At 42.9% G+C, this 263,574-nt stretch overlaps 4 protein-coding genes and 1 long non-coding RNA gene across 18 annotated transcripts; 2 read left to right on the forward strand and 3 right to left on the reverse strand.

Moving 5' to 3' along the window:
• Positions 1-4,285: 4,285 nt before the first annotated feature.
• On the reverse strand, positions 4,286-171,889 carry foxp1b (forkhead box P1b). Of its 14 annotated transcripts, none has more exons than XM_030420388.1 (20): positions 171,680-171,884; positions 149,990-150,086; positions 128,744-128,787; positions 110,557-110,636; positions 87,894-88,063; positions 59,152-59,322; positions 39,251-39,388; positions 38,889-38,993; positions 35,064-35,214; positions 27,920-28,112; positions 22,239-22,346; positions 17,516-17,603; positions 16,195-16,278; positions 11,539-11,743; positions 11,277-11,353; positions 10,492-10,593; positions 9,023-9,144; positions 8,108-8,177; positions 7,756-7,922; positions 4,286-5,107 (listed from the first exon to the last, which is right to left on the reverse strand). In XM_030420388.1, exons 5-20 carry the CDS (start codon positions 88,050-88,052, stop codon positions 4,963-4,965), a joined length of 2,085 nt encoding a protein of 694 aa, XP_030276248.1. In that variant the 5' UTR covers positions 88,053-88,063; positions 110,557-110,636; positions 128,744-128,787; positions 149,990-150,086; positions 171,680-171,884; the 3' UTR covers positions 4,286-4,962. The 14 variants fall into 14 exon arrangements, with proteins under 14 accessions (XP_030276248.1, XP_030276239.1, XP_030276242.1 ...); XM_030420382.1 differs by lacking the exon at positions 9,023-9,144 and adding an exon at positions 8,543-8,712 and having other exon boundaries at positions 4,963-5,107; positions 35,064-35,211; positions 171,680-171,888; XM_030420381.1 differs by lacking the exon at positions 9,023-9,144 and adding an exon at positions 8,543-8,712 and having other exon boundaries at positions 4,963-5,107; positions 171,680-171,888.
• An 11,243-nt stretch (positions 171,890-183,132) lies between these two features.
• Positions 183,133-191,061, reverse strand: LOC115583948 (eukaryotic translation initiation factor 4E type 3-like). Its single transcript, XM_030421232.1, has 7 exons — positions 190,722-191,061; positions 188,466-188,538; positions 187,310-187,404; positions 186,270-186,330; positions 186,107-186,173; positions 185,798-185,953; positions 183,133-184,633 (listed from the first exon to the last, which is right to left on the reverse strand). The coding sequence occupies exons 1-7, from the start codon at positions 190,904-190,906 to the stop codon at positions 184,587-184,589; spliced, it is 684 nt and encodes a 227-aa protein (XP_030277092.1). The 5' UTR covers positions 190,907-191,061; the 3' UTR covers positions 183,133-184,586.
• Positions 191,062-194,822: 3,761 nt separating this feature from the next.
• gpr27 (G protein-coupled receptor 27) lies at positions 194,823-197,950 on the forward strand. The gene has a single exon (XM_030418571.1). It carries the CDS (start codon positions 195,735-195,737, stop codon positions 196,848-196,850), a length of 1,116 nt encoding a protein of 371 aa, XP_030274431.1. The 5' UTR covers positions 194,823-195,734; the 3' UTR covers positions 196,851-197,950.
• Positions 197,951-203,117: 5,167 nt separating this feature from the next.
• Positions 203,118-204,451, forward strand: LOC115583872 (uncharacterized). The gene is made up of 2 exons (XR_003984441.1): positions 203,118-203,353; positions 203,851-204,451. It is a non-coding gene; the product is annotated as an uncharacterized LOC115583872 (long non-coding RNA).
• Positions 203,534-205,747, reverse strand: prok2 (prokineticin 2). Its single transcript, XM_030421084.1, has 3 exons — positions 205,573-205,747; positions 203,982-204,107; positions 203,534-203,701 (listed from the first exon to the last, which is right to left on the reverse strand). The coding sequence occupies exons 1-3, from the start codon at positions 205,726-205,728 to the stop codon at positions 203,576-203,578; spliced, it is 408 nt and encodes a 135-aa protein (XP_030276944.1). The 5' UTR covers positions 205,729-205,747; the 3' UTR covers positions 203,534-203,575.
• Positions 205,748-263,574: the final 57,827 nt, after the last annotated feature.

A 263,574-nucleotide genomic window follows, 5' to 3' on the forward strand; every position in this document is an offset into this window, starting at 1 on the left:
TATGCATTATGTGTGCTGTGAAAAGTAATAAAAAATGTTGTTGCTGTATTCAAACTTTGAGTGACTTCTTGATTCTGTCATCACTAGGGTTCAGTTACATGCGATATAATCGAAATGTGTGAAGCGGTAACAGAATAAGAGACCTGGAGAAGACGATGTGAACAACCAGCATTTTATTGCATGTTTAGAATGCTCACGTCAGCCGTCGCCACTGACTACAACAGAGTGGTCTGCATCAGACAGACGAGGAATGATGAGGAGGTTACAGGCTGATGGAAGTGATGAGCAATAATATTCCTCTCTAAAAAAAAAAAAAAAAAAAAACAACAGGAAAAAGAAACTACAGAGTACATCCTCAAAGAAAAAAAAACAAGAGAGAGAGAGAGAGAAAAGAAAAGCTGCTGCAGGATGAGAGCACCGTGACAGCTCCTGGGCTGCACACCCGCCTCCCCTCCTCTCCCCTCTCCCTCCCTCCCTCCCCCCCCTCCCCCTCCATCTGTAAGAGAAAAAAAGAAAGAAGAAAGTGTGGTGTGAGAGAGGGAGAAAGAGGGGGACGGAATGACAGCGGGCTGGATGGTTGGCGATGGATGAAAACGATGGCGTTGGAGCTCGGGTGCCAGTGTGTGATGTGATGTTGGGGGGTGAGGGGGGTGGGGGGTGGGGATCTGATGCCACGCGGCCGCAGTTTGCAGGACGTTAAAGTCTCCAGCAGCGTCTCACCTTCGACCTGCCTGCTGTGCTTGGTTTGACTCATTTACAATGACCCTTGAGATAAAAATATAAATATCTTGATGCCGAACAGAATGTGTGTTTTCACCTACATGACATGGATGATGATGACGATGACGATGACGATGATGATGATGGTAAGGGGGAGGACACATCTTGGATGCGCGAGTGAAATGGAATTTTCAAACAAACAGAAACAGCATTTAACAATATTCTTTACATCTTGGCACTGCATATTTTTTTCTTTTTCCTATTAATTTCATATAAAATATCATTAGATTGATACACCCTTATATTATTACTGACCACTTAAAACCATATCCCCCGCCCCCTCCCGTCTCTGTGACCCTGGGATTAGTCATGCAAGATATCTCCGTCTCATAGAGGAAATATACCTGTCTGCCCTTTTCTCCGAGCAGTAATCTTTAACATACAGCCACAGAAGGCAGTGGTTGGACCATCAAAAGGAAGTATCAAAAAACAGCTTAACACAAAGAGGGAAAAAAATCTGTACAAAATGCTTAGGTCAATGATAACAGAGAAAAGTCTGTTTTTCTATATTACAGTTTAAAATCCAAAATGGGGGATAATCTCCCCCCCGGCCTGCCCCTGCCCAGCTCACCCAGACGTCTGCGTGGATGATGTGATTTTTTTTTTTTTCCTTTTCTTTTCTTTTTTTTTTTTTTTTTTTTTTTTTAAGCAAGGATTACTAAGTAAAATACATTTGCAGCACAGTTTGCTATTCCAATACATACAGCAGTTTCTTTTTTTTTCTCATAGCTATTTCATAGTTAATACAAAGCAGTCGCGATAAAGCAAACATCATAACACAAATGTATTTTTTGATCTTAAAAAAAAGAGAGAGAGAGAGAGAGAGAGAGGGAGGAAGAGGACAGGAAAAGACAAAAAGGCTATACCGACATGTATGTACAACCTAATATTGGAACGCCCCTTTAAAACAACCCATCAGTGAATCGGAGAACAGGCTTTTGACAGGATGAATGGTGCCACACACACAGCTGGGTGATATTTTTCGATGAACCAAAAAAAAGGCCTGAGGTTTGGATTGGTTTGGCAAAAAAAAAAACAGAACAAAAGGATGAAGCCTTTAAAGATAAACAAGCTCTAATTTCTTTTTTTTTTTTTTTAAGTCATTTTCTCTCTACAGTATCAGACTACACATGCAAGACATACGACTAAGTGCAACTGAGTGAAATGTTTATTTTTTTCTTCTCATTTAGTTGACTCATTCCCTATAGGTTTGAACTGAGGTATGCGTACAAACGGTTTTTTCTCATGCTGTTATCTTTAGTAATGTCGAGCTACACATGCTGAGAATGTTCTAATCTAACCAGCCATATTTTTCTCCTCCTTTTTTCTTTTTTCGAAATACCAAACAATCCAGCCGGACGAGGCGGCTGGAGGTTTTTTTGTGGATGAGCTCGGCCCCCCAGTTCTCACGATCCTGGCCTGGCTGTAACTGACCCATCCCACAGCTGCCTGGATATTAAATACATCTTCTGGAAACCACAGATTGCCCTTTTCCTCTTTGTAATTAATGAGCGGTGAACTTAAAAAATATAATAATCATAATAATAACAATAACTGCCATAAAGTACCTTGTACCCAGCTTATTTGTTGACAGGAGTGTTTTTTAATATAAAAAGTAATATGTTGACAGAAACTAAACACAATCATAAAGTCTTGCCAATCTTAACAAAGACGCTAAACCCCCTAAAAAGTGGCATACAATCATTACAAAAGGATACAAATGAAGAAGGAATCAAAAGAAGAGAAACATTGAATCATTGTGTGGTCCAGTTGAAGCATAGAATCCGTTTCACATTGTTCTCTGCAAAGCTTTTTCCCATTAACCAGTATATTTTTTTTTTTTCCTTTTATCTACATACCCTTTATGTTGCACACAAAATCTGCTCCTGACCAAAAAGCTCCCTTTTCCACTCACTGGCCCAAAGACAAAAAGAAGTTTCCCTAATTTGGTCATCATGTAGTCAGACTGTCAGCACCTCCCGTTCACTTTTGGTCACTGCAAACTTCACTGCAGCTGCCCTGTTTGAGACACCCCCCCCCTTTGGTTTTTTAAATTTTTTTTCTATAAAAATGAATGAAACACCAGCTTGAGGAGCAATTTCTTTTTCTTTTTTTCTTCCCTCGATTATGGGAGAGAATGGAGGAGAGATATTTGGCCTTATCTGATATTGCATGGAACACACAACATCGACTTTGTAGTTTATCTTTGGTAGTCACAGAACAAGATATTCAAACACATCAACAACTGAAAATAAAAAAAAAAAGAAAAGCCAAATAAAACACAAAATAATAATAATACTAATAATAAATAAAAACAAATTAAAAGTGGTTGATTGCAGTCTTGAAATTCATGGTCTCTTTCAAATTTGACTCCCTACCAAAGCTGGAATTTTTTTTACATCGCTGCATCGCAAAACCACGTGTGGATTCCGCTCGGTTCAATGCTGTGGACTACATCTATTGGCTTTTTGGGTGTCACTGAACGTCGAGGTCTCCACATTCCCTAAATGGCATGTATGGATGTTTGGGCCCTTTTGTGATGGCTGTCAAATGCTGGAATGTGCAATGTTTAGGTCTTATTGCAAATCTTTTCTCCCCTCGATGAAAAAGGAAAAATTGAGCTTTTTTGTTTTTTTTTTCATCCCGTGTGCAATTATTAACACTCACCACAAACCTTAAACTAGCCATGCGCGTGATACAAATTAAAAAAAAAAAACTACAGGGAATGCACGTTTATCTTCAAGCACTGAATGAAATTACAGCGTGGAAAAAGGCAGACACGTTTGATTAACAATGACAGTTGTGTTCAGGAATCACAATTAGTTGGTCTAAATCATTATCTTTCGCCGGTGCACACCTGACATTTTCATTTTCCTTGGAGAAAAAAAAAAACGAAAAAAACCCGGAGCTTGTAAGTGATCAGAAATTCTGTTGCAGCTCAACATGCTCTGCCGTGAGGGGCTGTTTTAAAGTGTAATTTCATAAGGGTAAATCATAACCTGCATGATTTCTCTGTCATTCATTCGCATCTTAAATTAAACTTCATTGATGCGTGGAGAGAGCCTTCATTATGAGTAGTGCATTGCCAATGGACTTCATGAGCAGGAGGACGATGAGGAGGAGGAGGAGGAAGAGATGGGGGAGGAAGGGGGAAGGAGAGGGGTGAGGGGCGGGCTACACGTCAGAGTGGTGACTTTTCTTTTCTTTTCTTTTTTTTTTGAAGATCGCGGAATAAATGACAGAAAAATACTACTTGGTATGTGACATTCTGCTTCGTGTGTGTGTGTGTGTGTGTTCAACAGAACAACATGAAAGGAAATCATAAACATTCATCATCAAGTGCTGACCACACAGAATCTCCACAGCATGGGCATGAGGTCTGATCAGTTTAAAGGAATAAAACAACAAACAAAAAAGATGCAAACATCAACAACAGCACTGAATGGAAAAAAAAAAAAAAAGACACATTATGTTGATAATCTATAATTCCCCCCCCCCCCCCCCCCCCCGACGAAAAAGTACACCCAAATAAAAACATCCGCTCCCACCCGAGATGGAATCAAAACCAATGAGAAGTGTCGAAGGCAGTGACAATGAACAAGTCCGCACTCGCTCTCCCTCGCGCGCGGTGTAAATTAAACGTCAGTCATTTCCCCCCCTCTCTCTCTCTTGAGTTTGTGGTCAGATGTGTGTGTGTCTGAGAGAGGGAGGAGAAGAGGGAGGGTGGAGGAGGTGGTGGGGGTGGGGGAGAGACACAACCCCTCTTGCAGTCCGCCGAGTGTGAGTCCGTCCTGGCTGCGCGGCGAGAGGTTCTCCGGCACCCCCCTGTACCAAACAAGTCCGATCCCACACACGAGTAGAAATGGAGTTCGTTTTCACGTTTTTTTTTTTTTTAAGCTTTACTTGAATCAAAAGTAGAAAGTAATCAGAAAAAGGAAAAATCCCACGTGTGGGGGTGTGGTTTTTTTTTTTTGTTTTGTTTGTGTGTGTTCTTGCTATGTTTTGTAATGGCACTAAAAAGTTTTATTCGGAGACATTTTGAGCGCTGTCATCAGTGGCTGAGACTGCAGTTCAGTGTTTGTTATCTGCGGAGCGGTTTTCTCCCAGATCACCCAGACTGCCTCTGCCTCTGAGGCCGGGGGGAGGAGAGGGAGGGGGGGAGGAGGGGGGGCGGCGCTAGCCTTACAGCATGTCGTCGTGGCCCTGGTCGTCGTCGTAATCTCTGTGGTGATCTAAATCTGGACTGTGATTGGCAGTCGTTACCAGGGAGAGGGGCCCTTCGTGGTCTTCGGGGTCCAGTGGTTCCTCCTTAACGCTGATGTGATGCCTGGAAGAGGAGGAGGAGGAGGAGGAGGAGGAGAAAATGAAACTCTTAGTTCTTTAACTTTCTTAATTTTTCTTCATAACCTTTCACAAATTCAACTGATTCTGTTTATAAAGAAGGAAACAGGGGAACAAAAACAAATGTCTGGCTTCAATGAGACTGTGAGCGGGGGGGCCTCGCTGGTGCCGATGATAATTTCAGCTTTTCTTTTGAGGTATTCCAATCCCGGCAAAGCTGCAGGCTTTTTTTATTTTCATGGCAACCGACAACAGGGTATTCACTTAGAATTGATAAATGAGGAAGATTAACAACGCGAGATGACGAGAGGAGAGAATGGACTGCGCCGAGTGAGCGGGCTGCCGTTGTCAGCCTCCTGGTGGCGGAGGATCAGCGGCGCGCTGTGTGTTCCCCTTCCTGCTCGTTAACATGCACAACCTGCGAGGCGGGTCTCCAGAGGACGACCCCGAGCCGGCTTCTATCATTAATCAACTTCAAGCAAACACAGCGACCAGACACCGGCGTACATGCTTTAAACTCCAGAATTAATGCATATTTTCAAGCAAGTGTCAATAAGGGAAGAAAAGCGCTGGCAGGAGAGGCGCGCGAGGAGAGCAGCGGCGGCTCACTCGGCACAACACCGTGATAAGAAACAGAGCCCTTATGAGAATAATAACGCTGTCACTTGTAAACAAGGCAAAAACATGAGACCACCCACCCACCCCCCCGCTCCAGCTCCCAGCCTGGGCAAAAGAGCCACTAAAGAGATGAGATCTGCCAAATTTCTCATTACAGAAGCAGAGCAGGAATAAAGCGCAGGGGGGAGAGGAGGCCTGGCTGTGGCAGAGAGGAAGAGAAAAAATAAAAAAATAAAAAAAATAAAAACATTATGAGCAGCTGCAGGGGACTCGCCGCTCTAACCTGCGGTGCCAGGCTGCCTTAGCGGAGGCAGAGCGGTGTCAGGATGAGGCACCGGGCTCATTTACTACAACAACAAGGGACAACTGGCAACATTCTTCATCACCAAAGCCCACATTTGATTTATTCGCACCAGGACGTCTTGTGTGATCTGCGACTATTGTGACGGAGACGCCTGTATGCTAATGAGCCGACATATTTTTGTGTAAATTCTAAAGAGGGGGAAAAAGTAAAGTCAGCTTTTCTATCACTTTCACATCAAAGTAACTCCACAAGTGCCGTTGCCTCGGGTCTGACTCCGTGGCTGCGGGGCAGACATGAAATTGTTATTATTATGCTATTGAACTTGCATGCTGATTCTACACTTTGCTTATAATTAGCCGTCTCTGGGTACCTGCTTCTCGTCTGGCTGTTTGGGAGAAGTGCTCTGGTTTCCTCAGCAGTGTTAAAAAAGCTGCGTCTTGTCAACCAGCAGCGGCGCATGTGGAAAACACATGTTGTTACACAGCTAACAGTGGCGATGAACTTGTGTTTGGCACAGAGCGAGCCAGAGCCATCGCATTAAAACAGGGATATTTTTTGCACATGTTTAGTTTATTGCTCATTCCCCGCGCAAGAAGAGACTTCCAGCGCTGCCGCTACCGTACGTAACGCTCAGCGCTCGATCCGTAGGCATGAAAGGCCGCGTATGTTTTGCTAATAAGAGAATAAAGTTCTTTAAAAGCAAAAGAAAACAGATTTAACTCATTTTGTGCTTGAATAAAGCTTATAGACATAATTATGGAGCGAGAGTTTGTGAGCCCCATCAGCCTAAAGATAGAAGCAGAGGGGCAGAGGGAGAAGCAGGCTGCCTTTAGGCCAGCACACCCATCCTGTCTCTGCCTTTCCTGTTCCACAGCCATGCTCAGAGCTATGTTCGCAGTGATTAGAGATGGCACTTTCCTCCATTTGGCCAGGAGCTCATTACTGCACCTTTTTTTTTTTGTTTTCAGGCAGAATTTCCCCCAAGCTCAGACATTTCAGGAGGCCATCCCCGAGTCTACCCGCGCCGCACGTCGGTGGTCTGCCCCCACATCTGGAAACGATGCAGCGTGTGCTGTATTATTTTAGGCTTCAAACAACTTAGCAGACACTCCTATACAACAAGTGAACGGGGAGCTGCGGTTTCCCGGCCGACCGCAACTTTCCTACATGAGAATCTTGGATGATGTCCTCCAGACTAATTACGCTTTTGTGTTGTTTTTTCTTGCCACAGCTCGGAGGCGTTTGCGAAGGTGTTGCGGCTCATGTTTCGGAGCCAACAGCTCTGTCACTCTGAGTTCTGGCATTTTGTAAATATTTGAACGAATTGGAATGCTGATTATGGCGGGACTCGGGCAGACAGCAGGACACATGAAGGAGAGTTCATAAACTCGCTGTTAGAATAACAGAGAGGCTCCGGTCTTTTCTTTCTTCCAAAAGGTGGAGTTTCCTTTTCGGCAGGGAGGCCAGCCGCAGATCTGGCCGTGACCCCACACACCACTCCAATATCGCCCCTCTTCACTTTATTTATTGTCCTCTTATTGTTTCTGTTTCATCTGATGCCACGCATTAGGTAATTTTTAGAGTATTGTGGGTGGGTATTGAAATATTCTCTGTCTATATTTCTTTAGAGACGGCGGCTGAAAATCTTTTCCTCTCCTCTATTTTCTCACACAGGCCGCGGTGCAGATAGAAAGCGTGTGCGTGCCACTCACATAGCTGGCAGGGGCGAGCGTCCCGGGCTGCTGTCACTGCCGTTGCTGTTTCCATGGTCCATCGCTCCATTCATCTCCTCACGGATGGCGTTAGCCAGGGAGTTGAGGGTGGGACTTCCAATGGAAGCAGTAGTGTATAGAGGTATGTTGTTTTCTGCCATTGAAGCCTGAAAAGCAAAGCCCGAAGCATTAAATGTGAAACGGAAGAGAGTTGTCAGCACTTTCTCAGTAGCCCATCACTCTTTTCACACTGGTACAACCCCCTTCAAAACAAAGACCAGAGGAGAGACTTTTATTAGCTTTTAAAGTTCCGAGTGCTGCAGCTAAAGATGAAGTCACTTTTTGCTTTTACCTGGAAGGCAGCAGAGAGGGTCGGACCATAGCCCAAGCTGGTCTGAATGTTCTTCACTAAGGCTGGACTTCTGCAAACAGAGAAATCTAATTACAAACCACAGACTCGTGTCTCACCTAGCATGCATTCCTCAGCTGCAGGATCTTATTTCATAAAGAGAAATCAATGCACTTTGTAAAAGAACTAAACACATTTACTGGTGTAGTAATGTGGATATTAAGGCTATAGTTCTAAGATGTTCAATCACTTGACAATACCACACAACTATCTGCAACACTTTGCATTTCATGGGAGGAAAGAACAGGTTGATGGAGCATGATGGATGGCTTGCCAAACACAGAAAGCATGATGACAACACTGAAGGGAGGGGGGGAGGAGGAGGCATGCAGGTGGGGCTGGGCCTCTGGAGTTTGCAGGGCAGGCGGAAGTGCTTACTGTACGAGCAGCTCGTCAAAGTTCTCATCAGCGGCGTATTTCCGAGGGCGACCTCGCTGTATGTGGCGGCCACGCTTAAACTCCTCATCATCAACGGTCCAAAAGGACCCAAACTCATCCTCTACTCTCACAAAGCACTTATGCAGGGAAAGGTTGGTGCGAATGGCACCCTGGGAAAGCAAACCAGCAGGGGGGGGGGGAGCGGGAGCAGCCAGATGCAGATGCAGTGATAGACGGGACAGAGACAGAGGACGGACACACACAGAGACACAGGGAGGAGGGCAGAGGGTGAGGACCAAAATGAAAGAAAAAAAAAAAAGCCATTGTGAGTTATGAAGCATCACCAAAAGCATGGAGGGGAGGCAAACACCAAAGCAAGCAGGGACCTTGGACGTAATGGCACACAGACAACGAGATGAAGCAGCAACAGCCTCTTTCCATCAGTGAACGGAGACACAGGGCTCAAAAGGCCGAACCTACCCACTGATCTTTTGAGGCCGTCTCTTTTGGAACTCTATTTCGTCGACTGTCCACACAGCCCCTTTTACGTTTTCTACCCGCACAAAACACTTGTGAAGACTAAGATTATGCCGGACTGCGTTCTGCAGTTGGTGTAAAAACAGAGAGAGACAGAAAAGGTTGCTATCAGTACAGTAACAATATTTTGACAGGGTACTGGATGAAACCTGAACGAAAACAATAAATGTTATTGGCAGTAAAATCGTCCTGAAGTTTCAAATTACTTCAACAACACATAAATATTTCTTGGTTGCCGTGGCAATAGGGTTAGTGACATTCTTTGTTCTTATCATTCATGACGCTGCCTTTCACTGCTCAGTCAGTGTGAATTGTAATGAGTGAGATACAGAAACTAGCATTTTATTCATAATATCTGCACCGACTAGAAAAGGTCATTTAAACATTTCCTATTACATTATCTGAGGAGAGAGAGCGAATTAAAGTCAAATCCAGCGTCCAATCCAAATCATTTAGGCATGAAAGTAGACCTGCATATATCATTCCAGGAGCTACGCTGAGTGTATGTGTATGTGTGTACACCGAGTGTGTAGAGAGAGAGAGAGTTGTGGAATCCAGTGTTAATAACACCAATGTGCCCGCTGTCAGTAAGTGTGGGAGAAGTGTGTGTGTGTGTATGTGTGTTTGTTGGGTCTCATCCAGCTGCATGTGACATATCAGGTAAGGCTGAGGAGAGACTTCAGCGTCTTTCTCATTGAAATGTCACTTTCTGACTGTGGTGTGTGTTCGTGTTTTCTTGTACTTGCTACATACTGAGGACCGAGTTTTTAACCCACAAAGTGAGGACATGTTTGGGAAGTGGGGACATTTTGGCCAGTCCTCACAAATTCAAAGGTCTATCATAAAGGTTAAGACTTGGTTTTAATCGTTAGGCTACATTTTCTGTGTGGGATGGGGTGAGGCATCCAGTCGTGATGGTTAGTCTGGGTAAGGGGAATGCATTATGCCACTGAGGATCCTCACAAGTACTGAAGTACAAGCGTGTGTGTGTTTGTGGCCTGGTGAAAAACAGAGTGTTCCCTTCTGAAGTGAGTGTGCGAGGCTCAGCCAGGAGTCACTGGCAGAGCTCTGCTATGTTAAACTAATGCCACCCACCAGCAGAACATCCCCACATATTACTGGGAGATTTCTTTTGCACTTTTCTTCTCTCCCGTTCCCTTTTTTCTTCCTTTTTTTTTTTTTTTTTTTTTTTTGCAAAAACGCACATATTCCTCTCCTTGGTTTTTCTCTGTGGTTCAAATGTTTGTTTAAAGGGTGGTTCATTTGGACAGAATAAGTGAAGTATTGTTATGTGTCAGGAGAAGGGTTCGTTTATAAAGGTATGATGCCTGGCTATCATTTAATTCTCTTTAACATCAACTCAATGTCTCCATCCGGTTTAAAAAAAGTCAGTAGGAACAAGCAAAAATTACCTTCCACGTCGCCGCGTTGCGCCTAAAATATGCAAACATTCGTGTGAACCAGTTGTAGATTTCGTTTAGTGTTAGCTGCTTTTCTGGAGATTCGAGGATCGCCTGCATGAGGAACAGTGACAGAAACAAACATTCACAATTTTGCTCCCTTCACAAAGCAATCAATAATTCACAAGAGGCATGCAGGTTTGTGTGTGTTCTCTCGAGAGGAACACAGACAAACAGCAGAGGAATTGTCCATGCGAAGTGTTTTTTAGAAGTCTTCTGCACTTTTCATTCAAAACGGCAGATTTGAATATATTTTCTTTTGTGGGTGTAAATGAAGGGCAAGCGAAAACATTTCTCAGGCAGATTACAGGGCAGCAATTATGGCCGGCTCAGATTAATTCCTGAGATCCCAGATTACTGCGGCCCGGCAATAATTGAGTGGCCATCTTAAAACAGGTTCATCCCTACTGTTGTGTGAAATGAATTTGGTTAATAATCACAGCCACTGAAATGCTTAATCAAATGCAATTGTCGTATGTGGCTGTTTTTTGAAATCCCGTACGCATTCTTGCACTCATTTCGAGATGGCTAATGTGTTCCTCTGTCTAAACTGTATTGGAAATTTAACAGCGAGGGAAGAGAGGAATAAGTGGAACAAATGTAGTTTGTGACCTTGTCAATAGCTGAGTGTATATCTGCTGTATTTCTTGCTTTGGCAAGGCACTGTGAAGGATGTTGAGGGCTTTCTTTCCTAAATGTAGACACATTAGAGACAAAAACATGGGCAGAATTCTTACCTGTCTTATTAATGAGGCGTACGTGAACGGCGGTCTAACGTCTGCATTCATGTAAAACTCTTTGTTCTGACTGAGATCTGCACACCGGGAACAAACACAAACTGTGTCAACACGGAACAAAACGATTGGGTGTCAACAGTAATGTGCCATCAGGGTCTGATGGCACAAATCATAGCATGATTACATAACTGTGTGTATATACAGACACGGTATGTAAAGTGTGCGTGTCAGTCGCAGAGATGAGTGTGTAGCTTGTGTGTACCTGGAGAGATGGGCATGTTGTACTTTTCTGAGTAGCGCCGTCGCATGGGGCCCATGCTGTGGAGGCTGTTGGCTGTGATGACGGAGTGGGTCTGGGACAGGGGTGTGAGGGGTGCCGTGGGCGTGGTGGGGGTCTGGGGCAGGCTCAGAGGAGGAGAGGCCTCTGGGGCCGATTTGGACAATGTGACGTTGGACACCAGGTTGAGCTGAGGGGAGGAAGGACAGAGAGACAGACAGAGAGGGGAACAGTCAGTCCTCTAATTACCCATGTGTCTGAGACGCCTCATTGGCTATGCGTATCTCCTCTCTAATTGCAGGCGGGCCCTGAGATGATCCATGAGCGTTTGCTAAATGTTTGGAAAACAACCCTGGAGGCCGGCTCCTCCACCTCCTCCTTTCTTCACGCTCGGCTCTCTCCTCCCTCCCTCTCCGTCGCGTCGAGCCCATTCCCAGCTCTCTGTTTCATCGCCTTTTGTTAATTCTTTTGTCCCTCTTGTCCTGTTTAGACAACACACCCGCACCTCCTCCACCCACTGTGGGACAACAGCACGGTTGCTAGTGAGGGTTGAGCAGAGTGAGGGAAGATGGGCCCGAATAGCTCTGAAAAATGACAGTGTGATTCTCACCTACCGCTGAGCATCCCCGCTAATAAGGCAGCCAGAGGAAGAAGCCAATCTGGGCTAATTACGAGCTGAAATTGTATTGTGAGGACTCTAATTAGGCGCTGCTTATGGAGGTGATCTGATGATTAACTACTGTATCTGACTGACCTCCATCATCAGGGCCACGATGGCCGCAGCAATGACAGCCCCAGTATTTTCAAGTAGAGGATATTTGGTTTTTACCACTGAGGCCTGCGTGTGTGTGTGTGAATGGGCTGGGCGGGCGGAGGAGAAGGAGGATTTAAGTAATAATGGCTACAAGGTAAACTAATTATGGCGAGTGCTCCAAAGGTATAGCATGGCTTCCAGCAGCTGCGGCGGCTCTGAGCCAAGTGCCAAGCCTCCGTACTGGAGCAGCAGTCAAGTGGAAAATTCTAGCCTGACCCCCTGCTCCAGCTATTAATTGGCAGGAAAACTAATGACACAGATACATATTCCAACAAAATTGTTCTAATTGCTAATTTGCCGAAGGAGGCCAGTTTCCAAATTAAACATGACTTCAGACTGTGAGAAAAGGAGAGGGAAGAGAAAACACAGAGAGAGAAATGGAGACGGGAGACACATCTCATGCGTGACGTCATTGGTTGATTGCGAGGGGTCAGACGATGAGGACTGGTTTGACGACAGAGAGTTAAAAGTGAACAGACATCTGACTGTACGCAGCAACACAGATCCTGTTCAGCAGCTATTATTATCTTCACTGCCAGCACGAATAATAGGGCTGCAGCTAATGTTTTTTTTCATCGTCAACTTATCAGGTTATTATTTTCAGAATTAATCAATCAATCTTTAGGCTGTAAAATGTATAAAAATCATAAAAAAACGACTGTCACAATTCCAATGAGCACAGAGTAACACCTTCAGACTGACGTTTTTGTCTTATCAACAGTCCAAACCCCAAAGACTTTTCATTTACAAGAAAAAAGCGGCAATTCCTTACATTCAATAAGCTGGAACCAGCTTGATTACATGATTAATGGATTACCAAAAAAGGTTGCCGATGAATTTTCTTGCGACCAACTAATTGAATAATCGACTATTCATTGCAATCCAAGCGCCCCAGAATTGACTGCCGACACTGTCCTTTCGTCTTTTGTTTAATTATTAAATCACAGTTTGTTTGTTTTTTCCCCAAAATTCACCGTTATCAAATGAAGTTTCAAACTGCTTCCACCAAAATTAGAGACAGATATGTGTCCAAGTCCTCACAATGTCTGTTTATGTTTTGGAGGCTGAACTCTGGCTTTTTGGCAGAGTCTGCCCAAATAATTTGGATTACTGCTGGGACGTACAAATGTACACTACATCCTCACCAACAGCAGCACAAGACGTGTTATTCTAAATCACGAGCAAAATAAATCACACTGGGGTTCGCGTGTTTCTGACACAATGCTATCAATAGAACGGGGCTGCGGTGTTGACTTCTCTTCCTGTGGATTAGCAGGCTTTGTTTCATGTTTCATCCATATTCCCTGGCAATAAACACAGAGAGGCTTCAACAATAGGCCAGACAGGCTGGTAATAGCCTTGCCTTTGTTTGCCTCACCATTTGGGCTCACTCCAGTGCCTAGACAAAATGAGACTTCAGACTGAAATTAATTAAATGGTAATTGGTGATCTAATTATACTGGCTTTGACTCGGCAAGCTGCTAAAGAAAATAAACAAAAAGTCCCTCCTTAATTATGTATGGCGTAAAAGGTCAGATTTCTGACAAGAATGCTTAGTGACACCGAGTGCAGACACCCACCCACACACTCAGAGGCAAATACAAACACGCGCGCACACACACACACACGCAGAAACAGGCATTGCTAATGTGGCACATTTTGTTTTGATCCCCCTCCCACCCACCCACCTCAGAAGAATAAAATGAGTCCTATTCATTTGACGCCGAGCATGCACAGTATCACTTTGTTTGTCTTTAATTATAACTAAATGTAAACCAGCAAATTCATCTGAGCTGCGCTTGCTGTGACAGCCGGCCACTTACACATGCCTCTATTATATGCAACAGCACAGAACTGCAGAAAAGCATAACTAGCAATTACAGGAGGAACACAATTGTTTCCTCGGAGTGGCTGCATCTCCAGTCAGCTCTGACAATGCTTTCATTCTGCAGCAACTCAGAGGGCCACCTCTGATCTGCAATCTCGCTAAAGCCTCGGAGGGGCCATGGGACCCTGACCTGTGTAAGTCCAGCACTCACCCAGCCGAAGCCAGACATATTTATCATAGCGTTTCGTAGCGGCTCGCAGCAGGCAAAGTGGCTCTGAGAATGGGAGTCTATTTATTTGAATAAAAATCCCAGCGTGCCCCCCTTGAGAGTGTTAACGCTGAGCTCTGACACAGCCATTCTCACAGGCCCCGGGGAGAGAGGAGAGGTAGCGAACTCAAGATGCTATCTGCCGCCCCGACCACTTTTCATATACAAATGTCCCCGTGTCAGAGCCCTCGTTTTGCACTCTAATCTACACAATCAGTGTGTGTGACACAGGCGCGGCTTTTACAGACAGCCTATTGTCGCTCGACATCTCCAGGCGCTTTATGTTGACGGGCCGCGCCGCTCGGAGCGCACACGCAGCGTCTGCACGTCAATAGCCACCTCTCTGACTGTAAATAAATGATCCAAGCTGCACGGTGTCGCGGAGAGACGAGACTCCTGCGCGCACATTGTGCGAGCCTCGTGTGCGTGATTTTCACATTCACGCCCCGCAGTAAAATGATCTTTGCACATTTGGCTCCCTGAATGGACTGTCATACAGACTGAAATATGGTGCTGAGGCCCCTTCTTAAACATGACAAAACAGCGGAGACACTTAAATGCCATATGTTAAGCCCTTGCCCCTATAGGATAGGGATTAGGCAGGAGGCTTTATGGCATGGCATATATTAAGAGTGATAAGCATGATGTCTGGAATGTGTCAAGAAGATAATAAATTGATCCGCTGTAACATTTACTCACACTCTCAGCTGATCACCTACAGGAAATATTGCTGAATTACCAGTTAGCCTTTTGTTTTTCTTCATTCATCCTGCAGGATATACATTTCAACAAAATGACCTTTGTTCACTCTTCATTCCGTTGTCGACTTTTATGCCAAACTCAGCTTGAGATGCATACAAGTAAAAACTACCACTTAATGTAACGTGAAAAGATGCTTACAAATAAAAACTGATAAAACAAGTTTCACTTTTCTGTCTGAATGTTTGGCTAAAACAAATTTTACCTTGACCCAAGATCAACCTCTGTTCACTTCTAATTCTACTAATTGCTTTTAAAGAAGGCTGAGGGTAATTCCTGACAAATTTTTAACCCAAAACGAGGATTGAAATGTCCTTAGGGAGGCGTTTGCTATCATAGAAAATCAATCTTAAAATCAGCAGGTGCTACTATCATCAGTATGTGTCTTTTAAAAACAGTAGGAAATATCTACTTATACATACTAATCAGCCCCTAATTGAAATATCACAGTTTTAATATGTTGCTTCAGTTGTTTCGCCCTGTAATGTTGTTTCATTTTTACAGTCTTCTTTAAGCTACATCCATAAGATTGATGTTGTTTTTTAATACATTTCTTATATATTTAATTTTTACGTGGCAGGAAAGTCATGTTTAACTCTTCTTTTGAAATCGCCAAAAATAAATGTTAAACCTTATCCATTTATAAAACACAATGCCTGATGCTATTACTGTATTTCTATCTCTTTTCCATCTGCCCAAACCGGCTCTGGCTCTCTGTGTGTCTGAGGCTGTTACGGAGTGAGCATCCAGTTCATCACAGACACCCAAATTGAATCTCAGATGTCAGCAGATGTGGTCCAAACAATATTTACTGCCTCCCACAAGAGAACAGCTGTTTTTATTTAGCACATAAATAAGAAGATGGAGGAAGGGATTAATGAATACATGTGTGCCAATTAAGACAAACAAAAGGATGGGGGAGGGACAGGGAGAGAGAGAGACAGAGAGACGTATGACGGGGTCGCTGCTCACCGGCTGTGGGGTGGCTTTGGGCTCCGTGGACTTGACATGAAGGTGCGTCATCATCGCTTGCAGACGCTCTTTGTCTTTCGCTAGCTGCGATGAGGAAAGAGAAGACGTTACATTTTTTATGAACAAAAGGAGGAAAAAATTGTAAAAAAATCTATTTCTCTGCTTTAGTTAATTCCAAACAGTGAAGGCACCTTTTACAATCAGCGAAACAAATCCAATCTTTTCGCCCCCGAGACTCGTCTAATTATTTGTTTTCAAAATGCTTTTGGAAGCTGTCAACAACCCTCCACTTCAGACAATCTAACTACCGTCTCCAGGTTCAAGGTTAAAAGATACTGCGTCTCATTGCCAGTAACAAGCCCGGGCCCTCTCTACCTGTCTGAAACTCAGTGCTGTCTTAGCTGCCAGCTTAAATCACGGTGATAGGCTTGCATGCAGAGGAAGTGCGCGTCTGATAAACCTTCACGCCATCCCTGCGGATAACACACCACCAGAGCGGAAATAACAGGACGCTGGCGCGGTGTGATGTTCGAGCAACTGAACTCTTCATTGTTGAAGTTTAACATCCTGTAAACCACGTCGGTTTCATACTCATTATCAGTTGTTTCTGGACCGCAAAGAAATCTGGGATATATTGCATTTGATCCTGCTGATTAATAAAATACAGTCTGATGGAACGGTTGGTTTTATGATAATAAATAAGAGCAACCTTACATCAGCACAGTGGTCATGTTCGCCATTCAACCCACCATCCTCACACACATCTGGCCGTTATATTGCCCCTCTAATGGGATGACAGTGAACCATGTCTTTTTTCGTAAGCACATTCTTAATGTACACATGCAGATTTTTTTTATTTTTTTTGTCTGGCAGAAAAAGACAATGAAAGATGACACATATTAAGATCCACTCATTATTAAAAAGTTTTCTCCAGTGGGATGTTTTTTTCTTTAAATCGATGCCGAGCGCCCAGCCACAGTACACTGCCGAGTCATTTCACTAAGTGTTTTATTGTTGGTGCTAAACAGTTAAAAGTCATAAATAACTTTAAAACCCAGTAAAATTCAAAATGTAATTATCTTCTCTTCTTAGCCCCGGGCCCCTTCATATATCTTTTTCCTGGCTGTCATGCATACATAACACATTTTTAATGACTGATTACTTGCAAATGTACAAAATTATTTCATTCGGCGGCCCCCCCTCCACGAGTGACCCTGTGGCTGATATCAGACGGACAGGGAGGGGCTGGGCAGACACTGAGGAAGTGTCGGGAGAAGAAGACACATAAATATTTGGGCCAAAACAAGCGCAGAGACAATACCTGCAGCTCCAGCTGTTGTACGACCTGCATTTGCACCCGACACTGGGCCGTGCTCCTGTCATCCAGGGCGTGCTCATTGTTAAGATGCCTGGAAAACAAAAAGAAAAAGAGCTGATGTCAGTTTGATTTCGCCTTCTGCAGCAGCTTAGATGTAAAAGAAACAAAAGTCCCGCGGTGTCCGGTTTGATGACGCAATCCGGTAATGGAGCACAATGCAAAGAGAATGCGTGGTAACGTGAAGGTAAATATTGTGCGGACATTTAATATGAAACGAGCAACATTTCGCAAAGATTACACACAGAACCAGAAGAAGTACTTCTTTGAACACACAACAATGACACTCGATATTTCATGGCAGTCATGTCTGCTCCAACTACAGCTCGCAGATAAGAAGAATGATTGAAGAATTTCAGGTTGGACTCCTTTGCTAAATTATGCACAGGTGCCCTCGTGTCCTTTCTGCTCCTTCCAGCTCCGCTTTGCATCCCTGAATTTGGCCCCCTTTTGTGGTGTTTTTTCTGTTAATTGTGTCATTAAAATTAAGAGAAGTCAAATAAAAGCCGGACCAAATGCCGAGGACAACAGGACGAGGAGATGGGATCTGTCACAAACTTGAATTATGGCTATAATTATGCGTGATTATTTTATACAAGGGAAGATGTTCTCTTTTCCTGTACGTTTATAACTAATCTAAATAAGTAGCTCGCCGGGTAGCAGACGGGGCTTTTTTTTTCTGTGATTTATATAAAATGGTAGAGATAAGGTTCACGAGTGAAGGAAATATGATTGGAGGAATTTTATCAGCCGCCGCATGAATTACTGTTTGAAAATGCTTATGCAGGGGCATTTCATTAATCATTTAATCATAATCCGAGCAGGATGTTTGAACTGATTTCACAAATACCCTTTCATTTCACTACTTCATTATGCTCGCTAATGGATCCAATATATTATATATATCATAAATTATATCACATCTTCGGTGACCATGTAGGTCACTGTCACCAGGCATGTCTGTGTGCACACAGTGGCGCCGGCAGACGGGGAGCGAGGTGTGTAATGCGCCTGCCTTTTTCCAAATGCACTTTTTCTGTCATTTACTGCAAATCAAAAATGGCCAGAGTCAACCTGTGAAGGCAGCGCTGGCGTCCCTGATAGCCCAATAAATTTTGACGCCGTTGCTTTATGCACAGACAACACATTTGCGCGTTAAACAGCGCGCGGACACTCAGAAAACAGACACATGCGAAAGGGACGGAAAATTGATAGCGCCCTGCTCGAAAAGTGAAGGTTTCTGTTCAGCTGTGGTGTTTTCAACCTTGAGGTGAATGATTTAAATCTTTATGGGAAAATGTGGTCTCCTCTCTCTCTCTCTCTCTCTCCCCCCTCCACTTCAGCTCCAGCTATTGTGTTTTGATAATACATTTTTCAAAATGACCGTGATATACATTCAGCACTCGGAGTTAATTATTGTGGCGGAAAATAAATTAAAAAGGCATATTTAAAGAAAGCGTGGGCAATAACCCCGCTTTTCTGCCGAAATCAATTCAGACTTCTTCTGGGCTTTCCATTTGTTTGAGTCAAATAAATGCCCATTTAATTAAGTAGGTCGGAAAATGAAACCGGTAAACATTTCAGGACATCTTACTAAATTTCAAAGAGGAAAATAATAGGTAAAGACGTTTCAACTTCAATTTAACTGGCACGGACTGAATTTTCAATGAAGGGTGGCCTACGTGAGCAGCTTTGGAATTTCTCTGTTCATCGGAGACATGTGCCCTGCTTCTTTTCATCCTTTGTTACATTCCACTTTATTTCTTCTAATGACATGGAGAGTCACAGTGCATAATTAATAGGAAATGAAATATTCAAATGGCCCTAATGCAGCCTTGAGAGGAGTGTCTGGACACAGGAGCAGGGGATACGGGGGAATTGACATCGAGAGAGACTATGAACGTTGGCATGTGTCACTTTCTGGACTTCAAATGAAGCCACTTCTAAAAGCTCTCTGGCAGGATGACAGTCCCTAATGTAAATTACCACAATAAAACAAGTTAAACAGGCATTCTTTTAACGGTCTGCTTTTTACACATCAGTTAGTTTGCCGGCTATTTTTTTTTTTTCCCCTTTCACGATTTCTAATTACATACATAGAGTGGACTCAGGGCTTAAGGCTGTCTCAGAGGAAGGTTTATCATCTTCACTGTTTGGTGGATTTTAAATTAAATCACACATCTTAATAGTAATATTTACATTTAAAATGCATTAAAAATTCTGATGAATATTTTTAATTATTTCTTTATTTATTAGTGCAGAGGAGGGCCGCACAATTGATTAAAATATTGTCGAAACCACAATATGGCCAAGTGTGATATCCAAATCGCAGAAAGTGCAGGGGTTTTTTTTGGTAAATGTGACAAAACCAAATTTAAATGACGTGTCGTGCCGCAGAAATGCAAATCCTGTCCTCCATGTGAGAAAACAGGTTTGTTTCATCAGGATCATCACGGTTTTTCTTTCACGGATTTTCACTGATTGTCTCTCAAGTGAAAAAATGATTATTCCCACCTCATAATATCTGTCAAAAATAATAACAATATGATTTTTACCCCACCGTAAAGCCCCACGATAAAGTATTTATTTCAAATAACATTATTTCATGCTTGGCCTTTTTGTGTTTTTCCATGCGGTCTGCGAGCACAGAGCTGCACAAAACAATTACTTTGTGGCGCTGAGGTGTGAGAGGAGTGTCGGTGGTTCCAGCAGACAAGACAGTGTGGCACTAGAGGGCACTGCAGTGTTTCACTGGCTCTGACCTCTGACTGGACACTGAAGAGACGGGTCCTGACCCCCCGTAAAAACACCGGGCTCCTATATGAACCCGGGGCCCCACCCATCTGTGTGCTGAACCCAGAAAACAGGAACAGGCATTTGCTGCTTTGTATTTATCAAGATAGTGCGTGTAGGTATGTAATGTTTTCTTTAAAAGATAGAATAAATACACACACAGTTTAAAACAACATTTCAGTCCCGTGTTAGTTGTTACTGTTGGCATGCGGAGCTGAAATCTGGTTGACGTTAGAGTCCTCCTCACCTTTCTTTTCTCTCTGGTATACAGTACACTGTGTTCTGCTGACTACACACACACACACACACACACACACACACACACACACACGCGCGCACACACCTCTTCACTCATATTTTCAACATTTCTCCCAACCTTTTAGAGACTTTCAAGAGAGGATTCTAACTTATTCTTTATTTTTATTTGTGATTGTTTTCGGAGGCCCACGGTATCAGTTGCTGGGATTCATGTGGAAGTGCTTAGGGGTTTGAGAGTTAACACCTTGGTGAGCTGCTCGCACTCTCGCCTGCTGTTAAACAAAGGCGGCTTTGTGGAGACTCTCCCCAAATGTTTTCTTAACATGTTCCAAGCAGTTTGAGCAGGCAACTAAAGTAAACAAGATGTTGCCATGATAAAAACACTTGTAAAAACAGAGTAGAGTGCACTTAGTGACTTTTGAAGGCAGAGCTCCACCGGGCACACTGAGTTTAATTCCCCCTCTCTTCTATAAACAAAGGGTGAGGCAATGTCAGAATACAATAAATAGTGATGGATTTAAGGGGCACTCCCAAAAGCTGAAATATGTGCGTCTAATGTGTGAACGTGTGTGTGTGCAAGACGTTGTTTAACAACTACGTGTCACAGGATGTTTATTGAATGAAAATAAGAACACATAACTTTCTTTTTTCTTTTTTTTTTTTCCCCTCCTCTTCTTGAACAGAAACTGTACTGTCGAGCTGTTCTAAAGCAAACTGCTCCGAGTGGATTTCGGTAAAGGATTCAAAATGTTGACAAAGACGGTGAAAACTTGGAGCAGCCTGTGAGGCGTCCCTCTGCGGCACCTTTCTCTCCGTGCTCCTGCAAGGAAATAGTGTGCTCGCCGAGTGCTTGTTTTAGGATAATGGAATTGTGTCATATCTTGTTTAAAGTGCGACTAATCCGGGGTGACAGTGAGCCATTGATCTGCTGCCACGATGCAGATGTTTTCATCCTCTCCGTAACCATGGCGCTGTTATGTGTTGGATTACCCAGAGCGCACTGCACACAGGGCTGATTAGTAAACCAGGGGCCTGACTCAGGCGGAGAAACATGGCGCACAACAAAGGCCTGTGTCAGGCCGGACAGGGTCAAACCTGTTACACAGTTCGCACCAGAAAGATGCCGCGCAGCAGGTGATGCTGACGTAGTACTGAGCGCGTGATTTCGTTTGAATAGTGCTGAGGTGTTGGCCTTCTGTAAACCAGAAAACAAGCAAAATAAGGAGTGAGAAAGGAGAGGGAAAGGCAAACAAACCACTGAGAAAAAGACAAGACACACAGACCAGTGACAAGGGCAAACATGCAGAGCGCCCCTAAGTGCGGGCTGCCACAGATAAACATCCTACCGTTGTTTGTTTGGGAAAAACGGCCTCTGTCACCATGGGAACTGCACTTATCACAGGAATTAGAGGCCCATGCCATTCTCAGAAGGAGACCCCGCCACAGTACCCTTGTCAAGCGAGTGCCAGCCCAGGCACCCACACTCAGGAATAACAACCAGCTGCACCTGTAGTGCCTCTGAGTCGCTGGGGGTCACCAGACGTGTAATCGACCCAAAGAGAGGACAAACAAACTGTGATGGGGACACACCTCTGCACCCACCGGGACTTTCACTTACTTGAGGAATGAATGGAAATCATCGAACACCGCCTCACATCCAGGCCACTTGCAGACGCCGTGACCGTATAGAGGGTGACTTTGGTGCGAAGGCTCTTCTAACGTGGATCTAAAAGAGACAAAAAGAGAAATGGTTATCAATGATAGAGCTGCATGGTCAGTCGGTTGGAAATGATAATAATCAGCAACTGTTTTGACAATCCTTTTAGTCGTTTTCAAGCCAAAGAAGTGAACCAGTTACTGCTTCCACCTTCTTAAACGTAATGATAAGCTGCATTTTTCTTTTTCTCCATCTCTGACAGTAAATGAAGAGTCTTTGGGTTTTGGGACTGTTGGGTGGACGAATGAAGCAATCTGAAGACATCAACTTGTGCTCTGGGAATTTTTTGATGAGCACTTCTGACAAGTTCTTCCAAATTTCTTAGACAAAACCACAAAAAAACTGAAAACAATCCACAGATGAATCGATAACGAAACCACTCATCTCCTCACTTTCACCTTTCTGTCATCTTAAACCCTCCACCACCTCACCAATCACCAATCACCATCATCTGATCCCTTTTAATCAACAATTGACATCAAAGATGAGATATATCTCATCTCCATTTTTCTCATCTCTCATCATCACATTTTTCACAGTTCTTTGACGTTTTATTCATCGAACGATCATTCAGTTAATCGCGACAGTAATCATCAGTTGTGGCCTTATTTAATAAAAGAATGATTTTCAGGTTTTCCTCATCACAAACACAGTTACAGGCCTGAGGTCATATAACATGACAAGAGATGGTTTTAAGCTGGTTCACGCCTCCCTGTGTGCACTGTATGATGTTTCCCACGTGAGAATGTCATCCTCAGTCTGTGTGAAATCAGTGTACCTGCGTGATCTCTGCTCGCTCTGCTCTTAAAAGAGGGGACTCACGGTGTGAAAGCTCAACCAGATCAATATGTAATTATTTAGTATCACCGAGCCATGCTGCAGTTCACTTTGATCAGAACTGCTAGGGGGCTCCCTCAATCGCTGCATCGTATCCAAGGGCCCACCTGGAGGAGCGCGCACCACAACGGGAAACCTCGGAAAAAGCATCAGGCACTTTCACGGCGTGCACAAACTGTAAACATCCCCGCCTGGCACCGATTTATATACTGACCAATCCATGTCGCTGGGGGGCTGACAAGCACGCATCTACTGGGAGCGTATGGCTCCGTACAATCAGTCTAAATAGCTGGAACATCCCTGAAAAACAAACTTTACAACATCTTCCATATGGCGAGAGGCGTGGAAGCACAGCTAACCACAATGAGCGCCGAGAGAGAGAGCGAGAGAGAGAGAGCGAGCGGCCTGTGTGGAGGCAGCGTCTGCTAAGAGAGCGAGACAGGCAGCCATATGGACACAGGCACTATACAAGACACACAACTTTCAGCAACAAGAGCCTGGGGGACTGGCCTATATCGCTACCACCTGTGCTTCTGGTGGCTTGTGAGCACAACGCTGCTGCTTCTCCAGTCTGAGCACCACTCTCCAAGACAAGAGTCAGATAGGGAGATTCATTACACCACTGTAAACTGTTGTGTTGCCATGTGGGAATAACTCCGAGCACCACAATCTCATTCATATACATATATTAAATAAGAGATAATGCCTAATGCTGCTACTTCAGGGGGGGCGTCTTTAAGGATAGAAAGGAAAAATAAATACTGGAAAATAACGTCTTGCATTGCCGAGGCGGCCGCCAATCGGCTGCGATTCAAAAAAAAAAAATTGCGAATTCAAATGAATAAAAAAGAAAGTAATCTAACCACCGCGCGCCAATTTTGCAGGATTAAACAAGCCGATGTTCAGATTAAAATCTCATTTGTATCGATGTTAGTAAAGCTGTACCTCAAGTAGGAAATTTTAAAGGTCGTCACAGGTTTCCTTGTGTTATAATTACTTGCTTAAGAGTTCACATTGTTCATAACATGTGATAATTGCGTTGCAATTAGGAAGCAGTCAAGCATTCATGAATGTGGTTAGCGGCTTTTTTTCCCCCTCCCTCTTTCAAAAGTCTGAATTTTTTTTTTATTCAATTATGAATTATGCATTCACATTAAGACCTCTGTTTTGATACAGCTAATAAATAGATGGAGGAAGACCTATTATAATGAGTTTTTAACAAGGAAATGTGTGTGTGGACTGGCGAAGGTAACGCTGGTTTTTAATTTAAAGAGATCCTTTTTTAATTCTTTTGCGAGCAGGCTTGTTGGTTAATTCTGTATTAATAAGATATTGAAATGTGGAGTGCGCTGGGAATCAGTGAGCACAGAGTGCTGCGAGGGGCTGGCGGCAGAAGAGCCCTTTTAAACGCTGGATGGCTAAACAGTAGTAAATGACAGAATTTACACCAAATGAGCTACATTAGTGTAATAGGAGAAGAGTGTAGGATTCATGGGGTTTTCTCCCATTTGAGAACATGTTGAAGGAAGCGGGGGGGGGGGGGAGGAAACCGCTTTGCAGTTCCCTGTGTTGCGTTAAATTTGACTTGCACCCATGACAGGTCTGTCAGGGTGTTATTATTGTCAGGCAGCCCGCGGGAAGAACACTCTAATGATCTTGTAACAGCGATGAGAAAAAGCGTGTCATCAGCTCCCTTTGGAGGAGAGGGAACATTAAAGCGCCTACAGACCCGGACAGAGAGCGTGCGCACCTTCCAGGTGTTGCGCCGTGTTTACATGTGGACAGACAGCAGGAGCCGCGCGCATATACGGCTCTGACAGCTGCTTGCCAGTTGTTTTCTAGCTCGCTTTCTTTTGATGAGATGCTCTGGCCATAAACAAGTCATGATCTACGGCGTCCTGCGCTGATGGACTCAATCTATCAGCAAGCGGTGGTAAAGATTGATGCCCGTCGTGCTAGGTCAGAGTCTGGCCGCGGTGTGTGAAGCCAGTCACAACACTCTCCCTCACCACCGGTGCTAATGTTAGCCTATTCCCATGTGTCCTCCCCCTCAATCCTCCATCCGTACCCTCCTCTGTTTAACCCTCTGCGCCCGACACTGGATCCTTTCCTTGGGTCTTCTCTGCGCCACTGCATGCTTTTCCCTTAATGATTTAATTGTCAGATTTTTTTTTTCCTGGTGTAAGACAAATGAAAGGCGAGAGAGATGGGAGTGCTGTGCCAAATCTGATAATTTATCTCCTTTACAGATTGCTGCGTTACAGTCCCCGAGCTGTGGTTACTGATGGTTGTTGGGAAGTAAAGTGGGCCAAGCGCTTTGTGAGGATGCTCCCCCTTTTACAAAGCTGATGCAGCACTGTATTGGGAATTTGTGTCAGATACAGATCAGGCACTTTTCATTTAAATAAGCAAATCATTGAATAAAGATGACCTGGCTCACGGGGGTATATCTCCATCTATGCATCACAGTTTGCGGGGCCGGGAAACGACACGTGCTGACAGATTGAGTGACTCAGGTCCTGGTCATATTGGGCATGTTATTCAGAAATCCCAGCCTGCCTTGTGCCAGAGTGTTCTCTGAGACAAGTAAGAGCAGGAACACGTGCCCCGTCTTTGGTGTGTCAAGCCGGCAGTGATTGAATTTCTCCTCCTTCCTTAAGACGGAAGTGCAAAGCCGGTGAGTGATTCCTGTGGATGCACTTAAGGTTTTAGTTGCAGGCGTCGTTGTGCCTGGGCAGATTTTATATGACACATGAAACTAACTACATGGTACTTAGGGCCTGCTGTAAACCAATCTGAAGCCAGTCGGGAAAACAGGCCCATCAGCAGAGAGGCTTGTTTCTGTTGCATGACAAAAGGACTTGCAAAACCGCATCAATTAAAAGTTCATTAAGTTCAGCGCTGGGAGGATGAGTGGATGCTCTCTATTTACGCCCGGGCCGGCCCAGCCCATTATCTTCAACCTGATTATTCAAATCCCTGGATTATAACACAGACGTTTTTCTCAGAGCCTTGCTTAGAATAATCATACTTAATAATATTTCATTTTTCTTCCCATGGAGTCTGATTAGAATTGAGTCTGCATCATCAAAAGAGAGGAACAATGCTCTTGATATTTGCGCGATTTCGAGTGTTCCAAAATTAACACAAGAAAGGATTATTGCTTGTGTGGATCTAAATTAGCATCATTCAGCATTTAATAAGGGATGTTTTGTGTTCACTTTGTATCGTTCGTTCCAAACCGAGCGCAGGTAATCCTCGGGCAGATGGGCTGGATGAGAATCACCTGCTTGGATTTCTGACAGATCTAAGATACAGCGAGAATATTCAGACTGAGACTGCCTTCTTCACTTAAGCTTGTGTTAAACTGCTGTTGACATCTTCTTTAATCTCTGACAGTCAGTGCGAGGCAGAGGGGGCTGCCAGCCCTCGTGTTATGTCTTCTCCGATGTTTCATGGAGCCCTCAGCTCAGGCTGGCTCTTGCCTTTTCCTGCCATCGATGCTCACCTTGTTTGCTCGCTCGCGACAATGTGTGATGGAGTGAGCGAGTCAATATCCTCCCCTGCGATTTGTCTTCAGCCGCACAAAAACCAGACATTCAGCCAGACACTGGGTGAGGGACTGGAAGCCTGTGGAAGCTGTCAAACTGCGGGAGCAGCGATCGCCTGTTTCTTATTTTATTTTTCTCCAGTGTCTGCGCCGGAAGATAACTTTGAAACACAGTAAAGAGGATAAGTCTGCGCAGGTAATATGAATCTGTTTAAAACCTCGGCTTCTTTGGTAATAAGCTCTTCCCGTTTGTATCTCTGCATCAATGAATCATAGCATCATGCCTCTTGAAGTCACTCAGATCCTCTCTACAACCCCCTTCCCCCCCCCCCCCCTTCTCTCTTCACCTCCAAAGGCCTGCTGGTTTACTCTGCTAAACATGTTTTCATCTGCATTGCTTTCATAATGACGAGTACGTTTTGATCACTGAAACACAAGTCAGATGTTATGCAGTGAGCTCACGGTGCCTGGAGGCTCCTCACTAGCAGTTCAAAGATCAGGCTTTGGTGCAAGAAAACAAGCAAATGTGTAAGATGCCAAATTAATTCCTTCCTTAAAGACGCAGACACGACGTTCAGAGAGGGCTGATGCATCCTGGTTTTGAAAATATGATACGCCCAGGGTTTGTTTGTTCTGGTGCATAATAGCTTGTAAGTCTTTTTGTTTTTTTTGGTGCCTGAGCTGACAGGTGACGATCGTGTTGATTCTACATGTTCCAAGTACACAAGGAAGTGTTTTTCATTTTCTGAAAAGACACTGGTGTCCGGTGATGTTTTCAAGGAACTCAACAAGTCACAGCTGCAACTCAAACAATAGCAGGAGGGGGGGGGGGTGTCAATATCCTGAACCCCCCTCATTAACGGTATTGTGCACATTTCTCCAAATCCCTGTATTCCTCCCAGGTGTTTCTATGAAATCCCCAGCGACACACGGGCACACAAAAGCATGACCTTAATGGAAATAATACTTACAAACTAGAAATTAATAGTAATCTCAATGCAAACCCTATGGGGATGTGTCCATCAACCGAGGCCCTGTGAGAAATTGTTATTTTAAATCATTATAATATGGAGCACGGGCTTGCGTGTTTGCTTTGCGCGAGGAACGACGGTGAAGATCACTTTAATTACCGGCTGTGAAGAGTAAGGAAGACACATGCAAATAAAAGGAAACACGGAATATGTTGAAGACTCACGCTTCTCTCTTGTGGCTCATGTACTGGCCATTGGTGGAGGCATGCTGGTTGTGGAGTGGGTTCTTTGGCGGTGCCGGGGACGACAGGTCGAGGCCCCGGTGGCCGTTGTTGTTGCTGCTGTTGTTGTGCTCCTCCTTCACGTGAGCGTTTGTCACCTCCTTCCACAGTTGCTGCAGCTCGGCTGGAATCATGCCTGAGACAAACAAATTGGATAATTAAATCAATTAACGGCTAATCCAACTCTCCTCTTCATCACTTAATTAAATCAAAGCGTCTGTAAACAAAGCCGAGTATTAATTAGAAAATATTCCACTACAGGGTAATGCACTGAGAGCTCTCGCCTCCCTCCCTCGCTCTCCCTCTCTCTCTCCCTGCCACCTCCTTCTCTCCCTCCCATTTTTCCTGTGATCTGAAGCGTGTTTGTATACACAAATCCCTGGCATTCACGCACATTTCATGCCCAGAGTAAATAATTAACACCCAGACAAGGCATGAAATCTGAATAATCACCGTCATTTTTCTCTCAAACAACAAGAGATGCGCAGGAACATGCACAACAAAAAGTTTACAATAGCGGCACTCGAAAAAAACATCCCACCCCTGCCTCCTTGAGAAACAGGACCCTGGGGTAATATTCTCAAAAGCGCATTAATGTGCAAAATACTTAAAGCTCTGCACCGCCTCCAATTGACACAGAAGACTTAAACCTCATTTAACAAGTCAAGCACACTGCAGCTCACACAGCCCTTTGAAAAGAAAAAAAAAAAAAATCCCTTGAAGACAGAAGACATTTTTCAGTGTGCTGGAAACGCGTCTGCGGACTGCGTGTGCGTGCTTCCGTGCGCTCGCTTCCGCCTGCGAGTGACAGCCATCCCGACGCACACGGGGCCAGAGTCGGGACGCAAAAAAAAAAAAAAAAAGGATAATGCTGTGTTTGTGCACCCCACTTTCCACGTCTGAGAGAAGAGAGCCTTTGTTGGGGCACAATACATGTGTCCATCTACGGCGTTTGTGCTTCTGTGTCGGAGAGGTCTGCTTTCGTTTGACAACGAAACGAGAATGAAGCTGATGCGTTAAATAAGATTAAGCCCCGCGGATGCAGAATCTGTTTGTATTTTCGGTGAAAACATCTGGGTAAACCCTTTTCTTAATAGCGCGCCGAAGGAGCTCACGTGTGTGGATTTGTATTGGGTATTCAAATCCGAGCTTAAATAAGCCACATGTTTTAAGTATGGTGAGAGGAGCCCTCGGATATGTGGTGAATTTAACCACAGAGCAAATGGGCAAGACCACTCGTTTAACATTACAATTAATTAAATCCATTCTCAAAATGAGCACTGGCAAATGAAAGATGATTTGCACATGCTTATCTACTCGGGTTTATATTCTCCGGATCCCCCCCCCCGGCCCCCCTCCCTCCCCGTTTCTCATCAGCAGCTCTATAGATACCAGAAGTGCTCCTTTCAAGCAGCAGATTGTACCACATTGTGTGCAAAATGCTTAGTCTTAATTTATTCCTGTTGTGGAAAATAACTGTGAGGTGAAGATCTCAATACGATCAGCAAAAATATTTTTAATTTGATAAGCTACTAAAGATTTTAATTATGCTGGTAATGGAGAACATTGGCCTAATGAGGCGGAGGACTCCAGAGAGACGCAGGGGCTAAGAACTGTGAAATGAGTCTGATAGGATTGCTGTAAATTCACACTAGATCGTTTGCATATCAAAGAGCAGGAAATGATTACAGGACAAATCAATAACCTTTCCACGTTCCAAGGAGCGTCTTTCCTCATTCGAATATTTCGACGGCCCCCGCTCCATTCTGCCTGCCCGTATTCTCCCTTATTCTCTTCGGCGCCTTGATGTGCCCTTAATCGAAGCGCACGTCCATGACAGGCTAAACATGCTTAATATTGGGCTCTGTGTTACGGCATGCTAATTCACCGCTCTCTGATTTCCAGTTGCATTATCAAAAGGATCCATTGTTGTTTTGATGGGAGACTTTGGAGCCCAAAGTCTTTCTCGTTTCCTTTTTTTTTTTTTTCTGGTTTGGAAGCGGAAGGTCACTGGTGATGCGAGTGTCCTGCGCTCCGACAGCGGGAACAATCATTTTCCCCCCACTTGGTGCCCGGTGACAGTGGGCGATGTATTTTTAGCCGATGTGCTTGACAGGGCGGCCCACACTGGCTCAATTACCCAGCAGTCCTGGTGACCCCGACACCACTGTTTACTCAGATGAAACCGCAGCGGATAGAGCGGTCTGATGAGAGAGCTAACGGAGTGGGACCGGGCTGTCTCTTTCTGGATCTGGTCCCTAGTTTTATTGCTCTCCGTTCGCCCCTTCCCTCTCGGTACACCTATCTAACCCTAACCTCTTCAGACTCCACAACAGCTCATGGCTCATGATTCCACATAAATGACAATAAAATATCATTACACAAATGTCTCGGAGGCTTGTGTTTGGACAAAATGCATTGAGTTTCTCTCCATCTGATTACTGCGGGACACATAATGACATTGATCTGTAAATCCTCGTCCTCGGGTCCCCCGGTTTGTCCATCCTTTAAATGGCGGATTGGTTTATCTTTCCTCTTTCCATTTTTCAACACAACTATTTCACTCATTACGACTGGGAAATACGGACAAGCACTCTAAAAAATGTATGTTGTTGGGACACTTGATTGATCACCGGCCTCCCAACTCAATTTTACCTCTGCAGGTAGCTCTGGCACCGAGACAGGCCGAGCTCTTCAACCTTTTCCTGTCCTTGTCCCCCTGTACCCAGGTGACCATGTTCAAGCAAGCAGAAAGTTGATTTAAGGTTCATAATGACATCAGTTGCAGGCCATCATCCCCCAAATAAAAAATGGCCCCCGGTGCTCCGGGCTCTTTAAACCGAGCTGTTACTTCTCACACACAGCGCCGGTGCCATGGGGGGACAGTGACATCGCTATTAGTTTATTGTTCCGTCAGGCTGGGACCTTTACTGCACCCCTGTTTATGTTGCCGTAATCACTGGCCTGCTGATATGCACCCCTTAGGCCTGAAATATGTCCTGTCCTAATGCTGCAGGAACTATTACCAGTAGCCCACTGCCGGACGTATCAATCACTGACAGGTCAGCCGCATTACCCGCCGCTGTCCCTGATGTGCTGCTGCTCTGTGAGCACTTCATGGCTCGCCACATTCTTTGCTTTCATATTACCGACAAATTTGTCTTGTCACTGTCCCACTGGCCTCTCCCAGACAGCTTAAATGATGTTGTGCAGCTACAAGAACTCACTCTCTCGCAGAGCAACCTCGCCCGTTTTAGGCAGGATGTGCACAAAACACCGGCCACCGCTGTGACACACACGCAGCCACACATGTGCATAAACGTGCATAAACATTCATACACACACACACACCTGAGCAACTTGAGCCGGAGCAACCACTGACTCACTTATCAGGTCAAGAGGACAGGCTTTTTGTGAGGAGGGGGGGTGGGGTGGGGGGTGGTGGTGGATCAAATTTATATTTATGAGAGTTATATCCTCCCCAAACACATTGTTGTAATTTATAACAGATACCGTCTGGCCGCTTCCAACACTTTGAACATTAATGTCAAAAGAATTTACGACAAGAGAAACAAATTATGCTCCAGATAATGCCGGCAATTGTTTTTCACTCAAAACGCCTATCTACAAGTTTAGACTTAATTAGTGCTATCATATTTTTGAAAAAAGCTCATTCAAATGCATTCCTTTAGTCCACCGCTTTGGCAGAAAAATGACGGTGATGAATCTGTCTCAGGCGACAATTTAACTTAGCGGGGAGACCGAGCTGTAAACTCCATCACAGGGCGCAGATTGCACACCTACTATTCCTTAATTACTCTGTTACAGTGACCTAGTATTTGAAGACCTTTTGTTCCTCGGCGTGTGCAAAAAGGATACAGTGAATTGCATGTGATAACAGGGCCTGTTTTTTTTTTTTTTTGTTTTATAATTACATTGATATCTACATTCTGAAATGAAGGAAATAAAAGGCATCAGTTAAAAAGTCATGTCGATTTACTGCCCCCCCAAGTTTGAATCCGTAATCAGCGCGACCCAAACAGAGCAGATCAACTCATCACTTCCGACGCAGTGTGCTAACTGCTAGCTGAATATTGCAGATTAGATCTGGGCACCATAGGCCTGGCCCGCTGATGCGTGAAAGAGTTTAGTGATGTGGAAAACAGAAAGGTCATCAATAACTTCAAACAGTCAAGCAGAAAATGTGTAGAATAGGAAGACAAACCAGGGGCCTGAAGCACTGGCCTAAGTGTTGTAACAGCTGTCGGAGGCAGCACAGTTAACATTAGGGCAAAAAAGAACCAGGTTGGACTGGTTGTGACAAACTGAAACAAAACACTGATTGTACAGGGAGAGACTCACTTCCTCATATTGATGTTTACGCATCACTTTCACAACACGTTCAAGAAACGATCCCTTCAGTTTGGAGTTTTGCAACACAATTCAATCCATTACTCAATGCAAAATTACATTGTCAAGATTGTTTAAGATTTTATCTCACAATTCTTTGAGTCATTTTCGCAGCTAAAAATATTTCCTTTGTAATTTCACTGCATCTGGTACCTTATCGGGTGTGGTGACGCAGAAACGAATGGTTATTCTCAGCTATTCTGTTGATCATTTTCTACATTAATCGATCAGTTGTTGGTTCTATAAAATGTCAGAAAATGGTGAAAAACTTGTCCACAACCCAGAGTTATTTAGTTTACTGTCACAGAGGTGTAAAGAATCCAGAAGAAGCAGAATTCTGGAGATGATGACTTATTTTCCCTTAAGAAATGTATGTTGTTGAGACAGATGGGACAGATTTATTAATAATTTAAATTTTTGACAATAATTAAATAGTTGACAACAAATCTCAATCAATCAATCGTTGTAGCTCTACTTTATTTGTCCTTTGCTGAAACAACTTAGGAAGAAATAAAAGCACATGACGTGCTCCGTGGACCTTGATAGTTAACACAAGTAATAATTGAAATGTTTTAACCACGCAGTTCTGACTTCACTGGATGTCTTGGTAAGATGAGGTGCCTTGGAGGTATTTGATGACGGCTCAGTATAAACAGGATGTTCTAAGACTGTTGCGAAATCCATCAGAAGTACAGCACCTAGTCATATCACCCATATAATGCTTTACACAAGGGGTGTGTGTGTTTGCCAGACATCTGACACAGAGCAATTCAGCAGAGCACACTCACAACGCAGAGGCGCTCCACGCCTGTGCCCATGGCAATCGTCTGCGAGTGGATGAGTGATTCCATACCCAGTCCAAACAATAACACCACTGTACAAACCGTGTTTGTGTTTGCCTATTACCTAAGCACCCCCCCCACCCCCCCCGAACCCTCCCGTTTTTATCGCCCTTATCTTGTTATTTCAAAACTGTTTGTCTTTGCCGGGAATGAATAGTCTGTGTCATGTTCTGAAAACCCTTGTGTGACTGCGTCTTTGTCACGGGGTTGACCACTCCTTAACAAAAATATTAAAGAATAAATAAAGAAATAAACTTCCTGGCCAAACAACAAGTATTGACTGCCTATCAAGTAACAGGCAGTTTCACAATGACAAGTTCACTGGCAGTTTGCGAACAATAGATCCAGTCTTTCTGCAGGCTGAAGGAGATCTGCCACCAGGATGCCAATCACAGGCGCAGTACAGAGAGTTCAAGGACAGAGCATCGATATTAAACTCTGAGCAGACGGATACTTTACTTCTCAAGTCTGGGATGATAATAAACAAAGTCTATCAAACTGTACTGGTGCAGTAAAGGTTTACAGAGGGTGTGTCCTGAATCAGTGAAACCACGTACAGTCTGTGGTCACGTACTTGACTAAGTGTATTTGTACAGGTATTGTAGAGCAGAGAAGTACCAGTAGCAAATCAAATTGTTCTATATACAGAGATACACACCTACACAAGCTGTGATGTTTAAACAGAGTATTCTCATCGAGGGTTTAGGTCTTTGAAGACGCGTAGAAATATGAATGTTTCACAGTGTGGCTGCTAACAGTTTGTCCTGAGATCAGCACACAGAGTATGGATGGGAAACGCCTCATAATTTGATCCCATCCGATCCAGTTCGATACAATTAGATTTGATTCCGAGGGATAGAAAGCGATCATTTAACCGATTAAAATAAACAGACACATTTACGTCCATTATCCTCACTCACCCTCAGCCATCCCCACCAAAACTCGAGAGGTAGCCTAATGAAACTGGAAACGAAATTAACCGAAACAAGACACAGATGTTTACGTTGGTAATGTCTCACCATCCAGTCGGTTCAGCTGCAAGCAACGCACGGCCCACTTTTACTAAATTGTCTGAATTGGGTTTTAAATGTCCAATTATTGACTTTTCTGCATCCAAACACACTGTAATCTTTCAAGAGAGAATCCTGACGCATCTAAGAATCAATTTCTTTCCCCCCCACCCCTGATAAGCAGGAACATCTTTGTTCGAGAAATAGCTTTTTTTTTTCCCCTCCCGCAACTGTTGGAGATTAAAGGCCCGTGAAACAACATCCATCTTCATGATGATCACGTGACTCTTCAAATGAAAGCTCGCTCGCATAAAAAACGATTTTATGTTCCGATCATATGTTAGCAGGTGACACTGTACTTTTTTTTACAGACGGTTGATTAAAATCCTCCTACACTTCAATGAAATACTTTCTCTGATATGATATTTTAGCAGTTTACAATTTAAAAAAAAGACACTCACAGGCTGTGCACATGTTCAGGGGACAACTCCCAAAATAACAGGTGGAAGAATTCAACCGGCCAACATTTTAGAATACAAGGCCAGGGTCAACCACTGTATCAATAAGCAGATGTATCAGTATAACCCTGATTTCCATTGTTTCTGTCTTGTAACTCAGTATGTGCTCAACGGCAGACTAAGTCCTCACTGTACATCAGCAAACACATTGCTAGCACTTCCACATGTATTTTAGGTGAAAAGAGGTGTTGGATGATCTCCAGAGATCGTTTTCTCGCAGTGTTTGGTTACCACAAATGCTTCAGCGGACCGTTGGAGATTTGACAAAGTTGCAGTGCAGTGCTGTGCTGTGATATCATGTACTGACCCTGAGTGAGGGAGTGCAGTGGCAGGCCGGTCTGTCCCGGCTGGATCGTGAGCAGCCCCTGCCTCTGAAGGTTGAGCAGATGCTGCTGCTGGACCTGCTGGACCTGCAGGAGCTGCTGCTGGAAGGCCAACTGCTGTGCTGACACCTGCTGCTAATGGTACACACACAAACACACACACACACACACACAAGGAAAGACAAAGAGGCACACCATCAGCAAACATGCACATATATAAAAGCATAACAACCAGTGCAAACATGTGAAGCCGAATATCAGGTTTGTACATTACTGGAGTGCCTTTGAAGGAAAAAAACATTTGAAGTCCAAGGCCACAGAGTTCAGAGCTCCTCTCTTTAGAACAACAAGTTCGTTCGTAAAAAAAAAAAAAAACAAAGTTAATGGATTTCGCTCGCGCCAACACACAAAAGCACACTGTGATTTTCATGAATTTCGCCTTTACCGTGGGTTTGCCGGGGCCCACTTAAGACAGGTAGAGTATACATCTCTCTCTCTCTCTCTTAATTAACGAGGAGTCGGGCGGCAAATGACAAACAATGAAACAACATAGTTAATCATTCATAATAAGAGCCACAGGAATTTAATTACAGCCATTCATAATTCAGCAAACAACGTGTGACTAAATCAAAGTGCTTAATAACCACCCGAGCAACTCTCACAACTCTCCCAGGCATGGCGCTGAGCTCAGGGATACACTCTTCCCCCCCGACTGGCGCAGGGAGCTTTGTTCCATCGCACAACTGTGGACTCACTCTGAGATGTGCGCCGTTTTGTTGATCTAACTGAGCGGCGGCTGTTTCATCGAGAAGTTTTTTAATGAAAAGCTGGTGTGTCTTTACTGATTTAGGGGTTGTTGGGGGGGGTATTTTGGCTCTGCCGAGTGAAACGTGTGAACTGTGATAGGACGAAAAAGTGATATGAGAGTGGAGAAGAAAGTGGAAAGCAGAAAAAAAAAAAAGTCGGAATAATAAATAGAAGGAAATTATCTAATATCCCCAATCTCCTGCGGGTCAAAACAAATGATAGATGTTATTTAGATAACAGGGGCCACGGAGCGGGGAGATGACTTTTTAACACTTTTGTCAACTCCGGCTCTCAGCAACTTACGAAAATGTCTATCCTTACTAATTAAACAACAAGGAGTATCGAGCGATACACATAAAACACGCCTGAGACTCATCGGCGTACAAGGCCTGTTTGTGAGTACACAAGGCCAGTTGTCAGGCGGGCGGGAGGAGGGGAGGAGGGGGCACTAAAAGCAGTACAGGGGCTGCCAAGCTGTGCACCGCACCCTGTTACCAAACACAGGATACACCACTTTTGTTTACTTCTCACAATTGAGTGCATACAAAAAAGGTCTCGGTGCAACGTGGCTGTCAGGTCACTCGCTGGCGGCTCTGAAACAGCCAGATAAAACGCGTCCCCTCCGCCCACCCCCGTTCGGCTTGTCAAAAGGGTCTAGCGGCCTTCCTTTCCCTTCCTCTCCTCCCCCCCCCCACCCCACATCCCCACACACCCACCCCCGCCTGCTGCTCCCGCACTGGCTCACTAAAAATAAAGCTCTGGGCAGCGCTGGTCTATTACAGCAAGCCGGGTCGTCTCATTGGATCAATCAGGGGAAGACGGCGCGTTGACAGTGGATAGCGGAGGGTCATAATTGAGGAGTAACCACATTCATTCACAGGCTCATGTGTGATCTAACCCAGAACGAGCCGAGAGAGAGAGACGTGACAGAGGTTTCAGTGAAATTCAGGATGCAGGTGGCCTGTGATCTCCCCTGATCTGTTGTATTTATGAAAGGTGGTTGCTTCTTTTTCCATCAGTGTGCTAAAAAGTTCCTAACGTTCTTGAGTGGCTTTCTGTTCTCCAGCTCCTCCCTGACAGCCCGAGACAAAGATAATAGTGCGACGGGGGTGGGAGTTCACTGGGAACAATGTCTTTCATCAAAATGCTAAATAAATAGAGGGTGGCTTTTCAGAAGGGAAAAAAAAGGAAAGGGGAAGAAAGAAAAATCGAGTATTGCAAATGAATTTAACACTCTCCCCTTCAGTTTTTTCTCTTCTTCTCGTCCCATCAGCTGACAGGAGCTCCTGTGCGCTCGCAGCATGCAGACACATTAAAAAGCCGAGGCCCAATAGACCAAATAAGAGGTTAACAAGAAGTGGCACGAGGGAGAGAAAAATACAGTCGCTGACAAATGATAAAGAGTGGCACTGGCAGGCCTTTATTGTCAAGCTTCAAATATAAAGTTAAAGATCTTTGAAAAACTAAATTTTGATGTCTTTAAAATAAAAGAGGCACAAAGCAACAACAGGGGGTTATTGTCTGGCAGCCACAGGGGAGTCACTGCGTAATTCTTATTCTGTCTTTTGATGGCTGCGAGAAATGCGACTCAAAAAAAAAAAAGAGAGAGAGAGAGAGAGGGTGGTGGGGAGAGAGAGACGTGGGAGACAGAGAGAGAGAGAGAGATGGGGGAGAGAGAGAGAGAGAGATGGGGGAGAGAGAGGGAGAAAACATCGGCAGAGGGGGAGAGCCTCTCGAGGGCTGCATCCATTTCCTGTGATCATACATAATATGCTTCAAAAGTTGTTTTTTCTTTTATTCTCATGCTCCATTCAACTGATCAATTGCACCTCCTTGCCCCCCCCCCCCGATCCCTCCTCCTCCTCCTCCTCCTCCTCCTCCTCCCCCTCACCCCCACCCCTCTTTTCTTGCTCCTCTTGTGTTTACATCAGATGCGACTTGGTGACAGGCCCTATCTGAGGCCGAGGAGCTCTGCTGTCATGTTGATTTATGGGAGCATCACGCCACAACTTGTCCAAACTGAAGCCCGCAGTTCATTAATTAGGGAGCTACGACTTTGAAGTTGGGAGCTTCGACAGCGCGCGGACGTGTGTGAGTGCGTGAGCATGCGTGGTGGATGTGCGCGCGTGTGTGTGTGTGTGTGAGAGAGTGTGTGTGTATGCTCCTCTGCTTTTAACATTGGGCTTAATTTTCTATGCTTCCTCTGCTCTCCAAACATGGAACTCAACGGGGACAAGAGCGAGAAGAGGGAAAAAAAAAAAAGAAAATTCCCAGATTGTCTTTGAACTTCTTCTGACCGCACAATAATAATTTGCTTTGTCCACAGCGGTGCCTGTATCCTCCAGTCATTAACACGCATTAAGCTGCTGCCTATGAGCGTGCCCCGCCGTACTGGAGGGAGAGAAGGAGAGCGAAAGATGGAGGAGAGGAGAGAGGAGGAGGAAAAAAAAAAAAAAAAAAAAACTCAACGCAGGCAACAAAGCTGGGAGCGCTCTCTGCACTGATATCTCACAATTACATGCCTTCTCTTCCTCTGCCATTTCCATGTTAATTACCGAGAAAAGCCTCTCAGATTTATGTGCTCCGTGTTCCTGCCTTTCTCCCTTCTGCCTTTCATTATGTCCTACACAAGGCTCACAGGAGCGGTCATCTCTTTGTTGCATAGGACACTTGTTTACTTGGATAAAAAAAAAAAAAAAAAGAAGAAGCATCCAGAACAACGCACCCAGGCTCTATAAAATATTATACATTTAATGTGCTTCCAGAAAAAAAGAGATGCCGTATTCTGAGCACAGTATCAGTCAGTTGTTACCATTTATCCAGCAAGTCTGACATGCTAATCAGAAGCATGAGTGCACTTGATCCCCCCCCCCCCCCCATCCCTCTGCTTTAACCACAGTCTGGAAGCAGATGGGGTTGAGGGAGGGAGCACACATGCCTTCCATGCTCTGTCTGGCCGACGGCTTTGGTAATGGCAGGCGGTTGGAGTGATGTCAGCCTACCTCTTTACTCTGCTTGCTGCCTGCATGCTGCTGCTGCTGCTGCTGCTGCTGTAAAAGCTGGAGGTGGAGCTGTTCCTGCTGCTTCTTGTAGAATTCTTGGAGTTGCTGCTGCAAAAAAAGACAGGAAGGTGACTGTCAGTTATAAAGGCTCAGCGGTGGGTTTAGCGAGAATTTTCAATACTTTGAGGAATGTTGTCTTTGAGGCTCGGAGAAAGAGAAAAGAGCGGCGGCTCAAAGTGAATTTATCTTTGTGAAACGCCGTCTGTACATGAGAGGGGTTTTTTTCCCTTTTACTCCAAACTGTGACACTCGTCATTTAAGACGCGTCTGACAAAATGACTCTTGACACGACTGTCCGTTACCTGCTGTAACATGAGGGCCTGTTGCTGCTGGAGAAGAACCTGGAGCTGCTGAGGGCTCAGGACTTGCTGCTGAAGGATCTGCTGCATCTGCTGTGGAGTTATCACTTGAGGTGTCATCATAGCCACTGAAACTGGAACCTGCACAGACACACAGAGCAAGCAGAGGGATGTCAGAAAAATCCACTAACGCAGTTCAGAATTTAATCAGGAAATAATAAAAAAAGACTATGCTAAAGCTTATCCCAGCATGCAACAGGCAAAGACTCTCATTGAATATGAAAAAAAAAACAACTAAAGCCCGATGATTTTCCACGGAAAACGTAAAGCTCCACAAATAAAAAATGGAAAAAACATATTATAATAATGTACATAAGATGAGCTCTTGCTTTTGACCGGATTCTAGGAATACATCTCACATGTCATCTCGATGTATTACAAGCAGCACATGCCCTCCAACAGTCACACAAACACACACATTTCAACCCCTCTAACCATTCTGACACCACTCCACACTGAGGCGGGCTAAAGGACACAAGACAGCCAGGCGTGGATCTTGCCTGTGGAGTAAACGTCCACATATCCACCCCCAGCCTCCACCCTCCGACCTTCCCCTCGCACACACAGGCCCCCTCAACACCAATTGGATGCGATCCGCTCCTCCAAGCTCGCCGTTTACACATACATATCAAATGTGCCGTACCTGAGGACGTTAAAGATCGCCTCCAAAAAAACAAAAAACAAAAAAACACGCTGTGGTTGGCAGATCACCGCGCACGCACGACATGTCATGTGAGAAGATTTCATTAGAGACGCTGTCAACAGCGATCTATTATTGTTGAAGATATGGAGTGCCTGGAGGAGGAGCCACGGTGAAGAACACGCAGGCCTCTAACTAACTCCCAGCAGAAAGGTGTGAGTGCATGACTCCTCAAAACAAGTGATTTGTTGTGACACTGAAGGAGCCCCCACAGTTGTCAGGGTGCCTTAATTGCTCCGGCGGCGTAGGGGACTCGGAGTGTGTCTGGATGCTGCCACTCACTGCTCTGATGTGCGGTACCATTAAAAGCTCCTTTTCTTGACATTCGGATGACAAACGGCGACTAAAATGCACTCGATAGTGCTGCGTCCTCACAGCTGTTAACATGTTTCGGCGATTGTTCTTTTGCGTATGTATATATTAGGACGTATGTGCATAAGTGTGCGTTCAAATGTGATGTCAGCGGCTGATAGAGCGGACATACCTGGTGACAGCCCGTCTCCACCAAGGTTACCCAAATTGTGCGGCCGCCTCACAGCTAATGACACCCTTTGAATTTTTCATGCATTTCTGAATGTTACTTTGCCGTTTAAAACCTCGTCCGGTAACTAAGGGGGCTTTTCTTGACACACTCCCCTGCATGGATATCACCTTATTCGTTGTCCCCACTGTAGCATAAAACAAAAACAAAGCGCTGCCATAATGAACAGCTTGTACTGCAAACGCGAGAGGAAAGGGCAGCGGTGTCAAATAGGACAGAGCAGCTTTGATGCTCTCCGTTAACTTTATTGAGCAGTGCCAGACTACACTGTGCTGTGCTCCTCCAGCCCCCCAAGAGACTGAAGGAGGTTCAGCCCCACCCAGGACTAACACACACTTCACATTTCTCATCTCCAGCACCAGGCGCAGGGAGCGCGTGGAGGAAAATGCAATATTAATTCCCCCCCGTATTATGTCTTAATATGCAGTTCATCTTGACTTTTGCACATGACTTGTCCTGTCATTTGCATAGCCCCGGCCTCCCATTTCCTAATTTCACAGTCATTATCCACTGAAGTCCTTTTTTTTCTGGGCATCGCTAATTTTGATGAACTATTTTGAAGGTCAACCAAGCAGCCCTGTCTTGCTGACACGCAAGCGCCACGCGTGATGTGATATATAGTTCCCGTCCAAATGTGACATTTACCCCCCGCGCGCGGATAAATAATAATGCCCCCTCCGTTTTTTTTTTTTTTTAAGCTTTACTTTAACAGCATGCATTAAAAATCTACTCCATACTTGTCATGCTCTATTTTTTTACAACCGTGTTAAAGCTGTAAATTTAGTCTTATTTTCAAATGTATAATCATTTTGTCATGCCACGTTATATAGAGTGTGATGTGAAAAAAGGGGAGAGCAAGCTCCAAGTTACCACAGAGATTTTACACACTTAAGCAGCTCTCAATAGCTGCCAATTTCATTACAAATTAGGCTGAGATTTCCTTCAATTTAACTGTCTTAATTCTTTACACCTTGGGTGTATATCTCATCATGCTTTCACACTTCGCCTTGTCAGGAGCGTCTGGCTCGCAGTAACTACAGCTACAGCAGCTTCCTCTGCTCACAGCCCCAGCAAGAGGCTATTACAGACCCCCATTTTATTACCCATTACTACTGAGGTCATTAGCAGCAAGAGGGATTGTATGCTTCTTAACCTATTGATCAATGTAACTACTACCATTTAATCCTGTGCTGAAGGAGTGAAAATCTGCCTAAGACTGGATCCTATTGAGAGGAAGGGCGGGAAGGGAGCACTTTAACTGAAAAATATTGCCCAGGCCGCTGTATCATGCCCATTTAACGCAAACACAGGACGCCAGTCGCCATTTAGAGCACTCCCATATGGTGCACTCCCTTATCTCCTGGATAACATCATGACTCCAGATGATCCACAAAAATATATCGCCATCTAAAGATAGTCTAAAAGGAGCGTCGTACTGGGCTAATAACTGGAGGGATCCACTGAGCCCAGCTCTAATCTACTCTCCCAATATGGGGGTGTGAAAAAGAGGACATTCTGAGGATGCCAGAAATAGCTGACGTTTATGAATTTCACGAAGGTGTGGCGCTCTCCAGGTGCCTCCCATACATAAACATTCAAACCTGGAACATTCTCACACAGCTGCAGAGTGACTCGAGGCAATCTACTGTACCAGCACGGGCCTGCTGGCCAAACACACGCACACTCAAACAGACACTCGCACACACACACACACACACACACACACTTGTACACGCAGAAATGTAAACTATGGCATGTTAACTGCCACAAGCACATACAGGCACATAAGACTGTATATGAGGAGCAAAAACCTGTTTTCCATATGGGCTAAATGTATTTGCACTGTATACTCAGTGTAGAAATGTTTATGGAATAAAGAACACAACGTAAAAAAATTAAATAAAAAAACAATTTTCAAACAATTGTCCAAATATTCTCCCTGCTAAATGTAGGGACCGTTCATTCATATCATAATTCCCTGCACCTCTGACCACGCATCAAAACACACGCATAGCAACACCTGCAGTAAGCTTCTCTCTGCGCATCACTACTCCGGAGAAAAGGTGCAAAATATGATAATCTAATAAGTGAACACAAACGGCACACGCGAAAATGTTGGAGAGTAACTGATTCAGAGTTAATGAAGACGCTCCCCGAGCACCCCCTCCTATCACAAGTCAGAGGTCAAAGCCCGGTGAAAAGGAGTAGGGGTGAAAGAGGCTGCGAGATAGCCCCTTTCCCCGGCACTGAGGCAATTAAGACGAACAGAAACGAGGGACAAGGAGGTGAGACCGGCACAGACGTTTCACTGGCCGCAAAGGTGCAGCTCGGCTCAAAGAAAAAAAGCAAGAAGAGGGAAAAAAAAAAAAAAAAAAAAAAAAAAAGACAGAAAGAAGAGAATTATCAAATTTTCATTTGTGCTCCCTGGGGTCATCTTGTTTTGTGGGGGCATCAAATGGAATGGAGAAGTGAAAAAAAAAAGAGAAATAACAAGCCCTGGAGAAATCAGTGAGTCTAGTCCGTTTGATGCTGTTGTTTTACCTTGGCCTGCAGTGGCGCAAGGAAACGACTTCCCATCCTCACTGTGATCTCCTGCATGAAAATGTCGCCGAAATGAGGATTTCACGGGAGCTATTGTACTTAAGTCATCTGTGAACATAATTAGTCGTCGACAAGACTGGAAAGACTAATTCCATATTACCCATTCAGGTTGATTGAAATCTCTGAGGTGGAGAGCTTTTATTCCCCTCTTAAAAACAGACGCACTACATTCACATTTTCAACTAGTAATTATTATTATTATGTTCATAATAATAATAATAATAATAATAACAATAACAATAATACTACTAATAATAAAAGTACTTTATTGCTATAAAAAAATTACAAAACACAATGTGTGTATAAAACATCTAATTTGAGACCCCAGATTCTTCAATAAATCTAAGAAATAAGAAAATTGAAAAATCAGGACAGAACAGACCATCCCTCCAAGACCTCCTTAGTTCCTTCCTCGTCATCCACAATCAAGCTGCTTTAAAAATGTTTACAGCTCCGATAAACAGGATAATCACAGCCACATTTTGTCTCCCTTCACCATACACGACACACTCTAAATTGGGTGCAGGGGTGTGTAAGGGCTGGGGGGGGGGGGGGGGGGGGGGGGGGGGCCTCAAATTATTTGCAGCAACTGTAAAAACAAAAGTTAAGATTGCATTTTAATTAACTTTTCGACTACAAACAAACAGGTTGGGGCCGGGGCCGGTCCCAGTGTCGGGTTTAAACAAACAAACTGCGCGCAGAAGTGAGCGAGCTCTCACCCCAACAATAACAGCTGAGCTGCGAGCTGGACGCTGTTTCCCACACTGGAGGCAGGTGACCACTGCTGAGGGGAGAGCACGCAGGGCACCCACCCCAACACACGCACGTACAGAGACACACACACACACACGTACAGAGACACACACACACACACACACACACGTACAGACACACACACACACACCATCCTCTGCATCACTGTCATCTTTGAGTAGAATATTCCAAATGTAATAACCGTCTCAGAAAATGTGTTCCTGACAAAAAAAACATTTTAAAAAATCAAAAAACAGTTGATTTCTTCATCAGTATTATCTGACATCGTTATTAATTTTGGTAATATTAGAATAAGACTGAATCAGTAAATTGTTTTAGTTTTTTTTTTTTAAGAATTGAGTATTTCTCAAACGCGAAAACAATTGAAAATAAAATAATAAATCAGTTTCCCGCAAAGTGCTTTGTTACATTTTGACGTGTGACTCACTGTCCTGTCACTCTTTTTGACCTTTTAAAGCCACACCTCCAAGTGCGTATTTCACAGCCACGAGGCATTTCAGTCCTGAAACCTGGCTCACAAACTCAAGGTGACAACTGGTATCCTACACACCGCCGCTCACTGATTTCACCTTTTCCTGGAAACGTCTTACGAGCACTGTTTGGGGGTGAACCGCGCACCCGTGATCTCTGTCCCACCAGCTCTACACGGTTACGCAACGATGCACGTCGTCTTCAGATGCATTATTTGAGTCGGTTGAGATTTAATTAAGATCACGGCCTCTAAAATCCCTTTCAAATGAAACTGTAGTCAAAAGACAATGGCTGACACATCCTCGCGCAGATTGTTTCTATTCTCTGCACACCAGCAACGCTAAAGCTAATCCCTGTTTCCATGACGGCAGACAAGAGGGCCACGAATCGTGTTGCTTCATGACACCCTTAATGTTGCTGTGTTATTTGACTCATTATAAAGTATACAGCTAATTAATGAAATGATGGAGAAAAATATATTCAGTGTCAGCAGCCGCGGAGGTTAAAAATCAGGATGTGTCAAACTCGTTTGTGCGCACACACGCCCCTAACAATCCACCCTTATTTTCCAGGTGCAACATGTCGATACCATCACGTCCCTTATTGTTTTAAAACCATATAGGTCGTGACAGGGACGAGTGGTGAAAAAGACCTGCTGCCATAAAACACTCCACACCATGTAATCTCATCATTATCCTCCCATCTCAACCCTTTGAAACACATGGCATCTCAAGTGTAGAGTTAATCTCCCAATCTGAAACAGAGACGCACACACTCGGGGCCGTAATGACCCTCACCAAAAAAAAAAAAAAAAAAAAAAAAATGAAGGAAAGCCTTTTTCAAGTAAAAACATGTTTTAGTCGGGAATAACAGCAGCGAGCAGCTGGTGGCTCACTATATCACTGCTAAACTATTCCCCCGTCTCTCCTCTCTGTCTTGCCTGCCTGCTCCGGTACAAAGCAGACACCGTCCCTGTAAAGGATATCCCAGCGAGCGAGCTGCGAGGCTCTGGCGGCGACCCTCTGTGCCCCCCTCTCCGGGTACACGGCTAATATCTGGTTGCCTATGTCATGGTTTAGAAATGACAGGTGCTGGCAGCCCCTCGCCTTGACAGGCCACTGCACAAATAACGCCCCTGCCTGAAAGGGCTAATGCACTACTAATGAACAATAAATCAACTTTGATTACAAACTGTCAACCCAATCAGCTCGCACTCCAGCTCTCCCAAACTGCGAGTCTCGGCACAGCTGCACGGCATTACGGTGCACGCTGCCCTGTTTAGGCTTCGCTCACCTCCTCCTTCAACCATCTGATATTCTCCTCCATCTCTCCTTTCAATCAGGCGCACACTTTCTTAGCTCTGATGCAAGGGTGCTGAAACGTTGCACTCAGAAAAAGTTTCGGTTGAGTGGTGAGTGCAAACAGACAAAAGAAGAAGAAGAAGGAGAAAAAAAAAAAGGGCTCTGAAAAAGTGACTCACACGTAGTTGCATTACTGAAAATGTTTGTAATGAAATACTTGATGATTAAACAACAGAGAGTCAATAGCTGTCTTCTGTGTAAAACCTCAAGGCTTTCAAACAGGACTCAAAGTTGACAGCAGAAAAAATGGAAGAAATGACCACAACTTTCCCTCCGAAATGAACTCTGCAATCCCTTTGTTGCAACTACACACACACACACACACGCACACACACACACACATGCGCGCACACACACACACACACACTCCAACTTTTCAGGAAGATATGAGCGATGACATTTAGAGTGACAGCGTGTCTCTAACGTGGTTTTGTGGTGACGGTGTCAAATATAGAGCTGTGCCAGCCTGTCTTAATTCACTGTGACACCATGAGGAGAGTGAGGATTAGTCCAGGCCATAGCCCGAGAGCAGGCGAGGTCTGACCAGCACTCATTAACTCAGGAACAAATCATCGTAAAATACACAAGCAGGAAAAACCTAATGTGAAACATAAAATAAAAAGATTACCATTAATGCCTCACCATGGAAATATTCTAAACAATGAAGCAGAAATAAAACAATTTCCTGTGAGGAACAACAATGTAAAAGAGAAGGCAAACCTGTCTCCTGTTTATCCTAGAACTTTCCATAAGTCACACAGCATACAGTAAAGCACCGGATCCTGCCTAACTGGTTAGCTCACTATCAGTTAGGTAAACAAAACTAAACAAACAGCATGTACTGTCAGTCAGGAACTTGTTGTAAATGGTTTCGTACACAATGCACTAACTGACAAACAGGCAGCGCGTGAGAAACTGTTGCTTGAACTAAACGAGAAAATCTGAAAACCATCAGCAGCACAGAACACAAAGAAACAGAAGCTACAAATCCATAAAGTACAAACATTCTGATACAGTACGTCTAATGCACATGACACCTGCTCACTGTGTCTCTCCTGTCAGAACAAGACTGTGAACTGTCAGCGTCCCTACGGCAGAGTAAATCCCACATAACTGGCTTCCCTCATACAAACTGCATGACAAAATTAACCAATTACAATGACAGAACATCAACGATACACAGACAATAAAGCCTCCGTTTCTCCTTTTCCCTGGTCAAATTAAATTGTCAAGTTTTTTACACAAGAAAGCTGGCAAAATCACAGAAATCAATCATATTGACAAACCTGACAAACTCCATTTAGCTGGCAGGGTAAACAGAGTGCTGGGCCACGCGGTGTGGAGTGAAGCAGAGCGGAGAGCAGAGCGGAGAGGGAAGGAGAGAGAGAGGGAGAGTGGGAGAGAGAGAGAGAGAGAGAGAGAGGGAGCGATAGGGAGAGGTAGAGGCACACAGGCTGGGAGGCTGAGAACGAGCGCTGCTGTGCTGTGCTGTGGAGTCTCCAACCTTCCTCGGGATACAGACAGATTGCACGCGCAAGGTTGCTCCCTGGCTGACAAGATACAAAACTATCCAATCAACCACGCCCTTCTCCACCAATCACAAGCAGCCCTCTAAACATAATCAATTCAAATGGGGCCACACAATAGGGAGCCTCAGGCTGGGCTGCAGGTGAAACCGTGCCTTTGTGTGAGGGCCCCTTTAAAAAAAAAAAGGAAAAAAAAGACACAGTTGACGGCTGTTAACCCTTTGACCCCTGCTGGGACTCCGGCCGTGCTATTGAAACAATGGGAGCCTAAAGAAAAGAGGCCCTTTAATTAAACAACAGATAAGTAAACACAGCTATCCAGCGGAAAGAAAGAAAGCTGGCCCCCGCTATCAGCCCCTTTATTGTTCTGCTAAATGGAATTGTTTACAGTGCCGGAACAAAGACACAACTCATTTCACATGTTCAAACAACAAATGCGCAAACATTTCTTTGGAGTTATTCAGATTTTTTTTTTCTCCCTTTGCTGATTTCCCAAGCTGAGACAATAACACATGCATTTTTATTCGACATTAAAAATAATGTATTTATGAGAACAGTTTGTTTTGTTTCCTCCACTTATGTTAATGCGTGCTCCTGCAGCACTGGAGCACGCAACTAGTTGTGTGTGTATTTTTTTGTCATAAAATCAACCACACCAGCATAAACTTTTTTTTCCCCCCCCCCCCAGTTTTTAAACACTTATCCTACAATTTGGCCTGAGACGAGCCGAAAAAACCACTTACATTAATAGCTAACATTACACCAGCTACCATGCAATCCATCCAACTCCATCCCAATGAGAGCAATTAGCTGTCATAATATCATCACACTCTTTAACACCCGTGTGCACTCGGTAAGGGGAAGAGACAGGGGAGGAAAACAGGACTCTGCCACCTACTGGACAGCCTGCTGAAGTCACCAGGAGGGGATGAAGAGCCTGGCTCCTGTCAACATACACCATATATATATTACAACCTCCTTTTTTTGTACATTTAGCAGCATTTAGCGCTTCATATATTTCACTGTAGAGTAAATAAAGACGTGAATAAGTGGAATGAGTTGTTAATCAGATCTAGTAAGTAATAAAACCCGGTTCTCTAACTCGTACAACCCACTTAACAAAGAATTAGAAGAAGGCATGGGGCAAGATTAACGCCTCACTTTGTTAATTATCATGACAATAAACACAGGGCTGAATAACAGAGCTCTAAAACACAGCTCATATCAACAGCTATAAACCCTTGGCCGAGGATGAAGGAATGTTCACGGGATGCATTCCAGTCCGCAAACACACTGGTAAAATAAACAGAGCGCCTGCATAACAAGCCACTGCTCTCATCTGCTAATAACTAACAATGAGCTCTGCTAAGCTGGCCTGACCTATATAAATTATTGACTGGGACACCTCAAGTGTCAAAAGTGACAATTCCAATACATATCAGAGTGAATAATTAAGTGGGAGAAAAAAGGACGCTTTTATTTTCTATCTGACACCCTCAAGACGGCTCACACAAAAAGACAGTGACGTGCAGGCATGTGCTTACAACTGCACTCCACACACACACACACACACACACACACACACACACACACAGATACACAAACACACACATGCACAGAGTGGTTTAGGCTATGGCCACACTCTTCTCCCCCGGCACTCTCCCTGGGGTGGCATGTCGGCGTATTCTCAATAAAACACCTTCTTAGCAGTAATAGGCCACTGTTCTCATTTCAACGCTCCCAAAGGCCTCATGATAAATTTAGCAGACGCACAGTTCAAGCTTCTCCTCTCACACACTGTCTTTCTAATCCATTGCCTCTGTGCCTGCGCTATGTAAAATAATTACACATATGTGTCGATGTGATACACACGCTATATAGATTTTTTTTTTTCCCCCTTTCTTGTGCGCAGGGAAACATCAATATCCTCGAGCCTTGAACCGGCGTCCCCTGTGATAGTTTACAGAGAGTACTGAGCGATTGTGTTCATGACAGAGTGGATGACATTATAAAATACTCCCATTTCCTGCTTGAGTTAGAGTGAAAGTATGAGTTAACGTCTGGTCTGGCCCGGGCTCTGCTCCGCCTGGCTCTTTGTTAAAGATAACGGCTCGGCTCCAATTACAAAGCCTTCCCAAAACACTAATGCAGCCAGTGAATAAGCTGCACCGGCATGCCAACCAGTGTCTTACTGCTACTACAGAGAGAGAAGGAGAGAAGCGAGGTAAAATACAAAACTACAGTCGTCCCTTTTTCTTGAAAGACTCCGGTGACCTGGACCATTGTCATGAGAAAACAAACACAGTCTGTTTCCCTGTGTGGGTGTGAGGTAAATCATTGTTTACTGATGGTGGGAGTCAGCAGGGCAGGTGTGGGACCTATATAAATAACAGCTGCTCTATATAATATCACCACGGCAACAAATACACCTTTCAGATCAACAACACCACCGCAATGTGTGATCTTTTCCATCATTTCATTCTATTATTTCAACACTGTCCCCTCAAAGTCGAAAGAGGCACATTTCATCGCAGACATTAATCACACACTGCATAATCTGCCTTTTTTCCCAAGCCACGGTAAAAACTCAGACTTATAGCAATTCAGAAAGTCTGACTTCGGAGACCCACTCACTCGCACCGAGACCACAAAGAAGCCTGCACAGTGTCATTTCTGTAGCAGTTAAACAACAGCAGAAAAAAAAAAAAAAAACATTTTTGAAGCGGTGGAACGTTTCCCATGTATTTCTGTTACGAAGTCAAGCAATACGAAAAACCAAAGGTATCTTTAATTACATCAAATCTTAAAACGCAGGCTTTTGAACGCATGCACGCTAAATGTTATTGTTGCAGTTTCTTTCCTTCCTCATTGTCTCGACATTGTGCCCGTCAAACCCTTAACTTTTTAAATATGCAAATTATGTTCTTCCTCTTCAGTAGCTCTGTTTTTTTGCCTTGTTTCAAAGCGGCAACTCAATTTTCTACTCATTCTGTATATATGGCAAAAGTGACAATAAAGTCAACTCTGAATCTATTGTTTGCAAACTGCATTTATTTCATGTTTTCTTTATTTTTCCATTCCCTTGTTCCTTACTCATGTGAAAGCACCTCGTTGTTTTTATACTGTGGGTTTTTATTGATTGATGGTGCCGTGTTTTAAAATAAAGTGTATTTCCACAGTAATGTCACAACAGTGAACTCAACATCTGCAACCCACCGATACTCCCTCTGATACTTGGTCATATTTGTCATATTTGGAGTGAATGAGGTTATCACCTGAAGCGCAATGCAGTTACAGTAAGTCACGGCTGAGTCACCGTGTTCCTCCTGGTCTATTTTATATGGGTTTGGTTATTTACTTTTAATTTCAGTATTCAGGGACACATTGTTTAGTCAGCACATGTAAACTCCGTATTTGCAAAATTTCCTGAGGAGATATGCCAGCCAGTGTATAACGTCTAGTGTGGTTTTTCACTTAGTCAAAACAAGAGCACTTTTGAGTTTGAGCAACATAATGAGGAGGTGGGGGAATTTTTCTGCCTCATCTTGTTTGGTGATTGATTCATCTCTGATTTGAGATCAGAAACTATATTAATGCACAGAAATTGTATTTTTGATAAGCAATAACACTTTGTTTCTGTGCGGGCCGTGGAGGTAAAAAATAACCCGACCACTGAATCTGAAGCCACGAAAACTCTGAATCTTCTTTTAATCATATCATATTGCGATTTACAAGGTTTGAAATGCATATATACAAATACAGGAGATTTACATGAAAATCTTCACATTCTAGCAAAGTACATGCAAGTTTGTCTGTGGGTGGCTCATGTCTTGACTTTTTAAGGAAGATTCTAAAAGTAGGACACACAGTAAACCTACAGCACCGCTGTGATTAAGTGTTCAGCTAACCTTTTCTGTGGTGTTAAACACTATCTGCAAGTCCGTCGTGTTTCTAACACTCACCAATAAACGTCCTCAGGAACATTCCTGGAGGTAACAGATCATTGATTATAAAATATGGACAGAGCTCTAAAAAGTGAACCTAAAATGAAGAGCCCTAAACCTGCAGTATTTTAATGACCAGCAGCGGCCTTCTCCACTGGTTGCAAAATGCAGTCTGATGCATCTTATGCGAAAGTAACCCTAACTCTCACTTGATTTATTACCTCAATAAGAAGTTTACTAATGACTGTTTCGTCTCAATCATTAGTTTCAAGTCCCCTTCAACGCATCATCATTTTCATTTTGTAAATTATCAACCCATTTAGAGTAAAATAGACGTTAAGTCTCGACTGATTAATTGCTAGCACAGAATGCCCGGAATCAGTTCCAACCAGGATATCTGCAGCTTCACCTTCTTGTCCAGTACAGTCACTTGTGGCTTGAAAAACCAAGAAGACAACAACTGTAATGCCAAAATCTGGACTTAAAAATGGTAGTCTAAAAACCAATTTACACACAACAGATAGAAATGAGCACTCTTCATATTAATTTCTTTGAACTAATAAGGCAAAAATTGAAATGCAACAGCAAACTAGTGTCACTTTGGATTGAAGCTTTCTGCAGATTGGCTGTAGCTATATGGAAGACTAGGCTATGTGTCCAACACAGACATAAAAGACAACTCCAAATCATGTCCTAATGTGGCTGGAGGCCCTTCTGCCTCTGGATCTCTCTCGTGCTGTCTGAGCGAGACAGTATTTCTCTTTCCTAGCCCTAAGAAAAAGTGAAAATGGAATCAGAGAATTGCCGAGCTGTCAAAACTGTGCGACGACGCCCAAACTGCATCGAGAGCTGATGCTGACTTGACTGCACCTTGCATAGCTGTTAGTGTTTATTAATGCTATGGTGGACTGTGCATCCATCCATCCTTCCACCCCTCAGCAAAGGGCGTGTGAATCACTCCAAACAACACACGCTTGACATCAAGACATAGTGCCAGAGGATGACACAAAGATACAACAAAATTTAGGGGGGGGGGCATGTGTGTCTGTGTCTGTGTGTGTGTGTGTTTTAGCTGGGTGGATGACTGAGTGGGGTGGAGGGTTGAGAGGGTTCACTGCTTGAAGGGAAACATCAGGCCTGAAATGAAAAGAGGGTCCTGAAAATGGTAAGTGGCTCCCAGCGCTGTGACTGGAGTCAATTCGACAGTCATCGTCTTGGCTGGGAGAGAGCTTCTAACGCAGCAGCCCCCCCAGTCTCTGCTCGGCTGTGGAATTGGGACAGATGACTTCATTCTGACAGGATTATCCCAAACCTGGTTCTAATCTATACATATACACATAATACATTTTTACAATATGACAAGGAAAACAAGCAGCGAAAGAGACGGACTGATTCCTGGGGTTCCACGCGAGCACCGGCCCCTACGTTGCGTTGATCATTCCTGACAGATCGTATCACCTCAAAGCGATGCGCGTGTCAAACTGAGGGTTCATTACAGCATCACCTTGAGACTTTTTACAAACACAAAGTGATGAACTCCTTCCGAGGATCACGCACAGACCTGATGAATTACAGGATTTTACTGTCGCAGACTGATAGGGCAGCTATTCTGAATGACATTTCCCCAAAATAGTCATGTCAACATATGCTCAAGGTAAAGAAGCAATGATAGCAAAACAACGCCAAAAATTATAATTTCACCATAGTATATTCAAAAAACATTAAACAAAAAAACACCACATCTCTTAGAGGAATAGTTTTATGGTGTGCTGTTTGTACATATGTAGGGCCCTATGATTTCCGCGATCACGGAATCGCCGACGGAATTGCGGAATTGGCCGATTAAAACGGAATCTATTGTTAAACGCGGAATATCGCGGAATTTGACATAATTTCACTGAAATGTTGTTTTCGTGAGGAAGAGGAACGTATGCCTGATGAAAACTGCACGGTCGGAGGCAAATATGTCGGCGAAAAAACTGAGAGACTCGACATTAACCCCTCAGTACAGAGCTGAGCAGTTCCCGCACGGCTTGTATGTGTCAGGTGAACTGTTGTTTTGCAAAGAACCAGACCTGAGAAATAATAATTAAAGTTGTAATGCGAGAGAGTTAGCCACCTGTCCGATTCATATTATCGGCATATCACCAGACCAGAGTGACTGTTAACTGCTGCTAACAGTAGCTGCTGTTAGCTAGCTAGCCCCGTTAGCTGACTCTGCCTGGGCTGGGAGCTCAGAGGACAGGGGGAGGGTTGGTGTTTTCACTGCTAGCTGGTTAGTATGTTATTGACATAACGTCACGATTATAATTTCTCATTTTGTTGGTCATCTTTGCAATTTTTTTTAATATTTACAACTTAAATTTTCAGAACAATTTTGGTTTGCAAACATTTACTGGATCTGCCTGAGAGCTGACCATGTTTTTATTCAATGAAACCCAAATGAAAATACACTACTGTATGAAGACATGATGAAATAATGTGTTTGTCACCTCAATACATTTAAGGTAATTTCTATTTAATTTGTGTACATCTTGTCATTTACATCAGAGAAACACTGTTTTGTAGTAAAATAAGAGTAAAAGGTAAAAAAAAAAAATTGGATTTCCAAAATTTAAATGGAAAAAACGGAATTGCCAAAAATTAAAAAGGAAAAAACGGAATTTGGGAAAAAATAAAACGGAAATTGTGAAAAAATAAAATGGATTTCATAGGGCCCTACATATGTATAATTGCGTATGCTAAATTTGACACTAGAGAAAGCAGACGGCTAGCATAGCTTACCTCAAAGGCCCGTTTTACATAGCCTGGTCAAAGTCCTTGTGGAGGGAGTCGCAGAGCCGAATCAAAGTCTGTTTGAAAAGTGTGTGATTGAAAGACCGGACCCACACCGTTACATGCCCTGTTGTGTTACATGTTACGCCTCTTTTGCTACCGGAAAGGCGGCATGATATCCAAAATCACACACTGGTGCGGAATTATGCTGCCGTTGTTTGGTTTAGAAGGAAAAAAGCAAAGCTAGTGTAATGTCAGTCCTTTTTACAGCACTATTGTGAGATCTCTATGAAAAGGCGGTTTAAGGCTAGCAACAGGGGTGAAAAGCTAACCAGACTCTGTTTAAGGGTACCAAAAGCCCAGTGTGTTTAACTTCCTGGAGTCTCTTTTGTTTGTCTTGCAACTTCCTGTTAACGACAAGACTCCAAGCTAGTTTTTTTCACCCCATGTATCAGTCTTGACGTTAAGCTAAGCTAAGCTGCTACAAATTTACTACACAGACAGAAGAGTTGTATCACTCTTCTAATCTAACTCCTAATGTGAAAGTTAAAGTATTGATACACTTTAGCCGTAACAATTTGAAAAAAGGTACAAGCTATGAACACTTGCGTTAATTGTGGTTACAACCACAAAATAATTGACTTGATCAACCATCAGAGGTTTAAACTCCAATAGACCGGCTAATCGTGGCAAGCTTGGCAACAAGTTTTGAGAGGGTGCCAGCACTCCTTCTGTCTCTCCGTGTTCAGCACTTCTTCTCTTACACAGTTTTTCCTCCTGTCAGTATTCTTTTCTCATCTAAAATTCTTCCAATGAATTTAGGCTGAACATGAAAACACTCCAGTTGTCTTGGCCAAGTCTCCCTTGTGTAAAGTTAATCTTGATCTCAGGACAACTAACCCAGAACATAAATCCAGACTTCTGCTAACCGTCACCTCGCCGGTGGGCCACCACACTGCCGTACCACTTTGGGCCAACCGGTCTGCGGGAACACCTCGAATTGCTGCCTGAGATCGCCCTGCAGCGCTGGCTGAGCTCCAGCTGACAGGCTTCGGCCTAGTGCTCTAATGACTTACAGATTGGAGCGCTGTGGTATACATGTGTCAGGACAATGCCATGGGCCTACTGCAAAAACAGTAGGAGAGGGAGAGAGAGAAAGAGAGCCGGCGGCTTCTCCCCATACTGTCAGACAGAGGCTTGGCCCCTGGTTTGTGTCACATCACGCTTCCCCCCAACAGACCACAAATGAAGGATGTGAAGAGCAAACGTGGGGAGGAGGGGCGTCGGAGGGGCGCTCTACAACTTAAAAGGCTTTCATCCTGTAAACTGAAAAGACATTATCTTTTGACCTGGAGATGCCCTCTGCGAGGCTGTACACTATGGTGTAAAAACACAAGAAGAGGCAGAGAAGAGACGAGAAAAGAAAAAGGAGAAGTAAGAAGCGTGGATTGTGGTTTCAACTGGTAATAGTATAGATAAGAAAATAGTCTGCTGGCACGGTTTTAAAACATTATCAGCAGTCGCTCTGTTTCTGAAGAATAACAAGTGATGCACCTTTGACATCATGGAAATGTTCAATGCAACATTTATCAGAGAATACTGAGTGGTGCTTCTCATTTCAAAACAAAAAGGCCATCACATAATTACAATAAACATGAAAAAACAATGAAACTCAAAGGATCGAGATATTCTTTTAGCTTCCAATCTTTTGTAAAGAAGCTCACTTAAAGATGAAAGCTCTCAATAGTGAGTAAAGTGGTGTTATCATTTTCCTTTACCCTTCTCTATAAGCAGACTACTGTTGCTCTGAATCACAAGTGAGAACTGCACATGCGTGAAGAATATCTGTACTTTCCCACATTATCCACCTGCCTCTCCTCAAACTGGCCATTCATGTCTTCTCATTAGAATCGGCGCCGTCGTACTACAGACAGAAACCAGTCAATGTCATTCATGCAGCGTCCACACAGGGAGCTTCAGCTGGCTGCCGGCCATTCCTCACACTGTACCAGTGACATGAATAATGAGGGCCAATCTCAGGCACAATCCTGGACGGGAAACAAGCATAATCTGGGCATTACACTGATAGCAAAGACTCCATGTTGACACAACATCTTCAGCCCAGCTGAATGCCACATAATCCCCTGTAGGAGGTGGATGCCTACCTAGGATCTCTTGCAATGAGGTCTAGTTAACCAGCCGGGCTCGCGAGCAACGCCACAAACGAGCTTCAATTTCCCCCTCCTCCCACCTCGGTGCTGGTGGACTATCAGCGAGGGTCCGACAGTGTTGTTCCTAATTACCTATTTCTCCACTCCTGATCCTGCGGCTGGCATAATTAGTTACCTGGGGCTGCAATCCAATTTGAAGTGATGACAAGAAAGTGATCCATGAAAAAGTAATAAGTTAAATCCAATTTCAGCTTGCCTCTAATTAAATGCACATGGAACTAATGAGTCAAACCCTACCATTTCACTGATAATGGTAATTAGCGGGGTGGGAGTTGCCGGCTCTCGTCGTCGCGCCACTGTAGGTGTGAAGCGCAGAAAGGTAAAAGCGGCGTGGATTCTTTTAATCACACGTGTCATTCTGTCAATGTAATTTACTGGCTTTTTGACCAGTCAAGTATGTTTAGCTGCTTTCCAGCCTGCATAGCAGCTGTTTGTGTATCCAGTCTGATTAAAGCACCTCTAGGCTGCTGAGTATACAGCGGAGGCATCTTCATCCAGAGGCAGGGGTGGGCGGAGTGGGGGGTGAGGGGGATGTGGGGAGCACCCCTGTTGGAGAGATAAAACCAAAGAGCCATTTAATGCTGATCAAGGATTCTGAGGCTTGTTTGACTCATATTTTTTTCCCCCTTCCACTACTCTATGCAGGTCACCTTTTTTTTTTCAGATCTTCTGTATATACCGTGCTTCATTATTTTTGACTTGAATAAGAAGGAATTGGAAAGTGAGTCACATCTCCAAATGAGTAAAAGTCTCTCTGCACATCTCCTCGTGCCTAATGGGAAGACCGCTGAGATGAATGGAGCCTCGTCCGCAGATCAGGTGCTTTTATGGGGTGTCAGCTTACTACACAGCCTCATAATTGTTGGATCATGTCTTTTGATGACCCAGTCCGGCTCAACAGAGAATCATTATCCAGGCTGTGTGATGGAGATAGGGAATGCTCTGTGTGAAGGGGGCTCCTCTAAGCACAGGTTTGTTCTTAAAAGAGGACGGGAGATGAGACTCAGACCGTCACCCTCTGGTGTTTCACAAAATGTGTGTTGTGAGACAGAGGGGGGGGGGAAAAAAAACAAAACAAGAGATATCTCGCCAACAGAAAACCATGAGAAGAAAAAAAAAAAAAAAAAAAAAAAAAACCTCAACAAAAACAAATGTAATACATCCTCTCACAGAACGGCATACTGATGTTTATGTATGAACTCTTGGCTTTAAACTGTGTGTGTGTGTGTGTGTGTGTGTGTGTGTGTGTTTGTGGTTGGGGTGTGTTTAATTAGCAGAATATGTCATTCTGAGATAAACAAACACTTGTCTGGACCTGTGGCTTCTCCATAATGGCAGCTTCAACCCGGGAAAAATGTAACATACGACATTAGAGAGCAGGCAATTTACAGTGTTGGTTAGATACTACAGCCAGCCTGTGCTCTCTTCACAAGAACCGGGCAGGAGAGGAGAGGAGAGGGGAGGGGAGGGGGGGAGGGAGCGGGGGGGGAAAAGGGCCCGACTCTCTTTTCAATAGCTGAGTGACAGCTTGGCCAAGCTCTCTGTATACATTAATAAATTAGAATTTTAATTTTGTCTTTGTCTGCAGGAGATGGTCTAGTACTTCACTATGTACCAACAACTGGCTGTACGCTGGAATCTGCCGTTGTGGTCCCCTCTGTTGACCTCTGCAGCACAATTCCCTGCCAGGCTGGGGAAACTGTTTAGTTTGATCCTTTCAACTTATTTGAATCCTGACAAATATGCACACAACTGAAAGGTCATCACAGTCATATTTCATCCTCTGGAGCTATTCCGAAGACATCTGCACAACAAAGAGGCTTTTTCGCAACCTGACATTAGACCTAGCTGCTACAATAGCTCATTAAAAAGGGCCCCCAATGGGATAGTAAGGGTATTAAATATTATATATATACACACATAGAGAACAGGGCCTCCGTATTAATTACCAAATATGCCCTGAAGTCGTTTGCGATTTCACACCGGCACAAACAAGCGCTCCTTGTTCAAACACAGATATACATCTCTGAGGCAGCTGATCCGAAATGAACGTAAATATTGCATCAGACACGCTGTTCATATTGAAAGCAGAACAAGATGAAAAACAAAAACGGGTTTTTCTTTTCCTTTGCATCATGAAGACAGTTCAAATAATTGTCCTCACACTTCCCCACTCCTCGCATGTCCCTCCACTTCTGAGCCCTCCACCTGGATCACCCACCCCACCTATGGGCTTGCTCTATAGCACCTCCTGCTGCTGGTGGTAGGGACCTGCCTCCTCTTTCATGTCTGCTGTGTGATGAAAGGCAAACAGGGAAAGAGTTTCCTCCGCCTGACCCGATTCATTTCTCCGTGGGAGGAATGGAGCGCTTTCATTTCCCCCCCCCTTTCTTCTCCCTCATCTACACTTTTCTCCCGCTTTCACCCAAAAGCCGTGCGACTCCTGAACCGTAAGTGCGGTCAACAGAGAAGGCCTTTTCCAATGCAGAGGTCAGAGGATCAGCTACACATGCTGGTGTGTGTTGCTGCACTGGAGTGATTCTGGATGAGCTCATGTGAATAACACTGGCTTCACACAAGCTCCCCTAACATTCTGGGCTACATATTTCACAACAGTGCTGATTTTCATGTACAGGCTCATAAGACACATGGTGGATTGTGTGTGCGCGCGTGTGCCTGTGCGCGCTGCTAAATCTCACAAAATGCGTGAGCATACATAACTGCAAATGTTGCACAGCCAATATTAATTTCCTGTTTGTGAACTTAGCCCAGCACTGTTTTCTCGCACACTGTGTTCTAGAGAGAGTTGCATAAGTTTGCTTCATTTTTTGTTTTTGCATCGAGATCAACCACAAAGTCAAATACCCGAGTCATCTGATCGGCGCTGGGTTAATAAATAAGCGAGCGTGCGAGACTGTACCTGGAGGTTTTGCTGCTTGTCGTTGGCTTTGGGGGATTTGCGGCCAGTGTTTTGTTGAGATTGTGAATGGGGCTGCTGCTGCTGCTGCTGCTGCTGCTGCTGCTGCTGCTGTTGGTGGTGGTGCTGCTGCTGCTGCTGCTGGAGGAGGATCTGCCGAGCCACTTGGAGAGCCTGATAGAGATAAATACGAATGAAGAGTTAAACAAATGTCCAATAGAAAGGCTAGAAGAAGAAATGCTAAAAGCCCCTCGAGAACACTTTGATGCCTATTATCAGAGCAGATGTATCCCCTTACAACAATACCCTCTTGGCCTGGTAGATAACAAACAAACACTGCAGACCATCTTTTAATACTCTCCCATTCAGGGCCATAAATCTAAAGGGCTGGCATAAACAATTCCTCCGCAAACACACAGGGAACAATGATCAGATGTCAAAACAAATTCACGGACAGAAAGAGGACAAAAAAGCCAAGCGCAGCCATCCAGGAGAAATATTTATCTGTTGATAAGTTCCACTTACAGCAAACACAAATGCGTGTCACAGAGACACTAATCAGAGCTTTTGATCCTCCTTTAGCTCAGTCAAACTCCCCAAATAAAAGGCTCCATGACTGCCTCAAATATCTGTTAAAGGACACGGCCTTCTCAGTGGAAAACAAAATACAGTGCAGTCACATGTTTATTGCTCCAGCTACTCCCTTTTCCCTTACGATAAATAATCAAACATGCCATCCAGAGCAAACAAAGCCGGAGAGAGCTGGGGGGGAAAAAAACACAGTGGTCTTGAAAACGGTCAGCGATACCAAGAAAAGCAAGCGTTGTGTTCCCACAGTGAGCTGGCCAGCCTCACACCTCCACCAGTAAACCATCTGGGTAAATAACTGGCCTCATTCTTTCCATGTCCCTCAGACGATTGCTCCCACAATTAAACAAACAGTCGGGGGCACATCCAAGCTCATCTCACAGATGGACGGTCTGCAAGTTGTCCACTCAATCATCGGAGAAAGTTCAGAAATTGCAAAAGTAAACGGCGGAATGTTTAATGAGCAGATAGTGAGAGAGAAAAAAAAAGTTCGAGCGACGTGTGAACAAGTGAGTGAAACCTGTGAAAGACTGTGTGAAAGTAAGATGTCTACAGGGAAAGGGCAAATAGAAAGCTCTGTGGACGGATGAAGAGATCGAGATAAGTCTGAGAACTGGTCTTAGTGCCAGTAAAGTCTGACAATACTTTAAGACGGAGCGGGGAGAGGAGCGAACAGCTGTATGATGGTCTGTGCGTGGGCGTGTGCGTTGACCCTCCCAAACACCCGGCTGTCGGATGACATCATGAGGCATAAATATGACCACAGGCTACAAAGAGGCCACACTCCTGGCATTTCACCAGGCTTAACTTTAAAGTACATAAATTCTCCCCCTCTCTGTCCGTCTCTGTCTTTCTCTGAGCTCTTGTGTAAAGGCAAATGAGCAATGCATGCCTAATTGTCCTCCGCCTCGAAATTTGTGGGGAAGGGGAACCACCCGTGTGCAAGCACACTCATAAAGAAAGTGTATAAATTGAAACTAAGAACTACGTGTGCAAGATTCACTCCCACACAAAGGCAATATTTACATTTTGGGTATTTAGCTCTTTCTCCAAAGCGACTTACAATCTGGTGGAAAAATCAGAAACAACAACATGGTGTGAACTGACGGAACCTGGGGAGGGGATCTGAGAGATACTAATAGCAGGTATCGTGAGACTGTGTCTTGCGGTCATAAGAGCTCGGAGATATATTTTCAGCACAAAGTCTTTTTATTGTTAAAATCAGTTTGTTTTAAAATGGTAAAAACTGAAAGTCTGAGAAAGTCAGTTACATTCAAAAAATACATAAAATTAAATTTTATTTCAAATAATTAAAATAAAAGATCATTAAGTATTTTTTTTAACTTATAATATTGGGGGAAAACATCCCCTTGATTTCTATCATGGACCTAAACTGCAAAAAAAATTAAATAAAGTAGAACTAAATAAAATACAGAAATAAAAAAAGTTTGTGGAAATAAATAGGTCGGGAAATGCTTTAAAGTAATAAGTTCAAATGAATAAACAAAACTGTAAATTAAATCAAAAAGTACATAACAAGGCAAACTAAAACAAAGATAAATAAATAAAGATGCAAATTTAAATGCAAATAACAATTTAAATATCATTTTCTAAATTAAGTAATGCCTAAATACATTTTTAATATCATTTTAGGTGCATTTGATGATGTAGTAACTTATATATTGAGCATTTTTTCTGTACTTAATTAATTTTTGATGTGGGCAGCTTTAGTCCTCTATAGTTTCCACTCACAGCTTAAAAAACTAAAGAAAGTAACACTTCACAATAACATCGCTAATACATGGTAAAATAACTGAAATAAATTAACCTTTAGTTAATATGTATTTCACTGTTAACAAACAACAAAATGTTTAATAAATCATTTATGACGCAGTTGCAAAAGTTTATTAACATCAGTTGCACCTTAATAAAAAATGCTTAGTAAATTGATTATAAAGCATTTCAGTATCTATTTTAAAGTCGCAACTAATGTTTATAATACTTTGTAAATGGTTAATAAACACTGTAGTTCATCTACAAACATTATTTGGATGGTCATTATAAAGTTGCAACTGATATTTACAAGCCTGCACAATTGTCTAACAAATGGTTTATGAAGCATTTTATTGTTTGTTAATAGTGAAATAACTATTAACTAAAGTTTAACTAACTATACATTTTAACATGTATTAATGACGGTTATCTTAAAGTGTTGCCATAAAAGCTATAACAAAAAAATCTGAGGAAGAAAAGTATACAGAAAAGTCTAAAAAAAGGAAAAAAAAAAGGTATCGCAGCATCAAATCAGAGTACCAAAGTTGTTGAAGTCACAAGGTTTCAAACAATATAAACTGGCTGAGAAAGTAGCGTGAATATTTTGCATTAGCAGCCCTTGGTAAGCTACAAACGATCCAACGACGACAGGTTGAGTGATCACAAAGTTCACATGACTAAGACAGAGAAACGCTGATATTCAAAAGGAAATTCAAAAGACAGATAAAAGCTGTAATTCACGACGCCCAAGGCGTGGTATTACGGGCACACTGAAGAGTAAACAAAGTTAGCTGTTTTCTTTTCCGCTCTTACTGATGACACATGCAGTGAAATGTGTGTGCGTTGTGTGTGTCTGGGTTTACAACTGAGGGTGTTGGAACAAAGAGAGTTGAGTCAACAGTAATGGATGAAGAGATACAGTTCTGGGAAGTCTTCTTTCACTGTCATCTTTATATAAAAGCAGCAGACTGTAAACCTGCCCGATGATCAGTCACCGCATGTAGATAAAGAAAATTGTTGCACTGAAGTAATGTGCGCTGTTCCAACAGTGGGCTGTTTACGAGTGCGTTATTCTCATAATTTTGTTGCTCATGTTACGATATAAACACGAGTGACTCAAAGTGAGCATCAGTCATGCAATCACACTCAGATAACGTGTCAGACTGACAGACACGGCGTCCAGACATGCGTGTCTGCACTCACGCTGTCTATGTGTACATCGTTTGGTTACAGCAAAGTTACGAGACGTGGGATTATTATGACTGAACTGAGGTAATGTGTTAAGCTTAAAGCGAAGCGAGCCACATGACATTTCAGACAATGGCGGCCTTCTGCGGCATCGCGTCGATAGGGGACAATGAACACAGCCTCCTAATGTTCACGTCAACAGCTTCATCGCATTAAAGTGAGGGCAATAATTAAGCGATCGCGCACTTAAAAAACGCAGTCAACGATCATCTTGACACAGGAGAATTAACCGAAGTCTCGCTGCTGCCTGACAGCGCATGCCTGCCTTAACAACTGTACTGTGTGACATTTGACAGCCAAAGATGCGAGATGGGTAAACACTGTTGCCGCCATTGAAAACAATGAGAGAAAGAGGACGAGTGGGCTGAGAACCTGTGCTGTGAGCTCCACTCCACTGTTCAGGAATGCTGCTGTCATGTTTGTATTTTAAAAAGGCCACTGGAGCTGGCATGCCTTTGAGAGGCCTAATGCTGGGCTAAAATAACCTATTGTGACCTGTCACTGCCATGTTTACACAGCAACCACTCCTCCATTTCAGAGCTCGCCCCCTCCTCCTCCTCCTCCTCCTCCTGCTGCTCCTCCTCCTCCTCCTGCTGCTCCTTCTCCTCTGGAATTTATCTTCTTTTGATCTTCCATTCAAAGGTACTGGATGCTTGATAGACATGCAAGTGTATGAGCTGCTCCAGGCGAATGTGATAAACTGGAAGCTGATGACAGGCAGAAGGCGTCTGAAGCACAGAGAGATGAGGGAAACAGCATGTTGTCTCTGAGCTATCATCATAATAACTACAGTGGGTCGCCCTGAGAACTGTACTATACATAAGAAAAATGAGCTGGACAGGATCAGACTTTTATACTGTATATATTATCTTTAAGGCTGACCAATACACAAAAAAATATATTATTTCTTTATATTCATCCAGTATTTGTTCTTTATTTCTTTGCACTACTTCTATTACTTCTTTGAACTGCTTACAGCGTTCCCTGGGATGCACAGCAAATCACGATATAATCAAAATCGCATCATGACGAAGAGCAATTCGGCCTTTTTGGATAAAGGTGTCCTGGTTACTGAGTTGTGCAGCAGACAAGCTTGTTACCAGGTAGGGCTGGGTGATATGGCACTGAAATACAATTGCGATCATTTCAGGCATGAAAAAAATCAATTATGATGATATTTTTGACCAAATAATTAATCGACAATGGGACAATATTGTGGGGATGACAACTGGTGCTTTCACAAAATGTTACTACACATAGATGTTTGATAAATAATGTGGATATAATGACTACTAGACCAAGAAGAACAGTGGTAAATTCAGAGAATGACATGATTGTACTGTAACGCAGCCTTTAAAACCAGGAAAAGACAATATTTACATCACATCAAGATAAAACAATCAAAATTATAAGATGATATATAGTCTCATATGACAGTAAAGGTAATAGTGATATACTGTCTAGCCCTTCTACTGGTAATAGAAACAAAACTGCAGAGACAGACGCCTAAACCCCCAAAGCGTACATACATTCGCTGTTAGTGGGTATATATGCGCACAAATACACACAAACAATCTCACACACACACACACACACACACACACACACACCATGGACAGAGTGAACCCTCCAGGTGCTTTTGATTAGAAAACACCCTCCAGCACATGACAAAGGTTTTTTTTATCAGCGACAAAGCCGGTGCAATTCGGTATCCTTGTCATTTGCAGTCCTCTTTTATGTTCCCCCCATTCCAAATGTGTTCAAAGTTCACACCCTCTTCCCCCGTGTTAACGCAACTTCCTCAATAAACAACAGGCGTTTTATCTGCAACTACTTTCACACCATATTAGCGAATAGAGGCAGGAGCGTCTCTTATGTCCCTGGGCTATCACGCTGTGATAAGGGAACTGCTAAGTACTGGATGTCTTTATGTGCAGTCTGCACATGTGGATTATTTACAGGCTTTGGGGTTTCCTGCTGCTAAAGCCAGCTCTGGGTGTCTTACAAATCCCAGCTCAGAGCACTGCCACACAGTCAAGTCTGCTCTCTGCTGAATCCCTCACTCACTGCACCTCTTTCACACTATGACAAAAAAATGACACATTACAGCTACTGTACCCGTCTCCTTTGTGTCCTAATTCCATCCAACCTTACTGACCCACAGCTCCAATCAGAAAGGGTACCAACAGGCCTAAATCCAAGTGTGTATAAAGGATCCTCCAAGTGTGATGGACACACACCAATCACATCACATTTTCTGAATAGAAAGGAATGCTACAGAAGGTCCACAGAAAACAGAGTAAATGTTGAGTGGAAAAAGTTCAGGGGGGAATCATTCAGGGTGTCTCCGTCGGGAGTCAGACGGTGCAAAACGGGACAGTGTTGTTTGTTCAGGCCCATCAACAGGGAGACCTCTGTGGTTCTATAAACGTCCGGCTCCTCTTGCCACAGCTGGCGGAGACCTTGAACGTGAAATGGTTTCAAGCAGATTGCTCCTAATTGCTAGAAGATGTGCAGGCAGGTGTAACCGGATCCCTGCGGCCACTCGGAGAAAAGGAGAAGGAACGAGATGTGCATCTGTTTGTGTGTTTCTGCGCACTGTGTGTGTGTGCGCGCGCTTCAGTGTATTTACTCAGCAGCCACGTTTCAACAGCCTTTAATAGTCAGGAGAGTGTGGCCCAGAGACAAGCCAGCAACAACACGGCTAATAGGTTAGCTCTTAATGTAGTCCGGCTCAGAAGACACCGGGCCCTCTGGTGTCACCCTGCAGCCTCTGCGGGGCTCCAGCACCGGCGGCCTAAATGTCAAGGTTATCTGCTTGACTTTCTGACTGATCGCACGTCGCAGCTCACCTGACATTTATCACTTCTGCTGTTTCCTTTTCCAAAAGGCAAGGCCCTCTGCTCCTCAGCGGGAGCCTTACCAAGTCAGGCCAACTCCTCCACGCAAGTTGCTAATATGCTAAGCTAATGTGCTGTCCGTCCACAGGCCGCTCAAGAAAGCAAAGTTATTCAATCAATTTCAAAATGATATTGGCTCATGCTGCCAGTGGCAATGAAAATCGGAAAAGCTGAGGGCACGACTTGTTCTATATTCACAACGTGGCAGATGTGGTGGTGGAGCGGCGTTGCCTATGCAAACATATAGTAATGGAATTCACTTGGAATACTTGTCATTTTAATTGAAATGCATATAGTTTTTTTTTTATTTTTTGGCAGGGGGTGATTTTTAACCATGTAAGCGGATAAGCAGCAAGGATCATGTCTATTTATATTAATTGCATTTTTTTCCCCCCCTTTCTCTTTTTCTCAGTAATACAGACATTTATCTGCAATGCAAAGCAGGGAAAGTCTGGTTTCCCAGTAAGTATATAATTAATGCCATTTCCAAAAAGCCACTCCACATGGAAAACAGGCCCTGATGCTCAAACCTTGCACATTACGGGGTCCTCGCAACAACACTCTCCAGTCTGTGTTTAGATTTCCAAACTAATTCATGTAGAATACATAAATAAATCAGCGTTTTATACCCACTTCAAACCATTAGATTCCCTTCCTTCGCTGCACTTTTCAACTAATCTATTAATATTTATGACAACACTAAACATTTCAAATATCCACGTTTAAACAATAAGGGAGAGCGCGCACTTACATAAGACGAAATCTGCCTTCAATAAAACCCCCCTGTTTTGTTTGTCCAACACACCCCCTGGAACCCCCTCCCCCGCTCTCTCTCCCCATAACAGGTAATGCAGCGCCCTGACAAATGTTTTTTAGGGGGGGGAAAAAAAAAAAAAACGACTGTAAGAAAAACAAGACGAAAGCAAAGTTATTAAGTGTGAGTGGAGATAGAAAGAGAGGGGGCTGTGAAGCAGGACTGATGATGGAGGGAGTGGAATGAAAAGAGAGAAGGGGGAGGCAGACAGATGGAGGAAGAGAGGAGCGAGAGGTAAAAGGGAGATGGGAAGAGAGGGGGTAAGAGGAGAATGTAGCAGAGGGGAGGCGGAGGTTGCAGGAGGTGCAGAGGGGAGGGTAAACAGCGCCCCAACCAGGCGGCGCGGGCGCTCGGAGCCTGGTACAGAGGGGTCAGCAGCCCCCCCCCCTCACCGAACCCGGCGAGGTCAGCTCAGCTATGCGGGCCTGACAGCTTCCGTTTGCTGTGTGCTCGCCGTTTGTTTGGATTCCCCAGCCTTGCTTAGCCAGCAGCTTAACAACAGATGGCTAAAGAAGGCCCCTATTCAGAGCGGTCCGGATCAGAAAATCACACCAAGGAAAGTACACAGGCTGCAGACAAAACACACAGACGCATCTCGAGCACACACATGCAAATGACATGGATTGTCAGAGTTGCACATGCTGCGAACGGGAGAACAGCAAATAAGGCTTCGCTTGCTGCAAACACTTTCATTTGCACAAAAAAAAAAAAAAAAAAAGCACGCAAGGACACGCCACACAAGCAAGCGAGCAGCGCAAGCACACGCACGGCGTTTGTCTGATTATACCAAACAACTTCCTGGGACGATTCAATAACTGAGCAGATCTGAGTGAAAGCATTTCCGTCCCCCGCCATTATCAAACGAATGCTGTGTTTATTACAGCTTTAGTGCGGTGTAAACTCATAAACACCCTCCCGGAGTACAAGAGGAGCTGTCAACTAAATATTGTTTCTCTCATGAGTCGCTCTTCCACCTCAATTACGCCTTTCAACTTCACAGGCTCAGTATGATAAAGTGGCAGTAAAAATCATTCACATTAATACTCCATTGTGCATCTGCTGCTAAAGGTAATTAAAGAAGTAAATGACTCATAAGAATAGACATATTAGCCGCAAAATGAAAGGCAACTGGGCTGCCTCATGAAAATATGTACCATTAAGATACTGCATTTTCATATTGGGGTAATCAGCTCCACTAGCCTGATGCTGATTTAATCCACTCCAGTGGAAAGTCTATCAGCGCACAGCCGCGTGTCACTGTCTCTCTTATGTCTACCCGCCAAGAGCCAGGCATTCTACTTCAGCACTGCCTGTGAATGGCTCCACTAAAGGAGGGAGGTCACACACAGGCAAATCAGTCGGAGAAGCAGTCAATGCTTGGGTGTCATTTAGAAGCAGATGGAGAGACAGGCAGAGGGAAAAAAAAAAAGGAATGAGGGTGAGAGGAGGATAAAATGAGCTAAAAAGAGCAACAAAAAAAAAAAAGAAAGATGTGGGAACAATGCAGCGGGCCGATCTCAGCAGCCCCTCTCTCCCTGACCTTAGCTTTTTGTTCTGAGCGTATGATGCCTCAGGATGCCCACCACTGAATACGGCGATAAAATCCGTCAAGTTGATAAAGTGGGAGGAAAAGAGCCGAGGCATGCCAACTGTGCTGGGTGCTTAGATGGACTGTTAGAAAACACGCGCTCCTCCCCGATTGCATCTTCGTTGGAAGTGTTGCATCACTTGGTAGCGGGGAGTGTTGTGCTTGGGAAAATGGGCGCTTCCAAAAGCCCAGGGTGAGACCCAGAATACTGTGAGCAGATTTTATCATGCGTGAATCATATTGTTTAGAATGGGAAGATCTGTCTGCCCTGGTCTCATAGACGGAGGACTCAACATTATTGATACACTCGAGACATCCGAGATACGACCAGTAAAACCCCTAATCTTCCGAATTTAGTTGTGGTGAATATAGATGAATGTAGTCTACACACAGCTATAGAATAGTGCTCGGTGAAGGGAGGAGTGATCGTAGTCACGGAGTGCTGTCATAGTGCTCAGGGCCTGAACTCGATGGCCTGTGTTGTCAGCTGACCACTCTCGCTGGCCTCTGCACTGCAGGGCGTGTTGATTAACTCTGTGTGGATGCAAAAAGAACTCATCTAGATGAATAATCCCGCTAATCAGGGAAAACAGACAACAAGCGTGACGCTGCCCTGAGCAAATCTGACGGTGGACATTGATTAGGAACGACATCTGCCCAAAGAGCATCTCCTCAGCATCCTGTCAATTTCATTCAGACGCTAAAATCTCTCTTCTTGAAGTAAACAAGCCTTTGTTGTCTGGATCTTGCATTTAACCACCGTGCCGTAGCCTTGATGCCGCGGCTTTCTGTGGTTTTCGACTGTACATCTCTTCCCACTGATGCTCGCTGCCTTGAACTGTCCTGACCTGAGACCTAACACATCATGAGCTGCCGAGGGAGAATTCCCAGTGTGTGTGTGTGTGTGTGTATGTGTGTGTTTGCGTGTGTGTGGAGCGAGAGTTACTCCGAAGGAGAGGATTTTCTATAAATCACGGGCCAGTCCAATTGGCTATGGATTGAGTTGCAGCGGGGAGAGACAGCTCCCTGGGAATAGCAGTGTCTCTGTTGAAGTCATTCCAGGATGGGTAATATGATCCTATGCCGCCAGGAATAAAGGAAGGGGAGAGAAAAGGAGGAAAAAAAAATCAGATTGCTCCGGCCATAAAGAGGAGTAATCTCCAGCAGGGTCAGACACATCACCCGTCACACTGGACTGTAATGTATTATTGTCTCACAGGCAGATGACATGACACATGGCGGGCCGCACTTTTTTGGTGGGGCAAGAACGGATTTTTGGGATATTTTTTCATCTTTTATTGACTGACAGAAAGATGTAGAGGGCGTGTGGAAAAACAAAGGATTGTCACTTCTGGTGCCAAGGAAGATGAAGATCACAGCATTGTTTGGTAACAGAGATCTGAAAAATGAGTAAAAAGGTACAAAGATTCATCTTCCATTGATCATAAGCTAATTAAGAGCTATAAAAAAGACCTTATCTTGAATCATGTTTAATCTCTACACATGTTATAAGATGAAAAAATGAATCTTAGAAATTGGCTTTTCGGACCACTAGGATGACTTTTATTATATGCAAACGTAATCAAGAAGACCTCAACCAACAAAACCGCCTGTCAAAGTCCTTTGGTGACACCTGAACCTCAGCATAAAGCAATGATGGTACTGGAGAATCCAAAGGTCATAAAGTGTATGCTATAGCAACATGAGCTTAAGCAACCGCATCTGGAAATCCAATAGAGCGTCCTCCCAAAACCCAACCCCAAATGGAACCAAACAGAAAGTTTGTCCATTCTCTGTGGACTAGTAATGTAGCACGAAAACGCCAGAGAAATGATTCAATATAACAATAAATGGCAAAATAGATGTGTATCTCGCAGTGAGGGTCGGTACATCGGGTCATGACTGGCAGGTGATTTAGCCAACAAAACTGTTTTACGTCACACAACCACCTAGGGCTGTAGCCTTAGGAAAAACTTGATGGTCGGCTGAAAGATGCCAACAAGGAACTGCTGCAATCTTCACTAAATCTTCAGCAAGTCATGTTTCTTTTGAGTAAACTAGCTGATTGATGAACCTGGCAATCATACATCAATGGCGAGTGGAGAGACAAAGCAATTAGTGGCTATTCAGAATGAAGCACTTCAACCAGGAAATAAATGCAATACAGTTTAAGGAAGAGGGGGGGATTTAGATTCAAGACCGACTCAATGACAAATTCATGATTTCGACTTTCCTGAAGCTTTCAGGCAACAACTGATCTACCCCCTGAACATAAGGATGTACCATCAGGAGTACTCACGGTCGTCCGGGATTTCAGATTAGCTTGACCAATCACAATCGCAACTTCAAAAATTCTGATTTACAAATCCTCTTTCATCCGAGCTCCTTTCTGTGAGTGTTTATGGACTAACAAGTCATGAAAAAAAATAATAAAATGTCCTTTGAGCGTAAGCACTTCTTCAAACCACCACGAGCTTAATTAACATGCGGAGAGTGGAGCGGTGACAGAATTGGCCGCCCTCAATCTGCCTGAGCCACCTTCAGCTTTAGGCGCTGAGACCTGCAGGCTGGAGGCTTCAATAAATGTCGCTCGAGAAGATGATCACAACTCAAATTAAGTTATGCACTAAGCTCGAAGGGCTTACATAAACATGTGATGGAAATATTAACAATATGTAACAAACTGAGGGACTAGATAGGGGGTGGAAAAAAAAAGGCCCTGATGCAACTTGGAAACCAGTTAAAATAATGCAGTTGGCTGAATAATTTGTCCAGATGTTGAATTTTCATTGATGACTGAACATTGCATATATACAATAAATCACCATCCCCCTGTTTTTTCAGAGAGAGGTACTTAGCGGCGGCTGGCGCGAAGAAGAGGTAAAAGTAAAATGCAGGTGGCAGAAGTAGCCCAAACAACAAGCACTGCAGGAACCAAGGGCATGTGGGCTATAGAGCTGCTGGGGTGGTGGGCGGGGGGATGACAGACTGCTGTTCAACTCCATTAGCTGCTATGTGAGAGGGGTGCATCTAGCAGCACACGACCTGTGAAGAATCTTAGATCTCACTCTATCTTGGAATGGGGATTGCCGCATTAATTCTAGGAAACTGTAATCTCTCAAGCAAATCAAATTACTCTCATTAAGCGCAAGAAGAAAACTGCCTCTGTAATAAGTATGTATAAAAAGTATTTATTACCAATAATCACCTCTTTAATATGAGCTAGCTTACAACGGCTTTTATTTTTGCTGATTAAGTTTAAAAATGGGGAAACAAGGAAGGGCACATGCTCACGGACGCATATGCGTGGCATTCACACACACACACACACAAACACACACACACACACACATACACACACTACACCTCATGGAGTTTATGAGAGTGGTTGATACAGTGATTAAAGGGGAGGGTAGAGGGATACAGTGCTTGAGGGCCTTGGAGAGGACGTGCCTCACCTAGTCATAAAAACACACCTCTGTCTTTAAGCCAGCACCAGAATCACTCTCAGCGGGTTCACTTGGAGGTGAATCGCTAAAGAATTTACATGCAAAGTAGCACATGTCATCACCCCAGACTGTGTGCTCGCACACGTAGCACTGCACTGTAACTTGGCATGCGCCCACTGACCGCCACATTTTTTCAGCGGTTTGTGAGGTTGACGGCCCGACCCGGGGCGGCCACTCTCGGAACAATGCTATTTCTGAAATACACACATCTGCTGCACACTGGGTTTTGTCCTTTTTCCCCCCATTTGCATAATTTGTGTATCTACAAGCCCGACTATCCCACCAAACAGCTAAGAGCGTGTTAATGTCACGCTTGTACGATTTTTAAACAGCAAATGGAGCTAAACAACATTTGCGGCATCCTGACTCTGGTGGGAGGGGAAGCCTTTGCTCCTCTTCCAGGATATGACATCATCCACATAGCACAAGCTGCCAACTACAATCGACCTGCCGGTAAATGGAAGACACGCAGCTTTTCCTCCGACGCCGTTTCTCGCATTTGATTCTTTGTTCGTGTAACCAATTAATTACATCTAAAAAAGGGAAAAAAAAAGTTAACAAAAACACATCAAAACGGCTGATAAAAACGATTTGCCTCTACAGAATCAATTAGGACTGAGGGTCAGCGGGTCTTTCATTTACTGGTTCAGCATAATTACCTGTTTTTCTTCCCCTCATTTACTCCTTTATTCATCTGGGACACCGATGTCCCCGCAAACCCAAAGAACACACTTTTTTTGTGATTATTCAAATTAAACACCGATTCCTGAGAGAAAACGTCTGTCAGACTACAATGCGGCGAAAGCTAATATGCTCCAAAAACAAACTCCCCTGCAGCCAAATGAGGGAATTCTATTAGATGTCAGCCTACATACCGTCAATTTCAATTTGACTTGCCCAATCAAGTACAAAATAAATAACGCACAATCAACTCAGAAATCGCTATCTGATCTCGTGTAATGTGAATTATGACCGACCATATGCACGAGCGCGTGCGTCTATGCCTCCATCTGATACGAGTGCTTGGCAGGAGGACAGGTTACAGCAATACTGTTGCCCTGTGGCTACAAATCACTGCCGCTGCTTCTTTGACTGTCTATCAAAGAGGCCGCATCCACTCCTGTCTGTCCTGTCTGCCATGATTCATAGTGGGAAGAAACAGGAGGTGGGACAGAGAGGAGGAGGAGGAGGAGGAGGAGGAGGAGGATCAGGGCTTAGCGAGAGATGTTCTTTCCTTCTTTTTAAAGAAAGCCGTAAAAAAAACATCCATAAACGGCGTCATTCCAGCGTAAAGTAAAAGGTGTCGGTCTTTTTAACAGACCGAGGCATTTATCATGGTTAACACATAAAAGCAGGCTCAGTTAGTCAGCCTGCAGAATATCACATTAACACTTTGTAAACATCCACCCATAAAGATAATTATTTTGATTGCAGGACTCTGGTGAGGCTTTTCCTCCCCTTCTCAACATCTGGTTAAAATATGGGGCAAGTGCTGGCTTCCTGGCTGCTGCTCAGGTGGTGGAAATAGACTGCGCGCACACACACACACACAAACACACACATGTATAAATAGAGTGGTGGGTAACTTTAATTTTTTCCTCACATCTAGTTTACAATTTCTTTCTTTTTCACGTGGTGGAGAGTCAGCGAAAAGGGCAGGAGCTGCCGTGGCTCCCCACAACGCACCTGCCAGGAAGCGATCCTTTACTCTCCAGCCAGAGAGGCTGCTGGGATATGCCAGGACACGCAGCTGGAGCCTGAGCCTTCAGCTTGATGCTCCTACAGGCAGGGAAGTGCGGAGGCGCACATGGCAGATTTTCAGTCACGAGTAACGCAGCGAGCAAAGAGCTGACGCAAAGCAAATGTGTCTTTGTCTTCTTAAGGAGAAGTTCACCCAAAAATGTACGTTAAAAATTCACTCATTTTCTAGATAATAAATTCCGAGGTCGGTGTTGCAAGTGTTCTCTTGAACAAATGAAGTAGATGGGGACTTCTGGCGTAACCCAAGCCTCCGGATGTCCAAGAGAACCCACATTGATATCAAAAGACCCTGTTATGAGTGGAAATCCTCACTGGAGCTGCCACAGTAAAGGCATTAGTGTTAGCACTGGCAAAAACTCTGTGTCAAGGGTGTAAATTACAATCTTGGGACTTCTGGACAAGCTGTCTGAAGCCATTTAATATTTTCTTTTCTTTTTTTTTTATGTTTTAAAACTAGACCCCATCTACTCCAGTTGTTTAGGAGTATTCTACAACACGTTCTGGCTGTGAAGCTCCAGAAATGGCTTTTGTTGCCCCTTTAAATAAAGTAAGGGATTCATTCGGTAAACATTTTCATTATTCAAGATCCACTGATCTTGTTTTTTTTGTGGTTCCTGGCTCTGTGGAGGGCCAGGCAGATGCGGAGAGGCCTCAGGAGTAGCACAGAGCAGAGGAGACTGTGATAATTGACCAAGATGCTGCTACCTCTCAGTCCCCTGTCCTCTCACCCCCCAAATCCCAGCGGCCCCGTTTTCAATTTAACACAGGACCTGACCAGATTTCACTCATTGCAGGGCTAAGGCACATCTTTGACACTTTTACATCAGAAGCACAGCTTTCTACTGATTAAAAAAAAAACCCTATCCTTCTGCCTCTCTCTTTCTCCCCCTGCATGGCGAGAGGTAATGTGAGGGGGGTGTCCATTTCCTGCCCCCCCCCCCCCCCCCCCCCCCCCCCCCGCCCCCTTTCCCTCCAAATCAACCACAAATAACTCACAGCCTCCTGCGCCTATCTTGATTTCACTCCAGAAGATAAGGACACCATTTTATTGTTTTCATTGAGCTTGAGTGCTAAGACAGAGAGCACGAAATTACTCTCAGATCAAGATAAATACGCCACAAATCGCTAATTCAATCCGTCCTCGATGCCGGTGATGTTTTGAAGAGAGGGCAATATCCAAAAGATCGCGCTGTGAAACTGGAGTCTGGTGGTGCGATACTGGCTAGAGACCTCATCAAATTGAGAAAGAAAAAAGCGAACTGTAACTTGAGTCAGAATTCCCAGTGGAGATGCAGGGAGCTGGTACAATATGTCTGTGCATTAAATATGGAACGTGCTTTTATGTGCTTCATAGCCGTGATAGGAAAGGATTTATAAGAGAACGGAACAAAAATACAGTTTCATGATTCCGGCTTCTTAGACGTCCACTACACAAATGAATCGAGCGTGTGCAGAGAACAGCGCTGGCCCCCGGTAGTGTCGGCGCAGTGGCGAGGGGCTGAGGAGTGGAGAGTATTTACTGATGTGGTTATCTTGTCCTGTGACAAGCAGGACCACTCAATCAGCCAGCGATGGCCCAGCTCAGGCAAGCACTACACGCACACCCTCGTACTTCTGGGGAGGAGGCGTCAGCCAAGCCAAATCTGATCAACAAATGCAGTTCCCCTGTGCCACAGCTATCTGAGATGAAGATGATATTATGTGCGAGTGAGCAAAGTGATGGAGACAGCACGGGGAGAACGGGAGAAGGACAGAAAGAGAGAGGAGAGGAGACAGGGAGACCTGGAGGTGGACGCTCCTCTTCTTAAAGGCAGAGCGTCTCCCTGCCGGAGAGCCAGGAGATAACACGCTGGTATATTTTAATAAGAACCGTGTGCAGCACAACACTCCCTTTACCGCATCAAAGAGCCGAGCATTTATATGCTGGAGACAGTCTCACATTAATTATCAAAAACCTGAATTAAAAAAATAAAAACTTGTCTGTCTAGTAGAGTTACATACCAATTAAAAACACAATCCTGGCAAAGTCCAACTGACATTTCTAATGATTCCTTTTAAATATTACTGACATGTATATGTTATTAAAAGGTTAGAGAAATTTGCATTTAGCAATGAGGAAAAATAAATATAGTGTTGAGTGTGCAGATAAGAGCTCGGTAATTAGGAGCAGGCACTGCGGTGGTGGAAAACATTTGAAGAATAAACCTGGACTAGTTTGCTTCTTTCCCTGTTGCCCTACAGATATTTTACATTATTCAATCCAAAATACCATCTTTCTGATTCTAACTTTTTTTTTTTTTTGCATGTTAATGTTTAATAAGAGCCCTTGGCTATCTGTGGGCACAATTATTAGATATCCGCAGAGAGAAATTGAAAAATTAATCATACTCTCGGTTTTTGTACTTTTCTGATCCATTGGAAATTGCTCTAAGAGCTGTGGCTTCTCCCCTGTCACCGTCTAAACACAATCAATCTGCTGCCAGAGATGTTGCTTGCGCGACGGACACAATTGCATCAATACAGTAATTAACTGATTATTTATATTGTTGGCGCTCGTCCTGATGCACAACAACACTGTCAGGCCTGTTGCAAGTGATTATGGAGATGTTTCTCTCTGGCCTGACATGGGAACACTCAGTATGTGTTTAATTATCCAAAATGTTATACCAGGTAGCAGAGTAGGGATCCGTCTGACAGGGAGCTGTGTCAATAGGTGCAGACTGCGGGGAGCACGCTATTGGCCTTGAGCACCTGGTGCTAGACGACACATTAACACGCTAACACACTCCCTGAATTACATATAGTGCCATAATAGGATGCATATTCACCGACAACAGTTACAAATACAAAATTGCTTAGACCAGGTGTCTTGCGCCGTTTCGCATCCATATGACTCAATTACCCATGCGTGGGCCCTGTAGGTTTTCAATAATCCTTGTTTTGGCCCTCGCCATGCTGTATGCCCGTCTATGCTAATATAATGTCGCGCGTATAAAATATGCTAATGTGCAGACAAAACAGCATTAAGTTATAGTTGACAGAGGGATTTATTCCACACACTATCAAGTCTCTAAGTGGCAATTTTAGCTTTTGAAAGGCACCTATATAATAAGGCATTATGCAGAATAATGGAAACTAAAACGTCAGAACCGCTTTAAGGTCCAGTGTGTGGAATTTAGTGGCATCTAGTGGCAAAGTTGCAGACTGCAACCAACTGAACACTGCTCGTCTTACTTTTCCCTCCAGTGGCAAACGTGAAAGTCCCTCTCTAAAGCCAGTGCTTGGTTTGTCCATTCTGAGCTACTGTACAAACATGGCGGTGCAACATGGCAGACCCGTTCCCTCTGTAGACATAAAAGGCCATTCTAAGGTAACAAAACCACCAGGGTTGTTAGTTTCAGGTGAATATACACTTGTGAAAACATAGTTATGAATATTACATTTCATTTCTGTCCCCACACTGTCCCTCTGTCATAAACACTGGACATTAACTGACATGAAACTGGGGGAGGACCACGTCTTGGACTAAATCCCAGTTCCCTTAAATTGGTCCCTAAATTGTTTCCAGAAGTGAAATGTCTAAGTGACACAGAAACATGTTACTGCTATGGCGCCCAATTCAAGCCGATGCTTAGTTTTGTTTCTCGCTGTATCACAGTTATATTAAGATTAACTGTAGCAGAGGCATCTGAGAGACATTAGCCTGTGTGTCTGAGAACAAGACCAGTGATGGATCTTATGTGCTCTCCATCTGCCTCCCAGTACACCGCTGTTGGACTTACTCAATTTCCTCTCCCATGCTTCAAACCCGACCCCCCAGCCCAGCCCGTCCCACCCACAGACACACACAAAGACATGAGCCCCCGGACAGAATGCCCTCCTCCCTAAACAACCCTTTCTTTAACATCTGCCCAGAAGCAGCGCGGCTGCCTTTTGTCCACTCACTGTCTCCTAAGGCATGTCATCCAGCTCTAATCAAGCAGAAAATGGTCATAAATATTTCTTTCTGCTAGATTTCACATTCACATTTCACGCAGGGACATGATATTTTCCCCCTACCTCCAGGGAGTACCTAATGCAAAAAACAGTTACTTATATTCAAGGCTCATGTTCCTTCAGTCAAATGCAGAACATATTCCCCGTTTGCAGGGGGAAAACAAGGAAAAAAAGAGGGGGGAGACGAGGAGAAAAGAGGAGGGGGAAGACATAAAGGACCGTCTTATTTTCTGTGCCATTTACTGGCTAGTACTTTCACAGCCATCCCATTACATCATGTCAAAGATTGTAAACAAGCAAATAACAACAGCGCATCAGAGACCGCAGTGAGGGAGCGGCACACATTGTCCTGCTCCGGAGGTCTCTCCGCCACCAACTGAGGAGGAAAAAACATTTGTTTTTACTGTCCATTTAAATAATATATATCTTTTTGAACAGGGAAAAAAGGGTTGCACAAGGATTTATAGGAACCATTGTCTGTGGCCCGGCTAAGTATTTATGGCACATGCCATTCACAGGATGCGGAGGTGCCATCACTGTTATTTATGACGAGACATCCCATCATGGCATATCATTCTCTAAATGGTATACAGCTATTCACCAGTGAATACCGTCCTGTGCCATTTTTCTTTCAAATAGAGGCCATGTCACTGCAGAACGTGCACAGGGGTTGTTATTAATCACTGATACATACTTTGATGGGTGAATACATGTCAAACAATCAAATGTACTCAAAGACACCTACACGTGGCGTGGCTGTCCATGCATATTTACTTCAATGAAGGCTCATTTGATCATCAGCACGGGTCATTTATCATATTCCACCCTGCGAGCCAAAAACAGAGCTGTCAGTGTTTTTCTTTATCGCAGAAAAAAAAAGGATATACGCTGTACACTAGTGCTGAAATGATAACTGGAATTCAATTACCACAACACAGTTACATAAGATGTAATTCTAGATCGAAGATCTTCTCCACGCAAGCATACAAAAACAATATTTAAATTGTGTCTGACATGGTTTTTGCGGAGAAAAAAAATCCTTAAAATGGCACCTTCTTATTCTACCTCACAAGAAAATCCAGAATATAACACTATACAAACAATTCTTATTTCATGAGTAAAGAAAAAATGTAGCAAGACAATTTCACTACAACATTATATTTAATTATTTCAAAGTTGCAATATGTAAGAATTGGCCACCTGTCTATCCATATTTCAAACTGATATGGGGCAGTATACATCCAAACAGATAACTGCTGATAACTGCAGCATCCAGTAGCTAGTTATTACAGTTAGCTTTGCAGCTAACGGTCCCATTCGTCAAGTAAAGGTACATTTACATATAAATCTTAGTAAGATAGTCGGATTTTATGTCACATCTACTATCTCTTTGTTTTTGTATTGTTTTAAAGTGAAATTCTCACATATTGCCCTTTAAGCCTTAAACCGGTGGTGATGGTGCTTTTTTTTTTATGTCAAATTATTTAAACTTAGTCAATTTTTCCTGACATAACTTCCATGAAATTAACGTTAAAGGTGAGGGTTTGCTAAATCTCTGCTCTCCAGTCCTTTCAGGTGGTCTTCATGTCATCCTATAAGTCAGCTCACCTGTTTAAACTTTGAGTCCTTTTGGAGCCGAGACACAGTGGCCACAGTTGTCTCAGGATGCTCTGGGGACCAATAAGTGCAATCTGTGTGCTAACAAACGACAGCAGGTGGCAAACAGGCATTTTGCTACCATCGCCTAGCTCCCCTCACAACCCTAGCACTTCCCCCTCTGTGATCCAGCGGGGGCGGGGGCTTGAAGTCTGACGCCAAGAATGAACACTGATGCCTATTACCCACATTGTGTCAAGAGATTATGAATAAGATATAAAAGCCAGGCTCGCAACAGCATTTTCACATTAGCCTGGCTGTGTAGGTGATGCCCTCTATGCATACATGTATACAAGCAAGTGCGCATGCTTGCATGCATCCTGCAAGCATGTGCACACATCAACACTTTGCATGCGCATACACAGAATCTCCACAGTGTCCCTGTACCTTTGTAGTCATTCACATGTGCACCCAAAAGATGCCTTAATCTGCAACAAGGATTAGGTCTTATTGAAACAAATAAGTGTTTTAAGAGGAGACAGTCCCAGTTTCAATTTCAATAGCTCATTTAACCCTTATCTGCCCAAATCCTAGGGGTCCATTCTATGTTAATTGGATCTACATTGCACTTGCATTGGGGGTGTTAACAAGCACAGCCTATGAATATTAATTACCCTGAAGTTTTCTGCACAGGAAAGACTTCACTGATACATATTAATTCTATGAAGTTTCTAAAGTAGTGCTCTCATTAAAAATGAATAGGCCCTGCGCTTGAATGTTTTCCCAAGAGGAATTGTGCATCCTTAAGTCTATCCCTAATAAATTGGGTCAGATTGGCTATCCTTAAAGAATAGCTTGCTCCTTAAATTGGCATTATTATTCAGCTAAATGTAAACATTCCATTTGGGTGAAGAAAAAGGCTTTTGTTGAAACAGCGTTTTGACAATGGCTATTAAAGCCAGTCATGTCTGAGCGTGTACTTTCCCCACCACAGTCTCCTGAGGCCCTGTTAAAACGGTTACTTATTTACAACACTAAACACACAAGTTGTGCAGCTAAACAGCGCAAAATTACCCCATGTGCCTCTTTGTGTGTGTGTGTGTGTGTGTGCATGTGTGATGGTCTGTGTGTGTGTCTTGATGTGGAGCATTCAGAAGCAGTTGTTGGCACTACTTTAAATAAAACATTGAGGATGCATTAGTCCTCTGGCTAGCCGAGGCCTCTCTCTCTCTCTAAGCCATTTAATACTGAACTGACGCAGACGTGTTTCCCTGTCTGCCTCCAGCCAGCTGCTTCAGACACCTGCTCAAAGTTTAGAGTTGCCCACTTCAGCACAAACACGCAGACCGTGGCCATCAAAGACCATCCGGGCGCCACACAACGAGAGCCACTTCACTCTTCCTAATGATACCAGCATACACTTGCATCATTTACATGGGAGGCATTTGTACGTGCACAAGTCTTTGAGTGTACGAGGAACGTACAATATAACAAGCCTTCAAGATGGACGATGCAAATCCGGTGTTTCTCTCATTACGTTTACATGCACACAAGATATTAAACTAATACGAGTGACTGGAAATCAAATGATGCATTTACATGCTCAGCAATCATCAGTTTGTATGCAACCTATAGGTGATCAGGGACGCTCTGAAGCAAATGTTTCTTAGCTAATATGTTATATAAAGTACTGGTTTGGGGGTGTGATTCAGGAAAATTGAGAGGTTTGCTTGTTTAGTTTGAGCACTGAATTAAGAATGCAGTGACCCAACAGTCTTCAGACTGTGAGCAATTTCTTCCTCACTATGGGTTTACATTTAAACATCTTAAAAATATCATTTAGTTATCCATCTTTGTCAAATACGCAAAAGCATATGTATGCAAATACACACGGTAAACTGATGAACAGCTGGCAAAATTGTGTCTTTCCTATGCAAACTGAAAAGAGATCTTTTTGTCTTCACATCGGCTCATCCTCACATCACACGACATAGGTAGTTTGCCTGTATTTAATGCTCTTCAGTGAGTTTGCAGCTTAGCATAGTGGTTTGAGAACAACCAAGCTGTGTCTGACACACTTCCTGACTGCTATTTTGATGTTTGCAACCAAAAACGAAGAAAGAGGAAGAGATTTAGGAGTTTCCTTAGCGTAATTACCATGGTGTGTCCATAGTCTTGACTCTCTACAGGAAACACATGTACCTGTTTATTTAAAGGTCTAATAGATAGTTGATTGTTGAGTCTCATCCCCAACTCGTCCAATACTGACGCTTTGGGCTGCTAGGTTGGGCCGGCCACCAACCCAAAACATCATTATCAACTAATTTAAAAGTTGGACTTTTAAATTTCTGGTGTTCAGGTTCATCTCTATGTGTGTAATTTCTTTTTTCTTTTGTTTTGTAAGTTTAAAAAAATAAAAAAATAATGATAATAAGGATTGTTGAGTCGTGGACTTTGAGCAACACTGTAAAACAACTCCTGTAATCAAATTACGATTAACCTGTGGAGTGGATGTGACTGGTGTGCCAGCTGTTGGAAACTATCTGGACTCATTTCACTCCAGATAGAAGAGCAGATCAAACAAAGGCGATCTTTGATGCCCTTTGTTAATTAAACATACAACAGAGAACATTTCACTGGTTATGAAACAGTCTCAGTTTTAATACCAACGTCTCTCTATGAATTACATAAACAAACACGATCATCTACCAGATGACTGTTTCTGTATAGTTATTACAGTCGGATTATAGTCTGTCGGATTCCGATTTGTTGGTGGTTGGATAACTCAGAAAATCAAAACTATCTGTAATGGCAGAAGGGCTGAGGATGAATTCAGGAGTCTCACAGTCTGTGAAAAGAATCGTAAAAAAACAACAACATTGTAATGGCAGCAACAGAAATCAGTCTTCATCAAACATTGTTTTAGTAAGTAAAGAAGAGCTTTCATTCCAGTAGGTCTATTAAGTGCCTTAATGACATTAAATGTTAACACACTTGGTTTTTTTCTTCTTTTTGAACAAATGGAAACTATGTAATGAGTGTGTGGGTGTGTGTGTGTGTGGCCACTGTGTGTGTGTGTGTGTGTGTGTGTGTGCATCCATTCTTATTACCACAACGTCGAACAGTTCCTGTGATCCCCCTCCTGCTGCCCACATAAGCAGGGTGTGTAAACAGGATGTCGACCGGAGCAACAGTCAACTATTTTAAACTATGGCTTCGGCACACATGCAACCTGTGCTTCATCTCCTCCCAGTCGGGGAGCGGCGGCTGGAGGTAGACTCAACAAAATGGATGAGTTCATACGCTGGCTGTCTTGGAAGGCATCCATAAAACAAAGGAGAGAGGTGCCGGGGTGGTTTACCTCCCAAAACCTCGCTAACAAAACCTGAGTGACAAAAAGGATTTGAAAAGTTGCACCCAGACTAAACAGATCGCCCCGCCTGATAAAACAAATGCATGCAACTGTGTTTAAAACGGCAATATGATTCAAGTGAGCGCCGCTTAAGCCCGAGTAAAAAACACTCCCGATATTTTCTGAGACGCAGCCTGCGTTTTTTTTTTTCTCTCCTTTTATAATTATTTCCCTCTTTTTTCGACATAGCAGCGCATCACTGTTCAATTTTCACCTCCATCTGTGTGATTATTAATCAGATCACACATCAATTGCCAGAACCAGCAAAGAAATTCAGCCTGTAATAAAACTGTCATGTGCTGTGGTATAAAGACAGATGTTGCCAGTTGTGTGATAACATAATTAAACTGTTCTGTGAGGGATTCCATAAAATTATTCAAATTGGACGAGCACTATCATTTTACCAATAAAGCAATTTAGGGCAATATGCAGTGTCATAACACTGATGTTATCCTCTCCGCCAGATTTTCCAATAAGTTGGAGCCTGTGCTTGGCCTCCTGTGACAATACGAACAGTATACATGGAGATACCTGAGAGCTCCTAGAGATGAAGGAGGAACACTTTGTGGGCTCGCTGTGATCCGCTCTGTGTGTGTGCACGAGCTAGACGACGTGGCTCGGGAGGGAAGCACGCGTCCAGAAGGATAATGCACAACAGCTTTTGGTCAAAAAGCACCCAAGGCAAAGGAGCCTTTATCACACGTGTCAAATTTCCAGGGCTGTGCTGCACAGATATACAGTACTGTGGTAGCGCAAATACACAGATACAGGCAGGAATTTAATTCAGAAGTGCGGTGATAAGGCCGCGTTCTCCTTGTGAAACACCACATTTCAATCCAGGCATGGCACTCTTGCCCTCGGCTCTGCGGCAGAGTACATGCCGATTAGCAGAGATCTGAGGCAGGAGACACTCTCTGACCTGACGCTGTTAACTCCCTCAGTCTGACCATTAGCCCGTAATGTGGACAGGACGCCAGCAAGCAGCGGGCCCTGCACTGGCAGGCCTAGCCTTTAGCCTCTCTATTCTGTCTGAGCATGCATGTGTTTACGTGTACTGTATATCTGTGGGTGTGCGCCTGTCTGAGTGCACTGTGATAGCGAGGCTTATCACCCGGCACTTCCCCCCCCTGAAGCTCGGCAGAACTGCGGCTAAGACGCGCATTTGCACCTTCTCGAGCCTCCGCGAGGGACCGTGTAAGCCTTTGCATAATGCAAACAGGAAACCTGTGCCCGCTCAGCTCTCTCTGTGGCCACTGCTCTGCGTGTCACTCTCTCCTCTCTGCTCACGCAACACGTCGGACACCTCAACCACACAGGCAGAGGGTCGAAGAAGAAGAAGAAAAAATAATTGGCTGGCCTTATCTTGCGATATGTGACAAAGCTTTAAAAAGGCACTTGTTTTACAAAGCAGACTGGATGGATGTGAGTGCAATAAAAGCAAAGCAATTATTCATCGCTGTTTTTTTTTCTTTTGAGACATTGTTGGGGTATATTTGTACAGTAACACTGAGAGGAAGAGACAGACTGATATTTTAGAAATCGCTTGATTAAAAAGGGCTCTTCTAAAAGACAGGATATTAATATTTAATGCCCTACAGTTGTATCAGTTGAACCGAATTTCAAGTGAAGGAATCACTTGCATGGTTAAAAATGTGAGATGTTACAAATGCCTTGCCGAAATTGACCGTATATCACAGGAAATGTGCGTCGAACGCCCCGAAGACGGCGAGTCCCTGACATTATCATTGCGTGTTTATTAGGCCACAGCTACACAACGCGGCTTCCTGTTGCAAAATCTTTCAAATCACAAAACAGGTTATTGCCCAACGCCCGTCTTTCATTCTATTGTTTTTGTTGTGTTTTTCTCTCCCAAAGTATCTTCACTTCCTCATGAGGATAACGTTAAAACCACAACTTCTGCAACACAAACAAAAACACAGAGAAAGCCAATATGTTCTGGGGCAAACACACACAAAAAAATTGTATTCATGTGGGGTTTTTTTTTCCCTTTTAAAAAGTAGATACTCATGTATAATACACAATAAACCGCCTGAAAAACAAACATTTAGAACACTCAAACCTCCGACCATTACATCACAACAGATACCTCTAAGACAAGTAAAATGCGCTAAATGTCCACAGAATACCAGAGAAAAGCGAGGAGGACGGCGCTTTTCTTTTCATCCTCCCTTCTTAACAAACAGTGTTTGACTTACTAATAGAGATGCTTAAACCAAGCTTATGGTCCACTTCCCCCAAATCTGACTAGTCCACAAGATGAATTCCCCTGTCAGAATCAAGATGATCAAACAGATTACAATTATTTCATCCCCCATCTTTATTAATGAGGACTGTCTTTCATAGTTATGTTCCCTAATAAGAATAAATGATATGCCACTGCCAGGTTTGTTGTTCCTGCTCGCTCAGGGGACTCTCAGACATGTGCACTTTGAGTCTTGAGAAGATTTTAGATTGATTTTTGCATCACCTAAAGGGGTAATAGCATCTTGGATGTTGAGGAGAACAAAGAATGCAAAAAAAAAAGAGAAAAAAAGAAAAGACAAACCCTCAGTGTGTCAGTTAGAGGCGTATTAGTGCAAGCCGCAAATAAAACTTAAAAGAAAAGACTGTGAAATGCCACAAAAGTAAAAAGTTATCAAGTAATTGAGCGAAGATCGTAATGCCCTGGGGACAATTAACATGGTTCATGGTGCATGAGTGAAAATCCTGGGTTAGTCTAATGGGAGAATAAAAAGACTGCCTGCCTGCCTTCCCAGTAACACTACACTGGTAAGTAGCCTATCAAAAGCCCAGTGTCACGAGCAGAGAGTGAGACATCTCGTCCTTCGTCCCCGTCCATGCGCCATTTATCACACACAACAATTAATACGCCTCCCTCTGTTTCAACTCCAACCGCGGGCAGCAGAAATTAAACCAGTGGATTTGTTCAAAAGGCATAAAGCACAAAGCGTCTGCTATTTACCACGTAGGAAGCACAGGGCAGAAAATGCGTCTGTAATACATTGAATTGGGAAGGAGGGAGTTTTTCCCTTCCTTTAAATGTCAGGGCAGATCCTGGAGAGTAATGGTTCTTTTCTGGATGACTAGAAAACAGGGACCATGCTTGGCCGACCAGCTCTGTTCTAGCGGGGAGGCTTTATTTTCATCCCTTCTTGGTGTCAAGTGCACATCCATGACACTTTTCTTTCCCTCTCTGCGTCAATTCATCAAAGTTGTAACCCTGTTGTCTTTGCAGAGTGAATCAGAATGTGCCCCTGGCAAAGAATGAAGGAAAAGTCAACAGGAATTAAGTTTCAGTGCAACTGTTTACTCAACTGTGGCCTGCAGTTATTGAAATTTTATCCATGGTTTTGTGTGACTACTGCAGTAATGAATTCAGTATGGCTGTGATTTTCTCACTGACGACATGCTCATTTCGGGCTGGAAAAAAAGACGGGTGGGAGGTGGGCTCTGGGACACGGGTCTGGATGTGGATCTTGGTGAGTGGAGATGAAGAGCAGATCTGGCGGAGGCTAAAGGCCTAACGCCGAGACTGAGGAGCAGGACGCGCGCTGACACGCCCATTTTACTTACCGATCAGCTTACGCTTCTTAACTGCCATGTACTCCAATACCGTACCACTTAAAAATCCAGTGTGTAGAGTGCAGGGGCAGATATGGCACATACTATTCCTAATGATGTTGTCATTAGTGTTTAATCACCCAATACAAAGAACCGTTGTGTTTTTGTGGACTTAAAATGAGCCTTTCATATTTACAGAAGGAGCGATTCCTCTTCCATGCAGTTTATACAGTTGGCCAGAACAGAGGGCCTTTCACATTGTTTTCTGTGTTTTTAGTGGCGGGTTTAGTCGAGGGGGGGTACTCATTTGGTTGCAATATGAAACCTCATCGCTAGATGCCGCTAAAGCCTACACACTGGACCTTTCTTTAACTAAAAAAACAGGGTTGCGGCTATCAAATATTTTCATTACACATGAGTCTGTTGATTACTTTCACAATGAATGGATGAGTGGTTTAGTCTATAAATGTAAAAAAAAAAAAGTGAACCAAGTAGACCAAAGTAACGCATTCAGATCGCTTCTCATGTCCAGCCGAAAGTCCAAAACACAAAAATTATTTGTCTTAATTGACAAAGAAAAGTAGCAAATTCATTTGAGAAGCTGGAATCAGCAAATGTTTGACATTTTTGCGATTAAAAGAACATCAAAAAAGTCAGCAACTAATATTCATTCGATTGACTAATCAATAATTTGACTCATTTTAGCAGCTCAACTAAAAGTGTGATTAACGGAGGCACTCCCATGTACTTCTATCACATCTGGCCTGTATTTTACATATGTTTGCCCCTCTAACATTTATCTATACATCTATCTAATCTAAATTAAAAAGGGGTAATTATTAAAACACATCACAATGTAAATGAAATCACTCATGAGGTCACATTACTATTCAAGTGATCTATAAGTAGGGTTGAGCATTACAGTTGAAATTAATAACTTTTCTTCACATGTGTATAGTTGAACTGATTATCACTACATTGACCTGCATATTATGTCAAGTGACTTTTCAAAATGCTGAGCTAACCAGGGACAAGGTGTCATACTTCCTGTTGTCATGATGAAATACGACTGAATTTGCTGTTAATCATCAGTTCTGACATCAAAACTGTGTATCACTGTGCTATAATATCCTATCATCATAATGTCATGATGATTCTGCCGAAAGATGACAAATGATAATAGTGAATTATAGCCCGGCTTCTATATGTTACAGTTCCACAGCCCACATGCAGCATGGAGCTGCAGCATTGTTGCCCTCCCTGTACAAACGCTGATGGATGTGCTGTGACAACAGACAGCGGCGCAGCGCCTGTGCATCATCACCAAACAGCTCCTGACAACAACCCTGGTCGTCCTGTCGGATAGACCGAGATAGCAGAAGACACACTGATCTTTTCAATGTTGTTTCCTTAAACACGCTGTCGTGTGCCACACATAACGCTGACACCGACAGAAAGAGCTTGTCTGTTTGCCTCAAGTCTGAAGGCGCTGAAAATGTTTTGGGCTCCGTCGTTCGAGAACGCCGGCGTGCATCTCCACACCTCATTGGCGAACGCCTCCGAGTGTGGCATTAGCTCTGAGTGTGAGGTGTGTTTACAATGAGCCAGAGGAAAATGCTGTCATCCTATTGGGTGTCATGGTTTCTTAACTGTCTACAAAATCCTCCGGCACCTACATACTTTAAATATGTCGGAACAGCTTGATAAATATTTGACCAACATGCAGATGCTGCATGCCCAGATAAACACGCTCACAACCAAACACAATCACACAGAGAGAGCACTTCTCCATCTTTAAATATTCAGAAAGGGCCTCAATATACATAAATAATAATAATAATGTGTTTATGTACTCGATGTATTTTGAGATGGAATTAAATATTAAGGGGCACTTTAAGAGGGGGGGGGGGGGGGTTGGGCCTGCTGTTGACATGGCTCCGTGAAGTGAAGGCAGGTGTGAAAGGGGCGACTGGTCTACCTGGTGCTGCTGGAGATGCAGGAGGTCAGCTGCCGTCACCTCCATTGATGGCGTGGCGCTCTTGGGTCGCCCCTCCCTGGACCCGCCCTCCACGCTGGCTCCTCCATTTTGACTGGCTGGTCCGTTGCTCGTCGCCTCCGTCCCAGATTCTTGCATCATGACTTAAAAACCTGAGAGAAGAGAGAAAACAGGGACAGAGAGGAACAGCTGTTAAAACACGCAGCAATGAGGTCGCATGTTAACTCCGGGCCAAACTATAAACATCTGTCATATCCTTCCCACACAATTTCACTTTTATTGCAGGTTTCCCTGTTGGTTTGTGCCTCGCCGTGTCTTGTTTGTTTGCTTGCTTGTAGCATATGCAGTGAGGCAAATGCACACGCTCTCACAGAGAGCTTCTCCGCGGAATAATGAAGCGCTCCTTTGTTTAGTCTTTTTTTCCCCCCCGATCCTAGGACATGTCCATACTGGGCTGGAGAAGACCGAGAGGGACTCAGGTTTTGTTTGTGTTCTCCATTATGGGGCATGTGCAGGGGTGCGGTGGAGGGGTCGGGGTCTACGGCGCACATCGGAGCGGAGAGGAACCCAACCTGAGCTGAGTGAGAGCAGAGGAGCCCAAGAAAACACTGGACCTCCAAAACAAAACACTTTCTATGGAAATGGATATATTTACTTGCATGGCTCCCAGAAGAACCACGGCAGAATGGCTTTTTAATGGGAAACAGGGAGACTTTGTGAGGCCTGCCAAAGGATCTCCATGAGAAACATTCAATATGAAGCCGTGGAGAAAAAAACAAGTCAAACTCTTCAGGGCTGCTCAATTAACACCAAAACTTATGCCTGAATATAAATAAAACCCTTTTGAGTTGTTGGAAAAATGTTGTTTTTCATAAGTTTATCTAACTGAAAAGTATAATAAACTAATTACAGCTCCGAGATTTATCAACTGATTGACAATTTAAATAATGAATTGATCAAAGTTCTCTGATTCCAGCTCCTTATGTGAATATTTTCTGGTTTCTTTACTCCTCTCCAGTCAGGACAAAACAAGACAGCTGAGGATGTCAATTTGGTCTTTGGGAAACACGCATCAACATTTTCTGACAATTCATTGACCAAACAACCCATCTATTGATCGAGAAAATAATAAACAAAATCATTAGCCGCAGTCCTAACACTAACATTAATACTTACGTCAGATATGAATACACAGATATTTTCTTACATGTCACATCGGTTTTGAATACACAAAAGCCAGACAGACGAGCAACCCCCCTCCCAGTCACTCTGGGGTTGAGTGCTGGGGACTCCTGTGCATATCTGCGCCCGTACTCCGCAAATCAGTGGAATGATTTACAGCTATTGTGCGCTGGTCGCAGGCCTCAGTGGCGCAAGGCGACTAGCCTCCCAATTTCAGGGCGGTTAATGAAGCTGACCAAGTCAGGCAGAAGCGAATTAACTTGGCTGATTAATTATTTATATGAAGCAGAATAAATGCCTTTAAAACACTGGGCCTCATCATGAAAGAAGGTGAAAATGGAACTAAATGCAGATTTATGGTGTCGCATTTAAGGCGTGTAATAGGAGGGCCGATGCGAATTAATATGTGCTCAACTACACGGGCACGGAGTCTCTGGAGATCCAGATCTAAACAAGATGCAGACACACACCCAGACACCGCGGGGACACACACTCAGGCTGACAGATAGGAAATTGAGGTTGACAACTTGTCACATAAGAATATTTACAGAGCATAGGTGAGATAATAATCTAGGAATGGGATGATTAAAAAATAAACAGCACTATGAGCAGCACTGCTGCTCCCAGCTCGGTGTCTTCGGTAGCAGCGGAGGGGTAAAAAAGAACCAGAGTAAAAGTCTATAGTTCACTCTGGTTTACATGTCCTCTCCTGTAGAAGCCCTCTTTGCAAGAAGCATATCCGAGTGAGTCATCTGACACTGTGGCCTGTGCCGGTTCAGTTGTGTGTCACAACGCCCCCACACTCAGGGGCCTGTCTGAGCAGCCTGGACCCGGCCTACAGGCCCCGTTCTCTGGGCTGGGGCTAGAGCCGGCCCCCCTCTCTCCCTCCAGACAGATGTTGACCCGGCTCACCCCTCCAGTCTGGCACGGCCTCGCTCCATAATGGGATTTTCTAAACAAGGAGTGAGCAAGAGAAATACTGTGGGATGGGATGCAGCCAGCCACGACTCCATCTACAGGCCCTTGCTCGCACCAGCTCCCCTTCTGAGACACCAATTAGAAACACACATTCTCGGGGCGAAATTAAATGCCATTTGAAATAAACCATGGGCTGACGTTATTCGCCCCCACTTCTCCTTCAAATAAAAGACATTTTTTCCACACAGAACAAAAAGAAGGGCCTGCTTTCTTTTTCCAAAGCTACATAAAAAAATGGGGGGGGGGGGCTATTATACATGCACTGTCATTCCATGCAAAAATTTTCATAATTATAACGGAAAGGCGTAAATTTCCAAATGCATGGCATCTCCAAAAGTAATCAAGAGAATGAGCCGCGGGGCTATTTTAATGTATGCAAAACTAGTGACCCACAATAAAGGAGAGAGAGGGTCCACAATGAATGCAAAGTAATGCGCGCATGCTTGGAACCGGCACTGATGAGGGGATGGCTAAAATTAACACCCAATTAATTTTCGAATTGACAAACAAATGAAACCCATAAATCTACTTTCTCATTAATTTCGCCACAGAATAATTCAAAGCTGCAATATCATGAGCGAAAAAATTGGAGGAAAAAAAAGAAAATGGAAAATGGGCATTATCCATCATAAATATCAAGCAGATAGGAAGGAGCCTTATTAGAGAGTTGCGCTGATAACAGTGTTAATCGAGGGAGCACTCAGGCAGGGACGCCGTCATCAGCCAGGGCAACGGGGGGCCACGTGACCTGGCCCCAGTGTTTGTTTATCTATCTATTTATTTTCACTTTGCTCAGGGGATAGCCTCGTCTGGGATGACTCAAAAGAGCTCCAAGATTTTTCCATCCGTTCCATTTATACGAATTCAGCCGTAATTATGGGTCAAGAGTGCTTTCTAAAAAGGGGTGCAGTTACCGGGGTTAAAAACATATGTATTCATTCTCCAGACACAAACATTTCAGCATAACACAACACACGAAAGGAGACATGAGGGAAAAAAAACTCTTTCTTGTTATTAATGGAGCATGTCAGGCCTTCTTTTTTTTTTTTTTTTTTCTTCGCTGGAAAAGAAAAAAAAGTTTTAAAAAGAATCAAAATGATGGAAATTCCATGAGATCAAAACAAAGCAACAACAGTGTAGAAAAAGAACTGGCTGTGCTTTTGATTATTAGATGCCTGTCTGTTCTTCGGGGGGGGAGTTGCTTGCAAAACAAAACAAGTGTTTGGAACAAACACTGGATAATAAAAAAGGTCAGAGTTTCTGTTTGTTTACAGTTTGTTTTGTTTTCCCAGCCTCAAATATGGGCAGTACAGTACAAACAAGAGTCACATGTGTTTCCCACCTGACCAGACAGGTTGAAGGTTAAGAACAGCCGGCGGCCGGAGCTCATCAACCCGGCCTCCCCCCCCCCCGCCTCCCTCGCTGGAAATCTAATGCCTGTCCCCCTGTCATGCTTGCCTGGAATTCAACAGCTCAAACAAGTCAGCAGTCGATTCAAGGTAGGGTCGGGCCCGCGCAGCTGTGCTCTGACCCGTCTTCATGTTCTGTTTTTCTTTAATGCTCATGACAGTAAAGCCTCGGCGGCCACCTGCTTCGGTTGGCCAAGTTCTCACACAGCCCTTGTTTACACAAGCGCACAACAAAAGCACAACATTTCTTGGGCGGGAGATAAAGACACACCGAGGAGGAGACAATGGGGAGAGGTTCAATTTAGAGCTGTTTAGGTTCAGCTCGGTTGCTAGACTAGACAACACATCAGCCCGTACCGAAAGGTGCAGCAACAGAATGCTTCTCAAGGTTGGTCTTGTGTTCTGATGTATTTTGGCTCCCCGATTCGAGGGAAAAGTCAGAAGACAAACACGAGCTGTATGTTAAATAATCCATTATCACAGCCCCTTATCGCTGATAACAAACCGCTCCGTCTCTTGGAAACATCCAGCGGACAACAGACACAGAAATTGGGCTTAATCCCAAAAACCTTTTCCAAAGTGCAGTCCCACACCCTTCCATGTATTATCTGCAGAAATGGGCCTTCTGCAAACCAGAACCTCCTTTATTTGTCCAACTAACCGTTTTTTTTCCGCTGTTCATTAATCTGTCAACCGGTTTCTCGAGGAACTGATGTGCTGTCCGTTCTATAAAAGGACAATAAAAGGTGAAAAATGTCGATCGGTGTTTGCCAAAGTTGAAGATGACACCCTCAAATGTCTTGTTTTATCAAAAGCCCGAAGATATTTAGTTTAAGGTCTTAGAGGAGTGTTAAGGGTAACGTACTATAAAAGTAACACATACGTAATGAGTAGTTTAATGCAGTTCTTATGGATTTTTGTTAATATTATTATAGGCACTATGTCTATTACTATGTTACAAACTGAAATTTAAGTGTTTAATGTTTTCTTAAATATGCATCCACACTACACTTATGCAACCCAAAAAATATCCAACAAAGAAGAATTGAGTCAGACATACGTTTTCAAGAATTCGTAACACCGCGAGACTGATGGATTGATTTGGATCCGAGTTCTAATCTGGATCTAGTGGATTTAAATGTGTTATATTGGATCAATTACATTAAAAGTGCCAGTTGAGCCTTTGCGGAGGTTTGCGCTCTACTGAGCGTCACCCTAATCCCCCTTTCATCCTTTATCTGCCCGCCCATCTGCGTGTCCGAGTGTATTTGTTTAGCCAAAAAAAGGTGCGGGCTACATAATTCTACATCATCATCACACTATTCTTATGTAAGCGGGTGGTTTTCCTACATAGTGGTGACCACTGCACTGTGAATGCATGACTGGGCTGGATCTTTGCAATAAACCGAAATAAACTTGAGCTTCTGTGCTTTACCTGCTATAAAGCAATATGACCCTCTTCCATTTTTTTAATGCCTGGCTGTACTCCTGCAGTTTAATTAGTCAAAGTCGTGTAAAAGTAGTGTAATCAGTAATGCATTACTCTACACAGACAGTTATGTTGAATAGTGACTTAATACTTTCACGTGAAATCAACCGGTAATATGTATTACATTACATTTTGGAATGAACGTGCCCAGCGATGAATACAGACTGAAGAAACCAGATCGTTTTCAAATTCAAGCAGCTGGAATTCTACTCAGACTGATTAATCACTGATCAAAATAGTTGGCGATTAACTTTATAGTTTATAACTCATCCATTAATGGTCGCCGCTATACCCACTTCAATCAGAAAGGCTCAATCTGGATTTCTCTGGCCCTTCTGCGCTGCGAGGAACTGACGGCAGGGATGACATTCTGCCAAAGGAGACTTCACAGTCAGACCAAACAACCATGTAATCTTGTCAGCCACTTCAACCGAGTCACAGATAAGCAGAGCGTATCTCCAGACTACTGTGACGATATAGTACGAACACGCACACCGCCCCCTGCAACTAATACCTCCATTGAAACCCCGCGTCCCCCCCCTCGCCACACGAGACGCACAGAGGCGTTCTCCAAGTTCTTCCCAGACCTTGTACGGGGTATGAGCAGACCACTCACGCTGGCAAACAAAGCAGCTGTTTGTTTAATAAGTGATTGCTGCCATGGCTACAGTAAACAGGGGGAGCGGGTTTGTGTTTATGAACAAACACATCTCCTTGCAGGAGCCATTTAATATTAACCAGGTGGAATGATCAGCCGATTTCCTAGGTGACACTCGGGGCAGGCATAGTGTAAACAGGCTCTGGGAGGAGGGGGGAGGCGGGGGGAGGCGGGGGGCCAGGCTTTGGGGAATCAAGGTCGATGCAAATGCAGCTTTGGGCTAGAATAAACAGCCAGGCAGAAGTCAGGATAAACAAAAAGTCATTCTTCTGACATTTGAAGACGCATTAGGCTGGTGTGTTGCAGCTGCTAGCGAGCCACCGTGAATGAGAACAAGATGGGCGACGGCGGGGTGGTCTCCTATGGAGACGCATCGTTGTCAGGCGAAGCAACAGAGTGTTTCTTCCAGACCCAACAAACAGTGGCGCTTCACAACAGCGCAGCGAGGAACTTGTAAAAACATGTTAAACATTTACCTCGTTCAATTATTCAGTAACTGGGTTTGTGGAAATAACAAAAGGATGTCTGAGGGCTGCGTGCGCCGGCACATCGGGGAACGGAGGGGAAAAAAACAACAACAAAATAACAGGGATTACCTGGAGCCGAACAGATAAAGATGCTATCGATCTTAAATCAGTGTACGGCTTTGATTTTTTTTAGATTTATGGTGATTGGCGCCATCAAACATCGTTGTCCAAAAATAGGTAGTGATCACAAAAGATAAGGTAGGCAATATAGTGCAGGGACTTTCAAGCTGCATGTCACCTTGACTATACATTTTTCATGCATACAACAACTCACCATCTGCTGAGCGGAAGCCATCCAACAAGGCTTCTCTACCCAGAATCCATAGTTTTCCGTCTCCACTCCCCCTACTGATTTCATTTAGTCACCGAAAAAAAAAAAAAAGCAGCAAGACGGGCATAAAACATGAACAAGGGCGCCAAACACATATTTGTAACACGTCGGGACGACAGTGATAGGATTCTCGAGCATGAAATCCAGATCCAAACCCATTACTACACCACGAGCAGAGGAGTATGTGCGGTGTGGAGTATGACGATTCATATGAATATCAACCTATTATCACGCTACAAGCTCTGATAAATTAACAATCAGAAGGGTACTAGAAGGCAGTCTCCAATGGAGAAGCTGAGTAGATCCATAATTTTCGGAAAAAATACACAAACCGGTTTGTCTCCATTGCGCGGAGCCATCTGAGAAACACCTCGGTGTAAAGGCCTGCTGTGCACAGACAATGACGGCATGTGCCAAAGTAAGGCAGGCCATGGTATTTTTAGTCCAACTAGGGCCGATAGAGACTAAGTAAATAGAGAAGTCTAATGAGTTTAAATCTGGCTGTACATGAATGGAATAGTAATTCTGGGATGTGGAGCCTCTTTTAGGAGTGGGTTCGCCACACATTTTCTCCGCCGCTCTCCTTCATTTGACTTTGATAATCTCGCTCACATGTGGCTCATGCCCATTAACACGACAGCGAGAGGACAGACACCAGGAGACAGGGGGGGCCTCCTGTTTTCTGACCACAGGCTCACTGCACAGAGAGAAGCAGGCCCTGCCGCCCCTCCAGCTCGTCTCAGCAATCAGACCTGTCAAACACGCAAACCCAAAAAGACAAACACAACTTCAATCTATCAGCAGCATCCTGCGGGATCTGCAAAAGCGCTTATTGTTTTTACTTAAAGTGTGTCATATATTTTTAATCATTTTTACTGGAATTCATGGAAGGGCTGATCCCACGGGGTGTGGGAATGCGAACTCGTGGAGAGGAAATGTGTCAGATGCATTTCCCTGGGAAAACCAAGGTTAGCCTCGACGAACTTGTCTAATTAATACTGCGTACCTAAGCAGAGAGAGGACAATATTATTAGAAGGGCTGTCTTTTGGGGAGATGTCAACTCACTGGAGTGCAAACTTCCTCTGTGCCGACAACATGTAGCCTAATCATTTTTTGGGGGGGGTGGAGGAGGAGGGGTGGAATCATCAGGACGGACTCGTGGTAAACCAACGCTCTGCAAGTAAGCCGCTAATTACTGCGGAGTAAGTCATCAAGTGTGGTCGATGCATTTATTATGATTCCTCTCTCAGCGGCGTGCGTGATGACTGGAAGAAACGGTGGTGTCTGGCTTAACCCCTGCTATTTAAATGATTCTGAGCACTGTTAAATGTTTCTCTGCAGACAAAAACACACAGCAGGTGCAGCTCTCCCACCTCTATTGTTTAGACTCGCTCGCAACGAGATTAGGTTAAGATATTGATTTTTTCCAGACGCAATATTAACATTTAGATACATCTTGTGGCATGGAGATGCAAAGTCTATTCTGTTTATTTCTTGTTTTCTTGTTCAGCGCTTGGAGCCGCACTTGATGTACGACCTGCGCTGTACAAACAAAGTTTCTGTTAATTATACTCAGGATTCACCGAATAATTGTCAACGTGAAAAAAATAAATGACGGCTAGCAAACTGTTACAATATGAATTGACATTTTATCCTATTTGAAAATTCTGTGATATTTTGTCATAATTAACAAATTAATTGTTGGGTTATGGCCAATAAATGTTATCTGTGACAGTGATCTTTGACCATACAGCTTGTTATGAGTCCATCCTTGGGATCAAGCAGACGTTTGTACCAAATTTGAAGAACTTCCCTTAAAGGGGTCCTAGATACTGAGATATTGGGATGGACATACAACCCAAACATATAATGCCTCCAGTCGTAGCTTTCGCTGGTGCATTAACAAAAAATATCCCGGGACCCAAAGTGGCTTCTTCAAATTTGGTCTTCTGTCAAACCATCAGCACAAAACCCAAAGAAGAAAAGCAGCAGATCCTTACATTTACCAAGCTGAAACTAGCAAATGTTTGGCTTTTTTACTTCAACTGACTGTCAGAATAGATACCAATTCATTCTTGATGGACTAAATGAATAATCGTCTAATCGCTGCAGCTCTACCGAAGACTGCTTCAAGTCTGAGCAATCTTTAAAGATATAATGTGCAACATTTGTGCAAAAAAAAAAAAATCGCAATTTTAGTCAAGGTCGCGGTGCGTCTCATTTGCTTGCCTGTCACTGTAACATCTGAGGAAAGGAACCCGACTAAAAATAACACCATTAAGGCTTTAAACATTACCTTGTCCGTAAACATTTCTTTCTGAGTAACAGAGTTAGATTTTAATCAGCAGTGGTTGCCCACTCTAACCCTTACTCCCATGATCCAAAGCACCTTATGTCTTTTGTTTCAATTCAGAGACACCTAGCGACAGACAGTACATACTGAGCCTTTAAGACAACAGCCATTTTGCAATTGCTGTCACTGGTATGGGAGTGGCTCTGCCCGCTGACCCCTCCTGCCGCCTCTGGAGGAGCATGGTACCGGGGGTCGTTTAAAGCCAAAGAAGCATGTCATTATCTTAAAAGCCCCAGCCTCCCAGAGCGAGGACACAGAGGGTGAGCAAGGAGAGGGAGTTTGTGCCTTCCATTAAACAGTTAAACTGAAGATAAAAGGCGGCAGGGCTAAATACCAAAAGACCTCACATGAATTTCTGCCTTTTAATGGAATCAGGTTTTAACAACTCTTTCTTTTTGGTTAAATACAGCCCGTGTCAGGAGGATGCGTCCCGCTCATAAAGCAGCACAATGACAATGTACAGTGGCACTAATACAAGGACATAGTTCATCATGACATTTTCTGCAATTCCCAACTGATTAGGGTCATTATGTTGGAGGCCTGATTTATGTTGTCATTTCCTCTCACCGATCCTGCATCAATGAATCTTAATGAATTGGTAAATAAGGGTGAAGATTACACTGTGTGACACTGCAACATTTCTCACCCTCAACGGCCGAGATTTATGTAGCCAATTAGAGACTAACAGAGAAAATTGGCTGGCAGAAAAATAATATTCTTTATGGTCCAAAATGGAGGAGCACTGGCAGTGAAGGGCAATTGTGTTGTCAGTGTAAAAGTCCATAAAGCACCCTCCAAACCCACCTTCAAAGTGTGGAGGGGAAGCCGGAAATCTGTTTGCGAGCGGGGCAAGTTTGGACCATAGCGGGGCTTTTGAGCCCTGCGGCGAGCCAAAGTCCTTAACATTCACCGCGGGCCACCTCGCATGTTTGATCAGCATAAATACACCCCTGTACGACAAACATGTTTACCATCTCGCCGCAAACATCAGACAATCGGACGCCACGAGGTGCTGCTTCTCTAATGAAGACACAGGAGCTTTTATCAAGGCCAGCCGTGTCCCTCTGTCAGAAACATGCCTCTTTTATACACACATCAAAAAGCATTTGTACAAAGAGAAAAAGCCAAATTATTTGCTCTAAACATACAATGAGGCATTATTTTTCAATTAGTTTTTTCGGTGAGGGTGAAAAATCTTCGTTAAAAAAAAAAAAAAAAAAAAAAAACATCCAAATGCCCTTCATCTTTTTTTTCAAAGGAGGAATACGAAAATACAATCCGGTCTTTGAAGATATCTCTGATCAACACATGGAGGGCGACATATACAATATGATTAGGGGCTCTTTAACTGTTCCCTGGCACATCGTTATCACAAACCGTGATGGTTTTTATTTCTTATATGCAGATTAAGGAATTCTGAAGATGATTATGCTGTTTTTTTGTGTATCACTACAAAGCGCGAAAAAAAGCTCGCCTGCTTATTAATACCAACTTCTTAAAAGAGCACTTAGAGTTATAATGAGAGCCTTTATGTATTACATATTGTGACTAGATTTAGCGCGAGGAAGCGGCTCTCCACATCAAACAAGCTGGCCTGCTATTAGGCACAGGGGCTGAGGGATGCTGTGTGAAAAGGAGTGGAAAATTAAAGCTGAAGCAACGCAGGAAAGGGCTTAATTTACTGGCATGTACAGTATGCAAATGAGATTACTCTCAGCTTAACTGCATCATTTATGTCCATAATAACAGCATCATCATTACAGGGCTCAAATTAAATTACACTGTAATTAGCATATCAAAGTGATTGGTTAAAGTTTAAAACAAATACCCAATTTTGTTAATGAACATCTGTAATCACCATGTAGACTCTCAGTGAAAACATCCAAAACAAATATGTGTTTTGGAGAAGGGGAGGAATATCCCTCCCAAACGTCTGTCTGTCTCCGTGTGTGTGTGGGTGTGGGTGTGTGGGTGTAGTGATGCTGGTAGGATGGGGGGGGGGGGTGTTTTACCTGGAGAGCTCCGCACACTCAGGATATATTTCCCAAACTCCAGGAGATCAAAGATCCAATTTCCCACACTTGCCACTTCAGGGGCTCATCAATAAAATACTAATCACTTCACGCCTGATTCTGAGAATGGAGCCGCAGCCGAAGGCTTAAGGAGACTTCCATATCACCAAAGAAGAAGAAGAAGAAGAAGAAGAAGAAAAAAAAAAAAAAAAACACCACAGCGCTGACTGTCTTGACTGTTGTTGAATGTGCACACACTCCTGCACACACACACACACACACATCATTTGCAGTCAGATTCATCCAATGGCTGTCCTGCCTTTTTTCCCTTGATAAACATGGCGAGTTTTAACATCTTGTGCCAGCGCGCAGAGAGCATTTCTTCAGACCTCTGACACAAATCACACACACCTTCTCCCACATGCAAACGAATGAAAGCCGACCCTTTTGATGTGGCACTTTTATGGACCGCATATTATTGATGTAATTCAGAATTTATGACGGATTACATTATATACTCTCGCAAAATGTCCCCGAGCCCCGTAAATACCTCTGTTTTCCACTTTTCGCCACAAATATTAGTTTTCTTTTATTAATTCAAGGAAAACAGCGAAAGGCAGCGGTGGTGTACATAATCAGAAATGCACTCGTCAAATTTTAAAGAAGTGGCATCTTATTTTATTCATTAAGAAATCCATTAAAAGGCCTTATTCCTTGCAAGTATGTAAGAGATGTGCCTTTCAAGGTAGAGCTAGGGCAAATCCACTCCATCAGCTAATGACGGCACTCATTACACAGAGAAGCTGGCTAATGAAGGCGCGGTGGCCGGCCGATCCCCTCACCCAGCATAAAGCCCTATGAAATGCTAATATCTCACTTCTAATTAAAGCGTGCTAAGTCCAAATGCACCTTCACGGCCAGTAGCTGGCAACATAAATTTTATTTTTCAACACTACACTACACCCAGAGATGTGCCTGAGCAACATTCCATTAATTCATATTTAATACCCCCACTAGTCCTGCGTTTGCCTTGCTATCTGCCTCTCCTCTCCGTCTCTCCCCTCTCAGCTTTTACGCTGTGAGCAGGCACATCATTACGCTTTCTAAGAGTAATTTTATTCTTTCTTTTTTTTTTTTTGCTTTTTTTTCTGCTTTTTGTTAGTGCACACATTACTTTAAAGTGCTTCCAGAAATAAACACATATGCCCACAACAAGCCTTTGTGCGTGTGTCACAGGGGAAAGGTCAGGAAAAAAACAAAGAGAAAAAGAGGAAAACGGGCCAGTATCGCGCCGGCTGCACCTGTATACATTTACAGTGTTTACACATCTTTGGCTGTAAATATGTTTACAAGAAAAACCCGCTGCCCTTCTCAGAAACTGACCTTGAAGCCGGTAAACAACCCTTTCGCAAAGTTCATTAACGTCAAAGAGGGTACGGTCGTTCTGCTCGCACGGGAAAAAAAAAAAAACTAAAAAAAAGAAAAAACAGAAAGGTCAGCGCTTTTAGCTTATCAGCAAAATATAAGTGTAATGGAGTGTGATGGAGTGTAATAGTGGGCTTCAAAAGAAGTGTGATTCAAACTACAGTAAATGTACAACGCGTCTGAATTGTGTCACTGTAATCATCCCTCGTTAAAAAAATGTCAACCTACAACTCATTATTTCACCACTTCCGTTCAGCTCCCTGGGTGTGTGCGAGCCTCGCAAATATCAAAGTCGCTGTGACTCAGAATATCTATTTCATCACTGGCCTTCGTCCAATCAGATGAAAACCATGGATCTCGAATCTTTTTTCCAGGAATTCAGAAAAAAAGTCTCTGGTTTCACTATGAATGTCTATGCATATTCAAAGAAGTCACACCGCAGCTTTGATTCAGCAAGTTCAGAGCTGAATCACAGCGTCTGGTGTCATTTTTTTTTTTTTATAACAGAAATCATCATCAGTGATCAGGCAACCTGACTGCATCAATGTGCAGATAGAGAACCGGTTTCGTCTTCAAAATGTGCAAAATACAAATTGTTTCACATTTAGTGCATCATATGCCAGAGGGGAGCGGTAAAACACATGAATTTAAAGGTCAGTGTTAAGAACATATCACATGACGTCTGTTTGATCCCGGCCCAAGTATTTTCCCAAGGATTCTCGGGCTCTGTGCTGTGTAAATCACGCAGTCTGACCTTCTACATTCCTCATGCTCTGTCCTCCCATTCATCCACAGGCACAGATAATTCTGGGCAAATATCATAAACGTGAGGATTTTAGGATTGAGGTGAGGCTGCCGCCGTCTTCCACCAGCTGGGGAAAAGAAAGCCCATGCATCTGAAAGAAAAGCCTATTGCCGGACTAACCTGGAGTGAGGTTGCCTGACCCTAACGCCTAATAGCCTATTATGCCGGAAATCCATGGAGAATACTCCAGGACGACTGGCAATTTGAGCCCGGATTTTGATGACACTTTACCTGGGTTTTGTGTTGCTTACATGCTAAACTGTCCACCTCTGCCAAAAAAAAAAAAAAAGGTTGACTCTGAAGCAGAAATATAACGAAATGCTTCAGCAAACTTCAGAACAATTAAAATAAAAACGCCACAGCCTCCAGAATGCTACACTTCCTCCGCAGTAACCCAGAGTTTTCCGAGTTCATCCAAGTATCATAAAGGCTCTCAAAGCGTTGCCAAGATGTTTCCAGTTCAAACGCAGCGCCGGCTTCGGGCCAGGGCGTGACCTGCAGCTGAACCGGCCTCTGCTCGGCCACAGGGAGGAGGGCAACAGCTACTCCAAACACATCGCCCCCACCCCCTGATAAATAACTTAGGACTGCAAACAGAGGCCCATCAGTCAACCTCCAAATAGCTAACACCGGGACAGGGACAGAGATCGATGGAGAGAAACAGACAAAGAAAGACAGAAGGAGGGGAAGAAAGACAAGAAGAGAGGGGACGGAGAGGGAGGGAGGCGGGGGTACATCGTGAGGGCATCTAACAGTGGAGAGTAGATAAATATCACACGGGAGCCCGAGCCAAGCGGCGTGGAAGGCCAAGTACTGTAAGGCTGTGAAAGCCAGGCTATTTTGCCGAGCTGTGACATTTGTTTCTTATTGTCTAAGTGGCAGCTGAAAGCGTCTCCCTGCGAGGGCCCCTCGGCTCTGCTCGGGCCCGCTTTGACAGGGAGGTAACCATATTAGGACGTGTATGGTAAAGTAAACAATAACATAGTTGCAATGAGATGGAAATTTTTCAGCTAATGGTGTTTGTCATTCCTGTTTTCAGTGCACTGGGCTGCCCTGTGTTTTTTCTAAGCCGGCCAGAGAGACTTTGTTTATGAAAACAACGCAGGAGCCAAGGCTAAAACCAGAGCGAAAAAAAAAAGAAAAAAGAGGGAAAGTGTAAATAAATATCAGTTTAAAAAATGCCTCTACCTTTTTTCATTTGATTACATAAATAAACCCACATTTGGGTAGAAAACAGCCTCTCGCTTTCCGTGTCCCTCCCAGGCCAGGTTCACATGACGGCGGCTAAATGTGAAGAGTGTATTTACATCTCCGGTTTTGGCCCTCCCTCCACGCAAACTCACCAGTTCGCCGTCCAACACTCCCCACAGCGGATGGATCTGAAAACAACGGTCTTGCACTGGAAGAGCGACAAATCACCACGTAACACAGAAACAGAAAAGTATGTCAATGGGACCGTGCAAATAATCATTGTTATTCTAAATATTGTTCATAGGAAGCAAGCGGTCAGTTTTTTTATGCCACCGCTAATATGACATGGTGTCTTACAACAAGCAGCTCAATAAGAACTGTATCTGAGTAAAATACAGTTGAAACTGTGGGCAAAGTTATGATCATAAAAAAATGTAGTATCCCTGGGGCAGAGTAAATCCATGTCCACATTGTTTAACTGTGGTGAACAAGTGAGTGTGCACTGTTGTCAAACACCAAACCATCTTGACATTACTGACCTTTTATGGAACAGAGAAGCAAATAGTACAAAATGGAGTAAGCTATCGTAGTTAATTAACTATCCTGCACTATTCACTTTTATTCAGGACTCCCTCCACCAAAAACGTTATGGGAAAGGAGTTAATGGTATAAAAACTGTGTTAACTTAGTGATCTCTCTAACTAGCTTGGAGAGTTTTTAAACTTCCATCACTGACTCTTCATTAAAACATATTATACCATGGTCTGGGGGGATACTCGATTCTGATTGGCTGCAGGGTGTCCATTAACCCCTGATATATGGACACCTACTAAGTAGTTCCAGTCAAATTGACTGTTCACTGCTGTAAATTAATGCGCTAGCTGGCGTATCAAACCTTAATATTATATTCCTAGCACTGAGTTCAGTCCTTGAGTCCTTAAGTGTCTTATCCTCTAAACACCACAGGGTGGCGACTGTAACATACAAGCTGCAGAAAGTACACTTCCCCTCTAAATTTACTGATACGCGAGTTGTCTCACATCGCGTTCGCTGTTCAGCTCTCTGCTTCAGGCTGCGGCCACAGTAGCGTTACACACGGCCGGTCATTTGTTCGTGAAAATGTTGCTATTGATTTGGGGACAATGACATGACTGGTTAGCGAGCTAATCGTGTTAGCTAGCGTACTGTCAAATTATATTTACTGTTTGTCAACCGTGCTCAATGTTATTGACTTTGAATCTTGCTAGCATAGCGTTAGCTTTCTGGCTCATCGCTGAGCGGACTAGAATATCTCCCGTTGCCAAGTCGTATCTATGATCCGTCCTATTTACTGGAGGAGTAAACAACGTCTCCGTTGCATAAGAATCTTACGTAAGAGTAATGATTGTTCCAGGTATTAGTCAAACCCTCAGGCGTTACCAGGGAAACAAAGTTATGGCTTGTGAAAAACTTTATATTTTGATTGTAAAACGCATGAAAATGTAAATCAATAGTCCGAATTTATTTTCTTTGACAAGTGACCATGGTATAAACGGGATAATGCCCTTCGAGGTGTCCATAAACAGGAGTTAATGGACTTCGCGGAGGCAACCGCCTCCCCCCCCCAACCGTTCTTAGGCCTCCGCGTCGTCCATTAACTTCTGTTTATGGACACCTCGTCGGGCATTATCCCTTACTTGATTTACAGTTCTGGGGACAAAATACCAGTATGGAGAAAACAGAGAAAAGTTTAGACAGCTATCGTATTTGACCAATGCTAGCCCGACTGGCTAGCATGTATGAAATGTACCATGTACTCCAGCCCTGCCAGTACATGTCACCAAGCTTCCACAAACCGGGGGCGACTGCGGGGCAACACGGATGGATTCTGACATGCAAATGTGGGCAACGTAATTTACCTATTCAAAATGATCTGCTATAATGAGACTGTAGCCACAAGAAAAACGGTTTCAAAAGGTTTCAGTTAGCTGCATCTCTAATTCTGACGCAGTATTCATAATATCCTAACATTATCCAGACAATCCAACAAGGGAGTGAGTGGGAACGTAACTGTTTACAACATGCATACAACATACTGTAAAGAGCCAGAGCAATGGGGGAGCTAACTTATGGAATCAACTAAGATATCATTTGATATGCTCCGTTTCCTACTAATTTCAACAGCATGCTGATTTATTTGACTCATTCTGCTTAATGTTTCACTGGTCACTTGCTCTCCTCCCTGTTCACTCCCTTTTCTTTGGCTCTAGTTTCCACGGTATCTTTCCCAGGTTAAGAAAAGGCAAAACCGCTTGTTATTTGGAAGTGCGAGAATGGAAAACAAAGACTCTTTTCCAGCCCTTTTGAATGATGTCCGACTGCTGACTCACTGGTCAGCTATTCGAAAAAAGGAGCTTTAACTCAGCATGGAGCTGAAAAAGGAAAGTCTGAGCTCACAATGTGCCAACCCCAACATGCATTTCTATAGACATATAATAAATACAGTAAACTAAAGTCGGAAGTCGAAGTAAACTCGCAACTCCCCCGTTTCTGTCCTCTCCACATGTTGACTTTCTTTGTTTGGCTTTTACCCACCTCGCTCCGGCTCTCTGTCTCTCGCTCTCGCTCTCAGCCTCATTCCTAATCTCACACCAAAAATGCAAGCTGTTTATTTGCGTAGGGCTGAAGCCATTCCATTAAGTAGCCCCACCAGGTGCTTTATCCCTAAAAGGGATTTGTTTTCTAAAATAAACGGAGAAAGCAAAGGACTGCCAAAGTGATATTTACCATGACATGACGTGATTGCAACAAAGTCAAAACTATCCAAATAAGAATCGCTGCGCCTCCGAGGAACTTTTCGGAGTCTCCTTACATAGTCAGAGACCTTCTGGAAACCATAAACAAGCGGTCTTTTAATGTGTCATAATACATCAATGTGTGATATTGATTTTGGGAGCAGGGACAGCATGTACATATATTAAGTTATATTTGATATACCACCGGTTGGGGTACAGTCTATTGTTTTGCAGTGAAGGCGGTCTGACAGATGCCGGCCACACGAAAAAAAACCTCCGTATAGTAATTTTGCTCAGAAGACAACAAATCAATCCAGGTTATTAGTTCCATTTCATCTCTACGGAGGCAGACACACAAGGCCCAAGCTAAGAAAGACAGCTCCGACGCCTTTTTCTCACATCTGTGATTTTCTTTTCATCTTGCCGTAAGACAACTCATCTGCGGATGGAATTTGCTTACTCCTGTCGCCTCAGTCAATCTCGCACAAAGGCCGTGTCACGTTAGCCGCCTGCACCTGGTAGCGGGCTGACGTTATCAAAGCCCCTCACTCTCCAAGCAGACCACAGTTTATACATCCATCGATGTGTTCCAGACCAAGAGGAGACGTGTCTGTTTGATGCTGATAGAAAAACGAAATTGAAACTTGCCAAACGCCTTTCTTCGTCCCCCAAAAAGATACTTTAAGTAGCTTTGAGATAACACACCTGTGATAACATTATCCGGGCAATTCTTTCTACCTCACAGCAGAAGATAACTCACATGAAAGTTGTGGGAGATGCAAGAGGAAATCGGAATGTCGCTCCGTTTGGGGTGACATAATGTATTCAGCGTAAGGCGCGCATTTAACTGCGCAACCTGTTTAGCCAGACAATACCGAGGCGGGCGATCTGCCAGAGTGTGTTCAGATTGCAGCTGATGCCGACACGGGAGCAGAGCATCAGATAGGGAAAGCAGACGGCGGCCAGGTGAGGGTGTTTAGAAGGCTTTGACACATCCTGTGATCTCAATCAACAGGAAAAAGCAGAAGCACGGCGCGGCTTTGTGTCTCCGCCGTGGTCTCCAGTGCGACGTCTTTGTAGGGACGATAATTTTTCATTTTCACGCTGCCTTGCATCTATTCTGCCTGTCACTGTTTTTAACTACAGCAGCCAAGCTCAGAGAGTAGATTACGGCACTTACAGTGCATGAAAAACACAGCAACAAAACTGCCGGCGACAGAAAGCGTTTAACTTTCTTGCTGGAAATCTCCCCCATGTGGCACTTTTGCTACAGCGAGTTGTTTATTATGTTCCGAGCTAGGCATAAGCGATTAAAGGAGCTCTTAAGAATCAAAGTGTTATAAATGCATGGAAACACAGCCGGCTGTAAATGCCACAGAATTAGAAGCTTACCAAGCCTAATACTAATACATGGCAATTTTCAGCTTGATGCTGATATAAAGAAATTACTTTTTTAAAGTAAGCAATAAATGCAGTCAAGGGAACGATTACAGAGACCCTATTTTCATCCCAGCATAAATCTGCACACGACCTTTTCTGCGGGTCCAACTCATGAATCCACTTGTTTATTCTTAACACTTCCATAAAAAAAGTGGATTAAACAAAGCAACCTCAACAGCAACAAACTAAGGCAATATAAAGGAAAGCATTTACAGCAACGGGAGAATTACAAGGAACGGAGCGTTTGCATGAAGTCTTCTCCCCTTCCCTTTTCACAGGATTCATGAAATTCAAATGAAGTCCAGCGTGAGGCGATAGCATTTTTGAAGCCCTCAAAACAGAGACGCATGTTTTGGGCGTCTTTGGATTCTCCTAAGCGGAGGCACCCTTTTTGCCGGAAAGTCGGATGTCATCAGGTCTGAATAAATTGGCCAAACACGCAGCGAATATCAGAGGCAGCCCTATTACATCGATGTGCCCATATGATGAGAAGTATTCCGCATATCTACATGAGAACTTTGCTGTCAGGCTTTCCCCTCCGCCTCAAATTCCTAGTTTGTAATTTGCAAAGATTTTACGATAAAGGGAGCACGGGTAGTCCAAAATGCAGTCAACACCCTGCTTTCACACACAAACACTTATTAGAGTCTATTGCACTTTAAAAGAGCTTTAAACACCAAGACATAGTAATCCCATAAGCTGCCACAGGGATTTAGCATTAGTGATGCGATCAGAATCGCATTGGAAAGTCGTGTCAATAATTAGGCTGATTTTGCCACATTAACATTAATTACACTGCCATTTGGAAGTTCTCAGGGCTGATCTTACATCTGGAGCGAGCAGCTGAGGGGCCTGCTGGAGTGGACCTCACTATGCAGAGAATGCACTCTAGATAAACAGCAGCAACGCTTCAATTTTCTCCACGTCTCTGTTTTCCAAATGTGGGGGTGACTGTCTGGATCAAATAAAAGAGGAGTACGGGCTGTTTAACAGATTGCGGGGATGAACAGAGCGCTGCAGATTTTGCTAAATGTGACGATGACAGTTGCAGCTGCTTTGGCTTTTTCCAAACTCGACGTAGATGGCGCAGCAGTTAATGTTCAAGATGAACATGATTTATCACAAAAGGCTTTTTTTGGTTGTCGTGATAACGGAACTAGAACAAAAACTTACTTGGTTCTAGGGATGGACTTATTTTTGGCCTGGCCAAATAAAGGGGCAGCAAGTTTCTACTAAAAAAACACTGATTTGATAATGCACTACTTTGGCTTCAACGCAGCATCCTTTCTCTGTTTGCAGTGACCACTCTGCGATCTCACTCAATGTCCCGCCCACGACACTATCGGACTGGTTACAGTACATGTCACAAGTTACAGCCTATCAGCACTGAATAATCTCAACCTGCAAAATAATTAAAGTTATCGAATAAAGTTAGTGTGGAAGTATAAAGAAGCAGACAATAGTAAATACAAAAGTACCTCAAAATTGTACTTAAGTACAGTGCTTGAGTAAACCGTATTTGGTTAAGTTCCATCACTGGTTATTCTCAACTTTGACACTCATTTTGACTGCAAATCTATAACAGCTCCGACTACCTTGTCCGTCTCCTTGGTTACTAATAATTGGTATTGGCCCTGAAAAAAAAACAATGATAGTCGATCCCTACTTATTCAAAAAGTTATTAGACACAGTGTACAAAAAAAGAGTCAATGCGCACATACCAACACATCTGGAATAATGCTCACATCTGCCCGGCCTTGGGTTAAAAATCTGATTTTAAATTTATTTATTTTCATTTTTTAGCTTCTTTCTCCAGTACCATCAAATTCACATATCATATCGAAAAAGTATTTAAGTATCGACACTTTCGAAAAACAACCCCTCTATGTAGGAAGTAGTTAGGTTAATGTCATGTTAATTGTATAATTGTCAACGCTAATGCTAAATTGTTTGTCCTCTGAAGTGTAAACAATATGCTAAATTTGGACATTTTCCCGTCACAAACTTATACTAGAAGGAATCTCAAAGTCCAGTGTGTAGGATTCAGTGGTATATTGCAGTAGGGTTGGGCGATGTCTGACAAACTGGCATTTCACGAATGTCTACAGTGAAACATCGTGATGGAAGGTGACATCGTTGCTTATGAATGTGAGACAGCGTGTCCCCTCAGTGTTGTCTTAAGGCAGCAGTTGCTTATTAGCTCCTCCTCCACCATTGCTCTGACATGAATCTCCAGCCGCCTGCAGAGGAAACTCCTGCTACCACCGACGTACATTCCTGTGCCCGGTTTGAAAGCATCCTCATCTCTGCACCACATGTCCTTTACCTTAGCTTTGTTCAGCCTCGTGTGCACAAAACAGCTTTTTGCCGACTAGCCAAGGAAGCTAAGCTAAGAAAAACTGACAAAAACAGCAGCCAGTGGGAAAAGAAACACTGCTGCCACAAATTTAACCGAGTGTTGTAGGTTCGCCTAACTTAGCTGGTTTAATAAGAAAATAAGGAATGGGATGTGGAGACGTAATGTAAGTCCACTGAGCAGCAACACACTTCTTTTTATATCCTCTCCCTACATAACACAAACAACAACACCTCTTGCCCTATGGCAACTCTGAGGGGACACACCTCTTAATTGTGCTCTCTTGCGGAAAGCCTTTTAAATCACAATGTTACGATGGTCAGGGGTTAGTAGGAGACGACTAATGGTGATAGCTATTAGGTTGGGCCGATGGCATCGTCCATCAGCTCAAAATACCCATCATCACATCCTTCCCTACGGGGGCTGCTAAAGACGAGAAAAACTGTGAATGGTCCTCTCTAGAGGCAGCGTTTGATTGGTCCCTTCTGAGCTACTGTAAAAACATGGCGGTGAAACATGGCGGACTCTGTGGTAGAGGATCTGCTTTTTCTGTAGATACCAAAAAGCTGATTCTACGGTAATGAAAACAAAACAATTCTTAGTTTCAGATGATTAAACAATATTAAAAATAAATTCTGCCAACCCCCTAAATCCTTCATACTGGGCCTTGAACATTAAACATGATATAAACTGTTAGAAGAAGTTTATAGCACGATGGAAAAGGGAAATAACTCTGTGAAAACAGATATTTCATCAAGACAAAACTGTGAGAATAAGCAGCGCTATCCTTCCCAATTTTACTAATGTGTATGTCAAAATATTTAGCTGCAATCCCCCAAAATATTACTTGCGAAACTCAAGTTACACTTCACATATGTTGTCGCTTAGAACGGTCTGTAACGTCTTCTAACGAGGATGACACTGCTCAAATGCACATGTCGTTATTTTGGCACATCACCGCACATGTCCTACTTACAAGTCACAACATGCTGACGGAGGGAGAGACAGAGAGGAAGAAATGATACGGACAAAAAAAGAAAACGAGTGTAAAGAAATGAGGTTGAAGCTGCACGAGACAGAAAACAGACACACTCCTCCGACGAAGCCCTGAGCTCCTGAAGTGTTAAGACTCCCCCCCTCCCTTCACAAAACACACACACACACGCACAAACACTCCACCTCACCAGATCACTCCAGACAAAAGTTCACATCCTGGGGGCCCCAAATCTCCTCAGATAGGGAGACGGGTGTGAGGCGCAAACACGAGATATCCACCAGAATGGCTGAGATCTCAAACGATAGCATGACAGAGTGCGGTAAACCTCCCCCCCTGTTGTTTGGTAAACACGGCATTACCATATTTCAGCTTTTCCCGACAAACGTCAACACGCACACACAGACAGAGATCTCCACACTGAGCGGCGTAAAGCGAACTCAAACATCTCCGACTTGTTGCCGAGTCCAGTTTGACCTTCAGCTGAACTGTCCTCTTATTGCTCGCCGTGCTACAAACCACTCAAAACCCTGACAGAGTGCACCTGTCGAGCCCCCCCCACCCCACCCCGCCACCAGTAACAACCCTCCCACCCTCGGGCTCCACATACAGTACACAAACAAGACAACCACACCGCATTCAGGTAATTATTAAGCCAATTCAATACAGCATTTGCATACATGCAGGGGGCTGCAGTCTGGTGAATGATTGTGTGTTTACCTTCTACGATGACTTGCTTATTTAAAGCAATCTTCAGTTCCCGAGCCGTGGTGGTGAAAAAAAAAACCGCCTCCTTTGCCCTGCAGACACATGATAGAGAATTACTTAGTGTGGTGAAATAATTACCTCTGCAGATCAGATGCCATGTCATCATCACCCAAAAGGAACACAGAGTACTGTGGTGTAAACCAGCGCTGCCCACAGGTTGCTTTTGATCAGAATTCATAGCGGCGCAAAAAAAAGCAGTCTTTCACGTGTTTGTCAGATAGAGATCAATTCCTGTGCCGTTAGCTTTCCTTTGCCTTTGTTTCAATGGAGCCGTTTCGGTCGGGCCTACCTTCCGTTGCAGCTACACCACCACGTCAGTTCTGAGCGGGACGGAGGCACCTGTCGTTTATCGTCCTGTAGCCGACTATTGTCCACATTTCCATCTGCCTGTTAACTACAACTACACCCACCGATGATAGCAAACGAACAATGGGGCTGTCTGATGCGAGCGAGCAGTTTATTTGCAAGACAAAAACTCTTCATATTGCACACAGTAGGGGCCCTTCTTGCTCCCCCCCCTGGTGGTGAACACAGTGTACCTGTACCTGCTCTGCCCTGACTCAACTCCCCCTGGGCGGCCCTGATCTGCATGCACACAGCTTTCCTAACTGAGCACTCAACCCAGGCAAGGAAAGAAGGGGGGGGGGAAAAAAAAAAAAGGAAGAGAGAAGGAAACAAAATCTTATTTTTATGGTAAACTGAGAAGTGACTGTGGGGCAATATTTCAGGTGCATTTGAATAAAAGCATTAAAGCATATCCAAATACGAAAGGGGGGAGGCTCCGACTCCCTCTCCCACCGTTCCTTTTTGCCGTTTACATTTGGCAGTCAAAACTGCGGCCAGGCGCTTGTGCGAGTGTTTATCTAAAGCAGACTGAGCACAGATAAAACAACACACTGGTCCAACTTGCCCGGTTGCAGCATTAATTATGTGTTAAATGCCCTCGTTGAAAACGCGAGTCAACACGCAGCTCGCTCTGAACTCTACTGAGGGTTGAACAATCATCGAAAATGGACCATTCCCACCCAACTACCCTATTATTGTGATTCATTACACTTCAATTAACATATCATCAATGCAATCGTAAATCAATGGCGAGTGGTGACAAATGACAGATATTTTCAGTTTCAAACTACTAAACATCATTAATTCCCATCACCTGAAAGAGCCCCGGGAGCTAAATGAGTTTACCCAACGCATAACATCCATTTAGATAAATGTTCCATCATTTTAATGACGGAAAATTTGTATTGGAGAGAAAAGGCAACAACGGGATCCTGATAGCAGCTGTACGCCTTTTCTCCTTGTAATATAATGCCCATCTTGTAATGCCTAAACAGATAATTGTCTCCATTTCAAACAGCACAAGGCTGTAATATTGCCATTTAGAACAGTGGGGGTGCGGAGAACGTAGGGTGAGGATAAACAAGCACACGCTGCTTCGCCCGGTTGGGAAAACCGAGCCCATCACACACTCCCACATTGAGATTTTAGGGAATAGAACAACTCCTGGTTGAGATAATTACCCACCTGGGTGGGTTATGTGCATGCTCTGTAAGAGGCTTAAACTGAGAAGATGAATCAAAATGCAACAATTTCAAAAGACAAAGGAAACTAAGGAGCATTTTGCAAGGTTCCCTTGTAAAGTCTTGTAGGTGTGCGGTGTTAAACAAAGTGGAAAATAGCACAACAAAGACTTTTGACGGAGAAATATCTCGTGGTAGTGTCACAACTTTTGTGTGCGCGACCGCTAGCCTGATACCTTCAGAGGATCAGGTGATCCAAATAAATGTTTCCACTCTCTATGCAAATACCGCAGGCTTCACTGTAATTGTGGGAGGGGGGGGGGGGAAAAAACATGCAAACACCCTATTTTAAGAGGCAGTGGACAATCAGAAGGGTTTTTTGCGATGGTAATGAACCGCTGCGGCTACATCTGAGCGCGAACAAAGACTCATTTCATTCCGTCCACAAACCTGTGAAGTGGACTTCCCTATTTGCGGGGAGGGGGGGTCACGGCTTCACAATATGCTCTCTAGTCCCAGGTATGTTATCGGTGCCTTTGGCTTTGTTGTAAGATTGCATGTTCAAAATATGAATTAATACCCCTCCACTGAAACGTACCCGATCCCAACAAAAGGCCCGCATTCACTGTGGACAGCTCTTCAGCTCCTCTAATGGACAGGCTCTCCTCTCTCTTCACACGGCGCACACAAAAAGATGAGGGCCCCATGAATATTTACCACTAAGTAAAGTTATTCCATTAATTACTCCGAGCACGCTTAATACTGTATCTGTGGCTACTTCTGTGGCGGCTCGTTAATGAACCTTCACACATCATTACCATATTAATTAATGCTCAACTCAATGGTTGTCAATAGGAGGCTGCCAGAGTTGTCTCTCGCTTCTTTACAGCCTGTGCAGGATGTTTCGATCACTTAGTATCAGCACCTGAATGGATTCACACCATCTATTTATCATGCCCGGGCCTACATGTGTGTGACTAAAAGAAACAGAAAAAAAAAAAAAAAACCAAGGAAAAGCAGTGGCCCTGGTTAACACTCCTCCAGGCTGGTGGATCCGTATTAAGAGCATTGTGTAAATAAGAAGAGGGCGTAGTTGTGTCGAGTCAGTGATATCTATATACAGGGTCACTGGTGTTTGTTTTTAGGGTGTGTGCAGCAGATTTTCCAAGTCACTGTCTGTGCTCCGAAACACAGGAAAATCTAAAGCATGACTCACTTCTCAACAAACGCAGCTGCTCACTGTACGATCTGATCCGCTGCCGCTGAAAGGGCTGACTGCACACTATTCCCCCCCCCCTCCTCTTTTCTTCTCCTCTCTTTTATTAAGAAGGACTGATTAAATGAAAAACATGGCTAAGTCTCGTAAAAGACGGAGAAAAAGTCGGCGTTCGAAAACAGAGGAAAAGTGAAAAAACAAGCAGTGTTTTTGATGTGATTGGCAGGATGCTGGCATTATATTGTAACACCCACACAGACTGTAAACAACAGCATTTTCTGACACGCAAACAGACTCAAAACCCACCAATTAAACCCAACTTCAATCCAGCCGGCCCTTATTCTGCCTGCTTTTTTTTCCCTGATTCTTTTTTTTTTTCTAAGCTTAAAAGGCAGCAGCGCAGTCTGGTGAATGTCAGGCCTGTCTGATCCCCCCAGATTCTTTGGACCTGCCCTCACATTTTGCTGAGCTAAGAACAAAGTACACAGAGTGCACACAGAGAGCTTTGCAGCCTTAATACCAAGGAAGTGGAATTTCACTCCAAACCCAAAACAAACAAGGCCACACATTTCTTCACACTATTTAAATGAGCTCATTGAATACAGAAAGTCCTATCAGGTTGATATCCAGTGCACGGTGTCTTTGGGAAGTCTAATCTATTGATCCGTGAGACAAAAACAGCAGAAAACTTTGTGAGTGATTGTGTCTGCTGAGGAGTCACAGCCGGGGCATTCAAAGGTTTCTCACACCTGAAATTACGTCAGTCAAAAAGTTCAACCCTAATCACACACACTCATTACGCAATCCTTTTTTTTTTTAAAAAACAACCCCTTTTCCACCTTGTCAAGTAGGAGGACTGTCAATTCTACCCCGGCGTATCAAGTTTCCACTCTCGCCCGGGTCCCGGCTCCTCTCCGACCACAGATCCTCTGCGCTATTAATATCAATAAGCTGTAGATTCCATTTCCACAGACAAAGACAAAGGGAGATCGAGAGGCGACGACTGAGGGGGGGAACTAATACCCTCACGCATCACCATGGGGTTAGCGCTGACTGTCACCTCCAGCCTCCAACCCTGCTGCTGCACTGACAAAAGGGAAAGATTTCTGCACATTAGCTCACACGTATACACCTTCAGCACACCCACATCAGGGCTACGCAAATACAGAGTTTTCCGCTCATTTGTGAGTTTTAAACTTACAGATTAAGGTTAAACTAAACACCCGTTTTGTTCATTCTCACCGCAATCAAGATTTACTGACGACAAAACTAAGTTTTTTTGTCTTTTTCTTTTTTAAGGTGCGGTACACCTGACAAATGTGAACATACATATGTACAACATGGCACAAGTAGGGACAGAGGGAAAAAAAATTAAATATAATAAAATGAAAATAAATAAAATAAATGAGACAAAATGTAAAGTGAGTAGATTAAATAAATACATAAAAATAAGAATAATAATAATAAAAATATATATACATATTTTCTCATTCAGGCTCTTTGAACACGCAGGCTTCATCTCTATTGTCTGTGCTGAATGCATTTAGGCTTGAAGTTTCAACACCCACATACAAATAGGTCAGCGACAAACAATTACTTTATTACCTTCACCAAGGAGGTTGTGTTTTGTCATCGGGATGACACAAATACTACTGACAGGGTTGCAACCAAACTTGGATGGAGGATGGGTCTCAGCACAGCATACACCTCATTAACATTTGGTGTGGATCCAGATAAAAGGGACGGATCCAGGAACTTTTCTGACTTTATTTAGAAGTTTTAGCTTAAAACATGGAAAAATGAACTGAATCAATCAACAGCTCTGACATTATGTCGAGGACAGAGATATCTTTCGTAGTAAGCATGCTAATTAGCTAGCCCCTCACCTACAGCAGCTACAGTTAGCACCAGTTAAAAGTTACTCTGGTGTTATGCTGCAGCCCATTTTTTTCTGATTTGACGCAGAATACAAATCTGGATCTAGTGGATTTAAATGTTTTATTTGACATTGGATTTGCCTTGATGAAATCAAAAGGGACTGTTGGGTCTTGGCGAAAGAATGCACTCTACTGAGTGCCATTCTAGTTGAATTATTCTGTCAACTACTGTCTTGATTATCAAGTGATTTGTTTTTTTTATCTCATCAGTGTCAGTAAATAGTGAAAAATGTCAATCACAGTTTCTGAAAAACTCAAAATGTCATCTTGAAAATGTCTTATTTTGTCTGACAAATAGTCTGAAACTCAAAAATATTTAGTTTACGCTTATATAAGATACAAAATAAAATTCTTAGAAAGAAGAAGCTGGAGGCTGAAAATATGTTCCGGCGCTACAGACAACCTAAACTTGTTATGACTCATCCTCCGGTTTTATAGTTAAACCCATTGCTTTATATCTACTGTACATCACATATACCAACTCTGTCAATCACTTAAAGAACACACCTACAAAACACATCCGCATGGAGGGCATGCACGCGCACACACACGCACACACACACACAAACACATCCACCAGCGTCCCATAAAAGGCGTGAGTGGGAGAAGAAAAGTGTGGAAAGATAATGAAATCTTTACAGACTTACCCCTGAACAGTTAAACAGACTTTTATCATGTTCGTGAAACTGTGTATTGATGCAGAGTCCCTCCAAGCAGCGAGTGTTTTCAAATCCACTTCTGAAGAAGAGGAGAAAGCTGCCAGTGAAAGTAGCAGGTATGGAGTAGTTGAAGTAGTGTGTGGTAGTTGAGTGTGTTTGCACGTGTGTGTGTGTGCGCGTGTGTGTGTGTGTGCGTGCGTGTGTGTGAGAGAGAGAGAGAGAGAGCCAGAGTCCAGGCTGCGGTGTTGAGAGGGACTGGAGGTATGTGGGCCTAACACAACAAAAGCTGGTGCCCTGCTCCAGATTAAATATGCAGGAAGAGGGCCCCTTTGCATAAACACAAACACTCTGCAAATGAAGAACTGGCTCAGAGCAGATGCCTGCTGAGAGCCCTACCTGTCCTGGCCTCTTTTAATTAGACAAGAGCAGGCAGAACAAATGAACATCAACACGGTCACACGAGGCAGAACAAAAGGAAGGGGAAGGAGGAAAAAAGAAAGAAAATACTTCCTCAGTCCTCCATGATGTCCTTAATGAGAAGAACAGAAGTTTGTAGAAAAAACAAATGTGCAAAGATTTCCTAACTGAAACTACTTTGTTTTTTTTCTTCTTCTGCCGTGATTGTCTTGTCTGATACTGTGCATGAGAATTCTCCTTTCAAAGAAAAGGTTCACCCGAAAAGGAACATTCCCTCATTATCTACTCATCTTCATGCCAATGGAAAGCTGGGGAAAGTTTTTGTAGTCCACAAAATATTTCTTTCTTCTTCCTCACGGCAAAGGTTTGCAGCGTTGCAGCCTTCTCCCAAACAACTGAGGTAGACGGGGATTTGCTTTAAAACATATACAGAACAAGAAGCAGAACAACAGCTACACAGAAGACCCCAAGATCCCAAATGGATCAGAAAGACGTTATTTACACCTTTTTCAGTCTTCACTGCAGCAGCTAAGCTTAAAGCATTAGCTCGCACCCTTTCTGGAGTGAGTGCATGAGCTCGTGTACAGTGGACAAGCCGTATGGAGACACTTTTTAAGTCCCAATCCACTTCAAATGTGTTGCGACGCTGTTTTGACGTGAAGTTCCAGAAATGTTTTGTGGGCTACATGAGCTAATTATTTTGCCAATGGACTTTGTCAGATTGTTGATAAAACTCATATTGAAACAAAACCATTCAAGGATGTGACCAGAGCATGAAGACTTCAACGTGAAACTGCTTAATTACAACCTAAAACACTAATTAAAACATAAAATATCAAATTTAATTAATTTAAGTGGGTCATTTTTTTCTTCTTTTTTTTTTTTGGTGTGGCTCTTCATTAAATGATGTCCTGGATCTAAAAAAAAAAAAAACATAAAATAACACACCTTGTGATCCTTTAATACAACTTTACATACGCTGCTCGTCCACACACCTCCTGGTGGAAATGGGGAAAAAAATAAAAGCTGAATTTCAATCAGCATAAAAATTGATTTATACTAAGGTCCATTGTCCATGTCTTTCTTTTCTAAAGCCTCCCTCTCAGTCTCTTCATCTATCTGTCTGTCTTCCCCTCTGCCTTTTTTTTTTTCTCATTTAGGACAGGAATGCAGAAGCGTGTGGTGTTGGAGGGGAGGGGGGGCGCTGTCAGAGTAAAAAAAAAAGAAAAAAAAAAGAGGAGAATGGGAGCTGAGCCCCTCCAGAAAATCTGCAGAGTGGCGTCAGATGCTGAGTGACACATACTGATGTGGCCAGTCAAATATGTCATTTTCATGTGAAACCCTCTCGAACGGATCACTGGGGTGGGGGTGGGGGGGGGAAAGGGAGAGGTGACACTGGGCGAGGGCAGGCTGTAAAAAAGGGGAAGAGAGGGAGAAATTGAGGGGAGTCGGAGAGCAGGAACGAGAGCTCTGGAAAATAAACAGGGTGTAGGGTTTCAAAGGCGAGTGGGGGGGGGGGGGGGGACACAGGCATTCCATTGTTCAAGCCAATTATCAGTGGAAAATAATAACAACAGATGGATCCAGAGCGGCCAACTTGTGCCGGAGCACCCTGGCGCTGGAGAACAGATGATGAAATGTGAGAGTGCTGGCGGAGGGGGGACGCTGCCCCACAGTCACACACACACACACACGCACACACACACCAGATGTGAACTTCCACAAGGACAGCTTCATATGTGCTCTCTGGCCACCACTTGCGCCGTGCGGACTGGGCATACCAGACAACGGCTCGGTCAACACCTCCGCGTGCTCCGAGGAGGCGTCTCGAGTCAGATGACACACATGGCTCCCGTGCTGCCGTGTGATAAATCCAAATGTGTGCGTTTCTTTTATGCTCAACAGCGCGGGGTCACTCGCTGGCGAACACATGCTTGTTGCTGTGAGTGCTGTAACAACGCTACAACGAGGAGCGCGGAATGTAGACATATCCTTTCTATTCAAATCGGCCGCGTATCCCACATGACCTGTTGTGATGTTTTCATTTGATGTCTCACAGGTAGGCAGATGCAACAGTGCAGCGGAGGCAGACCTCATTGACTCGGGGCTTCATTCACAGATCGCTCATATCAGCCACGGACTGACAGGCGGCGGAGGGGGCCGCAACCTTAAAACAAAACCAATTCTCCCCGTGCCTTGTCAAGGGTGGGAGATGTCTGCGCGATAGCGGCACAAAAAGATCCGCCCGTCCTCTTTCACAAGAAAAGAGAAGTTTTCGTTTCATTAACTCCAGACTAAAGCGTAATTATCTCCCTATAGACCTTAATCACCAACAGAAGGATAATAGAACAAAAAGCGGGTTTCTTCTTCGGTCATTAAAGTTTTTTTGTTTTAATGTTGTTGTTCTTTTTTCTCTCTCCTCGGCGCTTTAGATGAGTCAATCGAATAATGCAAAGGAATCACGGGGGCGCAAGTGAAGTCTCATTTTCGAATATTGCCGGGTGCAGAGGGCGAGAGATTATAAAACTGACTCCTTTTGCTCGAGCGTGCCAACTTTGACCTTTTTCTATCGGCTGTTTTGGCCTGTTGACCAGCGGAGTAGAGGCCAACGTACACTCACCGAGATGACTGGAGTGGGAAATGACTAAAATGCTTGGAACAAAAATCAGGTTAAACATCAAAACACCACTTTGGAATTGTGTATAATCTAAACGACCGAGATAGCTTGAAGGTGCTTGTGATACTGAACCCCCCCCCCCCCAAATGATAAATCCCTGGAGGATTGCACATAAGGAGAAAAAAAAAGGATGGAAAACTTTGCCTAGATTTAATTAGCTTATGAGAAATAATTGCCATTAGCAAATCTCGTCAAACGGGGTTGAGGCATTTTGCTTGGGAGGGAGGGGGGGGGATAAAGTCATATTTTTGGACGACGAGGAGACAAAGGGTTTTCAAACAGGAACCGGCGAGCCATCAGCCGTTCTAGTGCGCTGAGACTGAGGTCGAGTTAATTAGACTATTGTCATTTTAATCAGGACAGCTCGGCGGCCATCACTTCCTGAAAGAGCCAGTGGACTTTAAACGGCTGAGGGATTCTTGCGTATGTGCGTGTGTACTGTATATGTGTGTGTGTTGGGGCCCGGGGTGTCACCCAGCTATGGGTTACGCAGTATGGTCTGGTTCTCTCACATGCTTGGAACATTAATGAGCTGGAGACACACCAAGGAAACAAAGACGCCCGGAGGATCACCAGGGGAAACTACTCGCCTCTGCTCTACTCATGTCTCTGTTCATTTGAAAATAATTTAAATATCAAATATTTGAAATAATTTGCTTCTCCCTGGCTATCAGATTTTGAATAGAGACTCTTTCATGTCTTGGTTATTATGTTCGTCACTGGCATTAGCATTTAAAACATAATTAATGTAACCATATTTCCTAGGTGCTTGCCATTATGTTACAATAATGGTTTATTTTTTTTCTGATTTCCATATTTTATGAATACAATCGGCAGTTCGTAATAACAAACCAAAGAATTGCAAATGATATATCAAATCTTTGCTGAATATCATTAATCTAAAGGGAGTTTTAATCAAAACTGACAAAAGACTGGATTTAACCTCCTCTAGGCCCGCTCGATGAAATTTACTTTGCGACACCTTTAGTGACAAAAAAAAAAGAAAAAAAAGGTACAGCAGACAGCAGTCTGATCTGAGTTCAGCCACCCGCCCTCAGAGCGAGAGCAGGGAGGTGGAGCTGAATACTAGAGCTGGCAGAGGAGCTCTGCCAATCAGCAGGGGTGATAAAAGGGCCAGCCCAATATTAACACCAAAACATCTTTGCAACTTTTCCCCTGGCCATAGTTCAGGTCATCAGTGGACAAGGTGACAATGATAACCTGCAGACAAACGCTGGTGAATGCCCCCCCTGTGACACCGCCATCAGCCCCGGGGCAGGACTGGCCAATGACACGAGCCGAGCGTCTGAGCACAAAGTCGACACGTGCAATATTTCATATTCAGCGACCTCAAGGGAAAGCGCATTAAAAAGGGATCGGAGCGGTTCCAGCACATTTGACTCCATGCCACTTTTTACTGTGTCTGTTTATGATTATATTAATAGATCCCTAAGTTCATCGTTTTTAACATCAGCCATTAATATTTCACAGGGAGTTAATATTAATCTGATCAGAAATTATCTTCCTTCAATAATTCAATATACACATTAATAATTCAATAAAAAGAATGTTCAGCATATTTGCAGGGGGGGGGGGGGGGGGGGGGGAATGGAGACATTCAATAACTAAATGTGAGAAAAAATTAAGCCGAGGAAGTCCCATTACAGCACCAAGTTAAAGCTAAATCTAACCGTCAGGGCTATGGCTGCTTGTTAGCGATAAAAGCTAACAAAAAAAAATTAATGAAATCATGAAAAAAATAATAAAATAAAAAATCATAGCAACCTTGTTTCGCCGTAAACTCCTCGGTAATCCCGAGTTAAACACACCGACTAAAGAGGGAACGGCAGGTTGCTGTATCTACATGTGTACATTCACAGATAAGGAAGACACGCAGGCTGTGAAGCTTCTGCTGCTCCATTAAAAGCCCTGAACGGCCCGAGTTCCTCCGTAAGAGATTTACAGGGATTAGATGGTGAAATAAGGGCCTAATCTTTATTTGACAGGCAAGCCAATCTCTGGCTCACTGGTCAACCCCTTGCGGTAGGCCCCTCTCTCACAACTCACTTTCCCCGCTACATACCTCGGGCTCATTTGCAACCACATCTAGCGTGCGCATTGTGCCTCGTATGAGCTCTCAATCCAATTTTCATGCAAAACAAGTATCATTTTTCAAGGGAGAAGTGTGCAGACGCACAGTGCTACAAAGACTTATTCCATAAATGATGTCCTGTATTGGGTCACAGCCTTACCTGCATGTGAGTACATCTTTGTGGCTATTTCCTTCGGTAATTGTCCCTCTTTTTTTTTTTTTTTTCAGTCCAAGCTATGCCTGATTGAAAATCTAACCAATTTCCATGTGCAGTTTAATGACAGACGGAAAGAGATATTTCATGGAGATGTATAGTCGGGACTGATAAACTATTAATCACACTGCTGGACAATGACACCAGCTAAATTTAAACACAAAGTGAAAAAGCGTCGAGTAACAGCCTCCCTTATTCCTTAAATTATTCATTACTGGGGGCTGTTATTGCACAGCATATAGAATTAAAAACGAGAGATTCCTCTTAATTACAGTGTGCGGCGGCGGTGGCTACAGATGTCACAGCCTGTACCGACGGTCCTTCACTATGTTTAACCCTGTCACATGGTGGCCGGGGCCTTCTCCTGCCCCTCCGTCCTTCTTCCTCTCACCGCCCCTTTGTGTCTGCCAGGATGATGGAGAGTGAAGATGTGTTATACGTTATATGTGTATATACGTTAATGATTTTAGTGCTTTTGCATTGCATTCCAACACATCGTGTTCTTCGTCTGTTCAGCTATGTTGGCAAATACACTGGTTAATATAATGTGTTCCTTTGATTCAGCTGTGGAAGAGAATTCTTATAAAAGTAAGATCTACCAGACACCAAAAAACATGTGCAAAAGGTTTTCTGATCAAGATTTCTGTTATGGTTTTGTCTCCCCAAAGCCTAAAAAATCTATTTTTTTTTTCTTTGTTTTATTAAATGTTCAGCTTGAGGCAAAGCTAGGGGAGATAAATGATATACCATCATTAATACATAGTAACTTAACAGTTAATTAAACTTAAATTAATGGTTATTTAACTGTCAACAAATAAGCAAATGTTAATTGAGTAACTGTTTATTGTAAAGTTGCAACTAGTTTTTATACACCTTTACAATTGCTTATTTAATGGTTTATGAAGCCTTTCCTTGTTTGTTAACAGTTAAAACCGTATTAAGATTATTAGAGATTTACCATTTATCAATGATAGGTATAACAGAGTTTCACAAAAGCAGTTTTTTCATGTCAAAAAAATATTTCTAGGTTTTCTGGGACCTGTAACCTGTAACAAAAATCTAGATCAGAAACCCTTGTGTTTTACCTTTTATTTTGAAATTCCGGGGTACAGATTGTAAAATACCGCTAATCTTGGTTAACCTGTGGCTCCATTTTATCTGATCCTAACACATGAAAGCTGAATGAGAAGAAATTTGTTGTCACTCAGCTCGGCTCTACATAAGCAGCATAAGGTACGGCACCTTTTTCAAATGTAAACACCTTTTGAGCACCTTGCGTAACGCTCACTTTGATTTTAAATGGTCGGCAACAACCAAGAATAAAAACACACTCAGTGCTCAGTGTGTAAACACTCGTTGACATCTGTGACTACAAATTAGTCAGGATTCAGTTGTGCGGTGGAAGGAGAGCGCACCATTAGCAGCAGCTCTGTCAGGTGGCAGATTATCTCTGCAAGTGGGCCATGTCAGTGGTTTACTCTCCTGTGATTTTGCCTGTAACTGAGGCGGGCATGTTCCTGACGACCAACTTCACAATGTTGCACCAGAAGTTTGAACTTACACCCGTCACCTAGTTTTAAAGTAAACACACACGCAGAAAACAGTCCGATTTGAGCACAATTTGATTGATACGATTATACATTGTACATTGTCATATACATTGTCAAAAACAAGTTCAGGAACCAAATCCCATTTCAGACGCTGTTGAGCTGTGGGGCACTCTGCTGACTTTTTGTTCCATGATCCGTCCTCATGTTTTGTAGGATCATGTGCCATGTTAAGACAACACTGCAAATACGTAAATACATTGTCGACGCAACAGTTCGTGCAAAATGATGCCACGCGTTCTCTCTCCTGTCTCGTTACTTGAGAGGCAGTCAGTTGCATTGACGGATGTAAATGAAAATCCGATCAGAAAAGACAGATACTGATGTATTATGTGCAAAAATGACTCTTTAATTTTCATTTATGTCTAAACAACAAGCACACAAAGTCTGTGGAGTTATCACATGTCAGTTTCCTCTGACTGGCATACAAAGGCTTTGTTTGTGTGCTCCACATCCTCCCCTCAGTGTTTCTCCCTCACTATCTCTCTCTCTCTCTCCCCCTCTCTTCCTTGTATCGCACCCAGGCTCGCAGCAGCAAACAGAGTTGTACGCAAATGCTAAAAGCCCATAATGCATTATATTGTTTGGTGTTAACATTTGAATATTTAAATGGGTGTGTTTTAGATCTAGATGTTCCCATTTCAATTTCCATACACTGTGCATGCTAAACGCAGACAGTTAAGTTAGCCCACATGGCAGGTTGAAGACTTTGTGAGCATATTTGCATCTGTTCTGCGCAATATTGGTTCGACACACCATCGTTTTTTATGATGGTGTTCTTGCTTTACACACACACTTGTTAACAATGCAAGTTACCTATGTTTAATAAATGACTGTATGTGGCCTGTGTCAGAGCCACGGAGCTGAATGTGTGAATCACCCACGTACATGCCACTTAACCAAATTGGCAAAGCTGATAAGCCATATTTACATAGCAGTGTTTCTGGGCGTGATTACTATCAGTAAAACTTCCCCCCTACGCTTTAATGGAAAGTTGGGATAGAACTTAGTGTGGGTTACAGCTGCCCTCAGGAAAATAGCTCAATTACACGCGTGCATATAAACACTCATGTGGCTGTCGGAGTGGTAAACAGATGTGGGGTGACAGTCTGTAGTACATGATCAGTCAAGCAGCTGTTGCTGCACCTTCGTTCATTCACTTGTTCTGATGATGGATTCCTATTTCTCCCCCCACAGCTCGCCATGCAGCCGCACTATTTGCTTATGGGGCAGTGGCAATGGGCAGATTAAGCTGCTGAGAATATCATTAACATGTTCCCTGAGTAAAGCTAACGCCTGCTGCTCTTTTACTGTCACTGTCAAACACAACAATCGGTTTGCGTGATCGGTGATGGACTGAGTGTGACTGCAGTCCCCGTCGCTGAAAAACACACGGCATCACCAACTTCTTTCCAAACTGAAAAAAAAGACAGCACAAGAGCTCTCACAATGATGTCATGTGATGTTATTTTGTCTTGGCGCGCGGTGCATTTGGACTCACACAGTGTATTGAAAAGGACAATCGCCTTCGGCTGTTGTCTCGTTGGGAGCCTACCTGTCACACGGCTGATATGACGCTCTTTGAATGCGGCGTGTACATGTGATCAGAGCTGCAGCGAGCGCCCCGCGTGACAAAGTGACTAGGGGTGTCAAAGCAGCCTACAAACAGGCCTGTCCTCTCCCAGACAGGAAGCTGGGAGCAGCAGAGGCGCTGCCTTGTCTCATCTGCCAGCAGCGCTCTCTGCCTCGTCACAGCAGCCATGTCTGATGGTGTGCACAACTCCGTGCTGGACGGCTGTTTTGATTTCAGCCTGTGTGACACATCTGTTGCTTGTCACGTTGCGTTGTGCCTGTCTGCAGGGCTGAGCGCGACCGGGGCAAATGCGGCTCTCATCCTTCTGTCCGTGTTTACAAACAGGGCTCGCGCTTACAAACCGGCCGGCATGGTCCGCATCATGCGAAAGGTCAGGAGGCCTTATGAGACACTACGTGCACCTGTGCAGCCGGTGTCACAAGCCATCAGTCCTGACGCAAGTGTGTGGCGTGTAGGCTGCGGAGTGTGAGTGCTCTGTATTAAAAGATGCATTATCTGCTAATAAAGCCTGTATGAAAGCTCTAGAAGTGATTGCAGTGTTGATTGTATATAATAGCGAAAGAAGAAAGGTATGGATCTTGGTCACTTTATTATCTTTTAAGTATTCTCCATCACGGTCTGATGTTTTTCTGAAGATAAATTATTGCCCTGCCTTGTCTAATTGAGGACATTTGCTACAGCTGTAAATCAAATCTCCATCTAAGGTGCATTCCTCACAACGTGCTCTTTATGGACTTTTAAAGTGCTTCGCAGGAGCATTTAAACAGAACTACCAAAATCAGGGATATTCTATGCAAGACTCCCACTGTCAGCTTAAATACATGAGCAATGACCATGGCTAATTGGATCCATCCCGTCCATCCATCCATCTATGAAGTACACATGCTATATCAGCGAAAAATCCAACGACATTGTTTCACTCAGCGTAAGGCAGGCCCGGCACTAAAGAGCCAGAAAGGTATTTATTAATGGGTTGTTACAGTAGCTCAGGAGGGCTGCATTCACAAGTGCTTCATTTCTATGTCCTTGTCTTTCCAATCAATATTCAAAAGTGCCTCGTAATTACACGTTTAGGATTCATTTACATGCAAAGTGCCAGTGTGGACATAAATTGCAGTGGAAAAGTTCCGTCAGTGAGATTTCTTTTTATTAGCATTATTTATTTGTGCTCATTTTCGCACCCTTTGCTATTATTATTTATCTCATCATTATTATTTTCTAATATTGAGATAAACAGAATAATTTCATTTGACATAAAACCCCCAAAAAATAACATCAAAATGAGAAACCTCAGGTTCATCTACTTTAATAATTTGCATGAGCACCAAACCCCAGCCTGCTATGTAAATGCAATCCCTCTTAAGAGGGTGGGGAAAAATTTGAGATGGCTCATTTACATCGTCAAATAACACAACACTCATACTTTCCATTTACTATCAGACTGTTTTTGCACTAACCTGGAAATTATCAGCGCGTGTATTTCCTCACAGCCGAGCCGAAGCGACAATAGCGCCGCAATACAAACTGAAAATGGGGCTGGATGGTGTACAACGTGATCGAACACCGTGACTGCCATTCTGACCGGCCTCGTCAGACCACAAGACAACACGTAGCCGCGTCGGCACGGCAGGGAGGCGCAACGCCGCTATGCGGCTCTAATATATTCAAAGAGGGATCATTTACTTAAGGCTTGCATCCAAGGATCAGTCTGGCCTTCATTAGCCTCAATCTGACACGGATGTGAACAACATGTTGGCTTGCCACATGAACACTGCCCCTCCTCCCTGCAGAACCCCAAACACTCAACTCCCCTCCCCTCTGTGAGACCTGCACAGCAAATTCCTCTGGAAATATCACAGGTTGTTAGCATTCCACAGAGATTTTTACATGGGTGTACACTCAGGCCTTAATTAGAGACACTATTTGATCATTCTGCAGCTGGGCTTTATTAAAAATACGGGTTCACGTCGGCCTACAGTCACCCCCAGCTCACTGTGAAAGAGCTCGCAGAGGCAGGAGAGTGTAGGAAACAAGAAAATGAATATTCATGACCTGATACATAGGGTCCCTGTACGGGAAATCTACACCCCAGCAAACCAGTATGTACACCCAGTTTAGAACAACATCTGGGTTTGCTGGAACATCTGACCGATATTGGCATTTCAATTCATATCACTAGGTGTCATCCACAAATAAGAAAGGTGGGAGGATTTTGTGTGGGGTTTCTTCTTTTTGTTTTCACTTTTATTTTGAAAGGCTGGCCTGATGACAAACTTCAGTAAGGTGTCTTTCATTAATAATTGTGTTAGTATTGAGGGTTTTAATGTCCTCTAAAGGACTGGTTATGTATATTACATACATGTATACATAAATATGTATATATCTCTTTTGCACTTTCTTTGCGCTACCTGTACTGTTAGCAACATACAGCAAAGCTGACGTGTACACAGACTCTTTCAGCCTTTACTTTTTAATGGTGATTTTGACCCTCATAGACCTACAATAATTTCTGGGGGGCCTGACTCTCCTGTAGTTATTTTGTTTTTCCCACCCTATATTAGCAGCCAGCATCAAGTGCCATAAACCATTTGATTCAGGAGAGCCTAAAGTGTTTTAATCTGGCTCTTATACCCAATTTTACAATTACTTTGTCTGAGAATGGATAAATAGGCCACAGTTAAAAGAAACAGCAGTAAGAATTTGGTGTTTTGTTTGTTCTTTTTTTTTTTAACTGTGAATTCCGACAGAACCGGAGGATGTTTCGTTTAATTGATTTGAATATTTTATTTTTTGTCTACACCTGACCTTTCCGAGCAAATTACAGACATTTATTATTATAGTACCCTCTGTGTTTTTCAGTTAAATATAAGTAAGTATATAGAAAGGTTCTCAAATACAAACAGAGGACAGTGAAACAAAAGTGAGATAAAAAGATTCTAAAAAATCGTTCCTTGAAGATGAATAACAAAAGTAACTCAGCTACAACCACTGCCCACCGGTCCAGGGGACATTATTCGCTGAGGAAATGAGTAAATGCTGCAGAACGTGATGGCGTAAGGACGTTCACCACAAAGCTCCTGACTGCCCAAACAAGCCGTGTGATATCACTGAAAGGCGTAGAAACTCCGCTTCACCTGAGTTTTTTAAGCATACGAATAGGGTTAGCAGGTCAAAAGTCATTAAACACTTTAGAGCAATAGCTGTTGTTAGCCTGTGACACCTACTTTCTTTGCACATGCTGTTGATCAGTACTGTCCTGTAGATTCACCCGTCTTTATTCTTTACCTCTCACTCCTTCATTCACTTCGTCTTGCCCTTGTTCCTCACTTTGTATATATATATATATATTTCTATGTAAGTATACTGAGAGCAATGTCAAATCAGAGTCATATCATTGTACCATTCACATTTACTTGGCCATTATAGTCCATTTTGCTTCTGATCTGGATGGTCTAAATGCTTTAATTCGGAGCTTCCCTTATCTGATCTCTGAAAAAACGTTCATGTTTTTCATAAGTAATACGTATTTGACTTGCATTTAAATAATAAATACCTGCAAACTCAATCAAAGCAGAACATTATGACCTTTAACAGAGGTCCGCCGACAGCCTCAGCCTAAATGTCAGCACAGAACCCGAAGAGAGGCGAAGAGATGTAAACTATATCTGACCAAGGTCGACAGGGGCCATAAAACAAACAGCGGGTTTAAGGTGAAGTCTTCCCTGCGTGAAGGTTAGCCATGTTCTGTGTTTACACTACACCGCAGGCTTTGAAATTGTTTTGCAGTGTGGAGTCTGCCCGGGGTCATTGTTTGTTTTTGACGTGTTTATACACCACACAAGGAGTAATGACTTCTAGGATAGTCAGGGGGATGCGGACGCGATCCAGCATGCGATCTGCGACTTTCCTTGCTTTGCAGGCTCACAGGCGGCTCTCGACGGGTCGACACTGACCTCGCCGCCGTCAGCGTCGCTCAAAGCGATGTAAATATGCGACTGCATGGGGAAGTGAGGGGACCGGTTACTATGCAAAACCTCCTCTTATCACATCAAACTCACAACAATTTCCATACAATGCCCTTCTTTAAAAGAGACATAAAGACCGGTCTGTTCACATGTCAGAAAACAATGATGAGGCTAAAGCCGAGCTGATCCATCGGCAGTGTTTCGGTGTCTCCTGACGTGCACAAGAAGTACTTACTTTGATCTGTGGCTCCACAGGATGTCACCCCTGGAGTCTCCTGGCTGGACCGGCAGGCAGCAGATATGGAGGGGAGGAGAGAAGAAGAAGAGAGGAGAGGAGAGGAGAGGAGAGGAGGTAGGAAGGAAAGTCAGGGGGTGGGTTGGGTGGGGGGAGGTGTAAGCGGAAAGAAAAACAGAGAAACAGTGGAAATGATTTGAAACATGAAGGTGAGGAACCGTAAGCAAACACAAGCACCTTATTACAGCGGAGCCACCTCAGACGGCTGAATGCTCTTCGGTGTGTGAGCCTACACACACACACACACACACACACACACACCTCTGAGTGTGGTGGGACACGAAACAGGTCGCCTTCAAATTAATTCTCATCAAGGCAGAATTAAATAGGTCTCACAGTGTCCCCCCCCCCCCCCCTCCCCCCTTCAAATATCTGTGGATACATATTTAGCATCTCAAACGAGAACTCCCTTGATTAAACAAATAATGACACATTCCAAAAACTGTAAATGAGTCCAAATTAATTTGAGAATTGCACTAATTGCATTTAAACACTGCTCCACCTAACCTTAGATCAAGCACTTTTTAATTACTGCCTTCTGAAGACTGAATCCCTGCAGTGTTGTTGGGAAAATATAAACAGTTTTACAGTGTTTTTTTTTTTCTTTATCATATTCGTATCATATATACATGAGGCTCCAGCAGAGTGAACACCCAGGGTATTAAAGTTGCCTCTCACAGTGGAGCTCTGTCATTCAGTCCCAGTGCCCCGTGCCCCTTAGCCTCAACTCCTTCCCTCCGTTTGCAAACACAGAGGGAAGAAACAGCAAAATGTGTTTCCTGAAAGGGAGGAGAGGTGGAAAAAGCCCATCCTGCCCCGAGAATCACTGCCGCCCCACCAGAGCCACCGCCACTGGCCTTTCTGCAGAGGCAGCAAAAGTTCCCCGAGAGGGGAGTGTCTGCCAACTCAAACAGGGCTCATTCTCCTCTCTGTGGGCCGCCAGCCGCCCATGTGGGCCCGCACTGGGCTTCCTGAGGGCTCGCTGCAGCTGGAGCACTTTGAATAAAGGTAACAGCAATGTCACAGCTACTGTAAACTTGCTCGGCCGCTCCTGTCAGCAGGACGTTCCCAATCAAAGCAGAAACAGCCCCGCCTAAAACACAACAGTTCATTCTTTTTCTTTTTTTTTTTTCTTTTTCCACCGGCCCCCGAGTCCGAACTTCCCACGAATCACAAAGAGAGCGCGCGGGCGAGAGGGCAGAAAACGGTTCCCTGATCTTGCCAAACAAAATGCCAGGAGAGCAGAGAGTGACATTCTGCTCAGGGGTTTAAAAATACGAGCAATTTGAAAATGATTAGAGTCTTATTTTATTGTTGAGCGCCTGACACAAGAGAGGAAACCAGAACAATCAAGCCGACTGACTTTTTTTTTCCCGCTGAATTTAGAAACACTAATTAGTTTTGCTCTCGTAAAGCCAACCTGAAAACGACCAATTAGAAAGTGAAAATGAGACGTGCAGAGGAAACAAGAGCTTGTCATCTCCACTGTTTAAGTCCCATATGCACAACTTCGCTGTGATGACTTTCACACGCACACACACACGCTCAGGATGATTGGCATGCCGCCTACTAAACCTGATGTCACGTACACACTCAGACCAGTTAATGGTGCTTTAAATCAAATGGCATTTTGCTTAAGGAAACTATTACAGATCTGTATGGCCACATCAAACCTGGGCCGAGCAGCTTGGCCATGCAGATGTCTGAAGTACCAGGCTGGGAGAGGATACTGACCACAGCACCAGCTGCTCTCAGCTATACACCTCACAGGTGCCTTGTTTCTATGAATTTCCTCTTTCAAGGGTACTGGAATATTTCCACTGCATGAAAAATTGCTCCACAGAAACCTTCATGTACTTATATCTCACGCACATGACACCCACTGAGCGCTGTTGGCTCATGTTTAGCCCCTCGTTAGAAATAAAAAAAACTTGTGGAAATTATCTTCAGGAATTTCACTGCTATTCCCCGAGCAAAAGGTGGCGAGTGTTTCATCACTGTCGGCCTGAAGACGGATGGGCTGTCAGTGCCTTCCCCTGTCCGCCATCCAGCTCCTGGGCTGGGAAGTGGCTAAAAAAAGGGCCGGGGCTACGCTTTCCAGGCCTGCGCCTTTTACTGGGAGTAATTCTCAGATGCCAGGTCGCTGCCAACGTCCTTGCAGCCAATGGCAGAGAGGCCAGTAAGTTCACATTAACTGCAGAGTGTAACTGCGCTGAACATCTGCTCATGAATGAGAGCGCTGCCCACTAACTCAGCGAGTTGAGGCCCGCTGATGAAAAATTCAACGTTCTCCTGGCTGGCACGCTTGTTTTGCACAATTCTCCTGAGCCCCCCAGAATTATATTAAGAGAATTTCAGCGCGGCCTGGTGTATCTGAGAGAACAGCTGGCACTGAAAAGGGATCTGCTGCTCGGCGAGAGCTCGGGGACTTCACACGGGATCTGCCTTCTCCTACACCATTTGTCCTTGAAGGGAAAAAAAAAATAAAAAGAAATACGAGTGTTAAGCACCCAGGTAATAATAAGAAAGCAGAGGCTACATTTAGCCGATTACGCCACCCATGTGTGCTACAGCGGACGGAGCATAACCGATGAAGACATGAATCGATACGGAGTGGAAAGAGAAGGCAGAGGGGCAATTGTGACAATAAGTAGCTCCCTCAGGAGACCTATTCACTATACCTCTCCCTTGTTTGGCTTGTTTAGCTCATTAGATTGTTAACTAGCAAGGATCTGCCCCCAACCCCACAATATGGAATCAGCCTAATCAGGAACAGAAGCAGCCGGCTCAGGGGGGCGACTACATCAAAGACTTTGCAAAGTATGAAGGCAGTCCCACAATCCTGTCCTTCAACTGCTGCAATCATGTGCTTCCTAAGTTTGTGATATAACCCGAAGGACGACGTATACCACTGATTATTAGCTAAAGGCAGCTATTCTACTACAAGATCAAATCAGAAAATCCACAGTAACCCAGCGTACACATGAACTGACACAGCCTTTCCTCCGAGGATGATGAAATAGTTTAAAAATGTCGAGTTTAAGGAAGTGATGACTCCGAGCGCACACTAAGAATAAAAGATTACCACACTCTGTAATTTCACTTCTGTCTTTCTCAGAAATACAGTTGACAGATTTCTATATGTCAGCACACAACACAACCTGAGCGAAACTCATTGCTGATTTGATCCTAATCTAGGCTCCTAAACACCCCAAATCATGTGAAAATCATTGCGGCAACGGCCCCTAAAACAGAAAGGATGTGTGAATATAATATCGGCGGCGGAAAAAAAAAACCCCGAGAGGATGTCTGGAGAGAAGCTCATTTAGCCGGTGACAAATGACGGCACTTTGTCTTCCTGACAAGATCCCTCCTTCATCAAATGTCCAACTTCACATGGAAATAGGAAATCACACATTATCACACTGACAAACAATTACAACCATGTCATTAGCGGCAACCCTGGGCCTGAAACCATTAAGAAAACACAATGTTGCACACCACGCTAGCCATCAGAAGAAACACAGGATGTAGATGAAAAGACACGGATAAATCAATCATGACACAAACAACCTGATGCGAGTTAGAGTTTGGGAACGGATCTAAGTGTTGGGAATGATAACGGGCGCGTGCGCCAGCTAAATAAATCACCAAATAATCTCCAGCAATCAAAAGTTCCTCATCTCTGAATAAAGATTTATGCCCGCGTTGATGACAGAACAGTGCTCGCCATATATTAAAAGTCAACACTTTAGAGGAGTTTCTCTCTAAGTGACTTAATCAGATACAGAGCATTAGTATCTTTTTTAATACATCTCCCAGTGTCAGGCGGCAAATGAAAAAGCTGGCCTCTGTAAATATGACTGCTTACTTCTAACACAAACATTGTTGACACCTAATGTAATTTCAGCGGGACATCCAACTGAAAGCGCACCGGGGTAATATAATGCTCTTAATGAGAATTCCTTTCAGCTTGAGACCTTGGCGAGATAGCCATAATGCATGGCTTCTCTTTTTAATAAAATAATTGTTACAGTTATTAAAGATGAATCTCATCACAGTCGAGATGACAAAATAATTCATTACCAAAACCAAGGCTTTAAATAGCTGCAAATTATGAAGCCCTACCCCCCCCCGCTACCCCTCGAAAATACACTTCCAGATAAATGGGTTCGTTATTTCATATAAATATTAGATATATGCTGCCCTTGAAAGGAGAGAAATATTGCGACTGTCCATTAGGAAGTTTGCAGACACAGAATGCAGTGTGCACAATAAATCAATACAGAAAAAAGCTATCAATAAACAACAATCATCCTAAACTGTGAATAATTTGATTCTAAATCATCCCATTACAACCCTTATTCTAGTTATAACTCAGAGAACCGTGGCTGCATATGCTTTCATCCCATGTTCTCTTTTTCATCTATATACATTGTGGTAACAGTTGTTATTGTTTACAATGCAGTCACAGCATTTGTTCTGTATAAAGCACTGGCTACATTTTCAATAACCTTTCAGTACCGCCATTATGACCACTAACATTGCATGTACAGATACAAAAGAATATTTTCACACATATTTTTCCACATTAGTTTGTGTGTTGTGGTGTGCTTCTAAATGAACAATTGCTAAACACAAGTTATCAGTTAGCTGTATCTTAAAGATCCCCTCAACACATTCATTAAGGCATATAAATAATTTTCTAACGTGTGTTTGACTTGGTTTTTGCATGAAAATGTATAAAATCGTTAAAATGGCAGGTATTAGTTACTTACTGGAAATCCAGAATATATGAAAATGCAAATATTTTTCATTTCACAAGTTTAAAGGAACACCTTTGGATTGGATTCACAGATATATCGAGTGAAGTTTCAGTCCACTAGCGTCATTTTAGTTTATTATGAAACTGTCAAATATTCGGCCTCCATGACATATCTGTGTCACAAGTGTTTGATAACACATTTTAGGGACCACGGGAAAAAAATGTGTGTATATCGTCGATATTGGAATTTTTTACACCCTGATATTGGTATCGGCATCAGCCCCCAAAAACTGCTCTACAATTGAGCAATATCTTTATGATTGGGTCCTCATTTTATGTGTATCTTGTGTGTGCCCGTGGGCAAACATTTGGACAGGGAAGTATATCAATATTACATTGTTATCCTGAAATAAGATTTTGGATATTGTTATATCAAGGTATATAAGTCCTGTCTGGGTTTTAAAGGCTGCAAGACAGTAAAGTAGTGTCACTTTCTGAACTTACCAGACTGTACTTGTTCTGGTACTTGACTTTACCCACCTAGTTATTGTATCCACTTTACTAATGACTGTTTATCACAAGAAATCCTAATAACTAGTTATTATTTTGAAAACGTAGGTAAAGTCATCCCTATAGTTTTTTCACAATATCAATATCGAGACATTTGGTCAAAAATATCCTGAAAATCGCAAGCTAGTAAACATGGATGTAAACAATGCATGATTTAAAATGTGTTTTGTACAACTTTTAGCAATGAATGTGAAAACAGCCTTCTAGTGTCACACTCTGGACATACATCATTCCACGCAGTGAAGCTCAAACATTCAACTGTAGGCAGAAGAGGGAAAAACACATTTTTGATTGGAGGGGCGCTTTAAAATGTCTTACCTAGTCCGACCAACACCTCAAATGATGTATTAATAAGTCGATTCTATGTGAGCAGTAAATAAACCCAGATGTTGACGGCACAACACCGTTCTGCTCCTTCTTACACGATGTTGCACATATCTTCTTTTGTGTTCCTCCACATGTGAAACAGAGAACACACCGGAACACATGTTTGTACAAACCTGCAGCCACCCCCCCCCACACACTCCCTTCCCCTTCACAGTTCTCTTCTACCTTTATTTATGTATTCAAAAGAGATAATTTACAGTGATGGCATGGAAACTTCCCAGCATGCCTTTTAACCTGTCGTTTTTCACTCTCTCCGCAGCAGGATGTCCAGAGGAAATGCTTTATTAAGATCCTGCCGACATGAAGAGCTGCCGTGACTTACTGGTGCATTACTGTCTAAAAGGCAAAGTTATTTAGACCAATAAAAGGCTAATATATTGTTGGAGTGGAATTACACAGAAGTTATCTCTGCCTTAATAACATCACCGCAACCCCTGATGTTGTTTAGATCAATAAAGCCCATTAAAGTACAGACCTCAAGCCTAGATAAGACTGCACTGCCACAGCAAAATACTGCTCGCCCGCATTGTGAGAGAGCAGAGGTCTTTCTCCAGCAAACAAAAAGTGGCCAAAACGAGAGAAAAACACTTTGAACTTAATGCCATAAAAAGTTAAAATCCAATGAAGTTCACTGTCTGCCTTATGGAGCCTTCAGGTCTGCTGGCAAGGAGATAAACAAGTGGAAAGATGCTAATGGATTTTGGCTATCGGTCAGACGGAGCAAAGTAAAGGTGTGTGTTTGTATGTCTGTGTGTGTGTGCGGAGGGGTTGTTAACACTACAGCTGACATTAGAGGAAAAATGAACCTGTACTACAGCCCTCAGCTGCACCCCCAGACTCAGTTTCCTTTCGGTAGAGGAGGGCTTGAATCAGGTTCTTCTTTCTTTCTTTGTTCTCCTCCACCGTTACTTAAGAGCTGAATAGTTCCATTTATCTTTAATCAGTGCCTCTTCTGTAATTATAATGCTATCGGTGTAAACAGTTGCTGATTCTGAGGTATCTAAAAACCCGCTTCCGACAGGGGAAAACAAGCTAATATCATCAAGTGTAATAGAGCTGCAATCGTTCATGGATTAGGTATGAAACATTAAATTCATAGCATACTATTCTGATAATCAGTTAATCAGTTCGAGACATTTTTTAAGAAAACAAAAGACAAACATTCTCTGATTTCAGCTTCTACATGCGATTTTCTGGTTTCTTTACTCCTCTATGACAGTCAACTGAATATTTACGACGTTTTTCACCATGTTCTGGCATTCTGTAGACCAAACAAGTGACAACAAATTAATCGACAATGAAAATAATTGTTGAAAATGTAGAACAAGAATGAAGAAAAGGTCAAGAAATGTCACTGTTTAGGGCCATGTACATTGTTTTGGTCACCACGCTGTTTGTTCCGGTGGTAAAAGTGGTTTAATCACACGGTGCTCAATCTTAGCAGTGTCCACCAGGTGATGCACTAAATCATCTGTGCAGCAACTGTCCATCAGCCCCCCTGAGGTGTGATGACCACGGTCTGACCACTCCCCTGAGGCTCCGCCCCCGAGTCGCGATGACAACACAGAAAGGAGAAGAAGGTGCAGGAGCGTGCGTGTGTGTGTGTGACTGTGCCTGTCGCGTGCGTGTGTGTGTGTGCATGTGTGCACAATCGCTTTGGAAGTGCAGACGGCGTTCACGTGCACTTAAATTGCAGCACACAGAGACACCACAGGAAACCACAGGAAACTGAGTTTGACGCTATCTCTATAAGCATGCGAAAACACAAACAAGATTTTCTTTTTTTTTTTTTTTTTTTATAAGTACAGCGTGTCCCCTATGGCTCGTATGCCGTCAATAGGAAGTTTACAGACACCGAGCTACGCGGGTGGGGGAACTGCACTCAAAACAGAAACAATGTTTAAAAAAGGCTTTTAAAGAGTTTCTGGTGCGTTTTGCGCCCTCTCACCTCAGTATGTGTTTCAGAGGGCCAGCCTGACAAAAACTGTAACTTCAGCCCTGGGAAGGCAGTGAGATTCTCCCAAAAAAATGTTCCGATCCTCTTTATCCCTTTCTTTTTGATGTTTGTGTTATGCTTCATCACTCGTGCTGTCATCGTCGCGCAGCTGTGCTGTTTTCACTGTAACACACTACTGATTACAGCAACCAGGACATTTCATTTGCAAATAGGAGATTGTTATTACACCAACGTTACCTAAATACAGTGAATGACAGTTGTTTGCATCATTGAAATCTGAGGAGATAAAACTTAAGAAGGGAGGAGCATGACCGTACTTTTCCACTCTCAGACCTAACCAGTTTTTAACAACGGTGGAAGGAGCAGAGGATTTCAGATTTACTTAAACAAGCTGTTGAGTTTAAAAGTAAAACAGAGCAAAAAAAAAAAACAAAAAAAAAAAAAAAGGAAAGGAAAGGAAAGGAAAGAAAATCAGACTAATGCAATATCTTAAAGAGGTTTAGATAATTTCATCTAAATCATGTGACAGTGAATACAGAGACAGGACAGATTATTCTGTGTGTCCAACACACACACACACACACTCACACACACACTGAGACCACGGTAATGACTGTGAATAATATCTTTGTAAAATGATCAACCCTGACAATGTGATATTACCCAACAATAAATACATCACAGACAAAAAAAGGAGAGAAGAAAGAAGCTCTTCTCCCAGCTCCAAGTGAAAGCATAAATAAAGTGTGTCCCATCTTTTACCTTCTTCAATTATCTGCCTTTTGACATACAAGCTGAGCACAGTGTAATTAACATCTCAGGAGATAATGGGGTCGCTACTCACTGATCAATCTCACACATATATTATTTGGCTTTTATCAATCCAACCTCCTGTTATTCTGCAAAGGATATATTCCACAATAGATTTCTTTTTTAAACTCCTTTTTGGTGGGGGCATTTAACAAAACTCTGGTAATAGGCCTAATGACTCATCCAATTGAGCTCATCTTCCAAAACATCAATTAGGCTAAGAGACCCAGCTTGCACTCAAATAGAGCTTCTGCTATCACAATAAATAACAAAACTTTTTCGGATTCATGCCCAAAGTAACCGTATTGTCAGCATCAATCGCGGGCACCTTCACAGGACAGAAAAGAGTGAATAAAAACATTGTAGATTCTTGAGATTGCTCCCTCTGTGCCTTTAGCAGTGACAGGTGTTGCTGCTGGACCCTCTGACCCTCAACAATCCAATCTGGAATCGATTTCACCTTCTCAGTGTGGGATAAATTTGCTTGTTGATGGAAATGGAAGAGTTTAAAGCTACATTCTCAACTCAATAAAACTGAAGACGCATGTTTACCGTTCTATACAAAATACCACAGATTTACTGAAAACTTTTAACAACTTAAAAAACACAAAATCTATCTGCCTCTGTGTATTGTACACAAACACTGGAATGGACAACCGTATTGCAACAGCAGGTGCCGTGCTTTAATGCTCTAAAATGTATTTCATGTATAGAAGAACCATGTTTGACATGACACAACTTACTCGTTGTCTAGTCTATAAAATGTCAGAAAATGGTGACACCCAATATGACGTCCTCAAATGCCTCGTTTTGGCCACTATCAAACCAATAATTAGGATGATTGCTAGGATGAAAACATGAAAACATGTGCACGATTTTCATCAACACATTTTGAACTTATTGATGCTTTATGTTGTGTATCATCTTTTCTTGGCTAAACCGAGATTCGCAACAATGTCATGAATACTTTGACAGCACCACAAAATAACTTGAGCCAGTGCAGTCATATCTCTGTATAACATCTATCTATAAATGCACGGAATCTCTGTCTGTCTGTGTGTGTGTGTGCGTGTGTGTGTATGTGTCTGTTAGTCAAATATCTCTGCGGATAAGGATCACACTGACCCGAGACTTTCAACATGGCTGCTGCGTGGTTCAGTGGTGTGCATCTAAGCATTTGTTTGGACTGCAATAATACCGTGAATAAATTATTTCATAAATGCTTTACAAATTCCTCCGAGCATTGTCCACCAGAGCCACCACAGTCACATGCGCACCAGAGCCAATCACTGCAGAGCTCAAGCCCACGACATACCTGAAGAAACAAGCGGATTTATACCTGTTCGGGTCTGAGGAGATCCGGAGACGCGCGGACAACAAAATGGAATCGGAATCTGTGGATGTTTGTGTGTAGCTAGCCGCTAGCTAGCTGCTAGCGGCTAGCTACACGGCCCACCTCCCGAGGCGACGGACCGGACCCACCGGCACGTCCAAAACCGGACCTAGGGTAAATAATGTCCGCCATGCTTTTTCGCGAACATTGCCGTCACGTTTGCTTTGTGTCTGGTGCAGAAAGAAACAGTAAAAACGGGCTTTTGTCACGAAAGTGTCCAAGCAGCAAGTTTGGTTGTTGAGGAACAGGAAGTTGTGGGAGGGACCTAGGCGGATGATTGACATGCAACGACGGTCGGTGTGTAGACAGCGATATTGAGAGTTGAGAGATTTGTGACATTTAGCGTGTTTGGAGTGTGTAGTTAGTGTGTTATGTAGTGTTTGGTGTAGTGTGTTTAGTGTGTAGTGGAGTCGGTTTTTTGTTTAATGAGTCAGAATGAGGAGAAGCTGAATGTGGAGCAGACAGTCCAGCTATTTATTCAGCTGGAAGGAGCTCAGGCAGACCTGAGCATTGCCTGCATTTAAATGTAAATAGTTACATATAACTTTGTACATTTTTTAAATGTATGCACAAATTTAGCAAACAACAATTTATATTTGCATTATAAGTAAACAAATCTAACTTTTTCTACTCGGATTTTATGTTTTTTTGTGATTTTAGGTCCATTGTGTTAATACAGTATGTCAAAATGAAAAAACAACTGTACAGTCACACATGTGAGGTTGTGCTGAAAATAATGACACCAAGTAAATAGTTTTTAAGGTGAAATATAATGGCAAAATCAAAAATAGTCAAAAACAGCCAATTATACCCTGGAATATCGGATTTCACAACAAACCTAAATTTCCCTGACGTCCCACCTTCAAACACAGCCTCATTTGGCCATCCATGAAAAAGCTGCTTAACCTCCCACTTTTTTTATAGGAATACACTTTTCTTACGGGCACTGCACTAGTTTACAAAATATACAACTCTGCGGCAATGCAGTTAGTGATGAAATTTAATCTATAGGATTTGTGAACATCCTTTTTCCACTCAACAGGATTTCCAGTACATTTATTTCTATGTTTTAGGAATTCTTAAGATTACATTTATTAATTATTTCACAATTTGATGTTTTATTACTGAACTCTGAACTCACAGTATTTTCCTAAGCATAACCAAAAAGAGATTACATTTGTGACTCTTTCACAAATTGAAAATATCTCCTCCTCACCTTCCTGAAAGTGCTTCTAATGTTTAAGCCTACAAATTAACGCAAACCTAGTTCTGGTGTGACCGTCATGGATTTCGAACACCTGCAATCAACCCAAATCACTCCCAGGAATCCTGTAGATCATAGTATGTGCCAAATTAACAAACCATGCCACGATACAGTTGGAATAAAATGGAACTGAAACAAGTTTTTTGAACAAATTGTTTGATAATTTGCTCTGTCACAACCCTACACAAACCAACAACGTCTGCATGTCAGACCAAGCAGGAATAGTGACTTGTCTGACCCCCTACACTGTGTACATGACAGAACTGCACACCGTTTCTCCCTCAGGTTATTTGCCAGATGCCTTTGAACAAACCTCAAATCAGGCCTGATATTTATGTTTGTGTTGCTGTGTGCATGCGTATGTGCCTGTGTGTGTGTGCCTGTGTGTGTCTGTGTGTGTGTGTGTGTGTGTTTGTGTGTGTGTGTGCCTATGTCCCTCCCTCCCTCCCTCAGGCCCAAAGCAAAGCAAATTGGCATCCCCTGAAAGAACAACACAGAATCGCAGATAACCGACGGTGGTAGAGGGAGATCAACATACAGTAGAGTACAGTTAGGAGCAATATACTTCAAGGGTAGAAACCACACTTCCTCTTTATGAGACTGAGCTGGGTAAAGTGTGTAATAACTGTGTCTGTGTAATGACAACTGCTGCTGAAGTTGCATCACTTACAGATCTGTACATAGTACTGGAGCTATGGTGCTAAGCCTCAAGACTAAGACTGGCCATTACAGCATTTGGTAATGATGCTAGCAATTTTAGCTCCAAGGCTTACCCCTATTATTCTTGTGTTTAAAGCCATTGGTTGTCACTCATTTGGTCACTCGTATCAAGGTGTTTGATGTAAAGGGAACTGCAGGCTTTTACTGTAAAAACTAGAGTGGCACTCAGTAGAGTGTATACCTCCGCCAAGGCCCAACAGTCCCCTTTTGTACTGACTTAGATACTAGCCACCTAAATACACCATCAAGATCCACGCATTTTTCCAACACAAATGTAAAAAAATCTCACGATGTTAAAGAAATTCCTGAATGCGTCCCTCGGCTCCACACCCTACGTTATTGGGTCTATTCTGGGCCGAGACCCATCCTTAGAGGATCCATAAAGTAGTTTCTGTTTAATCAGACATGAGTAAAAACATAACCTCTGTGGTGTAGTGGTTGGTGTTGACTTGCCAATAAAGGTTAGCTAGTGTTTTAAAAAAAATCGCCTCAATTAAGCAAATCCATGAGTCAGTTTTCAGAACTTTTTGACAGGAATCAAGTCTGCAGCAATGTAAGACGGAACAGGTTTAATGCAGGTGTTATAAGGAGCTATGCTCACTCCTGTCTTTAATTATCAAATGTGTAGGTCAGATGGGGAGTTGGGGAGTGTTGCCGACAACACGATACCTGACAACATTAAAAGATTGCTGTTTAAGCATACGACGTTAAGTAGTTTTAACGTTGTCAAACGATTGGTCGAGAAAAGATTGTGGTTTTGGTTAAAATAAGTATGTTAATTATGGAAATCAAGTTGTGTACAGTACAGATTGGGGTGGATCATCCTTTCCTGTGTGGAGCAAAGTTACTCCAACTCAAACTGTGATGTCTTTTTATTTCCGCCATTCTTAATTTCCCATGATTGCCAGAGGTAACGGAAATATAATTTACCATGTGTATAACAAATTGCATTGGAAAAAATACCAAACAATGAATAAAAAGGTGTTGAAATAAGGGGGGAAAAATCTGCCAATGGAACAAATTAAAATTGTCTGACAGCAAGTTCCATTCATCTCACCGAAGTTATACTTTCAAGGTAACTGTGTCTTATATTTAGCGTAATGAGCTACTTTTGACTGGGAATTAGACAAATATACTTGGTAAGATTGTGAACTTTTACATGGCAATTAAGTAAAGTTAATGTGTTGAGGTCTTCAAACACAGCCACAACCATAGCTCCAGATGGGATATCATTGCCTGCTTCACTGTAAAATTTACTAGCTGAAAAAAGGATTTTCCCATCCGCCCATGATACCTTAACAAATGCTATCAAAACCTCTGCTAGCTTTCTCCAGTCTTTTTTACAACACAGACTACCATCTATTTTGGCATAAATTGTGCATGTCAGAAAGATAATACACATTTACTCTTTGAAGGTCAAGAATTTTGAAAAGATGTAAAATTACTCAAAGTGAGTGATTCTGTGACAATCAGTGCTGTTGTTGCTGCGGGGAGAGTTGTAAGCTGCTGCACTCTGAGTGTATTATTAACTCAACGCTGCCCGGACACGCGGGGGTTGTTTTACAATTTAGGCTTTAACAGATGTGCGTTTTATGTGGCAGGTTCTCCAGAGTTTAGATGCCGCTGTCCACGTAGATGAGGCCGTAAGGCAGGCCATAAAACCTGCCTTTGAAACTTTGGGCGGATTAATGCCATCATGACAGCCAGCAAGCACAGATCTGAACGGCTCACCTTTTTTCTCAGCACACCCCCGTGTTTACTGCTCGGCATCCCATCAGACCGGGACCAGGTGAGGAGTCGTGCCTGCTACATGTTCAGTCCTATCCGGCTAATAAAGTCCGTTCGTGGGTGGTATGAAATGACGTTGCTGACACTTTAAAATAAGGAGTTTACCGTATTGTGAATATTGTATTGTATTGTATGGTGACAACAAAGGTGTCTGTGCTGCAACCACAGTGTACGGTGTAATTACTGGGATTTACAGACCTTCAACTCCCCCCAACCCCACTGCTTTACAAGGTGGAATTCCTGGCAGGGCACACTCACACACACACACACAAACACACTCGTTTGTACTGTCTTAAAACACACCCTCTCTTTAACACTTACTGACACGCTTAATTTTGTTAATGTTCTCACATTTCCTACACAGATCATCATTTTCTTTTCTCTGTAGGACCTGAAGACATTTTTTGTCAAACAATCTTAAGGCGCCACACTCCGTTTTCTCAGTGACCTGTGCTGACTTTGATGCCTCCTCCTGGGCCAGGCAGGAAGGCGTGCTGAGTGAGCTCTCTGCTGGCTGTATCCAGACCCAGCCTCTTACACAATACAGCCAGGCCGGCCCTGCAGCAGGCCAACCCCTCCTCCTCAATAACCCACTTCCCATTCTTGATCAAACCTGGAGGATTGTAGTGTGAGGGTGGAGATGAGAAAGATGGGAGGAGGTGTGTGTGTGTGTGTGTGTGTGTGTGTGTGTGTGGAGGGGGGGGGGGGGGGAACGGCACATCCTGCGTGAAACCGCATCCTGAACAAGCATCGCTGCATCTCACTGTAAATAAATACTCTCTCCTCCGCGCAGCTTCCGTCAACTGTCACCGCCTTGGCTCCCAATCACCTTCAAGTCCAAACAGGAAAGTGCAGGGAGGCGAGGGAGATGGCAGATATGAGCTTTAATTTGCTTCTCGCTGCACTTTAGCCCGGGTGCACACCGCTTCCTATTCTCCTGCTCTGACCAGCTGCCCCGGCTTCGTTCCAGACCCTGAGTCCTTCCTGTCACCTTTCATTACCACATTATCCAGGAGGAGGCTCCCTGCGTAGCTGGGAAATCACCATTTGGTGGTACTCTCCCCCCCCCCCCGTTTATGTAGTATTGTCTGAGACATTCAAAGCCACGCGCGACGTCCTCAAAGGAGTGCTGCTGCCTTGTTACCTGCTAATCCCCCGGTGCATTATCACAGGAGATGCAACTGAACAACAGAGCATGACGAAGGCAACAACTGAGACATGACAAGCTCTCAGTCTGTAAACTGCTTTGTGTTGCAAGACTCCCATCAGACCGGCTTCAACGTGTGTTATTTGATTAAGTGTTAAAGCCTGCATGTTGGGTTGACAAACCGACCTGTGTAATATTATTTTTCTCTTTCTTTTTTCTGTAAGGCATTTTGCAACCAACTGTAACCAATACAGTTTCACATGATATCAATATTTTATGACAGAATGTATCTGATGACAGACAAAATGAGGATGAGAAAATAGAATTTATGTGGCAGCAGCTCCACTTAATGTTTATCCCGTTGTCCTATTTCCCATTTCAACTTTTCCTTCAAGAGTAAGAGGATCCAGGCCCTGAGTCCTCCAGCACTTCTTGCATTGTTTTATTACACTTGACTGAGTTGAGCTGAAAATTGCATGCAGCTGCTGACTGCAGCGCATCAGTGTATGGCCCGGGCTTCGGATTGCCCACCAGGCTTGAAAAATCATTCAGTAACTGATCTGTCAAAATTGAGAGCCACATCCATGCCTTCTGTACGGCTGCTTGTGTGTTGTACAGAAATTGAATGGTCACTGAAATCAAAATGGTCACATATAAACTTGTATAGTTAATACTCAGAGGACACCACACGGGAGCATGCAAATTTTGTTGGAGGGCACCGAAGAGGAAGGTCAGTGCTGCAATCAGACTGATTGATATAGGTTTTGTCACGCACCTGAATTATTCTGCCTGGAAGAGCACATACTGCTGTTTTTTAAAATATAAATTCTGAATACTTTAAATGATTTCAAAACTCATTTTTCACAGTATCCATAAGCCAGTACGCGCTGATTGCTCTTTCAGCCATCCTCTTCAACCCGAGTTGACACATGTATCGCTTTCATGCCCACATACTGTAGCTCCACCTCCTCCAGAAGTAAATTAACGGAGACCGATAAAGCAGACTTATTATGCGTCAAAGTTTCTTTTTCCTTTCATTTGGTGATTTACACATGTTCTTTTGCACATCAAAGATCTTGAAAGTTTAGGAGGTCAAAGTGGGCACCAACAGAACCTCCTCCCTGCTATAGAAAACACTGTTCTTGAAAACGGCTCATCAGTAGTCCCGCTTTTAAGTTCGTGACTTTGTGACATCGCACTACATCACCATGTCACATAATTAGTGTTGCAGCTAGTTTGGCATGTGAGAATTGATTTAGCATGGCTGCTCTGTTGTTGTAAGCAGTGCTGGGTCAGGCACGTGAGAGCTGACTAATCAGAGGAGACTGGATATTCAGGACGAGGGCCTTAATAGAGACAGGAGCTAAAACAGAGTGTTTCAGACAGAGGGGGAATACAGTGCTGCTGCACTGGACAGTATGAGACAACTGATGTGTTTTTTGAGCATTAGAGCATGTAAACATATTCTAGTACTAACCCAAAATAAAATTATGAACCTGCAAATAATATGACTCCTTTAAAGGCTGTTCTTGTTAACAAAAAAGTAGACAAGCAAAGTGATATCTATCTTTTAATAAAAATCTAAGATTTGATGTCCTCACATTTTTCCTGGTGGTATCAAACATGGTATCAAATATTTATATTTTTCAAGGGATCGGATCGAAGTTCGAAATCCCAGTATTGTGGCAAGACTAGCACACACTTGGTCCCTCTTCAGATACATATTTCATTGTTTTCACTGATAAATTGCATGAGTCAGCTGGGATTAAGATGAGGACAGCCCTCGTCCTGAACTGTGTAATCCGTACACAAAACCTTTGTTAAAAAAGCAGAACTATTTAATCCCGGGCAATTTGCTGCTCGAACAGTGATGACATTCTACATGCAAAGGATGCAACGCGAGACCGCTTCAATTCAAAACCATAAAAACAATGATATGAGGATAAAGGATGAAGGAAGTAAGTCTAAGCTAAATTAGCCTCGCAGTTAAGCATGCTGTGTACAACAAAACAAGAGTTGTTTCAGTAAAGAAGCTCCTCGCTGTTTGAAACAGGAAGAGCTGATAACTGTTATTATTTTCTAACCAAATTGGCAGTTAAGATAGGAGCTTCATGCAAACTCATTCATGGGAATGTTGTGCAGGGGAGACATAAAGTGACAGATATAAAGCCAAAGATTTAGTGCCATCTGTCCGTAGTCTTGCATTTTACATCTTATCAGAAATCAGCTGAATGTGATTAAGTGGGTTCCTCATGTATCGGGCTTGTCTCTCCCTCTCTCTCTCTCTCTCCCTCCCTCCCTTCCTCCCTCCCTCTCTCTCTCCCTGTATCTCTCTTCAAAGCTCCAGCGGTGTTAAGCGAGCCATTCTGCGGAGCTGCTACATTTGTGTTAAGTTGTGCCATCTTGATCAGGCGCTTACAGACGCCCTCCTCTTTGCCTGAGGAGAAGGCTCGCTGGCCAGACGCATTACTTTAAAAGAGCAGCATCTCGCTGAGCATGTCACAACCTGCCCAGGGGGGAGTGTGAGTGTCTGCGGGCTTGGGTGTGTTTATGTTTTATCCTCAGGACCCCCGATTGTTGTTCATTTCCTGTACAAAGGCAAAATAAGCACATAAAGGCCAAAGTGTGCTCTTCCCCGGCCTTCACCCACATCACAGCACTTTTCCGCACAAGTGGCTGCCGCAGATAATTATACAATTAAAACAATTTTCCGCATCTATCAGTCAGACTGATCTAATTCACCATTCGAATGACACTAATGGAGCAAAGCCTCTTTCCCTCTCCTTCCCCCAGCGAAGCCTTTTCCTCCGTATCACACAACGCAGCAAAAGCCATCTGCAGGAGAGGGAAACAGAGAGGCGAGAGGAATGGTGTTGTATTTGTTCAGCAGGATGTTGGTGAATAAAGTTAAGACCCAGCAGTTTTCATGACGACCCGTAGCGCGGCGAGGAAATAGGGAGGTTCATTTGATTGTTGGTTCAAATTAACCCGCGGGTAAAGAAGAAAGACGGAACAGAGTGACCCTCTTATTTTCTGAGACAACACTCCCCTCAACCAGCGCTGACATTAATAATTCATCATGACAAAATACATTACCAGGGAGGCTGAACGTGACTGAACAACAGTCACATTTAAGCCGGGTTCAGGCAGCAGTGTGCGGAAAATGAAAGTGTAATCTTTCATCGTTTAAATGAGCTGGAACTAAAAATGTACATTGAACTGCGTGTCCAGTGTCTGGTCTGAGGAGAAGCATGTGCCATTTAGACAGACCCACGCAGGGTGTGAACGACACAGGGAGGATTTAGCCAAACCTTGACCTGGATATCCTGCATCTCCGTCCACCCAGTGTGCACGAGGAACACAGATAGGAACCCCTCCTACACAAGTTCAAGGGAAATGCTCGCACGGCGTGGCTCTGTCCTTCCCCAAACCAGCTCCACCGAGTACAATGGCAGCAAGGAGTTTTATGTTTATGAGCTATCCTGATGGGGATACACATATCCATTAGATATGAGTCCGCCTATGGAGGGGGTCCAGTATTAACCCACAAGCAAGTGCCCCATCAGCAGAGAGGAAAAAGCTGCCTTTTATGGCAACAGATCACAGACTCAAGCCATTGGCCACAAAGCCCACAAATGAGGCGTTAAGTGTAGTGGAGAAAGAGGAGCAGGGAGATATGACCCTCTCCTCATCCATGCATGAATCTGCCCTCTGCCTCCGTCTTTTTCCTCTCCAACACTCCTCCCACAAAAAAAAAAAAAAAAAAGATCAAACCATGCCCAACAACAGTCATCACAAAATAACAACTGTCACCTGCAGCAGAATTCATCAAAGCACTGATAATGTTGCAGCCCTGCAATGTAATTTTTTATAAATTGAATATTAATTCTTCTACAATATTTAGAGAGATTCCATAATGGATGTTTTCTGTAATTAATTGCCAGACAGAGGCAGGGCCAGTGCGGCAGAGTTAAAAAACACAACCTGACACTGAGATTGGGAAAGAGGAGTGCGGAGAGGGGCCTGCTGGGAAGGTTTCATCATCGCGCCTGACCCCCCCTGCTGCTGGCAATGGCAGGAGATGGGGGGGGAGCAGGGAGGAGATAGACTCCTCTTCACAGTCAGAGATTTAATTGCACGCAGATTCCATTACCTCTGCACAAATGTCACATTCTCTTCTGATCAGGGGGCACGGCAGCCACTGGCAGCATGGCTGGCGAGCTGCCAGACTATAGTGCAGAAATTGTTCAGCCAATCAGGGCTCCCAGGGCAGACAGAGGTGAGGAGAGGGACAGAAAGACTTGACTACGCCAAAGATATTAAAAAACAAAGGAGAGTCACGAACACAAAGCTGCTGACGGTGCAACATTCACGTAGAGGGCAATATGCTGGATGCCTACAGATGTCAACGGTCTAATTGATTTCAGGTGTGCAAATAACTGTATTTATTATTATTATCATTATTATTAGTAGTAGTAGTAGTAGTAGTAGTAGTAGTAGTAGTAGTAGTACTACTACTAGTAGTAGTAGTAGTAGTAGTAGTACTATCAGTATACAATTAAAAAAAATATATATATACAATTTAAGTTGGCAGAGGTTGGAAAATATATATGCATTATATTTCTATATTTACAAGATCATACTATTGTATCATGACACTGAGACAACAAAATGACCTGGCAGTTTAATATGAAATGCATTTCATACTGCATGAGAGCAAACAATTTAACTTTCTGGAGAAAGACAGGTCATTGGAGAGTCTCATCCCTATGTTTTTACTCTCTAGTTGGACCTGAGCTTCCAACCCAAAGCATCAGTATTTGACGATATGGGGATGAGACTAAACAATCCGCCATCTATTGCCCCAAAGATACATTTTGTTGCTTTAATAGTTTCAAACACTCAAACCTCCTCCTTTCTACATTCACAAAAAAGAGACTATTATTATTGCATTTTACATTCATGACAAATCATCTGAGCTCATCGTGCACTATGAGGCTGAAGACTGTCTAGCATTCTGAATGATAAAGAATAGAATTTCCCTGAGGGGATGAATAAAGTATTTATCTATCTATCTATCTATCTATCTATCTATCTATCTATCTATCTATCTATCTATCTGATTATCTGAAATATATGATTTATATTTTATATTTCTTATATTTTTTAAAAAGGCAAAACTTCCATTTTAATACAGTTAACAGGGCTGCAAATGTCAAATAATCCACAATTTTCTTGATTAATCCATTAACGGTTTGGTCTACAACATAGCAAAAGCTGTCAATCATGTTTCCAGATGTTTAAATATGTCTTATTTTTGTCCAACCAACAGCAAAAAAACCCAAAGATGTACAGTTTACTTTCACAGAGGACCGAGAAAACCGGAAAATATTGACATTTGAGATGTTTGACAAAATCCTTTGGGAATTTTGCTTTAAAATAATTACTTAAACGACTGATTGATTGATTTATTGATTGATTGATTGATTGATTGATTCTGACGATATTTTCCAATTACTAGTCAATAGACAATGACCTTATTATCACAAAATGTTATAAGGAGGTGAAAGTTTTAGACAGAAATCTTTCAGTTCAAATGCTGAAATTGCCTGAAAGTGTACCTTATTTATTTGTTTATATGACAGGGACAGTACACAGCCTCTTAGCTGTACCAGAATTATCCATAAACTAGATTACATCTGAAGCTCCTTGGCCGGGATCAGAGAAAAAATCTCTGTTAAGAGGTTACAACTGTAGTAAAAGATTCTAGTGTGAGTGGTGAGTATGTCTTTTACCATACTATACTTATCAGACAGGAAGTTAGCAACTAGCTGGTTAGTTAAAATGACAGAGAGTGGACAGTGCTAAAATCATATTATTGTTTAAAGTATATTAATCTAATAGGTCTGAATGTGGACCTCCGTGATGAGGGGTTTGTGAAGCAGCCCTGATTGGCTCTGCTGACTTTCAACTGGGAAAACAGCCATTCAGCAGAGCAGTCCCAAGCCTTTTTAAATCGCTGGCAAAATCAGACATGTGGGCAGCAATTCAGAGGCCTGGAACCATGCCACACAGATACAGTCCTCGAGTGTAATTTATACAAAACAAACGCATTATTGGTCAGTAAAATCGCAATTAGATATTTTTCTCCAAAATATTCCACCCCATTCTGGACTATTTGTGTCTTTTCACATCCACGCTCACTGAACTAAACTAGTAGCCTAATGAAAAGCTCGGAACACATCTGTGGGCTCTGATTCAAGCTAATTAAGGCCTGATATGAGTAAGTCAGACCTAACACTGTTTTGGAGTCACTTCGCAGAAAAACAGCACACACATTACTGTATGAAATAAGAGACGGGACAGTGGGAGGACTGCCACATACCCTGATCACTGGTGCAGGACAGACTGGCACTCCATTCCACCAATCAGAACTCGGATCACAGTCTGGAGGGCAGGACCACGGGGTTTCACAGAGGACACTGACAGAGAAAGAGGCAGAGAAAGAGAGAGAAGGAAGGAAGGGGAAAGATAAAACTATTACAAACAGGAAGTGAAAGGTGGGGAAAGCCCCTAGCCTAGTCCAGTGAGCCCACATGTACAGAAATGACATAAGGCAGGCAAAAGTAAAAGTGATCATCAGCCACAAGTGTTTGATATGTTATGACACACGGATTCCTGCTGGCATGTCCTGGCCTACATGCATATCAAGGCACCTTTCATATCTGAACATGCAGATAAGCAACGATGACGGACACATGATGTTAAACGTGTTTGTATCAAAGTCACTGGTTTCTGTGGTTCACGTCACAGTTTCCCTTTATTAACCTGTCAGAGCACTTTTAAAAACACCCACACTAAAAAGTGCTGCATTGATTTTTACATAGGTGTACGTGTAAGTACAAGATAGACATTAGCAGACTAAATTTTCACACTGATTTTTTTCATTTAGGTGCCCAAGCACATAATGCGGTTGCACCAAATAAAACATTTTAATTTGATTTTGAAGACATAATGTAAATAACCGTAACAGAAAATATGTTTGTTTAAAAGGCATTTTGTTGTAATTTCTTTATTTTCAAATCAGACTTGCTGAATTCCTGACCAGTGAAAATGTTTGGCTGCACGTTTTTGGGCCATGAGTGAAAACACTCACAGTTTGGGACAATGATTAGAGATGTACCAATACCATTTTCAATTTCTACCATACCACTTAAGATAACTGAACTTCGTGTATCAGTCAACACGAAACCAGTGTGTTGCAAAAATTACACATATACAGCATACATTATATACTATTAGCCCAGTACAGATGTTATTCTTATGGATGTAATTCAAGGTCAATGTAAATTAAAAAAAAAAAAATGGATGTAATTGATATTGTCGTGGATATTTTTATCACTTCAAAAATCTGCTACAGGTGTTTTAGATGTTGTTGGGAAGTAAAGGTCCCATTTTTGATGAAAATATTATGCATTATCAGATCGGTACACAGACGTGTGTGGATATTAATTTAGAATAAAATAGTAGTTACCCATACTTTGATATTTGTTTCCACAGCCAACAGGATTTACAAGATGTACAAATATTTTTTTTTTTGAGTTCCCCTAGAAGAACAATTATGTGAGGCAAAAAAAGCCATTTTAAGTACATTACAGATACCACATTACATAAATTCAATTACAACAAGCTAACAAAATAAACATGATGAGATATTTAGACCAAAAAGGTAATTTAGAGTCTGATTGCTCAGAAGAATGCAATCTCATTAATACAGTGACCTACAGGCCCTGCAGTGTTCTCCGCCTCAGTAAAACAAAAACACTTATTTGTAATATCATTTTTTACATAAATGATGCATGACTTGTACCACTACAAAAACATGCTAAACAAGCTGGACATTGTGTTTATTCAGAAACCTGGTCTGGAGCTTCAAAAGCATTCATCTGTAGCCAGATAAACAAGTGGAAAGATGCTAATGACTTCCCGATACGGTTCAGATCATGCAAATGAGGCAGCAGAATGGATGGCTTCTGGTTTTGTCCCTGTCACAGGAGTCATGGCTGCATGTGTGGCTTGTTGCCCTGTGATATATATGTGTACCACTTTGCTGTTTCATGTGGCTGTGTCTCCGGCAGCACAGTAAAGCAATTCAGCTCCCAGTTAATTGGCCTGTTCTGTGAGGGAGCGTGTCAAAAATCCAAATGTATAACTCTGTTTCTGTGTGCAGTCGTGTAGCTCTCCGACCAGACACAACAAACCACAGCCCCGACGTCCCAACTCCTCATAATTCACCAGTGTGGAATTCAACTAACCCCATTAGTGCAGCCGTTGTTTCCACAGTCGGGCCACATTCCTGGGCCTGCCATCGGCCCCAGATAAGACCCCTCTGATTACTCTGTTGCATCCCTGTCATTACTCCCAAAATATGTTGATCCCAACAGACAGCCCTCACCCCCCCCCCCTCCACCCCTTGGATTTATGGCTGCTCTATTGTATCCCAATGCCCCTCAAAGTGGAAGTGGTTTCTAAAAGTCCCCCCCTACTTTCAGATCAATGACGATCGGTCTTCCGCATACAGCTTACTTTACTTCTTGACGGAAGGATTAAAAAAAGTTGGATCTGTGTGCGATCTCACAAAGAAGATGTTAAAAAAGCACGGGAGAGCATTTTGAGTCTTTATAGCAAATTAACAAGCCCCGGATTTGAAAAAGTGGTCGGGTTTAATCGTGAAATCTGTCCATAAAACAGACTAAACAAGCAAACACTTTGAGCTATACTGCCGGCGAAGACGCCGACTTACAGTTAAACATTTTTAACCTCCAACCATAAAGCATTCTCACTTTGTGGCCATTTGCATGCCAGCTGCTCAACACTCACCTCCCTCCTTCTCTGGAAACATGTGGTTGTAATCCCCCCTTTTCACTCAAATTGCAAACTGTGTCAGTTTCTAAAGAAACTCCACATCCAGCCACTTTGCTGCATGTGTGTTAATTGCCACTCATTTGTGAGTTTCCAGGCAAACTAGACTGGCATTTGAAGCTGTCGATCCTTGTTGAGGTGTATGAGAAATTAGCACCCGTCAAGTGCCACATGATGGTTTTTGAACGGTCACATGCTGAACCCCTGGAAACATATTTGTTGTATACTATACTATACTACAGTCAGGTATCAATCATGCTGTTGGAAGTCTCTCTATACATGATAAGAAAGCAACTTTGACACTGACTGAAAATTGTTTTAGTTATTTCAGATGAAATGTAATAAATAGTTTTTAGTCCGTTGTGTTCTGTTAGATTTTGGCTATAAGTGGGTTGGTCATATTTAGAGGTATGTGGCACCTCATCACATGGGTATACAGGACACATGGGTATTTACAGCCACACTTTTATTTATTTATTATTATTACAAAAATGATAATATTCCAAATTTGATAGGGATCATGCTCAAGGATAAATCTGCTGGCTGATATTATTGGATGATATTGGACTATGGCAGATATATCAGTACTGGTGTGTTGTCTGACATGTACCAACATGAAATGTTGCTTTTTAAACAAAAAAATGCAAAAAAGCTGCTGGAGCAGGTTATAATTACTAAATTCCCCATGAGGTTAACTGCTTCATACTCTGATTTAATTTTTTGACATTGAGTTTATTGTTAAACTGTAAAATATGCTTCCTCCCTAATGTTCTTATCTCCCGAATATCAGTATTGACATAGGCCCCGAAAATCTGGCATTAGTCAGGCTGTAATGTAAACAGCGTATTCTGTTTGGATTATCTGAAGTAGGCATTATTCTGACTGTAACATTTTCCGATAAAAAATAGGGGTTTTACCATGGTTTGCAACACACAACCTCTTTCTCTCCTGTTGGTGGTCAGCTCTGTGTGTTGTCACAGATGAGTTGCATACAAACCAACTAGATAAGTAGAGATTCATTTCATTATATTATATCATATCGCAACGTAAACCTTTTCAAGAAGGTGACTGAAGGAATGATCTAGCCATTCCAATATTCTCTATTCTGAAGTGACAGAGTTTCGCCATGATCTACGAGGAACTTGTTAAAACATTCAAATAGTCGTAAAGCAGAAAATCTGAGAATGAAAAAGGAGAAGGGAACAACATGCCGTAAACAAAAGATGATATTCAAAAGAGACTGTGGACTCAGCATCTATGAAGTCTAACTGACAAACCCTCAACCCGAGTCAAGCCAGTGATCAGGTATTGCAGTGATGGTGACTGCACCGGGGGACATTGGTGCGGTATCGGATCAATGGCTCGACCCATTAAGTCACACCACTCCCAGTACCTCATCTAATAAGAGGCGGTCTTTGGGAACACCCATGGCTTACCCATGCTGCTGGGGACAATTACAAGAGAGTGGTCTTTCAGGGCCGACGCCCACTTGACCCGGTAGCATAAAGACACGGAGGAGATCCACATGATTTAAACTCCTCCCCAAGACGTGCTGACAAGGTTAGCGGGTCAACGCAGACATTAACAGGTCAGTGTGTGGCCCACTTGGGAACAATTACTCCCAGTCACAGCTAAGTGGACACTTGATTGAACACGACGGAGGCAGGACACACTTCCCACAGATAACAATCCCCAGAGCCATTTAGGATAAAAAGCCCTTGTGATACAGCCTTTATGGGCAAAATTCATCTTCCTTTTCCCTTTTAAAAGAATGTGAGAGTGTGATAGAGAGCCATTCTCTCGGAGAGATGAGTCTCTCAAAGCATTACCATTTTCTAGCAATACTAATAGCTGCTTATGACACAGAAACAATTACAAGGTGACTGGGAGAAAAGGCTAAACAATGGGATGAGCTGTTAAGATTTCATTTTTCATTCATGAAAAAAACAGATATCTCACAAACGAAATTGTCGTGTCTCGCAACAGACTTATTATATATTTTACAATGACGGTCGAAACAACAGCAGCAGCTACGAACGGAACACGCTGACATAAATACACAGAGGGGCGATACATCTGTCATCTCTAATTAACTGTGTGGGTGCTGCAGTTTTTTATGCTTTTGCACCTTTGACCCACTGACAGTTTGACCCCTCTCCCACCACAATGACTAAAACTTTGCCTCGAACATCTGGTGTCCTATGTGCAGACGGACACCCAACTCAACTCAACAACAAATACTTTGTGTGTTTCATCATAATGTGTGGGTTTAATATGTACTGTAGAGGAGACAAAACTAAACAGATGTTTGGGGGTAGCTACTGCAGATAAAAAAGCAAAGTTAGTAATGTGCATCTGTGTAAAAACTCTTGTCCTATAGTCTCTTCGTACACAAATAGGGCTTATCGATACGCCAACACATTTCCGCAGCATTTGCATAAGCTGTGTGTTGTTTGTGGTATTGTTTCTTTTTTCCCCAGGGGCTTTGTTTATTTATTTCTCTGCGTTAGAAAATCAGTTTCACATTGTCCCTCGATCTGGAGCGGTGGCTGCTGCTGCAGCTGTTGGTTGTTAGTGGCTGGAGATGACACAGTTCACCACTTTGCAAGGAGACAGCCAGCTCTGAGACCAGCACAGCTGCAAAGCAGGAGGCACACTGCAAAACACGAGGCGAAGAAGAGAAGAGACTTTGCCTTTTTTAAAGATAAGAAGGTAAAGAAATCACCTTGTTGTCAGACTTACATCACTCTCGAGGCAAAGCTCATCACTTGCCTCCCGCGCTCTTTTTCTGCAAGAAGCCCGACATTAGCAGAGGAAAAAAAAACGAACTCCTGCAGAGAATCTCTCTCCCTGATCTCTCCACCCCGCCCTCCTCATTAACGGGGCTCTTTTCCAATTCATTTAGGACCCCTGAGAAACAACCTTCCCAAAGAATTCTGCAAAGTGACACACAACATTAACCCATTTGCACACGCAGAGTGCAAAAGCAACAGGCTCACCGGCTGACCCATCGGTTGCTGTGGCAGTCAGCTTCATTTCCCAGGACCGTTTTGTAACCAAGTGGGCATCATGTGAATACCATCTGGGTACCACTTATTTAAAGCTGGCAGTAGTCCCGTGGCAGCCAGCCTGGCAATGAAGAGAAGGGAATAAATTGCATCATTTACTTAACATGCATTTACCGTTGTGCCCGTTAAAAGCCCATGACTAAATAATTTGGTTTTTCGGGTGCCAGGTTGTGCTGTCAGCCAAATTGCGTTGTATGTTCAACTAACAGAGCAACTGTCAAAGGGCTGATAAAGGAGATATCGAGATGTTAACCACGTGAAATCGCATTTACCACCAAGTATATTAACAGCCCTAAATCCATTTACACCAAAGAAATCTCCCAGTGTGTTATGCACTGCACAAAACCCATAAACAGACAATAAACACATTGTAATTATAATGCCAACTCTTTAATTACGTGTGTCATTTGGGGATGGTCGGGCTGACTAATTGTCAGAGTGATGTGAAAGGACTGGGGGAGGCAAGAAGGAGATCAAGCCTCGGGCCCGATGAGAACCATATTCCCCACTCTCCAAGCGTGTTAGAAGGCATAAAATTCAATTGGCATGGTTCCAAAGAAGAACAGTCCAAACAGCCTTAATCAGCAGGGACAAACTCCATGCAAATCATTTACATTAGCACGACTGGGGAGAAATATCTAAGGTTTAATTTCCAGAACATGAAAGCAAGGAAAGTCTTTGCCTGCTGTAACCTCGCTGCCAGATGTCTTCATACAGAAAAAAAGAGCTCAGCTCGGTTGCCACTTCCCCCAATTTCTTATTATCTGAAGAGGCATGAAAGGAAAAAAGCACCTACTGTACAACTCTTAGTCAGCTGGAGTTAGAGTTGGAGGGATATTTCACTTGATTTGGTCATGTCGTCATTTTATGGCAATTCTCTTTTAAATAAAAGGATTAAACCACAGGACAGAAACAATGCAGAACATGGATGACAAGGTTAATCCTATTATATTGCCAGTAAACAGTAGACTTACTGCAGAATGTTAAGCTAACAAAATACCCCATAGCTGGTTGTCTACATGAACAGTTGACCCAGCCTCAATGTTTGGTATGAATGCAATGTATTTTGACCCCATTCACTCTCATTTGACCAGTGTGGTTATATTTGTATGCAGCAATTTATGTTTTTCATGCTACGCTACATTCTTATATGAATGACCTCTCACAGTATTTAGCCATTCATTGGTGAAGCAAAATAGGATTTGGTTATGTGACTAAAATCCTATATCTCTGTATATGTAATCCTTTATCGCAATATTGATATACATTGTGATGTAATACATTTTGTGAGAATTTTACTGTTAAAGGGTATATGGATAATGATGGCCAATTACACACAGACCAATAGAAAGTTCAGAATAACCCTACAGAAATATCTGATGGCTTTATCCTCACAGATAAAGAATTATAATCTCAAAGTACGAGTGACTCTATACGCTGCAGGAGTGACTTTTGCTATGGTTCACACTAAAACCCAATTCTGTACCCAAAGGTACATTTTGAAAGTACTTCACCCCTTCTATATTGACAAAAATGTAATTTCAGGTGTTTTTTTACAATTCAGGCGAAGCCACAATGGGCAAATGTTGGCTAATGCTGACGCTAAGCTAACGTGAATCTTGACAGTGAAATACTGTCCAGTTATCTCCAACAACACCTCATCCAACTAATTACACAAAGACGTCAATGAAGCTGTTGAACCATCGCTGAAAGTCATCATCCATGGATAGTTCAACTCCTTGCTCCTTGCTGCATGCTGGGTACAGGCATGCTAACGTTAGCTGCGACCGCCGCTGGAGACTTGTCTTTCAGGCTTTCAAACACGGTACACTATTGCATTGCTCATTATAAATATTGCTGCCAGCGTTTTCAGCATTGAGTTTTGGAAAGTGTAACCACATTTGTAGCCGCTTTCGGGGTTGCCATTGCCCTGACTCATTGTGACTTGAACAAGCGGCCGGGATGACATAGTTGTACTCTCACTCTTTCTCTGTTCGCTAAAAATTTTCTCGGAGGTATCAAAATTTGGCACCGATTAAATCAAACGGAATCTGTATTCTGTAGTACCAACGTGCTGTAACTATTGTAATACACAAACATAGTAATTACAGTGTGCTCCATGTAAAGAGCCTACTTTCAGCAATACAAAGTTACTTTAAACATGAATACGTCCCATGTTCGACAGACTGACTAAATGCTTCTATGGGTTTATTGCATCTTTGAGCATATCAAACCTATTGGGATTTGGTCCATAGTAAATTAATATATTGTCTAGTTATCCACTGGACTTAAAAGTAATCACTTCCATAGAAGAGATAAACTTTTACACCTACATGCTGATGACAACGCATGTGTGGCTAAAGTTTGCAACAGTATTATCTGTTTAAGCCAGACAACTGTTTTTTTTAAAGTCTGGTCACATGATCTAGAATATCATTGCTTATTTATGGATCAGAGTCCAAAACAAGAAGTGCGTGGCCTTGAGTAGCCTACACCATTAGCATATACAGAATATGGCAGTGAATGTGGTGGACAAAGATCACTCAGTGAATTATTGAAACCGTCATGAGTACAGTGCACCCAGAAAACACTCTGTGAGATGACATCTCTCAGATGAATCATCAGCCAAGCAATGAGAAATGTCAGTTAGGCAATGAGAAACTGTCTCCACCATTGTTTACATATTGACTGGCACTATGCGGTTGGCCCTGATGAGAACAACACACACAGCCTTCAATGGTATGATCTCACTTGGTGGAAAAAGAGCTGTCACCGTGAATCTGGTAGGAGGGTGTGGCGTAGCAATCAATGAAGGTGGAGAGACTTAAACACAAACAAAACAAATCTATTACTGCTTCCACAGCATGAAATCATACATTAGCTCAGCTTGTTCTGAAAGAGTCCATCCTGTGCCAGCTACTCTACAATTTAATGCTCAAATTGTTCTCACCTCTGCTTTTTCCATTCCTCTGTCTATTTGAGGTTCAACTGAACACTTCACCGTGGCCTGCAAGGTCTTTTACACAAGACCGCTATTGATGAAAGAGATCAGAGTGACTGAGTGAAAGAGAAAGAGCGCATGAAGGATACAGGATTTTCATCCGTGATCCATCTCATATTCTAATGTAGCCATTATGCTCTAAAAAGAGACTGCTCATCTATTCATTTTATGGGGAATTTGCAAAAAAGATGACACTGCAAGAGGGTTGGTCGGAGTGATTAAAATTCTTTGAATTAGCTCTTCAATCACTGCATACAATTGTGTATAAAGTACACAGAAATGCACTCAAAATCCTGGCCCAGCTCCTCTCTGTATAGCAGGATATGAAAAGATTGATTTACTCATTTCTAACTGCGAGTTGTTTTCAGCGTGAGGAATTGATTGGTCAACACATTAAAAGCTTGTACATCATGCACTCCATATACACAACATGAAAAGGCTTTTAGAAAAATATCCAATAACTCGGGACAGCTGATTGCTCAAACCGCACCATATTTGCAGCATTTACAACAGGTGCTGTAAGTTTCCAACAAAAGGCTGTAAACAGTAAATAGTAAATGGTTAACAGCAGGGAGCTGGAAGGAACGCGTGGAACATGTGTGCAGGATGCAGACGGCACTCTGATGTCACTCGTCAGTGTCACTCTATTACGCCTAGATTTCAAAAACATGTCTGTACTCGTAAACGACCTTAATCATTTCAAGACAATGTGATCGTACACGTGGTCAAAAATGTTATAAAAAATAGAAAAATAGTGATAATGAAAAAGCTCAGATGATTACGTTTTAACAAAACTTTGCAGTTAAAATTAACTGATTAAACTGTTTGAGAAATAGTCTAAGAAAAAAAAAGTTAAAATTCCCTGATTCCAGCTTCTTAAATGTTCATATTTTCTGGTTCCTTTACTCCTCTATGACGGTAAACTAAATATCTTTTGGTTGTGCACAAATATTTTCAGATTTTGTCAATGTACATTCACAATACAACAATAGAAATCTGCTGAGGCTTTGACCACAGCTAACTGAAAAAAATACAGATATGTATACTGAACATAAATGAGTAATAATAAATAGGTTGCAAAACAAAATTGGGTCCCCTACTTAATCAAACTCCATATTTGATGTGGTGTAACGCTCACGCTTTTAACCAACGACACTGCCGTCTCAGGTTAATCTCTGGTGCGACTGGTAGTCGTCACCGTTCACAGGGACTCAGATCTGCAATTGACGATCTATTCACATCACATCAGGGTTATTTTTTCTCAGGCTTTTTACTATAGTACCTGGAACAAAATAAGTTTCAGTTCCACTTCAGTTTCTCTCTATCACTCACCCACTCATACTCTCTTTAGCATGGTCTTTTTTTAGACCAGTTAGGTAGTAACTGAGATAAATGTCTTGTAATCCACAATAACAAACTAAATTTCCACCCCTAATATAAATGAGTGTTCAATCGCTCATAAGAAAGCAGAGCACTGTTGATAAGCTAAGTCAGCACAAACTCATTCAGATTAACTGGAGATGCTGGTTTATAAAAGAGATATCAAAAGGCCTTGGTGATGTGGCTAAAATCCTCTGTATATATCTATGTATATGTAATCCTTTAACACAACATTGATAGACACTGTGATGTAACAGATTTTGTGAAAAATCTACTGTTAAGTGTATATGGATAATGATGGCCAGTTACAAACAGACCAATAGAAAGTTCAGAATAACATTATAGAAGTACCTCAGATGGCTTTATCCTCACAGATAAATAATTATAATCTCAAAGTACGTGTAGCTCAACCCTGGTGAGCATATGTATAAACACTAAATTACGCTGCAGGAGCGACTTTTGCTATGGTTCACACTAACACCCAATTCTTTGCCCAAAGGTACATATGTTTGTATAAAAATCTACTTTTTGCTGTTGTCTTCTCCTCACTCATTTTGTTTTAGACAGATCGCTTTTTACACATGAGCAACGTGCCTGTTTACTGCCTGCTGTTATGTCATCTGACTGTCAGTGTGTGTGTGCACACACACACACACACACAAGTAAAGCACATTTATCTCATTGGAAAGAGTGGAATAGCACTGGTTATACACAAAATGCTACTGACTTATAATCATTTAAAGTACATATACTGACAACACAGTTTGATATATCGTACTGCTGTGATGGCTTCATTAACATTCATTTAATTTCATTATTTCAAGTTTTGCATAGATTTCTTTCCTAGATGTGGTTGTAAAATGTATGAGTCAATTGTTACGCTCTCACAGCCAGTGATAGTGTGGGATTACATGTACTAGCGAGTCTTACAGAGCATAGGAAATGATCTCCGAGTACATAACCATGTCAACAAACTAATTTAGTGCCACTTTGCTCCTGTCTTCCTCTTTTTAGTTAATAAATCTGAACTATTGGCTGAACTATTGGCATGTTTGCAAGATTTTCATCTTCGATTCATTTGTTGATTATTTTCTCAAATATTCAAATAGTTGTTGGGTCTATAAAACTCTAGAAAATGGTATGTGTCTTGTTTAGTCCACAAACCAAAGATGTTTGCTATTGATGAATAAAGAAACCTGAAATCATTCACATTTAAGAAGCTTCAATCATTCTTAAAAAATGCTTAAAGAGATTAATCAATTACCAAAGTAGCTTGTGATTAATTTAACAGTTGACAACAAATCAATTAATCATTGCAGCTCGAGTGTGTTCATGTAAGGTCTGTACAAATCCAAAAAATACTTATCCTGATATGATGATATTGACTGTTGATGTATCCGAACAATATTTAGCACTCGTGTGCGTAACTGCATTTAGCTAGCTAAATGAACACAGCCTACACAGTGGCTTTCCGCATTTGCATCGACCTCGCTAATGCAACAGAGTGAGAGCTAGACAAATATAATATAATTTTTTCGCAATTTCTGCTGACGACCATTTCAAACTTGCCGCTTGCCACGCCTCACAGCCCGGACTCTGCTTTGTTTGCTGCTTTGTGATTCTGGTGAGATCATTACAGGATCGGTGGCAGCCACTGTGGCTGTTGCCTCCCGTCTAAAAGGGACTTTACACACATCCGCAGCCTCTGATTCTGGGCCACTGTGTGAAAGCCACAGATGTATAATACATGACAAGGATCTTCGTGTGGATCGCACCTTTTTCAGACATTATAAACAGGAACCTCAAATACTAAGTGACGCATGTCTATATCAAGTTGCTGTTATCTCGTCATCAAGCACAGCTTCTTCTTATATGATTCAATAAGTGTGTTTTCATGGTGGGCTTGAGAACGACAAAACATAGCTATTCCTAGCACGTGTGTTTTCGGTAGTTGACTACAATAAACACAAATGTTGAACAGGGAATTCACGGCTTTTTGACATTCAACTGTAATATTAAAATCGTAAGGGTGTAACCATTCTGAAACCGAGACTGAAGCAGCGATACAAACGTATATATGCTCCCATCTCCCAAAAACCGCTACTCCCGGCCACCAACCTGCTGCCACCCTTGCGTCATAACAGCATCTCTTTTACTTTCATTTTTATCATGACTCAGATTGACATGTCTGTAAACTGTTGTTTACCGTCAGTCTTCACCCCAAATAGACAAAAAACGTCAGGAAATACTGGACTCCGTGCTTATCTCCAACACTAGAGTTGTGTCAGACTGTCGAACAGTGCTTTTACTCCGTGACGGCCCTGCGGTACCCGCAGGTTGCTCATAAATTATGTAGACTGGCCTTAAGAGATTTGTTATTATTTATTCATTTTTTTGTTTACCTGCTAAATTTAAATGAAGGTTGTTTATGAAGTTAATCTACTTTCACAATGTTCTTGATATTGGAAATTTCAAATCCAGACATTTTTCTCAGTTTTCTTATTTCTATTTATTTTTCACAACCGTGATATGAACCAAACTATGGAAAGCAATATGGTTGAGTGCATTATCCAAACGGTTTCACTGAGTGACAAAACGACATGTTCTGTCCTGGCCAACGAAACTTGTTCTCAAGACACCAACAAATGTCACCTCATCATGATTTTTATTTTATTTTGGGGGGAAAATAACAACTGCGATGCAAAAATGATCACTGACACTAATCCAGAATCATATCGCAATATCAGTCAAAATGAACACAGTATGAATTTTTCATAATCAGCCCTGCGTCTAAAGAAACCACATTTGAGGACAACCTCATTCTTTTGTTGTAGAACGAAAACAAAGTTAATCCAAAAACGATGCCATGTCCTGAGTCAAGACTTAAATGAAAACACATATTTAAAGGCTAACAGCATGGGGCAATTTTATCTCACAAAGTCCTAAAATCTCCTTCAACTTTTAACTGGTAACAAAGTGAAAATATATGACCAGGCTACGGTTGTACGAAATGAAAAAATGTATATACATTTTACTGTGATAAGCACTATCTTGTAATTATTATAACTGTATTAGAAAAGTGCTCAAAATAACCTGTTTAAAAGCAAATATGGTTTTAGAAGTTCTTTACTGAAATAAAATCATTATGTCAATAAAGAAAATTATTTCACAAGATTCACTGCTACACATTTCGGCAAAATCTTACTCATTGTTTCAAGCTGCTGACTAAAGTAAATTTTAATTTTGGCACAGAATAATAACACGGAAAGACAGAAATGATACAGCTGAATTATCAGCCAGCTCTAACAAAGAATAAAACCAAAGCTGAGTACTTCTTTAAATCACAAAAACAACAGTGACAAAGTGTTTATCTAGTCAGCACACGCAGCGAATGGTTGGCCACACTATCTGCTCCAACACATAATTCCATCCCTGGCTAATCTATTGACCAAAATGATAAACAAAACAAAAAAATAACTCCTGTGTGAAAATAACCTTCTCCAACGGAGTGGTTTGGGAATGGAGCTCCACCCTGTTTACAACACTGAGAACAAAAACAAACTCCCTCCAAGGAGCCCGGGCAAATGCAAGTCACACACTCCAACCGATACAGGCAAACAACAACAATGTCTGAAGATCTACTGGGAGAGCGGCCTATCAAACAACAGCAGCCGGCACACAAACAAGGTGTGCATCGCTCTGCGTTTGAGCCGGTGAGTTGGAGAGCGAGAGAAAGTGACTGTGAGGAAGAGGGAAGAGAGAGAGAAAGCGAGAGTTGGTGTGAAAGTGGAATTGAGTAGCAAACAAAGTCAAATACCACCCCCACCGCCCCGGTCTCAGGTCAACTGAATCATCAGGAGTCAGGGAAGATACCGTCACCACCTTCCATGAATAGCACACGAAACCACATCAGTATGACTTCACCATGGCAAAGCCAGTAGTTTGAGAACACTCTCCCTCAATATCCAGGGGACTCTGAATGAAGAGGTAATGAATCTCAGTTAACAAGGCCATTATCTGTGAAGGAACTACATCATCAGGAGGGACTCCAAATCCAGCCACTGGCCTTTTATTGTTGCTATTAACAGCTCAGGTACACTGGTTGCAATCGTACCAAAAAAAAAAGAAAGCAGAGATAAAAGTATCACGCTTATGACCTCACGCTGTACATCATCACAGTAAACAACGAGACTATAGAAGGGACACAGGCCCAATTAGCCATCGCTGCTCTGCGCTCGCAAGTATTTAAACAAACCTGCATACTTTCATCTGTGCTCCAGACTCATCAGGCTGCTAGCACCTCTGCTGAAGCGCTGCACTGCATCTTGGGTAATTACTGCTCCCCAATTACCACCCAGCTGGTAAATATATATCAAATAAACAAGCAACAACCCGTCAATTAGGAGCACCCTTTCATAATGGGGGGTTCAAAATGATGTTTTATGTACAGACAGAAGCCGAGCCAAAACGGAGCATTCAACTTCAAAGTGGACTCGTATCAGTTAACCAGTAAAGAGTACATCTGAACAGAACTGTTTGTAAAATCATTAAATCACATGCATTTTTGAGGCAATTAATATGCGCCTCCAATTAAAAGGTGTTTTAATTGCCAAGGAGGGCAAAGCACACCGAATGAAAACAGTGTCGTTCCACAAAGAAAGGACTTAAAAACGAAACATGGCCTTTTCTCCACAGACGAGTGGAGATGGACAGTAACATTGTTGGATTCAAAGGCAAAGGCAACAGCTGCAGTAACAGTCTGTCAACAAAATTTGCATTGCTGCTCTCTCCTCATCTCCATTACTCTCTCCTGTCTCTCCTCGAGCCCACGGAGCTGCCGGCTTAGATCTGAGTACTCTGATGGCTTATCACATAGCGAGCAGCAGGCTAAGCCGGAGTGATGCGCCCAAAAGACATGATCAAAGCGCACCAACTTTCCACCCAGCAATGATGATGGAAGAGCAGGCCCTGCCATGTTATGTTTCTTATTAGGCTGGGACTGCCAAGTAAAAACACAGCCAAGAAGTCAAGGATGAGGCCCTTAAAGATGTGCTCCTGCAACCTCATTTTACATTACCCTGGCTACTGTTAACAGGGTTTAAGTAATAGTCTGTGACATTTTCACATTAGTAAATGTCAGTTTTTCTACTCTCATGCTCCCATTGATGTAACCTAATAATGACTTTATCTATAGCCAGATTATGAACGCAGATTGATTCCTGCAGCTCTACATATGCAGTTGTTGAAAGGTCTTGGATGCAAAAACTTTGGTGCAGGTCAAGACTTTTACATTTCCTGCAGCAGTTAACAACAGTATGTAGTTTCTGCTGCTAGGGATCTCTCAATAAAGAAGATGTAAGTACTATGGGATCATGGGAACTGTTGTCTTTTATGTAAAAAAAAAACACCATTGCTAATGGAAACATGACTCAGGAAGAAATGTTCACAGATGAGGTGAGTTATTCAAGTTTAATTCACATTACTTTCAGCCTCATTTGCCAACTTCCTTCCTCATTCTCTGACCTTCTCCTAGACATTTCAACAGCAGGTAACCAAAAGAAACCCAGTGTTACCATAAGTGGTTAGATTTCTGTGGGTTCGAACATTGTCGGAAACATTTGAGCCAACGCAAGTAAGCAAAAATATATAACAAAGCGCTCGTCATTCTTAGACATGTTTTAATGATATTGTTTCTATAGCCTGAGAGATAGCAAGAGCAGCCACCACAGCCGAACAGAAAAAAAAGAACACCAACAGTAGAAACCAGAACTTGGTAAACATGGACAAAATAGCCGCATAATAACACATTGTTTACACTGTTTGACAGGATTGTGTGTTCTGGCAAGAGCAGCACAAAATTGTCAAACCACACAAGTTGTCATAAAAATATTTAACCTTTACAAATTATAACTTTAACGTGATGCATCTTGTTCCACTCCCAAGTCACATCTCTGTCTGTCTCTTACAAGTAAACATCACATCCCACATCAGTGAGGCATCATTGTAAATGAGCGTACCACCATTTAAGTGCAGGAATAGTCTAATTCATACACTGGCCGCTCCAGGAATTCAAGAGTCATCATCACCACATTTTTTTCCTCTTCCTCTGACTCGTACAGTATTGCCAGACAGCAAAGTGGGGCCTACATATTGAACACTGTAATGATGGAACATTATAAGGAAGGACATCACGCTAGGCTGTGTGAAAAGTTTTAGTCGAGACAACAAATGCAAGTGAGATTTCTTCTTGGAGATCTGGGCAGCAAATCATATTGTATTGACTAACAGCCTTGATATAAGTATTGCGACAATATTGTAGCTATGACTATTGGTACTTTCATTAAATGCCAAGACAATAAGATTTTTGAAAAATAATCAGCAGTAATGAAGATGTAATCATTAGGTGGGTAAAAACAAGTATAAGAACAGTCTGGTAAGTTCAGAAAATGACATCACTTTAGTGAAATGCAACCTTTAAAACCAGGAAAGACAACACTTATGTAATTTCATGACATAAAGACATCCATATATATTGTCTCATATCACAAAAACAATATATCTATGTATTGCCCTACCCTAAGGTTTCGTCTGAGTGAACTCTCTTAGTGTAAACATTCATCAACACATAATTGACCAAGAATTCCCTAACAATGAAAAAGCCACGTCATCCATCGGGCCATCGATGTCGCATCATAAACACACACAGACTGACATACACACTGGACAGCTGATAGAAACAGGTGCAGAGGTTTCTCCTGGCAGCTGAGCACAGCTTGTAGCATATGGTTCAGCCCCTCAAGTCTGGACAAAAATGTTTGCAGCTTACCTGTATCACTCCCAAAACAGACAAGTGCTGTGCTATCAACGAATCTCCGATTTAAAAAAAGTATTAAAGTATTTATACTGTAGTATACGTAGTACAAAAAATAGGGGGCGGACATCAAAGTAACTCACGGATACATCACAATGCGTTGCCCATAATAACCATGGTATCAAGATACAACAATTCTGTGATTCTTGATGCACTGCAGGACCATGGTCTACAAAATCAAATCAATTAATGTTTGAGTAACTGAAGAAGAAAAAAGTACACCTAGAACGACCTAAGCAGGAAATGTGTATTTATTTATTGTACTGTGGTGTGAGATCAACGATGTACGAAAAAGTGTAAAGTGCCTCTAGTAGACGAACACACTGACTAGTTATAGTGGGGTTAAAATGTTTAGAGAAAGGGTACAACTGTAACTCACCGAAATCTGTATTAATCCAATTTGTGTAAATTATTCTTAAAGTATTGACTCTAAAAGTCGAATTGGCAGGGGAATCTGTTTATAGCATATGCATGCTTAAAAGTATAGCAATATTTGGCATCAGTAGCATTGCAATATAACACTAACGCTTGTGATACAATCGATAGTTTGTCCCAACTCAAATACAGAAGAAAGAAAGAAAGAAAGAAAGGAAGAAAGAAAGAAAGAAAGAAAGAAGTGTACCAGTGACATAATTAATCTTATTAACAAATTATCTAATGATAAAGTTTTACTTATGGTACTTTTTAAACGTGTGACCACATGTCTGACTATTAAATATGTTAAGAAAATGATTACATCTTGAAAAGGTTTCAGGGTTTCACTACACTGTCTGTAATTACCCTAATAAAAGTGTCAAATCTCAATGCAAACCACAGCACAGTGCAATGCCAAGTCCCTTTCATTTTTTCAAAACCTTTGTTCCAAGTCATCTTTATCCTGTTTGAGAAGAGGCCATCAGTCAAATCAGCTGTTTCCTGTAGGGCGTTCAAGTAGCAGACGAGCATTTATAAGAACACATTTTACCTAGATTGCAATCCAAGGTTAAAATATGTGGATATCACTCTGAGAAAACGGGTGTTTATGGAGTAATTGTTAAGAGCCGTGATTCAGGAAAAGGGGCTGACTGAAATAGCTTTGGTACCACTGCCATGAGGCTGCTGCGAAATGTTATGCAGCCCATCAAACATAATTCAAACAAACGCTGTGTACAACGGGCCAATTATTTATTAAAATATCAAGACTAATGTTATCCGAAATCAACACACCAACAATTAATCTCATATACCAACTCAACAGACAGAACAAATACGCAGAATAAATACGGGACAGTATAAGACACTATCCCAATCAACAATTGAAAACAATAAGTTGATTACAGGGAACTGCTCTGGAATAATCATAAATATTAGCAAGCTCGATAACGTATTTTCCTATATTGATTTTTTTCCTATTTTTTTTAATTGTCACAAGGGGGAGCCTGCATCCTTCCAGTCACTATAAAATCCTGTCACCATGGCTGATAGCATGACTTGCCGACTGCATCCCCCACTAAAAGTTACGGGAGATACATCTCTACAGCCTCCATCAAGTTTTGTTCACTGAACAGATCATTTTTTCAGGGAAAGGATGTTATAATAAAATGTCCTATCTGTGATGCAATGAAACATCTGCTACTGTATGTTTTAGTGCCATTTTAAGAATTTTAAGCAAATGTTGATAATTAACGCGATAAGATCGTGAATCGCAATTATTTTTGCCAGAATAACTGTGACATGAGATTTACATATCATCCCATGCCCAACACAGAACGCTCAATATTTTCCAACAATGGACAACCTGCAACTCAATATTGTACAATACTTAATTCCTGAAACACAACATATGTTAGGCTAAATGATTGCAGTCGCACTCCTGTCCTTCCACACAGACAGGTGATATTTTTTGTCAGCATCCCTCCCTTTATTAAGGACACATGACAGTAGAAGACAGTAATTAATGGCTGCATGAGTTAATGGCCATCCTGAGTTTTTTTGCTGTCTCCATAGAGACCTAGGAGCTGCACGGAGCACACCTGAAGCTGTCCACTCTCTGACCAATCACCTTCCCTGGCACGGAGAACCGTCTGCCTGGTCACGCCACAGGGGCCGGGACACACTAACCTTTACCCTGGAAATATTGTTCTGCTTTCCTTTTGTTATTGCTTCCATTCATGTAATACAGCACTAATTGAGCGTGCTGCACCCGTCTTCATATTGCCACTACTCTTCCCCTTTTGTGTTGTGTGAATCAAACATGCAAAAATTATATGACAAAATCATTTAGCAGAAAATCCCCTTTTATTCATCTGTCACTTGTCTCGCTTTGTGCAAACAAGAAAAAAAGCTTCAAGCAACTGGTTTCAGGGCGTCTTGTATCTGAAATCAAATGAAGGGTGAAGCCGGCAAAAAGAAAAACAATACAGCAAAAGTGGAACCTTATTCCCACACTGGACCCAAAATAACTCTCCTTATCATTCAGCTCCAAGCAAGGGTGCACAGTCAGTTTACAGCCCCTCCGTACCCAGCACAGGGTATTTCAATGTGTGCTCACAAATACTGAGCCGTCAGATGAAAGAGAGAGCCGCTCCACTCAGGGATGGGAGTCCCCACACTGAATGCATGAGTGACTGATTACTTTCTTACCAGTTGAACCTCAACTCCAAAGAAGAGCGTTAGCCCCAGCCTGAAGAGGCCAAACTAGAAACAAGGGCTTTCCAAATAATACTGAATCACAGATTGGTGCGTTAAGGATCTTGCGTCATTACATTGCATACAGCTGCTCTTCCTCAAATTTCAAGCTTTTTCACTTTCCCCCCTGCCAACTCAATTTATTCAGTTGCAGTATGGGGCAGAGAAAGTACAGCCATTCTTGTTTCTAGAAGCAGACGCGTGGGGACGGTGTTAGCTTGTTCCCATCAGAAACAATGCCGTCTGTCTGTCTGTCTCTCTGTATGTAACAGCCGTGGTCAAACGGCAGGCCAGGAAAAGTTGCAAAGAAAGTTCATCCTGTGTTTTAAAACCTGGGTCAGCAATTGCGAAGGTCCATTTCTGCATAAGTGAGCACACAAACCCCAGTGCCTGTTCAAATAGTCTGCAGCTCTCTCTCAGGCAGCTCATGACAACAGCCCAGCAGCAGCACTGTTTGATCTCCAATGTTTTCCTTAATCTGGGTTGTCAAGGTTCGCTTGTTGGAGGCTGTTTACTTTACTTCTCCTACAAAAAAGTGTTTTTTTCCCCTCAGACAATGACTAATCCAAAGACCAAGAAGGAGGGAGCACTGCCAGCAATAGTTGTTAAAGCTGCAGTTTCCCTTTTGTAAAATTTCAGATGGTTTTAGTCCTGCTGTTGCCAGCTGCAGACTTACTGTATAATATATTAGGGTCATATTTCACTCTTATATGTGTGTAGTTAACTCTCCATAGGCTTACATGAACTGTATCCTTTTATGTAAAGTTTTGCTAAATACACTAATTCTGTCTGATTTAACAAGTTGCTAATAAATCTATACGGATTGAGTATATGAGACATTTGTTTAAAATATACACATTTACATTTTAAAGCTGCATATTCATTATCATAATGGTGGCTGGTGTCCCTTGGTCTGTAATACACCTGTTGTAAAATGATAATTGAAACAGAAAATGGATGTAAAATATTTTAAATATAGGTTTACTTCATTTCTTTGCTTTTAAAGTATTTCTACATGCCAGAATATTTTTGCTAAAGTACATTCCTGTGGACTGTGCGTATGAATAACATAAGATTAGTGTAAAACAAAAATAATATTTAGTCTACTCACACACTACAGTGGCAACAAGTAATTGTTAACTGGTAATTTAGCTAAATTTAACAATTTTCCACAAGTGAATATAAAGTGCTATGTGACTTCAGCCTGTTTACAGTGGAGAAAATGCCCAGCTGTAACCCCCTTCATACCTGACTCAATAAAACCACTTAGCTCAAACTTTTAGCCACACAGTTAAATAAGACATGTCGTCCAAAACATTTAACGTTCACGTTAGGGTGTCACCGCTATAATTACAATTTAACACGCTGTATCCTTCGTGTCAATTAGCACAAAGTTAACTGAGAGGTGAATATCCGCTTTAAATGCATTGTGTGCCGCTGAGCAGCAGGAGCCCCAAAACCAGCACTTCAATATAACGCTAACGACAGACTGCCGGTAAAAAGTTTAACCTGCCCGTTTATTTGGGACTGTATTACAGTTATAATAACCACAGCTTGTGGCGGTTGTCTTGCCTTCCTCTGGTCTCTCGGAGTTTGGAGGACAGCTAACACGTGGGGGAAAAGCTCCTTCCCTGGTCTTACTCCAAAGAAATCACGGCACTCAAACTTCCCTTTCACCGCGTGAACTTAAAAACTTTACGGCTCTTTGCCTCGCAGGTAGGCTCGCGATTACGGTCTCGTTAACGGCCGCCGCTAACCGGCACTTTACAACGAGCACAGGTTATAAACGTGCATTTCCCACCCGACCACGGGGGTCTCATGAGCAGCCACAACTCAGTTAGAAACCCAACTTTCCAAAAAAAAAAAAAAAAGTAGAGGATACAACAGTCGTAGCGTAGTTACCGAAAACACTCCTGTATCAGCCGCTCGTCACAGAGGCATCACACGGCGCTAACAACTAGCTTACATGATAACAATGCAGGTGTTTGTTTATTTGTTTATTTCGCTAATTGTAGCAGTTCTGGAAAGCGGCAGAAGAGAGGGAAAAAAGCCGAAGACAAACTCCCGAGTGTGTGTGTCTGAGTGCAGCAGCGGCGGCAGCAGCAGGTATCTACATACGATACAACAAAAGCTAATGTTAACATGGTTGATAATAGTGAAACTTACCCGAATGGAAAAACGCTTTACAGCAGCTAACAGGCGCACGCGGAGGGTACCGATTCGCTAGTACGGGAGCCCGTGCACGCTAGATTGTGTACCAAGACCCGCGTGTGACAACAAATCACACGCAAATATCAGTAAATATTTCTCGGCCCGCCTTGGTGTGGCTGGCGAGGTTGGTTGTGGTGGTGACGGGGGGGAGGCGGCGGGGGGCACCAACTAACTAACTTAACTACAAGGGAAAAAAGAGATAATCTTACCGAGGGCGTCGAGAGAGAGAGGGAGAGAGAGGAGAGGAGAAAAAAAAAAAAGAAAAGCAAAAATGTGGAGTTGCACACTCGCCGCTTCCCGGTCCGCCTCGCAGGGAAAGGCGCGAGCAGCTCCCCGTTTTTCTTTTTCTTAATGTTGTTATTAGATTTTTAACAGGGCGAGGTAAGGAGGAGGGGGAAAAAAAGGGAAGAATCGCCGATTTGGATGTTGTTGTTGTTGTTGATGTTCCCAAGTCCGTGACGTCATATCCACCTGCCTCGGTAAACAACGATCATCGCATCGCGGATCCCTCGCAAGAAAACGCCACAGTCACAAGTACATTTCAGTAGCACTTAGAGCTCCTTTCTATGGGGAAATGTAATGATATGCATTAGTTTTAGCTGAAAGTGTGACAGGAGAGAGGGGGGGCTGTCAGAAAAGCTAAAATGTCTAAGCTGACTAATTACAACTGAGGCACAATGAAGTTGTATTATTTCACAAAAATCTTCTTTTTTCTCTTTTCTTTCTGTCTTTTTTTTGGGGGGGGGGTGTCTGAGGTTCATCACAACTGTTCCAAAGCCTTGGTGCAAAAAGAAAAATGAAATGCTTTGACATAATCATCAAAGATGTTTTAATCTCAACTGTGAGGAGTTTGGTGGTATTATGGTTTCCAAAATGACAGTGTAGATAACCAGAGTGCAGGTTCTCTCAGTCTGGTGCGGTTATGTTTTCTGACATGTGGGCCAGTTCTTCATAATATTTTTTAAAGAGACATGACTGCATCTAAATTAGAACAAAGTTAATAATACGCTCTGCTTTTTCGCTTTTTTGTGGTAAGCAGTCTCTAAACAGTTTTCCCCTCAACACTAACTGTCACACACACACACACACACACACAAAGTGCAAAAACATTATGACAGTAGTTAAAAGTGTCACTGTCACTTGAGACGAAAATTATCACGAGCCAGTTCAACAGTCCAGTTAACACTCATTGTAAAGCTACATTAATTTAACCTCAAGAGAAAATACTTTAAGTCGTTTTTTGCCCTTGATCAAGGTCTGAGGAGCACAGCTCATTTCGCTGTGAACGACATTACATTTATCATGGCTGCATCTGGGAGGAATGCTGCTGTGGACCCTGTCAGGAAGGTTCTGTTTCTTAGTAGAGAGCGCCACCCTCTGACCAGACCCAGGCACCGGAAAAACGACTGTTCTTCCACAGAATAACCACTCATTCTCTAGGATGTGAGTTTTATCAGGATTTTACCTAACACTCTCTGTCCTTGGTTGTGTTAATATACAATTTCTTAGCAACATCTAATCTGTGTGTGTGTGTGTGTGTGTGTGTGTTTTGCCTCTATGACTGGCACCAAACACAAATTATTACAGTAGTTACAAGTCACAGTCACCGCGTTGTGGTCATGGTGGACTGTTTTGCTGTCGAGCTCAAGTCACTGTCATACTCAGCCCAGTTCTGCCTCTGAATGTTTGATTGATCACTCGGCACAGAAATATAAGCATCAGGCTTCAGGCCTGTCTTCTTTTGAAATAATATTCTGAGCACACCAACAAAATCATAGCAACTGTGACTGTAAACCAATGTAAACAAAGCTCTGTTTTTTTCTTTTCGTCAGTGTCAATTTATAGCAACAGTCACATAAAATGAGGAAACAGGAAAACAAGATATCACCTACTGCTTCCTGTAACCTGCATACTGAGTGATCAAACAAACAAGCAAACAGAAACAAAACACTCCTGAACAGTTTGAGTCCTGAATTTGATCTTAATTTCATTTAATATAATTAGAAAACAACCATTTTTTAAATAAAAGAATTGTTAAAAACAAAGAGCGGATAAAGTGGAGGTATCAGACAGGCTTTAATATGGTCCAAGAGCTGTAAATGTACTGTAGGATTTAATTTGTATGACATCTACACACTTTATAGTTAGTTACAGGAATGTTGGCATGTTGGTTACATCGAGCCCAGTGTCACGGCAGTGTGACAAAATTTAAACTACAGGACATGTGTACACTTTCCACAAACTGTCAGGATGTTTTGTGTGGCACTCACAACGCACAATTAAAACGGGAACTTGGTGTGAATGTAATGAAGCCTAAACATTGAATTTCTGCAGTATTTACCAAACACGTCTTTTTTTTTTTAAACATATACTCAAGATCTTTACCTAAACGTTACCAAAGTGAGTCCTCTAGATTAAATAACTGTCACACAAACTGTAAATATCTTTTACTAAACTTAACCAGAGTGCGTTTGTTGCTGAACACTCACCAAAATCCTGAAGTGTGGTGTCGCAGCTGAACACTTTGTCTGCCTGCCATCCACTCGACCACCTCTCCATGTGACACCAGCATGGTTCATAATGTTAGATTTCATTTAGTCAAAGAAACGTAATACATTACATAGAATCAGCATTATTTTGTTTGTTTGTTTCTTTTCTCCTTCTTTTCTCCTTCTTTGTACCTCTACTACCACATCATCCTCAATTTCCCTCTTTTGTTTATCTGCTTAACTTGTTTGATTGTTGTCATATTTTAATAGTTTGTACTTTCCTACTGCGTGTCTGTATTGTGTTTTTATGTTCATGACAAGAGGCACATACAGTACATATCCTTCTAACAGGAAACCGCAAAGGTCCAGGTTGTATATGAGTGTTAATTTTCGGGTCTCATTCCCAAACTCATCAAATACTGACGCTATGGGATTGTACGGTAGGTCGGATCAGCCGCCATCCCTAAGGCTCAATATTTGACGAGCTGGGAATTCTTACAAATTGGACCTTTGAATAAAACAAAAGCCTGAAAAGAAACGGGATGCAGGCATGAAAGATAGAAGAAAAGAAGATCTGCGTCCACGTTGATGAATTATATACATACTTACATACAGAAAACAGTGATCTAATAATCAGTCAATTTAAAATCAGTTTTTCTTTACTTTTTGTCACTGTTTTTGCAAAAGTGTATCCTCAATCCAACAGGTCACAGTAGTCCATCTGAAAAAGAGTTAGATGAAGCCAATTTCCCACTTTAAAGATGCAGAAGATACAGGATTTATGTTGTCGTCAGTACCTTGAAGCTACGCAGACACACAGCAGTGCAGTCTGTGCACGGCCTAAAATCATGATGTTGTGTTCAATGACCACAGGGCCCACGAAACCACAGCTACACACAGATGTCCTCTGAGTCATTCAGCTGATCAAAGCTGCAGAGTTGGATTCAGATATATGATTTAAGGCGATACATACACACACATTCACATTCAGCGGGTCAGATGATACCCTAACTTTATAATTAAAATGTACGATTTTAGAAGAATTTAATTATGCAAACAGAGAATTCTTGACATGAAAGACTCGACCTTTTGACATCACAGGGACAAAATAATTACACTGTCTTTATCTGGCTTTTGATTGGCTGTGATTGATTTGGTTGTTTGTATATCATGCCAATCTTCAGCTCTTTTATAGGATTACTGTATCAAATTGTAAACACGATTTTCTGATGCAATTAATGAGAAAATAACAAATGTATGCACAGTGTCATGAAGACAATCTAACACACGATCTGAGCTTTCTAAGTCCTCAGCGGCCTGATCTGCATGTCAATACCGGATCTATGAGCTCAGCGGAGCCCAGCAGCCATGTGTCGGGCTGCGAATTTATTATCATGTTTTGTTGGTGTCACGCTGGTGATGTGTTGTGTGGATTAAGCCCCTGACTCGATGGAGTGTAGTTACAAATTAATTGAGGATCACTATCTGTTACGTAACGACCTCTCCACACATAGGCGTGCACACAACAAAGTAATTAGCTTTCTGTTAATTAGGTAATTAAGCAAATGAATAGGGGCTCCTCTTGATTCCCAAAGGGGGATGGATGGCTTTCATATGGTGTTTTTCCCCTGCCGCTGGGGGCTGTGGCATTCAACACGTAATGAAAGGGAGAGGGACTGTACAGATAATGAGCAGTGAACAACTGTCAATGCGGAAAAGAGGGAGAGAGCAGAGATCATGATACCTTCATGATGCATCATTCTGCAATTGTAGACATACTAGAGGGCTTTTATTTTCATTTTCAGTCATCAAACATAAGTTTAAAAGTTCTTAGATAAAGGTAAAGTACACATTTGACAAAGTTTTTGTTTTTCAAGATGTATGAGCCAAACTGAACATTTCTTTACGGTGTCACCATATTTTTCTTTATATAACTGAATCCTTAAAGGCATGTATTATATTACAACCTGACACAACAGGAAAAATACATTTTTTTCATGCACTGGTCAATTTTGAGATTTTGGGCTATTTGCATCCAAAAGATGTCAATCAGACAGAAAACATCCAAAATACAGATTTTGGTGTTATTTGCATATTCAAACATCCAATTCTAGAAACTTATAAAAAAGTTATTGTTTTAATGTCAGTAATCAACAGGAGAAATTTACTGGTAATATCTATTAGTTTCAAGTTTTAGCCTATATGCCATTGTTTCTTTATTTACAATACATAGGCTGTTTTCTCAAAATGAGTTTATTTCTGAGACTCTGAGCCAGAATTATCCGATTAAGCAGCAAACTTCCCAGTTTCATTACTATCTATTTTCTAAAGGTTTTTACAGTGGGGTTTGTAAATATGTCTTTCATAGCTTGATTTATAAAACATTTCATATTTCGTTCTTTATTATTTGGCTCTTTATTTGGCAGAAAACATTGTTTTCTGCTTAATGGAGTGATACATACAGACATCCAAGTGTCCCTCTGTAAAATGCTCTAATATGTCAAGAAAGACAGGAAGAAAAAAAATCTGTTTTTCAGGCCTGTCTTCCTGGAAATTCATGCATATTGATCCTTTTTTTAACTGGATAATACACCATTTGCATTTAAAAAAAAAACCTTTCTGAAAAATAATTGGCTTTCTGTAAGCAACCCAGAAGAAGATTAATAATGATATCTATTTGTTAAAAAAATAAACTATTTAACTGCAGTGTCTCCGTACAATTATCTAAATTTGATTTACAAATTAGATTTACAAATACATTTTCTGAAGATCATGCGTTTTTTTCAAGGTACCACATTCAACAAACTTAAGACAGTTGTCAGTGCACCTCAACAACAGTTCATTATGTATAATACCATTTACATATGTATGATTCTGATATTAACACAATTGTTTGGTTTTATGACTTATTATGTTCATAATTTCAAACATTTACAATTACAAACCTCATCTCGTTACAAGACATTGTTGTAAAAACAATAAAAGGTGAATCTTGTATGACGCCGTTTGAACTAAAAAGAACTAAAAAAACACAATTTGCAAAAACAATGACACTGACATCTTTACAACCTTTTTTTATACATACTTTGTTTTTTTATCCATCGACTTTCTTTGGAATTCCTAAATATAAAAATTCCTTAGTGCATCTACTTTTAATATACTGTATATTTTATTTTGTGAAACAGTATTTTTGTTGTTTTCCAATATCCAGCAACAGGTATCCCATAATCACTACCTGTTCAACTGACACAGCACCTGCCCAGACTACTGACCGACAACGTGATACAGTGAGATGCAAGTCGAACCAGTGCGTGACATGTTATTCTGTTGTAGTTTTCAACACTGTTAAACAGTCTCCATGTTGACAGGTCAACCTGTTTAATAGCAGCAGTTCATTCTAACAGAGGAGCCCTCTGGAGGTCACATGTTCACCAAACGCATGCACACACAAGCTGTCAACTTTTCCTTACCCAGGTGTTTATAATAAATAGATCTGATGTCACTGTTACCATGGTGAGTGCTAATTACATCAAGCTTTAGCCCACATCCTCTTTTTAGTATTTGAGTAAAACCATAACAGTTACTTCATTTTATAATCATGCAGGTAATGAACTTGAAACTGTCTCAGCCTTCTTCCTACACAGATGATGAATTTGGCCAATTATAGCAGGCAGAGCAACAACTCGAATGGCTTCGACAGGATCGTTAAAAAAAAATCACTTTTGATGGTCTTTAAAAAACATTTTTAGAACGTTCTATGCAAAGGTTTAACGGCAAGGTTGCTTTTGAAATGTATCACCATGGTTCTGTAACGCTGCGTCTGTCAGCGCAAATCACAGAAGAACAGAAGCATTTCCCTAAAGATCAAGAAGCTTTTCTTTGTAGCTGCTGCCAGCCGGGTCAGCTGTTCTGTCTGCCTCTGATCATTAGAGCGATGTCTCTGAATGCACAAGCCACTGACTGGTGAACTTTTGTTAACGTTGGCTGCGGATACAATCAGGTTCAAGCTAAGGGATGGTGAGTGTGCTGCCGGCCATAGCAATTTTACTAACCATTTCAATTGGCTGGGAAAGTGCGGCTCAGTGTGGAGGCAGATGCACTCTGGTCTGTTTTTTTTTTTTTTTTCTAAATTACCGACACGCCTTCTCAGTGCATTTGATAACCACAGGGTACACGACGCACTCCGAAACCTAGGCAAGCTGCCCACGAACAGAAATCTCTCGCCCTCAAGTCCTTCACAAGAGAGATTCACATCAGTTCTTTTGTGTGTAAGATGTCAGATGTGTTGAGAGATCAAAACAACTCATGTGATATGGTTTGGCAACAGCTTGTATTACAGAGTTCACTGTGTTCAATAACAGACACGTCATCAGGTTTTCTGTCAAAAAAGGTCTGAATCAGGCCGCACGCTTTTGGAAATCAGATTGAGGTTTGTTTTTAAAACAAAATCAGTCAAGATATTGACAAAATAGAACATGCAGAATAACAGCTGAAATTATCAAAACACGATAACTGTCTATATTATATGTAATAAACCCACAGACGCCTCAAACAAGTCAAACATGTTGCAGAGCAATGCACATAAACACAGCCAGGCCTGTTAAAACCAGCCCAGCGAAAGACTGAGCACAGAATTCAAGTTCAAGTCAAAAATGAGACGCCTGAACGAGGCCAACAAAAACAGTCCTGTTCCAAGACTAAGCACAGCACACAGTACCTTTTAATTCTCATATTTTAAAGTAAAGTGTGATCACTTAAGCCAATAAACTGGCTTTAAACATCCAAGGGTAGGACTTCCTCGATGGCTGTGGTCTGGATTGTGGAGCCAAACCTACAGCAGAGCAGACTGAAATAAAATGGGAGAAACTTCGACTAGGTCAAGTCCTTAGTACAACTGATTGAATAGTTAAAGGTCCAGTGTGTGTGTGTGATTTGGCATCTAGCATCAAGCTTACAGATTGCAACCAACTGAATACCCCTCACCCTCTCCCAGGTTTGAAGAGTAATTAAAAAAAAAAAGGTAAGCGTATTCCGGTAAAGTTTTGGGGAAAAAAGGTATTTAGATTACAGATACATTCAGTAAAAAGGGGGGATTAAAAAATAATGATATACTCGTTTGTAACAATGCAAAAACACACACATGACAACACTTCACAAGTCTCACAAAACAACACTCGGGTCTTGAGTGAAACAAGTGTACATACATTTGTCTTGTCTTTATTTGCATGGGTTTGGTATTAAGGTAGTGCAAAAATAACGGAAAGGAATCACATTACATTACCTTGATATTGCGATACAATGTTTAGATTACCAACTACAGTCATTAACAGGTAATTAGTAACTGTATCAAAATGCATTTTTAAAGTAAACCTCTCAACTCTGCCCTCTCCTTCCAAGCAAGAAGGAGAACCTACAGCGTCCAGTAAAAACCATAAAAGGCTCTGGTGCCAGTGTTTGGTTTGTTCGTTCTGGGCTCCTATAGAAACATGGCAGACCTGCCCTGCTCCCTCTGTAAATGAAAAATGGCTAGTTTTAGGTGATTATAAGGAAAACAGAATCATGATTATTATTATATTCTATATCTGCCAAATAGATCATCCTAATTCCTACACACTGGACCATTGCACATTGTTATCTCGTGAAGATAAGACCTTCCAGAATCAAGACAAAAAAAAATCTTGATCACACCCACATTGCTAAATATGAGTTAAATGAGTGCCTACTAACAGACTGGTGCTGTAACGTCCCTTTGAAGTTCTCCAAAGTTCGGTCCCTGAACTCCTCAAAATGTATGTGGATTTAAAGCTGCAACAAAGGACCAAATAACTGTGTGTAATATGAAAGGCATTGGTGGTGACGAAACCGCAAAAAAACTAATTTTGCAGTTGCCCGCTCTCCAAAGCACTTTTCAGCTAATTGCATTGGTTTTCTCTACGCCCACAGCTTTACTACTCTGCTTCACTCTAAACTCAGATGCAGCATGTTTTCATCAAAAAAGCTCGAGTGAACCCGCTGTGCACTGCCTACTCAGCACCGCATGACAGACTAAGTTAGCCACTGGCTAAAACATACACTAGATTGCCAAAAGTATTCGCTCACCTGCCTTGAGTCGCATATGAACTTAAGTGACATCCCATTCTTAATATGTTTAATATGACGTCAATCCACCCTTTGCAGCTATAACAGCTTCAACTCTTCAACTTCAACTCTTCGCTTTCCACAAGGTTTAGGAGTGTGTTTATGGGAATTTTTGACCATTCTTCCAGAGGTGCACTTGTGAGGTCACACACTCAGGGGCGGTTCTAGGGGGGGGGGGGCCAACAGGGGTCAGTGCCCCCGTAACTCTGAGTCTGGACCCCCCTGTGGCCCCCCTGATAGCGAGTCTGCATCAATAATACAATGACAGATTTCTTGCAATGATTTTGTTTTGAAGGGAAAGGCTGAAATAAAGTGTCTCAGCAGTTTACTACCCAATCAAAATTGCTGAAATTGTAAACACTGTTTTGTCTGAATGAGGGATTTATCTTTTTTTCCCGGGTTGTATGTGCCCCCTAACAAAAAAGCCGGCCCCAACCTGGCCCCCTATTAAAACTGGTCTAGAACCACCACTGCACACTGATGTCGGATGGGAAGGCCTGGCTCTCAGTCTCCGCTCTAATTCATCCCCAAGGTGTTCTATCGGGTTGAGGTCAGGTCTCTGTGCAGGCCAGTCAAGTTCATCCACACCTAACTCTCTCTTCATGTCTTTATGGACTTGATTTATGCACTGCTGCACAGTCATGCAGGAACAGGAAGGGGCCATCCCCAAACTGTTGCCACAAAGTTGGGAGCATGGAGTTGTCCAACATCTCTTCAGAGTTCCTTTCACTGGAACTAAGGGGCCAAGCCCAGCTCCTGAAAAACAGCCCCACACCACAATCCCCCCTCCACAAACTTTACACTTGGCACGATGTAGTCAAACAAGTACCGTTTTCCTGGTAACCACCAAACCCAGACTCGTCCATCAGATTGCCAGATGGAGAAGTGCGATTCGTCACTCCAGAGAATGCCTCTCCACTGCTCTAGAGTCCAGCGGCGGCGTGCTTTACACCACTGCATCCGACGCTTTGCATTGCATTTGCTGATGTATAGATGCAGCTGCTCAGCCATGGAAACCCATTCCATGAAGCTCTCTACGCACTGTTCTTGAGCTAATCTGAAGGCCACATAAATTTGGAGGTCTGTAGCGATTGACTCTGCAGAAAGTTGGCGACCTCTTCGCACTATGTGCCACAGCATCCGCTGACCCCGCTCCGTCATTTTATGTGACCCACCACTTCATGGCTGAGTTGTTGTTGTTCCCAATCACTTCCACTTTGTTATAATACCACTGACAGTTGACTGTGGAATATTTAGGAGCGAGGAAATTTCACGACTGGACTTGTTGCACATTTGGCATCCTATCACAGTACCACGCTGGAGTGTTTGTAGAAACAGTCTGCATGCCTAGGTGCTTGCTTTTATACACCTGCGGCCATGGAAGTGATTAGAACACCTGATTTAAATTATTTGGATGGGTGAGTGAATCCTTTTGGCAGACGTATCGACTTTAAAGGTGTTTATGTCAATGTTGTGTTTACAGCCTGTTGCCCTCAAACAACAACAATTTAATTCTAGTGGGTAACATTTTCTATGAAGCTCATGTCTATAAACATATTTACAGTGCATTATAATGTGCCTAGCTATCTATTAGGACACCTATAAGTAACTTATATTGTCATCATAATGCATTCTTAAATGCATTTAAAAATGATGATCATGATGTATTATAACTATAAGAATTATACTACACCAGCAGTCATAACAGTAGTATGGTTATTGGCTTATAAGTCATTATAAAAGGCTTTTTACATGCATTATCATTATTATCATTATCATTAAGAATATGTATGAGTGCGTATAACTACAGGCTCATTATGGCACATTGTAAGTATGCATTACAATGCACTTTTAACACCCTATATAAATGCATTTTAAATATGTCCATAATGCTTTATAATGAACCTAGAGTGACATCTATTCATAGCTTTAAGTAACAAAGTCAGTGAGTGCCCTCCAATTCAAAGTAAAGTGATAGTTACCTATAGGCTTCTATAGAATGATTTACAACATGTTATGATAATTATGAATATGTATGGGTGTTTTTGATTAAGCATTATGATTTCTTATGAGTGCTTATAACTATGATTATGCATTGGTATAGGCACATAAACATTAATTATAAGTATGTTTGTTATGTCTATAATGCATTACAGATTGGGCTGCATAGACAGCGTTGCCTCGTAATGCAGCTTTAAAATGCCTTTTCCACTGAAATCATGTCACTATGGGAAAATCACAGGTGTAATTAATAAAGAATGATGACGTCTGAATTCCATGCAGCTGCTTCAGTTTCAGGGTCTTTTCTATTATTCATGCCAGCTCACTGTCACACTGTCATGACTACTGAGGCACTTAAAGGGAACCAGGCTATGATCAGTGTTATTAGGCAAACCTGCACTTTTCTGACTCTTAACAAGTTGAGTGAAAAGGGCCAGTTAACACACTGGTGGAAATGAGTAGGTTATCATACCCGGATTCACTGTAAATTCTGAAACACATTAAGGTCTTAACTTAATTGCAGAGCCGTTGCTGCCGACTGCTTTCCTGACCTTTGCGAGACTTCTTGAGGTATTTCCAGTCTCACCTGAGGAGACATACTCGTCAAAGTACAACTGATATGATTAAATGTGATGAATCAGCACTTAACAGCTTGGCATAAGTAAACGATGACATATTAAAACACACCCCATGCCTGAAACACAACTGCGTCCTTTCACACATATGATCGTGTTATTGTGAAGATTGCACTTTACACAAAGAAACACAGATACTGATCAATTCATTTTTTATTTCCATTTTATTTACTTTGTCCATGTCACTGCAAAAATCATGTTTACAAAGGAAATACTGTCCTCCTCCAACTAACTCATCGACCAGTCCAAAACTGGTCTATGAAAAGTGATGCGATACTGACAGAAGCATTCAGTTCACTGTAGCCTACACTGCAATACAACAGTAACACGGTAAGTGTTAGATGAGGGGGCTCGGACTGGGTGATGAGGTCTCAGAAATGTGTAAAGGGATCCGACATAAAAACATGGTTTTTCTATTTATTAGTAGTAGTGGTGTTGCTCATAATCAACATGACCACAGGTGAGATCAGTGCAGCTCATTATTTAAGGTGGACTTGTCTTTGAAGCACCAGTCAACCTTTACTTGTCTTACTTGACTTTTTACTAAGGGTCATGTTTGACATTGTATCAACAACCATGCTAAATATGGGAACACCTGTTGTTATTTTCTTTTAAGCAAATAATGCTGCATTTGTTTCCCTCTGTGTGTTGTGGTTACATGGACGCAGTCCAGTAAGCAGGGGAGACGAGCACAGACAAGTACAAAGGAGCGCCACTGGCTGAGCACAAAAATGTGCAGTATCTCTTCAGAGTAATACACTAAACAATCCATGACTCCATTAAGGGGGAGCAGAGGGTGCACTTTCAACATTTGTATGCGGAGAAATGTCAAGTGCAGTGAGGACGAGAACATTCAAAGAGGCACCTTTCAGGATGGGTTTCTGCTCTTTCAACTAAAGCTGTAAAACAAAAAAACACGTCAAAAATGTTTCTTCGGGCCACATCTGTCTTCAGATATGTTCTGATTCCCTGTGATGGCTTTATAACTGAGGGACACTGTGATTGGAATAGGTAGTCGTGTGCAATATTTCCAAGTGTTACCCTGATTTAGGTTTGATGCAGAGTTGGTGAAGTTACAAGAAATCAAATGGGACATTCACTCCATTCTCCAAAGTAGAAAAACTCCAGCTGAATAAAACATGTCGAGGATAAAAACTTCTTAGGAAGCAGGAAAGTGCTTTGGCACCGATTAAGCTAAATGAAGTACGACAGAAAAACTGAGATGTCTTGCGTATCAAACTTTTAAAAACACATTAGATTATGTAGCTGCTACCTCTATACCGGGAATAAATTGTGGAGGTCCAGAGGCCGTGCAGGAAACAGGACCATGACAGTGCAGTTCAGTATAGCAGGAAGTCAACATGGAGTAATGAACTGTGGATGAGATTTATGCTGGATATACGTTCAATGAAGAGCTCAGAGCTTTAGGACCCATGTTGAAATGAAACAAGGCATCAGTCATTAAAAGTTATAAAAATAGAATGATGACATTTCTCGTTGAATGCAAAATAATATCCTCGATTAAGTTGTGGACAGTGCCTTCATGACAAGGCAGGAACAGTTCAGGTTCAAATAAAAATAAAAAAAGTGCTTTACAATCTAATGTCTTGAGCGTCCTCCTTCAAAGGCATGATGTTCCATGTGAGCTGGAAAAGATAAAGGAATCAGGGTGAGTATAAACCTTCCTGTCAGTCATTCAACATGCACATCACGTCTACAACAATAAAATCTTCCCTCAATTTCAAATAACCTTAAACCTTCACTTATTACGATTTTGGGAACAAATGTTAACATGTAGTAACAAGACTGACCTATGTGAATGTGTTATGTGGAGCAGGTATGACGGTATGTAGGCCATTTGTGTTAATGCCTTTCCTACACTGTCAGAAGCCCTGGTTAGCCTAGAGCCACGTACAGGTCTTAAACCATCCTATGGCATGCTTACAAGTGTGCACGGTTAAGTCCACTATACAGACGTGTACTTTTTCCAATAGTCTGCTATGTCATTGAAAAGCTCATCTTCATTTGTAACTCTGTAATACAAGTGGAAAAAAATAAGGATGGACTGAAAAAGATTTTTTTGTGGCTGATCACAATTTACTGTAGGCAGTATCAGCTGAACGATCAAAAATCTAATCGTTCTTCTTGTTAACTATACTTGTTAGTTATCAGTGACATAATAAAAACCCCTTTAATGCAACAATTTATTTTCTTTATACTGTGGTCTATTTGTCCTGAGGCCTCCAACTCCTACACCTTTACACTGCTTGTATTTCATCTCTTTGGTAGTCCTTTTTTTTTCCACTGTAAACCTTTGTCACAATAAATAGCTGCTCACTGTTTAACACTTTGAATAAGAACTCTCTGTCCAGCTGTGTGTTTAGCTCTGCTCTAAGCCATCAGCTCCACTGGCGGTTAGCTCCCGAAGCCAAACGCATGACAGGACTCTCTGCTCACTGGCTGCTAACAGCTAACTAGCTCTCCTTCAGCAGATTTCGACACATCTTTGTAGTGCTCTCTCGGTTTCACCAGCACAACATGTTTGTGAGGTTCTGCCAGCAAGCCGTTTGGTACCGACAGGATAGATATATTCTGCTTGGGTCTCGTGGTCAGCCACTTATTGTAGGTAGCAGCACAAGACAATGCACTATGTAATAAGCCCTGCTGTACGCTATGACATCTTAGCTCTGCTTACAGGAAGTGCTGCACATGTCTATCTGATTGGCTCTTCTATAGACCACCCATCAACCTCTAAGGACCCATGGCGAATCAGTTGGGAGCGCGCTTAGGAAAAAAATAGGCATACTTACACTTATAAAAAACAGCTTTAAAAGTTATGGATGGGAGGAGCTCATAGACTTTCCCCAAGATATTTGATTCGGTAGCAAGAGACGCATCTTTATTCCAGATCTGTACGACGTCTTCACGATCTCGAACGCTAACACTGACGCCAACGACCTCATCATCTGGGAAGCAAACAGAAAGAGACACAACAGGCGGTGAACAAATAGTCAATGGTATTGCCGTGTTTGGGGAAAAAAAAAATATTTCTTTCATCAAGTATGAATGTATATATTCCTTCTGAAAACAGAAACATGTATGTACATAAAGATGCTCACCTGAGGAACAGTAATCTGCAAATTGCTCCCCAATAGTAGCAAGTAACAATTCTTTCCAAACTACAGACTGAGACAAAAAGAACACACAGCAATAATACATTAATCAGATATTCATTCATATTATTATGCAGTGTTATTGTGTGAAGGGGGACAAAGCACTTACAGCGCTTTCTTTTGGTATTTTCATCTTCCATACTCCTCCTTTTGCATTGCTTTCTTCTTCCCTGTTGGGGTAAAGGATTAAAACCAAACGTATTCTACGGTGTTGCATTTTAAAGTTTCACAAAACATTTTGAATATATTTATTTTACTTGAACTCCATTCAAGAGACATAGAAATAAATGTTACCACAATACAAAATTGTCCATCAGAATGGGCTGTACAACCTGAGCATGCGCAAAACTCCTGACTGGTAGTAAGCATCACATTAAGGCGTACTTGTAAACAAACAAAAAGTTATGTCTGAATTACATTTGTATGCATCGTTTACTCTTGGCATCTAACTATCATGTTTAATGTATAGCTTTCCCATAAAACATTTGCAAAAACATGTTAAGTAGATAGCAGTCGTCCTCATCACCGAATTTTTTGGCACACTGCTGTGTTTCTTTGTGTTTTAAAAAGTGTTAAAAACACTGGCCTGAGTGTGAATCTTTTCTCCCATGTGCATGAAGGAAAAATGGAGGGTGGGGGGGGGCTTCGATGTATGCGCTACCAATGGTTATGAAACATGTTTACTTAACAGTCTTATGATTAACAGCTAGGACAGGGTCTGACCCTGAGAACAGCTGGTACAGGGTCTGACCCTGACAGCAGCTAGGACGGGGTCAGCTCTGATCCATGAAAACTGAGTGCTAATGCAGTCATGTAGTGATGACTACTACTGAGTACTCACTCGTTGGAACATGTTGACAGGCGTCGAGGTTGGTGAGGTCCCATTGCAAGATGGTCTCTAGTAACAACTATGTAATGATTCTGAAATCTTACGATGCTACAGTTCGGAGATATTTAACATCTAAATGTATTTTAAGTTAAGTGAGTTTTGTGTTGTAATTATTTCCAATGCAACTGATTAAAATTCTGAATTAAGAGTTATAAACCGTACAAGGCAGTTACTGACTGCATGAGCTACAGTCAGTTACCCCTTCGGTCAAGCCAATGTTAAAGGGGTTAAAATCACACTCAAAGTAATAATAAGCTCACCACAGTGGCCTCCGTTCTCCACGCATTAAGTGATAGCTACATCTCAAAGGCAGGGCTGTGACTGGAGGGATGTTGTTGTATACACTCCAGAACATCTGCAAACAGGGAAAAGCAGACAGGTATTACCTACAACATGTGGACAAGAGATCATTTACTTTCCTTTCATTATGACACAATAGCAGAATTTTGCCTCCTTCATCCGGCGTGTATTTGGTTTACTTACAGCCCTGTAGTTATATTGACAATGGGAATAAAGCCAAACACAAAAAAAAGAGAAACAATTCTTAAGGGCTAGCTTTTTACAAGATGTTTTGTATTTTCACACATGAGCTATGTCACACTTTGCACGTTAGTGGATTTTCCAGGTTTTGTTACGGCTGATTGTTTTGGCAGGCTCCCCTAGAAAGCGTACGCTCTACTTTCTTTGCTGTAATCCAGTTGAAATGTTTAAACGGGCAACAACCTGTGGAAAGCTTTGGATATAAGCCTTTGTATCGAAGAACGCGTTCACATGTAATCAAAGAGTCTGACTTCGTGCAATCTGTGTGTTCCTGCTTATTCAAACTGAAACTCAAAGTCTGTTCTGTGTTTACAAAAATGAGTCACGTAAACAAAAGATTTACCACTGCAATATTACCAACTTAGTTCTGCCTGTTTTATGATGCACATCCTCATACTGAAATATCAGTCCATTGATTGACAAGCCATTGGAGCATTATATGAAAAGGCAGTAATGTATCTACTGCAGCATACAGCGGTGGAAGCTATAGTCACTCTTGCCACACAACATGTTACTCAAGAAGAACTTTAGACGTTAGCAGTAACACTAGCAACAATGGTCTGTCATAAACTGCACTACATGTTCATGTGTCATGATATGGTGAGCGGACATGCATTTATTATGGTGCTTTTCTGTTCGACCAACCACTCAAAGCTCTGTTCAACACATGCCACGTTCATTCATCCACACACTGATGGCAGAGTTTGATTTCCCCCCCGTTAACCGTGCCTACTGCAGCTTTAAGTGCCAAAGAACTGCATATTCCCTTTCATCACCGACTCTCTTCTCAAGGCAACTGGACTCTTAGCCGAGTCATGCATTTGATCCCTTTGCCCTTCTGATGATGAAGCCCTTTAAGCCGACACCAAATCTCACCTGAACACTTTGCACCGTGTAGATCTTCTTCAGATTGGATTCACATTCTGCGGCCGTCGTTCCTGGTAATGACCTGCGGGAAAAAGTGAGAACTATTTAGGTTCGCAGTGACGGTTCAGTGACGGAGAGAAGCTGACCGTGCTGCTCACCAACAAACATGCTCAGGGTCCATGGTTTGGTTTTTTTTGTTTGTTTTTTTTTTTTGCTTGGCTAATCTATTTTAAACACGTGCACATGACAATAAAGAGCACTTAAATCTACAGGTTAACAACGAGCCTAATGAGCGTGACCTAACGAAACTCACCGTTTCCTTGAGTAAAGTTGCGGATTTCTCTGGGTGTGAACATTGTAGGAAACATTTGGGACAATGGAGGTACACAGCTCAACAAAATATATATGAAAAGTCCAGCCATTTTTCTGACATTTCCATACTTAATTCTTACATATATTATATCTTTAACTGTTTAATCGTCATTATAGTTCTGAGAGCCCGATGTAGCATCTTCACATGTCTGCCTTTTCACAAGACCAACACTCCAAAACCGAAAATATACTTGCTCTGAAATATCTAATATTTGCACATTGATTACTTCCTGTATTGCTAGTATTTTTTATTCTTTTGCATTTTTCTCAAGTCTTGTACCTTGCGATGCTGCCTTCTGCTACAGGCGTAGACCGACGATCGGCCTTTGCTGATTACTGGGGACGATATTCAGCATTTTTCTGATCACTGGTATCCGCAGTTTTTCAGTCAACTTGCCGGTAAAATAAACCAACTATAAGAACGTGCTACTTTGTGTCTGATCCAGCATCCTCCCACACAATGTCCCGCCCACGCCACTGATCTGATTGGTAACACATCAAACTACATTTATCAAATAAATGTGGTGGAGAGGACGTGCAAGCAGGAGAATCTGTCCCTGACTCACTGAGAACCTGATCCCCTTAGACTGCCAGCCAGAAACTCTGGTCCCCATTTGTGTTTTCTCGGCTGCCCACAATCATTTTGGTGAGGAGACTGTTTATTTGTGAACCCTCTTTAAACCCAATGCCCCTATATACACCTTCAGTTTTAACTATTTATTTCACTGGGGAGACATTTGTTTATTGGTTTACTGTCCAAGTAGATGACATTGGTGATATCCCCTCTAGATTTACATGTTTTTGTTTATATATTTCTATGTAGGTCAGGCTGGCCTGTGAGCTTTTTTACTGCCGGCCGTGCCACAGATGGAAAAAACTCAACAAAAGTACCTCAAAATTGTAGTCCAGACCAGCACTTGGGTAAACTGTGCAAAGGTTATTTCATCGCAGGTTGCTCAACACAAAGAGTTTCACTTTTCTGCAAATGAATATCACTTTCATGTGGCTTTGAAAAATTTGAATTTCACCCAGGTGGGATCAACAAAAGGTACATCTGATCTTATAAATCTGAAAAAAAGCTGCTTTTTTCATATATACACACACATATATATATATAGATATAGATATAGATATATATAGATATAGATATAGATAGATAGATGGATAGATATATAGATATCGATATAGATAGATATGTCAGAATTGTTGCTGATCACTCTTCAGTTGCTGTGCTTATAAGTGCATTGATTATACAGGTTTTAGTCTTAATTTGATCCAAGGGTCTCTTCACTTCTCATTATTGTTGTTGGTTCATTAACATTTGGCTCTTTCACAGTCACCTCCATGAAACAATAAAACACAAAGCACACGTGACAGGCAACATTCCTATGATCTCATACAGAGGAAAGACACTTATGTAACGTTAGCATGCTCTTCGTGAGACAAGCTCCAGCTCACTTTGCACTAAGGACACTTATATTGCTTATAAAGTGTCCCCCCATGTGAGGACACAGTGCATCACAGCCTCACATTAGTGTTAGCCTAACGTTACATGTGTGGCTGTTGAAAAAGGTGAAGGTGGACAGCCTCTCAGTCTCCCCTGCCGGGAAACAGGGCTGAAGTAACCTGAACTGCAAGTAAAACAACAAGCAGTCCGAACATGTCCGCCGTGTCGGGCAGCAGTCACAGTTGGGTAACACAGCGGTGGACATGCTAACTTTTCTGGGGAAAAGGTTCTGTAAACAGCGGCGGACACACTCCCGCTACATTTCGCTCCCGGAGGCCTTCGGGGAAGCTGTTCCGGCCTTCGGTCATGTTTTTCCCTCCATCACTCCTGCTCGCCCCCCTCGAGAGTCTTGATTAAACTCGGTTCGACGACGCGGCCAATCTTACCTGTCTAGCCAAAACGTCCAAGGTGAGTGCAGGGGCAGCGTCGTCGTCTCGTCCTCTCGGTGTTTCTTTGTGATGTTTTCCAACTCTTTCTCGTCGATGTCAATGTTGTTTTCGGCGGACACTGTCTGGCCGCTCAGGCCGCCTCTGTCCGTCTGCACGTCCGTGTGACCCGCAGGAACCGCCATCTGAGCAGAGTGACGGCGTATCGTTTTAATATCTCCCCCCCCCTGTATGAAGCTCCGAAATAAAAACACCCGGTTAGGCTTTATCTGCTCGGACAGAGACACACTGCCGCTTTTCCGCCTACCGACTGCTGACGTAACTGCGTCACCGGGCTGGAAACGTCGCAGTTGGTCCATTCCAGAGAGCAGGGGGGAAAAAAAGAGGAGGAGACCTCACTCCGACTGGTTTTTCTGAAACACAAATCTCCCAGTCCATCACGGAAGGAGACTGGATAACTGTGCCAACAGAGATGATGAATATATTACACCTACCAAGATAGAAAACACCAACAAGAGAGAGTGATGACGTCGGGCTAAACTGAAAGTGATCTTTGTGTCTGGTAGAATTTGGTTTTTAAATTGGGTCACTTTGACAACTTTAGGTTACCACGGTTTCCTCTTTGCACTAGGCCCTTGTCACAGGCCCTAGACCGTGCTATTTACTTATTAGATATTTCTGTAGGCTTATGAGGATATATGTCGACCATTCAGTATCAATAAGTTTACTCATGTCGACCCGAGAGAACAGAAAAGTTTATTTTTTCTCCTGTATAGTGTCTTCATAATGACAATATGTGCATCTGCCTCAAAAATCACAAAACACTATGGATCATAGGCTATACGCTATACTGTTTGTTTGTTAGCTCATAATATATATTTATATTGATCAGAGTCTTTGTCCAAAGCCACTTCCAGTAATTCATACATACATACATTCATACACTGATGGCGTTGGCGGCTGCCATGCGAGGTGCCGACCAGCACATCAGGAACAGCAGTTTGGGGGTCTTGCCCAAGGACACTTTGACATGCAGACCAGGGGAATCGAACCAGCGACCTTCCCAATAACAGGACGCTGGCTCTACCCCCCATCTGTCTGTCTTCGGTGGTATGTATGTGTACACAAAGAGGCAGACAGAACCTTTTTCAAAACACACATTTTGACTTGTCAAAGCGGGAATAGTGCAGGTGTGAACACTAATGTGAACTAAGGTGCCATTCTACTGAGGGTGCTTTCTGAATCACACACATTTAACTTTTAGTACGTACCGTAGCCGTCCTTACTGTTGCATGCAGTGTGCACACAGTTGGGACACACTCCTGTCATCATGACGGCGCGCCTTGAACTTTGACCCTCGTGCTCTTATATCCGTCTCACCCTTAGTAAGAAAAGAGTAGAAAAGACCCTCGTACCTACACTTACATGTGCTTTCCTCCGTCATCGCGGTGCCAGTCAATATGAGCTGTCAGAGGCATGATTTTCTTTTTCCTTTCACTGCGAAATGGCTTTTATAGTCGTGTGTGACGTGCCCAGCTCCAGCCAGCGAGACAATCATCAGAAGATCCTCAACATGTTTAGATGTTAGATTTTTTAGTTTCCCTTTACCATAACCAGCAAGGCAAAGCTGCAACTCTTTACCGAATGTTCAACTGTAACCGCCAATCTCTACGTGTAGAAGAGAAGCTCGCCTGGGTCACAGTGTCCCGAGAGGTGGACCGTTGATGAATTATTTATGTAATTTAATGGGACTGCTTCCTGTCTCATTAGCAATGAGACAGTTCTTTTCTGGAGAAATACAATCTCAGCAGGCGCGACTGTGCTCAACATGTGGGGCAGCGGCTATATTAGGAACCGGGGCGAAGAGAGGGAAAGACTGAAGCTCAGCCTCAGATTGCAAAAAGTTACAGATTTTTTCCTTTTTGTTTTTCCTGCCGGCCACATTATGAGCAAACAACTTCACCAGTTGAGGGCCAGAGCCCCTTGTATAGCCATTTGTAAATAGATACAAGTTGAATATGTCTATGAAAACTGCACTATTCTCACTGACAAACTATATTTTACTACCTCTACCTCAATACAGTCAAGAGGTGCAACAAGTACTGAGCAAGAGAGAGTGATACCTACTTGTGCTGACCAGGAAATGAGCAGATTTTTTTCCCTCCAAGTGATACATCATCTCATTACACTATCTTCAGCTGGGTGAAACTCTGCAAACTCCCAACAAGACAGTGGGTTGGTGAAGCCCCATCCTGAGGGAGATACTGTATGTGTGTGCAAACTCAAGTTTTAGTAAGCCAAGCAACGCTCCCATTAAAAGAAAGACAAGGAAAGTTTGCGTATTTCAATGACACAATTTCCTTGGATTTCTATGCTTGTGTTATAGTAATTGTTCTTTAGAGGCGTAGCACTGTCAGCTGTTAAATGGCTAGATCCTTACCACCTCTAATGTAACACAAAACATGACTGTTTCTTTATGAAATGATGTTTTCATGAGTGAGAAATTAATTTATCATCGCTTTTTTTTTTTTTTTTTAACCATCAGCGTTGGTGCACCAGCTCATCCCGAAAACAAATGTGTATCTATCTGTAGTGCAGTAACATAAATCTATACCAGCTCATTTAACAGTTTGAACCATTTGACCAGTGTGGTGGCAGGTTCATACAGTAAAACCTGGCCATGCTCGAAATAGAAAAAATGTTCCAAGGCATTAAGCTGAGCTCGGGCATGCCCAGTGTGGATGCTGCTGAGTTGTAGGCTCATTTTTTTTTTACTGTTAATTCTCCCAAAAAAAGGCTAATATTTATCTGTAACACAGCACAGGGGGGTTTTATGAGCCTGATGTCTGGCATGCTCGTGATGCTCCTCGGAGCCGGCTGCAGGGGGCGCTGGTGAACCACTGCAGCAGCAGCAGCAGCAGCAGGTGCAGCCTGGTCACATGATGGCAACTGTAGTTCAAAATACACATGATCTGTCAGGGTGCAAGAGTTTATTATTGACAGACCTCTAACATATACATATAGCATTTTCTACATGATCTGACACTGAGTCTTCTTCACCCTGTAAAGTCATATTGCTGTCAGGACATGCTCTCCAAGAAAACCCATTCCTGTTCCTCTGAGTTCAGGGTGCAGGAGGTCTCCTCGGCTCAGCTGCTGTGTCACATCCTCTGCCATTTTTCCTCCCAAAGACATGGAACAAAGCCGCCGTTGTCAGCCCTACTTTTCCTCCGCAGAGCCATCTTCTGAGGTTTCTCTCTGCACACAACTGCTGGATTATGCAACTGTTTACCTTGCGTGAACTCGCACTGTTCGCACTGACTGAGCCATCCTCCTCCAGTCGCTCTGATCAGCTGGAGCTCAGTGATACGTTTCATCGTGGACTGTTGGCTGTGTGTGTGCTGACTCTCAGCTGCTCAGTGTACCGTGTGTGTGTGTGTGTGTGTGTGTGCAGTCACTCAGAACAGTTGAGGACAGGATTAAGAGATCTGTAGTCTGAATCTTGGTGGTAGTCTCTTTTGCTTAAAGGATCATTGGGTTTTTTTTTTTGTTTTCAATACATTTTATACATGTTATTGTACTATTGCCTCATAAAAAAAGACATATTTTGTTGAAGGGTTCATCAGTGTTGAACCCAAAGAGCACAAAGTGAACGCACATGTATGTTCAGGATGGAAGCCACTCAATTTAAACATCAAAATGGGATGAAAACAGAATTCCTGTCTTTCGATATGCATTAAATATGTTAATATGAACTTTAAAGTGTAAGACAGGACATTGAAGGCCAACCCTGCGTTTATTTTGCACAGCCTATTATACATAAGAGGTCAAATAAAAGCACAAGTTAGTGTGGAATACTGGACATGAGTCATAGTAACATATGCATGTAGACACAGTGACTCTGACCACCAGAACCAGTGTGACTGTGAAGAGGCAAAGTCATAATTTTATTATTTAGCCCTATTTTATTTTATTCTAGTCTGTCAGTCAGCCCATTTTATTAAAGACAGAAGCTTAATATTATTTGTCTGTGTGTGTGTGTGTGTGTGTGTGTGTGTGTGTGTGTGTGTGTGTGCGTGTGTGTGAAAATGAACTCTTGTACAATCCTCCTTATAAAAAAAGCAGCCTATAAATGTTCATGATATTTTCCTATTTAATAACCTGCACGTCAGCTAGGCTAAACGAGGACACCTATGTCACTCTGCCCTCATCTGCATGTCATCAGACACGCTTCCTATAGACTGCGTTAGACGGGGACCAGCAGATGAGACTCCAGGCTGATCCCAGGCCTGCTCACATCGCGCAAGCGGACGTGCGTCGCATAGGCTAGACGCTGCCGTGTGTGCGAGATCCACCGAGCAGAGACCCGCACAGGCGCTCCCACCTCTGCGTGCCCCAGAGCCCGCGCTCGGCTCCAGACATGATCGCCTTTTTCTGTTCTTTGTGAGGTGTTTGGGTTGTTTGTTTGTTTTTAGCTGCTGTTGAGGCTTCTGGATGCGTAATTGCGCCATGCTTCCGCTCAGCCCCGTCTGTTTTTTCCCTGCTCAAGACGATCGGGAGACCTCCGCCATCGGTGCGGAATTGAGATGTGCTTTCTGAGCCGCTCCGTCTGCTGAACGGACGCCTCCCCGAGATGGTGGGCTGCCTCCACCCGGCAGAGAAGGGGGCGACGGACGGGGATGCTCCTGGCACCGGACACTCGTGAGATGAAGGACAAGAAGAGGAAGAAGAAATGCTGAATGCCTTTTCGGGTTTGTTTTCGGTGGGGATCGCGGCGCACCGTCGGTATGGACGTGAGCCCACGTTGAACGGATGCTTCTGGGTGGAATTTGTTCCTGAGTGGTTTTTGTATTAGAGAGGGGGGCGGCGGGATCGTCTAGATTTCTTTCTTTCTTTTCTTTTTCTTTTCTTTTCTTTTTTTTTTTTTGGTGTGCTTTTTCCATTCAGCCCTGGCAGGATACTTGCGCTCGTCGATGAATTGATGTGGGGATACACACGACCTCGGCTGCGTAGATGGCGAACACCAGTGAGTTTGGGGGGAGCAGCCCGTCCTTACAGAACTATGCGTCCGCGGCCTCTGCGGTCAAGCTGGCCTCCCTGGGTCTGATCATGGGCATCAGCCTGCTGGGCAACGCGTCGCTGTCGCTGCTGCTGCTGAAGGACAGCTCGCTGCACAAGGCTCCCTACTTCTTCCTCCTGGACCTGTGCCTGGCGGACGTGGTGCGCTCCGCCGTCTGCTTCCCCTTCGTGATGGCATCGATCGGCGGCGGCTCCGCCTGGCCGTACAGCGCGCTCAGCTGCAAGATCGTCGCCTTCATGTCGGTGCTCTTCTGCTTCCACGTCGCCTTCCTGCTCTTCTGCGTCAGCGTCACCCGCTACATGGCGATCGCCCACCACAGGTTCTACTACAAGCGGATGAATCTGTGTACGTGCGTGGCGGTGATCTGCATGGTGTGGACCCTCTCCGTGGCCATGGCGTTCCCGCCGGTGTTCGACGTGGGCACCTACAAGTTCATCCGCGAGGAGGAGCAGTGCACCTTCGAGCACCGCTACGTGAAGGCGAACGACACCCTGGGCTTCATGCTGATGCTGGCCGTCATCGTGGGGACCACCCATGTGGTTTACATCAAGATGCTGTGCTTCGTTTACGACCACCGCAAGATGAAGCCGGCCCAGCTGGTCCCGGCCATCAGCCAGAACTGGACCTTCCACGGCCCCGGAGCCACCGGGCAGGCCGCCGCCAACTGGATCGCCGGCTTCGGCCGCGGACCCACCCCGCCGACGCTGGTGGGCATCCGGCAGGCTTCTCACCTCGGCAACAGGAGGCTGCTGGTGCTGGACGAGTTCAAGATGGAGAAGCGGATCGGGAAGATGTACTACATGATCACGCTGACCTTCCTCGTCCTGTGGGCTCCGTACATAAGCGCCTGCTACGTGAGAATATTCGTGCGGGGCGCTCCGGTCCCGCAGCTCTACCTGACCGCCGCCGTGTGGATGAGCTTCGCCCAGGCGGGAGCGAACCCCATCATCAGCTTCATGTTCAACAAGGAGCTCCGGCTGCGCCTCAGAGCCTGCTTCCCCTGCTGCCGGGGCACACAGACACCCATGGAGCCATACTGTGTCATCTGAAGCCTGATATACTGCCAAAGACACATCACACGTTGTTCCAGAATGTACACAGACATTGCCGCGGTGTGGAGGGCGTCACTTTTTTTTTAATTTGACACACTTGAATATGATGAGGATCTGACTACAGCTTGCCCGTCAGAATCAGAACCAGACTAATTAAAGCAACCCAGGCAGACGTGTCACAGTCTGCCTCACAATCACGGCGATGCCACCTTCTGATTCTCACCTCTGCATGCACTGTAGGTGACATTCACTCCAAATACAGGGCATGCGTCATGTCATCAGGAGACAGTTTTTAAAGGTGCACTATGTAATTTTGGGGGAAGATATTGAAATCACAAGAGTAAGGTTGATTTAAAAAAAAAAAAAAAAAGTCCAAACAAACAAAAATATATTTTTCCGAGTACGCCTCATTAATACTTAATTATGATCCTTGGTTTGAATTTCTTCTCCAAAACTACGCAGTGTCCCTTTAAACGCCCCTATCGAGTCCGACAACCTTTTTTGGTTCGACTGCAACATTGCACCTGAATGTCACTTTGGCTATTTGTTTGTATATTTAGAAAAATGACATCCCAGCACGCCCGCCTGAGGTCGTTTTGCCTTTTGCAAAAGAAAAAAAACTGATGGCTGGAACGCAACAGGACTATTTTATCAGCCGATTGGCGTCAGTTTTTTCTCCAGCCTCCGTGACACGCTCGGTTTCTAATCGTTTGGATACCACAAATGAGACGCAGATCTCTCAGATATATTTTTAATGAGGATGTCACGTTTGTAAATATTGTAAAGCCCCCTGTCCCTCTTTCGTCCGGCTTTTTTTTTTTTAAAACCAGATAAGCTGTATATTTCATAATCTCTTTAGGACTCTGTGTTGAAAAAGGTGTTGAAACTCACTTTAAAGGTATTTTGCAAAATTCTTCTTGTTTTTTTCATGGGTCAGCTGCGTTGAGAATCGGGTCGATCGGCGTTTCCCTGCAGGATATACAGACATCATTCTTTTTCTATATGGACATCGGGACTCTGAAAATATCATTTGGTGCTTTGGAAAGGATGTTTGCATTGTTTGTATTTCTTAGCAAATAAATAAGAAATGGATGATTTGTCGTTTGGGCTGTGTAATCTGTTTTTTAACACGGTGCTTGGTTCTGCTCTTGAACGCATCTCAGGTTGTGTATCTCAGTTTTATTTCCTTTTGTCGGCATGTTCACTTGCGTTCATCCTGTCTTGTGTGTTCTGGTCAGTGTTTTCTCATTAACAGGTGTGAGTGTGTTGCTTTAATTCACAGATATTAAACGGTGAGGGTGGCAGACATGTTGAAAGATTTTCCAGTTGAGAAAAATTAATTGTTGCACCCAGTTTATACACAAATTTGCTGCCAAATCACTGTTTCTGTAGTGGATTCCTGCTTGTCAGGGCCATAGCCACCTTAGAGGACACTGATGTCACATCATTGGTATTTATTATTGGACTTTAAGGTTTTAAAGAGGCACTCAAGAAGTTTGCCATTACACTTGAATAACATTGAGGAACTCACAAGAGACAGGTTAAAAGAGGAATGGTCATAATTGAAGCAGCAGAAGCTGGAAGATCTTGATTTTTAGTCTTGTGGATGGATCGAGCTCTAAATCCTACATTTCCCATCAAGCAACTGTAGGACATCTAAAATGCGGAGCTCTTTCAAACCCCACAACTCCAGATTGTAATGTCCGGTTTGAGTAACACTTTATAGTAACCTCATTAATAAATGTTCAATTTATAGTTAATTCAACTTCAGTCAACGTTTTGTTTTCACTGTTAACAAACGGAATGCTTTAATACGTCATTTATTAAGCTATAGTTTATTTTTAAGTTTGAACTGATGTTTGTAATACTTGTAAATGGTTAATAGACACTGTGAAGTTCATCTGTAAAAGAAAGTCTTAAACCCAAACCACAATTACCAAGATGACATCATCAGGGTAATCTCAGACCATAAGTTAGACTGAATAGGACTTCTTGTGTCCAATAAACTGAACTTTATGCTGTCTGCTGAAAGAGGAGAGCTACATATGTTGCTTACCATCAGACTAGGGGTGGGTGATCTGATGATTTCAGATCACAATAAGTCTTGAAGTCACTGACAAACCCATTTCCAGGTAAATCGTAGAGATTGCGATATTCAGTGTCCCCTTACTTCTGTTTCCAAACTTCCCATAACCCCACTGGCCATGTGATGTAAACAAACCAGTAGAGTTATAAAGCCAGCTACACGACTATGCTAACCGTACTTGGGTTAAGTAATGTAAATAATGAAACATGAGTTACAGCCACCTACATGCAAGATGAGGAGCTTGTGCCAAAAAAAATATCTATTTCTAATTTCCTGCTGTGTTATAATGGTGCAAATGGTGAAAATAATAGGTTTTTCCAAGACTGGCTATAGTCTATTGGGCACTTCAAAACTGAGAAAAAAGACAGTGGAGAGAACATTTAGGTTGGAGCACCAGAGTCCTCTCCACAATCCCATTTGATTATTGCCTGTCATTGTGAGATATAGAATCTTTAATTCTCATTGGTAGAGGAAAGACATGATTCCTCTGGACAAACCTAACCCTGTTAAATCCTTTTAGAAGACCTGACCTGATCTGACCTGGATTGGTTAAAAAAGAAGAGGAAAAAAAAAGCTTAATAGGCTAATAAAATATGTTTTTCCAGATTTACAAAAAACATTTCTTGTACATTTTTTTTTTACAATTCATAATTTCACTGTAGTGAATGTTATGCACCAAAGGGAAGCCTATATGTTATATTTTTGCATTTGTGTTGTATGTTTTTATTTATAATTATCCTAAGTTTATGCTTGAATAGTTTTATTAAACACAAATATTAAATAGTCCTCAGGTTTTATCTTGATAGGGGCTTAACTTGAGGTGCAATTGGCAGGATATATATTGTGCATGACCTCACACACATGTATTTTTTTAGTCACATAAAAAAAGTAGAAAGAAAAATTATTGAAAAAAAAAATAATAGAAAAATCAGGGGTTTGGTTTAAATTGTTGTCTAACATCTCTTATTTACTCCACAGCAGTGGGCGTTTACATAACTCCTTCAAAATAAGATGGAAAAGTAAAAAAAAGTTACTGGCACGATTTTCACAAACAAAAAATAACTTCAATATTTCATGTATGAAAGGGTTAAATAGATATAGATCATATTTTTATCCAGATCACCCATCCCTAATTTAGACTGTCAAATACAGTCAAATATAGATAACTATAAAATGAAAGATCTAAATATGTTTTCAAGATATAGATCTAGTGCACTGAAGGGGAATAATGATCTCAGTAGTAATAAAAATCCATGGGGACAGCTCCTTTTCTTGCTCTTTGATTCTGACAGTCTGACACCTAACCTTAACCTGTTCATTCTCACCAGTGTTTCATACCAGTGGAAAAGTTTCAGCTGTTAAACTGATTATAGCTGTTTGAAATAGAGTATGTCAGCATCATAGAGCTATGTGACAACATGTCACAAGAAAATACAATGTAGCCTGCTTGAAGATGCTGAGTTAGAAGGTAAGAGGGCTGATTTTTCCTTTACAAGTGTTCACTTCAAACAGAGCATGGAGTAAACAGTGCATTAGGTTTGTTTCAATAGACTGTTACCCAATTAATCAAACCACCATCCCTTCCTCCCTCTTCAGGCCAGGAGCAGGTTATTGATTGATCTAATTGCCGTTGCATTCATTGACATTGACCTCGATTACACCAAACCGCAGCTTTTAAAGAAAGACCGAGCTTTTCTCTCCGTACGCGCTTTAATCACTGTGATTTAGCGAGGTGTTTTTCTGAGTTCCGGCCGCTCCGTCACTCCGATCTGCTACACAACACTGAGCTCCTCAAAGCACTCTGCGCCCCCGGTGCATCCATAACCATTAGCATCACAACATGCCCGCTTGTTCCTGACAGCTGGCCGTGCTCTGCTACAAGCGTGCCGAGGTTTCACGGTGTAACTGCTGTGGCTCCTCAGCTGCAGGAGGCTCCTCACCTGCACGTGTTCTCGTGCAATGCAAAATGCAGGTCGGGTATTTTTGGCTCACCGCGTTGTCTTCGGGGCACGCGGGCTCCGATGTGATGCTGGCGGAATGTGACTCTCTTTTTGCTGGGCTTTTACAGCTGGTTCTTTCGTTGACCTTTTTCGATCTCTCTAACTGCTGAGCACCTCTGACGACCTCTGTAGTCCTCGCAGGGTTTTCCTAACATACAGCTTGGACAACTAGAAAAGTAGCTCCTTTAGAATTGTATCTGATGAGGTTAGGAGGAGTCAGGTATCCAAAGAGTTTCTAAGGAATCAAATTAAAAAGACTCTCATCGATTTAGTTTCAAATTTAAAAGTGTTCTCCATTGATGCAGCAGAACCAGAGATGTCGTCTTTTACATAGCAAGAATTCTTCCTCCTTTTCAAAACTTGGTGACTACATTACCCACAATGCAAGACTAATTGCTGACAGTTCGGTTGGAGATTCAAATGTGTTGTGCTAGTAGCAGCTAAAGTAGCTTCCAGCCACTAGCGACTAGGGTCTGGTTCCTCCTGATCTTCACCATCCATGTCAGGAAGTGAATTTAAAACGAAGCAGAATAAACTCAAATCAGCCAGTATTGTAAGCACAAAATGGTCAAATTATCATGTATTATGGCATTTTTGTCATTATTGATCGTGCATCATAAACAGGACAAAACTATTGTGCTGATGCCATAATTATGGCGCATCAGGCAACGCTGAGTGGTTATAATCAAAGGAGTTCCCTTTCAGAGCAGCAACGATTGTTTCAATTATTCATTAAACTGCTGATTATTTTGTCAGTAAAATGATTAATCAGTTGTTACATAAAATGCCCAAAAACTAAATGGCCATTGCAACTTCCCACAGCCCAAGATGACGTCTTCAGATTGCTCAACTTATCTCACCAACGGTCAGAACCCGGACAATCTCAGCTACAAAACAGTGTCAGCTGGTCCACATAGTCTTTCGCTGAAGCTGGAGCTTTCTACTGTATTACTCAGTCTTCATCAGCAGGGTTTGCTCGGTTGCTGTGGAGCTCCAGATGTTACTATCCCCACAAAACATCTGGAACAGGTTTATGTTTGATATGTATGCTTAAAAATGAATTAGATGGGTCAACCCAGTAGTTGTGCCCTAGACCATGTGCCCTATGTGGAGAGGCTGTGTCCTCACTGCAGGGACCCAGGGTTCGAATCCAACCTGTGGCCCTTTGCTGCAGGTCACCCCCCTCTCTCAAATCCCACCTGCTGTCATCTCTCTGACCTGCCCTGTATCATAAAGCCTAGAAATAATAATAACGAAAAAGTACTTATAATTGCCATAGTTTAATTGACTAATTAATTTAGCTGCTTCAGCTCTTATTCGGTGACGTCTTACTGTCCCAACTATTTTAAGACACCTGATGGTTTGCGGTTAATTTGATATTCACATTTGATATTTTGCGCGTCGTCAAAGTGGATTAGAACAAGTTTTGTCTGAAGTTACTGAGATGTTCCCAGTTTCTGTTCCTGGTTGCTCTGTGTTCTTTTTATGTGCTCTCGCCGGCTTCCATTATCTGGGGCATTGCCTCGTCACGGATCACTCCTCTGAGCATTTTAAGACTGTTTTGAATGCACTCGTGTTTGGAGCCACAGAAGACCGGTATCTGTTTCTAAAGAATGAGAGTGATGTGAGTCACTGCCTTACACACTGGACAAATCTAATTATAGCTTTGAGCCCTGAATAAATTGCTGTGAATCAGAGCCTGACAGTGATTAATTTCATAGCTGTCTTACTGTTTCCCGCCGTCATAAAGAAACCGTTGCCAAGGTGAATCTGAGAAAAAAAAGCCCTCGTCTTTTAACCCAAATGAAAATGTTCGCGCAGTTTTTCTTCTTGTACTTTGTGGCAAGGGAAGCGATTCAGCATGAAAAGAGACTGTCACGTGTGCGTTTACGTACGGAGTGGATGATGAAAGTGTAACCTGCGCGCCCTCGCTCAGCATGTCATTAGCAGTGAAACGTCACCAGTGAAATAACGTGTTTCTCCTCATGTTTCCCTAGAGGGCAGACGGAACAGTATGAACCAGTGGAACATGGAGCACGCTACTTTAAAATTAAGAGTCATCTAATTGCAAGGAAAAAAGAAACAGAAGGAGGCTTGTTTCTCTGTGTATGTTCATCGTATTCTGAGCTTACATGTTTTAATGTTGTTTTCCCCCTCCTGTCTCTTTAAGGACCCCCCCGAACACCTAGTCTCCTCTGATTGGTCAACTCTCACAAGACGAACCCCAGCACAGCAACAATAACAACAGAGCAGCTGAGCTAGATCAATTCTACCAAACTAGCCACAAGGCATACATACATTATGCAGATGTTTGACACGATGATGTGGTGTGATGTCACAAAGTCCAGAATTAAAGGCGGGACTACCGACGAGGCGTTTCAGGGGCAGAACTGTCTGTGGGAGAAGCTTTGTTGGTGAGGGCCTTTTTAACTTTCAAGAACTTTTATGCCATGTATAAAACACTCAAGGAAATAAAAAAGCATAATAGGTCTCCTTTGATCTGAGATTTAAACCTGAAATGACGATGCATTGTTTAATATAATATATTTCTTTATTCAAAACAAATTAAAAAACTAAAGTGGAAACAGGCTAGTTACAGTGCGGGTAGCGAATAGTGTAACTGTAGGTGCTGGTCCTCAGAGGTAGTAGTCTGGATACTTGTATGGTGACAGACATTTGGATTGGCCATCCTCTATGGTGATACACGACAGGTTGGGCAGACAGGGGCAGGTGTGGTGGAGTCTTCTCCCAAGGTAAGGAACCTGGAAGCAGAAAGAGACACACCTGTGATGTGAGATTCAAAGTTGTTTTTCTGGCCTCTTTGATGAATTTTGAAGGGATGGAACAGACAACAGGGTCAGGCACCACCACACTTCATTAACAGAAAGCCTTCTGCTGCATCTTTTCACAGGGTATGAGGATGAGCCTGTTTACCCTGTGGCTGCATCATCACCGCCGTGACACCACTGCGCGGAGGCAAATAAAATGACACTGTGTGACACTTCACAGCTGAGATGAGAATACCTCCGGAGAATATCTCACCGAGTGGCTCATAGGGTGACAGTCGTCTCCTTCTTGCCCCATGGGCGTGCACATGCGCAGGCTGCGGATCCACAAGCTGACCGCGCAGCACAGCCCCCCTCCACACTGAGAGTCCTTCTCACAGGCCTACACACACACACACACACACACACACACACACACATTAATGCATATTTGCACACTAATGATGTATGCAGACCAAACACTGATTCATTTTATGGACATGCATTCATTTCTGACCAATGCTGAAATCTTAATGTGATAATTCACAAAAGATAATTAACGCTGCTCTCTAATTAATGTAATCTGTTCCTTATTGATATTATTAAAGTGTATCATTATAATAAACTAAAATGAACAGCTGCGCTAATCGAAGGAGAAATGTAATCAGCAATTAGGTATGCAATTATATAATGCACACATGTATGTAATGTTATGTAATGTCATTAAACATAATTATGTGATCATTATATCATTAGCAGTCAAAGGCAGGTGGTGTGGTAGTGTGAAATGTGTCACAGCACACACACTCCACACCGGTGTTACTTTAACAGTATATGATGTCAATGGAAGTGCCTTTACAGCATCAGTCACATCAAACCTCGACAACACACTCAAGGACTGGTTGTGATTTATTGTTTGCAGTGTGTGGATGACAGGCTGAGTGACAGCTCTCACTTTGGATGAGATGAAGGGGAACACGGCGAGGGGGAACGGAGGTGATTTCATGTGACAGACGTGGATGAAAATCACTTTCTCTTTTACGGCTGCATGCTCCTCTCTCAGTTCACATCAGCGGCAGGGAGCGAGAGGGCTGTTATGACGTGGAGGGGAGGGGAGGGGGGTTTATTAGCAGGTTAAGGAGGTGATTTATGCGCGGGGAATTATGCAAATACTGGCAGCGAAAGGGAAATGATTCAAATGACGAGTTTGTTATAAATTGTTATGAACTGATATGTATTCATGGATAAACTGTCATTTTAAATTCTAATGGATGTTGATGATGTTAGAATCCCCCAAAATGGCTAATTACAGACTTTTTATGTTGCATTAAGTTCCCTTCATGTCACATTTTGAAAGAAATGCATTAGATATTACATTATATTATAATTCATTTTCAGTAAAGATTACACTGTTTTTCCCCTTTACCCCAAAACCTTTAAAGTGCTGTAAAATTCAAATACTTTTCAATTCATTTGGAAAATCATCTGTCATAATCCAGTAAAAATGTATTTATTCTATTTGTCTAAATATTCATGACATAAACAAACACAAAGATATTTATCTTGCAAAGTCACTTAATTGTCTGATTTGATGTATGTGTCCTTTACTGTAATATTTTCTTTTGTAAAGTTTATTTTGTGTTGAGATTAATGTCAAACACACAAACACATCATCTAACTGTAGTGTTGCAAAAATCACAGTATTCTTGATTTTATATTAATGGAAACATTTGCTTCCATTAAGGTTAAGTCAAATGTTAAGAGGTACACGTTTTCAGAAAATATCCGTCTGAAAAGCAAACACTTGCATATTCAGACTGCTATCCGAAAATACCCCGTCAAGTATAAATCTGTTTGCTCCCACTTACCCCCGTGATGACAGCTGAAGATCCATTGGAGACCAACAACAGGGAGAAGAGCAGTAGGCAGAAGGACTTCATGATGAGGGGCTGTCTTTGTGCTCCCATGCCCTCCACAGTGAAGAGTAAGGATGCTGAATCCGTCGGACTTTGCCGCATGTGCATACGTGACAGACCGCAGAGACGAGTGGCCTCCAAACTCGTGTATCGAGGGCTGGCGGAGATTTATAAACCCAGCCCGCCATTCAAAAACACTGTGAGTCACTCACACCAGCATCACCTCTCAGAAGCCACACACAAAAAAGACCAAGGTAAACTTTAGCATGACAATGCCCCCTGCCTTTCATTTCTCAGCCAGTTGTCGTTTCCAGTACAATGAATTCACATTGTCATACAAAGACCACAACTAATTTTACACTAAAGGGTAATAATGCTGATCAAGAACGGTCCCGAAATATTTAGAGTGACATAATGCTTCTTTAGCCCCCCACACCACCACCATGACAACCTTTTCAGGCTCCAAGGCCACGGTTTTGAATACATCCTTTCAATCCTGCTCATAACACTGATAATGAAAGTGAGCGAACGCCCTCAAGAAAATAAATGTTCTTGAGTGGTGAGCGGGACCATTCTTCACACGTCCATTCTCAAAATAGCAAGTCTGATTTATGGATAATAGAGTTATACAGATTAGAAAAAATTAATTCTGAGATTCTGAGTGGCAATTCAATGCGCGAGCATTTAAAATTTGGCCCATTGAATGACCCGTAGGCTACTTGGCAGTGGCACGTCACGGTAGCACTAGCACCGAGGAACTTGTCCGGACATGTTCGTCACTTGCCACCTGCGTCGCTAGTCAAAGCAGGGTGACAACAGTGGTGAGTGGGACCATGCTTCACAAGTCCATTCTCAAAATAGCAAGTCTAATTTATGGATAATAGAGTTATACAGATTAGAAAAAAATAATTCTGAGATTCTGAGTGGCAATTCAATGCGCGAGCATTTTAAATTTGGCCCATTGAATGACCCGTAGGCTACTTGGCAGTGGCACGTCACGGTAGCACTAGCCCGGAGGAACTTGTCCGGACATGTTCGTCACTTGCCACCTGCGTCGCTAGTCAAAGCAGGGTGACAACAGTGGTGAGTGGGACCATGCTTCACACGTCCATTCTCAAAATAGCAGGTATGATTTATGGATAATAGAGTTATACAGATTAGAAAAAATTAATTCTGAGATTCTGAGTGGCAATTCAATGCGCGAGCATTTTAAATTTGGCCCATTGAATGACCCCTAGGCTACTTGGCAGTGGCACGTCACAGTAGCACTAGCACCGAGGAACTTGTCCGGACATGTTCGTCACTTGCCACCTGCGTCGCTAGTCAAAGCAGGGTGACAACAGTGGTGAGTGGAACCATGCTTCACAAGTCCATTCTCAAAATAGCAAGTCTAATTTATGGATAATAGAGTTATACAGATTAGGAAAAAAATATTCTGAGATTCTGAGTGGCAATTCAATGCATGAGCATTTTAAATTTGGCCCATTGAATGACCCGTAGGCTACTTGGCAGTGGCACGTCACGGTAGCACTAGCACCGAGGAACTTATCCGGACATGTTCGTCACTTGCCACCTGCGTCGCTAGTCAAAGCAGGGTGACAACAGTGGTGAGTGGGACCATGCTTCACACATCCATTCTCAATATGGCAAGTCTGATTTATGAATAATGGAGTTATACAGATTAGAACGTTGACGATACGACATAAATCCTGTTGATCGATGCTGGCTTTATTGATATCTGATGCTTTTGTTGGAGCAACAAGTCCTGACACTCGAATGTGCAAAAGGTAACTTTTCTTAACATTTAGCAGACTCATCAAAAGCCCTACTATAAACAAAAGCCATTTCAAACATGCCCGCTCCATTCTCAAGAGTAAATGATTGATCTCGGTGCAACAGAGAGCGGTAGGTATGACGCATTTTTGTAGGCTAACCCAGAGATTAGCTTCAAAACCTGCCAAATGGGTCTCTCAACATTATCAAAGTAATTTGCATTTACTGTTGATGTGAACTGAGTTACCATCGGAGAACATCGAGTCTCAAATTCCACTGGCTGGCCAAGTTCCCAGCTGATGCAGAGAGCCCTCCTGCCCCTCGCCAAAGGCAAACCATGCAGGATAGTTTGCGACAGAGACGCCTGGGTACCACTATATGAGAAACAGCGTTAGCTAAATGGCTGGCTGCAGCTTGCAGGACGATGAACATTGTTTGGTTAACCTTTATATGCCCATTTGTTGTTGCTTGTTGGGCTTGAATTTACCATGTTATGCTTTTCCCATATTTTTTGAGCAGGCATAACCTTTGAGATTTTCTGGAGAATATTCTGGACAGTATTTTATCATTGTTTTGGATTGCTGAAATAATAATTGACATACATTTGCATAAAGCAAGCATATTTGTCCAATCCCATGTTGGTAAGAGTGGTAAAAACTTGAAAAGTATCCATTTAAGATACATGTAGAACAGATTTAAAAAAAAGCGATTTATCATGTAAGTAAATACAATTCAATATTTTAATTGATTGACAGCCCTAGTTTTAATATAGTATATGACCAGTGTTGGGGAAACTACTTTGCAAGCGTAACTTTTTAAACTACTTGCAGTTCAGCCTGGCAGTAGTTTGAACAAACTACATTTCTACATTTCTTCTTCCTGGAGAAATGTAGTTTGTAAAACTACTGCTAAAAAAAGTAGCTTTAGCAACTGCTTATGCTCATTATACTCATTTAACTCAGCATTAAATAAATCAACATATGGTCTATGTGAAACAAAATATAATAGCCTACAAAAAATTCACATGCCAGAAGAAATATGCCTCTCAACTCGAGAGGAAAAAGTCGAAAAAAGACGAAAAAAGTCAACACATCAGTGGTAGCAGGACGGTTATTCATGACGTGCTTGTGCCATATGAGCACTGCCCTCCTTGGCACAAAGACCCACCCACTCTGTGAAGCATTTGAGTGCTGCCAGGGCAAGCCAGTCAGAGGCAGTGTTGGCTTGGCATGTCACGACATGTTTCATGCCTTTTTTCAAAGAAAAATAAAATAAAATTTATATTATATAGGTCTTTTTTAAATAAAAAATAATTAATGTTATTGGTCAAAATTGTAGTTTGTAAATTGAGCAGTTAAACTCTAAAAATGACCCAAAAAGTAGTTGAAATACTTGACGCAGCACAAAATATGAATGTAGTTTAACTACCAGCAAGTTACAGCAAATTGTAGTTAAGCTATGTAGTTCAACTACATGTAGTTTACGTCTCCCCAACACTGTATATGACATCTTGGAATCCAGACACCAAGGTCAGGTGAGAACGCAATGGTCAAAACTATTAATGGAATAAATTAGAGATCTGATAAAACTGTATTAGTAATGGGTTACATTACTTGTATTTGTTACTGTTAAAAGTAACACTGAAAAATGTAGAAGAAATGAACATGAACAAGTTGATTTTAATCCGTGTGAACTGAGCTTTGAGCTGTCTCAGGTAAAAGACTTTATCTGGTGTTACTGGAGACTTTTGGAGACTCTGACGTGAAACCACATATTGTTCTTACACTTGTCAGTGAGCAGCGGGTGCGGCCGTATGAAGGTAGATTTGTGTCTTTATTATTCAATAAAAAAAATAGTTGCTTCAATCAAAATATATATTTTCAATAAAAAAAACATTCACTTGAATCAAAAAAACCCTTTTCAGTCAAAGAAAAAAAGTGTTTGAATGCAAAAATACAGCTGAGACTCAAAAAATGCATTTGAACACAGTTTTTCTTTGATTGAAAATGTTTTCTTTGATAGCAGTGAAGGTTTTTTTGTTGAAGCGACTTTTTTGATTGAAGTAATGTTGTTTTGTGTTTGGGCCATATTATGGGTAGGACATTTGTGTCTTTACAATTCAATCAAAAAAAGAAGTTGCTTCAAACAAAAATAAAATTTCATGAAAAAATCACTTCAAAGAAAAAACATTTTCAATCATAGAAAAAAAGTTTTTGAATGCAAAAAATTATTTGAGACTCAAAAAATTGCATTTCAACACTTTTTTTGGATTGAAAATGTTTTCTTTGATTGAAATGATCTTTTTTTGTGTTTGGCCATATTATGGCTAGGACATTTATGTCTTTATTATTCAATCCTAAAAAAGTTGCTTCAATCCCAAAAAATATTTTCAATCAAAGAAAAAACTCAAATTCAAAAATAAAAATATTTTTTTTGATTTGATGTGATTTGAAGCTTGTTAACTTAGTTCATGTTGACTAATATGTGTGATGGTGTTATATATCCAACGCCGTCATATTGTCAGGCAGGCTAGTTGATAACGTTAGCCGATGGCCCTGCACACTGAATGAATTGTTTATTTCACCTAAGTACAGAGGCGTGCTATGTGCTAGTGCTATGTTATGTTATAATAAGTAACATCATTAGTGGTCAAACAACAGTCCACAGGCCAGCTGTTGCCCGCAGCTCTGCCTGTTTAGCAGCAACAGGTCATGCAGAGCCTGAGTCTATCTTCTCACACAGCCCACAGGATTACAGCTATTTGACTATCCCGCTCTCTCTCTCGCTCACGGGTAGTGGTCTCCCCACCATCACACATACAGGCAGTCAAACGCTCACAGACACAGAGGCAGATGCTTTTATTTTAAGAGCGGGACATACATATGCCATCCGGAACGGGACGAAATCATTATGATGAAAATATGGGACGTCCCCATGGATGTATTATATCCACTGACGTCCACCTGTTGTATCGAGCTCTGTTTCCTTGTCAAGGTTTGTTTCCCCTGGTCCCGCCCCCATCCGAAATGCCCCGAAGGGTGAAGGGGGCCCGTGTTCACAAAAAGCTTGCCCACGAGCTGTTGTGCTTGTACCACAGAGGCACTGTGGAGAGAGCTATGGTTCAAAACAGACTTTTATCTGAGGATGTTGTATTGTAGACGTAAAATCCAAATTTCATGACTGTCAAGTTATATTTTTAAACTGCGACAACAGCACATATGTGTTTTTATGTCTTTATTAACACAACCAACTACTGTTATTTCTATTGATAAAAAATGTTATGTTTGTGAGAGACTTTTCATTTAGAATATCACAAACTTTTGGAACAAAATGTGCTCATTCATTTAGAGGCGAATATAAATCGCTATTTTATCATATTTGTCTAAACCAGTGCCATTATAGCAGGTAAAGCACATCCTGAAACCTTGGCATATTACTGTCAGATACTGTTTAGTATGAAAGGAGGTTTAGACATCTTTCAAGTTCACACTCCTGACTTCTTTCCCAACAACAGATGAATCCTTTGGTTTTCAGGCTGATACCATTAAATTTGACCATTTAAACAGGTGGAACGCATCCTGACACCTTCGAGTATTACTGTCAGATACTCTTCCCCCTCTGTTCAGTATGAAAGGAGGCTCACACATCCTTCAAATTCATAGTCCTGACTTATTTCCAAACAACAGACAAGTCCTGTGATTTTCAGGCTGATATCATTCAATTTGACCATTTAAACAGGGGGAACGCATCCTGACAGCTTGGAATACTACTGTCAGATACTGTTCCCCCTCTGTTCAGTATGAAAGGAGGCTCACACATCCTTCAAATTCATACTACTGACTTTGTTCCCAACAACAGACAAGTCCTGTGATTGTCAGGCTGATACCATTAAATTTGACCATTTAAACAAGGGGAAGGCATCCTGACAGCTTGGAATATTACTGTCAGATACTGTTCCCCCTCTGTTAAGTATGAAAGGAGGCTCACACATCCTTCAAATTCATACTCCTGACTTCTTTCCCAACAACAGACAAGTCCTGTGATTTTCAGGCTGATATCATTAAATTTCACCATTTAAACAGGGGGAACGCATCCTGACAGCTTGGAATACTACTGTCAGATACTGTTCCCCCACTGTTCAGTATGAAAGGAGGCTCCAACATCCTTCAAATTCACACTCCTGATTTCTCTCCCAACAACAGACAAGTCCTGTGATTTTCAGGCTGATATCATTAAATTTGACCATTCAGACACGGGGAACGCATCCTGACAGCTTGGAATATTACTGTCAGATACTGTTCCCCCTCTGCTCAGTATGAAAGGAGGTTCACACATCCTTCAAAATCTTACTCCTGACTTCTTTCCCAAAAAGAGACACGTCCTGTGACTTTCAGGCTGGTATCATTAAATTTGACCATTTAAACAGGGGGAACGCATCCTGACAGCTTGGAATATTACTGTCAGATACTGTTCCCCCTCTGTTCAGTGTAAATGGAGGCTCACACATCCTTCACATTCATACTACTGACTTTGTTCCCAACAACAGACAAGTCCTGTGATTGTCAGGCTGATACCATTAAATTTGACCATTTAAACAGGGGGAACGCATCCTGACACCTTGGAATATTACTGTCAGATACTGTTCCCCCTCTGTTCAGTATGAAAGGAGGCTCACACATCCTCACATTCATTCTACTGACTTTGTTCCCAACAACAGACAAGTCCTGTGATTGTCAGGCTGATACCATTAAATTTGACCATTTAAACAGGGGGAACGCATCCTGACACCTTGGAATATTACTGTCAGATACTGTTCCCCCTCTGTTCAGTATGAAAGGAGGCTCACACATCCTTCAAATTCATACTACTGACTTCTTTACCAACAACAGACAAGTCCTGTGATTTTCAGGCTGATATCATTAAATTGGACCATTTAAACAGGGGGAACGCATCCTGACAGCTTGGAATATTACTGTCAGATACTGTTCCCCCTCTGTTCAGTGTAAATGGAGGCTCACACATCCTTCACATTCATACTACTGACTTTGTTCCCAACAACAGACAAGTCCTGTGATTGTCAGGCTGATACCATTAAATTTGACCATTTAAACAGGGGGAAGGCATCCTGACACCTTGGAATATTACTGTCAGATACTGTTCCCCCTCTGTTCAGTATGAAAGGAGGCTCACACATCCTTCACATTCATACTACTGACTTTGTTCCCAACAACAGACAAGTCCTGTGATTGTCAGGCTGATACCATTAAATTTGACCATTTAAACAGGGGGAACGCATCCTGACAGCTTGGAATATTACTGTCAGATACTGTTCCCCCTCTGTTCAGTATGAAAGGAGGCTCACACATCCTTCAAATTCATACTACTGACTTTGTTCCCAACAACAGACAAGTCCTGTGATTTTCAGGCTGATATCATTAAATTTGACCATTTAAACAGGGGGAACGCATCCTGACACCTTGGAATATTACTGTCAGATACTGTTCCCCCTCTGTTCAGTATGAAAGGAGGCTCACACATCCTTCACATTCATACTACTGACTTCTTTCCCAACAACAGACAAGTCCTGTGATTTTCAGGCTGATATCATTAAATTTGACCATTTAAACAGGGGGAACGCATCCTGACACCTTGGAATATTACTGTCAGATACTGTTCCCCCTCTGTTCAGTATGAAAGGAGGCTCACACATCCTTCAAATTCATACTACTGACTTTGTTCCCAACAACAGACAAGTTCTGTGATTTTTAGGCTGATATCATTAAATTTGACCATTCAGACAGGGGGAACGCATCCTGACAGCTTGGAATATTACTGTCAGATACTGTTCCCCCTCTGTTCAGTATGAAAGGAGGCTCACACATCCTTCAAATTCATACTTCTGACTTCTTTACCAACAACAGAGAAGTCCTGTGATTTTCAGGCTGATGTCATTAAATTTGACCATTTAAACAGGGGGAACGCATCCTGACACCTTGGAATATTACTGTCAGATACTGTTCCCCCTCTGTTCAGTATGAAAGGAGGCTCACACATACTTCAAATTCATACTCATGAGTTCTTTACCAACAACAGACACGTCCTGTGATTTTCAGGCTGGTATCATTAAATTTGACCATTTAAACAGGGGGAACGCATCCTGACAGCTTGGAATATTACTGTCAGATACTGTTCCCCCTCTGTTCAGTATGAAAGGAGGCTCACACATACTTCAAATTCATACTCATGAGTTCTTTACCAACAACAGATAAGTCCTGTGATTTTCAGGCTGATATCATTCAATTTGACCATTTAAACAGGGGGAACGCATCCTGACAGCTTGGAATATTACTGTCAGATACTGTTCCCCCTCTGTTCAGTGTAAATGGAGGCTCACACATCCTTCACATTCATACTACTGACTTTGTTCCCAACAACAGACAAGTCCTGTGATTGTCAGGCTGATACCATTAAATTTGACCATTTAAACAGGGGGAACGCATCCTGACAGCTTGGAATATTACTGTCAGATACTGTTCCCCCTCTGTTCAGTATGAAAGGAGGCTCACACATCCTTCAAATTCATACTTCTGACTTCTTTACCAACAACAGACAAGTCCTGTGATTTTCAGGCTGATGTCATTAAATTTGACCATTTAAACAGGGGTAACGCATCCTGACACCTTGGAATATTACTGTCAGATACTGCTGTTCAGTGTGAAAGGAGGCTCACACATCCTTCAAGTCACTACACAAAAAAATATTTTCAATAAAAAACAAGAAATTATTTTTTTTTAATTGAAGCAACTTTTTTGGGATTGAATAATTCAGACACAAATGTCCTACCCATAACATGGCCCAAACACAAAAAAGATTACTTCAATCAAAGAAAACATTTACAATCCAAAAAAAAGTGTTCAAATGCAATTTCTTGAGTCTCAAATATTTTTTTGCATTCAAAAACTTTTTTCAATAATTGAAAAGTTTTTCTTTTTTCGTAATGAAAATATTTTTTTTCTGTTTGAAGCAACTTCTTTTTTGGTTGAATTATAAAGACACAGATGTCCTACCCATAATATGGCCCAAACACAAAACAACATTACTTTAACCAAAAAAGTTGCTTCAAACAAAAAACCTTCACTTCTATCAAAGAAAACAGTTTTAATCAAATAAAAACAGTGTTCAAATGCATTTTTTGCACGTTGACGCAAAACTGCATGTCTCTGTCTTCTCATAATCACTTTCCCCTGAGCCTAATGGACACTCAGGATGGAGTTCATCTCTTTTCGTAAAGGATGATCTGTACTAAGAGATAAGAAAGGAAGCATTCAACCTTCCCTTCGAAATATACAGCAATCACTTGCATGACTTATTTTTTTGACAATTATAATGATCACCAATAGATTGTGTTTAATGCTGCATCTCATATATTACAAAAAAAAACAGCCATTACAATGAACTCACCTCTCTCTCCTTTCCCCCACTGGATGGGCCAGCAGCTGAGGGGAGATCATCTTGGTGAGTGAAGTCCAGTTACAATGCCCTGATGTGAATTTGTTTACCATAAAATAACACCAACAAGGACTTACATCACCATGAACCTGGCAAATGGAAATGGTATCCACATGCTCAACCATCTGTAGATGGTAAAGGTGAATATTCAAGAGACTAAACGGTTCCACTCCGTATGCCCTCCAACACTGACCGGTTGTAGTTTTGGTAGATTGCCAGCTCCTCTGCAGGGGTTGATTCAGAGGCTGCGAGACCACCTGTTTTTTTTGAGTTGTGCCCTCTCCCTGTTGGCTATTTTACAGAATAGACTGCCAAAAATCTACCAATAAGCAAGTAGAAGGAATAGCATTGTCGGACAATTATGATAATGGTCATGTTTCCTCCGTATGTATATGCCTTTTCTGTCAAGACAAGCGTGCGCAGAAATATGGATATCGATGGACGAAGAAGATAATCCAGATGACAAAACACATCACTTTTATCATGGTTGGGCAGACTGTGGTTGAATGGATGCGTAATGTTCTTGTGCCGTTCATAATAATCCAAATCCAACAAATCTCAGGATGTTTTATGAGAACTTTTAAATTGTGTGCAGTACATACGCCAAAGTCCAATTTTGCATGTTGGTTGTACGCAAGTCGCACATCAGAAATGTCAGGTGGGTGGATCATGAACTGGTCAAACAAACACGCGACTTCCCCAGGGAGCACTTGCATCTGCAAGCTGTTGGACTTGCCGATGCCTCTTGGGTGCATTCTGCTGGAAGACATCAGTGGATGCATCTTTTCATTTTGCAGTCACTGTACTGATAATACAGCTTCAGTTCTGAGAGACAAAGAGTGGTGGACAACCCTTAATAGTGTTTCGTAATCTTTAGCGTGGGTGGGGTTGGTGATGGTGCGGGGGTTGAGGGGGATGATGAGAGCATCAAAGCGGGAGTGTTTGGCAACATGATGGACAGCCGTTGACTTTCGCCGCTCCTCAGTGTGTCAGCAGTGATTACTGGCTCATGTAATGCATGTGTTTTTACACTGATGATGATATGTTATGATCTAATGAAGGAAGAGAGGCGTGACATAGTGCTCACATCCATGACTGAAGACGTTTCCCTCGGCGGCTGACCCAGCAGTGTGCACGAGGATGAACCATGTCCTTTACCACTGGAAACACGGAGACATGTTGGATTTACACAGACTGCAGAACGGCCGGAGCTGCTGTCATTCACTCACCCTCCGATTCCGTCCTTCTCTACCATCTCTAATCTCATTTGCTTAACATCCATAAACATGTGAGAGGGACACATGCCACAAGATTATGGGGTTGTGGCGGACATCACATTCTCTCTGCCAGGGCGTGTCATCAGAGGATCAGCCTCTTGGATGACATAAAGTTGCTGCTGTCGCTTCAGCATCATGCTCCCAGCGGGGCCTCCTGCCTTGCTTTGTGCCACACAACTTGCCAACATGCCTCTCTCGCACATAATCTGCTCTCTCTATTTCATGACCCTCTTGTTCAAGGTTTCATGTTGGCTGAATCCGGTTAATTCCAGGCCCCCACCTGCTGGGACAATCCCCCAGAGGAGAGATTAGGGAGGAGTATGGGCGAGCATGTTGTCTTTAAAACCCTTACTGTATGGTGAGGTACAGAAAAGGACGAGCAGAAAGGAAAGAAAACTATACCTCAAAATGTTATAAAAGCCACAGTGATTGTACTCTCCTTTTGTTTCATAAGAGGCACCGTCAAGCCATTTCCCAATCTACTTGGAAAATGAACATTCTGTCAAGGCAGCTCAGAGACCACAAGCCTCACCTCGCTCCCCACTTATTGGTTTTTTATACAGCAGCAATCTGGCAGAGCAAGAATTGTGTCCTTGGCTGTTGAAATAACAGCTGAGGACTGGATATACCAAAACCGAAGGACACGAGAACAGCTTTGGATTGTGCATCTGGGAAAATCATTCTGAACCTCTCCTTCGAGGTTCAATCTTGATTCCATTTTGCAAGAAATGCGCACGGGAGTTTGGCCCAACCCCGAGCTGCATTTTGAAATGAGCGGTAGGTTTTTGACATCCAGAAAATGAAATACATTGAAAGTACACATTTAACAAAGCGTATAATAATCATACAGCTACCACTAATTATAGGCGCAACACTCGTCATGTGCTTTCCATCATATTTGAAAATCAAAGCTTCCTGTCTTCCAGCACCTCACAAGGTCACATCTCATCCATTCTCAGGAGTGTCCTTGCTTTCATGCGTCCCTTCCACAAAGGCTTCCTCTCACAGCCGTCATCTGTGCGTCTTACACCTGCATGTCTGTCCAAACGTTCATTCTTTTTGTCTGAATAGCCCGCACTTCTGCGTCATCTACACATCCCAACACACCTTGCCATGAAAAGGATTCTTCGCTGTGATTACAGACTTTTGTAGGCACTAATGGATGTGTCGTCGGTCGCATCATTTTTAGACATTATGTTAATAATTCAGTGTTTTATTACAAGATTAGCTCGGCAGTCACTGAGACAGCCGAGTCAGTGCAAGAGCACAAAGGGCACACAGAGGGCTGCATCATTTATAATGAATGTTCTAAGAAATGGAACAAAACACACAGACACACACACACACACACACACATACACAAAGGATCCTGCACTGAAATGTATGACTATGGTGGAATTCTTTGCAGTATGTATGATATTCGAGGGATATTGTATATAGGGTACAAGTCACATTTTCATAAGGGTGTAAACAAACGCCCGAGAAAATGTATACCTTCCCTATTCAAACTTCAGTGTAAGTCAGGTCTTTAATTATCCTGTCTGACTGACAAATGTTTTTTTCTTTTTTTTCTTTCTTTGCAGAGGGAAAGTGGAGTGAATGTTGCTGCAACGTTCTGGTGAGGTTCGTTTCCGTCTGGGTCCGTCAGTTGATTTGGCCTTTCAGGAAAAGCACCAAGTCAAACGCACGTTATTCAACGGGGCTTTTTTCAGCCTTTAGATTCTTGGCTGCGAAAAAGTCCTGTCCTGTCCCTAATGGAGCTCACTAATGATGAAGACATCGTTAGCGATGTAAACAACAGGCCTCATTAGGTAAAAAAAAAGCCGGGCACATAAAGGCACACATATATGCTACACATGCTCATTATCTCACAGCAGCTACTTGACATGCTGTATTTAAAAGTCTTGCCGGCCACCAGAGACACAGAGGGGATTACAGTGTCAACCCTCTCATCAGATGTTGTGCGTGGGGACCAATGGGGCCAGGCTCTCAGAAAGTGGAAGTAGTTAGGAACAGAAACAACAAGGTGTCAGAGACTATTTGAACTTGAACATTCTTGTTTTCGTCTTATTTCACCATGACATCAATCTACGACTTCCTGGCTGGGGTCAAATAGGCCCAGCATGGGTAGGCTAGGAAACACACGGGATGCTACTGGAACCCGTGGATACATGCTGTCTTTCTGTGGGCTGCAAGCGTGATGCTAACGCGCAGCGGCATGGGAAGATCAGATGGCTCCTGGGCCTGATACTTAACCACACGGATGAGGTTATTTGAGGGCCTGAGAAAGTGGACTGTCATGGCGGTTCGGTTATAACCACATTCCAGGAGTCATAAATCCTACTCTCATCACAGTAGGTGGAACCACTGATCGGAGGCAGGCTATGATATGATTTGTAAAGGGTCCTACAGAGCTAAACCATGGGAATGATTGATATTGTACCACAGGGGTGACTATGAAAAATAAATTGTAAAATAATAAAAAACAATAGTAATAATAATAATAATAATAACAATAAACATTTTAGTGTCCCTGGGCTTTGTTTGTGTAAATTACAAACAATGCATAAGTCAAGTAAAGTTGGGCCGTAGATTGTTTTGGTGTGAGTTGCTGAGTTTTGGAGATACGTCTGCCTTCTGTTGAATACAATAGAACAAGGTGGCAATAAATAGATAAATAATACATTTGAAAAACTCAATGCCAATGTCTCCTTCCAGAAGTCACGACCTGGTTACTACACAATCTGCAGATGTTGCTGTGTGCAATTTTGCATAGGAACTATTGTTCTTCTATTACCAAACACTGGCCGATGCCTCTGGAGGCTAAATCATTGCCGGATGATAGCCAATGTGTTCCGAAGTTTTACTAAATAGACTACTTGATGAATTCCTTTTTACATGTTACATCGTAGAGTTCTTCAGTGTCGGATGTGAATAACTTGAATAATTCCCTCTACTGCCCATTGTGGGCTACAGTGTGTGGTAAGACCAGCTGTGTGTGGTGGAAAATGTTGCATCTTATCTCACTCCAACAGAATGCTGCAGGGATGACATATTTTTTCTAGGCTTACCAGGAAGTAAGCAACACTCTGGTTCCTGCGAAAATGGTTCCTAAAACCCCATGGGATATTTGAAATGGATTTTGAATAATTGCTGAAAATAAACTGTGGCAAACTTTCGAATACTTTGCAACTAAAGTCCGTCTGTAAAGATGGACTGCCTGCCCTTTGTTCGTGTGATGACTTTTACTGTCCGTCAACCTATGTAGTCTAATTTAGCCACTTGTGAGCAACCGCATTTTTTGAGACACGTAAACACTTTTACAGTATGAAGACGGTGTATATACTGGGCATGTTTCTTTTTGTGGTTTAACAAAAATTTAACATTTCAAAGCTTATAAGTGACCACAAACCTTATTTCCGTGATCTTACTGACCCATTCAAAAAACCCACTGACTTCAAGAGGCGGGAGGTAGTGCAGCTAACTTGCGTTTTTCCAGGTTTTAGGACAAATTTCTGTGGCACGTTTACTCCATAAAAACACCCATCCAGGGAGACTGCTACTATGTGCAAGGTGAGCCTCACATGACCAACAAGGATAGCCAAGCTAGCAGTTGTGCTTGCCAGCTTGTCTGCTAGCACGCAAGCTGTTTCCTCCTGCAGCTCTGTTCACAATGTCTGCTGGAGGTCTTTGAGGAAACAATATGCGAAAACAGAGCTGTTATACAAAAATCATGAAGTGACTCACAGCATTTTGTAATGTAGGATCATTTAATATGGGCATTAAAAATCTGAATAAATAATGTTTACATGATATTCATAATGGATATGATTACATATGATTACACATTTGTTTCTCACATGATCAGGATTTTAATTTTAGTTAAAAATATAACATCTAATAATTTTAAATAACGCTAATTTTTTTGAATGATTTAAGAGGTGAAAGACTCGCAGAATGTCCTTTAATAGCCTCACTGTTTTGACCTATTTCTAGAGGGTTTTACTCATTTTCTGGAGAAAGCTGAGTGTTTCTCTGCTGTTTACCATCCTCAAGAAATTAAGTTAACAGGGGAAGCTGCGGAAAATGAGTCACGTCACGTGATCCCTCCCTTGCGAGTTGTTGTGGTCTGCCGGTAGTCTCCCACCCCGCACCATGTACTGCCACAGTCTGAGGGACTCATATTAAGGAGCAACGCTGGTGCATCATTAATAAATGATCACTATGCAGATGCAGGTTTCTGAGCGCTGTATGTGGAGAGCTCTGGATGATGTCACAGCTGACCCGTACATTGCTAATGAGGACTCATTGTGCCCAGGGGTTTCATGACCTTATTTTGCAACTAGCATGCATACTGTATGGATTGTTCTCGACTCTGGCACAAATAGAACCGCAGTTTCCACATGTTCTGACTACAATCAAGACACGACAATACATATTGCAATATGACCACGGCAACCTTCAACACAGACGTGTTTTCCGATGTCATTTAAGCCTGACGGAAATGGATTTTCTGTTTTATGCACGTTTTCCCAGAAAACGTTCAAGGTTTTTCCTCCAATTGGACTTTATGACAGAAGGGCCTGACATCAGGCTAACTGGCCTTTACTCCTGTAAAGACACATTCCAAAAACCTCAACTAACCCTCAGTAGAGTCCGTCAGGCACTGACTAACAAAATAACAGAATGTCAGAGGGTCAGAGGAGGCGACGTTTGCCAGAGCTGCAGACTCATATGGGCCGAGTATTTGAGGATGCAGACCACACACTCTGTGTCCCCAGAAGAATAAAAAAAACGGAGCAGGAGTTCAGACAGAGGTCAGTCAGTTCCATCAAGGAGGTTACCGTGGCCTCAAATGCCTGTTTTCTCAGTGACATTGGGGTGCACGTCTTAATCTGTCTGGCTTACCTCTGCCCCCTTTTTCCTTTGTGGCTTTATCTTTTGATGTTGATATTTTATAAATATAGACAGTTTGATACCTGAGGTGTCTTTTGGATCTTCAGAACAGCACTGCACCAAGTTTCATCATAGCTGCTAAATGACCTTTGTTGACACAGCTTAACTGATGTGTGGTTGTTTAAGCACTTATGTATATGTTTTTGAGTCATTTTTATATTATTGTATACTGTTTATTTTTAATTGATTAAGATTTATTCCATTTGAGGAAATGTTTCTCACTTGATACACTGTGTCCATGAAACCTGGCCACACAAGTAGACAAAATGTCGATTTCAATCAAATGCTTAATATTTAGAAAGTTTGTCATATGTTTTAATATGTAAAATCTTGTTTGTACAGTACGCGTCACCAAAGCAGTCAGATTAAAGTTTATTTGTAAGAAATGGCCAGAAGCTTCAAAAGTAAAGGGGGCAGCATAACTAATCCCTGCGGCTCATTATAGGTTTTGCTATAACTATCTTTTCTATGGTAGCAACTAGATGCTGTTAGCAAGTAGCTCAGTTAGCCATGGAGCTAAGTGACCCTAATATTTCAGACAACAGGGCTCAGCTCAGCCGGTCCCCACGTGACCACAGCTGGACACCGGACTGCGACTGAGGACCTCTGAGGCCAACAGATGCCAGTTTGAAGACAGATACAGTACAGAGGTGATTAACAGCGGCTACGACAAGAGGACACAGCAACAGGGGAGCGAGAGAGTCAGGCAGGTGAAAATTGCTAGAGAGCCAGAATATTTTCATTTCACCCTCTGAATTGATGATTTATTTCAACCAACCCAGAGGTGACTGAGGAGGGACAAACCAAACCTGTTCTGGTGAGTTTTATTTCTAGTTAATGGCTAGCTTGAACAAAGTATGTTTGAAATGAGGCTAATCAGGTAATCACGCTGGTCTTCGTTCTGTAAAAGGGAAAAACTAAAATTTAAATTCAGATGGTGTAAGGTTGTATTTTTCTTTTCAATAAGGAATGCAGGTGAAACAATATCTTTTTCTTCTGACATTTTGTAAGTTTAATTTGTTGACTGAAATTACCAGGTTCTCAGACTTTGCAGTATAACATGGAATTAGGAGACAGGGCATGCCGGGACTAGCTAATTAGCATGCTAACTTCAGTAGGCATCTCCACAGCACAGCACACAGACGTCTTTTACAAAATGTTAACACTGTTGTTTCTACACACTCTGGTGATTATGTTTGGGTTTTTTTTTCTTTATTTTAAACTAAAATTCTGGCCAAATCTTACTAATTGTACAATATTCCCCTCTCAAATGCAGTGGAGTAGAATTAAAAAGAAGTACTAAGATAAAATATATATACCTTTAATTTGAGCTAAGTTACATTCCACAGTGTTCTTCATCATGTTCTTCATTTTAATATGCTTAAAGAGGTTTCTATGATCAAATACATTACCATGTTTCATGTATGACCCCCCCACCCCCCACCCCCCAATTCCACATCCTCAGCTTGCTTACCCAAGACGAGATAACTGCCCCAGGGTAAGAAATGAACAGCATGAGTCCTGGATAACAAGGTTCCGCCATCATTAAAGTCAAGGCCTGGCAAATCCTCCCCACCTCCCTTGTGTGGAGGAAGCTTTCTGTCCTCCCTCTCCACCCTCCAGAGGGTCAGGGTCTCTGATGGAAAGCTATGACTGGATAACATTTCAGTGACTTTGGGTTTCTTCTTCTTCTTTCTTCTTCTGGGTAGGGCCTTGGAGCCTTGATTTTCTTTATTTTTCTCTGGCTGTTGCAAGTTGAGCCCCCCCCCCCCCAACGCCTACAAAATGTTTTTATCCTTCCTCAAACACATTTGTTTGAGGAGGGATAAAAACATGATGCACAGATGTATCCAGAGAGGTTGTGTGGCATGTCAAACGACCTCAAGGAGTAAACACACAGCGTCTGCGGGGAGAATCGGAGCAGCGGTTAGCGTGCATAAATATGCAGACTGGTCCATAGATAGCTCCGCTGGGTGTTAATGAGCGCTGTTATTCATGTACAGAATTAAAGCAGCAAGGTCTGGCTCCTTAATTACACAGGAAGCACCACACTTGACTGCACAGTCATTTGTTAAGGGAACAAAACAGCACTGCAGCATGAGGGCTAACTCCCCATATTGTGGTTCGATGAGTTGCGTTTAACACAATCTCGGAACCATTTGCCATTGTCTGATGATTATGTAGCCTCTGGGGGCAACGGCTTAAGTTTTTAGGCTTTAAGCGTAGCCTCCGGATATCTGGATAACAAATAGCCAGGCCAAGACTTCCTCTGCATGTGCGGGTTATTGTTTACAGTCAAATTAGCATTGTCGGAACCCATCGGCTCTTATTTTCCAAAGATTTAGCCCATCTCTATCAAGATATGAATATGAATGCATATAATTGTTTTAAAAGAGCGCATACAAATTTGAATTTTAGCAAGACAGCAGATGTTTGCATTAAAGTCAATGCATTAAACCTGTTTTGCTCCACACAGGGACTGATTGCATCTAACGTAAGAACACTCAAATGTGATTGGTCAGTATTGCTCAGAATGCAAACTTATATTTAGAGCATTTAGCAGATGCTTTTGTCCAAAGAGACTTACAGTAATTCATACATACTTTCATACACTGATGGCGGTGGCTGCCATGCAAGGTGCTAACCAGCACTTCAGGAGCAGTTTGGGGTTCAGTATCTTGCCCAAGGACACGACATGCAGACCAGCGACCCTTCCGATAACTCTAAGTCTTGATCTCATCCCGTGCCTACATATTCTGCATTTATATGCAGATATCTGTTTAACAGGATTATGTTTAACATTGAGGGAACTCTTCTAAGAAGACCTTTCACTCAAATGTAATCTGATTTCAGCTATTAAACTTAATACAGCCCTTAACATATCTGGAAGAAGAGAGTCGTCAGATTTTTTTGTGAAAGTGTTTTTTTCTCTGGTCTCTACATATATAAACTGGTCCTCCCCGAGCCTGCCAACTCCCAGAATGAGGAAAACAAGAGATTCCTGCATGGTCTCTGCAGCCCACCCACTGGTAAAATGGCGCTCCTACAGGCTGGTCAGATTTAGCTCCTTTCGTTACGTAACATACGTAGGAGTCATTTCCATAGGCCAGCCTCCTCTGCGTGATGAAAGGAGATATCCAAGAGGGGGGCGTTCATCCCCGAGGTGAAGTTGGTGTGTCTAGCGGTAAGCTAGCAGTGTTTCACAATGTTGTCTCTCAGAGCTAGACACGCTCTGTTGTTGGTTGAATAAATCAACATCAGTGCCTTTATTTTGTCCCAGCTACAGAACAAGAGAAGGGACAGTGGTTGCGTTAATTTTTAATGGCAACGTGCCAGCTACGGTTCCTGTTAGCTTGTATGTGCGTGCTAACCACTTCACATCGGACTGCTTCAGTAACGAGGGTCAAAGCTGGCTTTGCCTCAACACTGACTCTCGTAAAAGGATCAGTCCCAACCATACTGGACCCAGCAACTGCACCCGAGCCACAGGTAAGTGTCGCCACATTTTGATAGTATTTACAGTTGCTTACAAGTATGGTGAAGTCAGCTGGAAATTGGCTAACTAGTTAGCTCCACCTTGGTCCGCTATGTAATGCCGTTTGAAGCGAGTTAAATGTTAATAATATTACGAGGGAGCTTGGTTGTCACAGTAAAAAGTCTGGAAACGTGTGCAGACTGGAGACAGAGACGATGTGAACAGTGTCCAAGAGTTTGGAGAGTGTGTTGGAGACAAACACAGCTTTCGCTAGCTGTTAGCCAATAGCTACATGGTAGTAACTGTAACAACACATACGAACAAACTAAGTAACATATTCAGACACACTAACCATTCAGAAACGTCCCGCTGCAGCCGCAGAGTTCGTACTTCTTCAGGAGCCTCTCCTTCTGGGTCCGATTCTGGGTCAAACTGGTGCAGTTGAACGAAAGCATCTCTGTGAGCCATACTGTTACATATATATTAGAGGCTGACATTTGTTTGGGAATCCCACGGGTCACGGGATTCCCAGGGGATTCCCACGGGATGGGAGTCAACTTTACTATTAATCCCGTGATTGGGACGGTACAAGATCAAAAGTTAACGGGAGCAGACGGGAGCGGGAACTAGGGTTGGGCGGATCGAATCCAAATATTGATAATATTGATACCAGCGTTGGTATTGATATTTAGTTGCTACCAGTGTAATGAGATCGATACTTTAGTTTCACTTTCTCTCCCTTATGCACTGCGGCGGTTTCATTAAAGTGGCGACCTGCTGTCTGTGTCCGCTGCTTTCAAGTGCCGCTCCTCACAGAGCAGAGCAGCACTGAAGCAGCTCAGCCAGCAGCATGCAACAACACAGAGACGGAGCCGAAGAGGAGCCGTGTGGTTATATTTTCAGGCCGAAAATGACACAACAGCGAACTGTATCATTTGTAAGAAGGGAGTAAAATACAGTGGTTACACTGCAGATTTGTTCAAGCACGTGAGAAATCATGCGGGGGAGCGGGACGGGACAGGAGTGAAAATCCACTCCTGTGTCACCCTCTAATATATATACATCCACCATAAACATTAGTGCATGCTACCACTAGCATAAGAGGCATTGTCTTCCTGAGAGTGACTCGTAGCAGGCAAGGCTCTCCAAGTAGGCGTTGACAAACGGAGCTCATTAGCATTTAAAGGTGACTTCAGGACCACGGATGGGTTTGGGGCAATACGTTTCGAATACAGTGTTGTTGGACCTCTGACAGCTGTGTGAAATTGATGAAAAACAGTATAATATGGGACCTTAAACACAAAACATTACGGGTTAATTGAAGTTGTAGAAATGTATCTTAGACCCCATCTAATGTGGAACAGGCAATCTGTTGAAGACAAAAGATTGAATCAGCAGTTTGTTGCACCTTGGGTGTTTTCAGTTAATTTTCTAGTTTCAGTGAGTTCAAAACTCTCTTACAGGATTCTGATTAGGGTTTTCCCAAAATCAATCCATTCTAAACAGATTTGAAAAAGAAGTGGATGTTTGCAGTAATATTTGAAGCCTGACATTGTGGATGATTTGACAGAGGAAGGAAATTGAAGAAGCTGAAGTTAGGGGCAGCGCAGTTACAGAGTATGCTAATGGGTCAAGGTAGGTTTTTTAAAACATTTATTTGTTCTATTATCCATGTGAGTTATTATGGACAATTCTTTTCAATAGCTCTTTTTTTTCAATACAGATGAATACACAGTTGGAGGCTGCTGAGGCTCAGGAGGTAGGACGGGACGTCCTTGGGCAGGATTCTGAACCCCAAATTACTTCTGAAGGCTGTGTCATTGGTGTGTGAGTGGAAGTGTGAATGGCCGAGAAAAGAGAAATATCATGGGGCGCTTCGGATAGAGAGCGCTGTGTGTCAGCCTCTGTATGAATGTACACGTGAATGAAAGTAAACTACATGAAAAGAGGTTGGAAGACCAGAAAACACAAATCATGGAATAAGGTCAAAACCAATTCTGGGCTTTTTCCAACAACGCCCTGTTCTATTTTCACTTTTATGGCTCGGGGATGGTTGTGTTCTGAGCCATGGCTACTGAGTGTTTGTGTCATCACGGGTCAGAGCATACGGTACATTGTTCCAATATTATAAAATACAGAGCAGAAAACAATTGAAAAGGAAGGGAATCTGATTAGATTATTTCTACCCATGCTCACCTCTGGTTTGATCCAGCACATACACATGTGATTACAGAAATCTTTGTCACATAAACAAATGCAAGTGGGTAGTTTTTGTTGGATTAAGCTACATAAAACCAATTTACCTGTTTTTTTGCTTTTTCCGTGGCGTTATTTACTCAGCTTTTTGAGTCTCTGTAAATGAATCATGCGATGACGGGGTGTGAACTCACAGTTGGAGCTGTGAGCGTGCTGGTTCTGTTTCTCACACAGCGTGACTTCTCTTCTGCAGCTCAGCACGGCACCCTTATGTTGGATTCACCACCTCGGAGCTTTCATCCTGCTTGAAATGCCTTACTTTTTCTCGAAAGTACAACTGAATATGTTCTGAATGGATTTTTTTGTAATGCAGAACGTCCGGTTTGTTTGTTTAAAAGGCAGATTTGTAACTTCTGCAGAACCAAATATCAATCTTCACTTAAAATCAGAAAAAAAAAAAAAAACACAAAAAATTGTTGGTCAGTATTTCCACACAGGCAGCTGACGAATTTACTCTCCACAAAGACACAATAGAAGGACTTCGACAGACACATTACAATAGTTGAGTTTATTTGCATTAAATATACCACCATGCTCCCCAACTGCTGCGCTTGAGCTGCACTTTCTTTTGGAAAAAAACCTTTATTGCACAGTCAAATGAAGTTTGTGAGGTAAAATGAAACAAATAGCGGGGAGCATCCTTCAGAGTTAAATTAGCAAGAAAATGCTGCATAATTGAATCACAGAAATATGGAAGTTTATTCAAGCTATCACAAGTAAAATAAAAAACCCTGGTTCTGTTGTGGTTTTCAGGGGCACACAAGTATTCCCAGCTGCCCATTCAAACACATTACCCTTTATATTCCCCTAATATTTTTAGAAAGACAATTTCCGCCCTGTACAAGGGCGTCACATTAATTATGCACGACGCCGTGGAAGAGGAACATTGCCTTTTACCTTTTATCTCAGCGGCCAAATTAATAAGCCTTTTCATTTTGTTCTTTTTCCACGGTGTCAGATTCTTCACCTTTTGTTTATTTGCGATGAAAAACAATAAGAACATTCGACATCAATACACCTGAGTCCTTTAAACATTCAAGGTCGACCACAGCCAGGTGATTCTCTGTTGCTCAAGATGGTCAAGGTAAAATTCAGCAGTAGCAGTCGAGCGTGGTGTCACACTAAAGACACACTATCCACCCCAAAGAGTTACGCAGAGTCGATCCGTGCCACGAGGTTAGTATGTGAATATCTAAATCTGCACATCATATCTCAGTCGTTGTCGATGTGGGCTGAGAACATCTGCATCAAAATGAGGAGTAAGGTTGAAGCCTGAATGTTCCTCCCCTCACCAGAGACCGACACTCCTGGTTTTTCAGTGAGTTAACAAACATACAGTACATTAATAATTCAAGTCCCCCCAGGAATTAGATCAATATTACATGATAACTTCAACCAAAGTGCCTGTCAGATGGTCCTACATCAAACCCACATCAACCTGACGCTGGCTGTATCTGAGTACTTTAAACTGAACGGGTATTCAGAACATTCACATACACTAAGCCACGCACGTCTCGGCTACTGCTAACTTTTCGTCTTCACTTCCTCAAACGTACTTCTTTTTTTTTTTTTTTTTGCCAAGTTCAGACGGGTTGAGGCGCAGAGCGTGTCAAGGGGCGAGGCAGCACTTTTTCGCAGATTGTGCGTGAACGTGTCGTCTTCATTAAGCCGCTATAAACACACTATGTAGTTTTGGAGATGAAATTCAAACTGAGAATTTGTATATTACTGATGTAATGATACATACTCATTAATATTTTTACTAAATAAACAAGCTGTCCTCATGAAAAGAAGTGTTTGAAGCCAGAAAGGTGGCGGGGTCCGCCAAATAAAAAAAAAGTGAAACAGTTTGAAAAAGGTGTGTTTGTTCCTTCACTCCTTCATTTATTTAGTTTGTTTCGACATTAATAATAAGTCAATGATGATTTTTCTCTTCTTTTTAAACATTCTTTCCCAAAACTACACGGTACACCTTTAAAGGTTCAAATTCCATCTGGAGGCCTTCTTTGCACCTCTCTGTCTCATCTCATCTCTCCCCTGTCACTGAAAACTCCCCTCTAAGACTTCATGCAGGTGACTACACATCCTGTCACAGACCTGTAGAGAATATTAAACACGTCGCCACTGAGGGTCTAAAACCGTCAAACAGTATAATCCAGGGTTCTCAACTGTCCGAAGATTAGACGTATAAATTTGCCTTGAGCCTTTAAGAGAAGCACCTAGCTCCAAACTGTTCAGGCTCAGGGAGGTGATGATTGAGGTTATGCCCAAATTCACGCAGGGCCTCTAGGCACCGTCTCCCAGCCCCACCTCTGACACGCCCTCCCAGCAGCTCGGTGACTAAATATGATAAGAATAAGAAAGGCTGTTTTGACCCAGGTGAAATGATGTCTGTTGCCAGCTGTTACAAACGATTTTGGATCTGTGTGATTATTAAAGGTTGTAAGTCATCCCAGCCCAAAAACATAAAGCCGTTTACAGGTCGATTCCCACCTCCTTCATCCCTCAAACGACTCTTTATATTGAAATGTCCTGTATCCACTACGCACAGGATCTACTGTGACAGCGGCAATCTCTGAAGCCACCGGCCATCATCTGACGACGATCTGCTGTTAGGGATTATGACAGCAGCACAACGGAGATCAAAGATGCTCTGAAGGCAAACACTGTCCCTGTTTCTCACCCTCACAATGACGCGCACAGCCATGTGTGTAACACCGATACAAAAAACCCAAAGATAGCTTAGCGCGTACGTGCCCGCGGGGGAACAGCTGACTGCTTTGTCCTGATTCCCTGACAGGAGCTGCAGTCTGCACGGCAGATGTGCCCGTCTGACAGTAAAGAATATGAATACAGACAGAGGAAGTTTCACGAGCGGGAAGTTGTGACAGTTATTTATATTTTTGTGCCTGCGCTTAAAGGTTGAATTGCATTTCATGCTTTTGGGCTTAAATTGGGATGAATCAGAATAGCACTATATCTTTCCTGACAGACGGGCCTGGATCTGACGTGGCAGGACATCACACGCACACACACACACACACCACACACACACACACATACACACTACTCTGCTGCTAAGGTGATGCGACACTTGGAAACATTTCAAACCAGAGTGTTCACTCTGTCACTCAGCTTAATACATGAAAAAAATAAAAAAAAATGGTTTGAAATCCTGAGAAGTAAACAGGCTGTTTTCTCTGCTTAATATAAACTGCTCCTCTTCTGATGTTCACAACCATCTGACTGAGTTACATTATGGAAAGAGGTGGTGAATTAATAGGATTGTGACATTTTTAACACATTTAAGGACGTGTTATTATCAGTGCAAACCCCCCCCCGCTTATGCAATAGAAGCTTATGACGCAATCGTATACTATAATACTAATATACCAAGAGACGCAAACAGCCGGCATGATGTTTGTTACATTAATTCAAAGGTAATGACGATTATTTTCTTTATCGGACAAAAGCCTAACCAGTGACAAGGACTGCAAAGGAGCCCTCGCTACTAGTCATATATTCATTGAATTGGTTGTGTTTCAATAAGATGTAACAATGTTTGCATGGTTTGTCCCATGCAAACATTGTTTGTTAGAAACTAACTACAAACTAAAAAGTTTAAAAGATGTGTATAATGTAATAAAAAAAAACCCACCCAAAAAAATTGGTGATTTTGCAAGTGTTTATTATTGGACATTGCTCAAGAAGTTAAGCTGCGAATCCTTATCAAAAAAAAAAAAAAACAGCTGTGAATGGTGTACTTTTTTCCACAGATGTTCTGGTTGTTCTTTTATGGCAGGAGGATGGTGTGAGTGGTATCCACCCAAAATAAACTACAGTACGTGTGTTTGTATGTGTTTGTGTGCGTGTGTGTGTGTGTGTGTGTGTGTGTGTGTGTGTGTGTGTGTGTTCGTGATAATGAGGGAATCTGTCACCCAAACCCAGTGTGGCTCACTGACGTGTTTTTAATAGTTTTTGGATTACAATGGAGGTCCATGGCACAGGGGAGTACTATAAAAAAAAAAACATTTCAGGCTTTGAATACAAAGAGATTTCTCGTTATCATTCTGATTATGCACTTCTCATGGCATTCGTTGACGGTAAGTAGGATATAGAATATCGCTAAGTTAATCTATAAAAAGTGCAAGTGAGTATGTGTTGGACATAACTCATAGGTATACTGAGTGTACACATGCAGCTGGAGAGTGTGGTCACAAATACAAGGGGTTCTTGACTCCTCTCCAGTCTCATCGGCTCTGAACTCCCGTTGAGGCAGCCCGATGATTAAAGACCCGGCCCGCCGTTTACTCCTCCAAGATCTCTGCATTTCACCTGCCGCGGGCCAAGGCTATCACCTCTAATACACTTCCCTCTCTCCAGATGATAATCTGACTTCCTGCCTTTTTGTCAGTGTCATTTTAATGGCTCTGGTCCCATTCATCAGGCTCCCTTCCTCCCACATAGGACTCCTCTGAGCGCAGCCTCCACCTACAGCCTCTGCCTGCTCCGTCTTCGCTCGCATCTGGCGTTCTCCTGAAAAAGAGCCTGCCGTGTTTAGTCATGTTCAGCGGGAGGAGAGTGCTCTTTAAGTACCTCCTTTCATATTTCAGGGGTAAGTGTTCTGTTTTCAAGACGCGCTCCTCGATGATGACATCTCAGCTCCGGAGTCATCTCTTTTGAGGCGGGCTGTCGAGGGCAGCTGAGCACACTCACCTTCAGACGCCGAATGTCATTCAGCCAACAAAAGTACTCACAGGGCGAATGAATGAATAAACATAATTGGCTCGAACGCGCATTATCATTATTTGTTAATTAGATTCTTATCATTTGAAGGAGGAGGAGGACTCTGTTGACTCGTTGCCTTTTGTGAGACTCTTAACTCTATCAGAGGGCACCGATCAATAAATGGGATTAAACACAAGGTGAATACACATGTTTCACGCAAGCGCGGCTTTTAATTAGGTAGTTAATTGAGCTTGCCTCCATTGAATTATAGGACATGACGGGGCGCCCGTTTAATTAACCCAGCCAGGCTGTTTATGTAGCAGTGCGGTTCAATAACGGTGAATCTCAGACGACACAGTTGGTTAAAATGTAGGGTCCTCCTCTCATCTGGGTTATTTATCTTAAAGTCGAATAAACATTGTTTTACCATCCAGCCATCTCTTACACTCTGTATAGCCTTTTAAAAATTATGTCACGTATCAGCCCCTCTCTGCGATGAATAAGATGTTGCCGTCTGTATCAATATCTAAGAGTGGCTTTGAGGTCCAAAAATATAGGCTACACACACACACACACACACACAAACGTGAAGCCTCCAGTCAACAGCCCACCAGATCACATGGAAGCGAAGATTCGACTCCGGCACATTGTTCAGCTAAATTGCCAGAGTGCTCCTCTAAAAATAGGGCACACAGCTGAGAGCTCGGGGGGATGTGGCACACGGCAGGAGGAAAAAAAGAAAAGGGGCTTTCACGGAAAAAGCGGGAGAAAAGAGAGAATCTTCTAAAGCTCCAGCAGAGGGATGATGTAAACAGTAGGCTACGCAGAGAAACAATTTTTCATAATGTGGTGGAGAAAAAAAAAAAAAGTAAAACTGTCAACAAAGCTGCTCTAAAAACCTCTACTTGCCCCTCATATAGGCTGAATCTAAAAGGATGTGGGCGTTCCAGTGAACTGCCTGCGGGGTTGCGGGTCCAACGCAATTTTGAGTTTTCAATTTCCTGCCCAAAAATGAGATTCTTCAAAGCCGCCGGAGAGCACGAGCACGAGAGCAGGGATGATCTTTCCCTCTAAGTCAATCTCAGTCGAAGGAATGCTTAATGACGACTTCAAGAGCGGAGCTGGGCTCCACACCGCAGCTAATTCAAAAATCACTGCTGATTTCTGAGAGAGGGTAAGAGAACTATCTAAGAGAGAGATTTCTTTTCAGAGCGGTAAGGAGCGTCCCTGAAAGCGATGCGGCATATAAACCATCACACAGAATAATAACACAAAGGAACCATTAAAATATAAATGGCGATAATTGTTTTTTCATTAAGTACTGCAAACAAGCTAAAGACAAAGTTAGACTGGATCAGTTAACTAAGGATTAAGGAACCTTCATGCCTTGGCCAGCTCAGACCTCCAACCAGCTCCTCTAAGGCTAGAGGGAACTCAGAACTGCGTTGTAGGTGGGTGACAGGTAGCGTCTTCGGCCGCCACCTCTGTTCGAAGACGGTTGTTCCAGTTTAACATAGATGGATTATTTAACTCCTCTTTCAAACCACCTGTCTTCTCTGGCCAAGACATTTACGTTGTCATCCTCAAAGGAATGATTTTTCTCTCCTTCAGATGTCAGTGGACAGCAGAGTCTTGACCTGGGGAGTCGGCCCTCCTGTGCTGTTTGCGTACCCCCTCTCTCTCTCATCTCGTTTCCTTTCATTTCTCCGAGATGTCCTGTCAATACAGCTGTAAACGGCCAAAAATAATGAACAATTTGTGTTCATTCAGCATAGCATAGTATCGACTGATCGATATAGTGTGGTATAGCAATCCTGAACAGTATAGTATACTGTAGTACAGTGTAGAATGGTAAAGGATAGGATAGAAAAGTGCAGTATGGTATAGAGTATAGTATAGTTTGACATAGTATAGTGAAGAATAGTATAATGGTAGAGTTTAGCATTGCATAGTACAGTAGTGGAGGTTAGTACCAGTTTAGTGTCAGTGTTAGTGGTTTATTGTCACATGTGTACATACAGATCAATAGTTAGTCCACATCGATAGCATCTGCGGGCTGAGTGGTTGTTTTTTCATAGCAGTGCTTTCCTCCTTCCATTTTCATCCATCGCATGTGACAGTACACACCTATCTTTTCATGTACTGTACTCCTGTCTCCTGTCTGTTATTCTTCCTCCTTCTTGTTCCCCAAAAAACCTCCATTGTTCCTTTGTTACTCTCACTGTGGCTGCGTTAGTGTTCCGCATCGGTTGTTTGCTCTCTCTTTGTTGATCTGAGAATTGTTCCCTTTTTTTTTTTGTCTTTTGCGCTCGTTTTTAGTGATTTATTCATAGACGGCGCTCGCTCGTAAAATAGACCCTCAGTCTCAGTGGGATTGCTTTGTGGCGGGAAAAGGATGAATAAACAAAGACGTCTCTTGGATCTGATGCAACAATGTGACACAGCACCGCAGATTCACTGTAAAGATAAGTTACCTGGCAATACCTGCGTAACATTAAAAGAAATAATTAATGAAAGCCGACAGTGGTGGAAGATCTGTTCCGATTTAAAGCATGCCAGAGGTTACTGTCATCCTTGAATTGCTCGAACACTCCAAAGGTGAAGGAAGCCATGAAAGAACTGAAGTGTCATCTGAATAAAAACAACAAACTGAAAGAAAATGTCAGATTGCCTGAGCAGGGAGAGGATGTAAGTGGCATTTTCCACCCTAATAACTCTTTTATTTATCAATCAAGCTCCGCCACATCTGTCAGATATATGGGAATACGATGGGAATTGTTTTTCGTGAGCGTAAATTTCTTTTTATTGGATCGAGCTCCCGCTCCTTCCCTTCAGTGTGCAATTACATTGTTCTTGGCTGACTCCCATCTCTTGGATAGTAAAGTGGTGTAGATACAGATGAATGACCAGAAGGCATCGGCTGCAATCCCTTATACAGCATTCCTCTGCCTGGTGTTGTGCCTGCAACTGGCCCAATTTGATATTCAGCATCACAGCTGGACGTCTCACTGCGAGGAGGGGGAAAATGAAGATGATACGGAGCGGAGATTCCATACATCCTCTGGGGGTTTTGTGTTAGTGGGTAGAGCGCATGATAAAAGGAAAGCTAGGGGTGAAACTTGACGTATATTTTCTGTTATCGACAGCGAAGCCATGCTCACTGACATTATCAAAAGAGACTATTTTCCAAGATTTGTTGCCTTCTAGTCCGGTCAAATATGATTACATTTTAGTAAAAGCTTGTATTTAGTCAGTCTCAAACATATTTCTCTGTGCGCCTGACTCTATGGTTTTTAGCCAGTCGGTCAGTCAGTCGATCTACCACTTCGGTATGGGTTCTTGATGGATTGGCGTGAAGTTTGGTGCGTACGTTCATGGTTCCCAGAGGATCATTTTGTAATAACCTAACCTTTCATCCGGCAACATCGTCCGGACAAAATGTCATGACGCCCCCCTCGGCCTCGGCTGTGCTTTGTGCGTAATGCTAATTAGCAAGTGTTCACGTAAGACTGTGAACATGGTAAATGTAATGCCAGCTACACATCGACATCTAAGCATTGCCGTTGCTAGCATCCGTCAAGCTGATGTTGGCTCAACATTTAGCCCCACTGTGTCTAAGCACAGCCTCACAGAGACATCTGCATGTCTATAAACCCTTTTTTATGTGTTTAAGAGGCTTTCGTTTGAAGTCCTTAACTGATCGATCAAAAGTTGTTGTTTTTTTGTTTTTTTTTTCAGATTTTGTCTATGGTACTTGATGCTCATTACTCGGGTTGCTACTTTGCAGAGATTACCTGTGGGTCCTCTGCAGACTGCTGTTACTTTTCCTGGATGTGTCTGTTGAATGCATTTCTCTCCACCTCTTTCCCACCACCTTGCACGATTTATGGGAGCAACTTAGGATTCGGTCGCTCAATGGGAGCCAACATTTTCCGTGGTAACAGCGGTACATTGTGTAATTTATTCACAAAGATCTCCTTATCAAACTTCCACAACTTTGCCAAGTGAATAATACTGTGAGGGTTCAGAATGGAACTTTAATTTGCTGAAGGACATTTTTGGCAAATTAACTCAAACCTACTTTCCAATATATCTGTAGAATTACCCTGTAACAATTCAGGGTCTAAGTATGCATACAATACAACATCACACTGACGATGTTCTCCTGCTGTACTTTCCTGAAACGTGAAGTCTCCGAGCACACGGGGATTGCAGAGCCTTTGTGCTCTGAGAGCATCATGTCAAGATTTCTCAAGGACTCCCTCCCTCACCTGAGAGAGAGAGTCACAGTAGTGTGCCTAGCTCTCCCCTCCTCTCTCCGTCTCAATACACACCGCGAACGCACCTTCGTGTATGGGCAATGAGCCAAAGCTGTGAGTCACTCGAAATACTCCTCCGGCTTCTCAGGATCCTGTGCTGCTTCATCTTGTCTGCCTCCAAGGTATCTTCGGGAGGCGTTGGCGTCAGCTTGGCTAATTGAGCCGGGGATGTATCTTCAGAGAGCGCTAACGGCGAGCACGTAACGCAACCACAAATGAACCCTGTCCAACCTCCAAGGACTGAGGACGCTGAGCCCCTGAGGTGTCGCTGCTGTCAAAGAACAAAAAAAAACTACACCACAAGTGAAAAAAACGTATGTAAAGTGGTTTCAAAGAGCTCTGTTTCCTGGTTAGAGGTGAGAATTGTTTAAAATGGGAATTCTCATTCAAACCTGGATGTGCACAGTGTATGAGAGGGAAACAAGAGGCGCTACAAGGTGACTTATCAGCTTTCACAGACACTTTTCTGGCGGCATTCAGTCAGAACTGTATTTGCTAAATGATTATCTCAAATCGAAAGGGTCTGCTAATGTTGAGCAGCGAAGGTCATGAAAGCTTAAACAGATGTTCAGAATACGAGAATCACTATCAAGCAGTAATGACCGAGGTCCAGTGGCGTGCGCAGACTTTTTGAAGGGCAGGGGCGAAAAGAAGGGCACTTTAGCGCGCGATTTGGTTCCCAAGAGGGCACTTTAGCGCGTTTTGGCTCCCAAGAGGGCACTTTAGCGCATGTTTTGGCTCCCAAGAGTGCAGTTTATCATGTTTTAACCAGCCAAGGGGGCAGCTTAGTGTGTTTTGGCTCCCAGGAGGGCACTTTAGCGTGCGTTTTGGCTCCCAGGAGGGCACTTTAGCGTGCATTTTTCAACAATTGGGCCACCAGGGGGGGCGACTGCCACCATGATGTGTCACTTGATCTCACAGCTGATCATGAGTTTGCACACATCCACGATCAGGTGTTGAATGTAGCCCTAAAAAGGTCCAATGAAGACTTCAGCCCAGCACGTCGCTTTGCGATCAGGTTTAAAGCCATCCTTTTGTGCCAACGCAGTGAGTACTGTTCTCTGTGTGTGATAAGGAAGGGTGGATGGGACGTGGATAACACAAGATAAATTTTAGACCTTTATGAGACCCTTGTCACCCTGGGACGGTTTATTTATACAGTTTATATGGTTTTCATAAGTATTCAATTTTAACCTTGACAATATTAGAGCTACCAATATGCCACTTTTGTAGAATGAGAATAATAAAAGAAAGTCGCAATAGATGTAGAAAGTGATGAAAATAATCTGGAATTTTTTGCAGAATCATCCAATTATGACAGTCTTGTTTGACAATGGGTTTAACTCAAACCCCTTCACATAGTCAGTAATATAGTTTTCATGGAGAACCATTATTGATACATTTTCAGTTTATCCGAACAATCAGATTTGTAGATGCTAGGTAACCGCAGTAGTTACCAAAGTGGTAGCCCTCTGGCCATAAGCAGTCCGGTTATGGATATAATGTAAGCAGTGAACGTTTCTTCAGACCACAGGCTGGTGGTAAATTTGGCATATCACATATATGTGTATGAGCTACAGCCTACAAGGTTGCTAAATGGCAGCCCGCAGTTCCGGTCAAATGAGTGGAAACTTTCTAGGACCACCTGGGGATCTTTCCATGCATTTTTGTGGCACTTATATTTCACTGGGTGTCAGACCATTTCCATCCGTGATCATGGCGACCAAAACAGATATTTTAAGCCAAACCTTGGTTTTATACTAACCCTAACCAAATGTTGTTGTTTTTTTGCCTAAACCTAAGTGAAGCATGAGCAAGAAATAGAAAATTCAGAATTATAAAACAGAAAGTAACTAGGAACTAACTTAGCGAACATCTATTCTGGCAGTCAGGTTGCCATAAGAACTGGCTGCAAGATTTGTTTACATTTATTTATTGATTTTCCATTTTTAATCATGTTTTACCCCCCTAAAACAAGCTGACAATTACATTAACTACGTTTTTGTCTTTGTTACTTACACCCTCTGCGCACAGTGGAGCTCATGCATCGACTTAAAACAGGGTGCATGCTAACGCTTTTAGGTTAGCATCCAAAGTGGAGATCTCAGATTTGAAAATGAAACAAAACTTCACCAGACTTTCAATCAGCGTGGGGGTGAGTCGACCATGACTTTTTGGAAATTTCCTTGAAGAAACATCAGTACATCTTAGCTCTCAACCAAGGGTGAGATGACCGAAACTGAGCCAAATAGATGCCTCACACCGGAATATCTCATCCGCAAGAACAAACTGTAAAAAGCAGCAGTGATACCAAAAGAGCTAATACGCAGTTAGCGTGCTTGATTTTTATTCATTATTTAGCTCAAGTTCTATAATTGCCATGTCCAAATCTGCATAGCGACATAAAACAGCTGACCTCTTTTCTGACGATAAATGTTTTATTGAATGTTTCATTTAATATTTAGATTAGTTTATATATCAAGTGGGATATACGAGATGTAGGGGTACCGTGAAGAAACATAACTACGAATGAATGAATTTGCCTTAAAAGAAAGTTTTTATTTAATCAACAGAATGCCAACTCCTCCACAGATAATCAAAACTTTTACCAACAATATGGAGGACATGATCTGAGTCTTGGCAATGGTAAAGCCCCAATCAGTGACGTGAACATGACTCATCTACCAGGTTATGACAGGAGGCTGCACCTGAGACCTGCGGCTGTCAGAGAGGGGCTTCATGGAAGGACTTGAAGAAGACACACACACACACACCTGGATCCCCTCCTCCACGATGGGAGGACAGCAAACTGAAGAGCCTCTTCAGCGGTAATCACAAAGCGACGCTCCAGCACCCACTTCCTCTGTGAAACTTTACCCCTGTAACACTGATCCCCGAGCAACCTCCGCCACGCTAGCCTTTTTACTAGACAGTGTAGCTCTGTGCCTGCCACCAACACTGGCAGTCAGGATTAACTGTTTGATCCACTGCCACGCTAACAAATTCAATCTCTCCCAGAACTGCGAGGCACTTTAAATAGAAGAAAAAAAAACACCAACCACCAAATGGCAGGGTGCTCTGTTATATCCACGCCGAAGGCAGAGGCGCGGCAGCCGGTGTATTGCATATTTACTCCCTGGAAATTTCATGTTTCCTTAATTGACTTGGTCTCACAGCTTGCCTCGCAGCTCCAGCTGATGCCTTCAACCACTCACAACTGACAAAGACTGCCACCACCTCCATACACCCCCCCCCCCCTTTTTTCTTTTTTTTTTCTCACGCGGTCATCACGCCAGTCGCACGACTTAAAATGCAATGGGGCGGGCGAGCGTGTGCGGCCGCTGCTTACGGTTTCCATGCATGTACGCGTGCGGGTTTTGAAATGCTGGTGGTGATGCACGCTTGGACAGAGAGCTGGTTCCACCTCAGAGGCAACTCAGCCAGTCAGGGGGGCGGGCAGAGGGAGAGAGAGTGAAGGGAGAAAGGCAGAGAGAGAGAGAGAGAGAGAGAGGGGATGAATTTGACTCCAGGCAACAGATGCCCAATTAACATATTCCCGTAATTAGGATGATGTGGAAGGATGAGGATGAAGATGTAAGGGCACAGCTGTTGTCCATCTCAGGCAGCGCGGGGCCCGCCTGAATATTCATGTGACATTTTTATGACTTTTTCAATTTCTTGCCGCGCACGCCGCCGATGCTTGCGTTCGCCAATTACACGACCTTGGTGCTTATGTTCATTAGAGATGAAGGGGGATCTTATTAGTGCTAAATGAGAGGAGCCACAAGCGTTGAGTTGCTGTGTGTGTGTGTGTGTGGGGGGGGGGGGGTTGTAGTGCGCAGTGATTAAACACAAGAAAAAGGCAGTTCACCAAGTGTTTCGACGGTCGTGGGAATATACTGCGCCCTCCCCATACGGTCTGGTGTTTGCGCTGTCTGCGGCGCAAGCGTCTGACTCGTTTTTCGCAACTCGCCCTGCGGCAAGTCAATATGTGCAAATGTGTGCAAATTTATACCAACGCGCCAGAGTTCAAACATTCGTAATAATGTGGTTAAATGAAATTACGCTCCGGAACAGAGACTGTGATCTTTGGCACACGTAGGGGGAGAACACTGGGAGCCGACCGTGAGCTCCAAATAGCCGTCAGAGAGCGGAGAAGAGTGCTGCACTCACTCCTCCGTCTTTGTCAGAAACTTCTGCTCCAGTAACTCCATCCGGCGCAGCGACCGGGGCTTTTCTTTGTGCCCCGCGTGACGCAGCGGCCGGCCACTTCCACATCCAGATCAATTATTCAGATGGCGCTCCTATAAATATCAGCGCTTTAAAGGGGAGGAGAGGCCCGTCCGAGGGGCTTCAGAGAGCCGCGTGCGCTAAACTTAGACCCACTCCTTCATGCGAGAGGTAACAGTATTTCATCTATCGCATGACATATGGCTCTTTGAAAGCCCTCATTTAAAATTCAGCGCATTTAAGTTATGGAATCTGAGGCCTAAAACAGCAGAGAGATCCCCCAGTTATTTTAGGGAAAGTGTGTTAAAGGGACAGTTCACCCCCAGATCAAAAATACACGTCTGTCCTCCTACCTGTAGTGCTATTTATACACCTAGATTCATTAGGTGGGAGTTGGCAAGTTTTTGAGATATGAGCCACTGAAATGTCAGCCCTCTCCGGAATGTAATGGAATTATGCTGTTGGATGTAGTTAGGTATTGGTCTGTGGATTATCTCGCCTAACTGGGTCACGATTTCTAGAAAGTCGAATCGTTTTTTGTTTTGTTTTGGCACTTCGAGCACCACAAGCCAAGTGCCATCTAGTTCCATGTCTAGAGCCGATATCTCCCAAATTCTACAGCTCAGACCAAAACAATATAAATGGTTGAATAGCACAATAGGTGGGAGGAAAAATAATTGTGTTTACCCTTTGAAGTGTGTTCTTATTGTGAATTTTGAAATGACGTTAAAAATAAAATCAAGACCTTTCTGTTCATGCAGACTAATATTACAAATCACAAAGGATTTTTTGGCAGACACAGCGAGGCAGACAGATAAAAGTAGGAGAAAACAGGCTTTAATGATTGACTGAAATCCAAAGTCCAAATTCCAAAACAGAAGCAACAAAAGCTGAAAGAAAAGACCACGAAAAAAAACGAAAGACAAATAAAAACCACGGAGACCAAAGCGGGAACCCAGAGGACACACGGGGACCGGAGAACAGGCACAAGGACACAGGAGGCACAGGAAATGGATGATGGATGAGAATGATTAATAAATAAAACCCAGGCGTATGCAGAGAAAGGGAGGGAAAAAGACAAAGACAGGAAGTGGAAAGTTGCAACAAGACCCTTGAGAATATAACTACAAAATAAAACACCAAGGATCCAACCCAAACCATGACAGTTTTACAGGCAACACAGCGTACAACAATGTCTATTCTCAGATTAAAAAATAGCTATATTTGATTTATATTTGGGGGATTTGGACCTCCTTATTCCCAGTAGCACAGAGCCACAGATGGATGACAAATTAAGATATAAAACCTAAATAATAAGGAACTGAAAATGATGTGAATCATTTGCGATGGCGCTCCCAGTCACCGGATCACAGCGCTCTCCACCGCCACCAACAAAACACTGAGTGAGGGAGTATCTGTCAGACGGATGGTGTTCCATGTGGCTCAGCTCCTTAGCAGGTCACTTTACGATGGCCTTTTCTTCAGTTTGTTACTCATCAGCGGTGGTCCAGAGACACAAATGAGGAGGAGAAAATGTGCAAAATGACATCAAAACTATCATTCTGAAGGTTCCTACAGCAAAAAGTGTTAACTGTATATACATCATGATGTCTGACAGGAACATCAGCGTTGATAAATCTCTCCTAATCCTAATCACATCTTCAAACATGCCACGTTAGAGAGCAAGCATGTTCGATTTTTCTGCGAGGAATGGTGCGGCATCACAGCACTGCTCCTCCCTGGACTGTTTTTGTGTGACCAGCTGTAGTTTGGATATTTCCAGTAACACTGGCAGGCATCAGCAGACAAGACAGCAGTCGAAATGGCACTTCCTCTGCTGGTGAGAGAAGGAAAGGCAGGGTGACAGGAGCCTGCACCGCCTGACGCTCGACCCCCGGCTGAAGACAAACCCCCTCAGCGGAGAGCCTGTCAGGTCAGCTGGGGCTGAACGGAGAGACGACTTTTAATAACTTGCTCTGTCACTCCGAGACAGACTCGAGGAATCATTTTTATAACTCGAGCAGTGTTGTTTTTTTGTTTTTTTTTCTGGAGCCGCTCAAACATTCACAGCCAGTTTGGTATTATGGTTTGATGATGAAGCATGGATCTAATCAGTGAGTATGGGGAGCCTCAAAAATGGCGCTGGAAAAACAGCACCATCTGACAGTAGCTCCGGTTTGGTGCCAGAGTGCTGTCGACAGACTCATAAGTGGCACATGATGATAATTAACACGCCAATTAGACATCTGCTGTGTTTCCAAGGCTGTCTTGAGAATAATGTGTTTACAATTAAGAGGAGAGCTCAAATGAGCAAAGAGGCACACATCATCCCCCTTAATGGCCAGCGTTCGACAGGACGGCGGACTCGGGTGCGACGGGTCGACCAGTCGGCCTGTGATTGTTTTGTAAGTGGCGGCCCGGGGAGCTTGTCATATCTGATTAAGTGGAGGGAGATTCAGGGGCCAAATGAGCTGGATGGAGCGGCGAGCACCAGGAGCGACACATTACCACTGGGTGTCAGCGCTGATCACATCATATCATCACTCCCCTCCACCCCTGACAACTCAATCAATGACCTAATTGACTGGGACCGGGGCCGCTGTCACAACAGGTTCCAGCGCTCGGGGAAGAGCAAGGCTGCGGCTCTGATTTATGCAGGGATTAAAAACGGTTTAGAGCTCAGGAGCCATGCTGGAGTTCAAGGCAAATAGTTCTTTTTTTTTTTTCTTTTTTTTTTTTACCTCTGGTTAAACCACAAGATGGCATGGTTGGACTATAAAAAGTAACCCGGCTGCTCTCTCTTTTCCTGCCGGGTGTTTTTCTGCCTTTGTTTCATCTCACGTCATAAAGTTTTGATGATTCCTCATCATTCGGTGAAGGGTGTTGATATTTTAAAACCTGTAGACTTAAATCTGTAGCCCTATATGTGAACATCGTGCCCGGAGGAAGGCAGCTGACGTTTTGTTTTCTCTTTTTGTTGAGAAGCATCTCAGGGACTTGTTAAAATTCACTGTGATTAAATCACTGCTGGCCTGCCAAAACAACTGAAGGTTGTTCCTCTTTTAGCTCTTATTGAATTTAAGTGTGTTTTGACCTGAAGGGAAATGTGCAGCTTTATTGAAAAGTTTTCATGTACTGGAAGTTATTAGAGAAAAAGCAGCTCAGACACAAGGATAAAATGTTAGAAGTTAACTTTTTAACTGCAAACGGCTGACTTTTGTACACGTCATAGGGTCGTACCATATCCACATTTCTACAATATGACGCTGACTCTCACATCAGGAGGAGCAGGGCATGGTGGTGGATTTGTGGCAGTATAAGACTGCATTTCAACATCTGTAAGTGTGAAACCAATGGAACATTTTTTTTATGAGGGGCCACACCACTTTAACATCTTCTGCCATTTTGTGGCAACCAAAACAGGCATTTTAAGCCCAAACATGATCTTTTCCTAACCCCAACAAGGTGGTTTTTGTGCCTAACCCTAACCAGATGATAAGCACAGCATTGTCCCAGCAATCAAGTGAAAATTGAACCTAAATAAATATAAAGCTGCAACATAAATGTAACAATTTCAATATATCTGGGGTCCGCAGAAACGTACCAACATTTTTTCTGGAAGTCGGGTTGAGAAAAGAGTCCATATAGAATTAATTAACTACTGATTTCATTTTTTTCAGCTGACATGAACAAGAAGTCATTAAAGCCCCCAAATAAATGAAAAAAATCTACACTTCCATGACAAGTACGTGACTCCTGCTCAGGCAGATGAGTGGCATGATCGAGTTTTGTGAGATTGTTGAGAGATTTTCCCTAAAGTTTGGCTGAAAACTCACATATCTTCCCCCCAAAGTCTCATAAAACCCTTTCTAAATGCTTCATAACGTCCAACTCGCAGAACAACAAGGCCAATTCAACATCTTGGAGATGCAAGAATATGATCAGACACCAGTGACGTGGTTCCACTGCAGCACTGGCTGAACTAGATGACAGAGATGGGAATACTGGTATTTTCAATAAAAACTGTCCTCTAAGATTACATACTCAGTCCCCACAGCTGGAGAGAGGCCAAGTGCAAACACATGTTGCACACGCACAAAAAGTACTTATGTCATGTTTGGAGAAATCACATAGACTTTGGTTCATTTCCTGGAGACTTAACCCTAACCATTTCTTGCACACCCCTAACCTTAAAGGGGCTCTATGTAAAAAATTGTAACCATTTAGATGAATTTGTCACTTTTTTATGACAGTACCTGAGCAGATTGTTATGTGATTGAAAAATGAGACCGCCCCCGTCTCTCTCTCGGTTGCCTACACAAGCCCGTGGACGGCTTGTCGAAGCTGTTTAATGCTGCTGGACTGTGGATTTCTTTGCGAAGGGCTCAGGACGGATTTTGCGCGGCAGTCCAAAGGATGTGACGTAATGTGCGCTCTCGAGTGCCACCCTCTGCTCTGCTGACAGAGAGCAACAGTAGCTGAAGTAAGTTTAGTAGTCCGTTAACATAAACTAATAGACTTCCCACAGCGCAGAAGTTCCACAGAGCTCCTTTAACCACTGGCCCAAAAATAATGTTTTCTAATTGGGGACACAGCTTTTGTCCCCAATTGCAGCTGCTGTCCCCAATTAACTGTCTTGAGTCTGAAATGTGTTCCCAAAAGTAGCCGCAGTCAAACACACACACACACACACACACACACAAACACACACAGTTTTCATGTCATCTTTGGCGGACCAGTGGGAGTGCTACAGTTGCATTTTACCTCAAATTGTCGTTTTTTTAAACACATTTACCAACACACTCATCAATATGGGGTTTATTTAGAAAGTTTTCACTCCAAATGTGTTCTGGCTGGCTGGTCGCTGGTCGTGTATGAACAATCTGGCTCCGGTTGCACACTAAGCCCGAGTGAATTTGCTTCCAGCTCTCCCGCTGTGCGGCCGAGAAGGAGCCTGGATTTACACTGGCTGGCCGCGAAACAGATACACAGTATTTGACTGATGGAGCCTTCCCCGCTTCTGTCTGCATCCTCCTTGGAAGCTTGATGGGCAGATATCTGCCAACAAAGTCCTGTTCAAGGAACCCCCCCCTCCGTTGTCTGCCAGGTGTCCTATCTAGGTATGTTTTATCTCTTAAAATAATGGCTAGAATACCAGAACACAGACACAAAGGCGCACACACACACAACTGAATGTCTAGAAATGCTATTGTCAAACCTCTATTTTGAGGTTGTCGAAAAACCCATTTCATGAGTCTCTCTGCTGGTCAGCAAATGTTAAGTAGATTCCTTCACATACATTTTGCAAGACACGCCATGGTGATACATACAGAATCGGGAATGTGCTGAGGAAGATGTGCCGCGCTGCTCTGTCTGTGGACATCTAACAATGGACAAGCATGAATTTTTAAGGATTGCCACTCCTTAATGAGGCTGTCCAGGGATCACACTGTTCAGCCTCCTTGGGCAAAGTCTGATCCGGCAGCTGAGACCAAAATTTGCACCTTGGATTCAGAAACATTGCAGATTTTGCCCAAAAGTTGGAAAAAGAGTAGACTGGCTTCAGATCCACTCGGATGATAGGGGAATCATGGACGTTTGATAACACTCATTCAGTATGTCCTCTGGCATTTAGTCCAAGTCATTGTTCACTGCAAGAAACTGGTTATTATCTGGTTGATTGTGTGGTAATACGAGGCATTTACAGATCCAGTCTGAAGCCTCCTGAAATGCTCATCCACTCATTGGGGCCATCCCAATAATATCTAGTTTGATATTTAAAGTACTATCTGAGCCAGCCCTTATCAACCAATGAGAAAGGCACCCCGGAGCAGCTGACTGCGCTGCCAAGCAACGTTAGGCATTCCAGCCCTTGAGACTAACGTTATCTAGCAAACTGCCCTCGCTGAAGAGTAGAAAACATGCGTTGATTGCTTCACCTGTTTCCTTTTGTTTTTCTCTCGCTGCAACAAGTCGCTACGGCAAGTCGTTGCGCCACAGTAATCTCCATTTTGTTTAGGTCTGCTTCCCCATGAGAGGGGTCGTGTGAGGTGGTGCATTTCTCCCTCTGATTGGATAACCTTAACTGAGAATTTCTCCTTATACGTGGGAACACAACCTGATTGCAAAGTGGGTCAGGATTTCATAAGTCCCGCAGTGTAAGCCAAGGTTCGGTCTGCAGTCATGATGCCAGAGTGCTGAAGCCACGCTCTCACTGCTGCACTGAGTGGTGTTCGCTGTTTATACAAGATTTATTTATGTTGAACGTGTCACTTGTCGAAATTGCACCAAATTTGACTTTGGGAAATCAGCAACACACCGCTGAATCGCTCTCAGGATATGTCAAGGACACACAGACAGACGGTGATTCCTTGCCTCATAGTTAGAACGTAATTGTAAAAGGGACTGTTACGTGCACTGACTTCACAAATGCTGCCGTTGTTCCAGACCACGATGTGAAAAGGAAAGCCATTAAGCAAAGCATTTGATTTACCTTTGCCCTACTTTCAACCTTGACCCACTGAATGTTCACCAGCTCTGGGTGCTGTCGGGAGACAGGGGAGGCTAATAGCCTCCAGCAGAGATACATGTGGAGCTCTGTGTCAAGCCGCTGATCCTCCACACTGAGCGACGACATGCCTCCTGCACCCGGTAAGGATATCTCTGAAGAGTTTCCGTTTGTAGGCATTTCAGACAATAGCTGCTGGGAGGAGGAGGAGGAGGAGGAGGAGGAGACCCCAGGAGCTAATGCAGGGACTATCTCCCAGCAGGCCCATGAGCAAGATGCCCTTTTAACCTGACCCTGGTCCTCACTAAAATAATGCATGTGCGGATAATCCCTGTGGGAAAATCTCAGGGCCGGGTCGAAGAAAAAGGAGAGGGAGGAGATTAGAAGAGAGGAAAACAACTACATTGTAGGGCATATTTAACCAGTCATCGAGCACATTGATGAGAACATAGAATATAGTGATTAGAATTGAATAAATGTCATTAGAATTGAATCACTGATCAACTAAAAATGAAAATCAGCCACCGATGCAGAGGGGTCGGTTGAGGGCATCTGGCACGCTTCCAGGTATTTCTGGCTCTGTTTGTGTTATATGAAATGCAGCTTGCTAATTAGTCAGCGTTAGAGATGTTAAACTTATCATCGCAGAATCTTTCAGCCAGGCTAAATGTATCGTGGCTCCACCTCCATCCTTAACAGAAAGACACAAGACTCGTATTGATCTTCCCCTCTATCTCATCTCATCGCGTTTCTAAAAATATCTAACAAGTCATTTCAAAAGCGACAAGGACACCATAATCTGCACTGTAGCCACTAAGCTAGACGCGTTAGCACACACTTACCATCTGAAGTGGACGCACAAGCGCCATGTTGTGTTAACAAGGTCCTCTCAAATCAATTTAGAATCTCGGGGGGTTCCACAAACTTGGATTTCACTGGACAAGCAGAAAAAAGAAAGAGAAAAAAACACAAAATGGATCCATACAGCCACTTTTTGAGGGGCTGGTTGTTTCTGTTTTACATTTAAAAAGTCCCCATCTGCTCCAGTTGTTGCAACGCTATTTTGTTGAGAAGCTCCCGAAGATTTTTTGTGGTCTACGAAACTACACCTTCCATTAGCGCGGGCTTGAGAAGATAATGATTTAAAATTTTCAGTGAACCTACCCTTTAACATCAGCTAGCTGTCGGGTAGAAAAAGACATAAGTCATCGATTCTTTTCTTGCATGTTGCGCGATCATTCCATTTGGTCCCCCATGCATGACGTACGCTTTGGCGATGATTGAATCTTCAGACACTTACAAAAAAAAAAAGAAGCATATGATTTTTTAACCAGATTTTGCAGATTGTTTATTCTGTAAAAAGTGACGGAGCGCCGCTCTGGTGCGCTCCAGCAGCGTTACACCTGTGAATATATTCAGTGGGTGATTTGAGGGGGGGGATGAGAGGTGATGCCACCCCCCTTGTTAACCTGCCGTCCACCATCTCCATCCCCTATTAGCAGGGACAGTGCAGGAGCAGAGAGGTTGTTCGGCTGAATATGTTGGTCTAGTCTGCCTGACTCACTCTCTGAGGTCTGTGCGAGGTTTGGTTTCAGAGCCCCGACCACAGCTCTGAAACCAAAATAATCTGTTTGCCGGTTGCGGGTGAATAAACCGCAGTGGGTCCGTCCCCTCTGGTATAACCTAACAAACAGCCTACTGAGTATAAGGAACTACGGTTTGGTTGGCATTAATCCATGAGTAGAGCATGGAGATAAGGAGAGCCTCTAGTGACTACAACAGACTTCACCTTAATCAAGCTCGAGCTACTGTAAATGTAAAACATATAAATCATTATAAAGTCACTGCAGACTCACTAAGCTAAGATGATAGCGGCATGTTAATGATTTCCTTGTTAAGTATCTATCTGCCGTTGCCGGCTGCCTCCCTGTTACCACGGCAGCAAGAAGCAGCAGAGGAGCATAACAGCACAGCAGCCTGCTTTCACATTCATAGAAATCCTAGCCATTAATTCCCAAGAATGGAGGTGAGTTCCAATGCTGATGAAATGTACGAGAGGAGCAGAGGCAATTTCTATCTTTAAGCCAACAGACGACCCCTCCACTTCATTCTGTCTGGGCTGGTCAGGGTGGTGTGGCGAGGTGTGGCGAGGTGGTGTAGAGAGAGCGGGGCGACGGTTCTTTTTGGGGGGGTTGAGGGTTTTTTTTCCAGTCAGTCAGTCAGTCAGTCTCCTGCATCTCAATCAGACTGTGAAAACAGGAGTCTGACTGAGAGGAATCGAATGGTTGGTGATGTAAACACGCGACTGCCGGAAAAAAAACAAAGCCGCGCCACAGCACTTCCACTCTGCAGATATATTTGTCTCGCCCCTAAATCTCCTTACAGTACATCGCAAAAAGTGTGTCATACAAGCGTTGGCAGGTTGGAGCGTGAACATAAATGATTCACTGGCTCGCTGACTCCGAGGGGCCCACGGTGCTCTGTGGGCGCCGCAGGAGAGACACTCAATATGCAGCGCCGGTCGTGCCAGTTGGCAGCAGGGCGCCGTCGGTTGGCACCGCTCACAGCCCTTGTAGGTACTGACATCTTCAACAGGATTGTAACATCCCATATGCCCACATTCTTCCTCTACCCCCCCGCTCCTGAATCCAGACAACCGTCCTCACCGGAGCCTGAAATAAGACTGAGGCTCATACATACTGCGCTCTATCTCCTGTCAACATCTCATTATGCTCCCTGCTGCCAAGAGGAAAGGCTTTTCACCCTTACATATAAGCCTCGGAAGACAATCAGGCACTCCTCAATCACACCAGTGCACAACAACCACTCACTTGTGAATTAAACGTCGCGCCAGAAGCACCTTTATTTTGCATCCCCTCAGATTTTAAATCTCCCCTCCTCCTCCTCCTCCTCCTCCTGCATCATCTTCATTATCGGGCGCTGTGGGGAGCGCTGCAGCTGCAGCGGCGCAGGCAGCAGCTGCTGCGCTCGTCGTCGCCTCCGCGAAGATCAGAAGCCTCAAAATCTCTGTATAGAACCTGTACACAGATAAACATCAGGATGTTAGCGGCAGCTTCACGGGCGCTGACAGGTGAACTCCCTCACAGATTATGTTATCTGTGAGGTGATAACGCCGCTCTCTCCTCCTGATACGAGGTGTTTTATATGAAACAGTCTCCGCGTGTGTCAATTTCGGGGTGATGCTGCTCCTTCAAACAGCCTTTGTCTCGGCAGTCAGTCGGTGCATAAAAATCGTCTCCTGCATTATTCAATCTCTCACTAGAAAGAGCCCGCCGAATGTTTGCCAGCGAGGCCACGTTGATGCCTTAATCATGCCTGGAACCGACGGAGCTGTGTCGCAGCGACACTCATGAAGAGGAAGAGATGGGTGAACGCAGATTTTGGCATGTTGTGAGCCGTAGCGGGAGCAGCAACAGAGGTGTATTCGCAAATTTACACTGGCATCACTGGCTCCCCAGTTGGATGGAGTTGAAAGTACAGAAAACACTTTCAGCACTTCATTATCTCATCTCTACCTCCAACGCCGTGCAGCAAAGCTGTCAGACTGTGTTCCTCGGGGCTAAGTAATCCAGTTGATGTGACAGAGTGCATTTCAGAGAAACACATCGACCTCAGAGCGGATTCCTTCTCCTCCGCTGCGGCGTTTTGGATTCCGGGGGAAAAAATGTTCTCCCGGGGTCGTCCAAGTGAACGAGTTCAAGTCGGCCCACCTCAAGTTCCCTGGATCGCTCATTAGGAGCCTGGCTGAGCACTCAAGGTTTCTTTTGGACGCCATCCCAAATGGAAACACACATTTGGAGGCGTGCCAAGCTGTCAGCCCCGCGTATGATTTGCAGCGTGAGTGATGGCCGGCCGCTTTGATGGAGCGGTCCTCCGGGCCTGTCAGTGGAACCAACTCTGTGTCCAAATGAGTAAAGCGCTAATCACTCAGGGCAGCTTGCTCCCACTCAAATCCTCATTCAAGTTTGACACGAAAACAACAGCTGAACATGAGGGCTTTCAGATATTTTGTCTTCCCCGCTTTCAAGGTTCTATAGTCAGGCGTCTTGTTTACAGCTGAGGATGCACGCGCAGCAGGGGGATGGGAAAATCCTTGCCGCGAGGTAGGGATAGCTTATGTATGGGCATTTTAAGCATTTATAGGAAGAAATTGAACTTCCTAGAAAGCCGTCAAATGAATGTTTAGAGATGATCTCGTGTGGCTGCCTCAACATGTGGTGTGAAACGGCAGCTAGATGCAGAGTTGATGTCAACTCAAGCTAGTTCTTGCAGGCAGAGGAGAAATGACTATGTCCCAGCCTGCTATGAACAGGCGGCACTTCTGAGGATAACACAGCATTGTTGGCATCATGAAAAATATACTTACCAGCTGTGACAACGTTGACTGGGTTTTCGTGTGTCATCGTGTGTGTGTGTGTGTGCGTCTCATCATGCCAAAATGTGGTCCTGGAGACACCTATTGTAGCGGGAAGTACCGCAGAAGCGATTTTGAGCGCTTTGTCAGGCATTTGTATTTCTGTCCGCCCCTCGGTCTGCGTACAGATGCAGCCACGGAGCTCTACAGTGTTTAACCGAGATCAAAACGAAGGCCGGGTTGGAAGTTGATCGTGGTTTGAACAGGAAGAAGAAGGTTTATTTTAAGTCACGGATCAGTGGAGGTAACACACTGACCAGAGGTTAAGTAGCCCATAGAACTCCACATCAAAAGACCCGGACTATCCCTTTAAAGTGGGCATTTCTCCCCAGTGCTCTCCACCGCTATGTCAAATCCAGGGCTCCGGCCAGATCAAAGTTTTTCCTCTTGGCATACAAAGCATTCCACATTACTTTTAAGTACTCTTTATTTTTAACCCTCTTTGTGTGCGCACATCTCCCAATACTGCGGCTCGGAGACCAGTCCATGTACGACCTGCTGGCCGGAGGAGAGAAATGGCAAATGGTTTGTATCGTTAACATGTGGAAAAAAGAGTAGGTCTTCCACCAAGTACTATCTGCTTTTTCCATGCTTTGATTTTTGCGCTGGACAGAGAGCTGCAGCCCCATCACATGTTGTTACAGGAGCCTACCTGGATGTGCTCTCACCCCTTCATCCCGGCTCCGCTTCATCCCCCCCCTCCGCTTCGCCGAGCTGTGCAACCGCAGTTATTAGGAGCACAGATTAAATGGATGGTGCATCCCACGCAGCTTGGTCCTCTTAATAATTAAGCAGGGAGAATATTATACAGTTCACATACTTAAAACATGGAGTTCAGCGAGTAGGTCAAGAATGATTACACACTGCGGGCTGACAGGCAGCGAGAAACCATTTATTCTGCAGTAATTAGCCTAAATGATAAAGTAATGCACCCCCATTACGGGGAGAGAAGACGGAGCATTCGGGAGGAGAATAAAAAACTGCCGATTAGCCACAACAACGCAGGCAGCGGCTCGGGTCGGGGATTTGCTCGCGAGAAGACAACATAATCTGCTCAGTTCTGTGTTTACTCTTGAAGCTGGGAAACAATGTTGATTTATGTGTCTTCTGCTCCGAAAAAAAAAAAAAAAAGAAACCCCTCGCTCCAAACCAAGTAAAAACCCTTTGGCCGTCATGTTTAATGTATTTATTATCTAAGTATGATGTCTAAATGGTGTCAGAAAGCCCTGAGGGCGAGCTGTCACACATATCACACAGTCTGTCTCTGACCTCCAGGTGAAGCTGCTTTACAAGCCTCTCAAGGCTCCCAGCTTCATCAATAATTGAACGCGCCGCCGGTCGTGTTAACACTATTCTTAAGCACGCTCATTATGTACCTCTGAAGCTCACACACACACACACACACACACATTCGACATGCGTGCAATGGATCAGACATGTTGCTCGTTCACTCCCTCCTCAGCGCCGCACAGATGATCCTCATTACTTTGCATCGTGTTGACAGGCTGCAGATCACAACAAACTGGGGCTCGCGCGATGCGGTCCACTCACAATGACTGGGGTGTACCGTCAAATATTCCGAGATGCACTGGATTGTGTAGAACGAGCGTTTCTGCGTTCTTTTTCTGTACGGCTCTCGGCACAAAACAGGATGAAAATATGCAGCAGCTGAAAAAGGAAAGAAAAAAAAAAACAAAATTCTGTCCTCCCACCGACAGGCTGGGGGAAAAAAAAAGAAAGAGGTAAAGTTCTTCAACAGAGATTTACTGTTCCACTTTATGAGCACTGAGGCTGCTGCTCAATAAATCCTTTATCATTGTGCTTTTATTGGGAGATCTGATCTCGGCAGACAGATGGGGGGGGGGCAGCGTTTCAAATCCGTCTGACTCCGCTCTGATTCTGTCGCTGGAGCAGGCGGGCACAGGGGGGGTACACGGAGCACACGCTCGCTAGAACCCCACATTGATTGTGTCGGTGTGATGACGCTGGTGTCTGAGCGATGCTCACTCATGTGCTGACTAATATTGGCTTGAAGCCGGAGCCGGAGCTTCCCCGTAGACCTGCGAGCTCCCACGGCTCGCGTCTGAGCTCCAGTGGGCTGTGGTGTGACACGCAGCCTGAGTGAGACATCTTCATCGGCTTCATCATAATCACGTCAATAAAAATACAGCACGGGGCCCTTTAGTCAAATGTCTGGCCATAAATACACATCTCTTAAATGAGCTATCATCACCGCCTAGCCACAATTACACGGCTCTGTTCGCGGGGAGAATTCATTCCGTCGGTGTGGAGGTCGATGTCATATTGATTGATAGGCACCAAATAAGTGGTTCTCTCCATTGTTTACAGCTGTGAAGGTTAAATAAGGACGGCTGAGGGTTATGTTTCACAGTATGCTTTTTATATATTTATAGTATTTCCCGCTCCCATGAGCCCGCAGTGTTCAGAACATCAAGTTCGGCATAAAAGAAACTCTTGCAATCATTATTCGAGCACAGTTTGTACCGCTGATGAATGTCAAGAAGAAGCACTGCTCAGCTTCTGAGAAGGCCTTGTTGTTTTAATAATAACACTCATTGAAGCACTAGTCTATTAACTAGAACACAGTGAACAAGAGACAATGGGAAATCAACTTTGTGACTGTTGAAAGGATTCTCGGGTACAAGCTCATTAGATCACTGCTGGTCTATACTGACTTCAGGATGTGAACTTGGATAGTGATTTTCTATTGATAGTGCGGTCCGAACACAGGGAAAAGGTCTTATTTCCAAAGTGTAAACCCACAGGGTCTGACCACCATGCGCGACAGAAAGCTTTCCTAACAAGCTGTGGGTCTATGACTCAATGACCCGCTCATATAGTGAGGCCACTGCCTCACCAGCATGTTTTGTGTAAAATCACAATAGTTTGAGCCAATTTATCAGTCATTCTCCAGAGTAGGAGGGGAAAAGGAAGCAATAGATGTGCAAGTCTATGCTGAAACAACAATACAAACTACAGTGGCACTCATTAGTGCACATATCTCTTGCCCAACAGTCCCAGTTAATTCAATCTAATCCCATATCAAACTGAATAGCCTTCTTTCACTCTACCACCCATAACTACTTATCCATAATTTAAGCTCTGGAGATCTACCATCCACATCATAGATACCGGCTTTGATAACATTTTTTAAGAAAGATGTTGAGAAATGCCATATCACACAATGTTAAAGAAGCTGAGAAAAACATTGCTGCATCCTTCCCATTATCCGGATCCAAAAACTAATGGGGTCTATTCTGGGCCGAGACCCATCCTCCGTCCAAGTTTCGTGGAAAACGTTCAAGTAGTTTCTGTGCAATCCTGTCGACAAACCAGCCGACAAAGCAATGGACGCGGGTCAAAACATAACCACGTTGGCGGAGGTAAGAATAAATGCTCTCTGCCACTTTGACCATATGTGGTGGTTAGGAGTGTCCGTGGGCAGGTTTTGATGGGTTATGTCTGTGTTTATGTTTTCTATAAACACATATCTGCTTATGAATGCAGAATCTGTAGGCAAAGAAACATGATTTTGGCATCGGAAGCGTGATGGTCTCAGTCTGTTGTAGCCCAAGTGTTACTGACCAATCATACGAGCAGACTTCGGTTGATTGCAGATGAACAGTCCGTGCGGAGAGAAAAAATAGGGAGAACACATCGGCCAAAATGCAATCACGGAACTGAACAGCTGTCATGTGATGGCAATCTAGCTCTTTATTAGCTCATCTTAATTTATGTGCATTCATATCCAGATATCGATCTGTGTGGATTAACCTGACGATGCACACAGAAGAGGAAGTGTTGGCCTGGATAAATGATAACTTTTTTTTTTAAAACCACAGAGTTTTCAAAGTTATTTCAGTTGTTCCTTTGTTACCTGGGGATAGCGACCGGAGAAAACAGTCCCTCATCCTGTTTCGGTTGCGCATCGTCAGACGGACGCGCTTCCTTTGTGCCGTAATTCAAGCTTTATTTTTTAAAATTCCAGCCTGGTGGGCAGCCTGGATACCCCAGTAAAAATTTGGTTTATTTATTTCTCTCAAGCCATTACACTGTGAAATTGGTATTTACTCCATGAATGATAAGCTAGGGCAAAAAAGTTATCTTTTGCCAGTTTAATTAACATTCACATCAAAAAAAATCTACCTTAAAAACACATGGAACTTTAGTTAAATAACACACCAAAACACAGGTGCCTCCATCGCCCTGATTTAGAACCTGTGGTGCTAAGATGGGACAGATGAAGGACTGGTCTGCGCATCCACCACTAGATACATAGATATTACTAATGGAGATGAATGTGCCCATTGAGGTATGAAACAACTTTGGAGCTGTGCTTATTCTTCTTCTGTGTTTCTCTCTGTTGCTGGACCTGGCACCGGTCTGTACTGACAAAAAGGCACCAACACAAGCTATTTCTACACTTTTTCTGATGTTCTTGTAGCTCAACATCACATTCCTGGAAACAATGAATAAATGTTTGTGTGATTTTTGTGTGAATGTTTTAGATTTTCCTCCGTAAAATCACAAACGTCAACACGTGAAACATGTTTTTCTTTTTGCCATTTTCTATAAGATCATTTGACTCTGTGCAGGTGGAGGAGTGTAGTGAATAATGCACACAGGAGAGGAAGTGTTGGCCTGGATATATGTTATCCATTAATCAGCTGGCTACATCGTTAGCCCCGGAACATGAGTCGTTGCCCCGCGAGGCTAAATCATCGGGAGACACCGGCCTTTAGCCAGCTGAACCAGCTTTTCTTTTGCTTGTTCAAGCTTAGCTTGGTTAAAGTGTCTACACATTAATAGATTCAAAGGGGCTGCAAAAATGGGTTGTTACTAAATACTTACATCTAGCGAATGCAAGGTGTGACTAATGCGTAGCTAGCAAAGCTAACTGGCAAAAAAAAGTGTTCGCTTGCTAACGAGGGCTAGGACCCGTTTAGCGTCAAGAGTAAAACAGACGTATAATATACAAGGTTTACATTTGATTTAAAAAGAATATCACAACACAAGAAACTTGCCTGTAGCATTTAAACTAGGCTACATGACCAAATAAAATTAGCTAGGTTATTATAATTGGACCTGTAGCCTATCTATTCATTAATTTGCAGTAATGTTCCTAACTCAAAGATATTCCTCCAAGAGTGTATAGCTTTTTAAAAAATAACATAACCTACTTCAACCTTCATTTACTTTGAAACAAGCAGCAGGGATTTAACTTATTACCGGACTTCCATGGTGCAACCCAGTCCTGTATTCCATACTCAAGTAGCCTAAGTTGAGTGATTGTTTCTTCCATACTGGAACTAAGTTATTGTTAAGTTGTTGGGGTTTTTTTTTCATCATAGCTAGCTTTTTAAAAATCAGCCCCACAGACACACACATCCAGAGGTAGAGGGGAAATCTAATATGACAGTCTTTGACAACAAAGTCGTCAACAAACAGTACTCTTTTGTTCTTGACACAACATGTAGCTGGTGCTACGTGCTCAAATATAAACCAAAAGAAATCAATTTCAACAGGAGAACAGAACATTTTGCCTTGTTTTTCTTACCTAACTTGTATTCTCTAACTGAACCCAAATGAGAGGCAGAGGGCAGAACACTGTTGTGAGGACTACGGCCACATGGTCCCCAGAAGCTGAACTTCATTTGATTTCAGATAGAAGAAGTCCTCAACCTTTCCTTCACTTGCATGCAAACTCTTCAGCAAATCACCAGACAAGAGAAAACCACTAACCAGCCTTACTATCATAAGAAAGAGAAGCCACTGACGGTGACAGGGGTGGAGTGCAGAGATGTTAGATGGATTGCTGATGGGGACCCTTCAGCTTTGGAAAAATCACCATCCAGTCTGGGCAGTCTGGTAGGTTTTTGAAGCTTGCGGCAGCAATCAGGGAATCACAGCCTGAAGTTTTGGGGATGACAGCATGTTGAGTCACTTTAAAAAAGTGTTTGAGGAATAGGGGTCAGCGCTGACCTTTCGGAAGGGCACCCCCTGGACGGTTGAATGGGTGGACTCTGATTGGCTCAGCATGCGCATGCAAATTTTCGGTGTGCACGTCCCTTGATGTGCCCACAGAGCCCTGTTAGAGAGCAAGCGCGTGTGTGAAATGGAATATCAGTTTTACCATCACTTGTTGCCAAGGTTTCCACAACCTCTATTTGTAAATGTCAGAACAATCCCAGGCTGGACCGGTATGAAGACTGCGTCGAATCTTCTAGGGCAATGGAATAAGTAAGCAAATGGAGTTGTCAGTCTCTACTTGTACACCAACACAGACGAGGAGTCCTTGTCGTATTCAAACATCTTTTATTGCAAGTGGGCAAACTATATTGGCAAGTGAAGACTGTGTTAAACAGGCAACCAATGAAAAGAAGGAGGGGCCATGACGTCATCATTCCAACATGCTCTGTACCAGATTCTGTTGCTAGTTTTATAAGGTCTATGGGAGATGCATGGATAAGCAGACTTAAACCCTACACGTCCACGTCGTATGAGCTTTTTTTAAAAAGCACCTCGACAAAATAAAAGAACAAACTTCAGACAATAGACTAATGAGTTATTTTTCCAATTGGGCAGTTAATTGGCCGTTAGTTTACAGTGATACTTTACTGGGCTCGAGGCAATAAAAAGTGTCCCTTGACAATGCTACCAAATCTGTATTCTTCATTGCTTCTGTCTTCCCTTCACTGTGATCCAGAGGGAGCTTTATGATGACGGACAGGGCTGGTAATAGCTAATGTTGTGGGACTATCACACATTCAAATGAAACTTTCACAGGACTCCTCTGATTATTATTTGTGCCAACTTTCAGCTATGAAACAACAAAGGTATACATAATGGTCAACAGAAGACTGTAGAAAAACTCTTCACAATGAGTTGATCATCAGAAAATGATGCTTTGTGATCAGGTATGAAGGTACGAGATCAAATCAACGTGTGGCTATTTGACCTAGCGTCTGGTCACCATGTCAAAAACTGTTCATTACGTCACGTATAGCAATCAGCCTCAGACTGAAGTTTAGTTAGGATATTGTCACGGTTTAGTCGACGTAGTAACGTGAATCTGTTATTAACCTTAATCAGAACCTCCAGTCTTTTATAAACAGGCTGGCATCAGATCAACGTAACCGGCATGCAAATACATTATTTAAAGTGGAAACATACAACTTTTCAAATTCTCCCCTAGCAGCAATTCCCCGTAGTACTGCTGTTGGCCAAGACAGTGTAGCAACATGGCCACTGTAACATCCAAATTTGAACTCGAAACCCTGATCTCAGTGCTACGAAAAGGCAAGTAAAACACTCGGTTGTATTAATAAGAAGGCAGGTTTTGTTACTCACTGATCAAGCAGAAAGAATGCCAGCTTTCAACCATCTCAAATCCCGGTATTTAGAGGAAACACATTTTGACACACCGCCGGTGCTCTTTATTTAATGAACTTCCATCATTCACTCTTGTTAAACCAGAGTTTCACATCTTTGCCTCCTCTGTCGGCGTGGTTCTTTTCCTCCTGCAGCGCAGAGTCTGCACAGTTATTCCGGACGCTCCACCATTACCTCGGGATAGCGACCGGGGAACACAATGCCCGATCCTGTTTTGGTTGCGCACTGTCAGACTTGCGTCCATAGTTCCATAATTCATCTCTGCAGGAAATTTCAGCCTGGTGGGCAGGCCGTACAAAACAGTGAAAGCAGGGATTACAGAGAGCCAATCTAAATGCTGATGGTGTCATTTCTCGCCAGCCAACCAACATACAGTATTTACCCGGGTCATCTTGAGAGAGAAAGTTGATGGGTCTCATTCCCAGGTCGTCAGATACCAATTTTTTGAATTGCTTAACCCACCTTTAAGGCATGAAACAACTGTGGAGCTGTGCTTCTTCTTCTGCTTCCCTCTCTGTTGCTGGACTCGGCACCAGTCTGCACTGACAAAAAGCTATTTCCACACTGTCCTGATGTTCTTGTAGCTCAACATCAGGTTCTTGGAAACGATGAATACATGTTTGTGTGATTTCTGTGTGAATGACTTAAGTTTTCCTCCGTTAAAAGCTCAAATGTCAACACGTGAAACGTGTCATTTTTTTTTTTTTTATTCTTTCTGACATTTTTCTATAAGATCGTCTGATTCTGTGCAGACGCGGGAGTGCAGTGAATGAGAACTGGATTTAGTGACTCACTTGAATTTGCCTCTCGGTGACTACAGCTCAGTGGTAAAAATAAACGCCAGTGAGCTGAAGGGAGGACTCGTACGCCGCCCATCTTCCTCTGCGCTTCCGGATCGCGAGCGCACAGGCTCCACTGTAGACATCAGAGAATTCTGTGGTCTGAAAGGAAATATGGCTCGCTTCACCCGTCTGCTTCGCACATTGCCAGTGATCTGCACAGAGCTGCCTGATTTCCTCTTCACATAAAAGTGGCAGTTTCTTATCTGCAGATGCTCAACCCTTCAACATATGGATCTGGTCCTGATATTGGGGGGTTTTTCGGGCTGGCAGAGGGGTCGACTCCGGCGGAAGACGCCCATCTGGTGGCCCTTGACCTGAATGGAAACAATCCTTGAAAAGCTTTTTTGGAATAGAGAGAGAGGAGGGGCGGGGTTCACTCACGCTCCAAATTAAGGCCTGCATTTCACTCTCCTCCTCATCATTCTTTCATAGCGCCCCAAACAATACACTAATGGATTACTGATGTGCCCGCTCTGTTTGAGTACACGATCGCAGTATTTGAGGAGGGACTTTGAGAGACCTCCCGAACAAACACCGCAACGGCTCCTTTCAAAGCAAAACTCGTTCCACTTTTATGCCGTCGCATCAAATGGCAATTTTATTTTATGGGTTTGAAGCCGCCTTATATGTTGGGGGGTTTTTTGCCCTTGCTACTTGGCCAGTGACCTGAAAGCAATTTTCTTTTTATGATATACTTCATTTATCCCTCAAGGGGGAGATTCTCTGCGCAGCCCCGGAGCAGGTACAGGTTAAGTATCGGGGCTCAAGGAGACCTGAGGATATAGAGCCAGAGGTGCTAAGAATACCAAAATATCCTGCGCGGCCTGAGGAAGTGCTACAGTAATGATGCTTTACTGCTGAGAAATTGGAAAAAGTTGAGTTGAAGCTATAGGGAGATAATGTAAAGAAGTGTGCCGCAGCGTCTTTTTTCCACATATGATCTCCAGTTGGCACAGCAAAAAAGGAGCAGCTGAACATAATAACATAAACAGTATAACTGGTGCATTCATATTTGCTTGTTAAACGGTAATGATTCGGTAATTGTCGAATGCACTATTCCCCAGTCGCCTCCCTGTTTTGCTCAGAGTGCATAATTAGCATCTCGCAATCTGGTCATAGCGGCGGATTTTAATGGGGCGGTGAGTTTTTTTTTGCACAGAAAACCGGCGAGTGAAGCCGGGGCAGAGGGAGAGGAAGCCGAGCCGGGGTGGAGGAATGGGAAGCGGAGCGGATCCAAGTAGACTTTTCTAATAAAAAAAAAACGTGATGGACATGCAAAAGTGAGAACGCGAAAATGAAAGTGTGGAAAAAGCGGCTCATATTTGGTGGAGGACCTACCTTTTTCCACATGTAACTGCCAATTTTTTCCCTTCCGACTAGAAGGGTCGCGCACAGAGTGGTATTGTGAGATGAACATCCACACGAAGATGATAAAAAACACAACAACAAAACTTTTCGCTGATAAGGAGGTGAACAGTTGTGCACACAATCTGGTGTTAAGCAGGGAGATTGGACACGCTCATTCTGTGGCAAATTAGACAGATTGTTTGCTGTGTGACAGTGTGGCGGTGTGTACGTGAGGATCAAAACGTGCGTGTAGAGGTCGAGCTAAAGTATGTACTGAATAAATGTATGAAGAATGTGAAATGTTTACTTGTCTGCTCTTCTGATGGCTTTATTGTAGCAGACAAGACACAGGGAGAGAGAGAGAGAGAGAGAGGGAGAGAAAGTGGGGATGACACCTAGCAGAGAGCCACGGGGCGGATTTGAACCCTCGGCCGCCGCGGCAGGAACACATCCTCTGTACAAAGAGAATACACTCCACAGGTTCAGCTGCCGGGGCGCTCCCGAGATAAGACCGGCCAAGAGAGCGACGCAGTTTCACAGTTTCTCTCGGAGATACTTGTACTTGATACATGAACTTCATCTGCTTGACTGGGGAAAAAAGCCCTTACACAACTGATAGGACTGACGTTTACAAAGGAGAAAGGGTTCTAATTGTACCACGTAGTTCAAATTCAAAAACCCTCAAGACACCGCTACGGGTGTAACCACTCATCCAGTCAGTCTTGAAGCAGCAGCAGCAGCAGCAGCAGTAGAAGCGGTTATTTAAGAAAAGCTTAACATTTTTAAAAGATAGATATAAAAATTTGAGTAGAATGGTACACCGACCATTCCTGAAAGAGATCAACGTTCTCATACTTTAATCTTTTTATGTAGTCGAATTGCGTCGTTTTTGCACCAGAGATTCCTCTCATGTTTGTCGGGAAGTCATTTTTAGAGTTCAGTATCTTTGGAGATACCAACATTGTGGCAAAGGGCCCTTGAAAATCATGGAATCAATTAAAAGTCAACATGAAGACACAAAGATTTGCCCACACGTCCGACTCCTTCTCACACAAATGTTCACGTTCCAACGAGTCCACCGGCGTTTTGGCATCTCATAATGGAAACAAATTGCAACCAAGGCTTGCCACACTTTCTTTATCTTGAAGCTGGCACGACATCAATCAAACACTGTATTTGCAGCGGGGAATATGGAGACTTCAATATGTATGTACTTTGCGGCACTGCCTGGGGTCCTGAGACCACCCAATGCTTTTTCTTCCATTTTCAGGGGCCAGTATTGAAATATATAACGGCTGCTCGGGTCTTCAATCATTCAGGACTGTTGTTTTGTCTGTGCCCCTACCAAACTTTTCTATATTTCTAAAGATATGACATCTACAGCATGTCTGTCTGTCCTGGGAGAGGGGATTCCTTCCTCTGTGGCTCTTCCTGAGGTTTCTTCCATCTTTAGTTTTTTCCTAAAAGTTGGTTTTCCTCACTTGAATAGAGGGTCTAAGGACAGAGGATGTGGCTCCCTGTACAGATTGTAAATCTCACTGAGGCGATGTGATTGTAATTTTGAGCTACAGAACTACATTTGATTTGATTTGATTTCACATTACCGAGGGGCAAAATCTGCTATTTTCAAAATTCTGTGCCATTATTTTATATAATGAGAAAGATGTTGTCTGACTGAACCAACAATGAGACTTTTGTGTTTCATACCGAGGATGACGAGAGGCTAACAGATGGTTATCAGTGTGAACTATCGAGGAAAAAAAAACAAGGGCAAGGACGACTGCTGCATACAAATTACAAGTTTTTACAGTTCTAAGCAGCGAAAATGTTCCGTGTAGCTAGCTGACAAGCTAGGGTAACACTTTATGAGAGGGCTTTTTTTTTGCACTTGTCAATATAACAATAAGTTACAGCAAAAATGCTTTACAGGATGAAAAAAATTTAAACAAATACATCAATGTAATTGGACACAGACCCTTATGTTACTCAAACCTCCTCACATTACCTCACGTTAACTTCAGGAAAAAGGAATTTCATATACTAACGATATATTACTTTATTCTTTTGTTGCGTTACTCGTGTGAGAGGAGCTTCTACACTCTTGACCAGTGCTGCCCAGTAACGGTCTCCGTCACAGAAGCATTATCACCTCACACGAAAGCTAACTTCGTGCGGGCTGGGTTAACACGACTACTGCTAACCGGCTACCGTTTCTCGCTGAAATACCACGTTAGCTAGCTAGAACCGACACGTGTCTCTCGGCATGAGCCGTCCTGTCAAGAATAAAGGCGAGGACGACTGCTGTATACAAATTAATCTATTCAAAGTACTTTCGCTGGTTTTCATGTTGTTAGCTAGCGTGGCTTTGTAGGAAAGGGCTTCCGTTAGCCCTGCTGTGCCCGCGTCCTCATTTCTTTGTCAATGGGAAACCTTTCTATATACTGAAAATATTAAATGGCGCACTCTGTATTGCATGTGTGTTATATTGGGGAACATAAGGGAGATACTTTTAAAAATGTAGGGTCGAAGTGAATGCATCATAGGCTAAATTTGGACACACTGTTTAGCTTGTGCCCACGGACTAATCACATGTCGAATAATTAAAAATGTATTCCAAAATAAGATATCAACCACTTCAAGAGACTAAGACCTCTTCCGAACTTAATATATTGATTGATGGAAATAAAACTTTTAAGCCACAAAACGGTTTTTTGACACCAGAACAAGAGGGATGCTTGTACGGAGTGTATTAATAAATAAAGTAGAAATGGAACAGCGACACTCACTAAGTTAATACTAAAATCAGTGAATCTGATATTGAAACAAGCGTGAGCATCACCTCTTCTCGTCTGCATAGATAGTCAGTGGCGACAGAGGAATGCAGGC

The sequence above is a fragment of the Sparus aurata genome, chromosome 6 (genome assembly GCF_900880675.1).
Source record: "Sparus aurata chromosome 6, fSpaAur1.1, whole genome shotgun sequence".
Lineage (NCBI taxonomy): Eukaryota > Metazoa > Chordata > Actinopteri > Spariformes > Sparidae > Sparus > Sparus aurata.

Excerpts from the sequence above, each read along its gene's own strand:
- foxp1b (XM_030420379.1), bottom strand. The coding sequence starts at position 88,052 with ATGATGCAAGAATCTGGGACGGAGGCGACGAGCAACGGACCAGCCAGT. Across the intron at positions 39,389-59,151 it reads ACAAGCAGCAAAACCTCCAG|GTTCCAGTTTCAGTGGCTAT; the intron begins GTACAGTCTCGC and ends GTGTCTGTGCAG. Across the intron at positions 5,108-7,755 it reads CGCTCGCCCCTGCCAGCTAT|GCATCACATCAGCGTTAAGG; the intron begins GTGAGTGGCACG and ends CTCCTCTTCCAG.
- LOC115583948 (XM_030421232.1), bottom strand. The coding sequence starts at position 190,906 with ATGGCGGTTCCTGCGGGTCACACGGACGTGCAGACGGACAGAGGCGGC. Across the intron at positions 187,405-188,465 it reads ACACGGTGCAAAGTGTTCAG|ATGTTCTGGAGTGTATACAA; the intron begins GTGAGATTTGGT and ends CCCTGTTTGCAG. Across the intron at positions 186,331-187,309 it reads GGAGAACGGAGGCCACTGTG|GGAAGAAGAAAGCAATGCAA; the intron begins GTGAGCTTATTA and ends TTACCCCAACAG.
- gpr27 (XM_030418571.1), top strand. The coding sequence starts at position 195,735 with ATGGCGAACACCAGTGAGTTTGGGGGGAGCAGCCCGTCCTTACAGAAC.
- prok2 (XM_030421084.1), bottom strand. The coding sequence starts at position 205,728 with ATGCACATGCGGCAAAGTCCGACGGATTCAGCATCCTTACTCTTCACT. Across the intron at positions 204,108-205,572 it reads CTTCAGCTGTCATCACGGGG|GCCTGTGAGAAGGACTCTCA; the intron begins GTAAGTGGGAGC and ends GTGTGTGTGTAG. Across the intron at positions 203,702-203,981 it reads GTCACCCTATGAGCCACTCG|GTTCCTTACCTTGGGAGAAG; the intron begins GTGAGATATTCT and ends TTCTGCTTCCAG.